At 51.9% G+C, this 238,574-nt stretch overlaps 18 protein-coding genes across 29 annotated transcripts; 8 read left to right on the top strand and 10 right to left on the bottom strand.

Annotated features, from left to right (window-relative positions):
* Positions 1–1,363: 1,363 nt before the first annotated feature.
* Positions 1,364–9,942, bottom strand: ECD (ecdysoneless cell cycle regulator). The gene is made up of 13 exons (XM_069018886.1): positions 9,741–9,942; positions 9,298–9,415; positions 8,858–8,945; positions 7,730–7,908; positions 6,842–7,037; positions 5,803–5,931; positions 5,522–5,647; positions 4,682–4,764; positions 3,787–3,893; positions 3,183–3,360; positions 2,666–2,733; positions 2,368–2,588; positions 1,364–1,847 (listed from the first exon to the last, which is right to left on the bottom strand). Exons 1-13 carry the CDS (start codon positions 9,934–9,936, stop codon positions 1,629–1,631), a joined length of 1,908 nt encoding a protein of 635 aa, XP_068874987.1. The 5' UTR covers positions 9,937–9,942; the 3' UTR covers positions 1,364–1,628.
* Positions 9,943–9,972: 30 nt separating this feature from the next.
* Positions 9,973–21,584, top strand: FAM149B1 (family with sequence similarity 149 member B1). 2 transcript variants are annotated; one of them, XM_069018882.1, is made up of 15 exons: positions 9,973–10,042; positions 10,682–10,786; positions 10,920–11,031; positions 11,950–12,092; positions 12,475–12,594; positions 13,535–13,705; positions 14,622–14,809; positions 15,070–15,200; positions 15,746–15,799; positions 16,236–16,348; positions 16,647–16,826; positions 17,766–17,892; positions 18,207–18,332; positions 18,853–18,934; positions 19,667–21,584. In XM_069018882.1, exons 1-15 carry the CDS (start codon positions 10,008–10,010, stop codon positions 19,738–19,740), a joined length of 1,761 nt encoding a protein of 586 aa, XP_068874983.1. In that variant the 5' UTR covers positions 9,973–10,007; the 3' UTR covers positions 19,741–21,584. The 2 variants fall into 2 exon arrangements, with proteins under 2 accessions (XP_068874983.1, XP_068874984.1); XM_069018883.1 differs by lacking the exon at positions 18,207–18,332.
* A 102-nt stretch (positions 21,585–21,686) lies between these two features.
* Positions 21,687–24,952, bottom strand: DNAJC9 (DnaJ heat shock protein family (Hsp40) member C9). Its single transcript, XM_069018885.1, has 5 exons — positions 24,685–24,952; positions 23,737–23,874; positions 23,362–23,616; positions 22,599–22,682; positions 21,687–22,181 (listed from the first exon to the last, which is right to left on the bottom strand). Exons 1-5 carry the CDS (start codon positions 24,862–24,864, stop codon positions 22,050–22,052), a joined length of 789 nt encoding a protein of 262 aa, XP_068874986.1. The 5' UTR covers positions 24,865–24,952; the 3' UTR covers positions 21,687–22,049.
* Positions 24,953–25,097: 145 nt separating this feature from the next.
* CWF19L1 (CWF19 like cell cycle control factor 1) lies at positions 25,098–34,696 on the top strand. Its single transcript, XM_069018884.1, has 15 exons — positions 25,098–25,748; positions 26,115–26,379; positions 26,496–26,580; positions 27,033–27,111; positions 27,540–27,641; positions 28,373–28,587; positions 29,299–29,417; positions 29,586–29,670; positions 30,187–30,327; positions 31,174–31,285; positions 32,002–32,081; positions 32,893–33,102; positions 33,483–33,602; positions 34,365–34,462; positions 34,552–34,696. The coding sequence occupies exons 2-15, from the start codon at positions 26,357–26,359 to the stop codon at positions 34,694–34,696; spliced, it is 1,614 nt and encodes a 537-aa protein (XP_068874985.1). The 5' UTR covers positions 25,098–25,748; positions 26,115–26,356.
* Positions 34,697–34,748: 52 nt separating this feature from the next.
* On the top strand, positions 34,749–49,869 carry CHUK (component of inhibitor of nuclear factor kappa B kinase complex). The gene is made up of 21 exons (XM_069018881.1): positions 34,749–34,937; positions 35,007–35,101; positions 36,525–36,639; positions 38,146–38,215; positions 38,854–38,942; positions 39,198–39,287; positions 39,493–39,617; positions 39,980–40,087; positions 40,408–40,543; positions 41,290–41,484; positions 41,826–41,928; positions 42,922–43,045; positions 43,507–43,658; positions 44,507–44,568; positions 45,508–45,617; positions 46,999–47,048; positions 47,169–47,265; positions 47,695–47,842; positions 48,185–48,324; positions 48,876–48,972; positions 49,593–49,869. The coding sequence occupies exons 1-21, from the start codon at positions 34,782–34,784 to the stop codon at positions 49,617–49,619; spliced, it is 2,289 nt and encodes a 762-aa protein (XP_068874982.1). The 5' UTR covers positions 34,749–34,781; the 3' UTR covers positions 49,620–49,869.
* Positions 49,870–50,003: 134 nt separating this feature from the next.
* On the top strand, positions 50,004–63,371 carry ERLIN1 (ER lipid raft associated 1). Its single transcript, XM_069018880.1, has 12 exons — positions 50,004–50,062; positions 50,483–50,638; positions 51,506–51,587; positions 52,071–52,117; positions 55,580–55,641; positions 56,913–57,038; positions 57,952–58,025; positions 58,460–58,518; positions 59,063–59,154; positions 59,618–59,707; positions 60,003–60,082; positions 60,232–63,371. Exons 2-12 carry the CDS (start codon positions 50,526–50,528, stop codon positions 60,448–60,450), a joined length of 1,044 nt encoding a protein of 347 aa, XP_068874981.1. The 5' UTR covers positions 50,004–50,062; positions 50,483–50,525; the 3' UTR covers positions 60,451–63,371.
* Positions 63,372–64,458: 1,087 nt separating this feature from the next.
* On the bottom strand, positions 64,459–75,807 carry ADAM8 (ADAM metallopeptidase domain 8). Its single transcript, XM_069020379.1, has 21 exons — positions 75,735–75,807; positions 74,470–74,579; positions 71,282–71,358; positions 70,989–71,067; positions 70,819–70,895; positions 69,978–70,164; positions 69,537–69,602; positions 69,372–69,440; positions 68,638–68,807; positions 68,469–68,550; positions 67,771–67,919; positions 67,384–67,561; positions 66,609–66,698; positions 66,183–66,378; positions 65,899–65,998; positions 65,636–65,822; positions 65,467–65,544; positions 65,300–65,384; positions 65,075–65,189; positions 64,771–64,999; positions 64,459–64,614 (listed from the first exon to the last, which is right to left on the bottom strand). Exons 1-21 carry the CDS (start codon positions 75,790–75,792, stop codon positions 64,459–64,461), a joined length of 2,538 nt encoding a protein of 845 aa, XP_068876480.1. The 5' UTR covers positions 75,793–75,807.
* A 1,664-nt stretch (positions 75,808–77,471) lies between these two features.
* Positions 77,472–98,324, bottom strand: TUBGCP2 (tubulin gamma complex component 2). Of its 4 annotated transcripts, XM_069018873.1 has the most exons (19): positions 97,841–98,168; positions 97,373–97,469; positions 97,081–97,253; positions 96,241–96,369; positions 95,763–95,939; positions 92,300–92,459; positions 91,700–91,907; positions 90,905–91,104; positions 90,238–90,427; positions 89,560–89,705; positions 88,766–88,946; positions 87,662–87,842; positions 87,282–87,454; positions 86,117–86,245; positions 85,567–85,687; positions 83,495–83,638; positions 82,918–83,046; positions 82,007–82,170; positions 77,472–77,754 (listed from the first exon to the last, which is right to left on the bottom strand). In XM_069018873.1, the coding sequence occupies exons 3-19, from the start codon at positions 97,228–97,230 to the stop codon at positions 77,649–77,651; spliced, it is 2,688 nt and encodes an 895-aa protein (XP_068874974.1). In that variant the 5' UTR covers positions 97,231–97,253; positions 97,373–97,469; positions 97,841–98,168; the 3' UTR covers positions 77,472–77,648. The 4 variants fall into 4 exon arrangements, with proteins under 4 accessions (XP_068874974.1, XP_068874972.1, XP_068874975.1 ...); XM_069018871.1 differs by lacking the exons at positions 97,373–97,469; positions 97,841–98,168 and adding an exon at positions 98,283–98,324 and having other exon boundaries at positions 97,081–97,325; XM_069018874.1 differs by lacking the exons at positions 97,373–97,469; positions 97,841–98,168 and adding an exon at positions 98,283–98,307.
* A 131-nt stretch (positions 98,325–98,455) lies between these two features.
* Positions 98,456–104,763, top strand: ZNF511 (zinc finger protein 511). 4 transcript variants are annotated; one of them, XR_011151590.1, is made up of 8 exons: positions 98,456–98,623; positions 98,765–98,838; positions 99,631–99,832; positions 99,925–100,049; positions 100,381–100,566; positions 101,111–101,182; positions 102,829–103,318; positions 103,442–103,521. XR_011151590.1 is itself a non-coding variant. In XM_069018877.1 (7 exons), the coding sequence occupies exons 1-6, from the start codon at positions 98,456–98,458 to the stop codon at positions 101,178–101,180; spliced, it is 825 nt and encodes a 274-aa protein (XP_068874978.1). In that variant the 3' UTR covers positions 101,181–101,182; positions 102,829–103,449. The 4 variants fall into 4 exon arrangements, 3 of the variants coding, with proteins under 3 accessions (XP_068874978.1, XP_068874977.1, XP_068874980.1); XM_069018877.1 differs by having other exon boundaries at positions 102,829–103,449; XM_069018876.1 differs by lacking the exons at positions 102,829–103,318; positions 103,442–103,521 and having other exon boundaries at positions 101,111–101,705.
* A 103-nt stretch (positions 104,764–104,866) lies between these two features.
* On the bottom strand, positions 104,867–107,149 carry ECHS1 (enoyl-CoA hydratase, short chain 1). The gene is made up of 8 exons (XM_069018875.1): positions 107,032–107,149; positions 106,134–106,331; positions 105,935–106,062; positions 105,755–105,854; positions 105,555–105,659; positions 105,358–105,477; positions 105,203–105,270; positions 104,867–105,118 (listed from the first exon to the last, which is right to left on the bottom strand). The coding sequence occupies exons 1-8, from the start codon at positions 107,147–107,149 to the stop codon at positions 105,053–105,055; spliced, it is 903 nt and encodes a 300-aa protein (XP_068874976.1). The 3' UTR covers positions 104,867–105,052.
* Positions 107,150–107,468: 319 nt separating this feature from the next.
* SPRN (shadow of prion protein) lies at positions 107,469–108,623 on the top strand. Its single transcript, XM_069018870.1, has 2 exons — positions 107,469–107,559; positions 107,943–108,623. Exon 2 carries the CDS (start codon positions 107,950–107,952, stop codon positions 108,358–108,360), a length of 411 nt encoding a protein of 136 aa, XP_068874971.1. The 5' UTR covers positions 107,469–107,559; positions 107,943–107,949; the 3' UTR covers positions 108,361–108,623.
* Positions 108,624–108,631: 8 nt separating this feature from the next.
* On the bottom strand, positions 108,632–111,754 carry MTG1 (mitochondrial ribosome associated GTPase 1). The gene is made up of 11 exons (XM_069018869.1): positions 111,632–111,754; positions 111,484–111,548; positions 111,256–111,360; positions 111,092–111,172; positions 110,827–110,883; positions 110,081–110,171; positions 109,940–110,001; positions 109,670–109,766; positions 109,416–109,497; positions 109,190–109,302; positions 108,632–109,089 (listed from the first exon to the last, which is right to left on the bottom strand). The coding sequence occupies exons 1-11, from the start codon at positions 111,744–111,746 to the stop codon at positions 108,992–108,994; spliced, it is 966 nt and encodes a 321-aa protein (XP_068874970.1). The 5' UTR covers positions 111,747–111,754; the 3' UTR covers positions 108,632–108,991.
* Positions 111,755–112,143: 389 nt separating this feature from the next.
* PAOX (polyamine oxidase) lies at positions 112,144–114,791 on the bottom strand. Of its 2 annotated transcripts, none has more exons than XM_069018867.1 (7): positions 114,647–114,791; positions 113,851–114,328; positions 113,572–113,771; positions 113,090–113,345; positions 112,864–112,976; positions 112,624–112,781; positions 112,144–112,311 (listed from the first exon to the last, which is right to left on the bottom strand). In XM_069018867.1, the coding sequence occupies exons 1-7, from the start codon at positions 114,789–114,791 to the stop codon at positions 112,159–112,161; spliced, it is 1,503 nt and encodes a 500-aa protein (XP_068874968.1). In that variant the 3' UTR covers positions 112,144–112,158. The 2 variants fall into 2 exon arrangements, with proteins under 2 accessions (XP_068874968.1, XP_068874969.1); XM_069018868.1 differs by having other exon boundaries at positions 113,572–113,759.
* Positions 114,792–116,399: 1,608 nt separating this feature from the next.
* LOC138112783 (lysosomal acid lipase/cholesteryl ester hydrolase-like) lies at positions 116,400–123,970 on the bottom strand. The gene is made up of 10 exons (XM_069020378.1): positions 123,909–123,970; positions 122,809–122,920; positions 121,725–121,842; positions 121,240–121,438; positions 120,318–120,427; positions 118,893–119,038; positions 118,207–118,353; positions 117,572–117,643; positions 116,720–116,785; positions 116,400–116,633 (listed from the first exon to the last, which is right to left on the bottom strand). Exons 1-10 carry the CDS (start codon positions 123,968–123,970, stop codon positions 116,400–116,402), a joined length of 1,266 nt encoding a protein of 421 aa, XP_068876479.1.
* Positions 123,971–130,959: 6,989 nt separating this feature from the next.
* LOC138112173 (putative lysosomal acid lipase/cholesteryl ester hydrolase) lies at positions 130,960–140,455 on the bottom strand. 2 transcript variants are annotated; one of them, XM_069018864.1, is made up of 10 exons: positions 138,491–140,455; positions 136,628–136,717; positions 135,964–136,129; positions 135,052–135,250; positions 134,735–134,844; positions 134,275–134,411; positions 133,755–133,898; positions 133,216–133,287; positions 132,598–132,663; positions 130,960–132,145 (listed from the first exon to the last, which is right to left on the bottom strand). In XM_069018864.1, exons 1-10 carry the CDS (start codon positions 138,614–138,616, stop codon positions 131,912–131,914), a joined length of 1,344 nt encoding a protein of 447 aa, XP_068874965.1. In that variant the 5' UTR covers positions 138,617–140,455; the 3' UTR covers positions 130,960–131,911. The 2 variants fall into 2 exon arrangements, with proteins under 2 accessions (XP_068874965.1, XP_068874966.1); XM_069018865.1 differs by having other exon boundaries at positions 138,322–138,571.
* A 4,747-nt stretch (positions 140,456–145,202) lies between these two features.
* LOC138112782 (lipase member M-like) lies at positions 145,203–148,754 on the top strand. The gene is made up of 9 exons (XM_069020376.1): positions 145,203–145,301; positions 145,928–146,045; positions 146,494–146,692; positions 146,807–146,916; positions 147,138–147,274; positions 147,426–147,572; positions 148,061–148,132; positions 148,363–148,428; positions 148,521–148,754. Exons 1-9 carry the CDS (start codon positions 145,203–145,205, stop codon positions 148,752–148,754), a joined length of 1,182 nt encoding a protein of 393 aa, XP_068876477.1.
* A 5,615-nt stretch (positions 148,755–154,369) lies between these two features.
* LOC138112781 (lipase member K-like) lies at positions 154,370–160,199 on the bottom strand. Its single transcript, XM_069020375.1, has 8 exons — positions 160,191–160,199; positions 159,933–160,050; positions 159,047–159,245; positions 158,681–158,790; positions 158,397–158,533; positions 157,643–157,714; positions 156,536–156,604; positions 154,370–155,643 (listed from the first exon to the last, which is right to left on the bottom strand). The coding sequence occupies exons 1-8, from the start codon at positions 160,197–160,199 to the stop codon at positions 155,410–155,412; spliced, it is 948 nt and encodes a 315-aa protein (XP_068876476.1). The 3' UTR covers positions 154,370–155,409.
* A 5,709-nt stretch (positions 160,200–165,908) lies between these two features.
* Positions 165,909–219,004, top strand: RNLS (renalase, FAD dependent amine oxidase). Of its 3 annotated transcripts, XM_069018862.1 has the most exons (7): positions 165,909–166,036; positions 166,149–166,245; positions 166,915–167,057; positions 167,720–167,878; positions 208,045–208,218; positions 215,663–215,838; positions 218,737–219,004. In XM_069018862.1, exons 1-7 carry the CDS (start codon positions 165,925–165,927, stop codon positions 218,908–218,910), a joined length of 1,035 nt encoding a protein of 344 aa, XP_068874963.1. In that variant the 5' UTR covers positions 165,909–165,924; the 3' UTR covers positions 218,911–219,004. The 3 variants fall into 3 exon arrangements, with proteins under 3 accessions (XP_068874963.1, XP_068874964.1, XP_068874962.1); XM_069018863.1 differs by lacking the exon at positions 208,045–208,218; XM_069018861.1 differs by lacking the exons at positions 208,045–208,218; positions 215,663–215,838; positions 218,737–219,004 and adding an exon at positions 198,083–199,028.
* Positions 219,005–238,574: the final 19,570 nt, after the last annotated feature.

The following is a 238,574-nucleotide window of genomic DNA, read 5'->3' as shown; positions in this document are numbered from 1 at the left end:
CAATACAAAATTGTAATTCTGACTTTTCTCAGCAGCCTGCATCACATTGGGCGCCAAATTATGTGCCAGTTTGAAAACAAACCAGTGGGAGGCACCAAGTCAGAATAACAATTTAATGATTAAAGGAAAGGAAAAGAAAGTAAAAGAAAACACTGACAGAGTCAAGATACAACCTGAGTCCCTGTTAGGCAGGGTGGTGGTAGCAGTCCTCTGAAGTGGTGATCCTGTGGTAGAAGGGGTCTGCTCTTCCTCAGAAAGTCCAGTGGTGGCTGTGTAGCTCCTGTCCTCTGGAAATCCAGTGGAAAGAGCGTCTCTGGTGTTCAGAGTCCCAGATTATATCCACAATGGGATGCTTGGTTCCTCCCTCTGGGTGGAACATCTCACAATGGGGTAATGAGTCACGAGGCCAAGTGTTGATTAGACTCATTAACAGAAGATAGTCCGGAGGGAGTTATCTCTGAGTCATGCGGCAGGACAATGATGGGCCATTAACAGCAAGATAGTCTGGGGGGAGGAGGCAAGGAAACACTGCCCCACCTGATTTCCACTGCTCATGAGGATGGTAATAGAATACACCTCAACCCAGGACAGGAGGACACTTGATTAATTGTTGAATGAAAAAAAAAATTGTTGAATGAAAAAAAAATAAAGAAGCTGATTTGGACCCAGCAGGACTGTTCTTGCTGTCTGTAAATCAGGAATTTCTACCTATTTCACTTCAAATTATCTTGCTGAAACTAAAGTTGTCATATTCAGAATAGATTTTTCATTCCATGTGAAAGCAACATGCTGCATGCCTTCTAGCCACATTTTCACCGAAAAAACCCCCAAACTGTTCAGCCTGGGCTCACATACAGCTACTGCTGGCATGATACCAACATTCAGCAATAATGGAATTCAGAAAATGACCAATTTTGAAAATGTTTTCACTCCAAGAAATTTTGATACTGCACTGAGGAAGCTATGCATACCTTAAAAAGAAAATTCAGTAATCAAATTGTATTTCTGTTTTTATCGAAATAAATTTAAAAAATACTTCTAGCCAATATGTACATATTTGCTCCAGTTACTCTTTAAATCCTTCTGCTTAATAAGGAACAGGCTCTTACAGTAATTATCAGAAGTTCTTACAATGCAGCACCGTACTTTTGGGAAGGATTAAATGTCTCCTGAACATCTACCCAGTGCTCCCAAATCCATGAGACTCTTCCTGTAACATGGCATTTCCCCACCTCCCCCTGAAGGCAGCAGCATTTTCAGAACAAGAACTGCTTTCCAGATATTGAAACCACTTAGTAACGGGTGAAAGGACATTTCAGAAATGTGGCAAATTGGATCAATGACTGGAAAAATCAAAGAGAGGTATTGCAATAAAAGTTTCATTTGAGTCATGACATCATTTTTCAGTTTTCTGAAAATGTGTTAGCACTGGGAAAATCTCATTTCCATTCAAGACAGAGTCCAAACAAAAGGCTTTTGTAGGTAAATGTACTTTGCATTTCTAAAGTTAAACATAATGAACAGAATGCTCGAAATTAAAACCTTTGGCCTCTTCTTCCGCATCCTGCTCATCTATCTGTGCTTCATTTCCCCATCCCCATGTCTTGTCAAAAGTCTCACTGCGTTGCTCAACTGCTCGAGCCGGTGTGATCTGTGTTTTCAGGTAAATACACCCCCATGCTCTGTAAAATGTTCGAGGTGGGTCCTGCCAGGCCAGCCTGGGCACTGTAGGACTCAAGTAGGTTTGCTACCAGGTTCATGTCCACATCCACCGGTGCAAGCTCAGCATCCTCAGCTCCAGAATCAGGGCCAGCACTCTCAGATGTGGCTGCTTCAACAGAACTTGCCTGCAGCGAGTACAAAGAGAAAGTTTTATCAAATTGCATGAGCAGATTTAAGAAAAAAAAAAAAAAAAAAAGGCAAACCCGAAGAGAAAAGAAACAAAAAACCAATTCTGCAGCCAACAAAGTCCAGTACATTCCAGAGTCCTGACAGACCCACAAAATGCTCACGCCAGCTAAAAATCATCACTGCCCATCACACAGATTAAGTTCCAAGGTAAGGACAGAAAGTGTTGCTGAGTCCTGGCTCAGCTTCCTATGGGAGCAAACTACTACAGGAACTCACAAGTCAAGCTGCAGCTGCTTGCCCTACTACTAAAAACAGGGAAATAGAAGTCTTGGAAAAGATATGCAAATTCAAAGCTTAGGTAAGCTTTTGTTTGAAAAAAATGTATTATGGTGCAACTACAGCACACTTTGCTTGCACGTGGGAAGGTTCTGATCACACTACTCAGAATGGGCGCTTCCAGCATATTTCCTGTTTCAAAATTACTATGCTACAAATCAGAGCTCAAGGCATACTCACCCCTCTCTTCTTGGTGGTGAAACTTTTACCAACATTGGTCTGTGCCAGTTCACGGTCCATCTCATTCATGTACGACTTGAGACTGCCTACAAGCTCCTCAGGAGACACCTTCTGGTCCTGCCTTTGATTTCCAGCATCCAAGTCTTCATCATCCCCATCTGAGAAATCAAACTCCTCCTCTTCATCCAGATCATCAGAATCCAGTTCCTCCGAGTCTGTCCCTGGGTATCATTTTGTGTCAGTACAACAGCAAAGAAATCAGGGCAGGGATTTGTTTCAAATAAAGACACAACCTCACCTAAAATTCTGTCCAGTGCTTTTGTAAAAGAATCCACATCAAAGGTAACATGGGATTCATCAGATGACCTGAAATATAAAAATATTTTAAAATAAATAAATAAAGCTTTTATGCTTGCATAAGCCTGACACAGGCACAAGCCACATGGATTTCTCTCAAGCCAGGACTGAAGTTGGGACAATTGAACTTAGAAGCAGCCAGAAGTTCGAAGCCTGTAGGGATTAGAGATGAAACAGCGAGTGCAGGAATTCCTGGAATGACAAGAGAAGAATTCTGAAGATCACAAAATCAAACAGAGTGACAGAGAGCAGCTCAGCTTCCAGCACTTTAACTTGCACCAGTGTCAGGGCGGTCACCAAGCTGATTTAAAAGCAAGTACATGTTCACTACTATGGGTTCTTTTTGGCCTCTGCACAGCACACCTTCAAACTCTCATTCCCTGCATCACAGAATCAACCCAAGGGCTGCAGCAAAGTGCAGCATTCCACACCAGACCCCAAAATCAAAGTGCTACTACCATGGCATTTCTGCTCCTTCGTGTGAGGAGACTTTGGACACAAAAGCCTTCATGCTCTCAGCAACTGTTTCCAAGTCATATTTTTGCTCTTCCTCATTTGTGGAAGGAAGGGACTCATTTCTTGCCTCCTTCAGCATCTGATCCAGAGCATCTGGTGTAATATCCAGCCAGCTGTCATCTGAAAGAACACAGGACAGATCTGTTATTCTGCACACGCCTGCTGGCCTGCAGGGCTCAAAGCAAGTGACTGAGAGGACTGCAACCATTCTGCAGCTCATTTCTGCACTGTGAAGTTTTTGTGCTGGTCCTGGGTCACAGACAGCATAAGGCAGTGAGAGGCTGAGAAGGAGAGAGTGGAGATTTTGTTTCACTACTTGAAAACTGCTTTGCATGCAGCTTCAAACTAAGAGATACCATTCTAGTCACTGAGAAGCCTTTGGCCACTAAATGGAGGAAGAAAAGCTTACTCTAAAAAGGGAGAGCCAATCCAGTATTTGGTCTTAATGAAGATTGGACTGGCTCTCCCTTCACAGCTGTCAACATTCCCCTTCTCCCCCACAAATAATCATTTGTAATAGGAGTAATTCCCCTGCATCCAGCTCACCATCCTCTGGAGGAAGACAAGCTGCTTCTCTCTCAAATTCCTTCAAATCAATGGATGTTGTCTGTAGCAGTGTCAAGATTTCATCACCTGGGCTCACTTCAACAGAGCTAGAAGAAAAAAAATTCAATTTACTGGAATGGATTCAACGGGATCACATGCTTTACATTCAGGTTTTCACTCGAATTGTTCATTCTTCCTTCTGTGCAAACACATCAAAAAGGGAAATGAATGTCGGGGAAGTCCCAGAGTACTGCACAGGGTATTGGCCAAAACAGGACACAGTCAGTCCCTGCAATTCCTAGGTGATGGCTCCAAAGCCCATTTCTCGTGGCTCCTTATGTTTATTTTGCCTTGGTAAATATTAAGACTGCCAGATCCCAAACACCACAGACTGGAAACTCAAAAAACTAACAGTCAAGATATTATGAGCTGGCAAGGGATCAGATAATTTTGTAGTGATTTACTTTATAGATTTGATCTTTTGGAGAAATCTACAGCCAGCTGCCTGTCTTGAGTAAAGGAGACAGATTACTCTGTATTTATTATTCACTGGGACTGCTTTTCAGTGTGTCTTGGGGTGACCTTATGATGTGTATCCCATATCTTTTATACACTTTCTACAGTCAACCAAGCATATAATGCTTTTCAGTCACCTCTTAACCCACCTGGAAGAGCTTAGCATTTCACAAAACCAAGATAAATAGTTACTCAAGCAAGAACTTCTATTAGTGGAGTATTCTAGAGGAATTAGTACTTGTATGTCCTGGCCACAGCACCAATGTTAAATGTACAGTGGAGAAAAGGGTTCAGGTTTTTTGTAACAAGGATTTTAAAGGTAAGTTAAAGGATTTGTAGGCATGGTGCATGACACTCGTGAATTTCAAGTAGCTCTTACCTTTCTGGGGCAACAGATTGCTGGAAGTGATCTTCTGCCATATGCAACAGTTCCAGGTACTTTGCAGATCCTTCCATTTCTCCCTATTTAATGAAAGTCACAGGCATGAATCCAAACAATTCTCCCTCCCCTTCCTCTCCACAGTCAGGCTTCATAAGGATGACTCTTTGTCACACAGAAATGCTGAGAAAACCAAAACAAGTAAAACCTCTTTGCCATGTACACTTGGAACTGAATACAGGAAAGGGGCATTCCTATATTTAAAGTATCTTGAAGTATATTAACCTAAGAATTTCAATAGAAGCGTCCAATTTTATAACCTTCAAATAAGTATTCAATTTATGTCCAATTTTTAAACTTAAAATAAGTAGTCAAAGGCATCTTTAAAAAAAAACCCACAAAACCACACCAAAACCCCCAGAACTCACCAAAACCACACACACATAAAAATTACACCTACATGGGCCCAAATAGGTCTGTGGTGTTATGTACAGATCTTGAAGAATATTTAATTCTAGAGGCATGCAAATGAAATGCAAACCAGTGAAATCAGTTACACCTCACACAACCCTATGGTGGTTCTCTTCATTCAAGTGTATTTCTCCCCTTCCTTTAGATGAATGAATGAATGAATCTCCAAATCTTGCCTTTTCCTTTTTAATTTCCAAAATAAATTACTTTCAAAGGGGAACAAACTGCACGTCTCCTTTAAAGACATTAATTCATTTTACACAGAGATAAGAATTCAAGTTCTTGCCCTGCTGCAACTACTTACACAAGTTCAAGAGCTAAAATGCATTTTTCCTGGAATGTTTAAAAGCCACAGACACACTGCCTCACCTTGAAATAATCTTTTTCCTTCAAGCTCCTGAGGAATCTCTCCCACAGAGGACCACTTAACACATTTCTCTTGGTATCAGGAGCTACTTTACTGCTCTTGGAGCACAGAATTTCAAAGCCATGAGCCTGTACATAAAAGATGCAACAAGAAGAGGTTCTCAAGGTGTGATGGACTTTGCTCACATTTTTCTGGACAAGCAGGCAACTTCCAGACAAAGATCCATTTCCTGGACATACATAAAAAGGCAAACTAAGTATAAAATGCATAAAAAAATCATTACCAGTTTCATGCCCAGTTCATAGGCTCTGTACTGAGGATGAGATGGGGCAGGCAGGGTGTATCCACTGCGTCTGTCCGGAACAAACTTCTGCTGCACCAGCTGTGCATATAAACACCGAGTGAAAGTCACCTGGAACAGCCAGAGCAGAAAAAACCACTCCCTGCAGTGTGACTGTGTTGTGGACAGGCATCAGATTCCCACCAGGCTCACTGAATTGTGTTTTAAGGCACCCATATTACAGGCAGTACCTGAGACTGCGTTCAAAATATACCTTTAGATAGATTTTTCTGATACATTGCTTTTCAGGCATTACAAAGTATGCTCCAAATTGAAATCCCCAAGCAAATATGAACTTTTGTCAGTCTAAATACATTAGGAAAAATCCTCAGCATTCTGCATTCACATCAACAAGGTGTATTTTCCATTAAAATAAAATTTGATTAAAAGCTGGGATTTTGAAAACAGTCTAGAAGTCCAAAATTTAAAGCTTCTTTTCAGGAGTCTAGAGGTACAACTCTTAACAAAACACATCAGATAAAACACTTCATAAAAGCTTTCATAGAGCTGTGTGAGCACAGCTGAGAAGGTGAAAAGCCTTGGAGTGAAGCACTGGTTAGGAGCTTCAACACTCCTCATGTTGGCTGGCAGTGCTGTCAAACTGCTCTGATCACACAGGGAGATCAATTTACGCAGCAGGCACTTCAGCAGAGGAACTATTATCATAACCTCTGGTTTCGGACACAATTCCCTCACGATCAGCCCTTTGAAAGCCCAGCCATGTCAATCCGAAGGCAGAGACGCTATTAGTGTAATGCAATGGAAATTCATCCCTCCATCCAGCAGGAAAAAAAAGACAAACCACCAGAAAACACGCAGTTTGAAGTTAAATCTATGCGTTTATACCACTGGCCACAGAAGCCGTGTCAGATACAGAACCGAATGAAGTGACAAGTTGCTTCCGAAGAGCACTTACCGGGGCCATCACAGGCTTTAGAAGAGCACTTACCGGGGCCATCACAGGCTTTAGAAGAGCACTTACCAGGGCCATCACACGCTGCTCTGCAGGGAAGGTTCTGAAGGGGCGCCGACACGCCCGCAGATCCCCCGGATCCCGCAGGTAGAAGGCCTGGACTGCCGCAGCCACCAGGGACGGGCGCTGCCTCAGCACGGCCACGATGCCGGCCGGGAGGAAGCAGCGGGCTCGGTGCAGCGAGGCCTGGATCTTCTCGGGATACCTGAACAGCAACAGAGTGCAGCAAGTGCAAGCTAAACCGCTCCTTTTTTATTATGGGGCCTATTTTCACTTTAATATTTACCCGTATTATGGGTCAGAAGATTATCCTGAAGTTAAAACTTGGCCAATCTAATGCCTAGAATGTCTGTTTCTGTAATAGATTTATATAAATGTACACAGCTAATAAAACTGAATCCCCACGTGGGTAAGATGAGTCACTGTGAACTCAACCAACATATCCAGCTATGCAGTATTCTTCACCATACTCTGTAAAAGATATGCTGTCAAATCCTTGCAAAAAATAAAGTACAGGGCTGAACACAGCTGTGACAAGCTGAAGCTCTGAAAATCTTCCTGGTTCGACATTTTAGCTCAAATCCTCTTTTTCCTCCTGCACAGGGCTCCTAAAAGATCAGGGAACTTTCAGGTTTTTCAGTATAAGAAGAATGTGAAGGAAGAGTAACTCTTGTCATTGCAGTGGAATCATAGCAATGAACCAGTTTCAGAGCCCTCAGATCACAGCCTCCAGGACACGGATCCCCCTCCTTCCAGGAGGGCCACAGAAAAACCTCCAGCTGTTGGCTTCTGAAAAGCAACCAACTTTATCACATCTATGGGGGAAATGTTTAAACCCCAGACAGCACAGAATCAAACCCCACTGGTGCAGAGGGCCAAAATAAAGCACCCACATACCCATCGATGCGTTTATTCACTGCAACCCTGATGGGCTCTGCAGCCAGGAACTGCTCGGAGCGGGTGGACAACAGTGCCAGTGCCTGTGGGATTGTGGGGCAGGGAGCAGAGAGGTCACAGTCCTGCTCTGGAGTCTCCAACAGCGGGATGATGTGCAGCTCTCCTTTGTAAAAGAACACCTGGCAGGCAGCAATGCTCTCATCAGATGGGGTAAGAAGTCACACACCGGAAAATTTCATTCCATACACAAATGCATGTGTTTAAACACAGGGAATATAAAATACAAATAGAGAACCAACACAGGAAGCAGCACAGCTTTTTAAAAAAAGTTATTTGAGATGCCAGAGACCATGATCCAACCAGTAAAACCCCCTATTTTAACTGCAACAAGTTTGGTCAAATATATTTTGTTTCCTTAATAACAATAATACCAAGTTTCTCTTCAACTAGAGAATTGCTTCAGGAGAATCAGCATAACCTAACTGCTTAAGAACATCACAGGGACTAAAAAGCATTATTTCAGGTGCTACATGTGACCTCTGCTGGTTCCTGATCCTAAGAAAAGCCCTAAATGCAACATTCTCAGCTCCCTCACGCTGTCCATTCCCTCCAACGGAAGGAAAATATGAGCCTGATAGTTCACATTTGCAATCAATTTTTGTGCTGTGTTCCATCCCTTTTAAGAATCTTGGAGTAGAGGAAAAATAATTAAACAATTTTTTGCTAATGACCAAGTTAATTATTTCCATTTTAATCCATTGCCAATGACATGACTACTAGCAACCATCCATATCCAGGTGAAGGTGTCTGCTCATTGTTTCACCTATACCAGACTCAGTCTGAATCCTTGTAGAGACACCAACACTCCAGCCTTGAGCATTTCCTACTCTGAGGGCAGCAAATCCTTTTGCCCAAACACTCCAAAAAGATTCCAAGTAGCTCTAGCAGAGCTAGGAAGTTCAGGTGGATACAGGAGTGCTCCTGAGGAGAGCAACAGTAAGGGACAACCAGCACTCTGGATTTTCAGAGGCAGTCAGACCACTTGGTTAGAGGCACAAGAAAAAACTCCAGCTGCTCCATAAAAGGCCACTGTGGCCCCCTTGCCCACTGTACAGAAGTTTTACTCACCCTGTTTTCACTATTCTCAGGATTCAGCCACTTTGGGAGAAAATCAGCTGCTTCTATCAAGAGAAACTCTCCATCATTGTCATCAATCCTGGCCAAGGAGAAATTGGTTTCTTAGCAGGAAAAGCCTTGCAAAGCACAACAACACGCTTCTGAATCCATGTCTGCTGGGGTTTTTTTAATATTCATAGAACCACAGAAACACTTAGATTAGAAGGGACCTCAAATATCATCTGGTTCCAACCCCCCTGACACAGGCAGGCGCACCTTCCACTAGCCCAGGCTGCTCCAAGTCCCGTCCAACCTGGCCTTGGACACCTCAAATATGTACGTGATGGGGAAACACCTCCAAGGATGGGGAATATTTAGCCAGGACCTTCAGAGCATAGGCACTGCCCCTTGGCACCCCTCCCAAAGAAGCAGCTCAGCAGGACCCGCTATACCTGGCTGCCAGCCCCGGGAACTCCCTGGTGATCTCCCGGACCAGGTACACAATGAACCACTCATCCTCCACGTTATCCCCGAACAGCGTGGTGCCGCCGATGTGCGCCGGCGTCTCGCCTGGACGGGGCAAAGAGAGGCGCCTCAGCAACCCCATGCGCAGAAACAGATTGTCCAGACAGGGTGCGGAGCCTCCCTCACTGGGGATATTCCAGACCCAGCTGACAAAATCTTGTGTCGTGTGCTCTGGGATGACCCTGCTGGAGCAAGGCGGTGGGACCACATGCCCACTGTGGGCCCTTCTAACCTGACCCATGCTGTGACACTGTGAGTCTGTGAAGCCCCTGGGTCCCCCCTCACACGTCCCCGGCCCCCCCTCACACGCCCCCTCCGGGCCGTCCTCCCGCCGCGCCTCGCGGCCCGGCCCGGCCCGCTCGCGGCTCACCCCGGCGCGGCACGTAGCGCAGGCGGAACGGCTGCCGCTGCCACACGTAGGCGGCCAGGAGCGGAGCGAAGCGCACCAGGACCACCTCAGCGCAGCGCCGCAGCAGCGCCTCGCCGCCCGGGCCCGCGGCCGCCGCCGCGAACAGGCGGTAGCGCACCGCGTCCTCGGGCAGCGCGGGCCGCCGCAGCGCCTCCATCGCGGCGCGGCCGCGCTCCGCCCCCGCGGGAGGAGCGGCGCGATGGCGGCGGCGGCGCGGCGGCGCTGAGGATGATATCGCGATACGCGCGGAAACCGGTGCAGGCGTGAGTGGCTGCCGCTACCCCGGTCCCCGGCGCGGTCCCGATGCCCATCCCAGTCCCAGTCCCGATCTCGGTCGCGATCCCCCTGGCCCCATCCCGGGCCTGCCGCCCGCGCTCCCCCCAGCACCAAACAGGGCCCCGTGACGGCCCGGTCACCCCGCGTCCCCGACGGGAGATGGTTCCCAGGATTCCCGGGATTCCCGGGATTCCTGAGCACCGGTCCCGGCCAAACACCGGTGTGGCAGAACGCGATTACGTCCCTGTAGTTGGCTTTTTTCTCCTGACCCAGGAGTTGGGTCAGTTCTGACTTACTCGGCTCGTGTACTCTTGTTCCATTTAATTTAATTAATCTACAAGGATAATGGCATTGTCTCCGCTTTTAGGGAGCTGTGGGCCAATTCACAACATCTTAAGTTCAAGTTTAACTGATTTTGAAGCCAAGACTTTTAACTTCATCTTTACCCTAGAGTTAGTTTTGACACCTTAAACCTAAAGCTTGAGCGACAAGAATTAGCCTTCTAATAGTAATCAATGTGTGCACAGTCCTTGAGAAGCAGAAAAGAAAAACCTATAAAACTTACTGGGAACTCTGTAAATGTTTTTTCTTGTAAGTAATGGCAAGTTCCACTTCTGCTTTTTTAGACAAGGACTCCCAAAACATGCCTTGAGGCATCACCCACTGCCAGAGCCAGGGGCTCAGGTGTGCTCAGCCACACCCACCGCTGAAAGCCTCGGCCAGACCTCCAGGTACTTGTCACGGCATATCTGATACACCTGTTCTGATACAGCTAGGCTTTGTTTACTGGCACACTCGATTTGTCATTGTTTATTGTGGGCTCTTTTGCTTGCTTTTTTTTCCGGCTCAACGCGTGCGTTTCAGGGAGTCGGGAATCCATAAGGAATCGGATGATCATGGGGATCCACAGACTGCTAGCCAGAGTTGTGTTGACACCTCCACAGAAGACAGCTCAGTCTTCTCCTGGGGCTATGACGTGAGTAGAACATAATCAGCCAAGCCAAATCTAGCACAGAAAGACACTTGAAATACCACTGCAAAGACATGTCAGAATAAAAATACTTGTATCTGTCAAAAAAATCATGGTAGTGATTATAGAAAGAACATATTTTTTACCTCTTTCTATCTTTCAGTTCAAAACACATTAGGCTCATACTATTCCATTAATATCCTGCATTTCCACCAAAAACTTTGGAAATGCAAATCATTTAGTGCATGAGTCTATCTGTAAATGCTGTTACTGTGGAACCCCAGCCATGGCTGGATGACTTTCAGACACTTGGCGTGAGTTTATCAAACTTCTGCATACTTGCATGTTTCTCAAAATACAGGAAGTTCCTAAAATATTATTTTCCTTTGGAAATGTTTGTTTTATTCTCCATCCACCAAAGCCAAGTGTGCTGTTGCCTTCTGGGAGGTGAGATGGAGCTGTTTGGATTTAAATGACCCCGGAACTGACCCCATTGTGTCTGCATGTAACAGAGGACCTGACCATCCCTCAGGTTCAGGGTTTCCCAGCAGTCTGCATTGCTTCTTCTGTTTGCTGTTGTTTGTGGACACTGGAAGCAACAAATCCTCCATTGCATTAAAATATCACTGAATTTTATCCTTCCTGTTCTGATTTCTTTAAGTCTTGTAACTTAATGTAATAATACGGGTATTTCCAAATGTTTAGTAGCTTTTCTGCTGTGCCAGTGTAAGCTTTTCATGTGGCTGCCATCAGTCTTAACGGCAGGCTGCATCATCTCTGGGAGAAAATTATTTAAAGTCAAAATCTTTCTAATGCAATCCTGCTAAGCTTTAAACAAATAGTTGTCTTTTTCAATTGTATTTTAAAAATCATTTAAAAAACCACTGCAAAGGCTATTCGCTAGGCATTTTCTTTCCTCTCTAGGAATTTGATAAAGCTGCCACGCAACAAGTTCAGCAGATGTTCAGACAAATTGATGAGCTTCTGTATGAGCAGAAGGAAAACGTTCATGTTGAGGGACTGCGGGAAGAATGCCATCAGTGGTCCTCCAGCTTTCCTCATCTCAGGTATTTTATTAATAGACTGATGCTAGTACCTTCACAACAAGGGTAGGGATGCACACAGTTGCTCTTAAAACAAGTGGCAGGGTGGGTTTATGCAAGTATGTGGTAGACACAGATAAAAAGATGACTTTGGTGATGTGCCTGCCTGTCATTAATAAGCATCCTGTTACCTCACGTGTGGTTCCTTGACAGAGGTTTGTTGCTATTTGCGACTGACTTGGCCTTAACAGAGCAGAATTCTCTCTGGAAACTGAAACTCTCATCAGGAAAATGCACAGCTTCCCAGCAGAGCTTTTGGGATTTGCTGCTGTTCTTTCTTACACCCTTCAGTAAACGTACTGCCAAGGTTTTCTGCTGTATTTGTCCTTTGCTTTTGCTGTGGCAGGGTGGTGGGGAAGCAGGTGGTGATCCCCACAGACGAAGGGTATGGATGGTACTCGAGTTCCCCCTCGGGCAGTTTGGCTCCCTCAGATGTAAGTTCACCACAGGAAAAGGATTCTGATGAGTAAGTACCAGCAGTGAGCCTGGATCATACCAAGGTGCGAGGGCAGGTTTGTTCTCTGCTTCTTAAAGTGTGCAGCCTTCCTGTTAGGCTGAGTTTTGAACATGGCACAGTCTTTTTTTTCCTTTTAAACTGAATTTAGTACACTCAGATATTACCGCAGGCCTGGTTCCTACGGTATATCACCGTGTCCTGCAGCCATAGGGAGGAGGAGGAGAGAAGATCCAGCAGGCAGGAATTGTGCAGCAAGATTGATTTCTTTAATTACTTTACAAACTCTTTTATAGACTTTTTCTTCATAGTCTAATTGGACAAAGGATCAGCCACCCCTTGGGGGTGATTGGCTAAAATCCTAAAGCATCCATTGTCAAAATATTTTCCTGCTATACCATAAACAAGACTTTTCAAGGTTGCAGGTGGCTTGGTGGTTTACATACTCTGCTACCTCTTCTGTGAGAGAGAAAAGTCTCTCATGGACTTAGAAACTAGCAAGAAAATCCTTGCTAGCAGCATTTCTGTATCTACACTCAGAATAGCAAGAATACATAGCTGTGCTTTTGCCGACTACAGTGAACTGGCCAGTAAATAGAAGTATCTTTGCTGCTGCTGACTTCTTAAGAATGTGTATGTGTTGTAGCTGGTTTTATTATTAATCATCTGTTAAATCTGCCTAGGACTTAAAAAATTCAAAGCACTATGTTAGTGCTGCTTTTATTTTTAATATTTTAGAATGCTTTCTAATTAGCTTTGGATATTTTTTCCCTGAAGTTTCAGGTTCCTTAGCAAGAATTAAAAGGTATCCAAACCAGAAGTTGTTACAGTAATGAATAATTTGTTTGCCTCAGTACTGCTTGCCCTTAACTACTTTGCTGTCTCTCAGTTATTTGAGGTGGAATAACAACTTATCTTTATTTCTGCTTTCTGAAAACTGTCACCTGTTCAGATTTAGTGTTTTTGGCAAGAAGGTGCCTCTTTTTGTTGCTCCTGCTCACAAAAAGGCCGACCCTTCCAAGTCTCCAACCTTGTGTTCCTCAGAGAGCGATGAAGGGGAAGAGGAAGTCATTCTCTCTGAAGGCATAGTGGAGGAATACTTGGCATTTGACCACAGAGATGTGTAGGTATTGAATATTAAAAGAGTACCAGTGTCCTGGGGTTCCTGCAGTTAAGATACAGATACTTGATGGATTTATTTTTCTTTTCTTTACAGAACTTCCAAAGGCCTGAGGTTGCCCAGGCACTGGGAATTCTCACAGCCCATTTCCTAGGACAATTTATTTTGCTGAATTATTTTTAAGAATATTTTGGTAATTTTTCATGCAGTCCATTTTTGTGCTTGGTTTGAATAATTCATTCCATCATAACTAAGAGCCTGTGTATTTAAACACCATTTATTTTTTATACTATGTCAAATTCACTGCTGTTAGTTATGCAATAGCAGTGTGCTGCTTCTGTTTTGTACTGGCATTTTGGACAGAATTGTACCTTCTTGGATTTTTTCCAGTGGTAGTTTTAAGAACTAGAGTGGATTTTATGCTTGTCAAGAAACAATTACCACTATTTTTATCTTTCTGCCCCTTTCCTTTATTCAGACCAACAATATGAACATATGGCCTGGGTAGAGACTCTAGAGGGTGCTGTCAGTTCCTGACTACTTAATTGGTTTTAATAATTAAAGCCACTTAGCTGCGTGGACCATTAAATTCAAATTGTTATGTTTCTTGCTTTGACCAGCAACAGGCCAGAGAGACATTGCTGCAACAAATAATATCACTCTCTCGTCTTCAGGATTCTGTGCTCTCATTAGATAGAGCCTAACAATGTGATGAGGAAATAGCACTGTAACTATTGATTTTTTTAATGTGAATTTGATCTCATGGGTAAATTATTTATTGTTCATGAAGTATCATTTATAGTCATTCTGTATAGAAGACCAGGGTGTGTCATTCATCTCTCACTGAGGTCGATGGGAAAACTGAAAGTAAATACAGGAAAATGTGTTTCTGGTGCAGGTAATGCTTACATTTTTACAGGGAGGAGGAGTTGCACGAGAGGAAAATGGGACTGTCCTCTGGAAGACAGAAATTGGGGTTTCCTCCCGTCTCTCCCTATTCCTGCATGAAGGATTCTGTGCTCACGTTTGTGTTTGATGATGTGTGGAGTGAAGTCCTGGTCTGCATGGAAGAACTGATCTGCAGGCACTGGGAAGGGTCAGCCTCTGGTAAGGATCACAGTTAAAGTGAGGGCTCAAAAGGGGACTGCAGCTACTTTTGCAAAGATGCCATGGGAGAGAGATGTGTTTGGGAATGATCCCTTCAGTGGGAATAAAAAGGTTATTTTGCTAACAGTGTGAAACATGTCTTCAAAAAACTCAGCAGAATTCATCATCCAAGAGGACTGTCTCTAAAAAAATTGGATTCATAGCACTGTCCATGACTAGCACTGCCAATATTGACAGGAATTCTCTGTTGCTTTGCACAGATGATGAGAAAAATATCCTAACAGTAGAAACCCTCCGAGCAGATGCCAAAAGCCCTTTGCAGTTGGATCCTCTGCCAGCCTTGTTACCTCGTGTGCCACACACAAAGATGCCCTCGGTGACATCAAATCTGGTAAGGATTTTTAGCCAGCTGTTGTTTTTTTGTGGGGATGAATAAACACAGTGTTACCTCAGCAAACAGATTGGTTGTGTTTAGGTAAATAACTAGTTTGGACTTTGTGTGAATGGTGGCTGTCCTTTCTGACACTTAAGTTCTGTTATTACTCAGTTGGAAGTTTTAATTCCTACATTTCTCCTTGATACGTAGTATTTTACATCTGTGGTGGCTGTTGATTAAGGATGTAGTTCTTTCCACAACTTAATGTTTCGATTAAATGGCAAGGTTGAGGACTGTGTGTGTGGGATCCCATCCTCACATTTATAGTTAATTCAGCCAGCAAGAAGGGAGACATCTCAGTGCAGTTCTAAAACAGTTTTTTTCTCACACACTGAATTTAACTGTATGATCTGCTTAGGTTATCTGCTCCTAGAGTGGTGAGCACCAAAGTGTTACCTATTTGTTCCATTTTAATTCAACTCTTTCCTTATTTCTCTTTATTTTTTTCTCCTTTATTTCTTCCCCCGCCTGTCCCTTGTGTCCCCTTACTGTGTGTGTAGTGCCCAAAACCCAGATGTGGCCGCAAAAGCAAAAAGAGGAGAAAAACACCTCAAGTATGTATGGGATTAAAGCTCTGCTGTTTTCTATTTGCTCTTGTTATGGTGGGTGGAACCTGATGTCTTTTCCAGATCAGTCTGTATCTCAGAAAAGGAGTTTGCAGATCTGTTATTGACATAAAATGTCAATATACCCTGAAAATGATTTTTGTAAAGCTTCTGATTAGTCATTGTTGGAAGATCAGTGAATGAGCTGCTCAGCTGGAAAAAATTTAAATATTAGGACATAGTATTAGGACGTTTTCTAAGCACTACTAAAAAATGAAATGCTAAGATCCCTGTCTTAGATGGGGAAATAATATAACCGAGTATACATCTGGATGTCATGGAAGAAATTAATGACTCTTCTCCAAAAAGAGGAGTCTGTAAATATGTGTGTGTGTGTGTTTCTCTGCCAAACAGCAATTTACTTACTTATTTTTTTAAATTTCAGGTAAGTCTCTCTCAAGGGTCAAGTAGTGGTTCTCAGCGTAACCTAAATGGCTTGATGGTGATCCATGGGATCCAGTTACACCAAAGGAACCTGCCTGTAGTGGAGAAAACACTGTAAGAACTACAGATCACCTGTTGTAAATAAAGTAGAGCATTCTCACAGTGAGAGGGATTCAACCTAAAACCTTGTGAGATAAAATTCCTCCACCAGAGAAAGTAACTCTCAGTTATTTTCCTGCTTGCTTGTTTGTCTTCTGTGAAAGAGTATTACTTGATATGTTAAAAATGGACTCTCATAATTTCTGCCCATGTATTTTATGACTGAAGTCACCTGTAGGTGAGCACTTGGGTAACAGAGTAGTTGTCACGTTGACCATGTCTCTTTTGGTCTTGTAATTTTTTCTTTTGTTAGGGACCTGGATGACAAACGGCCAGGATCAAGTTCCCTCCTCTCCACCAGGACGTGGCCAAATCGTCCCCTGGAGCTCAGCACCTCATCCCTGTCCCGCTGCACAAGGAGAAGGAACCCCCCCCCACGGACCCTGCATCCCATCGGGACCCCGCGCTCCGGAGACGACGTCTGCAGGCGCCTGTACGTCCCAAACCAGCCTCTCCCGGCAGGGTACCGGGGCAGAGAGCGCGGAAAGCATGCCTGGGTAGGGAGGACAGGGATTACTGGAGTCAGGAGAGGAAGTGCCCCTTAAAGCACAGCTCCCCTGAGAAAGCCGAGTTGTTAAAGCTGATGGTCACTGTGCTGCCAGCTGCGAGTCAGTGAATCACGTACATTGCCAGATTCAGGTAGTTTTGCACAGAGCAATAGACCTCAGTCTTTCCTCTACAAGTGAAGTGAACACCACCATCTCTTTCTTGACATCGATGTCTTTTTCTGCAGCCTATTTTCAAGGTAAATTTAAAAATCTGTGGTTTTTGGAGGTCACACTGCATGTTGCTGTTCTAGCCCAGAAAGGACTATAAAAATGTTAAAATAGGTTATCTGACTGACCAAAGGGCACTTAGTGAGCCCTCGATCACATCTAGAATATCTCACTTTTATTTTGCACAATGACCTGACTGAATGGACCATTTACAGGGACCACAGGGTCTCAGGAAACAATGCAGGCTTTGATAGACCTGTCTATTCCACATGTTGTAAATTGATTTTAGTTTTGCAGTTTACCTATAAACTCATCCAGTCTGTTGCTTTCTTATCACATACTGTTGAGAGACTTATTCCTTGTCCCTTCATAACTGGTACTTCTCCTTCCAGTATTTTATGCTTCTGTTCCCTTTCCTCAGGCTTCAGTCAATCTAAGAAGTACTGACATCTCTGCTTTATTAAAATGTATTTTTTAATGTAAGTAGAGAGCACTAGGGAAGTCTTTTTTAAAGTGTAGATTATGGCTTGAAGCTTTTCCAAGGTATTCTTACAGAAGTCAACTCCAGAAGGCCAAAGAAACTGACAATATTACACCTTTCCACGTGCCAAACATATAAACTGTGTGTTTTTTCTGTTCTTACTGGTGCATTGCAGCCTGACTGCACAGGAGCAGCTGGCCTCACCCTCCCCACTGCTGCTAAACAGAAATCACCCCCTACCACCCATTGCCACCACCACCGTGGCAGAGCGTGGGAGCGCCACAGGACCCCACAGGCAAACGGTAACAGGCACAAGAATCTCATTTTATTACTCAATAATCTAAAGTAGTTATCACAGCTGCCACAGAGTTCCAATTTATTTGTTGTTTTGTAACAGCAAGTCAAGTAGATGCACGAAAAATGCTGTGTCATGTCTGAGCAACAGCATCACCCAGCGTTGCATGCTTAATTCTCATTAACGCCAATTGAATGTTTCCCTCCTCATAACTAGGTATAAAATGATTCACTTGGAAAATTAGCTTTAATTCCTGGGTTAATTACTTTCAATGTACTGCTGCACTAAAAAAAAAGCCGTAACTGCTATTTCTCCTTGCAGAAACCTCGAGGGAACTCGAGCCGTGCTCACACTGTCACGACACAAGAAGACACTCACCAGCAGCTCCAAGAGCAGCTGTTCTTACCTGATCCCTTCTCCAGGCCTAACACAACCAACACATCCTTGGTAAAGCACGGCTGAGTACACCAGATCATCCTTAATCACAGATTAGAGTGCTTTGACAATTAACGTTAATCAATGTCCAGTCTGTTTGAGTAACAAATACTCTCGGTTTAATTTATTGAAACACCTACTCTACTGATACCTTCTTGTATCTCACAAAGTATTTTTATCTAAGCTTTGAAAGCTGTAATTTCAGCAACAGCTTTTAAATAGCTGCTTGATTAGCTTCTGTGTGTAATTTCAACATCCTGGACTCAGCAGTTACAAAATCTGCTTTGGAACCGTACAATTTCCAGAAATGGCAAGACTTGCCTCTAAGTGGCCCAGTGATCATTCTAAATAGGTGTTAGAAAAGTGTATTTTCTACTTCTAAAGTTGATTTGACCCTTCCTTAAAGCTTCCCTTAGACCTTTACAACATCTAACCCATTACCAAATACACGTGTTTAAGTAGTTTGTAGTTGCATTATAAGCTTGATGATTTTTTTTCATGCAAACAGAAATAACTTGAACTGTATTTTCAGCCAGACTCCCAGCGCCGCCGTTCTTGCACTGTTATTGATTATAGTAATCAATCCTGGACAAGGAGAGGATCGACACCTTCAGGTATGCTCATCAGCCACAGGGCTTACTAAGATCAAACAAAGGAGGCTTTTGGGACAGGGATGCCTTTTCTACAGGGGTACATTCCTACAGGTGATTTCCACTGGGGAGGTTTTTCAAAGTTCCATCCATGTTTTTAATTTGCTGTTATAGGTGTGTTATCCTTGCTATATCCTACTCTACTCCAGAGTATAGTTGGGTGCATTTTGTTGGGGTTTTTGTGTTTTTACTACCACCAAATATTTAAATCAAGTAAGGAAACTTAATGTGACCAGCCCCAGTGCCTCTCAATGTCCAAGTTTTCAAAGCAGGAGTTGTCAGCTTAAACAGAAATAATAACTTGAGGTTAACAAAGGCACTAAAACTGAAGTAACTTGTTTTTAAGCAGGCAAGGAGTGATTCCTACTGAAATTATATATCTGCTCCCCCCGTCAAAAAAAATGCAAGATGAGTTTTCTGACTGCTGTATTGACCAAAAAAAATCTTAAATTATCAGAAAAACTTGGTAGACATGAATACTTGGTGAAGTATCAGGGAATGCAGTCACTCCCTGCAATGCAGCAACTTGGCAAGCACAAACTTTGCCCCTTTTGGAAGTTATAAATAAATGCAGTTGATAGGCATGTGTTGGAGTAAAAAGACATTTTAAGTTTTCAGCTAGAGGGAGATGTTTGGTACTTAGCTGTGATACCCTCCCGAAGTCTCAAGGCTGTCCATGATCTCTTTGTTTGTCAGGTCTTCCACCACGTGGTTCTGTGAAAGCCCACGGCCGAAGTGGATCAGGCACAAAAAGCAAACAGGGGCTCTAACGTGCCATGGGGAAGCGTCCACCCATCTGTCCCTCTCCAGAGAGTCAAGAACCACCCCTCCTTCCCAGCAAGGTCAACGTTGTTTACACAGAGTTTTCAAACACCCTTCCTTACAGATAGTTATTTTTATATAAATCTAAGCAGCAGCTGCCAAAGATTAGAAGGGGTGCACTTAAACATTCCATTTTCTACCAGCAGAGAAAGTGATGCTCCACTGGAAGGGTGAATACACTCCAGTGAAGGCCAACTCCTAGGAAACCTAGCAAACACTCTCAGTCTGTGCTGTTCTCCATGAGGCTGGTGACAGGTTCATGTCCTTACAGGCAGGCACTGCAGGACCTGCTCATTCTTCCCTTAGGAAGGTTAACCTGGCCTTCCACAGCAGTAGTGATTTTCATTTTTTTAAAACTGTATTGATATGTTTAAAGCAATATTGTACTAGCAAAAGCAAGCACTCAGCTTAGGCAAGTGATGGATGCTGTGGTGGCTGCAGCAGGTATGAACACAGGTGTGTAGAACCAAGGCAGCGGTACAGGTGACCTGGCAGCTCCAAGCCTCTTCCTGAGTTATAGTAAAACCTTTTACCTCTTCCTCAGTGACTGAAGAAGGTTGAGCAGGCAAAAAGAAACTTCTTACTATGAGTAGTTTCAGACAGTACTCAAAAAAAGTCTTCCTGGTGAGACATTTTATGGTAATTTCACAGAATAGCTCAGTGTCCCTTTCTAAAAATACTGTAATTACACAAAATTTATGCAATCTAACATAGTTCCAGAAGCCACATATGCAATGGAGCTTTTAGGAGCTGTGTCTGCCCTGTGTGACAGACCTAACAGAGGCATTGGCTGGAGTTGGCCTTGTGGCTCCAGATAAGACAAAAAAATACACGAAATACAGGCTTCTCAAAATAAGTGATTAGTTGAAGGTCTTACTCCCAAACAATAAGTGCCAGACTAAAGTGTAAAAACAAGCTGAGGTAACTACTGGCTGTATTTAAACAAAGTTGGGATGCTCCCCAAAACCAGTTGTTCCTTTCTAGTCCAATTAAAGAGCAGTTTTCCTATATTTTCTTATTATTCTCCAAACTACAGTTCAAAATAGAAAAAAAGCTTCCCCACTCCAGACCAGCTAATGATTTTTCATCAATACTGAAGTTCACGGTCCAGTTGATCCAAGCATGCTTTAATCAGAAACAGGGAAAACCTAACTGGGTCAACCTGCCTTTGCATTTCCAGAAGTTAAAAAAACAAAAGCAGCTCTGAGCTCAATCTAAACCTCTTAAGTTTGCAGAGAGAAATTGATGCTCACCAGAGGCCTCTACTCACTAAACTATTTCAAAATACAATTTCTCTTCTGGAACACTGTGCAGTGTGTCAGTTATGTCAGGCAAAGTGCAGATAAGCATCCCATTTGTATCCGTGCCATTCCTCAGGGACCAAGTGAGTTTTCTGTAGCACGAGAGTCACAAAAACAGACAAACTTGAACAGACTTCTGTTAACACAATGTAGTGTTTTACAGCCTAGAGAAGTCACTGGGTTTAAAAACTGCAGTCCCCTCCTAAGGCCATTTTTGTTTCCTGTACAGATGGTTGACACCAGGGACTGCTCCTGGACTGTTACTTATTTTGTGTAATAAAATTAACCTTCAAGCCCTGTGTTAAAAAACACAATGATATAATCTACTTTCTCAGAATCAGGGTAATTTTTGAGAGCAGACAAGTAAAAGGGAACAGAGAGACCATCTACCTCTGGCTTCCCCCCAGGAGCTGTTGTTGAAGCTGTGAGGGCCTTCAACTCCCAAAGTGTTCACCTTGTGGCTCCTATGCCTTTGAAAAATAATCCTCCGTGGAAGTGTGCAGGATTTACTTGACTGAAATCAGAAGAATCAACACAATTGGCTTGTTGTGAACAGCTTTTTTAGAAAACACAGAGAACTGGGGAAGCAAAACTCTGGAAAAAAAAAAAACAAACCAACCTTCTCATTTATTAAATCTGCAGTTTTCCAAACGATAAAACTACTGGAATATCTGAAAAACACCTGTTGAGCTGATGTGCAAAGACCTTTAAAAATAGCAGGAGGTTTGTTACAGAAGAAATGTGTGAACAGCACACATGGATCTAAACTGTAGAGCACCCCAATGGTTGGAAACATTAGCACAGCAGTGCCTTGTCTTCCTTGTTCAGGATGCATTCCGTGTCACGCCTCCCAATTACAGCCAGTCAATGCACACAGTCCAAAACAGGAGCCTAGAAAACACCCCAAATTCTCCCAAATCCACGTCTCCATACAAAATTAAACCTGTTTTTTCAGTCTACGCCGTTCCTTCTGCCTTTCTTTTCTTGGCTGAGGTCTTCTTTCCTCCTTTCTTAGCACTGCTCCCATATTTTGCTTCCAGTTGGGCCAAGAAGTTATCCATTTCCTTTTCTCGATCTCTGCTTCGGCTCTGGGGAGGGGGAAAAGAACACCAACCAAACTCAAACCTTTTGTAACTTCCCAATACAGATTATCCTACCAAAGTTTGATAGCTACACAAAATCTTGAAATATATTAAACAGGGAATACAAGCTGCAGAAAGTTTAGTACCATCATTGAAACTCCCAGTGTAACTGCCTAAAACTAGAAGTTAAATATTTTGAGTGCATATGCAATAACTGTAAATTTTTAAAAAGACACAGGTAATAAAATCCGTACTGTACTCTGATTCTACTTAAATTGAAGTACATATATAACATTAAGGCCAGGTTTTAACCTCAGGAACTCAGAAGAGTTGCAAGGATCCAAAATCAAAGATGCTCAGGGAAAACACAATTATAAGCCAGTAACAAAGTTATCTGCAACAAACAGAAAACTTTAAACTTACTTTAATCAGTGCTTGCAAGTCATTTTCTCCACCAAGGCCCAGTTCATCTTTAGTCTTTTTTGCCTCTTTAGCTTCTTTTTCTGCCTAAAAGAGCAAACAGGTTTTTTTAACAAAGTATTTTGCATGTTATCTGACCAAGTCTCACAGGAGTTACCAAATACTTTTTTGGGCATCTCTGTACAAAGAGCTGCAGGGAAACACAAATGGTTTCCAAGTTTGGCCACAGATGAGGAATCAGGCAAAGGAAATCCATTCTGGTTCCACCATTTAGCAGAGCAGGAGGCTTTTCTGCTCTTTCAGAGTGTTGAATGTGATGTTTGTCCCCATCCCTGTTCCCACACCCACTTTTTTTTGTCTTGGTAGATATTACATTAACTTAAAGGTTACTGTGATAGGCATATAACATTCTACAAAGCGTCCAAAAGTACACAAGAATCCATTTAGGCCAGAGCAGTTTCACACCTGCCAGAAGTCAACCAAAATGTATTTTCACCACTTATTTGTTTTTGTTAATTCCAGCAACTCACAGCTTTGTAGATAAATGCAGGGACATGCTAAACTGTAATAAGATGTTGTGTATAATAATGAAATAAAGAAGTAAAAAAGCCTTCCACAATGATTTGGGGTGGGGGGTGATGACCACAGGTGACCAGATGTGAACAGCAAGGTGTGTAACCCAGCAATCCTGTGACAAACATCTCAGGAACAGAGTCACGTATTTCTGCCAAGGGAGATTCAAAGATAAACAGCTGATGCAACCTACCCGCCTTCTTCTGGACATCATCTTCCGCTTCGACTCCTTTACAAAAGCCTTGAAGGACGGGAGCTCCCCAGAGTCGATGGCTTGCTCTATCATTTCCCGTATCCTGGGCTCATCCGTGTAATCCGCACACATCACGGACTCCATGATCCGATCCATGTCACCCTTGAAATTCATGTAGGCTGCCTTCACATCAGCCAGCTCTTCCGCCGAGTTTTTGTAGCTCTTCTGGAAGTCTTCGATGTCCTTCACGGTGACCTGGAGCAGAGGTGATGCTCTGTGAGTTACAGGACTGACTCACCAGGAGGATTTAAGAGAAAATTCATAAAACCAAACAATGCCAGGTTCTTCTGTCTCCCAGCCCCATCCCGCTCTCACCTTGAAGAGCAGCTGCCAGTACTCCAGCCAGTCCCGCCCGTCCTGCAGCACCTCGGCGTCGTCATCCACCGTGCCCGTCTCATCGTACACCGCGCGCTGCTTCTCGTCGCTCAGCACGGCGTACACCTTGCCCAGGATCTGCGGGGCCAGGGGTGGCCGGGAGGTCACTCGGGGAGCGGTCACTTGGGAGTCAGTCACCCACAGTCAGTCACTCAGGGGGCACGGGGTTAGTCACTCAGGGTTGGGTTGGTCACCTCGGGGATGGTCAGTGGGGTGGTCACTCAGAGGGTGATGGGTCAGTCACTTAGGGTCGGCTGTTCGGGGTTCAGTCACTCGGGGGCAAAGGGCCACTCACTTATGGGATGGTGGGCCAGTCACTCGGGGAACCGGTGGTGATGCCTTTTCCTGGTCTTAAAATCAAGAGTCATACACGGTTAGAAGGGGAAAAAGGATTTTACCTTGGTATTTATTTTAAGGAACCTTAGGTGCACACGTCCAGGTCATGTGCATCGAGATGCACCCCCCCCGAGTCTGCCCCAAAAGATGTGGTATAACATTATAGGTGTTACTAATTAGCAGATCTATCAAAGATTCCCCAATGAGAGGCTCGAGTGAGCCCCCCTCCCCAAGGAACCTTCCCCTGGACGGTTCTATCTTGGTTTACAGAATGTGTTCTGGAGAGGACCTTGGGCTCTGGGGCACACTGATCCCTACCTACGAAGCTTCTAAAATGTTTAGTCTCTCAGCTTGACAAACAAGTCCAAGAATGTAGGGGAAAAGCACTAGGAATACAGAAGCTGTAAAAAGGTATAACAGGGGTATAAAAGAAAAGGCAAAAAATCTTCATGGCATCAGGGGGTGGCTCACTCGACGGGTTGGTCACCCGGGGGGCGGTGGGTGGGTCTCACTCGTCGCCATCACCGCCCCCCTCCCTCCGTCTCTCCTCACCTGGAAGCGGCGCGTGGCCTCCTCCTTCTGCTCGGGCGGGACGCGGTCGGGGTGCAGGCGCAGCGAGGCGCGGTGGTAGCCGCGGCGGATCTCCTGCGGGGACGCGCCGCGCCGCACGCCCAGCACGCCGTACAGGTCCGCGGTGCCGAACGCGGCCTCGCACTGCTGCGGCAGCGCCATCCTGCCCCGCCGCGACCGACGCCACACCGCCCTTCCCGCCCGCTCCGCGCCCGGAGTGCGGCTCCGCGGCTGCGCCGGGCGGGAAGAACCCGCGGGGAAAGCTGAGGGGCGGTGCCGCTGCTGAGGGGAGGCGGAGGGGCCGCCATGTTGGGGGGAGGCTGAGGGGCGGCCCCGCTGAGGGGAGGCGGAGGAGCCGCCATTTTGCGGGGAGGCTGAGGGGCGGCCCCGCTGAGGGGCGGCCCCGCCGAGCCGGGCGGCCGCCTCTCCGCCCCTTGAAGAGCTCCGGACGGCGGGGGGCTCTTCGTGGAGTAGCGTTCATGACCTGATGGAATTGATGGGATCGGGCCGGGAGCGAGGCAGGAGCGGGGCGCACCCCGGCCCGTCAGGGCGCCTTGGGGTGTCCTCGGTGCCTCTGTGACGCGCTGGAGCCGCCGGTGAGCGCGGCCTCCTGCCCGCGACCGCCGCGTGCGCTTCGGTACAGTTACCGCCCGTAAAATAAATGAACGGGACTCCTCCTCGGCTTCCCACTGTCCGCCGGTAAACAACCAGCTTCCCTGGCAGAGCAGCTGTGGCTGCCCCTGGATCCCTGGCAGTGCCCAAGGCCAGGCTGGACACTGGGGCTTGGAGCAGCCTGGGACAGTGGAAGGTGTCCCTGCCCATGGCAGGGGTGGCACTGGGTGGGCTTTGAGGTCCCTTCCAACCCAAACCATTCCATGATTCTTTTGTGGCTCGTTCAGGCCAGGTGAGATGCAGAAAATAAAAATTATTACTTTGTATTTCTCATGCCTGTTGAAATGTGGAACGTCTCAGTCCCAATACCACAGAGGGGGCAAACCCCAACAACACCAACTCAGATTTCAACTCTTGGTTGCAGAATTCAGAAGGTAATATTGTAAAACCTTAAAAATATATATAAACATTATATTTTAAAATCCCCTATAAAAGCTATTAGTAAGGCATTATTTATTTATAAGTGATTATAATAATGTATTATAAAAGCCGATAAATACTGGAGAGCTTGGCTGGTGTTTACAGCCTGATTAAGTGTTTGTTTTGGTACAGCTCAGGGTAATAATAATAAGTATATATTGAAATACCGTGTTTACAAATACTAACGTACATAATAAATATTGTAATAATTTATCGGTATAAAAAGTCACCTGCAGTGATTATTTCGGTCACTTCTGAGACAATGTCCCCTCTCTTACCCAATCACCTCTCCTACTTTTTCACGGGTTTTCCAAATTTAGCGCCATCACTGACTGGAGCACTAACACACCAGGATAAAGACAACACCCACAGGGAACGCCCGCGGTTCCCTGCGGATACGGGGATTTAAAGCTTCCCGGTGATTCCAGCTCGTTTTGTCAGGCTTCGGGCACCGCCCACCCGGGAACCGGCGGAGCGCTTTGAGCGGCGCACCCGGAAGCGGCGGAGCGCTTTGAGCGGCGCACCCGGATGTGGCGGGAGGTTCGGCTCCAGCATCTTCGTGATGGCGGCGACACCGCTGCGCGTGTGAGTGGGACGGGAACGGGGCGGGACACGGGACAGGGACAGGGTCTGCTGAGGTTGCGGTGGGGCCGGGCTGGACCGTGACGTGTCGGCCGCTCTTAACGCGCGGTGTCCCGCAGGCTGGCGTGTGGCGACGTGGAGGGGCGGCTGGAGGCGATCTTCGGGCGCGTCCGCGCTATCCAGGCCAAGAGCGGCCGCTTCGACGTAAGGCTTGTGGGGCTTGTGGGGGGGAGGTGGGCGCGGTGCCGTTCACGCGGGGTTCCCTTTCCCGTCCCGAGACGGCCGAGGCCGGGAGCCCGTCCGGGGTGGGGTTCGCGTGCGGGAGATGTGCCGGCGGCGCTCGCGTGGGTGTTGATGTCCCGTCCCTCCGCGGCAGCCACCCTCCTCTTTCTGTTCGGTGTGAGACGGGGTTTGCAGCCCCTCAGCCCTCCCTGTCCAGCACCAAAGGACTGGGAGGAGCCGTGATCTGTGCAGGGAAGGCGGGAGAGCAGCTGGCTGTCCTTTTAAACCCGTTGATGTTGCGTTTAACACAAATAAACACAGAGGAATCCTTTCACTGCAGCAAACCAAATGCTGCTGAAGTGGTGCAGGCAAAGCCTTTGTGTGTGTTCTGTCTGTGGTGAAATGGCAACTCCCGCTTTATCCGGTGTTTTTAGATGCTTTTGTGTGTCGGGAATTTCTTTGGCTCTACTTCCGAGGCAGAATGGGCCGAGTACCGCACGGGGGCCAAGAAAGGTAAGGAAGGAGGGTGGTGTCACCCGGGGGGGCTGGCGCTGCTTCACAGCCCTCCTTGGAATCCAGGAGCCACAGCTGGGCACTGTGGTGTTAAAGCAGTTATAGTCCAGCAGGGAAACCCCACACAGGAGGGAAAGAGGCTTTGTGTGGAACACCCCTGGGTTTAGGGCTGGGGATCATTCTGGAGCTAATCTTGCACAAGCAGGGGAGGGAGTTGTGGGTGGAGCAGAGGTTGTTCACCACCTGCAGCTGTGGGAACACCGGGCTGGGGACTTTGCAGGAAGGTTTCTTGTCCTGTGCCCGTTGCTCCCAAGGCGTGCTGGACGGTCTGGCTGGGTGGGGCTTCCTGCTGTGATTCCTGGGGAATGTGGGCTGGTGCTGGTGCACTGGAATTAAAGCTCACTGAGTGCATGAGGTTTCTCCCTCAGCTCCAATCCCAACCTACGTGCTCGGTGCTAACAACCAGGACACCCTGAGCTATTTCCCGGATGTCAGCGGCTGTGAGTTAGCTGAGAACATCACTTACTTGGGTAAGGCTGCAGGGGGTTTGGGGTCAGGGAGCTGCCTTTGCCTGCTGGGGCTTTAGTGAACGTTCTCTCATCTTCCCACTTTAACACCTTCTTTTTTCTGGGAATTTTAAGTGGCATTTTTTATCCTTTGGCTCAAACCAGAGTTGAACTCACTGTCAGTACAATCTGTGTAAAATGTGAAAGAGAACCCTGCTTTCTTGATTTGTTTTTTTTTTTTTAATTTCTCTGACACTGAACTTGCTAACCAGAAGGAATAGTGGTTGCAAGAGCCTGCTCTTTGAGGGAATCTTATTCCCAGAGCGTGCCTGTCTCTGCAGGAGAAGGTTTGAATATGGTTTTGTTTTGTACTGGAGTAGCAGAGGTAACAAGCGAAACGTAGCAAAGCTAAAAAGAAAAATCAGTTTCTTTCCAGAATTGCCACCTGGCCCAAAATATAATGAAGCAGAGGCACTTGGCTTTTTCCACTGAGACTCCATATTGCTACGGATGAATTTTTGGGAAGCAAGATGGCAGGGAGGAGGGGGAAGACTGGGGCTTGTCTGAAGAGCTTCATTGTGGGCAGGGTTGGGTTTGAGCTGTTGTGCCAAACAATGTCATTGCTCTGGGCACAGAAAATGAGCTGCCTGTGAGGACAGCTGCAGTGGCAGCGAGTCAGGACTGCTGCTGCCCCTGGCCCAGGGATGCCGTGCCCTGCCTGCAGCTCAGGGCTGTGTGTGTGTGTGTTGCTGCAGGCCGCAGGGGCGTGTACAGCGGCTGCTCAGGGCTGCAGATCGCGTACCTGAGCGGCACCGAGGCGCAGGAGCAGCCGGCGCCTGCCCACAGCTTCAGCGCCAAGGATGTGGCCGAGCTGAAAACGTCCCTGTTGTCAACCCCGAACTTCAGGGGTGTGGATATATTGCTGACATCCCCCTGGCCCCGAGACGTGGGGACTTTCGCCAACAGCGCGGTGAGTGCTCTGTTCCCGGGGGGATTTCACAAAGGGCTGCCTCTCTGCTTGCTCTGGCAGTTCGGGTTGTTGGGCCCTCTCTGAGAGCTTGAGAAAGCTGGGAGTAAAACCAGGGAGAGCAGGTGTTCTGGTTCTTCAGAGCAACAGGACTGAGGGGGAGGGGGATTTGTGAGACCTCAGGGCGATTTATCTGTCCCCACCACTTTTTAAGTGTGTTGGTGTTTATTTCCTTAAGTATCAGTCAGGTGGTCTGGTTCTTCCTCAGTCTGGATTTTGAGAGCGTTGTTTCATTTGTGTCCAATTTTGTGTTGTTAATGTTTCTCAGCAGAAGTGATTTTCAGATGATTTGAAACCTGCCTGGACAGCAAGGCCACACATGTGGCAAAAGAACATTTTTTGCTTCCTCTCAGTTTCTTCCAACATCCAAAAAGAGATACAATCCTCAGTTTAAATGCGTGAAGAACCTTCCCTCGCAGCATAATAACCAACCCTGCTGCCCTTGGGGTTAGAGAGAAACAATTTGTAGGGATGTTCTGACTTAAAAAGGAAACTCAGACCTCTGTAGTTGTTCAATGTGTCATTCCACGTTTGACTTCCCTTGGCACGGATTTTCTGGGACTGTATGCACTCGGGTGTACAGAGAAGTATATTAAGCCTTTCTTTTCCCTGCTCTTTGACAGGTTTAAATAAAGCTTGGTTTGTGTTTTGTAGGGAGAAATAGATACCAAGAAGTGTGGCTCCAAGTTAGTATCAGATCTAGCTGCAAGTCTCAAACCAAGGTACCATTTCGCTGCCCTGGAGAAGGCCTATTATGAAAGACTTCCTTACAGGTTTGTGAAGTCACGTGAAATCTCATTTATTTTCTAGTAAGGGTTCCGTTTTTAAGGAACACAGGAGGATCGATGTGCTGCCTGAGTATCTTCATGGCAGACAGGGGTTCTCCCACTGTCCTTTAAATACTTTATGTGCTGGTACAGCCAAGTTTTGCTTCCTTACAGGAATCACATGGTGCTACAGGAGACCCCACAGCACGTGACGAGGTTTATTGCACTTGCTGATGTTGGCAATACAAGCAAGAAAAAGGTACTGACACCCTTGAACATTTCTTCTTTTCTCAAGTACAACAATAGGGCAGTGAGGCCAGTTAGAGGAAAGCATCAGGCACTTAAAAGCTTGGCTGAAGTGGAGGTGTCTGGCTCACTTGAGTAATAGGTACCACTTGCCTGTTATGTCAGAAGGGTAAGGGCTGTTCTGAGGCACAAACCACTGAAAATAACGAACTTCTGGGATGAGGTTTTTAACCTGTTTCTCTTCTTCCCTTAAGAAATTTACAGAATATTGGTTGGTAGTTAAGAATGCACAGGATCCAGGCCTGATAACAAAAAAGGCCAGAAAGAAGGCCTGAAAATGGGCAGGGATCAAGGATGCACTCCATAAACTCCTGGGTGGGACACTGGCACGGGGGGGTGTTTTCCCATGCCCTGCCTTGACACAAACACCGATGAGCTGAGTGGTGTGGGACTCAGGGTCTTAGGTGATCTCCTCAGAGGTGCAGCTGTGGCAGGAGCTGCTTGTCCCTGAGCCCTGTGTTCGTTGCAGTACCTCTACGCCTTCAGCATCGTGCCCTTGAGCTCCATGGACCCCGCAGAGCTGGTGAAGCAGCCTCAGGATGTCACTGAAAATCCCTACCGGAAATTGAGGAAGGAGGCTCCCAAGAGCAAAGCCCCGCTCTGTGCAGAGGTACCACCCTGTGCTCCTCCACCTGTGCCCTCTGGGTTCACACTGTGTGCTCACAACACTCCTTGCCTTTCCCTTTGGGATATCTCTGTCCAAAACTCTGCCACAGAGACAGGCTGGGAGAGCTGGGGGTGTTCAGCCTGCAGAAGAGAAAGCTCTAGGGAGACCTTATTGGGGTCTTTCACTTCTTAAAGGAGGACTGTAAGAAAGATGGGGACAGAGTTTCTTCCTCTGCAGCATCAAAGCCTTCTAATGGCATTTTGCTGTATGAGATAACTCAGTCATATGTTTTCACCCTCTGATGAGTCTGTGACAGGTTAACATCTCTAAGAAATAAAGCTGTTCTTTTGGCACTGGCTGGCAAATTAAAAGGTTTGAATAATCCATAAAATCAGGCAATTCTGAATGTTCAGCATAAGGCTGAATAGGAGAGCATAATGATTTGGGGCAGCTCTCCCACAGGTTTTTCCCTGACTGAAGCAGGCAAAGTCTGCTGCATTACTAGGAGGACAGATCATTTTGTTCCAGGATATTCAGAAGGCATTTCTTCCTGCAAAGGGTGCTCAGGCCTTGGCAGGGGCTGCCCGGGGAGCTTTGGAGTCCCCATGCCTGGAGGTGCCCAAGGAAGGGCTGGAGGTGGCACTCAGTGCTCTGGGCTGGGGACAAGGTGGGCATCGGGCACAGCTTGGACTCCATGGGCTGGGAGGGCTTTTCCAGCCTCAGGGATCCTGGGATATTGATGCTTTTCAAAACTGGTTCACAGCTCTTCAGGAAAAATCAAATTCTTGTATATCCTGTCACTTTCTGTCATGCAATTCTAACAGGCTTCACTTTTCGTTTCCTAAACAGGAAGAACCAGCTTGTCAGTTTTTCTTTGACTTGAACAAGCATCAGGGAAAGAAACGTCCCTCAGATGGGAAAGAGAGAGGGGACTCCCAACCCAAGCAAGCCAAGAAACCCCATAAGTGTGAGGATGCTTTTTTCCTGAGCTCTTCCCTTGAGGCACTGGATGGAGCATGTCATTCCATGTTGCTCCTCAAGCTGTTGAGCTGTATGTGTCAGCTGGCCAGTGAGCTCTGTCATGGTGCTGGCTGCTGGGGGAATGCAGAAGGAGGAAGGGTCCCTTGTTTCCAAGGGAAGGGAGGCTTCAACAGGTGAAAGAAGGGCCGAAAGCTCTTTGGGTCTGTGGTGGTTGTGGTTGGGCTGATGGCATTTACCCTCTGAACCAGAGTAGCCTCTGAACATGGCCCTTTCACAAAGCTCAGCTCAGGTATCACAATTTGGGTGTGAATCCAGGTGTTTTGTGTGCGAGGAATAGGCCAGAACTGACAAGTGTGTTTGACAGTGTTTGCCCTTGTCTGTACCTGTGCAGTATTTTACCTCATTTTGATTTGTTTGCTTAAATTTGCTGGTGTTTTCTTCTTAGTGAGCTGCAGCTACTAACTCCTGGAACTACTAAACTCCTCCTTCATGAGGTTATAGCATTCCAGGAGAATGGCAGTCAGCAGGGTGTGACTGCCACCACCTCCTTTCTTGCTGGAATTTCCCTGGCCAGAGCTGTGTCCTTCTGACACCTTCAGCACTTTATAGACTGGGAAGGGTGGCTGGCAAATGGCAGGTTTTCTGTGTTCTGACAAATATCCCTTGTGCTAATCCGGGTTTCCTTTCCCAACAAAGCTCAGCCCACGGGGCCCTGCTGGTTCTGCCTGGCCAGCCCAGAGGTGGAGAAGCACTTGGTGGTCAGTATTGGCACACATGTAAGTACCTGTAGCATGGGCTTTGCTGGGTCAGAACCATGCTAAGCCATGGCAAAACAAAATATGAAATTCCAATTTTAAATGTAAAACAAACTTTATTTGCATCTCTCGGGCTTGCTTTCAGTTTCTTTGCATCTCCTTTACAAACACATTCGTCTGCAAACATATAAACTCTTAAAAAGTGAAGCGTGGCCCAGTTTTGTTCCAGCAGCAGAGCTGGATTCCAGTGTCAGAACGCTTTTTGCTGTGCCAGCCCTCTGTTACCATCTGGCAAAACTTTTCCAGCTGGAAGTCAGCTGGGACCTGCTTTGGCAGCAGGATGCACCGGTGCCAGATCTCCCTGGGATGGCTGGTTCCAGTTTTGTTCTACAGAGATGAAAGAGAAGATATCTCCAAGATGTACTTCAGGATGCTGACTTTGAAGCTTAGTCTCTCATTTTTTATGCGCTTTGCTTGAAGTTACTGCTCCTCTACAGCATAATCCACTTACAAGGGCAGGTTTGTCCTCAGGCCTAGTTTAGATTTTTAAGTGGATTTTTGTGTCAGAGTAAGAAATTCCTGGCACAGTGGTGAAGTTAACTCAGCTGCTTCCCCTCAGACAAGGCATCAAAAGATACTTTTTTTTTTTTTTTTGGCCTTTGGCAGTCCCTCTGTCTCTCATTCCTCTAGGGATTAATAAATTCAATATAAAAATAAATTCAAATAAAATTGCTAATACACAATCCTAATAAGCAACATAGAAGACTCTCCTGAGGCTGGGGGTAAATTCCCAGAGCACAGCGAATAACTGGTGTGTGTTGTTTTACCCTAGTGCTACCTTGCCCTGGCCAAAGGGGGTTTGTCACCTGACCATGTCCTGATTTTGCCAATTGGGCACTATCAGTCAGTGGTGGACTTGTCTTCAGAGGTGCTGGAAGAAGTGACCAAGTACAAGGCTGCCCTAAAGGAATTTTTCAGAAGCAAGGGAAAGAGATATGTCCTATTTGAAAGAAACTATAGGAGTCAGCATCTGCAGCTACAGGTATGGTTTGGGTGTCACCCTGGGAAAACATAAACTTGCACTGAATATAAACTCCAAATGAATTGAAAGAGTCATTTAGGGGTTTATTGTGGTGGTTGCTGTGTGTGGCAGATCTGTAAGTGCATCAGAGCTGTATCAGAACTACCACAGAGATCAGACAGGAGAGGGCTGTGCTGAGAACTTCAAGCTTTGAGTTTTCAGCTCTCTGTCCAGCTCCTACAGGAAAAAAAGTCATAAGTTTAAGCCTGTAGAGATGGGCGCTCGCCTGTCTCGTGTGATGAGGCTGAGCTGTACTGAGGGGCGCACCAGCTCCAGTGATGGACTGATGGCTTTCTGCAAACGGATTGTCTTCTTTTTATGGACATGTCCCCCCTCTCCAGGTGGTTCCTGTCCCACTGGACCTCTGTACTTCTGAAGACATTAAAGAGGCCTTCATTGCACAAGCACAGGAACAGCAGATTGAATTGTTAGAAATCCCAGAGCACTCGGATATCGCGCAAGTATGGGGCCAGATTTCACCTGTTACTTCCCCTCTGTCCTGCCTAAGCCGCTGTTTGCCCCTGAGGTCACTCTGTGGGGCAGGGTTAAACTGGTGGAGGCAGAGCCTCATGGACTTGATCTGGGGATGTGCCAGAGATGTTCTGCTCTGGGAGAAGTTCCCCTGAGCAGTAGATGATTTCTCAGCTGAGAAATATGTGAGTGTGGCCTCTTCCTCCAGAAATGTTCAGTACTAGGCTGGGGTGACCTAGCTGAGGTTAAGAATGACCAGATCTGCCTGGTTCTCTTGTTTAGTCACTCACTGCAGAATTAGAGCACAAACTACAGTAGTGCCCAGGCTGCATCACCGCTGGTGATGCCAGGAGGCAGTGACCCACTGCTCCTCCCTCCCAGGGAAGGTATTGTTGGGGTCAGTTTGTAGGGTTATTTTTCCAAGTTTCCTCCCAGGAGAGAGGACCATGGCATGGGGACAGCTGGGTCCCCAGGGCTCCTGAGCTGGCTGGGAAGAGGGTCTGCCTGTCACCTGGTAGCTCTTCCCAGACCAGTGTCTCTTCCCACCTTTCTTCACAGGAAGGGTGGTTATAGACTGCCAGGGCGGTGGTGGAGTCACCAGCCCTGGAGGTGTTCAGGGGAAAGATCGGACGCGGCCCTCAGTGCCATGGTCTAGTTAGCAAGGCGGTGATCGGTCACCTGTTGGACTGGATGGGCTCGGAGGCGTTTTCCAACCGAACTGATCCTGTGGTTCCGTGATTCCCGACCCGCAGGTGGCTCAGCCGGGGACGCCGTACTTCTACGTGGAGCTGGACACGGGGGAGAAGCTGTTCCACCGCATCCGCGGCCGCTTCCCGCTGCAGTTCGGCAGGTGCGTGCCCCGCCTTCCCGCCGCCGTGCGCGCGCCGCCGCGGTGCCGTGCGCGCGCCGCCGCGGTGACGTCACGGCGCTGTGTTGCAGGGAGGTGCTGGCGAGCGAGGCGCTGCTGGCGCAGCCGCAGCGCGCGGACTGGCGGCAGTGCGCCGCCCAGCGGCCCGAGGAGGCGGCGCAGGCCCGCGCCTTCCGCCGCGAGTTCGAGCCCTTCGACTTCTCCCTCCGGGACTGAGGCGGCGCTGCGGGCGGCGGCCCCGGGCGGGCGCCGGGCGGTGACGCGGCAATAAAGGCGGAGTGCCGGAGCGAGCGGCTGAGCCATGGAACGGGGCGGCCCCCCCGCGCCCGCCGCCGGCGAGCGGGCCCCCGCCGGGGCGGCGCTGCGCGGGCACCCGGCCGGCGCCTGCGGGCCCTGGGAGATGCGCGACCGCCTGGGCACCGGCGGCTTCGGCAACGTGTGCCTGTACCAGCACCAGGTGGGGCCGGGCCGGGCGGCGGGGAGGGCACGGCCGGGCCGGGGCGGCTGACGGCGCTGTGTCCCGCAGGACTCGGGCGACCGCGTGGCTATCAAGTCGTGCCGGCTGGAGCTCAGCGTCAAGAACAAGGACCGCTGGTGTCATGAGATCGACATCATGAAGAAGTGAGTGCGGGCGGGCCGGCTCGGCTCGGCCCGGCACGGCACGGCACGGCACGGCGGCACCGGACAGACAGGGAGAGGGGGCAGCCGGGGGTCAGCCCCTGGACCGGCTGGGGAGGCGGGGCCGTGTTGTGGGGACAGCTGGTGCCTCGGCTGCTTGACCAGCTTGGGAGTGGGGACAGCCGGGGGTCAGCCCCTGGACCTCTTGTCACCTGGCAAGCCTGTGCTGAGTTGTGTCTCATCCCAAGATGTCCCGTGCCTTGGCTTGGGAGCTGGCGACCCCCCAGCCCCCTGCCCTCCTGTGCTGCCTGGGCTGTTCACATCTGAAACTCCTCCAAAGTCACACCACCCCGTGGGCTGAGTTTTGGTGTTGTGTGTTCCCATGCCCTGCGGTATGTTTGTTTTTGATTTAGCAACCAGGGGCTCCTGGAATTGCTTTTTTACTGTCACGCTGCCAAATGTAAAGAATAAATTCTCCTTATGCTTCCTTGTGACAAAGTCCATACTCTGTGCTGCCCACCCTCCCTCTCCAGCAGGTGAACCAGGACTGGACAGCTTTGGTCTCATGGACATGGGGGGTGCCTCTGGGTGTTGAGGTCTCACAGAACTACTCCCGAGAGAGAGAGATCCTGGAGCAGGAAATCCTCTGTCCCACTGGTGGGAGCAGGGATGGTCTGAGTTGTCCTCCCCAAGGCCTGCGGTGACCCTGCTGTTCAGGGCTTTTCTGAGCTTCTGCTGTCGCTTTGTTACCTTCTCCTGCTCACTGTCTGCCATGGCATGGAGGGAAACCACGTGTAGGGAACCTGAATTTGTAAGTCAAGGCTTGGTGATCTCTGATTTCGTTGCTGAAAACAAGCACTGAGTCACAAGCTGCTCTTGCATTGGCTTCTGGAGGCTTTGGAAGGTGTAGACAGAAATAATTTGCCTTCATTTCATTCTGGATGTGTCGTTTATTCCCGTGAATAGCATATATTAGAGACAGTCAGGAAGCAGCTGTTTGAATTCAGCTGCAGAAATTAATTTTTCCCTCTGTATGTGGCTTTCAGCTGCCTGGTGCAGTTACACAGGTGTTGAAGGATTCCTGTGAAACTCCTGGGCCAGGGGGAATCTGTTCCCACACGCAGCAGCACCCACCCACACATAATGACTTTGCCAGGACTGTGCAAGAACTTGAGCCTGTGTCCCCATCATCAAAGTCCTGTACCTTGGCTTTGAGACATCATTACATCTGGTCACTGGTTTGTGTATTCCCAAGGTATGGATTTGATGCATTTGGATACTGGTAGGTATCTGGTTGAAGAGTGAGCAGGGATACAGTTGGGGAACAAGCTGTGCCTGGAACATAAACCATGATTGCATTGCAGTCTGTTGTCTCATTCTCCCAAGAGAGGAGTCAGAGTTTTTATCCAGCTCTCCGTGTGCTTAGGCTGAACCATCCCAACGTCGTGAGAGCCTGCGAAGTTCCCGAGGAGATGAACTTCCTTGTTAACAACGTTCCCCTCCTGGCCATGGAGTACTGCTCGGGGGGTGACCTCCGGAAGGTAACGCCTGCTTTGCTTTCAATAAAAACCAAGTACCAATAACTCAACCAAGGCATGCTAGTGCTGCTCCTGTAACCAGGGCTGCTCCATGGTGCTTCTCTTTCTGGGTACAGGTGTGAGTGAGGAAGTAAATGTAGAGTGGGGAAAAAACACGTGTGGGAAATGAGGCTTGTGTTTGTGAAACCAGAGGGCAATCCAAGGGCAGATACTCTTTTATCCAGGCAGAGTGTGTCCTTTCATGGAGCTGCCTTAGCGTTAGTGCAGCTGCTGACACCCAGCATGTTTGGCTTTACTGCTGTGTCTCCATCTGTGCTGAGTCTGACTGGCTTGGATTCACATGTATCCAGTGTTACATTGCTCTCAGCACAGGGAATGAGCCTACTAGTGCTGGGCTGGGGATTCCAGGGATTCTGAACCTTCCGTGTTCCTGCCGAACTGGGAGCTGCCATTCTGCACACTGGCAACACCCAAAAATAAAGGAGCCTTTCAGTAGTTCCCCAGGCAGCAGCTTGGTGACCTGATATGCTCCCTTTCCATTACAACTGGAGTCAGGAAGCAGCAACCTGTGTAGGGGTGAAGCAGCACACCCCTGTCAGGATTTGTGTAGAAATCGCCTCATCTACGTGATCAGGAAACTCATTTTTGTGTAGTTTTTGTTACTGGTGTGGAACAGCCCCAGGGAACGTGAGCAGTTGGTGAATGCAGTAACCCTGTCTCATTGTATGGTTTCAAGTTGTTTAAAACAGTTCAAGAGACAGTTTTAAGGCTTAAGTGGCAGTAAAAGGAGGCATATATGAAAGAGCACTTGGGAGTTGCAGACACAGGCATCAGAGACATCTGGCTCATGTATTATTGCAGTAAAAGTTTGGAGACTCCCTGAAGGTAAATTGGAGTGAAATGGCTGAGAAATTAGCTCTACTTGCAATGCAGTGTTTGATCATTTCTGATGAACCCTTGGGTGTTGCATAGATGTTGAAACAATTTAGGAAGTAACATGCTTCATTCCATTTGATGTCCTGCACTGCTTTGTTCCCTAAGGGAAAAAAAGCATATTCTTTTTTATTTCTGATTGTATTCCTTAAATCTTTCTCTCGTTTGGCATCATTTTTGTTTTGCTTCATTATTAATTTCTCCTTGTCAATCCACCATGAGGGCTGAGGCACCTCAGTCATCTCTAAAAGCTTTGAGTGCAGTAAAAGTCAGAAATTGCCGAAGCTGCTTTCGTTGCCAGCTCATTAAGACAGTGATGAGGAGGAGCCTCGCTCACCTGCAGCCCTGTGGCCCTGCCTGTGTCTCCTACCCCTTTGCTTTCTGAATTTTCATTTTGTTTTGAGTTGTTTTCTTCTTGGCTGTGATTTTATTGCACAAAGTTAACGGCCCCATTCAGCTGTAGTGATCCTTGAGCTGTGCTGTTTGCTGGACTGTGTCAGCAGGGCATGGAGAATGTTGGGGTTTGCTGTTACCTGTTGCAGTGTGGGTCTGAAGATCTTTTGCTTTTTTTTGTAGCTGCTAAACAAACCAGAAAACTGCTGTGGGCTGAAGGAAAGTCAAATCCTTTCTCTGCTTAGTGACATTGGTATGTAGTTAATGCTTGCTTTCTATTTGTTTTTTTTTTGGGGGGGGGGGGTTAATGTGTAGTGGCATTTTTCCTTTTTCAGCTAACCATAGAAAGGGAACTGAAACAAACAGTCTCTTAAAAAAATCAGGCCTGTTGGGAAGTACCTGGATTTTTGGACACCATGGGAAGGAAGAGCTGTCTGATACAGGGCAATGCCTGGGTTTCTCTAGGAAGGAGGTTTTCCAGGAGAGCTCCTTGTTTTCTTAATTATCTTACAGATGACCCATCATTGCTTGTAGGAAGAGCTAGTTTTGGCATGAGAAAGTATTTTAGAGTACTGGCCTTGACTTCTGTCCTTTCAGTGCTTAGAGGTCTTCCAGCTGAATTCCTGAAATAAAGAGCAACTCTGCTTGCTTTATCCTTGTTCCCCTTCCAGAATGGTTTTTTTTTTCCTAATAAATTAGGTGTCTTTGGCATGTCTTTGCAAAGATGTGAAAGTGCAGTGGAGAAGAAACACAAGTTTGGAAGGTGTTAAATGTAGAAGTGAGTGGTGGTAAATCATGGAAGGCTGGGAACTTGCTCCCCAGTATTAGGTTTTTATCAGATGTATTTTAATAGATGTGAACTTTATTTTCTGTTAAACACATGTCTTTCAGGGTCTGGTATCCAGTATTTGCACAAGAATAGAATTATACACAGAGATTTAAAGCCTGAAAATATTGTTCTTCAGGATGAAGGTGGGAAGGTAAGTCAGGTGGTCAGTGTGTTTCCACTGTCATTTCTGGAAGCTGTCACACTGAACTGGACTGAAAACTCAACTGAGAATTTACTAAAAGCTTTAACACTGTTGGTGAAGCTTTGCCATGGACTTTGTCCAGAATTTCTATTCTGGCTGTCCTCTTGAGAGGATTCTGGGACTGTCACTGAGTAGATTTTGGGTTGTTTGGTGGTTTTTGCCTCAGCATTTGCTCTTCTGATGAACTGTTTAAACTGTCTTCAGATTGTTCACAAAATAATAGACCTGGGATATGCAAAGGATCTGGATCAAGGAAGTTTATGCACTTCATTTGTTGGAACTTTGCAATATTTGGTAAGACTTTTTTTAGTGTCATCAGCACTGGGGCAGGGCAGCTGTGGCTTGGCATGGCCAAGGGCTGAAACCTCCAAAAAAGGAGATCCTGGGGACCTGTCCCAAGGGTGTCCCCTCTCAGAGAGCCACACCTGGATGTGGCTTTGTCTCTGCAGAAATGCAAGGGAATACCACTGTCAAAGTGTCTTTTTATGATCCTTTTTAGGCTCCAGAACTCTTTGAGAATAAATCCTACTCAGTTACTGTTGATTACTGGAGCTTTGGCACGATGGTGTTTGAATGCACTGCAGGATTTAGACCTTTCTTACATAATCTACAGCCATTTGCCTGGTAAGACACTTATGCTACAAGAGGTGCTTGGAAGTACTTAAAAATTATGCTGAAAGACTTTAACCTGCATATGGAGGTTTCTGCTTGGTTTTTAAAAGGGTGTTCTGGAACAGAAAAAATAGGAAACTTGGGTTTCTGTTAGAACAAGAGAAGAGGTAAGTCTTTCCAGAGGCAGAGTTAATTGGAAGGGCTCCCTTCTTCTATGTGGAGATGTTCTGGGTGGATTGAAAATGTCATCTTTGTCCTGAAAGATGAGTTTGTTTTCTAAAGCTGCTGGACAGGGGCACTTCTTTGCTGTCTTCAGTTGCTCCCTTACAAAAGTAACACTCCTCAGTATATACATGAAACCTTTTATTTTCCAGGCATGAAAAAATAAAGAAGAAGGATCCAAAGCACATCTTTGCCTCTGAAGAGATGAGTGGGGAGGTTAGCTTCAGCACCCACCTGCCGCAGCCTCACAGCCTCTGTAGGTACGTCTGCCCTTATCACAGGGGACAGTTTTGGTCTTCTAAACTGAGGGCTCTTCTTCCCTTATGCCAAGCATTGAGAGCTCCTCCTTCTTTCTCCTCAGGAGTATTTCAAGCTCCTGGCATGCTGCTGTTTGCTGTTCAGGGATAGCCTGTAGCCACTGGCTCTTTTTTGGATACTTTGGGCTCTCCGGTGCCTGTTGGCCACAAAGACAGTCAGAGCCCGTTCAACAGAGCACACAAGGAGAGGCCCAGGAAACTGGGCTGCTTCAGTCTGGTGAAGGCAGTATCTGCCTCCCCTTTCTTACTCCCTTCTGCTTTAGTTTGATTGTAGAACCCATGGAAAACTGGTTGCAGCTGATGCTGAACTGGGATCCACAGCAGAGGGGTGGAGGTTCAGATCCTGAGACCAGTCGTCCAAGGTGTTTCCTAATAATGGATCACATACTGAATCTGAAGGTGAGTGGGGCTGTTTCTGGGTTTAAAGGCCTTCTGAAAGCATCCCAGAGGACGGAGAGTGTGTTCAGTGGAGCAAAGCTGTAATCCTGGCATCATCCAGCTTCCAGGTTCATGAGCAATTTTTTCTCTTGGTATCAGGAAGTGAGTGCATATACAGCCTGTCCAGTACGTACTGGAAGATAAGCTAGAGATTAATGTTGCAGGAGAAGTTTTTACATGTAGAGTTAAAGGATGACCCTGTAGTACTGTTTGTTATCTTGGAAAGGCTCACCAGGACCAAAGAAGGGTTTAATATTTGCTGATAACAGTTTTCCCGAACTTCACTGGTGATGCTGTGACCTCCAGGTGTATTCATGTACTACAGTAGTAGTGCCTGTAGTAGAACAGAGGTGACATTCACCTGATTTTTCCTCTTCAAATAATTACTGGAGCTCTGCAGGAGTCAGACTAGCCAAGGCAAGCCTGGGTAGAAACGGGAGGACAATTTTGTCTCCATTCTTTTGATGTAATTAGGCTGCAGCAGGGCTTGTGAAGGCTCTTAACGTGTTGGATTGTCATTTTCTGTGACATTAAAAGTTACAGGCCCAGGTATGAGCGTTTTTTATGTGGGGCTTTACTCCTAAATTGATTATTGTGGTTATTGAAACCAAATGATGCTCTCATTCTGCTCTGTGCTCCCTCCCAGGCTTGTGTGCCTTTGTCTTTGGTATCCAAGGATTTGTAATCTACTTGTCCTCCTTTTACAGATAGTACACATCCTAAACATGACCTCTGCCAAGATCGTGTCCTTCCTTTTGCATCCCGAGGAAAGCCTTCATTCCCTTCAGAATCGCATTGAGTTTGAGACTGGAATAAGCACTGGAAATCAGGAGCTGCTGTTGGAAACAGGGATTTGCCTGGACCCTCGGAAACCTGCTTCCCAGTGTGTTATTGATGGTGTGGTAAGAACGATTCTGTTCATGTCTTTCACCTTCTCAGAGACTTTAAAAGCTTATGGAAGAAAAATTGCCTGAATCTTCTCCCACAGGAGGCAGTTTGCTCTGTGAGTGTAACTCTTGAGGCTTTTTATTGGGTAATACAAGCAGATTTCTGTAGTTGTACTCCGCCTAAATATTTAAATAATTGCTAGCAAAGGGTCTTGTCTTTCTGTGGGATCTATCAAAATAAGTTTTTTAAGGCACTTGGTAAAAGAGTGCCCACAATAATTAGTTCCTGATGTGCTGGGTTAGTAGGAGCTGTTTGGGATTTCTCTTGTTTATATTCTCTTCTCCTTTCTCCCCAGAGAGGCTGGGACAGCTACATGGTCTATTTATTTGATAAAAGCAAAACTGTCTACGATGGCCCCTTTGCTTCTCGGAGTCTGTCTGACTGTGTCAACTACATTGGTGAGTGTGCTGGAGAAGTGCTGTTCCTCATGCAAGATGAAATGAAATCTGCTTTATAAAACCATGTGTGTTGTCTTGAAGAGCACTGTCTGATTCAGAGAGAACTATTTAAGAACCTGATGCAGCCTAACACCTTGTCCTGTTGACAGAGCCCTGGCATCACCAGTTTGTGCTTTTAGGCTCTGTATGGAAGCTGCTTCTCTGCTTGCTGCTTCCCCTGCTTGTCTCCTGAGATGACATGAGTCATTGCAGGACCTGGCAGACCTCTCTGAAGGTTTATTTATCGTAAATCTGTATCTGTATGAGTCACCCTGTGTACCTCTATGAAAGAAAACTAGTGTCAGGGGACAGGAGATGTCTGCTGGGATACTGCATGTAAGGAAAATCCCTTGGGATGTGCAGTTACTGTTCAGTAACTTAATTTTCTTTGGCCTATCTCCACTGGTTTTCCTCATCTTTTAGTGTCACTCAGGTTTTTCTGTGTTCTGGGCTGTTTTATTCTGGTGAATCTCATTGCATGGCACCATTGTGCTGAATCTCTTAGACCAAAGGTTTTTTACAACGTGTTTATTGCTACCCCAGTGTACTGACAGTTCCCATCTCTGTAGGGGAACACACAGGAGTCCTGCATCTTTTCCCCTTAGACATCTACACCAGGAAATCTGAGAGGAAACCTACAAAAGGTTTGAAGACATTTTCAGATGAAACACATCCGGACAGTGACCAGTATCAATGGATTAAACGGAGCAGTTAAATTTGCTTTGCTGCCTTGGGCTTTAGAGTTTTTGGGCCAAAAACCCCCACAGGGTTTTAGCTGCTCAGTCACAGGTTGTCACATACCTGGGGAGGTGTGACATGAAAAGCTCCTACAAGCTTCAGCAGCATCACCTAGAAATTGAGCAGAACTTACCTGGCTTCCTAGGCACCTGAAGCAGGAATTAGGAATGTTGTCCTTTTCCAGAGCTGTCCCTTCACTGTTTCTCTTGTGTCCAGTCCAGGACAGCAAAATCCAGCTGCCGATCCCTCAGCTGCGCAAGGTGTGGGCAGAAGCGGTTCACTACGTCATTGGGCTGAAGGAGGACTACAGCAGGCTTTTCCAGGGACAGAGAGCTGCCATGTGAGTTGGCACTCCTTCAGAGGGATCGGTGCTGTGCCAGCACAGGGTCTGTTTGCCTGGAACTGTGCACATCGGGAGTTCTGGTTCCCCAAAGCTTTACAGCCCTCTGCTGTTCTGTGCCTTTACGTTAGAGAACGCATTTGGGCTGGGAGCTTACTCCATTCCAAAGATTGTGCTGGGTAATGCCTGACATTGATAATAACTGAAAAAACTTGAACATACTCGGAGTCTCACAGCATGGCTGAGGTCAGTGGGGACCTGTGGAGGTCCTCCAGCCCAATCCATGCTCCAAAAGGACCACATCCAGACAGCTTTCAAATATCTCCGAGGGTGGAGACTCCACAACCTCTCTGGGCAACTTGTGCCAGTGCTCAGTCACACTTAGAGTAACAGAATTTCCTCTTTTTGAAGGCCAAGTAGGCTTTCCAGCTAATGTGTGCTGTCCTTGTTCCATCTGTTAGGCTCAGCCTCCTTCGGTATAATGCCAACCTGATCAAAATGAAGAACAACATGGTGTCAGCATCCCAGCAGCTGAAAGCAAAGCTGGAATTCTTCCACCAGAGCATTCGCCTTGACCTGGAGAGATACAGTGACCAGATGGCTTATGGCATATGTAGGTATTGGGGAACACTTGTCTGGGTGTCTCCTGTGATCCTGTAAAGGAGCTCAGCATCTTTATTGGGTGTATTTTAGCTAGGGGAGATGCAGGAGAAGAGTTTGTCAGGAGCAAAGGCAGTAGGATAAAATACAGGCTATTTTTGGAGACCTTCAGTGACAGTGAGACAGGTGGTCAGCTATCCTCCACTGAGAACAGAAAACAGGAGCATTAATAGTACTGGTGATGTAAATACTTGCTATTTATTCATTCAGAGTCTGATTCATTTGGAGTTGTGACTGGACACCAAGTGGAGGGCAGAGCTGCTGCATTTACTGTCAGTGCTAAAAAGCTGCTGTGCTTGTTATCAGGAGGTACCATTTGTCAGGATGAGAGATAGGCTGGAAAAGCACCAGCTACAGCTTCATGTCACAGAAACAAATAGTGTTTGGGAAAGAATAGCAAGATTTACACATAGTTTGAATTTATACGGCTGAAAAATGCAGCTTGAGTCAAAAATGATGACTGGGCTGAAGGATGATGATGGAAGATGGAAAGACACTGTGAACTGGGTTTGGACAGTCTGTGTTCAATCAAAAGTGGCAGTTGTTGAGCTTAGTGGAGGAGTTTGAAGACTCAGACTCATTTTAGGCTGGTGATTGCAAGCAGTGAAATCCTACTGAACGGTTTGTGTGTGAGCTAAGGTTGAACACAGTTGCAGCTTTACTTTCTCTGTGATCTCTTGCTGGGAGATTGAGCATCATGGTCTTTGTGTTCAAATTACACCAATATAGGTAAAGTCCAGGTCTTGCTTTATTTTTGTGTCTTAATGTCTTTTTTTAAATTAACAACTCTCTCCTCTTAAGCTTCAGAAAAGATGCTCAAAGCCTGGAAGGAAATGGAAGAGAAAGCCTCTCAGTGTGCACAGGTAGGGGACGTTAAAGAAGCTTCATTATCTCTGTGTGAAGGAGATTGTGGCAGGACCTTAATGTGTCATCTGTGCCACTGCTGTGTCTCTTCAGTGTTTCAAATCCTGCCTGCTGTGGGACCAGGAATATCACTGCAGGTGCATTAAAAAACAAAGAGTCTCCTGTCACCAAGGGTTGTGACTGGATTTGGGCAAAAACAACACAAATGTCACCGGACTCAGTTCTCTGAAAAGGAAAGCAGAATTAATAGACATGTTACTTGTTGCCCAAAAGAAATGGTGTTGCTACGGAGCAGGAGTCTTCCTGGCTGGATTTGCTGCACACAGAAATTCCCATTGCTGAAGCTGAAAACCAGTCCCTTGCTATGCAGTGATTTCAAAATTGCAGGCCTTCATTGTGGAGTACAGACATAAATCACTGGCATTCTGCAAGCAAATACGCAAATTAGTTTTAAGCAAGAGTCATCTCTTTTTTACTATCTAAGGAATAGATAAAAAGGTGGCTGATTCTAGCAGAACAATTCAAGGCTGTCCCAGGCTGTTTCCAGTCAACCAGGAACCTCAACCAGTATTTACTTAGCAGACCCAGCAGAATTATGTTCTGTTATTCCACCTGCCCTGTCCCTTTGTCGGGAATGGAAAATGTTTCACTCTATACACAGGGATATCTCAGTCTGTCTAGCAGGCAGTCCAGAGACATGGAGAGATGATTTATGAGGAAACTGATTTGCCTCAGCCAGTGTGGTGGCCAGAGGTTTGGGTGTAGGTGATGCACTGAGAACAAAAACCTCGATTATTGTAGCAGCCGTCATGTCAAAGAGCTTTTTTGTCTCCTACACTCTGCATGCAGTCAGCCTATTATCTAAACAAGTGTTCTGGGGGTCTTTATCTCCTTGATTGCTCTCCTTCAGTCTGATCTGTGCCCACATTCCACCTCAGGCTGAAGATATTGGCTACCTGGATGAGCAGATCATGGCTCTGCACACCGAAATCGTGGAGCTGCAGAAGAGTCCGTATGCAAGGCGCCAGGGAGAGGTCATGGAGAGCTTGTGAGTCCTGTGCTTCTCCTTTTTACTCCATGTAATTGGATTCTGTGTATTTCAGTGTCTGAGGGGTTTTTTTCTCCTCTGTTGCTGGTTCCCTTGGCGATTTTGAAATGCAAACCACAAGTACAGAGTAGTGGACAGTTGATTTGAGATCATTTTGCTCATGAAAGGGAAGATCCCACCGCTTGTGGGACATTTCTCTGTCACTGAACTATGAAACCTCATCTCTCCAGAGCACAGGACTAAGATATATCTTGATCTCAACTGGGGATTTCCTTTTGTGTTGGAGAGGAGTGACTTTCTTAGTCTTGAGTGAGAAAACCATGTGATCATTGTAAAACTCTGTTAAATACCTTCAGTATTTTCAAATCAAGGGTAAATAACTCTTGGGTACTTGAATATTTGGAAAGTTGATTTTTTTGGGGAAGTATTAAAATATGAAAGAGCCAAATGGTATTTCTGATCTTGAGGAGACATAGGAAGCAGTTACTGGGCTGCTGCTGAGAGCACAAGTGGTGATTCTTACAGAGAGGGATTGAACAGCCATTAAATATGTTAATAAGAGCTCTTCAGATCACCTCTGCCTCTTCAGGGAGGAAATGTGCCTATTCCTGCCTTGTTCTCCCCTCTCCCTCTTGGCTAAGTTGCTTTTCATCCTGTGTAATTGCAGCAGAACTGGTGCACAGAGGATGAAGTGGTGAAAAGGAGAAGCCACCTCTTGCAGCAGCATCTCAAACTGATCACGAACCTGCCTCCTTAAACATTATTTTTAAGCAATTCCACCACTGCAGACCAGGGTCAGAGCTGGGAAACTGCTCCTTGTTTCTGACAGAGTGGGATTTAGAACAGGGAGGATTTTGTTCAAGGCTGGAAGTTTTCAGTTTTGCTGCTTCTGAAATATTTGAAAGAAGTAATGTTTATTTAATGGGAAGAAGAGAAGCACAGTTGTCTTGCTTGGGATGCAGCTGTCTCTTTCCATTTACAGAACATCACTAAAATTCAGGCAAAAAATGCAGAACAGGAACAAGAACTTCTCAGGCGGTTGGGCAATCACAGTTTCAAAAATGAAACTGGATAATTAAGGATACTGGGGAAAGAAAACACAGCTGAGCCATTTGAAGATTTGAAACTGAAAATAAGCTCCACTTGTGGTTTTCTAAGAAGAAAACGCATAATTGGAGAAAAAGAGAGACAGCTTTTAGGAAAGTGTTGGATTCCATCACAGAAAGAGCATCCCTGCGTGCAAAAGGTTGTGCTTGTGTACCAGCTGTAGGAGAAGATCCAGTGTCTGTGGGTTCAGAAAGGCATCCCTCCATTGCAATGCTTCTTTTCCTGAGTCACCTGCCTGCTCACACCTGTCTGAATCATATTCTTCTTTTTAAAGGGAACAGAGAGCCATAGACTTGTACAAGCAATTAAAAACAAGACCTCCAGGTATGGAAGGAGATGATTTAAAGACTGTTTCACACTTGTACCCCGTGATTGATTTTTCTGAACTGAAACCCAGAAATTACTGTTAGAATTTACTAACGTGGTGGTTGCTGGCCCTTCCAGATCATGCCTACAGTGACAGCACAGACATGGTGAAGATCATTGTGCAGACAGTACAGAGCCAGGACCGAGTCCTCAAGGAGCTCTTTGGCCACCTCAGGTACTTTATGCAGACAAAAAACCCAAACAAATCCAACTTGCAGCATTTGTAGCTTTGTAGTAGGAAAGGAGAGGGAAAACCAGGGGGGTCAGAGCCCAAAAAGCTCCATCCACGTTTCTCATAGCATTAATTCTGCTTCTCTGTGTCAGCATTAATTCTGCTTCTCTGTGTTGAGTTTCCACTTAATTGTTAAAAACGTGACTGTTAGCATCCAAGAGTTCACTTTAAAACGAGGCAAATTCTGCCGGTTGGAGGTTGGGATTCAAATCTTTAGGAAAAACAGTAGTAGTGTAAGAGCTGAGAAGATGCCCCAGTGATTTGTACATTAATTTTTCAAGTATCTTGAATCCCAAGGTGGGGCTTTTGGTTTTGCCAGAATGTGTTGCCACACAAGCTGGGAAGTGACTTTGTGTTTGGTTTTTATCCTAGCAAGCTCTTGGGCTGCAAGCAGAAGATCATTGACTTGCTCCCCGAGATTGAAGTGGCTCTAAACAACATCAAGGAAGCTGACAACTCAGTGATGCAGATGCAGGGAAAGAGACAAAGGGAGATCTGGCATCTGCTGAAAATTGCTTGTGTGAGTAGCTGTTGGGCTGTTTGTTTGCAATTCCTTCCAGTGCAGGAGCTGGGAGACATCAAAGTAAACTCAGCAGAAAGGGGTTACTGCCACACCATGGCTGATTTTTTTTTTTTTCCCCTGCAGAGAAGGGCAGTCTGAGATGGTGAAAACAAGATAAGTAGGTGCTTTCCTGGTTAGCTTAAGGTGTTCTAGAGAGTGCTCTGCTCCTTTTGCATTAATGACAGTGACTGAGGCCATCTGATTCCCACATCTGTCTGTTACCAGCAGTGCTCGTGTGTAATCCCAAACCTTGCCTACATAACGTTTCAGCCTAAATGCTTCTGAATTTCCTTCTTCCAGACTCAGAGCTCCTCTCGGTCACTGGTCAGCTCCAGCCTGGAAGGGACAGCCTCAACTCCAGCAGCCACATGGCTCCCGCAGAGCTCCTCAGGGAACACAGCTCCTCACCCTCTGTCCTCGCTGGCAGCTCCCGAAGATGGGTACGAGCTGCTGGGGAGGGAGCCACTGCAGGGAGCTCAGCATGCCTGCTTCAGTATCTGAGGGGCTTTATCCTCCCCAGACAAGTTGCAGGAGTTTGTGTGTTACTAATGCTCTGAAAAATCCGGGATTTGGTTGAACTCTTGACTGAGAAACCTCTGCTCTCTATTTCTGAGGCAGTTCCACATACTGCATGCACTGCTGAAGCATGTGCCCTCCATTTATTGCATGTCATGGTGCTCTTCCTTGGGCTTGGGTCTGGTTATTAAGGCCCCCTCTCCCTCAGTCCACACTGGGCTATCAGGAGCTGAGGGGGTTTTTCTCTCTGCTTAATTAGCAATTTTACTTCCAGTATGTTCTGTCAGTGTGAAGCCATTCTCCTTTGTCCTGCCACCTCCAGGCAGGATTTTGTGTCACCTACCGCTACAAATCACGTTTTTGGGTTGCTTGGGTTTTGGTTTTGTTGTGTTTTCCCCCAGTGCAGAACTTTTTGCTGGCAGTGGTACTTTTGGTGCTTGAAATCCATCATCTTAGGGGTTTTTTGTTCCTGCAGGGAAAATTTTGCTGACGTGATACGGGAGAATGTGAATTACCTCGAGCTCTTCAGCAGCATTCTGCAGGAGGTGAGGCAGGAGCAGAACAGCATGATGGTAAGTGGTGGTGCATCTGCCAGGACCTGGCTTTCAAAAACCACCTAAGGGTGCTCTGGGGATGTGGAGAACTCCTTGAATAGGAAAAGGTACCAGGCTGCTCCAAGCCCCATCCAGTCTGGCCTTGGACACTTCCAGGGATGGGGCAGCCATAGCTTCTCTGGGCGGCCTGTGACAGTGTGCATGGATATATGTGTCTTCCAGTATCCCATCCATCCCTGCCCTCTGGCAGGGGGAAGCCATTCCCCCTTGTCCTGGCACTCCAGGCCCTTGGAAATAGCCTCTTTCCATTTTTCCTGTTGGCCCCCTTCAGGCCCTGGAGGGCCACAGTGAGGTCATCCCGAAGCTTCTCTTCCCCAGGCTGTACAATCCCAGCTCTCTCAGCCTTTCCTCAGAGGAAAGAGGAGAGTCATCCTTTGGCCACCAGTTTGGAAAATCCCATGATCTCCCCAATTAGAATGGACTCACAGGGCTCAGTGAGTCTGGCTCCTGTGATGTGCTGCATTGTGTTAACTCCTGGGAGCATCCTTTCTAAGGGCAGTTACTGATTTTTCATCAAACAAGACACACATCCAGTAGCCAGACCCTGCACTCAGTTGTTCTTTTGCTACTCTTTGCAGAGTTTCGACTGGAGCTGGCTGAAGTAGCCCCAGGAGCTGCATCACCCAAGTGCCTTCTGTGTGCTGAGCGCGGGCTCGGCCGCCTTTCCTGTGGAACCCAGCGGTGTTTCGTTGACATCACCACGGCACCCGCTGGCTGTGTCCCCAGGGAGCAGCCAGGGCCCAGCCCGTGGAGCCTCCTCAGGGCAGGGGGCGCGGGCAGGCCCCGCCGCTGCCGCGTGCCCCATGAATGTATAGCGCGTGTATATATAATAAACTCTGTGGTGAGACACACACACACACACGGTGAGGCCTGGTCGCTCTCGCGCCGCCATCGCCCTCACGCCGTTGCCAGGCAACCAGGGGCGGTGGGCGGCCGTGACGTCATCACCGCGCGCCGCCGCCGCGGCTCGCCCAGAGTGCCTCGCGCCGGTGCGCGTGCGCGGCGGGGGTGGGAGCGCGGCCTCGGCAGCACGTGGGGAACGGGAGAGGTACGGGAGAGATGGGAGAGGGATAGGTACGGGACAGGGACAGGGCAGGGACTGGGACAGGTACGGGATAGGACAGGAGAGGGATATGGGCGGGATAAGGACGGCGTGGGCATAGGGACAGGCAGGGGATGGGGATTAGGATAGGTACGGGGTAGGGAGGGCAGGGGCCTAGGGGCGGATCGGGGCAGGACTAGGCACAGGGCCAGGGCCGGGGCCGAGCGGTGCCGGGAGCGGGTCCCCGCGGGGCCGGGCGGTCCCTCCGGCGCAGCCCCGGGGCGGGGCGGGCGGTGCCGCCCTCCGGGGCCAGGCCCTGACCCTATGGCCCTGTCGTGGCCCGTGGCGTTTGTCGCGGGTGTCTCCTTGGCCGCGGGGGCGGTGCCCGGCCGGTGGTGCCCGGCGCTGACGGTGTTGCTGTGGCAGGGCCGGGCCCGCGGAGCCCCCGGCGCCGGGAGGGGATGCGAGCATGGCCATGGCCCAGGCGGGGGCCGCGGCCGCGGCTGCCACGGGGCTCCTCGTCTTCCTGCTGTACTCCGCCATCCACAGGGTCGAGGAGGGACACCTGGCCGTGTACTACAGGTACGGTGCCCCGGGAGCCTTCCCGGAGCTGGGATTCATCCCCGGGCCCAGGGATTGCTCTATCCTGCGTTTCCCTCCGGTTTTCTCCTCCTGGCTGTGCAGCCCCTGTTATTTCTGGTCCCTTCCGCCCGCGCTGGTGAGTCCCAGACACGCTGGCCCCGTGCAAAACTCTCGTGTCTTTGGGTCTCTGAACCCTCAGCTGCTTTTCCTCCCTCTCCTTCCTCCCTGCCCTTTTCACAGACTGGATTTCAGAGCTCAGAGGACCAGAGCTCTTGCTCCATCGTGCCTTCTCACATCTGTTGATCTCTCCCTGTGCCAGCAAGAGCCATCACCTTTGTCCCAAACTGTTACTCAGCCAGAGCTCCCGCTGTGGCGGTGCTTTGGAATGTTTTCCCTGCCCTTCCCACTCACCACCGTGGGCTGTTTCCCTTTAGTTACAAGCGTGTTGAGCATGAGAACCTGGGGGAATTTTCTTTGTGCTTTGGGCAAGGGGCTGTGCTGAAATCCAAACTGGCAGCATCACATCCACGGCTGGATTTTTCCATGGTTACCAGCGAACTATTTAGGGAGGAGAAATCTGCCTTCTTGCAGCTCTGTGTGGTGTTGCAATGCTGGGAGGGTTTAGCAATAGCTGCCTTCTCCAAGAGTTAATGGCTCACAGGCCCCAAGCAAAGTTGCAGCAGGCAAGGATCAGGTGCACTCAGCCCTTCTGTTGGGGCATTGCTGGCAAGTGTGGGTCTCTGATGCAATTCTCAGTCCCCCAGCTGTGACCCCCGGCAGTTTGAACTGTCCCTGTGTGCCCTCAAAGCCAGCCCCTGCTGTTTCCCCCCCTCCTGAGCCTTTCCCTGTTTTCCTCCCTCTCCGCAGGGGCGGTGCGCTGCTGACCAGCCCGAGCGGGCCTGGCTACCACATCATGCTCCCCTTCATCACCACCTTCAAATCCGTGCAGGTCAGTGCCCTCTCTCTCCCCTGGGAGAGGCTGAGGAGGAGCAGCTCTGGGGAGGGTGGCCCTGCTGTTTGCAGAGGGGCTCCGGGATGTGCAGCTCCTGGGAATCCCCACGTTCCTTCTGCCTTTGGTGCCAGCAGACAGCCGGGGTTTGTCCTGTTGGAGAGCTCTCCCCAGCACGTGTGTGTGTGGCTGGGACTGGCAGTGTCCTGCTCGGGGAGGACAGTCCGTGTTTGTGGCTGTCCCTGTTCCCCAGGAGCGCCCCATGCCTGAGCGTGCCCCGAGCAGGGAAACAGGCACAGCTGCCTGTGCATCCCCCAAAAGGCAGGTGAGGAGAAGCTTTGCCTTCTGCCCACACCTGCAGGCATCACAAGGGAGGCAAAGGACACGTTTGTGGCTCTGTGTTCCCGCTGTGAGAGCCTGGCACAGCAGGACCTTCCTGGAGGAGGGAGCGGCGTGTGAGCGCTGGCTGTGTTTGTGTTGCAGACCACGCTGCAGACTGATGAAGTGAAGAATGTGCCTTGTGGAACAAGGTAGGGCTTCCATTTGTGTTCCTTCTAGATGGATGCTGTGGGGTCATTTGCTGGGACACGGGGCTGGGAGGTGAAGGCAGCTACCATAAAACTAATCCCCAACGTCACACGTATATCCCACTATAACAGAGCAGGAGGCTCAGGAGGGAACACTCTGGCTCTTGCTGGAGTTGCTGTTCCGAGAGCATTTGCATTTATTGTGGTGTTACCTTGAGTTTTTCTGGGTTTCTCCCCTCGGTTGCTCTGACAGCCCATTGCTTGTGCTTTGCTCTGCCCTCACTGGTTCTCTGCACCCTGAGTCCTGTGGCTGATACACGTGCTGGCCCCAGTGGTGGGCAGAAGTAAACAGTGAGTGGGAATCCTCCTGATGGGAGGAAGTTAATTTCCAAATGAAATTCCTGCTGCATAATTAGACTGATGCTTCTGTCAGCTCAGAGCTGCTTAGTTGTAACAAGCAGGAGAGGGCTGGTTGACTTGGGTTACAGATCCTGTTCTGTTGGTTCATCCACAAGTTAAAGTGATGACTCTTCAGGATAAAAAAACCCTGGTGATTCTCCTTGTCTTTTACATTCAGGGTCCTCAACAGAATTTCTGTTTAGAAAAACAAATCAGTGTGACTGAAGTGATGACACATGGTGACCATGTTGAAATTAAAAGTTCAATGTTGGTGGCAACATTAATAAACCGAGTTAATTTTGATCAGGTTTAACCCATATTAGCTTTTGTGGAGTTATTCAGCTTAAGACATCACATGGGGTTAAATATTAACATAAAAGTCTCATGGTTTTAGTTTTAGATCTCAAAGCTTTTTCAGGAATATCTGTAAGTAACGTTGATGTTCAGTCTTGCAGCTTTCATGGAATCACAGAATGGTTTGGGTTGGAAGGAACCTCAAAGCCCAGCCAGTGCCACCCCTGCCATGGGCAGGGACACCTTCCACTGTCCCAGGCTGCTCCAAGCCCCAATGTCCAGCCTGGCCTTGGACACTGCCAGGGATCCAGGGGCAGCCCCAGCTTCTCTAGGCACCCTGTGCCAGGGCCTGCCCACCCTCACAGCCAAGAATTTCTTCCATATATTTCACCTAAATTTCTCCTCTGTCAGTCTGAACCCATTCCCCCTTGTCCTGTCACTGCAGAGCCTTGTCCAGAGTCCCTTTGGAGTGAGGTAAACACAGTCTTTAGGCCAAGCAAATGGTCCCTGCCACCCTCAACCATTCTGTGCTTCTTTGATTTAGGAGCTAAAAATGAAATTCCCGTTGAATTTCATCTTTGTGGAGTTCTGTTGTGCAATGCAGGTGGTTGGGAAGGTACAGGCGGTAAAAATGGGCTTTAAACCACCAAACAGCTGGTGAAAGGAGTTCTTAGTTAATAATTAAATACACTGCTGACCAAAGGTCCCAGTAGGCCTGTCCATTTTTAGGGTGTTACTGCAGGAGCCTCCCGGTTTGCTGCATTTGGGATCCAAAGTCTGTGGCTGCTCGATGCCAGAGCTTTGCATCCACATTTCCATAGTGAAACACTAGCTCATAAATAACAAATGGAACACACCTGGAGTGGCACTGTCCCAGTTCAAAGTCTGTTACAACCAGAATAGGTCCTGAACAGTTTAAGGTTTTGTATTTACATATTAAACCATGGGATTTTAAAGGCTGGGTTTCTCTTCCGCCATCTTTCTATTCCCGTTCCCTGTATCCTTATCTATATCAGGAAGCTTCTGAGTGTCTGTGTGGCTGTGCCATCCCCGGTTTTTGCTTCCCCTGTCCTGTTTGTACCTGGCAGCATTAAGTGAACACATTAAATAGAGATTTTAAATCCTGAGTTAGGTCTTGAATTGTCTGAGGCTCTCCAGGGTCTTCCTGTCCGTGTCCATCTCCTGTGGCGTTCCCCGGATGCTGTCTCCTTGTCCTGTCAGGTCAGGCAGCACTGCTGCCTGATGGTGCTTAAACCTCTTCCAGGGGCACATGACCAATGTGTTGATGCTCCTTTTAGACTTCCTATGGACTTCTCCTTGTTCCTCTCTCCCTGAATGCTTTGGGGTTGAGTGGCACCTGTTTCCTCAAAGCCATTGCACGACCATCAGGACTGATAAAATTCACTTATGGCCCACCACACTGGGCCATAATAGTGGAATAATAGGGGATAATATCCCAGTTAGTGTCCCACACTGGCTGAGATCCTCGGCAGCGTTGTTGTGGAAGGTGGTGCTGCAGTCAGATGGTCCTCACTGGCCTGAGGTGCCATTCCAGAGCCTTTCCTGCCTGGGAGGTGATACAGGGCTGTGGATGAGTCCTGATAGGATCCAGGGTGTTGCAGACCTTCTCCTTTTCTTTCTAACATCCCTTTAAAATTGAAATGCCAAATTTGCAGGAGACGAGGTCCTTCCATCACTGGTGTTTATAGCTCATAGTTGTTGTGAAGCAGGTTTGGAGCAAGCACAGGCTGGGCTTGGGAGGCCTTTTCCGAAAGAGCACAGGCACAGGCAAGTTCAGGTTGTTTTTCTGCAGACTTGGCTTTCAGCTGCCAGAAACCAAGATCTGCAAAATAAGAAATGGAGTTTGTCATGGGGGATATGTTTGAGTTAAAACGTCCCAGAGACTGAGTTCGGGAATGTGGGAGTTTCACTGCCAGGAATGAGCTGTCTCTAAACAGCTCCTGCTAAAGCTTCTGGTCTGTTATATGCCTTTGTCCCAAGGACAATATCACAAGAGTATTCTGCTTCGAAATCATGCTCTCAAGAGACTTAGAGCTGTTGAAAGTTACGGGTTTTTTCCTTCACTGTAGAGTTTGTCCTCTGGTGTTACAGGTACCCAGGGCTGGGCATGACTTTCTCAGAGCCACACCAGTAAGAGCAGAGGCTGGGGGCAAGCCTGAGCTCTGAGTGCCCCTTTTCCCTGCCAGTCTGGCAGCACACCATCTCCCTGGGGAGAGGATTGCCTGCAGGCTCCCTCTGCTGGGGTGCTTCTGGTATTCCTGGAGAGCCCTGGGCACCTGGATTGAAGTCTGCCGTGTGCTTTGTTCCTTCCTTTCTCGTGGGCCTTGACGAGCTCCTGCTGGAGCTAGTGACTGTGTGACTTAAACTAAGGGCTCTTTCTATGGAACATGTGTTTGCTGCCTAGGAGAGCTGAGGTGTGTCTTCATTTGGTGTCTGCTCTGCTGCTGGCAGGTGTCACCTGCTGCCCTTGTTGCCTTCCTCTCTGCTTTCCTGCTGCTTGCAGCTACATTCCTGTTCAGAAACATCTTCCTTTGGCTGCTTGAGCAGGAGATCACAGAGGGGAAGGAAAATGCTTTGCAGGCTTGCTGGAGCACGCTTGTGATTTATGCAGAGAGAGGGACTGGGGTTCCCTGCCATCTCATTGCAAAATGCTCAGAATATGGTAAAAGAGGGATAAAGATGCCTTTGCTTTCAATATGTAAACTGTTAACAGCTGCAGCGGTGACTGGTGAACTCTCTTTTCCCTTGCAGTGGGGGCGTTATGATCTACATTGACCGAATAGAAGTTGTGAACAAGCTGGCCCCATATGCAGGTATTTCCCGTCCTGGTTCAACCAGCTGAGCTGTGACTGTCTTCACTCCTCCTGTGGCAGCTCTGTCTTGGTTTGCAGGACTTCCCTTTTTCATGTCTGGAAATCTTCCCTGGCTGTTTCCATTCCTTGTTACCCTTACGGCTCCCGGTCCTGTAGCATTGATCCCAGGGGCTTCCAGCTCGGCTCCTGAGAAAACTACAGAGACAAAACCCATGTAGGAACCTCTTGCCTTCTTATTTCACTGAGCCAAAGACACGGACAGCTTGTTTTGTGCATCTGCACAGCTTCATGCAAAGTGCCAGCATTGCTGAGGCACTGCAGGGTGAATCCCTGTTGTAATTCATGGAGTCATGGAAAGGTTTGGGGTGGAAGGGACCTTCAGGACCATCTCGTTCCACTCCATGCCATGGGTAGGGACACCTTCCACTATCCCAGGTTGTTCCAAGCCCAGTTGTCCAGCCTGGCCTTGGGATGGAGATGGACATCTGCCAGGGATGGGGCAGCCACAGCTTCTCAGGGCAACCTGTGCCAGGGCCTCCCCACCCTCACAGCCAACAATTTCTTTCATATATCTCACCTAAATTTCCCCTCTGGCACTGTGAAGCCATTCCCTGTGTCCTGGCCCTCCAGTTCCTGCTGCAGGGTCCCTCTCCAGTTTCCCTGTATCCCTTCAGGCCCTGGAAGGAGCTGTGAGCTCTCCACACAACCTTCTCCTCTCCCGGCTGAGCAGCCCCAGCTCTCCCAGCCTGGCTCCAGAGGGGAGGTGCTCCAGTCCCCTCAGCACCTCAGTGGCCTCCTCTGGACCTGCTCCAACAGTTCCACATCCTTCTTGTGTTGGAGGCACCAGAACTGTGCACAGAATCCCAGGTGGGGTCTCAGCAGAAGCAGAGGGAGAATCCCCTCCCCTGACCTGCTGGCTGTGCTCCTTTTGATGCAGGATCTGATTGGCTTAAATAGTGGGAATGATCCTTGTTTCACTTCACAGCAGTTCCTGTTCCTGTGTGTGCAGTCCTGGTGAGGCTTTGCTGTTTCATCTGTTTATGCAGATGATATAACAGGACCAGGCAGTGCATCTTGCCATGGCTGCTCCTGGAAGCTGTGTAATCCCAGCAGCCCTAGTGGGTGTGCAGCAGGTCTCTCCCTGCCAGCTGGGCAGGGCAGTGTGGCTTTGACTGCCCAAGTCCTGAAAACCCCTGTCCCAGTGCTGCACTCCTTCCCTGATGTGGTGGCACGTGTCCGTGGTGACCCGTGGCGATTCTGTCCCTCCCCAGTGTACGACATCGTGCGGAACTACACCGCAGACTACGACAAGACCTTGATCTTCAACAAAATCCACCACGAGCTGAACCAGTTCTGCAGCGCCCATACCCTGCAGGAAGTGTACATCGAGCTCTTTGGTAAGTGGATGGCAGCTGGGTGATCCCAGCTGGGATCCCCCTGGAATCTCCCTGTGCTGCTCTGGAATATGTTACAGCTGGCCCCTGGGAGCAAACTGCCCCTGTGCTGGAGCTGCAGTCTAGAATCCAGTTCCTTTTCCATCCATGTGCCACTTCCCCTGTAACTTTAGTGACTCAGGTGCCTTTGTCTTTCCCCATCTGCATGTGGGAATTTGGTTTCAGTCCTTTCCCACTGATTCTGGATGCACAAAGCAGCCACTCTGCTCTTGTGTGTACAGTGATGCCCGTGGCCTTCACTATGACAGTGGATTTGTCTTGTTCTGCTTCTGCCTGTAGGCCCCTGCTCTGTTCCTGAATTCACTTCTGTAATTTCACAGCTCCCTCCTGGCTGTCTTTTAACAAGTGAGAGCTGGAAGGTTTTTGGCAGGGAGGTGGAGTGCTTCAAGAATTAGCACAGGTCATATTCTCCTTGGTGAACCTGTGTCCCAAAGACAGAACAGGTTGTGTTCCTTCTTGAATGGCTGAGCAGGGGAAAAGCGGCTTATGGAAGATAAAAAGTTGTCAGAATTTTAATATTAAGGTACTCCAAGTCTGAGTGCTGAGAAGGGATAGACTTCTACCACAGGCTCTGGGCATTCTGTCCTGCTGAGGTGCTGCAGGCCATTTGCACTTAGCTGAGATAACACAAATTGATCAATAGCTGAACTTCCCTAGTCACTAGCAAGTGACTCTCCTTTTGGGAATGTTTTTCAGGGGACATAGGAAGGGAATCAATGTACTGAGTGGTCTCAGGAAGCATCTTTATCTTACACCATAGAGTTACCTGCCCTTCAAGGCCAGCTGACTCTGTCACACAAGCTGTGGGAGAAAGGATGAGAAGCTAAATGGTCTCTCTTTTGTCCTTCAAACACAGATCAGATAGATGAGAACTTGAAGTTGGCCCTGCAGAAAGATCTCAATGTCATGGCACCAGGTCTCACTATCCAGGTGGGTTGTGGCCTTTCAATAAAGAGATTTAAAAAGGTGGAGAAGGACTTTTTGCCAAACAAAGCCTGCAGTGACAGGACAATGAACAACAGTTTTGAAAGGGGAATGTTTTATGTTGAGGGTGGGCAGGCCCTGGCACAGGGTGCCCAGAGAAGCTGTGGCTGCCCCTGGATCCCTGGCAGTGTCCCAGGCGAGGTTGGACGGGGCTTGGAGCCATCTCCCACGGTGGGAGTGGGTTGGAATGGATGGCAGGAAATAGGAACGTAGGACACCTCTGGGAGAGGTCAGCAGTGCTGATGCTCAGCAGTGTTCCACAGGAGGATTAGGCAGTGCTGTCCACAGCACTGCAGCTGGTTTTGCAGAGACATGTCTTGGTTATGCAGCTTGCATCAAAATGTTTCATTCAAAATGTGCTCCCTTTTTCTCCTTCACAGGCTGTGCGTGTTACAAAACCCAAAATTCCAGAGGCCATCCGAAGAAACTTTGAGCTAATGTGAGTAGCTGGACATAAAATTGCATTAATTAGTTTTGAGGGTCCTGCACAGGCACAGTGCTGTTGGAAAGCTCTACCCTGGTGCTCAGGGAGTGAGAGGCGAGCTCCAGGCAGTGTGTGCTTGGCCAGGTGCACTTGTGCCTTCTGGTTTCCATTTCCACACTGAAATCAGGGCTCAGGGGTCTTGGTGTCTTGCCCATAAGCTCCCCTCCAGGATCTCTGGTATGCCTTTGGGCAGAAGGAGATGCTGTTGGATCTCCCTTCACCTTTGGTTGAGCAAGCCCAGCTCCCAGCCCCCATTGCCCTGCTCCTCATCCTGAGGGCCTCAGACTGGGCTTGCATCCAGCTGTGGCCTCAGCAGTGCCGGATGTAGAGGGGGTGATCCCTTCCTCTGGCCTGTGCACGCACTCAAACAGCTGCAGACAGAGCCAGTCCCCGCGGCTGGGAGCTGGCAGCTGGCTGACCTCTTGTCCCCATGGCCTCTCCTGGGATGCAGAGCTGCTCCTCATTCCCTTTACCCAGGATAATGCTTCTCCCCTTGCAGGGAGGCTGAGAAGACCAAGCTGCTGATTGCAGCCCAGAGGCAGAAGGTGGTGGAGAAGGAGGCAGAGACGGACCGGAAGAAAGCGCTCATTGGTAACATCACCAATTAATGTCACAGGCTGAGCCTCCATTCCTGCATTCCCTGCTGAGCTGGGGCAGGACATTGTCTTCCATCACTGACAGCTCCCTGAGGGAGGCACAGCCAGGCTGCACAAGCAGTTGTTTTGAACATCTGAGTGAAAATCCCTCAGCAGCAGAGCAGGGAGCACCTCTGTCCTGCAGCGGGGACGAGGAAATCACTCTGCTGGAAAAACTGCTTGGGCTTGGAGCTCCATGTCCCTGTGCCAGAGGGATCACACTTGTAAACAGGCTGTCAGCTCTGCAGACATCAGCACTGCATTTCTTCCTGTTACTGAGCTGCTCGGAGTACAGACTGGCACTGAGTGGGAAGGGAGGGAGCAGGGAACCAGCTCCTGGTGTGGCAGATCCTGCAGCCAGGTGCTGGTGCTCAAGCCCTGGGGAGCAACTTTACCACCTGGGCCCGTTGTGATTGCAGAGGCAGAGAAGGCTGCACAGGTGGCCAGGATTCACTACCAACAGAAGATCATGGAGAAGGAAACGGAGAAGCGGATTTCTGAGATTGAAGGTAACCACGCTACTGGGGCTGTCTGCCAGCTGGGGGTGGTGGCAGGTAGGGGAACCTCAGACCTGCACAAGTCATCAGGGGAGCTGCAGAGATGCAAGGTTGGGCACTGGGGGCGTTCCTGCCCTGTGCATGGAACTCTCCAGGAAGCTGCAGGGCAGGCACGGGGCCAGCCAGGCTGTCACGGGCACTCCTGGGTCAGCTGGTCCCCATGGGATGAGGGCTTGGGTGCTCAGTGTGATGGGACCAGTCATTTCCTAATGCTTTCTTTCCTGTCCCTCCTCTGCTGCTGTGTCAGATGCTGCATTCCTGGCAAGGGAGAAGGCAAAAGCTGATGCAGAGTACTACGCTGCTCGGAAGCTGGCTGACTCCAACAAGGTGAGCACTGGGAAGCTGGTCGCTCACTCTTCCTCCGTGAAAAGCTGATTTAACAGCCCACACCCCAGGAGGCAGCTGCCTGACATGAAACCTAACACTGCAGGGCCCAGAAAGTTGTCTCTTAGAGTCTCTGTTTCTGTTTTTCGTAGCTGAAGCTGACCCCTGAGTATCTGGAGCTGATGAAGTACCAGGCGATCGCTGCCAACAGCAAGCTGTACTTTGGTGACCGCATCCCCGGCGTGTTCCTGGACTCCTGTGCCTTCCAGCAGGCCAGCCTGAGGACTGCCCACGAAACCAGCCTTCCTGCACAGGAGGCCCTGGAGACCTCTGGAGAAAGCCCCCTCAGAGGCAAGGAGAGAGCTGGCTGAGGGAGGCAGAAGGGAACCCGGTGTAGCTCAGCAGCGAGCCCGGCTGTGCCCGGGGACGAGGCCCTGTGCCAGAGGGGCGGATGCAGCACATGCCTGGACATCTTGTGTATAGGTGCCACTTGGGGTGATTTTCTTCTAGCAACAGATTGCAAGGGCTCTGCCTCTTCCGTTTCTCCCCCTGTTAAGTTGGTGCTTCCGAAGGAGAGATAATCCTGTACTAACATACCTATACTGGAATATTAAACGACACACAGCAGGAAAGCCTCCCAGGGTAGGTGCAGTTATTTAGCAGGCGTTACTCTGGAGGAAGGAGATGTGGCTTTGAGTGCTGTGTTGCTGCACACTGGTCACTGCCCAGTGCTCCTGGCTGAGGCTGAGTGAAGAGGAGGTTCCCCTTGTCCTGCCACTGAAGCTTCGCTTGGTGAAGGTTTCTGCTGATGCTGTCTCGCTCTCCTCAAGGACTCCGGTGGAGTGGGCTCTCCTTGGCCAGCGTGTTCCTGCTCAGAGCAAGGAGTGCTTTGGTGTGGAATAGGTTATTGGAGTAGGATCTGCATAGCCGTAATATTCCTGTAGACAGCAGCACTAGATAAGGATTTGGAGGAAGCGATCTCTGAAGGGATTGTGCAACCCTCCTCTCCAAGCAAGAGCCTCACACGGGCTGCCTGGGACTGACTGCGGTGTTCCCACTGGGCGGCTGAGTCTCATTGCCTCCTAAACCAGGTTTCAGGAGCACCTCGGAGCAGCTGGTTGGGAACAGAGCCTGGCAAGTCTTTGCTCAGATTCCAGCCTCCCTGTAAGTCATTCACCAGAGAAAGGGGGCTGAATTTCCACTGCTCTGCCATGCTGGCAAAGTGAAGGGGAAGAGAAGAGTGAAAGGACCCTACTGTGCAGCAGATCAGATGTCTGACACTTCAGCTGCAAAGTAGGCGAGGCATCGCTGCTCCTCCGTGCAAAATCCACTGGTCCAGCAAGCGGGACCTGCTTTGTATGTCCTTGAGCAGCCGTGGCAAGGAGCGTGTCCCTGCTCCTCTCGTCCCTGGCAGGCTGGCTGGCAGGTGGATCTTCTGTCCCGATCTGCATTGTGATCCATCCGACCCTGCTCCTGGTGTTCTGCGGCACGGTGAGGGGGAGATGTGCTTGGGGAGGGGCAATCTGCTGGGACAACCTGCTTTCCACTTTTCCTCCTTCCTCCCCTCTGCCTGCGAGGATGTGCTTGCTCCTAGGACCTGCTCCTCCTTGTGCTCTGTGAGGATCTGGGCTGTGACAGCTGGGGGAGCAGCTGGCAAGAGCTGGAATGCCATTCTCCAGCTGGGAGCACCCCAGCTGCTGCATGTTCAGAGACCTGCTCTGCTCTGCCAGCCAGGTCACCTTTGCATCCCTCCTGCTGTCCTGTCCCCTCCCTCGGAGCAGCCGTGCCACCCTTGGAGGGGCTGGGGGTGGTGGCACTCCAGGCACTCAGCCCACTGAGATCTTCTGTGCCTGGCACCATCTGCAGCCTCACGGCAAGGGGGGGATGTGTTCAGCTCCTGCCACTCAGATACGTTCAACCCAAAGCAGCTTCTCCTGTGCTCGTGATGTCCCCAGAGGAGGTGTGCGGGCTCAGGCTCTGCAGTGCCGTGTCCCCACCCTGTGTGGCTGGGCTCCAGGGAGGGCACTGTCCCTCCACAAGGAAGTTCAGTGACACGCAGTGCCTGCTGCTGTCTCTGCTCCTGCCCTGGCTGCCTCTCCTCCATCTCTGGGGCAGAGCAGGGTTGTGTTGGCCCTGCCCCTCCTGCAGGGTGTAAGACATAGCTGTGGGATTTTGCAGCAGTTTTGGGTGGTCTTTCTTGTCCTCCATCTGCCTGCAAACTCCCAAGGCTCAGTTGATTCTCTGCTCCAGCATACCAGCTCCTCTTCCAACCCAGCCCTGGCAGGAGCCAGGTCCAGGGCACCAGGGCAGAGAGGGGGTGGCAGTGTGTTTTGTAGTGTTTGAAATGTCTCCTGGAAATGCTGCTTGGCTTGTAGAGTGCCCTTTTTCCTGTGGGATGGGCTTTGAGGAAGCAGTGGAGTCTCATCTCTGCCCTGCCACACGGCCTCTCCTCACCCTGGCAGCACCTGCTTTGGTTGGATTTTGGGATGAGGACAGGCTTTATAGGCTAGAAGCACTGCTGGAGGGAATGCTGGCAGGGATATAGTCCCTGTGATTTTCTTCATGTGTTAACTGGGGTTGGACAGATGCACTGGGCATCAGGAATGGCTGGGATGGACAGGGTAGGTTCTGCCAGCCTGGAAGTGACAAGGGCACCAGGGGAACTGCTGGGAGCAATGACCAGGCAGGTCACACCTCTCCGGCCGTGACCAGAGCAAGATCTCCATGCAGGGAGCAGGAAAGCCTTCCAAGCCAGTGCAGGAGGAGCCGCTTCCCTTTGGATCCGAGCCTTGCTGTGCCTCCCTGCGCTGTCCGGGCAGGTGCATGGCTTTGCCTTAAGTGGCTGTCACTGGCTCAGTGTCCCTGCGTATGCATCAGCCACCTCCCCTCGTGGTCTGAGGGCCCCCCGGGGCTGCTCCCACGGTCCCAGGTCCTGCAGCAGCATGTGTGATGCTCAGTGCCTTCTGCAGCAGCCTCCCCCACCCCTCCCTGCTTCCCCGGCCGCTGCCCCAGCAGCCCCAGAGTGTGCAGGAGGGGATGGCCACGGCTGTGGCACCCTGGCGGGGGCTGTGCTGCCCTCTGAGCCCCAGCTGTGAGCAGGGACACGGCTGCCGCCAGGATTTTGGGATTGAACTGGCTTTTCTCTCCACTCCCACGGCCTGTGTGGGGCTGTGACTAGGGGGGTCTGCCCCTGGATCTGCATCTCCTTAAGGAAACACGATACATACGGTCAGGTTTACATTCACAGTGTTAAGTTCTTTTGATAAAGCAGAATAAAATTATTTTGTTACCATTTTTTGGATGGTTTTATGTGTCCTAGGGCTGGTGGGACACAAAGTGGGGGACCCCTGTACCTCTCACCATGCAGCAGCACTGCGTGGTGTGGATATTCTCAGCTGCAACGACTGCCACCCTGGGAGCCCCCTGGGCTCAAAGCAGGCCCCAGCCAGGATGGTGCTGAGCATGAGGGGACTCCCTGCAGTATCTTGCAGTCCCTGGGGCAGCCTGGCTCTTCATGGCTGGCAAAATGTGCTGCAGTTTAGCTCCCGTGGCTCTGGCACTGGATTGGGGAGCTCAACTCCAACCCTCCTCCCCCTTCCCTGATCCCTGCACAGCTCCCTGCCTGCTGCCACCCCGCTGTCCCCTCCTGCCCAGACATATCCCATGACACCTCTAGCTTCAGTCTTTATTGGTATAAAAGCCTTGAACCTAAATTATATAAAAAATGGGATGCCTGGTTTTACAGCAAGTGGCTCAAAATGGTCACATAAGGGTCATAAATAAATGGCAGCAGTAAAAAGGCTCCCAGGGAATTCCCTTTTGAACAGTAATTCAAGGAATACCTTCAGAGATAAAAGCCCCGTGGGGAGGCCAAGCCCAGCTTGGACCTGCCACAGCCCGTGGTGACACCCCACCGTGCAGTGTCCCCAGCCAGGGCAGTGCTCCTGGGACACGGTCCCCACGGAGCAGCGCTCTTCCTGCCCCGGGATGCCAGGAGCTCCCCTCCGCAGCTCCAGCAGGGAAGGGCAGGAGGAGCAGGACACATTCAGGACGTCGGGAGAGAAAGCAGCAGCTCCCAGGGCGCAGAAGAGCCTGGGCCGGTGTGGGGCAGTGCTCCAAACCGGAGCTGGCGTTGTCCCGGCTCCTAGTTTCCTTGGGAAGCCCCGGCTGACGGCTCCCCCCGGGACAGCCGTGAGGCTGCCGAGTCCATTAAGGCACAACTCGAGGATCTGTAAACACTGGTGCCCCCCGGGCAGGGTCCGAGAGGTCCGGCCAGCAATTCAAGTAAGGGGGGAAGCGAGCCGATGGCTCCCAGCTGTGCCACCCACCCAGCTGTGCCACCCCTCGGCCGGCCGCGGTGGCGGATGGAGCATCCTTGGTCACCTCCTGGCTGGGGGCGGCTTCAGGGCCACCTTTGGCGGGGGACAGCGCTGGAAGGGTGCCGGTGGGAGGGACGGTGCCGGCGGCCCCTCGCCCTGGCTCGGCACTTTGCTCTTCAGCGCTGGCAGAGGTTTGCTGGGCGGCTTCGGCTTCGCCTGGCGGGAGGAGAGACCCGCCTGCCTCACCTGGGCACCAGGAGGGACCCGGAGCGGGGCAGGGAGCAGAGGAAGGGCCCCCCGAGCCACCAGCCCGGGTCACCCCGCGGATGTGCCCCGCACGGGTCCGGGGGGCCGCTTGGGAGGGGCGGGTACCTGCGGGGGCCATCCCGGCGGGGACCGAGGTGTCACCTGGGGGCCGGGTGCCGATGGCTGCAGGGCCAGCACAGGGCTCTGGGCCCGGGCCGGCCGCGGGGCCGCCGTGCTGCTGACCAGGCTGGGCTGGCCGATGTCCCGGCTGGACAGCTGGCGGCGGCACGGCCGCGTCCGGCCGCCCTCCAGGAACAGCGGGTTGGCGAGGCCCGAGGGAGTCCCGCTGGAGCTCCTGTGGGACGCAGGGACCATGTGGGGCCGCTCCGGGCACCCCTCGAGCTCAGAGGGAAGCGGAGACGGGAATTACCCTTTGTGGGAGCGCCGCGCCGCCCTGGCTCTGAGGAGCATCACGCCGCTGCCCAGCAGGATTCCGGCCAGGGCCAGCACGGCCAGCACGGCCGCCAGCACCACGCTGCTGCTGCCTGTGGGGAGCGACCCGGGCGCTTGGGGATGGAGCAGCACCTCGCAGTCGGTGCCAGCCCCCTCCCCAGGCTCCCTCCTCGGGACACGTGTCGGGATGAGCGGAGCGTACCTGTGGCTATCCCCGAGATCTCCTGCTCGCAGTAGGGCGCTGCCCAGCCGGGGTCGCAGTGACATTCCCGCCTGTGGTTGCACACCTGGGAGGAGGGGGGAAGCGTCAGGGCGGTGGCCGTGCGGCCGGGGCCCGCAGCAGCTCTGCGGAGGGATCTCAGCGCGTACCCCGTGGTTGTTGCACTTGGCCGAGCAGTTCTTGTCGCCGTAGACCAGCAGGTTCTGGCAGCGCCCGGCGTAGCAGACCTGGGGGCAGGCAGGGGGGCTCTGAGGCTGCCCCGAGGCCGGCGCTCACCCTCCCCCGGCCCGGCCCGGCCCGGCCCCGCACGGCTCTCACCATCTCCTCCCCGCACTTGGCGCCCGTGGGCACCAGCCGCAGCTCGGCCGCCTCGCCGGCGTCGCTGCCCGCGATCACCGCCTTGCACTTGAAGCGGCCGAAGTAGTAGCCGAAGGAGTAGTAGCCGCTGCCGAGGATGGGCTGGGTGTTGTCGCTCAGGCACAGCAGCGTGCCGCACTTGACATCCCTGCGGGACACGCAGCCGTGAGCGCCAGCGGGCAGAGCTCGGCCGGGCTGGGCCCTCCCCCCGCCCCGCTCCTTACTTGGGGCTGCAGGGCTGCTTCCCGTACTCGGTGAGGCAGTGCAGGTGAACGTGCTGCTCGCTGTTGTGCTTGAAGCAGACGTCGGGAGCCACCTGCGCCTCTGCGGGACGCACGGAAAGGGTCACACGGAGCTGTGCCGGCGCCAGCGGCCGCGCTTTAGGATCGGCAGCGCCACAGCTCGGGATGCAGGAACGGACCACAGCCGGGCGATGCGCTGGCCCGAGGGGCTTCGGGCACATCCCGCAGCAGCTGGGGCAGGAGAGTGGGCAGGGAGGGGACCCTACCTGCGCCCCAGAGCGCCCGGCACTGCTCGCCGTGCGAAGGGCAGGCCCCGTTGTAGCAGTACCCACTGCCGTGCTGGCAGGAGACGCCGTTCTCCTGGAACACGTCCTCGGGGCACTCGGCGCTGAGGCCGCTGCAGTGCTCGGCAAGGTCGCAGTCGTTCTTGCTGGCCCGGCAGAGCACACCTGCAGCCTTCACCTGCACGGAAAACAGGGATGCCAGCGCTGCCTGGGCGCTCTCACATCTCCGGGCACCGCGGCACAGCAGCACCCCGGTCTGGGAAACGCCTCTCAGCACCCCGTGGATCCAGACACTGACACTCTGCTGCTGACTGGGCTACTGCACAGCACAGAGACACCTCCAGGGCTCGGACCGGCTCTTCCCCTACTTAAGTTCCTGCCTAGCTGGTCCCCTGGGGGCGGCAGTACCTTGCAGTCCTGGCAGCATTCTCCTCGGGCACACTCGGCTCCCTCTCTCAGCTGGCACGTGGTGGCATTGCAGCAGCGGTCCGAGCACTCCTGCAAGACAGGGATGGACTGAAACCCTCCTGGAAGCCCCGGAAGGACCCTTTCCTTCTTTTCTGAGGGGAACAGGTGCCCGTGTCACGAGGTGACCGTGTCACCAGGTGCCCACAGCAGTGTAGCTGCCATGGCTGAACCAAGGGGCAAAACCACCACAATATCCCAGGTGGGGACGGTTCCTGCTGCCTCTTCACCCCCATTACCAACATCAAACCAAAGGACCAGAAAGGATTTTTCCAGAAGATGGAGCCTGAGCTGGGCCCCTTTGCACGTCTCCAGGAAGGAGAAAACATGAGCATTTCTGTGCTCCTTGAATCAGGGGGGCATTCCTTCAGGTCCCAGCACGGGGCTGTGACCAGGGATTCATCCCAGAGGCATTGCCCAGCTGTTTGTCTCAATTCCCCCCCTCGATGGGCTGGTAGGGATGAGGAACAGCTGAGCACAGCTCTTGAAAGAACAACATGCCCCGATGTCCCCTCCTGGGTCACTTCTTTGGAGGACATGGGGGGGTGTCCATCTTTCCTAGGCTAAAATCACAGCCAGCCACACGAGGGGGCACACACAAATATCCTCCGTGAGTTATTTCTCGGCAGAAGCATCAGCAGCACCAGGGGAGAGTCCACTGGACAGATCTCCAGTCCTGCTGCCCACCCTCACTGCAGCCCTTCGGAGACCCCCCTACCTCGGGCGTGCCGCAGTCACACTGCTCTCCCCGCTCCACAAACTGGTTCCCGCACACCGGCCCCCCGTACAGCTCGTCAGCCCGCGGGGCGTTCAGCAGGCAGCTGGTCCGGGGGTCCCCCAGGAACTGCCACATGTCCTGCTCGCTGCACCGGCTGAAGAGCTTGGGGTAGACCAGCCTGGAGGGACACAAAACCAGGTGGTCATGAGCAGAGAGCCCGGGGGGCAGCTGGCGGGCCACCGGCAGGCCCAGAGGCACTGCAGTGGTGTGGGGTGGAATGTCCACCCAGACCTGGCCATCTCACGGGTTTCACCCCATCAGGATACTGCCAGAGGACACCTCAGCGTATTTGCTGCCCAGGGATGTCCCCCCGTCTCCTCCACTCACCCAACACTCCCTGCCATGACGCATCCCCCATCAGCTTTGGACACAGGGCAGCGGCAGCCGGGCACGTCCTCGTCGTGAGACATGCCCAGGTTGTGGCCCATCTCGTGAGCCATGGTGGACGCAGCGCCGATGGGGTTCGTGCTGTGATCCTGTGGGACAAGGAGCACAGCGTGGATTAAGTGCCCTTGTGGTTTCTCCACAGCTTCTCCATGGGGCTGCCAGGGCTCTGCAAGGTGTCCCCTCACGCTGCCATGCTCAGGTAAGGGAAGACACAAGCTGGACGTGGTCCCGTGGCCCCTGAAGACCCCCAGACTGGTCTCTCAGGGCTGTCAGTGAGCTTAGACAAAGTGGCTGCTCCAAAAAAGCAATGCTTGGTGGTGGGTCTGGACAGCCAGAGGAACCACAGCCAATCACTCCTGCTCCTGTTCCCACAGACCTGGCGAGGGATGAGGAGCACAGCCAGTCCCAGCCACCTGAGAGCCTCCTGAAATCCCAGGTCCTGTGTCCAAGGAGCTTCTCTGGGAGCCCAGCTGGATGCCCATGGCCCCAGCACTTCTCTGGGGGTCAGTCACTCAGGGGGCAGAGATGCCAGGGACCAAATCCAGCCCTAAGGCTGCAGAGGGGGAAAGCCGGGGACCAGTGGAGGAGGGAGCGGCTCTGGAAGCTGCAGTGCAGGGAGGGCAGACCACAGGACCCACCTGGTTGACGCCGCCTGAGTCCCTGGTGCACATCACCAGCTTCTTGGCCAGCCCCACGGTGTTGCCGTGGAAGTCGACGCCCCTGTGGAGTTGAGATGCCACAGTGGCCACATGCCCTGGGTGGTGGCAGGGCTGGCAGGGTGGCGAGATGGTGGCCCCCTGTCCTTACGTGATCAGCTGGGCATTGTCATGGGGCTTCTTCCTCAGCAGCTCCGACTCCCGCCAGTGCAGGAAGTTGTCCAGTGTCACCTCCGGGTTGGGGCTGACTGTGATTTTGTCCCTGTGGTTCCACACCTCCAGGCCGATCAAGGCCACCCGCAGGCGAAGGGGCTGGTAGAGCTGGAGTGGGGGACACAGCCCAGAGAGAGCCTGGATTTGGGCTGCAGCAGCAGAGGGAAGGTCCCACCTGCCCCGGGGACCTGCAGCCAAGCCCAGGACACTCCTCACTGGACAGTATCAGCTCTGTCACCCTCAATAAATAACACAGGGTGGGGTGATGGTATGGGCAGGGCTTCCCCCCAGGCCTCTGGGCTCCCTCCTGGCTGGTGAAGGCTGGGATGCTGCTCCCACACTGCTAACCAACAAGCGAGGCTGAAGCAGAGCCACCAGGAAACCTGCCATGCTCCAGTGCATCCCTGCCTTTGTTAGCAGCCACTCCAGTGGCCACGGGATGTGCTCCCAGGGGTTACAGGATGAAATTTCCCTTCCCTTATGGACAGAGCTGAGCTTCTTGCCGTGTCCACACTGCACATGCGGAGGGCCAAGGGAGCCGTCACCCTGCAGCAGCCCCCTGCGGGCCTGAGACTGGCTCCAGCTCCACCAGCCCACCCATGCCAACCTCTCTGCCACCTCCTCTGTGCCCACACTGGGGCTGGGAGGGTGGGTCCAGAGCCCTGGGCTCACCTTGTCCACATGGTTCACAATTTCCTTCATGCGGTTCTGCACGGTGCGCAGGTCCTTGTGCTTCCTGAACTATGGAAGGACACGGAGAGGTTTCCAGGGTGGCCTTGAGCTCCTCGCTGCAGGGCATGACAGCAATCCCACAGGCACCAGTCCAGCCCACTTTACCTCCTGGTTGTCCGCGACCAGGACCAGCTCCACGTACCGGGGACCTTTCTGTATCGGGCCGGATTTCTGGAAGGGAAGAGCAAAGTGGGGCTCAGCTTGCAGCTCATCGAGCCAGGCAGCTGGCCCTCCCATGGGGTGTGTTGGATCCTGGAGGATCTGCCAAGGTTAGCAGGTCTCCTAGATCGGCTCTGTGGTGTTGCTTTGCTGGGTTTCCACTTCCAGCTTGCATGCTGGGAAACCCAAACCTGCCCCCGGGATAACACACCAGGCTCTGCAGGCACCACAGAGCCCGTGGCCTGGGAGGATGCTGCTGCTAATGGCACAGGGTCCGAGGGCCTGCTCCCACCTGGAGCCACCCCAGCCAACAACTCGCGGGAGAGGGGCACGGCCAGGAGGCACGGAACGCCCCGGCTCAGGGAGGAGCGGGCGTGCGATCCCTACCCAGCGGTAGAGCTTCATGGCCGCAGGGATTTTGGGCTCGCGGTCGTACTCCAGGGTGGTCCCGGGCTCCCGGCAGGTGCCGCGCTTGCCCCGCAGGTGAGCTGCTCGGTACACGGCGTGCCGGCCGGCCACGGCCCCCTCCAGCGGCTCCAGCAGGAAGGTGGTCCCATTCACCCGGAAAAACCCGCTGCGGAGAGAGAGGGGCAGGCGTCATTCTGGGGAGGCGGGCAGGACGCGGACAGACCCTACACACACCCCCGAAAGCGCCTGCGATATGTGCCCCACTTGGAAGTGTCCAAGGCCAGGTTGGAGCACCCTGGTCTAGGGGAAGGTGTCCTTGCCCGTGGCTTTAAGGTCCCTTCCAGTCCAAACCATTCTGAGATTCTATAAAAATACAGCTGCCAAGCCGGCTGCTGGGCTGGGAGGGGGCAGATGTGGCACGGCACCCACGGCACAGGGAGTGTCCGGTGCTTCAGGCAGCAGGAAGGAACATCCCGGGGTTCAGCAGCTGAGCCGTTCAGGATGGATCCAGCGAGGGCACTCCTGCCCGGAGCTCCTGTGGTGGCAGGGCTCCACTCTCACCCCACTGCCGTCAGTCAGCCCCCCAAAAGTGCCGTGCGCCTTTCCTGCCGGGCACCCAGCCAGGGTCAGCACCTCCAGCAGGAAGAGGGATGTCATCTTCCCTTCCGCAGGGGAAAGCTGAGCTCTCACTCCATCAGCACGGCCGGGGCTTGGTCACACCCGGTCACCGGCACTCGGTCACTCCGGCTCACCGGGGCATGTGCCGAGGCTGGATGCTGTTCCCAGCCAGGAGCAGGGCTCCAGGGAGCCGGGGCCCTACCTGAGCCCGCCGCAGGTGCTGATGCTCGCTGCAGAGCCGGGGTGCCCCCGCACGCGGCCCTGGTAGAAGCAGTGGTCCTGCCGAGAGAGAGGGCAGAGGTGTGGGGGCTGCACCGGCGTGGAGGGGCCCCACAGGGGTGGGAAAGCTGCTCCCCCCGAGCCTGCCCGTACCTGGGTGTCTGGCTTCTCCGTGATCTCCGAGCCGTCAGCCGAGTAGTGAGTCTCGGTGTAGTGCTGCCCCAGCAGGGCCCTGCAGGTGGGACGGGGTGTCAGCAGCGACCCCGCTTTGGGGACTGTGGGGACTGTGACCCCCCAGGCGGGTTTGGCAAGGAGGGAACAAAGTGCTCTGGGCTGAGGCTTAGGTCACCAGTGCAGTGACAGCAGGTCTTGGAGAGGGATTGCTCACGGCAAAGGTGGGATGCAAACCCAACCCCGGCCACCCCACGGTGCCCAGATGCACTCACCTGTTCTTCTCCAGCCACAGGAGGTATTCCCTGCCTTCGGCATGGACGCTGTAGACGACGTGGCCCGGGTAGGTGCTCTGCATGGAAGAGAGGTGCCATCAGAGAGCCACCATCAGCAGGAGCGAGAGCTGCCCCAGAGAGGCCCCTGTCCCACCCAAAGAGGGGATGAGGTCTGCGTGTGCCCCGCTGCGGGACCGGGAGCCTGGCTGCTCGCCCTGGGGGCATCCAGCAGACACAGGAAATCAGAAGAGAAGGAAGAAAGCATGTGGGCAATAACGCAAATCCCCGGCACATCCTGAGATGAAGAACAGGTCACCCGCAAGGAGACGGAGTCAGCAAAGTCTGGTTTCCCGTGTCTGACACATGGCTGCAGATGGCCATGCCAGGGACTGAGGTTTCCTACTCATCAGTCACAGAGCTCCTTTTCTGGGGCCTGAGTCCAGCACTTACTCATCGGCCGAACCACAAAGATCCCTATGGCTCTTATCAGCAGAGACTTCCCGCTCTCTGACTGATCTAACACGCCACCTCACATTTAGGGAACAACCTTCCCTTGGCTCTCCGCGGCCTATCAGAGCAGATTTTAGTGCCACTGTGTCCCAGATCCCCTTTGCTGGTGGGAGGGAGTCAGGGTGGCTGTGGCTCAGCCAGCTGAGCCCCGAACCCTGAGGATGGAGATGTTCCTACAGGAAAAGCGTTTCCATCTGGGGTATCTTGTGATCTCCACCTCCAGAGGCCCCATCCCACTGGGGTCACTGGGAGACACTGATGGTCCCGTGTCAGGCTGTGCCCTCAGCACAAGGGACCTGAGACATCTCCTGAGGGCACATCCACCTCTCCTGAGGGCACATCCACCTCTTCTAGGGGCACATCCTCAGCCCTTGCAGAACACAGGTGTGGAGAGAGCTGAGACAAAGGCAAAGCAAACCTTTCCCATGGGGCCAGCATTCCTCAGGGATGAGGTGTGCTGCCTCTCCCTGGGGAGGATGACAGCACCGGCTGTCATACCATGGCTCAGCATTCCCGGGGAGATGATCTGCACCCTGCAGGAGCCAGGCTGAGCAGAAAGCCCTGCTGACTCAGCGCCAGCAGGGCCAGGTGAGAGGGTTTGCCTGTCCCTCAGCTGCCCCCAGTTCTCCCTGGTTTGCAGTTCCAGGCCTGCGTGCCAGCGCGCTCGCGGGTCCCTGGAAAATTCTTCTCTTATGAACAGCGTCTCCCGCCCGTCCCGACCCGTGTCCGCCAACAAAGCCATCCTTTGTTATTGTTGGCAAGGCCGAGGCCAGAAGAGGTCTCAAGGAATGGCAGGAAAGCACTTGGAAGGGGGTGCTGGGTCAGGGAGCCTCTCTTGGAGATGACCGCAGGGCAAGTTTAAAATAAAAAGTCCTGACAGATCTTCTGTGAATCACCCCCTTCTGCATTAGCATGGGCTGTGCAAGGGCTCCAGATGGGAAGGCTTTGGGAGCTGCCCTGCGAGCCCCGTGGCCATGCTGAGCCAGCACAGCAGAGCCACAGCCAGAGCACAGGGAGAGGAGGGGTTTCTTCCAGCTGGTCCCAGTAAGAGACCCAGAGAGCCTGCAGAGGATGGGGATGGGATGTCCCATCCCACCCCAGAAGAGGGTGTTTCTTCCCTGGGCGGGAAGAGGCAACAGGCCTCGCAGTAGGGCTGGGCCTCACTTTTCCCGATCCCTTTCCATGCAGAAGCCAGGTTTGCCGCGCTCCCTGCTGTGCTGGTGGGAAGGCTGGCACCCAGGAGATCCTGCGCTGCAGGACCCGAGGCTCCACCCTGTCTGCAGGGATGAACTTTTGGGTTTGAGCAAAGCCAGGGTGTAGCTGGTCTGCTTCAACCCTCACCTGGCCCGTGGCTCTGCTCGACCAACCCCAGGTGTCCCAGTCACTCCGACCCCAGAACCAGCTCCTGGTGGCCCATGCCCATCCCAGCTACAGGAGGAGCCAGCATGGAGAACACCCATCTCTGTCTCAGAGGGCCTTGGTGGTGGTCAAACCTTGCCGAGAACTTCTTCCCCACCCAGATGACCAGGAGAGCAAATCTAACCTCTCTCCAAGGGGAAAAAATAAAAGGGCTTGGAAGGCAGGAGACTTCCTACCCCCAGCAAGGCAGGTTTGGGATGTCCAAGGACCACCCAAGCCAAGACCAAATCCAGGTGCCACCCATCAGACAGCCCCAGGGCGCACAGCTCACAGCAGATGTCGTCTCCAGAGGGATCCCGAGGTGGGTGAGCTCCCCTTTCCGGGGGGATCGGTGCGGAGCCGCCCGGCGCACACCCGGCACAGATGGCGTCTCTAAATAGCCTGGGGAATGTTTATCTCGTGGACAAGTTTAGGTTTCTAGAGCAGGGAAAACAGATGCTTTCGGGGAGTGTTTTTGAAGCTAGCTTATCAGGAAGGGTTTGAATCACAGAGGAACGTGCTGCATGGCACTAGGGAATACGTGTCCCCTGTCCCTCCATCCCTCCAGGCGCTAAAATCGGCGCTTTTTGGGTCTAGAAAAGGAATAAAAAAAAACCTGGCTGAGTTTCACTGTAAGGCAATGAGGAAAGTATCTTTGAGGTCAAGGCATCCTACGGATGTCAACATCAAGCACTCCAAACTCCTGACTCAAACCCCACTCCTTCCCCCAAATTGCCAGGTTTCCCAAGAAAAACAGCACTGGCTTCCTTTCATGTGGATTTCTGCAACTTTCTGATTCTTATTTCTCTGTCCCAAAGGACAAAAAAAACCCCAACTTCAGCAAACACAGCAAGAAAAGTGCTTACAGCTCCACGAGGCTTCACAAACCCCTCCTTGAGGAAAGACCAGATGTCACAAGATCACTCCAGTCTGTAAGAGGTGGCACCGCTGGGTCGTGTCTCCAAAGAAAGCACTGGAGAAAGCAGCCCCTCCCTCCAAGAGTGCACCCCGCTGCTTGCAGGTCCTAATTAGACCCAAAACAGCCCGGAAAAGCTGATCTGATCAACTGCTTCAACATCTCCATCCTCTGGGATGAAAGCAAGGCAAAGAAATGGGCGGCACGTCATTCTTTCGGTGCAGGGCTGAGTGGGTCTGGCCAAATTGTTGGTCAAGGGGTGCAGCTGTGATGGTGGTGGTGGGACAAGATCCCTGCTGATTGCAACCCCCCGGGCAGATTCCCTGGAAGGCAGCGAGGGCGGCTGTGCCGAGCTGTGACTCACCGGAGGCGCAGAGAGGTCCCTCTTCCCCCGGGGCACCGGCAGCTCCCGCGGCAGCACCGTCTCGTACCTCTCGACATGGGGGAGCTGCTCCTGCCGCCCGGCAGCGGAGCCTGGGGAAAGCCAAAGGGCTTTGAGACAGATGCCCAGGAACAATCGAGTCATAGAATATCCCGAGCTGGAAGGGTTCCACAGGGATCATGGATCCAGCCCCTGGCCCTGCCCAGACCTCCCAACAGCCCCAGCCTGGGCATCCCTGGCAGCGCTGCCCAAATGCTCCTGGAGCTCTGGCAGCCTCGGGGCCGGGACCATTCCCTGGGGAGCCTGGGCAGTGCCCAGCACCCTCTGGGGGAAGCACCTTTCCCTGATCCCCACCCTAAACCCTCCCTTCCCGTCCCACACAGTTTCGCGCCGCTCCCTCGGGTCTGAAGCCGAGGAAATGGGAACAGCCAACATGAAGGTGCAGGGATGAGCCCCAAGGGCAAGTCCTGCAAGCCCTGCTGGGAACGCAGCTCCCTGACGGGCTCCAGGGAGCTGCAGCCCCCCAGCCCGGCGCCCACAGAGCTCTCAGTGTCACCTGTGAGCGAGCAAGTCCCTCTGGGGCTGGAACCCCCGCCGAGTCCCTGGTGCAGCAGTACAGAGGGAGGTTTTCCAGCTCCCCATGGTGATGCCGCCGCGTGTGACTCGGCGTCTGGCGGCTGTGGGGGCTGTTTGGGAGAGCGGCTGGTGCCTGGGTGGCTCAGCCCCCTCCCAGCCTTCCATGGATGTCGGAACGGAGAATTTCTGGCATAAACCCTCTGCTTTTCCCGGGAGCCCCAAAAGCCGGGTTCGGACGGGGCTGGGTGCTCGGTCTGGGGGTGCCCACAGCCCTCGCCCGCGGCTGGGAGCCAGATGAGTCACGGGCGACCTCACCGCCCGAGTGACGGGCGACCCCCGGCTGGCCCGAGTGACGGTGGCGACCCGCCTCTCGCCTTCCCGAGGTGCCAGCACGGCCCGGCGGGGCACCGGGAGCATCCCCGTGGGAGCGAGCCGGGCCCCGGGCGTCCTTCTCCATCTTCCCCCCTTCGGGGCGAGGACAGAGGTGCCCCCGGGACCCCGGGACTTCCCCCCGAGAGCCGCGGGGGAAAAGCAAAGCATCCCCATCCCGCGGCGCCTGCATCCCGGTGCCTGCATCCCTGCTCCGCGCCGGGGTCCCGCCGCACGCCCCCCAAACTCCCCGCCCGCCCCGTCCCGTGGCTGCCGCCGCCCCCCCGGGACCCCAGGCTCACCGCGGGCCGGCAGCAGCAGCAGGAGCAGCGGCAGCGGCAGCAGGAGCGGCGGGGCCATGGCTCGGAGGTCCCGCCGTGCCCCCGCTCGCCGCGCCGCCGGCAGCCCCCGCCCGCCGTGACTCACCCACCCCGCGGACGGGACGGGGCGGGGCGCGGCGGGACGGGCCGCCCACGGCGGGGAACGGGGGTGCCGGGGGGCTCTGGGCGCTGGGGGGACACGGGGCATCGCGGGGAACAGGTGGGGGCCGTGGGGAACTGGGGAGAGCCCACGGGGCGCCGGGGGGTCCAGTGGCGCACTGAGGAGGGTCCGCTGCCATCGGGGGCTGTCCGTAGGGAAATGGGGACGGCCCCCGGGCCACCAGAGGGGTCCGTGGGGAACTGAGGAGGGTACAGGGGCACCGGGAGGGTCCGTGGAGCGTGGAGAGGATCCACGGGGCATTGGAGCGTGTCCGCGGGGCACTGTCCACGGGGCATTTGAGAAGGGGTGGTGCGGGGCACCTGGACGGTCCGTGGGGCATTAGGGAGAGGCCACGTGGCATCAGGGGAGGGTCCGTGGGGAGCGGCAGGGGGCATTGGGAACTGCCCACGGGGCACCTGGATGGGTACTGGGGAGGGGCCACGGGGCATCTGTGGGGGCGGCGCGGGACATCACAGGGGTCCGTGGAGCCCGGGGGAAGGGTCTGTGGGACAGCACGGGGATCCATGGGGTATTGGAGAGGATCCACGTGGCATCAGGGGAGGATCTGTGGGGCACTGGGGACTGTCCATGGGCATCTGGGAGGGGTCTGTGGGGTATCGTGGGTGTCTGAGGATTTGGGGAGGGTCCGTGGGGCGTTGGGGGACTGGATCAGTGGGGCATTGGAGGCTGTCCAGAGGACCTTGGGGTGGGGGGCCGGCCCAAGTGGCATTGGGGACTGTGGGTATGGCCTGGGGGGGAGTCCAAGGGGTAGGAAGGTGGATCCATGGCCTCGTGGGACATGTCCTGGGGCTCAGCAGGGGCACTCGGGACACTGGGGTGGCTGGACTGCCACAGGAGGCACTGGGGCTGGGCTATCAGGGCAGATAAGCAGGGCACGTTTATATTTCTGGGTGTTCCAGGCCAGGGCCAACCAGGAAATGGACATGCGGGTGTGAATGGGATTTGGGATTAGTCATCCACAGGTGCTTAGAAGTTTGCTGTTGATTTAAAAAATGAACTCTCCATGACTTCTAGCGGGACTGGATGCTTGCTGGCAGTCCCCACCCTCTCCTGGGGTCTCTGTCCCTCTGCCAAGCTGGGGAGCCAGCGTTAAGCCCTGGAGCACAGAGACCCTGGCTCTGCCCTCCCATGAGCTCCGTGTGAAGGGGGAGGGAGGAAGGACAGGAGCACTCAGCCCTGTGCCCACAGCCCTCACTCACACGTCCCCACTCCTGCCCCCAACCCAAGGCCTCTGGCATGTGTCTTGGTTTCCCCTTGTTCCCGGGAGACATTTCTCCTCCTCCCTCTACCCACCTGCTCTCAAACTGCCTCAGGCAATGTTTAGAACTCTGTAAGATTCCCAGGAACTCCTCTGCTGTGGGCTTGGGGTTGGAAAGGAATTTAAAGATCAAGGGACACCTTCCACTATCCCAGGTTGCTCCAAGCCTCATCCAACCTGGCCTTGGGCACTTCCAGGGATGGGGCAATAATTTGTACAATAATTTGCACCCCGAGTTCTGTTAACAGACAAAATAACCCTGATTTTTGTTGTTGTTGTTTTTATTTTATTTTACAACACACAAACACGTCATCGTACAACAGTAAAAACAAACAAACAAGCGCCAACAAAACCCCAAAACATTACAAACACCTCGGGAGAGCGAACGTTCCCCTGTGTCTCTGGCCAGCCCTCAGGTTTGTCTGCGGGCCGTGGGCTGGCTGGGGAGGGCTGGCGGTCACTGGGCGGGCACGGCCAGGCGGGGCAGCGGCGGCGGGGCCTTCTGGCTGCGCTCGGCCGACATGTGCTCCAGGCGCTCCGTGTAGAACCCGTTGAAGTCCAGCCTGAGGGACAAAACACACCCGAGGCGGGGCAGGCGTGAGCAGGAGCCTCTCCCAGGACACCCCCAGCGAGCTCTGGCCCGGCATGGGACGTCTGTGCTGTGCCACGGGTGTTGGTGGCACCTTTTCCTACTCGTGCCTTGATAGCAGGCCTTTGACAGGCCTTTCACAATGCCGCCTTTCACAGGGAAATCTACCAGGAACATGTCCCAAATACATTGCGGAGGACCAAATGGTCACAGCTCTTCTCCAGCCCACACAGAGGCATCCTGTGTGCACAAGGGTTCCTCAGTGTCCGCAGTCCCCAGCACTCCTTCAGCCCAGAGTTCACCAGCACTGAACTCTGGTACTGACTCCCACATGAAATCCTCACAGAACCACAGAACACTGGCGTATCCATCCCCACCACCTGCTGGCTAACATCAGGATGCTTCCCCGTGGATCCACAATTCACCAACACGAGCAACTGGTCGGAAGATGCCCAGCCACAAGCACAAGTGATACCTGGAAAAGCCTCTCCGAAGCAGGCAGCACCAGGGATACCACAATCCCACCTCCCCGGTAATCCAAAATGGTGCCACCCAGCCCCAGGCCGGCTGCGACCTTCCCGTGGCAGATCCCAAAGCAGCCCTGGCTCGTGCACTCGTGTGCCCTGGCTCACTGAGCAGCCAACGCGAGCCCGTGAATCACACCAAAGTTACTCTCTCCCTTTCTCAAATTAGGCTGCTCCAGTACCAACTGAATGGGCACAATATTTGAGTTTCATGTTGCTTAACAACCTCACACAAATGGCAACAAATTGTTCCTTGACATTTTTTGGTGCCTGCAGAAAACAGAGCCTCGACAGATGGAATTTATCTGTTGCTCTCTCCTGGTTGAAAAGCTTTACATTGCTTTCGTCCTCTAGGAGTTGTACCAGGGAAACCTGACACTGAGCTGAGAGTGTTGACCAAGTTTTGATTCAAACACAAGGCCAGGACTCGTTGCTTTGAGGACTTGTTCCATTTCTAAAGCTGCTTCTTTCCCAGCTCAGTGACTTGCAGATTTTGCTTGGCTTCCCTTTCAGCCGCCTTTAGTTTTAAGTGATCTGTGATAACCATTTCTTCACAATTTGTGTGGTGCTTCCTCAGCATGTGCTTATATGGCAGTTTCTTGCTTTGTGGCTGGATTCAGTGGGGGTTGCATCACTTCACACGTCCTGGTGACCTACTCTGAGCTCAGTTTCCTCCAGGCTGGTAAAGGAAGGATGCCTGATAACCACACTGATGTATAAGATTACTAACGATGTGGACTTAACTAACCCTTCTGACAAAACCCTCCCTGCTGTACTTCTGCTTTTCACTCCTGGGATGTGAAGGAGTGACTGGAGAGTTCCTGCAGTTGCCAACCCTCTGTCAGCACTCCCAAGGGAATGGCTGGAGCTGGGCCAGGGCAGGCTCAGGCTGGAGATGAGGGAAAGGTGCTTCCCCAGAGGGTGCTGGGCACTGCCCAGGCTCCCCAGGGAATGGTCCCGGCCCCGAGGCTGCCAGAGCTCCAGGAGCATTTGGACAGCACTGCCAGGGATGCCCAGGCTGGGGTTGCTGGGGTGTCTGGGCAGGGCCAGGGCCAGGGGCTGGGTGATCCCTGTGGGACCCTTCCAGCTCAGCACATTCTCTGATTCTATTCTATGACACACCTGAGCAGGACTTGGGCACACCAGACATCTGTCACCTGTGAGCTCTGAAGGAAACCCTCTGGATCTCCATCTCCTATTGTTTGGTGCCACAAATAAAACGGCTGTGCTTCAGTTACTCAGTACTACAAAATGAATAAACCAGGATCAAATAAATGATGAGCAAGTACCACAATGTGAATAAAAGGGCCATTTTGCTATTTATCTGATGTGTTGATGATTCCTGTTGTTATAAAAAGGCTATAAATTGGAAGAAAAGAGTGATATGTCTTATAAACTCTTCCTTATAAACTCTCTCTGTCAAATATGTTATTTCAGATGGCAACTGCCTCCACTCTGCTTCTCGGGTTCCTGTTGCCATAGAGCCCAGGCCTTGAGCCAACTGAATGGGAGCTAAATGTCACCTCTGGGCATTCACCGTGGGGCTCCCACCCTTTAAATCACCCCCGAGCAGCCTATGGGATTGGACAGGCAGGTCCCACGGGCTGTTAACATCCAGGGCTTCTGCTAAGGAAATGGGAACATCTGGGTTGACAGGAAAGGTCCAGCAATGTCTTGGTGAAGGACTCAAGTGGTACCAGAGTCCAAACTAGGGGGGGGGACTTGATAGTGATGACAGTCCAGGTGGCATAAGGACTAGGGCATGGAAATAAGGGAGGGCAAAGGACCCGGGCCCTTCTCTGAGCCTGTGGCTGCAGCTGAGGTCACTGTCCTCAGCATGAGCCATGGACAGAAGCACTGCATCATCACACTTCTCCTTTCCCCTGAGGCAGGAAGTGCTGGTTGCAAAACCCAACCTCTCTATATTTGGAAGAGCCAGCTGCAGAGGTCTCACAGCTCAGGAGTCACCTGCTGGCCCCAGCTGACGCCCCAGTGTGGGCTGTGACATTGATGGACAGCTCCTGGCCGTGGCACCGTGGGCAGGACGCATGGCCAGGCTGTGGCTGCAGCACCAGCTTGTCCTGCTGTCCTGGCACGTGTGAGACCTTCACACCATGACAAGAGCAGGTAGTTTGGTCTTCAGCACTGTGTTGGCCATGCCCTGTGTGCCCTGGGATCATGGAGTGAGCTGCCATCAAGGTCTCCTGGATGGAGCACCATGAACAAGCCCCTCCATCAGAACTGGTACTGGAGGTGGTAAAAATGTAAGTGCTGGGTAAAGAAAGCAGAGCTGGAGCACTGAGGAGCAGTAAATGCTCCTGCCTGAGGGACTCAACTGCTTGTGGCCCCACTCCCTGAACCTATCCTGAGTCTGGATGCTCCTGTGACACCCAGGAGTGGTGGCAGCCAGGGAAGAGCGAGAGCTTAATCCTGCCAGCCTTTTCCTACAGATGGATCCTGCCTGGGATGCCCAGGCAGATGAAGGGTGGCATAAAATGTTGAGAAGCCACATCAGCCTTTCCTAAAAGGTTCTGTAGAGACTTGGCTGTCCTGGTTAGTCCTGAAAGGAACAGCAATCAGTTGTACAGCTGGGGCCTTCACTCACAGCCATAAAACCAGGTTTTTGGAGAATTTTCAAGATGAGGAAGAGACCTCTGACTCTGGTCACTTCAGAGATGGAGCAAACTGGAGTTCTTAGGGCTGTGGAGAAGGGCTCCTCACCTACATTCCCATTTCAGGGACTCAGGGGCTGTGCAAACATGTGGCAGTAGCTGCACGAGAAGTTCCCAGAAGAAAAGGACAGCTGGAAGCGCAGTCTCCAGTGGGAATACCTCACCTAACAGAGTTTGCAAAGCACCAGGAGTCCTGACAGCCCTGTCAGATGCTGTCAGAAAAGGCACCAGGAGGGGACAACAAACTCCTTAAGAAACATTTGTGAAACATTTCCCCTCTCTCTGCTTTCAGGTGTAGCACATCTCAACAGAGCTGGGAGGGTTATCAGCCAGCCATAAAAGATATCCAGTACAGATGGACAGGGAACAGAACTTCCAGGGGTTATTTTTACTGAAAAAGCAACACAGAGGATATAAACCCAGCAGCAAAACTTCCATCTCCTCTCTCTCTCTCTCTCTCTCCCTCTCTCTCTCCCTCCTATCCTGTGCACCTGACTTCTACATGTTTCTGAAGGAATTTTGATTTCCAATCTCTCTCTCTCTCCCCAATCCTGTGCACCTTTTACATGTTTCTGAAGGAATTTTGATTTCCAAGAAGCTGCTTATTTAAATAAATCCAATATGGGAACTTAAAATAGACACTTCATGATCAAACCTTTGCGTGATTTTCTCATCTTGGAATGAGAAAACCGTATTTGGAAATGGGTTTATTCACTGTCTCCACAGTGAGACAATCCCCAGGAAGACTCACGCTACATTGACAATATTAATGGACAAATGTCACATAATTCAAAGGAATGTGTTCTGGGGTTTTTCTAAAGCCATGGGCTGTCTAATGACAGAATGGTCTGGGAGGGGACCTCAAGGCCCACCTCAGTCCAACCCCGTGCCATAGGCAGGGACACCTTCCACTATCCCAGGCTGCTGAGAGCTCCTAAAAACACACATTTCTCAGTGATCATCAGCAGTTCCTGAGCTGAATCTGGGACCCATGGGAGGGGCAGTAACAGCCAGAAAAGGCCTGGCTCACCTGTAGATGATGTTGAGCATGCTGTGCTCGCAGTCATTGGTGCTGTACACGCTCAGTTTGTCCAGCAGGTCCAGCAGATGTGTGGAGAAATTGCTGTCAAACTTGTTGATGGTGGCTTCAAAGCCAGATGTGAGGTGCAGGCTGTCAGCATGCTCTGCTAAAAGCTGCCAAGACAAAGGCAGAGTGGCCCCATGTGTTTGCTGATCTGCACTTGCCGAGGGGCTGCAAGTATTCCCCCCATTCCCTAAGCTGCCCAGAAATACTGCCACAAAACTTCCCAGTTGCCCAGCCTCTGAAATCCATCTTTCAAAGTCTTTAGTAGTTAAAAGCCCTGCTGTGCCCAGCCTGGGAGAAGCCCAGAGTAGATCCCGGCTGAGTTATCCACAAATACGTGCTGCCACTGCTCATTTTCAAGCAGGAGGAAAAGGCAGAAGACGTGTGTTGCCTAAGACAGGCTGTGACCTCTGGAGCACTGTGACTGCAGTGGTGATGCAGCTGTGTGCCAGAGGGGCTTCCAGAGGGACAGGAGGATCTGCTAACCACGGAGCAAATCCCACGTGCATCTAGACAGAGAAACACGGACAAGACAGATCCCCCAGGTATGAAAGCCATGGGCTACAAAGAGCCAGAGCCCTGGGAATGGGAAAGTGCTGGCGTTGCAGAAAGCCTGGATGTGGCTCTGCACAGCTGAACACACAAGTGGAAACTCAAAACCCAGTGCAGGTGCTGCTGTGGGAGATAGGGTCTTCAAAGCAGACTTTGAGAACTCCAGCAGCGCTCCACATTGCCCACAATTCCACAAAGTCCGTGCTTTTGGGGCCAGAGTGGCTCCAGAAACCAGGAAGGGCTATCTACAAGTGGCCACCCTGGCCAGAGTGCCAGCCAGGCCCAGCTGTCCCCCCGTGTCCCACCTTGTTGGTCAGCTTCTTCTTGGCAGCCTCCTCAGCACGCTCCTGGTCCGTGGGCGGGCCCAGCATGGTGCCATGCTCCAGGGTGAGCCTCTCCATCTCACTGTCCAGCTTCATGCTCTGTGTGAACCTCTGGCAGGGGCACAGCGTTGGGGACACGGTCACAGCCTGTTCTTGCCATCATGGCAAAGCACGAGACCCCGTTCTGCCCACCCCACCTCCCAGGACAGCTAACTCTGAGACTGAATTCACTGTGTTGATACACAGATCTCCCTAAACCCACTGGAAAGTGGCTTTTATAAAAGCTGTGGGCTCCCTGATGCTGCCTGGAATGTGCCCATCACCTCACCCTCAAGAGAGTGTCTCTACAGAGCACTACAACTTCAAGAGAGGGAATTTGGTCCACATGAACCTGATCTCAACAGGGAAAAAGGAGGATTTTGCGGAGTAAGAAGCCATAGAAACCATTTGGGAGAGGGTGTGCGCAGTCAAGCCCTAAAGCTGCTGACAGAGGGGACAAAGGCTCATCCATGTGGGGCTGGCAAAGGGGCTGGCAGTGGCATGGGGAGGCTGCACACACCTGCATGCAGTTGGTGAACATGACACACACAGACATCAGCTTGGAGAAGATCTTGAGCAGCTCCGGGTTGGTGAGCATGCAGTCCTTGAGGCAGTTGTCCAGGAAGCTCGTGTGGTGGCTCAGGACATCGTCAATGTTGGATGCCTGTGACAATGACAAACCAAACCAGGGCAGCTGTGCTGCTCCACCCCAAAGCTCCATCCCAGCCCCCTGCCTCTGACAGGGACCCCTCAGAGCAAGAAACTCCTCATGTACCTCCCAGAAACATCCTGAGATGGAGACTGCATCTGCATTACTGCCTTCAACTGCCCCCCACAGGCTTCAAACCTGACATCACCTCCTCACAAATCGTGCTCGCTTTAATCACCCAAACCCTCCCCTAGAAAGGATGGAGTTCTCTGCTTCATGAATTTGCATTTCCTTTGTTTTCAAATCTGCTTGTCATGGCCACTCCCACCTTCACAAGCTCAGTAAAGTCAGCGAAAACAAGAAAAGAGAAAAAACAAATCAAAGAATCTTAAATGTCAATAAACTTATCATCAAAACATACAGTTGTTCAGAAATATGCTTTAGGAGCCAATAAGGAACTGGGACATTAGGAGCCAATAAGGAACTGGGACATGCAGTGTTGCAAAGATTCTGTAAGGATTTTTTGTTCATCTCTGCTACTTCAAGAGGCTGTTCCAGTCTTGAGTTTTAAATGACAGATTCAAACTCCCTCTCGCTCTGTACACTTACAGGATGTGCTAAAGCTCGGAACCCAAGTCAAGCCTAGGAAAGAACCACAGGACTAAAACTGCCACGGCATCCACACTGCTCCAGCAGGACCTGTGCAGGAAACCCCTCCCATATCCCCTCAAGCTACTGCAGAACAGGGATAAATGCAGCTTTCTAATGCCATGAGGATGATGATGAAGTTGTGTTGATGAAGACAATGATATTGTGAAGATGAAGATCCCAGTTATAATTTTAGGAAGAGAGCACCTTATCTTCAAGTGAAAATGCACAAGAGAGAAGTGTGACAAATCAAATGCACCATAAGGCACTATATGAAACCAGCGAGGATCATCCTTTTCCCTACTAAAATACAAATGAAAGGGAAAAACAGGGACAGGATAACTTCAACAACTGCCTCCATGCAAGTAAAGTAAACTGAGCGTTATATTTTGCAAACCTAAATTTGCAACAGAATTAAGAAGTAAGTACAACTCCCAGATTATCCAGGAGCTTGACATATGAACTCTTCTCATTCAGAAGATCTTGCCAAGAACATGCAGAGATGTTCACAATGCCAGACCTGCTCCCTCCTGTGAATTCTCCAGGAAAAAGGATGACAGGGCATCAAAAAATGTTGGTTAGCTGACCCCAAAACAAGTCCTCAGGGCACAGTAAGAACTAAGGTACGATCAGCTGACACTGAAGATCCACAAGGGTCATCAGACAGCTGCCAAGAGCTGATTGCAGGGGTGTTGGGCTGTTTGGTACCTCAGATGAATGTTTTTCAGGGTGTAAGAGGAAAAAGATGTGCAACCCAGAACTGTCTGATAGCAGGGTGACTACCAGAGGGAATAACAGTAATAATAGTAATAATAATAATAATAATAATAGTAATATGAAGGAAGGCCATGTTTTACACCAAACATTCCCAGCATGTCAGTCCTTGGCAGTTGCATGGAAGGAAGAGCACAGACTCCACTTCTAAGAGCACTGTAAGTCAGCCAAGGATTCAGATGGAGATGCCTGGACTGGTTTGTGGCCTTTGCACTCTGCATCCACCTTCCTTTTCCACAGCTCTCTTTCTCCTGTGCACAGGAATGTCGAGCAGAACCTGCCTTTACGTAACAGGGTGTGAGCTGGGCAGAGACAGGGGGATGCAGCACAGGAAAGGGATGTAGGGCTAATCAAGCAGAAAGCTGATGCAGAACAGCAGCACTCTGCAACGTGGCAGAAACAGCAGCTCCCGGATATTTAAATGCCTCCAACAAAATCAACAGACACCTGCAGCCACTGGAAATGGGTAGTTTTTTCCCCTATATTACATTTGCTAAGACTTCCATTCCAACTTCACTCACCAACTTCAGGTTCTTCTCCAGAATGTGCCATGTTGGCTCCATCACTTCAAACATCATATAATACTGGATATTCTGCACAAAATTCAGCATCCGCTGCCGCAGTGTGAAAGCACCAGCAAACCTAGGGGAGAAATCACACCCACACAGCTCAGAGCTAGCAAATGCCACGGAGAACTATCACCAGGCTTGCACAGCCAAGCAGAGCTAAATATTTCTGTCCTAGCAAATTCCTTGCTGCAGTGTGAGAGGGATTGGAAAGTCACTGCAAACCATCTCTGATTATTTTCCATTGCTTTCCCTCCATTTGTAGAGTCAGAGTATTGAACCTGTCATAGACTTTAAATATTTGCTTATATAAAATGAAAATTTTTATATTAAACACTAAAGCAACTTTACAAGCAAACCTAAAATGTTACAAATTGACCTCCCTGAGCCTGTAAGACATTTTTAAGGATCTTTTCCACCTCAGTATTGTCTGAGCCATGTCATGAGGTATCTGATTAGCAAGGAGGAGACACAAAACTGAAAGAAAAAAAAAAAAAGGCTGTACCACTTAGCTGAATGCAGGGAGAACTGCTTGGCTGTCTTATTGCTGATCCAAACGTTGCACAGCTGCCTTTCCACGTGCTTGCAGTAGAACATGTGTCTGAAAAGCATCTGGTACCTTGTCAGTGCTTTCCTGGAAAGAAAGGAGAAGCCCATCCAGATGAAGGCCTGTTCTGATTGACAGACTAAGCTGTGAAGGCTGAGGCTGCTCAGAGGTAAAGACACTTTACACAATATGTTCCCCACGCCTTCAGACGCGCGCAGATCTGCGCTGAACCAAAGCAGGAGAGTCACATTTGCAACCATCCCAAAGAATTCCTCTCCAAGGAGACCCTCCTCCGTACTTCCTGCCAGTGGGTGCATCACCAGCCCCCTTAATTCCCTCGAGCTCTGTGCAGGGGTCACTCACACAGGGGCTGGAGGTCAAAGCCTGTGGTCTTGTACCCACTGCACTAAGGCTGTGATGGTCACCCAAGAATTCACCAGGATTTTAGAATTTGCCCAAGAATTTACCAAGATTTTCCAAAAAAGGGGAGAAAAAGCTGTCACCAAGCTACAGGCAGCATTACCCCACCAGCAATGCACTGCCACAAGCAGATGGGGCTGCTTATTTATAGCTCTGGGACTGGATTCAGGTCTGTGCTCAGACACTTCGGCGTAGGTGTCTGCAGAGCTCCAGTCGATACAGTTCAGGAAACCTTACCAAATCCTATTTTCACTTCCATAGCTACCAGCAGAGCTAACACGCTCTGTTGGGAAGGAAGAGACAAAATTCCCAAAGCGTCGCGTCATTAGGAAAGTCTCACCAATTTAACGGAGTTTTTAGAAGGGAAATTAAGGGAGGAATTAATTGCTGGCATTTAGCAATTTGAAATCTGCCCCTCTGTTCATGGAGTGCTGCTTGCCCCATTTGCTTGTGGCTCACAGCAGTGTTTCTCCAGGGAAACAAGAGGCAAATGCCTGCAGAAAAATGAACCATTCAGTCCCTCACAACGCAGTTAAACGCAAAATAGCCTGTTAGAGTAGCAACAGCCCGTGTCCTTTGAGTCTGCAACCTCAGCAAGTGCATTTTTTTCTGCTCTCCAGGTTTGAGGAATGTTTGATTTTTGCATGGAAAACCTCTTGTGAGAGTACCTGCCTGTTTTTCCTTCAGTGGATTGACGCCTCACCTGTTGATGATGAGGGACAGAGGCCACTTCACAATGTAGTCGAAGGAAAAGGCCTCCAGGCCGCTGAGGGTGAGCTCTGTGGGGTCTGCACTGATGATGGCCTTCTCCTGCTTTGTTTCTATGGCCAATACTCTCAGGAGCTGCGTGATGAGGTCATGGGGCATCAAGTCGATCTGTGAAGGAAGAGCAGGAAAAAAATGAACCCACAGGATACCCACAGCTACTGTGGAACAACAGGCAAGGTGCCCATGGTCAGAGTCAGCCTCCAGTCATCAGAGCAACCTAGGAAGCAGCATGTTCTCTCAGGCACACAGATCTTCCCAAACCATGGCAGGCCTTCTGCTCAAAGTCAATTATCTTCTGCTTCCACCCATTCTCACCTTTAAATCATCCTTGAAAGGATCAGTGTTGGCTGTGCTCATTCTCAGGGCTAATTCCAGCAGAGCCTCCAGCCTCGTTGTTACGATGTCATCTACAGGCTTCTTAAGTTCCTCCTCCGTCAGATCCATGAAGTGAACAAAAAAGTCCCCTTGATCCATCAGGAAATAGTGTTTTATAGACCTGCCCAAGAAAACGAAGGGACAATTGATTACTTTCCTTAAAGCCCAGGTTAATCCATATCAAAACCTGAAGGAATAAAGGCAATCAATTCAACGAGCCTGTGGGGCTTGATCACAAAATGTTTCTCCTCCTGGAGAGCACACAGCCATAAATAACCAGTTTGGACTAGTCTTTTATGGATGTCTCCTCCTCCCTACCCCCTCAGTCAGGACGCTTCCGTGCAGTCAGATCAGGGCTGCTGCTGTTCTTTTTTTTGCCTAGAAAAATGCAAAAAAAAAAAAAACCCTTAGGTGTGTGGGGTGCAGGCTCCTGCTGCTGTCCTGAACAACTCCCAGATCACCTCCAGCCGAGGGGCAGCAGCCAGTTCTGAGCAGAATCCTGGACTCCTCTCACTGAACAAACATCTGTGCTAATTTTTGTAAGTCCAGCAGACTTCTGCTGCAACAGGATACATAAACCTTGATCTTCACCTGGCACCAGGGAGAGCTACCTGCGGAGGGAACAGAGCTTGGAAGGAGCCCGAGGTGAGCCTGAGGATTCCCCAACTGCCTGCCCAGAGATCACACGTGGTAACTGCAGGCTTTGGAGCAAAAAGAGGAGCAGCACAGCCCTAACACAGTGTGGCTGCAGACCTCTGATCTGACTGGGCTAGACAAAGCCCTGACCTAGTTTTAGCAACAGCCTTCCAAGGAAGTTGGACCAGAGACCCCCAGACATCTTTCCCACTCAACATTTCTATCATTTTAGACTTCCCCCCGCCTTCAGGGAAAAAACCCCAAATCTTATTTTTTAGGTCAACCTTTCTAAATGGAAATAGAGAGAACACCTTGGTAATATCCCAAGAGAACAGAGCTAACTTCAAAAATGTATGTTCCTTAGCAGAACCAATCTATTTATCATGCATTAAGTAAAATAAATCAAACCTTAGGTGAGCCACCAGCTCTTTCTCCTCCATCAGGAAGTCCAGAAGAACTTTGCTGGCATAGTTATATGCTTTTTCTATTTGTTCCACATAGGCTCTCTCTTTTAAAGTGTAGATGACCTCTTTGGCCACAGGGCAGGTGACATCTCGCCCACATTCCCGCACAACATTTAAGTATTTCCCTGAAAATAAAAAGAATGATCCATATTCATACCTGCTGTACAGCCAACAGGGAAACTTCCACACCACTCCCTTCAAGTGGAAGGCATGCTGAGAAATGTTTACACTACGTTGTGCTGAAAGCTGGAAAGGATTGAGGCACCTTTCAAAAGATGATACAGAATTTTAAATTAGGCACCCGGTATCACATTTAAGGAGATTCAGGAATAGTTTTGTTTCCCAGTGGTGACAAAACATCTCTGCGGGTGGCCTGAAGCACTGCAGATCTGCTCCACACGTCACTTTTGGAGGGTTTTGTACAAGGATGAGAGGTTGAACGATTCATTTAACCCCCCAAATTAACACTCAGATGGTCAAACCTCAGCTGCCCAGCTCCATCCAGCCAGAAAACCTACCCACAGAACAGCAGTGAGACAGACAGCTCCCCTTGCTGCTCCTTCCCATGTGTTACTGAATTTGTGGGATTTGGGGTTTTTTTCACATCTGACTCTCCTGTTGCTCCCGATTCAGCAGGACAACCCCGTAAAGTGGCAAGGCACGGTGACATCTCCTTTCTCTTTGCACAAGGGATGGCAGTGCTTGTCTCAAAGTTCCTCTCACACCAGAAGCACCCACCTGTGCTTAGGATTTTGTCAGCCATTTTCTGCAGGAAGGAGGGAATCTGTTGCTGAACAACAGTGTATCTCTGGTCCCAGTACTTGTCATTATAGTCCTCCTGAATCTTCTCCTTCTGCAGCTCGTGCTCCTCCACCATGAACTCACTGAACAGTTAAAGCAGATGTTATGGGGCAGGGAGTGGTACAATGAGCATTACTTTTTTTGACCTGCAAACTGGTAATGTGATCTATCAGACAGAAGGTCTCATGAGGACACATCCAAGCAAGAACTGAAATTAGTCTGTATGTGAAGCAAGAGGAGAAGCACTATGCAGTGTCTCTGGTGATCTGCAATGAGGAACGCAGTTTTGCAGGGTTCATAAACCAAGGCTAAACATTATCTGTTTGTCAGTGCAGGGGTGAGGAAACTGGCCTTTGTCCACCTTCCCACCAGCACAAAGGCATTGATTTCAGATATTTTATCTTCAGCTTTGTCCCTGCCTTAGGATGCTGAAAATGTGGGAAATAGAAATGCTGCATAAACTATCAAATACAGCAGAATGCTTCAAATGACTCTACAAAAGCCAAAACACTTCTGGGAGGGCTGTTTCAGGCCCCCAGGCAATGCAGACTTGACAGAACAGATCAGTATTTCTGAAGTTTTGCAATTCATTTTCATTGCTTAACTGTTCTTTACCTGTATGGATCATTAATGATGCCTCTATAGATCCACTTTTCCAGGATTTCAAAGTAAGGCACGCTGGCTGCCTTGGTTAAATACAGGCACAGCTCCTGGGCCTGGCTGTCCCCCGTGTAATTGAAAGTCTTGTCATGGAGCAAGCTCAGGGTTGATCCTCCCATGCACTCACCCTTATCCACAGAAGTAGCTGGAATTTAAAATTACCGATATAAGAGACTTACATCCTCAAAAGTCCTGAAACAAAACCCCAAAGGGTCCCCAGACTGGACCTGGCCCCCTGGGCAACCTGCTGTAGCTGTAAGCAAGGGGCTGGACTAGGAACTTCCAGGGATTCCTTCTGATTATACATCCACACAGAGCTGGAGAGGAGTTTGGGAAGGAGCTGAGGAGAGGCAGCACTGGTGGATACAACTGATGGGAAGGGCAAGGGCTGTGAGGGCAAAGGGCACAGAGGTGCCTCCTGACAGCTCCAGAGGCACATCCAGCCCTAGAGACTGAACGCTCTTCTCCAGAAGCAGTGCAGTGCCCTCACAAGTACAATTCCCCTGGGGCTTTCTTCTTCAATAAAACAGAAAATCAAAATGAAGAACGCCCTGCCTGGCTGGCTACCCTGCACAGTTCTCACAAGCTGTCAAAATGTAACGACTGTGTTTTGGAAATTTACCCAGGGAAGCCAGAATCTCCAGGGTCCTCATTGTGGGCTGGATGTAAAACCACAGTTTCTGCAGGGACAGGAGTCCCTGCCTCTGAAGATGCTCCAGCTGGGTAATTAATATCATGTATTCCTTGATTAGAGTCCGCATGGCAGCAGCCAGAGCATGATTTACCTGTCCATACTCGAAGGAAGACTTCTCCTCTATAAACCTGTAAAAAGCAAAATGGAAACTCTTTCAGGCAAGGCAACTTGTCTAATTTACAGGAACTTCTGCCTTCAGGACACTGTGCAGGCACACCAGTAGGTCCCTGGAAAGCACACCGGTCCCTCTCCCTGTTTCCCATCCCACATTTCCTAGTAGGGAAAGCTGTGGGACAATGTTTCCTCTCCAACTGCAAAGGAACTAAAATCATTAGCAAAACCACCGTGTAGAAAGTGAGAGCCAGCACACAAAGGTTCTCTCAGTCCTGGATGCCCAGAGGGGAACAAAAAGCAGGAAGCATGGAGAAATTCACAGCAGAGTGGGAAGAGAGGGCAGAACAGGCAGATATATCCTAACTGCGTTTTACCTGAAGTTACCAAGGCCAAGACTGGAAAAAACAAAGGTGTGTGAATGTAAAAGTGAACTGGCGGCACAGAGGAAAAACCCAGCAAAGGAAACATAGCTAAAACTGACCCAAATAAATTGTCACTCCTTTTATAGCCCCACAGTTTGAATTAAGCACAGAAGTTAACACCTGCACATTGGCAGGTTCTCTCTTCTCACAGCAGAGCCTCCTCCCCTGACCAAAGCCAGCTCGGTACCTGGTGACAGCAGAGTAACTTGCTGCCACAGGAAGAATCCTGGTCACCAGCTCCTTGATGGACAAGTCCAGGTTTGGATCGAGTGAAAAGGCTCGGTTCTGCCTGCCCACGAGGGACTGTGCTGTGATGTACCTTCCATCCACACCGATGAGAACGTACAGCAAGTCCTCCACAATCACGGACTCCTGCGAGGCCAACGGCAAAGTGCCTGTTTCCAGAGAGGAGACAGAAAAAGGCCACAATGTGCCATCATCCACCTGTTTCAGTCTCCTACCTCGCTGTCCTGGAGAACAGAACCCTTTGCTCATTTACACCCGAATCCAGCACACAGGAGCAGACATCCAACACTTGCGGCCAAGAGAACATCAGCCACAGCCCCTGCTGCTGATCCTTCCACCCAAAAGGGCCCAGCTAGTTCCAACAACTTCCCCAACCTCCTCGCCACCAACATATTCAAATACCCAGAAAACAGCTCAAATACAGTCACAAAGAAAAAAAGTGCCAAGAGCCAAGTTTTGCTGAGTGGGAACACCTGAACAGCATTTCTGAACGAGAACAAAACACTACAAATAAATGCAATTTTCCCTATGTTTCACATACCTATTGGTACTGTTGTGTCAGTGCTTAGACTGGTGCCAATTAAGAAATCCCCAATAAGTGCAGGTCTCTCATACACCCAGGATGGGAATACTGGAATGGGCTGGCCAGAATTCTTCTTATTCTGCTTATCCCGGAGGATTTTCCGTGTAAGCTCAAGAGGCTGTTGGAAAAAGCGAGAGAGGGAAAGAAAGGAAAAAAATAGGAGACTTTCAGAAGTCCAAGAAATGTTTAATTTCAAGGAGAAATTGACTGCAAACCCATCGATGGACTTGAGAACAGAAATTAGAATAGCTGGTACTTCAGCAGCATGGTGTGGGGTTTAATTTCCCTCTACCACCTAGTCTGTTTGCCCCACTGCTGCAAAAAATGCATCTTTTTTTAATACATTTGGCCTTTTTACGTGAGGGTACATCAAATAATGCCTTTCTGCATCCCTCCACACTGGCCTGGATGCTGGGGCACATGCAGGGGAGCAGAAGGGGGACATGCACAACCACCAGGCAGTGGTTGCTGGTTTGGAGAGAGCACCACATGAAAGCAGCAAACTCCTTCCAGAAGCACAAACATCCTATTCCAGGGGCACTGAACGCCTCTGAACTCAATGCCAAATGCAACCCAGACAAATCCACCCACAGAGAGCTGGAGAACGATGGAGAATTTTGCTCTGAGTGGGAGTTGGCGAAGGAAGCGAGCTCTTGAAGACTGAAAGACTTTCCACCCCCAGCTCTGACACTAAAATAAATGGAGTGCAAGATCAGTCATCAGCTGGGGAGGCTTGTGAGATGCACAACCTACATGAACATTTGGAGCCCCAAGTGCACAAACACAGGGCTGATGAAGGCCATTTCTGAAACTCCACAGATGTGTGTGTGCGAAAAGGGATATGCACAGGCTCATTTTACTTTCTTATTTACATCATGTGTGGGTGATCTGCTAAAAGGACCTCGATTTCCTCTGCTCCCCCACCAGAACTGGGACTCTCAGATGGAGAAATAGGAAGCATCAAGCAAGCTGCCAGCAATTCAAAGGATGGCCAAACCCCACACCAAACTGCAAACCTCAGCTGGCTGTATGAACATGTTCTGCTTGGGAGAAGGGCAGCCAGGAGAAGGGCACCCACCAGTAGGTCTTCCCAAATGGCAGGGAGGAAAAATTTCTTCACTGAGAGAGTGGTTAAGCACTGGAACGAGCTTCCCAGGGAAATGGTGGTGTTACCACGTCTGGAAGTGTTCCAAACATGAGCAGAAATGGCAGCTGGGGACATGGTTTAGTGGGCATGGTGATACTCAGTTTAAGGCTGGACTTGAGGACTCTCTGATTTTATTCGATGACAAGAGGCAGGGCACTTCTGTTGCAGTTCAACCAGCTCTAGTGTGACTTTGTTAACTGGCAGAGATCAAAAAAGTCAACATTTTGGCTACAAAGGACACATTGACCTGAAAGGGAACACGGAACTTTCCCCACCTCGATGAATCCTGGACCAAAGCTGGTCCAAGCAGTAACTCCAGTCACTGAATGATCTCTCTGACAGTGCCAAGCGATCCCAGGGCAGATGGCACAGCACTTGGGGCACGGGTGACAAAGCATGTGTCTCAGGGGCACGAATCACCTTCCCTCTGCAACTCGAAATTTAGGTCACTGTCATTACAGGCTTCAGCAACGGCCTGGAGAAAACTCCCAGGGCTGAAAACACGGCCCTCAGGTGGCACCTGAACAGCCCTGGCACAGGGTGGCACTTTGCCACTGTCATGCTGATGAACCTGCACCTGACATCTTGAGCAGTGGCAGCGCCAACATCCCTCGAGGGAGAGGAAGGGCTGGTCTCTGAGGCCCATGAACACCTCCAACTCCACTTGTGATCCTCACAGACAGAAGATCTGTGTCAGAGGCTGAGCAGAGCTAACACTTCCCAGGAATGCCTTCCTGTCCCAGCCCTTACTGACTCAACAGCCCCAAGCCCCAGCCCATGAAGCCCTCTTAACACAGTTCCACCTCTTGAAGTCTGAAGAAAGTACAAATGGAGCAGCAGGAAAGCACAAATCTTGGCTTGTGATGCCATTTCAAACCCTCTGGCTGTGAATTGCACATCCCAGAGAGTGGCACTTCCAGGTCTTTCCTCTTTTAGCAAGTTCACACATAAATCCTGGTAAGAAGATCAGTTATCTCACTGGAAATTCATCTTCCCATCATGATCTAAATCACCCACTTGACTCAGATCATCTGTGAAGGATCTGGATGAGTCAGGCCCAGTGTCTGTGCAGTATTTCAGTGTATGTGGGACAAGGCTGGTCTCAGCACTGCTGACAGGGTGAGGGGGTTGGACCCTTTGTTTAGGATTTGAGCTCTCCATCATCACATTCACGTAGGGCCCTTCAAGCCCAGAGACCCGTGAGGTGTCCCAAAGCATGGGACATGGGAGATCCACCCCTCTTGCCATCAAGGGCCTCAAGTGAACTGAGGTTTGTCCCCTGTTAGATTTTGCTGACCAGGCATCAGAAGGCACTGTGGACCCCTGAGCATCTTTTCCTCTTTCCCCTCTGTCCAAAGAACTCTCTTTACACTGCTGCCCCTTGTCTTCTGCAGCCAAAATGTCCTTATCTTGACCCATGAGTTTTCCACCACATTTTTCCCCGCCCTGTCCTGTTTGCCAGGCCAAGCCACCACAGTACTGTGTTTTTACACAAATAATTACAGGCAACAGAATTGGAGGTTAAAGTAGTAAATTGCCCTTTTGCACTCTGACCTCACAACCTACTGCTGCTAATGAAATGCTGAACTGCTTTCTAAGCCTGCGTCTCCAGCTGGTTTTCCTTTTCCTTTCTGTCTTTGGGATTGCTTTGCAGGATGTATTTCAGGAGCTGAAATAGCTGAGTAGGGGGAATGGCTGTGTTCACTTGACGAAGGATGAGGTGAGGGGCTGCAGCCCATTATCCAGGAGCAGAGCTCCCAGGAAGGATGGGGACACATCACAAGGCTGCTGAGCTCCTGGGCAAGCACTGCCACAGGCAGACAAGGAAATGTCAGCACAGCATAAAGCTGAAAGGGGAAATTAAATTCCATTAGCCCCCAGCAGTTAGAGCTGTCAAGGCCTAAACTTGACTCAACCTCAGAATCACAGAATGGTTTGGTTTGGAAGGGATTTTGAGCTCATCTCATTCCACCCCTGCCGTGGACAGGGACACCTCCCACTGTGCCAGGCTGCTCCAAGCCCCAGTGTCCAGCCTGGCCTTGGACACTGCCAGGGATCCAGGGGCAGCCTCAGCTGCTCTGGGCACCCTGTGCCAGGGCCTCACAGGGAAGAACTTAACTGTGAATTTAACCTTAGAATAACCTCAAAGAATTTAACCTTAACTGACTGGAATAGAAAAAGGGCACTTTTTCTAAGAACAGCACCCAGATTTAATATAATCTGACTAACAAAAAGGGAAGATTTTGTGCCCAGAGCTTGGGAAGGGCTTTGTACCTGCTGTGCACTGGAGTTGGCCGTGACACTGCCCAGCTGCTTGCGCAGCTCCTCCAGCTCCTGCAGAGACATCTTGGAAGTGGATGTGGGGATGGAAAAATTCGTGCTGCTGCTGGTGGTTGCATTTGCAGCGAGTTCTGCCCTTTCTTTAGCATTTTGTTGCAGGTAGTGGAGGGTCTGTACATAGACAAAAAAAAGAAGAGATTTTGTGAATGCTGGGCAGCACAATCTAAAGAAAAAAAACACATGACCATGCCTTGGTTGTGCTGAATCTAACCACACATCTCTCTGTCCCAGTTTTCCGTGCCTTAGTGAATCACATCAAGAGGAGCATAACTCTCAGTGGGGTTTTAATAACCCAGTAAAAGCTACATCTGTTGATTATTCTACAGATTTCACTGAACTTTACCATCAGCTCTGCTTGAAACCATTGCACTGTTGCTACTCTTCAACATGCAGTTCTAAACGAGGAACCAACCTCTTTGTCTTCGGTGAGTTTGGACAGCAGATAAACTAAAGAATCCAGATGTCTGGTGTTTTTAGACTTCAGCTCATCGTACTTCTTTAAAAAATCTTCAGGAGTTCGAGAAAACTCTGCTATTTTCACCTGTAAAACACCACATTAATATTACATGGAGTTAAAATTAAATGGAATTGGAGCAAGCATGCAGCTCAGGCTACAAAGATGTGAAGTTCAGACAGAGTTAGAAACTTCCTAGCACTGACTCTAAGTGGATTGCTTTTAAAAATGAAAATAAAAAGCACTTTTATGGCCAAAACAGTATGTCTGGTCATGAGTGCCAGGCTTTAATTCCTAGTATTTGGGTGGTATTCAGAAGAAAAGTCAGGTGCTACTCATGGAATTGCATTTTATACAATTTTCATTTCATCATGGAATCACAGAATGGTTTGGGTGGGAAGCGACCTTCGAGGTGATCTTGTTCCGCCCCCTGCCGTGGGTAGGGACACCTTCCACCATCCCAGGTGGCTCTAAGCCCCGTCCAGCCTGGTCTTGGACACTGCCAGGGATCCAGGGGCAGCCACAGCTGCTCTGGGCACCCTGCCCACCCTCCCAGGGAAGGATTCCTTCCTGATATCCCACAAAATAACCTCCTGCTTTGAACTTGCCCCCACCCCAGTCCTAACAGTCCTCTTCTCCCACCAACACTCAGGGATCCCACCTTTTCCGTCCCAGACCGCCCACCCCACGCCCAGCACCGCGATTCCAGATCAGATCACCCCTTCCTTTTCCCTTCTTTTTTACTCCACCGACGCCAACAGGACGGGCAGTCATTCCCAGAGCAGCCGGGGAACAAACCTTGGCGCTGTGTGCAGAGACGGTGGTGGTGACGTAGGGCGTGCGGTTCTTCTGCAGCAGCTCGATGTAGACCTCGGCGCCCTCCCCGCCGTGCACCCGCAGCAGGCTCAGCAGCTCGTTCACGTCGTGGTGGATGCGGAACTCGCTCATGCTCCCAGCTCGGGCCACCAGCCCTGGGGACACGGCAACGAGGGGTTATCCTGCTGCTCCGAGGGAGGACATCCCCGCCAGGGAGATTTCTCCACCTTGGAAAGAACGCAGGAAGCACTGGTTTGTGTCCTGACAGGCTGACCTTGCTGCTGCTGCTTCTGAAGTCACTGGAAAGCAGTTTTTCCCAAGTTTAGGGGTCTTCCTATTCCACTGCCCACTTTGCTAACTTCACTCCGATCCTGCAGAGTGTTTAAATAATAACTTTAATACTGACACAGAACCCTGGGATGAGCTCAGCTGGTCAGAGCCTGGTGCTAAAAACAGCCAGGTTGTGGGGTCAATCCCGGAACGGGCCATTCACTTAAGAGTTGGACTCGATGCTCCCCGTGGGTCCCTTCCAACCCAGAATAGTCAGTGATTCTGTAAATCAGAAGTAAGACCCCGAATCAGGAATCGTGGAAGCAAAAAAGGAGTTTAATGTGACACCCTGCACAGATTGTATCAAGCAGACACAATCCAGATCCACGTATCAAGCACACGGACACACTTTTGTTTTGCCAAGAGCATGGATCCCTGCAAGCCTTGGTCCAGCTCTCCACTCAAAACTTACTGGTATTAGGACAGGCTCTGCATGGCTTAGTCCAGTCCAAGCTTAAATATCTTTAAAGGCCCAGGTTCCCCAAGCACTTGGGGCCCTGATCCTACTGGGATTTCCCGTGGGCTGCTAAAGTGCCTGGGGGTCAGGGGTGTAGGGACTGAGGAGAAGCTGCGGGAGCTGGGCTGGCTCAGCTGGACAGCCCGTCCCGTGGGCGCGGGGGGATCCCCATCCCCGGGCACGGCCCGACGGGCCCGGGCACGGCCCCCGGGCACCGGCGACGGCTCCCTCGGAGCGACCCGCGGGGCCGGGCAGCTCCTCAGCCGCGCCCTGCTCCGCGCCGTCCCGTCCTATCCCGTCCCTCTCCGCACTGTCCCGTCCTGTCCCGCTTTATTCCGTCCCTTCTCGCTTCAGCACGTCCCGCTCCATTTCCCATCCCATCCCATCCCATCCCTACCTGCCCGCCCGGAAGTACCAGTGCCGCCGCCGCCGCCGCCGGCGGGAAGCGCGTCCTGCGCATGCGCACCATCCGGAGCGCTAACCCGGCCGCGCGCCCCCGCGCATGCGCACTCCCCAAAGCGGCGCCGGGCAGAGCGCCCCGCGCATGCGCAGTGCCCCCGCTCCCGCGCGATGCTGCCGCTGCCGCCGCGGCTTCACCTCCTGCTCCGTGAGGGGCTCCCTCAGGATCCCCTTCAGGATCCCCCATCCCAGCACCCCTCCCAGCGCCCTCAGCCCACGCCGCCCTTCACCTTCGCCCCCCGCCGCCTCCGCCTCGGCCCCCAACACCCGCTCTTCGAGGTGAGGCGGCCCCGCGCCCGGCGAGCCCCTCGGGGCTGTGTGGGGGCTGCTCCCAGCGCGGCTTCCCCCGGAGCAGAAGGGTTTGCGCTGTGTTATGCAGCTCTGCCCGCCCGCCCACAGCCGCTCTCTGCTCCTCTCTAGGATGGGGACGTGCACAGGCACCTCTACCTGCAGGGCGTCCTCACCAGCCTCGAGGAGGTGGCCGAGAGACCCAAGTAAGTGAGGCAGTCTCGTCGCCATAGCTGCGGGCGAGCTCTGAGTCCGTCTGTCATGGAATCGAGGAATGGTTTGGGTTGGAAGGGTCCTTAAAGATCATGTCATTCCACCCCCCTGCCATGGGCAGGGACATCTGCTATTCCAGGTTGCTCCAAGCCCCGTCCGACCTGGCCTTGGACACTGCCAGGGCTGGGGCAGCCCCAGCTTCTCTGGGCTGCTGCAGCTGCCACAGCTCCAACCGGGAAGGCTCTGCCTGGGGGAGAATCTTGGTTTTGCTCTTGTGTTTAAAATCCAGGAAGTACTTTTGAGTGTTGTGTGAGGTTCACCTGTGGATGCTGCTTAAAAAAGCATTGGCACAGTGTTGTCATCCACAACTGCAACTTTTAGGTCAAACGGCTGATTTATTACCTTACTGCTTGTTTATTCTTCTTCAAAGCACTATTTAACAGGAGGATGATCTAGATGATCCTGAAGCCATAATGGCCAATAAGTTTCCGATGGCAAGTAAGTTTCCAATTGACAGCACCATAATGATCTTCATTCCATTGCACCTGGCATTTAATTTTAAGTATTAGTCACAAAAAAATGCCACAAGTACTGTGGCTGCAGGTGTGGGTCTAGTGGAAGGTGTCCCTGCCCATGGCAGGGGGTTGGAATCAGATGAGCTTTGTGGTCCCATCCAACCCAAACCATCCTGGGATTCTGTGATAAAGTCATCTAGAGGGGACATTTGCAGCTGAAATTAAGGCTCTAATTTAGCTTAAGGCGTGGATGTCCTGATTTCCCCACAGGGTGTCTGAGTTCAGCTGCCACATCTCCGGGTGCAGCCAGGTGTTTGACACGCTGGAGAGCTACGAGCACCACTACAACACCCTGCACAGGAATGTCTGCTCCTTCTGCAAGCGCTCCTTTCCCTCGGGGAATCTCTTGGATATCCACATCTTGGAGTGGCACGACTCCCTCTTCCAGATAATGGCTGAGAAGCAAAATATGGTGAGCTGCCATGCCCAGCCCTTGCCTCGTGGTTGGTGTGCACTTGTTTTTTCCAGTGATGTCTTTTTTTCTTTCTCCTCCCTGCCTTTCAGTACCAGTGTCTGGTGGAAGGCTGCACGGAGAAGTTCAAGAGCAGCAAGGACAGGAAGGATCACTTGGTGACCGTGCACCTTTATCCTGCTGACTTTCGCTTTGACAGGCCCAAGAAGGTGAAAAGGTAACTGCAGAACTTTCCTCCCATCCTGCAAGGAAAGCATGAGGGAATTGGGATTGTTCAGCCTGGAGAAGAGAAGCTCTGGGGTCACCCAGTTGTGGCCTTCCAGTGCCTGAAGGGGCCGACAAGAAGGATGGAGAGAGACTCTTTACAAGGGACGGAGTGCCAGGACAAGGGGGAATGGCTTCCCACTGCCAGAGAGCAGGGATAGATGGGATATTGGGAAGGAATCCATCCCAGTTGGACTTGTTTCCTCATGAAGTACCTTTGATTTCCTTGGTTCTGGGCTCACGTGGCAGCTGCTGAGCCAAGATGTAAAATTTTGTCTCTGCAGTGGCTCCAAGCACATGAGCTCTCCTGCAGAGCAGGGCGCCAGCGTGCCCATGGATGTGAGCGTGGAGATGGCAGAGCAATTCCAAGTGAATCCCACGGAAACAGGGCCTGAGGAGAACATGGAGATCTCTCAGCCTGCAGCCAGCCCTGGCCCCTCGCTGCCGGAGAAATGGCTCTACAAATCCAGGTGTGTACCTTGGCCTCCACGGGCACAAGGGGCTGGGACCGCTCCATCTGATCAGTGCTGTGCAGCATCACTTGGGGTGTTCCTGTGCTGAAGACAAAGCAGCCAGGAATCCCATGTGTGCTTCCAAAGCCATTTTTTGAAAGAGCAAAGTGTAAGGAAGGGCAGAACGTGGGTGTGCCGTGGAAGCTGTGTTGGTCTACCCACCTGATCTCTTCCCAGAGCATTGCAGGATGCTGCTTCTGCTCTCCTGCTCCTCATAATCAACCACTGCAACTGCCCAGGTGGTAACACTTAACACCTGGCTGTAAAGAGGGGAGAGGCCTCCAGAATGGGAATGTGCAAAATACACAGGAAATCCAACCAGTATTTCACCCATTTCTTAAATTATTTGGTGATTTACAGGTCCTGCTCCTCCCATACCTTGCTCTTCCCTCTGGAAGCTTAACCTCTGGGAGATTAAACTGCCACACAGAGCATAAAACATCCCAGTGAGCCTGTGAGGGGTGGGCTGTTAACATGGATTAAAGCCTGTCTCCCTTTCCAGGATCCCATCCACAATTTGCTTTGGACAAGGTGCCACCCGAGGATTTAAAGGACCAAGGAAGAAAGTCTGAAGGTCAGTGCAGCAGATTTGTGCAAGATGAGCAGGCGTGGAGCCAGTGCCACCAGGGATACTTCCCACTCCATGGAATAAACCACCCAAACCACTTAAAGCTCTGCCAGCATTTGGGCATGGGTTCCTGATGTCAAACAGAACCGGTACCAGCTGAGTTAAGAATCCCCAAAATTTTAGGAAGGGGAACCCAGAATGTGTGGTGAAGTGTTAAGGAGACTGTCCTGCAGCTGAGACTGCATAGGATTGGGTGTTTTATTTTTTGCCTCTTGGGGAAAAAAATAGATTCAAGAAGTTATGAGATGACAACATGACTGTATGGATGCTGGAATCACTTGGGAAAAGAAAATGGGGGGAAAAATACCCATTGGTCCTTAGTTCTGGCTTTCTCCATCTGGCTGATGTCCCCTCTGCACCCCAGCACCTGCTCTGAAAGGTTTTTCTGGGCCAGGAGGAGCATTTCCACAGGGGGCTAAAATAAAGTGACTTCGAACCAGGTGAAAGAATAAAAGGAATTTTTACAGAATTGCTCTGCAGAGAATTTAAGTGCTGTTTTGAAGCCCAGGCAGAGTCAGATGTGTGGAATGAACCTCCCTCCCTTTGCTGCAAATGCTGCCCGAATCAGGTGGGGATGGAGGTTGTTCTCCTTGTTGCCTTTCCCTTCCTTTGTAATCTCATCCTCCTGGGAAAAACTGGAATCACTGAGCCAGTGGCCTTGGGGTCCTGGTGAACCCTGACACTCAAAAATTGTGCACAAGAGGAAAAAAAGAGGTTTCTGGAACAATGTTCATCCAAGAAGCTTAGGACCTACAATAGCAGATTTTCCCTTCCCCCTCTCTGTGAGGAATAGAGGATCAAAGGGGCTTTGAAAAATCCTTGCAAATGGGAGCAGGGAATGATGTTTACGGAGATATAGGAGATTTCCCGGTGACTTTTAAAAAGCTTCACTCTTGTTTAAAACTCAGCCAGCTTGTCCAGCCCTAATCCCTGCTCCATGGGCTCTGGAGAGTGCTGTCTCCAGCAGGCAACCCCCACAGCCAGGATCCCACATCTGCCCAGAGTCATCTCTCAGCGGGGACCAAAAATCACTTCCCAACACTAAAGCCCCCGATGAGGCTTTTTCCCTGCACTGGCATACCTGGGAATAGGAAGCGGGCCCCATGGTGCTGGAGATGCCTGCGGGCTTTGGCATGTGATGGTACAAAGGTCAGGCAGCAGCCCAGTCTGCTCTCCCTTATGTGTTCAGGTCCACCAGTTGTGACCTGGGAATTCCCTTTCCCCAGAGTCCAGGGTCCCTGAGTGCCTGCCCTTGCAACTGGGAAACAAATTGAAGTTACGTTACAGCGTCAGGGCTCGTGACTGGCTCTCTTCTGGACCACCAGCTTTTCCCAGACTCCATGGGCAACAAAGTATCTCCCAGATGGACAGTGGCTGTCAAAAATCCTTATTTCAAGTCCAAACTTGAATTTGCCCTTTTTCTTAACACTCTCTGCCATGATCCACACACAGAAACAGGGTAACCCATGACATACGGCAGGGAGAGGCTTTGGGTTCACACAGGCCTTCAGATCTCCAGGGGAAAAGCAATGTATTGGGAAGTAGTGGGGACACTGAAAGTCCCCAAATCACCCGTGTCACTCCTGTTGCAGGAGAGGTGAAGGCATCCATGTGACAGAGGTGGATCCCACGATGCCAGACGTGGAGGAGAACAAAGGGAAGGGTCACAGTTGAGCCAGGAGCGCCTTGACCCCACAGCAGGAATGAGACAGCAGAGAAGGCAGAGTGCAGCCCCTGCCCAGGAAAGAGGGAGTAGCTCCACCTTTTCTACGACATCTGGGACTCCCCACCCTCGCAGAAGCTGCTGGAGCTTTTGGGGAGCAGTGTCAGGAGCGCATCCCCTTTCCCGAGACTGTGGGTCAGCAGGACACCGACCTGCCTGCCCTGGGGAACCCATGAGTGCATGGCAATGTGCCATCACCCTGAGCAGCAGGACCTGCATCCACCCAGGGCCCGAGGGACGCGTGGGATGGGCTGCACCGGGACCTGGATCCACCCAGTGCCACCAGGGACGCGTGGGCCGGGCTGCCACGGGGCCGGGCAAAGTGCAGGGCAGGTGTGGCAAGAGGCAGCCATGGACAGGTAGGTCCCTGCCAGCTCTGGTGGGCACGAGGGGTGGGCAGGGTGGGTGCTGGGGGTCAGGGACAAACTGTGGGCACAGGAACGGCTCATTGTGCCACCATGTCTCTGCCATCTCTTCTCCAGCCCAAGGGCCATGGGGCTCTGCAGCGCCACTGTCCTGCTGGGCACTGCCCTCCTCCTGCTGGCCCCCGGCAGCACCCAGGTGAGCCCCCTCCTCAACCTGCCCTCCTGCTGCCCCCTCTGATGAGAGGACCCAAGTGTGACCAGCAGCACCCCTTGTCTCCCCACAGGCTCTAAGCAGCTCCAGGTGGAAGGACCTGGCCATGGAGCAGGATTTGGCTGAGGAAATGTAAGAGGCGCTCGCATCTGGCTCGTAAAAAACAGTAAAGCAACACCCCAAAATGGGAAGTGTTTCACGGGGAAATGAATTCCCCTTGTTGCTTTGTGCCCCCCAAAATTAAGGAGCTCCCAGCTCCATCTCCTCTCCCCTTCCCTCAAATTATCCAAAATCCCTGGGCATCAAACTCCAGCTGATTTCTCTATCCCTTCTGTGGAACAAATAGTTAAATTGGCCCCTTTGCTCCCTGAGATCCCAACTGCTGCTTCCTGGGGTGTGGGGAATCTCCCCAGGGTCCCTGCACTCCAGTGGGGTGGGATTCCCCTGGGAAATTCTGGGTGGTATTTGGCAACCTTTCCTTGCTGATTTTGCTCCCCTCTTCCAGCATCCTGGGTGTAGGAGCCATTGGGACACCGGAGGAGGGTGAACCAGGTATAAAGGTCTTCTCCAGCAGTGCCTGGGCTCAGAGGGGCCCACCCCAAGTCCAGGCAGGACCAAAAGAGGATCGTGACCACCTCCACCACCCCCAAGATGATGCCAGGGAGGCAAATGCCCGTGTGCCATTCTGGATGCCGTCCCTGGAGGTGCAGAATGGCCCCGAGGAAGATCGTGACCACCTCTACCACCCCCAGGATGATGCCAGGGAGGCTGACACCTACAGGCCACCCCGGATGCTGTCCCTGGAGGTGCAGAACGGGCCAGAGGAGGACCGCGACCACATCTACCACAGCTGAAGGGAGATGTGCCCAGGCCGTGAAATGAGGGGTGGGAGCCACCCCTGGGGCTTCCTGGGGGAATTTGCCCCTCCCTACCCAGCCTTGAGCCTCACCAATAAACCCACTCCCCTCTCCACATCCTGACGGGCCCTCATTGCTGCCAGAAACCTGCTGCTAAGTGCAGGGCCTCCAAACCTGCAGGACCCCCCTGAGGATTACTCCAAGATGCCAGGCAGGTTGAGGATGATTCCCTGGGACAGGAGACTCAGCCCATCATCCCAGCCTCAGTTCAGCCCAAGTGAGGCTGAGGCCAGGCAAACTCAGTGCATTGGTGCCACAGACTGTCCCCTTCCTAGGGGACACGCGGACCTGTGCTCCACAAGGCTGCTTTTGCCCAGCCCAGAGTCGGAGAGCAGCGTGACGGAGCATGGGTGGTCTCAGTGAACCCCAACATTTCCCAGCTAAGGCGGGACCTCGCAGCAAGGACGCCCCATCTCCCGGCAGCACCTAGGAAACCCTTTAATAGCGAAGGCAGAGGTGGTCCCCACTGCTGGCTGTCACCCCGAGCAAGTATCGCTCACCGACGGGTCCCGGTCCCCTCTGCGGGGTAAGGCAGGGGGTGGACGGGCTGCAGGTGGCCGTGGGGACCTGCACCACCCCAGGGACCTGCACCTCCCGGGCTCAGCTGTCGGTGAAGTTGGCCTTGCGCTTCTCCACGAACGCCGTCATCCCCTCCTTGCGGTCGCTCTGGGACAAGCAGAGAGGTGAGGTTTGGGGGGGCTGCAGCAGCCCTGTTGTCCCTCATGCCATGGGGCTGATCCCCCTACTCACGGTGGCAAAGGTGGCATAAAAGAGGCGCTTCTCTGTCCTGTTCCCCTCCGTCAGTGTAGTTTCAAAGGCTGAAAGCAAGGGAGAAGTTGGGGAGACCCCTCTGCCTGGCCTCACAGTCCACCCAAGGGGGTTCCCAGTTGGCCCCCAGCCCCTACCAGCATTGACTGACTCCTTTGCCATGGCAGCCACCAGCTTGGAGTTGCTGGCGATCTTCTCAGCGCAGGCAATGGCTGCATCCAGCAGCTTCTCCACAGGGTAGACCTTGCTGACCAGACCTAGGATGGGCAGTGGGAAGTGGGGGGATGGCTCCTCGCCAGACCCCTGTGGTGCCAGGGCTGTCCCATGCCCCTACCTGCCTCCTTTGCCTCCTTTGCCGAAATCCGGTCCCCGGTGAGGACCATCTCCATTGCCAGCGACTTCCCCACTGCCCTGGTCAGCCTCTGTGTCCCGCCAGCACCTGGGGCATTTAGGGAAGGGAAAGGTTCAGAGAGGGATACCTGGGTGTCCCCACCCCAGCCGGGATGGCAGCCCCTGGCAGTGCCTCCTGCTCACCTGGGATGGTTCCCAGCAGGATTTCGGGTTGCCCGAACTGTGCCTTCTCCCCGGCGTAGATGATGTCGCACATCATGGCCAGCTCGCACCCGCCTCCCAGCTGGGACAGGGGAGGCAGAGATGGGTCAGGGGGTGCCAGGGTGGGGGCAGGGGGTGCAGGGAGACGTGGGGGACACTCACAGCATAGCCATTGACGGCAGCAATGATGGGTTTGCGGACAATGGAGACCTTGTCCCACCCGGCAAGGAAGCCGCTGTTGTAGCACTCCTGGAAGGTTTTATTCTGCATCTCCTTGATGTCCGCGCCAGCTGCAAAGGGAAGTGCAGTGGGACACCAATCCCCTCCAAAGCTTTGGGGGGAGGAGAGGCCCCCGTCCTACCTGCGAAGGCTTTCTGGCTGCCGGTGAGGACGATGGCTCCCACCTCCGGGTCACTCTCCATGGCCTCCAGTGCCCGCCGCAGCTCCGCCATGAGCCCCTCGCAGAGCGCATTGAGCGCCTGCGGCCGGTTCAGCTGGATCAGCCCCACGTTCTTCTGTGCCCCCGTCTTCTGTACCAGCAGGTACTGGAATGCAGCCCCTGCCCGCCGCACCAGCACCGGCCCATTAGCTCATCGGCTGCCGGGCACGGGGCACACCCCCGGACACCCTCGGCAACACCTGGCCACCGTCACTGCGTGCTATTTAAAGGCGACCTTGATGCCAGCGGTCACCGGGAGCCGGCGGGACGTCAGCGGGGGCTTGGCTCAAAGGAGCTCCCGGTGCCACCCTGGCCCGCGAAGATGCAGCCCCACGACCACCCTGTGCTGCTGGGACACTGTGCGTGGTCCAGGCACCCGGTGCTGGGATCTGGCGGACCAGGGACCCCGGTGCCCGGTGCTGGGCCGCAGTGCCGGTGCCCTGGTATGCGGTGCCACTGCCCACACATGGCACAGGCTCCGGTGCCCGGTGATGGACTCTCGTGCGCAGCTCAGGAACCACGTGGAACTCGCTGGGCACATGCCCGGTGCTGGGACCATACCTTGTGCTGGGTTCCGGTGCCCGGTGCCGTGGCCCTGGTGCATAGCCCAGGGACTCCGTGCGCGGCGCTGGGACCGTATGTGGAGCAGGGACGCGGTGCCCGGTGCCATGGCCTGGTGCGCAGCCCAGGGACCACGTGCAGGTCCCTGGGCACACGCCCGCCCGAGTATACGACCGTGCCCAGAGCACGGACGCGGTGCCCGGCGCTGAGCGCCGGGCGGGGCCAAGCCCACCCCCCCCCGTGCCCCCCCGGTGCTCACCGGCGCTGCAGCCCCGCGCGCCGCGGGGGGCGCGGAGCGGCGGCGGGAGGCGCGCTCGGGGCAGCGCGGCGGCGGCGGCGGCGGCGGGGCGGAGGAGCGCGCGCAGCGGGGCGGCCATGGCGGAGCGCGGCGCGGGCCCCGCCCCTCCCGCCGCCGCCCATTGGTGCGGGCGGCCCCGCCCCGCCGCGCGCCCTCCCCATTGGGCCGAGGCGGGCCCGGGGGCGGGGCCGGGACCCCCGGGCCGTGGGAGGGGGCGCGGGTCCGAACCCCCGCCCCGAACGGGGGTCCCGCCGTGCTGCGCCGCGGGGCGCGGGCGGGGCCGGGCCGGGCCGGCGGGATCTGGGCTGTTCAGAGGCGCCGCGGGGAACGGGAGGGGAAGGGGAAGGGGAAAGGAGGGGGGATTCCCCCGCCGCCCCCCGCGCGGGGAGTGGGGGGGAGTGCGGGGGGCGCGGCGGGAGCGCGGCAGCGGGAGCGCGGCCAGGGAGGAGCGGAGAGGAGCGGAACGAGCCGGCGGCATCCCCGGGCCCGGTGAGCCCCGCGGGAGGGGAGGGGGTGCGAGTGTGCCCCGCGGCCGGGTGTGTGCGAAGGAAGGGGAACGCGCGGGTGCGAGCGTGTGCGGGAGCCTCATCCACAGGGGCGTGCGGGAGCATCACCCACAGGATTCTGCGGAGCGCGCGTGTGCGAGTGTGTGCGGGAGCATCATCCACAGGGGCGTGCGGGAGCGTGCGTGTGCGAGAGCATCATCCACAGGGGTGGGGGGAGCGCGTTTATGCAACGCGCGGGCTGCTGCGTGTGCGGTGACACACGCCTGCGCGGCCCCAGCACACGCGCAAGCGGGACACGTCGGTGCGCGGTCCCCCCGCCCGCGGCCGGGCGCGGCTGAGCGGCGGGGCTCTCCCTTCCTGCGGCAGGTGCGGGATGCGGCGGAGCGCGGCGGCGTGCTGGGCGCTGGTGCTGCTGGCCGCCACCTTCTGCGACACGGTGGCCGGCAAGGGTGGGCGCGGCGGCGCCCGGGGGGCGGCCCGCGGCGCGGCGCGGGGGGCGGCCCGCAGCCGGCCGAGGGCGGCCGTGCCCCGGTACGGCTCTGCCGGGGCGGCCCTGCGCGTGGCGGGGGCGGCGGCGGCGGGAGCGGCGGCCGGCGTGGCGGCGGGGGCGGCCCTGCGCCGGGCCCGGCTGTCCGGAGAGCTGCAAGCGGGAGACGGCGCCGAGTACCGCGACGGCAACTGGACGGCGGCCGCCAGCGCCTGGACCTCCGCCGCGCCGGCCGGGACCCCGTCGGGCCGGGCCCTGCCCTGGCTCTGCCCGCTGGCTGCCCTCCTCCGCCGCTGATGGATTTCGGGGGACCTGACTGTGCCCGGTGCACCCACGATGCCGCGAGGACCGGCCGCCCCCCCCGGGGCTGAGCCCCACGCCCCGGGCGAGCAGCGGCTCCCGGGGCAATGGCCACCCACCGCCGGCGGGGCAGGACCCCCGCGGAAGACCCTCCACCACCACCCCTCCACACCGAGCCAGGCCCCGCCGGCTCTGACGGGCACCCCTCTGCACCGCGCCCCTGTCCGTGGCCTCGCCGCGTCTGGAGGCCGAGGAGGCGGCAATAAAGCTGGGCGAAAGCAGGTGTGGCTGGATGCGGGGCGAGGGGCGGGACCCTGGGATGGCCAGCGCCCGGCCCCTGCCCACACAGGCTTTATTTCAGGATGAAGGCTCCAGAGCAGGCCAAGACCGCCCTGGCGGTTTCCAGGTCCCAGCCGGAGGCACCAGCCCTGCCCCAGGCTCCCAGGGGCGGGTACAGCTCTCCATTGGAGCATCACAACAGCGACACCACGGGGCATCCTCTCCCTCCGGCCCCTTGCCCAAAACCGGGAGCAGCTCTGGCAGAGCTGCTTCAATCACAAACCATAGCTCCCTGCTGAGGTGTCCCCAGTCCACACGGCTGCAGGCAGTGCCTGTCCAGTGACAGGTCTCAGTCCAGTGTCACCCTGCCCAGGCGTCCTGCTCGGAAGTCCCGCAGGAACTCGTAGGCAGCAGCTGGGTAGTTGAGCATCATCATGTTGACGTTCCCTGGAGATGGCAATGGATACAGGAGCATCAGCGCAGCCTGGACCTGGCCTGGGATGCCCAAAATCCCAGCCCTGCACCTCAGATCTTCCCGAGCACCCACCTGTGCCTGTCAGCACCTTCACCTTCTGCGTGCGGCCCTGGGTGAGGGCCACGTGCTTGAGCAGGGGCTCGACGTGGTCGCAGGCCTGGCCCAGCCCGTAGCGCTGCACGTACCTGCCGGAGGGGATGGCTCATCGGGGATGCTGGCACCGCTGCCCCCCAATATGCCCTGGAAATGGCATCTCCATCACCCTCTGGGACCCCTCCCTGCTTCCCCGCCAGCTCACCCGAACTGCTGCTGCTTGTTCAGGGTGTACAGGAGGTAGTCAGCCATGACGTCCTCCCCCACGAGGTGATCACGGATAGCTCCTGGAAGAGAGGGTCAAGCCCCAGCTTCCCTAAGCCCTGCTGAGCCCTGGCCAACCCTCCTTCCATCCCCTCACACCCAGGGGTTGTGAGCAGCAGTGTCACCCCAGCCTTGGGTACTGAGCCCTGAGGCCACATTTGGGAATCCCCCCCCCGGCCACAGCCTCCACCTCACCACACAGCGCCAGCTTCATGCCCGTCTCCACATCGCCCAGCTTGGGGGGCAGCACGCCAGGAGTGTCCACCAGGTACATCAGGGGCTTCTCACAGACCTGGCACAGGGGAGGCAGGGCTGGTAATTAGCACCACACGGCTAGCGAGCAAGGCACTGAGCTTGAGTTAAGGTCTTGCTGGAAAGGGGACCTGAGCAACCCTCTGACATGTGCTCTGTGAGCCTGGAGGTCTCCTGGGCGCAGGAGGCAGAGCCCACCCATGGGGACAGTACCTGGATCCTGGACAGCACTGCCTTGGTGATTCCTGGCTCGCCCCCCACCGCAGTGGCCTTGCCTGGGGGACAGACACAGTTATGGACACCCGTGACACCATGCCCACCTCCTCCCCGAGCCCTGGCACCACGCAGAAATACCCTTCTTGAGGTGCAGCCTCCGCAGGGAGTTGATGAGCGAGGACTTGCCCACGTTGGGCACGCCAATCACCAGGATGTTGTGCTCAGAGCTCTGGAAGACAGGGAGACACGGGCAAGGAGCAGCTGGTTACCAGCCACCCACCCCTGGAGCAACAGGCAGCTGCCACAGGGAAATATCCCAGTGTTTGCTGGCACTCCTGGCATATGTGGGAGAAGCCTTGTCCCTTGGCTGGAGAGGGAGGAGACCCTCCCCCTGCTCTGCACTGGGGCAGCCTCACCTCGAGCATCGGGGGCAGTTTCAGAGCACCACAATATAAAAGAGATCTGAAGCTGTCAGAGAGGGTCCAAAGGAGGGACACGAGGATGGGGAAGGGTCTGGAGGAGCAGCTGGGGGCACTGGGTTTGTTCAGCTGGAGCACACCGAGGTCAGACCTCACCGGGGGCTGCAGCTCCCATCTCTGCTCCCTGGGACAGGGACAGCACCCAGGGAGCGGCTGGAGCTGGGTCAGGGCAGGCTCAGGCTGGAGATGAGGGAAAGGTGCTTCCCCCAGAGGGTGCTGGGCACTGCCCAGGCTCCCCAGGGAATGGTCCCGGCCCCGAGGCTGCCAGAGCTCCAGGAGCGTTTGGACAGCGCTGCCAGGGATGCCCAGGGTGGAGCTGTTGGGGTGTCTGGGCAGGGCCAGGGGCTGGATCCATGATCCCTGTGGGACCCTTCCAAGCCAGGATATTCCGTGCATGTGTCTCACCTTGGCCCTGTGGTAGTGTGGGCTCTCAGCCACCAGCCTGGCAACCATGGGGACAACCTGCAGAGGAACGGGGACAGGGCTGTCACTGTGTGCCCAGGCTGGCAGCAGCCACTCGCTTGGTGACACTGTGTCAGGGGGATGTGCACTACGAGGGCTGAGCAGAGGACTTGGACAGCTGGAAATGGAGCAGCCAGCTGGAGCACTGAGGGCTCTCCATGGGGCGGGGAGCTCGCCAGGGAGCAGGGCTGGGCTGCTGCCCCACTACCTTCCTGACGTTGGCATCACGCTGGCAGTCAGTGAAGACCACGTGCGAGCATCCCTGCTGCCTTAGTTGCTCCAAGACCGCCTGGAGGGGACGGGAAGAGGCACTGCTGTCACCTGCCTGTGACTCCACCGCTGCCCCCCGCCCGGCCCTGCCCCGGCGCTCACCGGCTGCCGGCGGGGATCCGCCAGATCCATCTTGTTCAGCACCAGGACGTGAGGACGGATGCCCAGCGCCTCCTGCAGCGCGGGGTTACGGCCCGACAGCGGGATGTGGCTGCGCTAAGGAAGCACGTACTGGGAGATGGGCGGGATGGGGGAGGAGAGGAGGTGGACAGGGGCAAGGGTGGTCTGGAGAGACAGGGGAGAGGCTTCTTCGGCAGGTGTGGAGGATATTCGAGCGTCGTGCACCTCCACGAGGCAGTCGGCGCGGCGCAGCGCCAGGCGCATCTGCCGCAGGCCTGCCGCACACAGCGCAGCGCGGGGTGAGCGCGCGGCGGGCTCTCCGCGGGAGAACTCCACCCGCCGCGCTGCCGCCGCTCACCTTTCGCCATGTGCCGCGGGAACCACGAGGCCACATCGCGGCCGCCGAACTCGAAGCGCTCCCGGAACCCTCCCGGGACCGTCCCCGCTGCCCGCAGCGCTGCCCACACCCGCATGGCTCCGGCGCGACTTCAACGTCACTTCCGGCGCGACCGGAAGCGGCGGCACTCACAGCAATGGCGGAGCCGCTGCCGCCGTCACCGGAGACTCCGGTGGGCTCGACCGCAGCTCCCGGCGGCGCGGGGGGTGCCAGGGCCAGCGGGGGGCCCCCCGCTGGCCCTGGCACCCCCCGCGCCGCCGGCTCTGAGCCTCAACCCGCTCCTCCATCCGCCCCGCAGCCGCCCCCTCCGCCAGGCCCGACGCAGGACCCGCTGGACGACCCCCGCTACACCATCTCCAGCACCAACTGGTATTAACACCGCGGCCCTATGGAGCCACCCCCGCCGCACCCACCCTGCCACGGAGAGGAAGAAGCCGCCGGCGCGGAGGTTTCTCAATAAAGGAGACCGAAGGGCAAAGCACCGGCGTTTATTTTGCCGCCTCACGACTGAGGCGCGGGAACGAAGCCTGGAGGAGCGGGTTGAGCCGCTCGGCCTCTCGCCACCCCGACAGCAGCGCCCCGTGGGTGGTGGAGTAGAAGACGCGGTACGTGGCCTCGCCAGCGAAGAGGAGCTGCAGGGGCTGCGGTGAGGCGGCGGGGTGAGCGCAGGAGGCCGCGGGGTTGTGCTGAAACAGCCTCAGCCCCTTCGCTCCGCATAAAAACCCAGGAGAGGGCACTTTGCCTTCCCTAGGCACCCACCCCGCGCCGTGAGGATGCTGGGAAGCGGTTGGGAGGAGCCGCGTGTCCACGAGTGTTACGGAAGTGGTGCAGGTGACCTGAGCATTGGTGACCTCCCCCACAAGGGGCAGCGGTGCCACCTCCCTGTGCTCCCGCAGTGGCCTGTCCCCACCCCTGTCTGTCTGTCCCTGCGTCCCCTGGGCCTGAATCCTCACCCGGGGGTCGCGGGGGTCCTCGGGCAGGGGCTGTGCCAGCACATCGATGTCCTCCCCCGAGCTGCCGACGGCCACGTAGCTGTAGGAGCCGCGGGTGTAGGGAGCGCTGTGCCAGCGGGACCGGAGCACGCTCCTGGGCGCGGGCAGGCTCGGGTTCCCTGCAGATGGGGGTTAGGGGTGGGCTGGAGAGACCCGCCGGGGCTGCGGGCGGGGAGGGAGGGCAGGGAGGCGGGGAGACACCTGTCATGGTGCGCAGGACGTGGGTCATGGCGCTGAGCACCTCGGCGTCGCTCAGCGTCTCCATGTGCTCCGCCTCCTTCCCCGCGATGAAGCCGCACAGGACGTGCCCGTGCCTGGGGCGGGGAGGTGGGGCTGAGAGCTGCTGCCCAGCGGGACCGTGCCCTCCCTGTGCCCGCCCGCGGCACGGAGAAGGCCTGGAGGATGCCCAACCCCCCCAGCCACCTACTGCTCTGGTGGCTGGAGCACCACGAAGCCGATGAGCTTCTTGAACCAGTTGGCCTCCAGGTCAGCGCTGGGCTCCCCCAGGGGTGACTCGTCCTCCCACACCACTTCCAGGAGCTGCTGCTGGGGCTCCCAGAAAGGCTGCTCGAACTCCAGGAAGATCTTGTTGGTGGTGCCAAAGCCCAGGTGGCGAATGGCTCGTGCTTTCCGCTCGGGAAGGGGAGGCTGGAAGAACTCCTGGTGGTGTTCCTTGAGGAAACCTGCAGCCACAAGATCGGGCAGGCAATGGGGCAGCTCTCAGCTGGGCTCCTAAATGGGGTCTGAGATGCTTTGACCTCCCCGAACCCTTTTCCAACCTCTTCCCAGTGGGAGAGGGGAGGCTGGGAAGGGGTTTAGGCAATCCCTCCCCTCCACTTGGCCCATCTCCAGCCGTGCCAGCTGGTTGGCGGGGACAGGCGGGCCGAGGGAAGGTGTTGGTGTCCTCACCCAGCGGGACAGTGACGATGACGTGGTCAGCAAGGAAGACATCTCCATCCTCGCACTCCACCCGGACGGGGAAAACCCTGGCATCGTCCCATTCCTCACGGAAGGACCCTTGCCACCGGATGGTCCTCACTGCCTTGTTGAGCAGGACGGTGCCCTCGGGCAGATCCGAGAGCAGGCGCTCGGCCAAGCTGCTGTAGCCGCTGTAGGAGGAGTCACCGCTGGGGACGGGCCGGCCCCCGGGAGGCTCCTGCGTGTCCCGCTCCGGAGCCCCGCGCTTACCGTGGGAAGGTGCAGTCCAGGCCGGGCAGCGACACGTACTCCCCGAAGGGCTCCAGGGCCACCAGGTCCATGCTGTGGGTCCCGCTGATGCAGCACTCCAGCTTGAGGCAGGTGGTGAGCACGGCCAGCTGGAGCTGCCGGGCATCCTCCTGGGGCACCGTCCGGGCGATCTCTGCCTGCAAGTACTGGCCCACGCTGGGGCACGGTGGCTTCTTGGACCCCTGGAAAGTGCGGGTGGAGGCCAGGAGGGCGTAGAAGAGGTCGCGGGCTTCGCGCACTGCCTTGGGGCTCAGCACCTTCCCCGAGCTGCCGTAGGTGATGGACGGCATCGGGGGGTGGCCCCCCGCTTCCACCTGCTGGTTCTCCTCGCGGGCGGCCTCCGGGCCCAGCAGGCCGTAGCGGGAGGCCAGGCAGAACACGGGATTTCCTGGTGAGGGGCCGTGGATCCAGTGTGCCCCCATCTCCACCAGCCCCGACGCTGCCGGGAGGGAGGGAGCGGGGGTCACCCCGAGCCACGGCCGTGGAGCAGCCCTCGGGGCGCAGCAGGACGCGGGCGCCACGTGCCCCCGGAACGGCCGGAGCCCGCCCGCTGCCCCGTGCCACCCATGACCGGCTTCTGCCCGGCCCCCGCAGCACCGGCCACCCCCGCCACGCGTCCGGCCCACTCGGGACGGGCCCCGGGGCTCAGGTGCAGCTCCCGCATCCCGGCACGGCCGCCCCCTGTCCCGGCCCGAGCCCGCCCCCCGGTGCCGTCCACCCCCCGCTCCCGGAGCCTCCCCGGCCTCCCCGCCCGTACCGAAGGAGCGGGTGCAGACGCGGCCGCCGGCGCGGGCCGCCGCCTCCAGCAGGCGGAGGGAGCCGTGTCCGCGGAGCCGCTGGGCCGCCCCCAGGCCCGCCAGCCCTGCGCCCACCACCACCACCCGCCGCCCGCCGCCCTCCATGGCCGCCTGCGCCGGCCGGTACCGCCCTCCGCCAACGGCACCGCCCTCCGCCAACGGCACCGCCCCTGGAGCGGCCCGAGCCGCGGCAGGAGCGACGGACGAAGGCAGGGATGGAGCAAGGCACGGGGAAAGGGATGGCGAGAGGGATGGAGGGATGCCCGTGGGTCCCGGTGCAGTGATGAACAGCTGCCTGCACCCACGGAGGGCAGGAGAAAGCCGGGGTGGGAGAGGGGACCTCTCCTGGAGTAGGGGCAGCCCTGGGACCACCTCCCCACCCTCCGGCTCTCCCCATTCCGCTCCTTCTCATCCACCTGACTCCGTGCCCGGCCAGCCTGGCACGGTGGAGGAGCCGTGGCTGCCCATCATCCCGCTGTCCTGCCACACACATCCCAGCAGGGCTGCCCCAAGGGCCAGTCCCAGCACTCCCAGCCCCCCTGATTCCCGAACCTTCATGGATACAATAAGACTCTCCACTCCCAAGGCTGTCTGGCGGGTTTTTTTGCCAGCAAGCGTTCCGGCCGCCTGCCCAGGGGTGGGGTAGGGTACTGGGATGTACTGGGATGCTCCCAGCTGGGACCCTCGGAGAACCCACTGTGCCACCCAGCTGTGCCAGCTGCCTCTGGGGTTACTGTGTCCCTGCTGGCCCTGGCAGCTCCCCAGAAAATATTCACATGCAAGGAAGAGCTGGGGGTGTCGAGCACAGGCTCCTGAAATCGCCTTTGAAGGTTTTATTTTGGAGGGATTTTCCCCACCTCCAGGTTTGCAGCAAGCAGCAGGGTGGGAACACACGGCCTCGGGACATCAGCCTGGCAGCAGCTTCCTGGTGGGGATGGTGGCCCTGCAACCCAGCCCAGGGCGTTTGGGGTCACCATCTCCCGGGGATGAGGGATGATCATGCCCAATGCTGAGCCAAGCGGCCATTCCTGGGGACCTCTGGCCCCCGAGTCCCAGCCCAAACAATGGAGGCAAGTGCCTGGCTTGGCCCAGATGGAGACCTTGCACTTCCCTAGGGACTTGTCTTGGGGAAAAAGGATTCTCCAAATCCAGCCTGAACACCCCTGGGCTGCAGTTTGGGGCCAGAACCCCTCGTTGCATCACCTGTTGCTGCTACCAAGAAAGGTTTGGCCTCCTCCATCCCCTCCACCCCTTTCTGCGCCAGGGCTGGGGGCTGCTGTCAGCCTGTCTCCCACAGCCAGGCTCAACAGGCCCAGCTCCCTCCCACCTCCTCAGGGGCTGGGTGCTCTAATCCACAACCCACTGGGCAGCCACTGTGGGGTCACGGCAGGGTCCCCATGTCCCCCTGGCACAGCTCAGGGTCAGCACCATCACCTCGGGGCCCTTCCAGCAGGACCGGTGGCTCCTGCCTGCCCCGGTGCCTTGGCTGACCCTGGTGCTGCCCCCCCGGCACGGTGCCACTGGTCCCTTAGGTGCTCCGAAGCAGGGAGGACAGACCCCAACAACCAAGGGATGTGTGGGAAGCACCATCACCACAAGCGTATCAGGCCAGCAGGAAGGAGGGGACAGCAGGGAGTGTCCCACCCCCTCCTCGGGCTGTCTCAGCCGAGGGACAGGGCTCAGGCCACCGGCCCCTCCCCGAGAGCCGCCGCTCTACTGGGATCCCTCCATCAGCCTCAGGATGCTGCTGTAGAGGCGCCCGGGGGCGTCCAGGCCCCAGACGAAGTCCCAGTGGTTCCAGTCGGGGATGTGGGTGTAGGTGACAAGGTGGGCGATGCGGGGCAGCAGCAGGCGCACGTCCCTCCAGTCGGCTGCCCAGTCCTCCCCTCCCGACCACACCGCCGTGGGCACCGGCATCTCCTCCACGCGGTACAGGGGCGGGGTGTCCTGGCGGGACACGGGGGGCTCTCAGTGGGTCAGTCCCTGCAGGCCACTCTGTCCCTGCCCCACTATTCTGCCACTGCAGCTCCTACCTGCTGGTACACGGCTGGGTTCTCGCTGCCGTAGTCAAAGGCTTTGAACTCTCCTGATTTCACCACCTGGGAGGAGAGCACGGATCTGCTGTGGGAGGCCAGCGAGTGCCACTGCATGGGTCTGGCATCTCCTGGTCCCTCGAGGGACCCATCATGAGAGGGCGCTCCTCTGGCTCCAGGCCTGTCCCTAGCCATGGGCTGACAAACCAAGGTGTTACACGTGACTCCTTGACTGCCCTGGTGCCACGCTCTTCCCTCTGAAATCCTGCTCACCACCAGCTGTGTGTGCACAGGGTGCTGCTGGAGTTCCTTCAACAACCTGATCACCTTTTCCAGCTTCCATTGCCTGTAATTTGGCTCTGCAAGGAGGCACACAGGTGAGGGCCTCCAGCCTGACCCTGCTTCCAGCAGGGCCACTGCTGAAGCTGCAGAGTCCATCTCCAGGGTGCCCAGGACCCCTTTGGACAGGGGGAGATGCTGTTGGATCCCCCTTTACCTCCTCGTCCAGTTCCCCCAGCCTCTTCTTGGGCTCCTACCCCCCAACTCGGCATCGCTGAGTTCTGCTCTGGGGATCCCTGGGGGGCCCAAACCGGGGGTGTCAGCATCCATCTGTGGCCTCCCCATCCTGTCCCTTGTCCTGCCTGGCACAGCACAGGGCACGCAGTGCAGTGCCCTGGTCCCCAGAGGCACCGGGGCAGCTCGTCCTGCATCCAGCACCTCGTTTCTTGCCTTTACTTTCTCGGGAGCGGCCAGTGTCCAAGATCCCTGAACTCTCGCATCTGCCTGGGCACAGCAGACTCTCGGGGAAGGGACCATGCCAGGGGTGAAGCGTCTGTGTGTCAGGGGTCCTACCTGGGCCCAGTGGATCACGTTTTTGACAGAGGTGCTGTCGGGATAGTGGGATGTGTACACGTCCAGCCGTGTCTGCAAGGAAACATATCCCAGCTGTCATTGCTTCCCAGCGGATGGGAGCGAGGGTGGCAGCTGCCAGGTGTTTCCCAGAGCAGCCACTGCTGAGTCACGCTGCCTGAAGAGCTGGACCAGGTTCAGGAATATAATTTTCATTAAAAACCAATTGCTACGAGACAGCGCCAGGAGGAGAGTGATGGGGATGAAGGGTGAGCTCTGTGAGAGATGTTACCCAGGCTTGGGGGCTGCGCTCAAGGCCTCAGTGACCACCTGAGGTCACCCAGATGCTGCTTCAGCAGGTGGGTCAGAGCAGGGGCTGCACCCGGGGTGGTCGCAGTGAGAGGCAGCCCCAGTTCAGAGGTGTTATCAAGGCCCACCTGGCCACTGACACCACCCAGCAGAGCCTGGGGGCTTTTCCTGTCCCAGGAGGAGAAGCAGCTGGCAGAGGGACATGTGTTGCCCATGCAGGGTCCGCGTGCTGTGAGCACTGGGGGCCAGTGGCCGCAGCAGGCTGGGCAGGGCGGGTGGCAGAGCCAGCGGCCCTGGGACCCCCGTCCCCACCGGCATGGCACACCCACCATGTTAAGGTTCTTCTCGTTGTGGCCGCCCAGCAGGGAGAGGAGGTTGGCACAGGGCCTGTGCAGCAGCGTGTGCCTGCACAGCTCCGGGAGGAACCGCCACAGCTTCCGCATGTGCAGGGACGCGTCCGTTCTGCCGAGCAGCAGCTGCGGGAGCGAAGGGCAACACGCGTTTCCTGCCTTTCCCTCCCTGCAGCCCAGCCCCTGGACCGTCCCACCATGCAGGCAGCGAGGGAACATCCAGGGGTCCAACCCACTCCCCCCTGCCCCCCTGCCCCACAGAGACATGTACAGCTCGTTGCAGGAGCTGATGCTGACTGAACACACACCAGGGAAATCAATATTCACAACTCTCCTCTTTCTCCCCACCTCCCCCCAAGCACTGGGTCTGGTTTTTGTGGAATCAACATGGCAAAGCTGCTCTTTTCCAGGTGTTCAAGTCTAGGGCCCCTACAAGTAGCCCCCATGTAAAGACCACTTTCATCCTACAGATGGAAGAAAGACATGCGCTCAACAAAGTGGCCACCCAGGTCTGTGTGTGCACCTGAATCATGTCTGTGCTGATAAATCAGCAGGAATTAACTGTTTTCTGCTGCGTCAGAGAGCCCCAGGGGCTGTGTCTGGGCATGATCCCTTCTCCAGAACCAGTGAGTTTTGGGGCAGAAGGGCATGGAGTAATCCCTTACCAGAATAATCTTGAGATTTTTGTCCAGGAGGAAGGGTAGCTTCATGAGGGGACTTCTGGCGTGCTTGGCTGTCACTACTGGAGCCAGGGCAAAAAACATTTTGACTTTCTGAGCCAGTTCGGGCATGGATGAAAATGCAATAAAGGCTGAAAAAACAGAAAAACAACGTCAGGCTTGCTCCATCTTTCCTCAGGTGCTTAATCTGAGGGTTCCCTTGGCCCCAGGTCTGTTTAATTAATTATCTCCACTTGGGAATCTGAGCTCTCTTGCCACTTTCCTGCTAAACGTTGGTGCAAGAGATGCCCAAAGGGAGGCAACGCTTTTATTCCCTTGGCTGAGCAGGCACTTCAGTGGTTGTTGAGCCCACACAGAGGGGACCCCTCTGCTTTCTGCTGACCAACGCCACTGTGAGGAATGAAACAACTCTTAGTAAAAATTAAAATGATTTATTAAAAATAGAAAAATTACAAAAATTAGTAAAAGATAAAAATTTGGGATCCTAGTGGCTCAAGAGGTATGCCCCAGGAGCGCAGGGATTTGAGATCTTCAGGCTTTAACAGCACTGGACCTCTGGTGGAAAGAAAATTTGCAGTGCTGGGCTGACTTTTAGCTAGTCTAAAGTCAAAAGGAAATATTATTAAAGGCTCCTAGATAGGAGTCAGGCTTAAGTACCCAGCACTGAGACCCACGACAGCTGATGTGCACTGATCTGCGCTCCTCTGACGGCTGCCTCGTTGTTTTATAGTGCCTTTGCTCCGCCCCAGTCCGCCCACAGCCCGCCCACAGCCCGCCCACAGCACACCCCTTTGGTCTAAAGTGATTGGTGTTTTCCTTTTGACAGATCATCTCTGTCTACCAATAGCTCGTCGTTGTCAGGGGGGTGGGAACAGCTGAAGTAAGGGTGGTAACATGCCCTCATTAAGATTCAGGTTGCCGTGGAGCTTACTTGTAGAATAACAGCTATGGGGCTAAAAACAGCAATTGGCTGTTAGGACTGGGGTTTTGGAGTTAGTCCCCAGACTAAAGTGCAAAGCAAAACCCTCAAAAAACCATTAAAATACATTCAATACCCCTTAAAACACTTATAAAAGTAGACAATGAACATAGGAAAAACAACTCTTACTGTGTACAAGTGGTTTAAAGTTTGAAAAAGGGATTTTTAACTAGGAAACTTTTAACTGGGAATTTCAACTGGGACTGGTACAGACAAACTGCTTTGAACAAGTGAAAACACTACTAATAAAGCTTGATTTTTGTACCTGGGCTGATGGGTTAACTTTATCATTTAATCTAAAGAACTGTTTAATTCAAAATTAACTAACTAAGGCACTTAACATGCAAAGACCAAGCTAATTAGGGATTTCATGTATGACAGCCACAATGAGGCTTTTCAAGCCAAGGCGGCGGCAGCCCCTTGGAACGCACCGATCGTGCAGCCCTGGGAGTAGCCAACGTAGTGGAGCTGCTTCTGCCCCGTTTTCTGCAGCACAAAGTCGATGGCGGCCGGCAAGTCGTACATTGCCATCTCATGGAAGCTGCAACACACCAGGGGGATGTTGGTTATGAGGCAGCAACCAGTGGGAAAACTCACCTGTGAGATTTGGCTGCCTTGCATTGCCCAGCTTAACCTCCGGGGCTGGTTTTCCGGGAGGAAATTCCTGGCATGGATCCTTCCTGCTGTGGCATCATCCTCCCCTGAAAGGGCTTAGTCCTCCCACGGCCGTGGTGAGCAGTAAATAGGCTGTGCAGAGCCTGGCCAGCCTTCCAGTGCCATACCCAGCCTCTCTGCAGACCCAGAGCTGGCTCCTACCAGGATTACAGCACCAGCTCTGCTCCTGGGGATGCTCCTTCCCAGAGGGGAATGGAGCACCAGGTCCTGGCCGTGTGCCTGTTGGTGGGATGTGGTGAAGGGCAGACCTGCTCTGTGAGGTTTTTTTAAAAGCCTGTTTAGGAGCTTGGGCAATCTGCTCTGAAGATCAGCTCTGGAGAGGCAGTAGCAGCTTAAAAAGCCATTCTCGGGGACGAGGGGCAACAAGGTCGAGGAGCAGGGGAGGTGGCAGTGACACTTGTGGACATCTCAGTGGTGTCCCTGCGGATGCCCCTGAGGCAGGGCCGGTGTCTCTGCATGTCCCCGTGCAGGCAGCGGTGCCCCGTGCTCTCGGCGGCTGCAGGGAGGTGCTGGCACCGTGTCAGCAGGCAGGTCTGCTCCGGTCCCTGCATCCTCCCCGGGACAGGCCGTGCCAGGATTAGGTGCTCTGACTTGCCTGCTCGGAGGCACCCACCTCTGCCTAGAGCTTGGTGGCAGGCAGAGAACACTGCCAGGCTTTTGTAATGCACTCCAGCCCACCTGAAATCCCAGAATTCCACCTGGTCAGCTGAAAGGTGCTGGTGTCTGCGGGACCAGCTCGTGCCCCGGCTGTTTCCCAGCCACACGTCATAGCCAGAGTCTGCTAGTATGAAGCCAAGGCTGTTGTTAGCCAGATTTTCCACCCAGTGGCTGCCTTCTCCAAATATCCCGTGCTGGAGAAACACGACTGGCTTGGCCCCTGGGTGCAAAAGAAACAGCACATTCCATTGAACCAGGTTCCCTCTATTCACTCACCCCAAATTAAGGCCAGTAAAGCCTCTTCCTTGCACTGCCAGAGGAGATGCAAAACCGGCATTTTGATGACGTGTCCTGGTGCTACAGCTTTGACCGTAAATTGGAGAAACCCCACGGATTCAGTGTTTTTGCTTTAACAATGACTATTCCCCCAGCCTGGCCAGGTTCATCCATTCACCTGCTTACATTCAGGGCTTTTTGTGCTGGCTCTGAGCTAAATAGAGCCCTACCTCTGCTGATAGGCTTTTCTCTTCCGTGAGGAATTCTGTTCAGGCGGATGTAGTAGCCATCATGAGTCAGAACTTCATACTCCTCGCTGGGGTATCCTCTGTGGCAGACGATTTGGCTCTGGAGGGAAGAAAAACCCATGTGGAAAACTTCCCGTAGCCGAGGTGCTTGTCTGACTCGAAGAGCACATCCCTCGGTAAAAGCGGAGTTCTGGAGCGTGGCTTTGCCCGGGGTGTCTCTGGACCAGCTGAGGACTTTTTGTGACAGAGGATGCTCTGTCCAAATCCCGCCCCGGTGATCTGCCCAAGGGAAGAGGAGATGCTCAGCCGCGGGCAGCTGCAGGGCTTGGAATGGTTCCAAACACGGCGACTGAAACCGAAAGGATTTACTGACGCCTGACCCCGCTCTCCTGAGTGCCGACCCCGCTCTCCTGACGCCTGACACCGACAGCAGCACATGGCACATCAGGCTCCCAGCCGATGCGCAGGGCAGATAAGGCAGTGCGGCAGATGGAACCTGCCGAGCTGGGCTGACTGGAAGGGCAATGGGATAAACCCCACAGGACTCACTGCAAGGCTCCTGAGGCTCTGCCTGAGCTTTATTTATGCTGAAAGTTCCACAGATTGGGAAGTTTCCGCCTGGTGAAACCCAACTGTGGTCCTGCCCACACGTGGCTGTGTGCTCCCTTTGTCGCGAGGCTGGCAGGAAAGATGAACTGCAGCAAATTTATTGCCCACGTCCCGGGTCCAGCTAAACCCAGCTTCAGAGTCTCCCAGGGCTCACCTGGACATGGCCCTGAGCGATTTGCTGCAGCTGAAGGAGAGGAGCCACGCACAAATTTCTACCCTCTGGGGAGATATCTGATCAAATCCAGTCTGGGATTATCCCCATCTCTTAACTGCCCTGCTGATAATTGTGCTTAATTCTGCTGGGAGGAGGACGAGCTTGTTAATGATGGTGTGGAGGCAGCGTCGTATCGCAGCAGCTCAACAACACCAGCCCTCTCCACGTGTCCTCCAACCCTCTCTCCTCCAGCTGAACGTGCCCAGACTTTCAGACTGGAAATTCAGAGTTCTCCTGACTTACAACATTCATGAGAGTCTCGGGGTTTAGAGCCTTTTTCTGCTTGACAGCACCTTCGGAGCTTGTGGGTGCTTGTATGAAAAGCAGGATTGCAATGAACAGCCACATCTTGTGCCTGTGTAAATAACAATAACAATAACAATGACATCAAAAATAACGATAATGATAGTAATAATAGGAATAGGAACAGCAACAAGAACAACAACAACAAAACCAGCAACGCCAATGCTGTTGTTATTATTGTTGTTGATTATTATTATTATTATCATCAGATTTGATATGAATGTTTGGTCTCACTAGCTTATGATGAGTTAAGTTCCTCACATATCTGAAGATCACACATTGTCTTCTGGGCTGGGAAAGTGGAGGGAATTCCCAGTTTCAGTTTACTTTACAGTCCACATGAGAATTGTTGTACCCCTCTGTAACAGACAGGGTCTGGTACCAGGCAGGACCCTTTTTTTACATTTTTAGTGGCAAGAAGAGGAGAACCAGCTGTGCAATACGAGAACTAAACCACTGAGCCAGTTGTCTCAGGGAGGAAATGAATCTTAAGGGGGAGTTCATGCTATGGAAGGAACATGTTTAGGGTGGCTGGGGTATGACTGTGTCTATACTTTTCCTGTTTTTCTATTGCTTAGCTTTTGTACCCAAAACTCACTGTAAACAGAAGGATCCTATGAACTGAAACTGGTAGAGCCTCATAGGAAGGCTATTTGTTAAATGAGCATAGCCTGAAAAAAGCAGAAACCTCTTTGATTACCTTAGAGACTCCTGAGCTGAGCAGAGGTCTATTTTTAATGCACACAGTTAATATTATATATGATTTCTATTGTTTTGCCAGCCTCTCAAAAGCTAGAACTCAACTTCAGCCCAGCAGCATGAATTGTGAATTGCTCTCTGCCTCCCTCCTTCTCCTCCCAGTGGATCTCCCACGCCATGAGACTTCCCTGCCCCCTGAAACATTCCCAGCAAACCTCCCCGTGGTATCACCCACGATGCGAGTTAAGACCAAAAGTAACAAAGAGCAACCGAGGTTTTTTCCCCCTGGGGACAGCTCTGAAAGGACACAGATCTGAGCGACACGGAGGAAAGTACGTTACCAGGAAGAGCCCACTGGTGCGTCTGACCGGGCTGGTGGTGGCAGTGCTGGTGGCTCTGTCATCAGCACAGTTAAAGGACCACGTTGTGTCAGAGCCCAGCCACGCTGGCACCCTGCCGTGCCTCGTCACGTGCCCTCCAATTAGCAGATGAGTGCTGATCACGCCCGTGGTCGCTCCCTCCGTGTGGCCGTGACTTCCATGCTTGCAGAGGATTGCGTTTCCAGACGCAGCCGGAATGGTGTGCGGAGGAATTCCAGCTATGGAGTTGCACCTTAAGCTGGTGATAGTCACAGTAAAAAAAAATAATGCCAACAGCTTTTCTTTGTAAAGGGCCATTTCCTAACTCCCAGGGTCATTTAGAAGAGTTCCTGGTGTGACAAAAAAGCTTGGGCTCTACCATCTTTACAAAGCCTCGGCAGCATGCCGAGCTCTCCAAGGACACCCCAAGGACAGGTCAGGCCTCACTGCCTGCCTGGATGGGAGACACTTGGTCATTCCAGCCCCTGTGAAAAGTGGCCCAGGCAGCCTGCTCATGGCCCTGAGGTCCTAAAGGTGTCATGGTAGCAAGGGGTAAGTCGCAAAAGTTCTGCAGGGCTTTCTGGAACAGCAGCAGGCTGAACGTCCCTTCTGGAAAAGCACCAAGCTGAAGGTCTCAGCAGCAGCCAGTGGTGGGGGGAGAGCTGGTGCAACACCTGTGCTTGGCCAAAGCCACAGGTATTGCACAGAGCAGAGGTGTTTGTTCCCCACCTGCAGCCCGTGACCGCCCAGCCCACGCCTTTCCCTGCCTTGGTAGCCACCTGAAAGCCCGAGCCTGTGGCTGGCTCTGCTGGCATGTGCCCTCCCTGGCCGCAGGTTAGGCTGCCTTCCAGTGCTGCTGCTACCGTGCACGAGCGGCATGTGAGTTGTGAAAGGCAGCCCTGCGTTGCTCCATCCCCAGCTGGGATGTTCTGTTGGTGCCGCGGCCGCTGACGCCGAGTGTGGGCGCGTCCTCCCCGCCACAGGTGTGGCCAGGGCCTCCACGCCTTCACTGCCTTGGTTCTGCACCTGTGCCTGCTCTGGGCTTTTGGAAATGTCTTCCCTCACCTGTGAGCACAAAAATCCCTCTACACAGAGTCAGAGAATCATGGAATGGAACCCGTCTGGGTTGGAAGGACCTTAAAGCCCATCCAGTGCCACCCTGCCATGGGCAGGGACACCTTCCACTGTCCCAGGCTGCTCCAAGGCCCAATGTCCAGCCTGGCTTTGGACACTGCCAGGGATCCAGGGGCAGCCCCAGCTGCTCTGGGCACCCTGTGCCAGGGCCTGCCCACCCTCCCAGGGAACAATTCCTTCCCAATATCCCATCCATCCCTGCCCTCTGGCACTCTGAACCCATTCCCTGTGTCCTGGCCCTCCAGTTCCTGCTGCAGGGTCCCTCTCCAGTTTCCCTGTATCCCTTCAGGCCCTGGAAGGAGCTGTGAGCTCTCCACACAACCTTCTCCTCTCCCGGCTGAGCAGCCCCAGCTCTCCCAGCCTGGCTCCAGAGGGGAGGTGCTCCAGTCCCCTCAGCACCTCAGTGGCCTCCTCTGGACCTGCTCCAACAGTTCCATGTCCCTCTTGTGTAGGAGGCACCAGAACTGTGCACAGAATTCCAGGTGGGGTCTCACCTGAGCACAGGGGCAGAATCCCTCCCTCCCCTGCTGCCCACGCTTCTGCCTTCTAACCCCTCATTATCTAGGGGTGGTACTAAGTAGCAGTAATAGCAGTAATAAAATAATAGTAACAGAGGTTGGAAGGCAGCAGAGACTTCTCTGGCATCCTCAGGCTGTGGGATGAGGCCATTGGAGCAGTGTGTCAGTGCTGAGGTGTGTGATTCAGCACCTGGAGTTATTCTACCTGTAATAGAGGGAGAGAAGGTGCCAAAAGAAGCAGCTGGATTTTTACTGAGGAACTCTTGTGTAACTTGGTCAAAGGGAGGCATGAAGACCTCTGAGGACTTGAAGGAGGTTGGGTTCAGATGGGATACTGAGAAGAATTGTTCCCTGGCACAGGGTGCCCAGAGCAGCTGGGGCTGCCCCTGGATCCCTGGCAGTGTCCAAGGCCAGGCTGGGCATTGGGGCTTGGAGCAGCCTGGGACAGTGGAAGGTGTCCCTGCCCCTGGCAGGGGATGGAATGAGGTGATCTCTAAGGTCCCTTCCAACCCAAACCACTCCAGAATTCCACGATTCTCAGAGGGGTGTGTGTCCAGGTGGGCTGGTCAAGGTGTGACAGGGAAGGCAAGGGTTTCCAGCTAACGAGTCATCCATGTGCTTCCTGGGCTCGGCCTGAGGCCCAAAGCCTGTGAAGTAAAGAGATTCAGCCAAATTAAATTTAATAAAGAAATAGATTTTATTCCGCGGCTGAAAGATCGGTCCCACAGAAAGCCACGATGGAGAAAAGCAGCCCCGAGCCCGGGGTAGGAGCTGGGTGAACACGCACAGATCTGATCTCTATCACACCAGAGCTCCCAAGTTCGCGGGTGCTGCTTCGGCTGGTCCCTTCTTACACAGTTTTTGGGCAGAGTCCGAATTAATTCTATTCTTCTCGTAATTTTAGCATATTCATGAAGTTTTCTTGTCCTGGAGTTGGGCTGCACAAAGCCTTTCCTGGATCTGATGAACTGTCCATCCTGGGTGGTGAGTGGGCCATTTCTGGTGATAGAAGGGCCATCTCTGCTGATGGATGGGCCATCTCTGGTTCCTGGAACAGTTATTTTTAGTTCCCAGAATGTCCCATTCCTTATCAGATGAGATGTAGATATCAGAAGGTGGTGATCAAGTGATCATGGTGCCAATGTCCCGGTGATAAGATCGAACCCCACCTGGGTGGAATCCTCACTTATTGATTACATCTGTGCTGAGAGAACTTCTTTTAGTGTTGTGAAATTTTCCTCTCAGCCAGGTTGGTGGAGGGATTTTGAAACTCTGTCTCTGCATGGTCTACATTTCAGTTTTATACATAATAGCACGAATTACATACTTTATTTATAACACCTGTATTTTTCTTGGCCTCTCAGGCCCTTTAAGAATCAAAAGTTACATCCTCTGGTGTCATGTGTTGCTTCTGCATCTCCTCAGCTTCACAGGTATTAGGCAGCATTGCTGCTGGATGCCTTTCACTTCCTCATTTGGGGCATCACAGGACTGCAACCCCACCTGCTGCTGGCAGAACAGGAAGAGAAGCAGCCCATGGAATCAGCTGTGTCCCCCCTGCTGTCCCACAGGGGCAGGTCTGCTGCTGCTGAGTCACCTCCTCTGAGGCACATCGGGGCGCAAGCAGCACTTGCATTGGGGTTAATCATGTCCTGGGCTACCCATGCTCACCTCTCCTCCAGCTCCTGCCCTGCTGTTCCTCCTGCTGCTCTCCCACGTGTGCCAGCCACCAGACTGTGCCCAGGATGCTGGCTGGTGCCTCTTGCCAAGCACAGGGGTGAACCAGTCACAAGTCACCTGGTCCTGGCATCCTGAGCTGGGAGAGGGAGCATCATCCTGACTTAAGCACTGAGAGAATGGCAGCTCTTGTGCAATCCCTGCCAGACAAGCACAGCTCTGTCGAAGCAACCTCGGAGAACATGGCTCAAGTTAAACCTGGTGGGGGAAGCAGTCCTTATCTGCTTGTACCTCTCCTAGTGTAAAGTCCCTTCAGCTAGGCTGGATATCTCTGGTTTACACGTTTAGTAGGGGTTTTGCTGATACTAGAGTTGCACAGTGGAGCTTGAGAAAGCAGCTGTCTTTGCACAACACCTCATTAGAGTTGTTCGTGCAATCATTTCATTCACTGTAATGAAACTGAATAAACAACAGCATAAACCTTCCTCAACGTGGATTGGGAAATAATGGAGATGTGATCACTGGTGGTTTTTCTCTGGTAATTCCTCCCCTGTTCCTGTGCTCAGAAGAGCCCAGAACAACCCTTAACTTCTTGTGCTTCTTCCCTGATCTCTCTTTGTTGTACAATTTAAAGTGTAATTTTACACTTTAAAGTGTGTTTTAAAGTTTGGTTTGTGGGTGAACAGACCTGGGACAACTTGGGCAAAATTTCTCAATGAGGAAATACTTACAGTTTTCAAACTTGGTGCCGTAGTGCTGTTGAGATTATTTTCCAGCATATTGGAGAAAAGCTGATCTGGCTCAGCTTTGCCAAAGCCCTGCTCAGGGCTATCAGAGACCTTTAGGGAGCAGGAACACGTCCCACAGGACATAGTCCAGGGTCGGGGATGATCACAGAACCACAGAACGAACCACGCTGGAAAAGACCTTTGAGATCCTCAAGTCCAACCTGTGAGCTTACAGCTCCTCATCAACTAAACCCTGGAACCAAGTGCCACGTCCAGGCCTTGTTAAACACCTCCAGGAATGCTGACCACCTCCCTGGGCAGACGATTCCAGTGCCCAGCCACTCTTCCAGTGAAGAATTTTCTCCTGATGTCCAACCTAAACTTCTCCTGGCACAGCTGGAGGCTGTGTCCTCTCGTTCTGTCAGTGGTTGCCTGGGAGAAGAGCCATGAAGATCAACATCGTGAAGTTGTGGAGATAATTACATCTGATCTTGATTTCAGCGAACTGTGACTTTCCATGGCCTTATCCCATTCCCACCTGCTTGAAGTCCCATCATATGAAAATGCAAGTCTCAAAGACCAGGGTGTCTCTCTCAGAGATCCATCTACCAAACTCAAAAGAAAATTTGAAAATTACAGGGGAAATCACACAGAAATTGCTGTGGGTTCCTGAAATAAGAAAGCAAAGTGTTTTCAGCCAAATAAGAGTCGGATAAAAATCTACCCAGCAATGGCTGTGGGAATTGTTGCCAAGCCATTAAGGATCAAAAAGATGTGAAAAGGCAGCATACCATCTGTCATAACTCGATGAAACCTTGTCCCAGATTAACCCTGGGACAAATCAGTTTCTAAACAACCCCACAGGCCAGCACGTTGCTTAAAGCAGGCACCAGAGCAATCTCTGGATTGCTTGCAAAAGCGCCACTTCCCTTCAAGCCCGTGCCTGGGGGAAGGAGGCTGTGGGAGGGGTGCTCAGCACCCCTGTGGCCTGGGCACAGCCTGGGGCAGGCCCTGTGCTCCACTCCACAGCTACTGTGTGGCTGCTGCTCTTCGCACTGACTGTGTGATGAAGGGAAAGGATGGGTCAGCCAGCATGGTGGCACCGCCGTGCCCTGAGCGGGACGTGACACAGCCTTAAGCCCTCATGGCCTCATGTGACACGCTCTGCATGAGCACATCTGGAAGAAAATTAAACAGGAGGCTGAGTGATCAACATCCTCCCCGCTGGAGGTGTGTGACTGAGGCAGGTTTGCCCACACAGGGAGGATGAAAAGGGTGGTGAAGGCTTTGTGCTGCACTGGGAGGTCTGAGGGTGAGAGGTTAAACTGATCACCATGGACTGAGATATGTAGGACATTGGTTTGCTGGAGCCACTCCAGAGAAGGCCACCAAATTGATCGGAGAGATGGAGCAGCTCTGCTGGGAGGAAAGGCTGGGAGAGCTGGGGTTGTTCAGCCTGGAGAGGAGAAACACTCAGGTGACCTCACTGTGGCCTTGCAGGACCTGAAGGAGCGACAGGAAAGATGGAGAGAGACTCTTTACAAGGGATGGAGGAACAGGACACAGGGAATGGCTTCCCAGTGCCAGAGGGCAGGATTAGATTGGGTGTTATGAAGGAATTGCTCCCTGGGAGGGTGGGCAGGCCCTGGCACAGGGTGCCCAGAGCAGCTGGGGCTGCCCCTGGATCCCTGGCAGTGCCCAAGGCCAGGCTGGACATTGGGGCTGGGAGCAGCCTGGGACAGTGGAAGGTGTCCCTGACCATGGCAGGGGGTGGCACTGGATGGGCTTTGAGGTTCCTCCCCACCCAAAGTATCTGTGATTCCTTGATTCTCTGATACCCTGTGCAATCAGCACAGACCTGTCTGTTAAAAGTGAAAAGTTGGTGCTTTTAAAGTAAACTTAAACAAATGGCAGGTGGGGATGTGGTGTAGTGGTGAGCACAGCTGGGTTTGATGACCTTAGGGGCCTCTTATGGATTCTAGGACTCTAATTTCCTGCCAGCTTTCCAGAAGTCTGCTGGGGAAACATCTTGCTGGCATCTTTGGGTGTTTATTTGCCAAGGTGGAAAAGTCATCCTGCATTTGCACTGCTGTCTGTGGCACGAGCACAGTGCAGTCCTGTAAGATGCTGCTCCAGGGCACAGCCCCGCTGTGAGCAGCTGATCACACAGAAGATGTCATTACAAATATCCCAAGTGAGGCAGTTAATCGCTGGCAATCCAGGTAGATCCTATCTAACCTACAGCCTCATTCCTGCGCCCCGGGATCACCCCACCCCATCCTGTTTCCTTCTGTGGTCACTTCCAGCTGTAAGGTAGAAAGTGAAACACTTCACAGATGGTAACTCAAGCAGAGCCCGCTGCAGCTGTCCCACAAGGCACCACCAGCCCTGTGCCACAATCTCCAGACACCTGGATGGAACTCTGCTGCTAAACCCCCACAGTTTGGCTCCGGAGAGCAGCTGAGCTGGGCTCAGTGCCCTCCTCACCACCCATGTCTTCCCTGCAGGGCACAGGGCAGGAGGTGCTGGTGGCACCGTGGGTGTCTGCCAGCATGAGCAGCCACTGGAAATTATCCCTGAGCAGGAGGAGCATTGGGCAAGCAGCTCTCCCTCACCTGCATGTGGTAAGAGCGTGCTGAAAACCCCCACACCCACAGAACCCTGGAATAGTTTGGGTTGGAAGGGACCTCAAAGCCTGTCTCATTCCACCCTTTCCACTGTCCCAGGCTGCTCCAAGCCCCAATGTCCAGCCTGGCCTTGGACACTGCCAGGGATCCAGGGGCAGCCACAGCTGCTCTGGGCACCCTGTGCCAGGGGCTGCCCGCCCTCCCAGGGGAAATTTTAACCTCTAGTTAACAGTACAACCACACAGAGCCCAGTAGACACTATCCAATTTATTATTATTATTATTATTATTATTATTATTATTACTATTATTATTATTATTATTATTATTATTAATATATATTTGTGGAAAGAGGACCTTATCCTTTGCCCTGCTTGCTCCCAGGCATATTTTAAGAAGATAGTTACACAAACAGGCAAATTCCCAATTCCTTCTCTGATCAAGGTATTATTAATTTAATCCAGAAGCTGAAAATAGATTTAGACTCGTTACTGCTTTCCACCACAGCTTTCTTCTGTCTGCCACAAAAGCATTCCCTGAGAGGCAGCAAAAGGTGACCTTTCCAGCTGGGTTTGCTCCTTAGAGCTGCTTAAAGTGGTGCAAAATGGGGTTTCCTGGTAGAACTTACTGAAACTCCGTTGTGTATGAGCAAAGTTATCCAAAGCAGCACGGATCTAAGACGCTCCCTGAGTCAGTGAAATGGGCAGTTCTCATGGAAAAAAACCTATGGCCACTCTTCACTGTCACCAGGCAGGAAGTTCAGAGCTCCTTCCAACTCTGAGCGAAGGCAGGGAATGTCAGGGTGTTGGGATCCTCGGTGTGGAAGCGTTGCCAGGAGGGGAATAAAGCCCCACAGGATTCATCCACCCCGCGGCTTCATCCCAGCAGACCTGCTCCTGTGAGACACCAGTGTCCAGGAGGGCACGGAGCTTCTGTCCAGCGTTTGCAGCTGGGAGCCCAAGCTCAGGGAACCCAGAGTCCACAACGGCCCCCAGGAGCCAAATTCCGCTGAAATCGGTTGTTGCTGGAAACCTGAGCAAGTGAGGCGCCTGGGAAACCCAGGGGGTGAGGGCCGTGCTCGACCGCTGCAAGGACCTCAGCCTACTGACCCTCAACCCAGAGTGCTTTCCCAGCCACTGGACTGGCTGGTTTCCTCACTGGCCAGAGTAGGACCAATCCAAACCAAGTGTAGCAGTTTATTGAGCTTTCCCCCCACCCAGTTTTTCTTCACTTTTTTTTTTTCTTTCCCCAATCAGAGAAGCCCCAGAGGTCACTGAGAAGCCAACAATCACTGCTCCAGCTCTAGGCGCTCTTCTCCATCAGGTCAAGCATTTCTTTGTACACCTGCTCGTAGACCTGCTTGCCCCAGAGGAAGTCAAAGTGGACGAATTCAGGGATGTACTTTTTGTAGGCCACGTTGGAGATGCGGGGCAGGGTGATGTCCACATCTTCAGGGGCTGAAATCCAGTCCTTGCCCCCATACCAGGCAGCCAGCGGGGTTTTCATGTTCTCCAGCTCATAGAAGGGAGGAGTGCTCTGGAAAACAGGAAGGAGGTGAAGGGCAAGCCAAAAATTCAAAGTGTGTCCTGTGGCTGCTTGGAATTTCTCCCTTACCCCAAGGGATAGGAGCAGAACTATCCCCAGGGAGCCTCACTATGCCTTGGGCTCCTGTGCTTTTCACCAGAGGGTCAAAAAGTCATCACCGAGTGACTGTTTGTGTAAGAAAGTTACAAACCTGCTTCCCATAAATCCCATAAGCACCACAAAATGAGTAAATTCCATAAACACCATGTAATTCCTGGGATCACAGAGTGGTTTGGGTTGGAGTGGACCTCAAATATCATCTTGTTGCAGCCCCCCCCTGCCATGGGCAGGGACACCTTCCACTAGCCCAGGTTGCTCAGTGCTCCAGATTCAGTCTCAACCACTGCAGTATTCATGTTGCAATATTTATTTGTTTTATTTCTCTGAGCAAGGCTCTCTCTTACCTGGTTGTAATGAAGCACGTTGTCACTGCCGTAATCATAACACTTGAATTCCCCCGTCTGATAGAGCTGGAAAAGGAGGAGAGTTAAGTTTATTATCCGTGCGTTGGAGGGGTCTCTGAGACACAGGTGACAGGGGACTGACTGCACTGCTCCCTCCTGCCACCAAGGCTCAGGGAAGCGATTCTTTACATCTGGTGCTGGATTTTGGGAGGAGAGCTCAGCCCCAGGAAGACCTTGGCACGGAAACCCACAGGGAAGAACTTGGTGTACAACCAAGAGCCTCAAGCGAGAGGTGAGTCAGACCTTTGGACAAGTTCTTTGTGTGTTGTGGTCAATGCCATCAGCAGGAGCATGTGAGCTGAATGTTTTCATTAATGACTTGTATAATTAGTGCTCTTACTGACCCTCAGCCTTTACTCTGCCATCTCCTGTCCTGGTTTATCAGCAGGCTTTGTTCCACCTCCGCCTCCTTCCAGCCCTGAGGACTCTTGGACCTCTTTTGTTGGGATAAGTAACTTCGGGGCAGCTTTCCTCTCTCTCCCTCATACAGCTCTGCAGAGGGAGTGCTGGGGGATTATTCCCAACCCCTGGGCAGAGAGAGGAGAACAGGAGTGTTACCTGGCGCCAGTGCAGCATGTTTTTTAGGGATGTGGAATCAGGGTAGCGGGCCAGGTAGACATCAACGCGGCTCTGCAAGAAACCGTTGGAGAGGTTCATTCTCTGCCCCCCAAAATCCACGTTAGAAATAAAGCTGACCCTGTTCAGTAGCCACACGAGCCTCCCCCACAGGCTCACACGGAGCTGTAGAGCTCCCTGCAGTGAGCTGAGCAGTTCCCATGGGATGCTGGGCCACGTTAGGGGTCTGCCTGGTTTCCAAGGCAAAGTAAGGCTCCATAGCTCGTGCTCAGGATCCTTTTGCAAAGACAAAGCTCAACTCATGGCAGTAGCTCTATGTGTTGTTCCTAACGCGTTTCCTTCCTGGAATATTAAGGAATTACACCAATGCTTTCCTTGAGAAACCCCCACCCTGGTGCCTCCAGCCTGAATTTTTCTACCAATTGAAGATGTGAAAGGCCATGTGGAGGCAGCAGATCGACAGCTCAGGCTCGGACAGTGAGGAACTGGATGTCTTGAGAGGGAAGCTGGAGCGTACGTACCACGTTTAGGCTGTCGGTGAACCCGCCGGACAGGTAAAACACCAGAGAGCACAGGCTTTTCAGCATGGGGTAGGTGCACATTCTGGAAACCACTTGCTTCAAGATCTCGTCCTTATCAAAGACCACTGTGTGTCCTAAAATGAGCTGTGGAAGTCAGAGGGGTGCCTCAGTGGGGTTCACGTTCCTTTTTGCCTCCGGGTGCTCCCCACCTCTTTGCTCACCCCTGAAAGGTGCCGACAGTTTTGCTGTGCTTCGTCATTTTGGCCTTTCAGAAATGGCCATGGCCCTGGAAGAGCCCTGACCTTCCTAGGTGAGGTTTCTCCTAGGAGAAGAGACCCAAAACCACTATCTATAAATGGTTCTTCTCTGATTAAGGCTGGACAGGAAGACGATTTACACACCCTGCAAGCTCAGAACACAGGCACAAACACAGAGCGCAGGTGATGTACAAGCACTGCGTGTCTCAGGTGACCTCCCAGCCCCTCCTCCCCCTCACACCTCACGTGTGGTGAGTACGTACCTTAATCAGCACCTCGGGAAGGTCAAACACCCTGACCAAGGGTGACTTCATGTTTGAGTTCACGGTGATCGGAGCCAAGGCGAAAAACATCTTGATTTTGCGATCCAGCTCGGGAATGGATGAGAAGGCGATGAAACCTGCGTGAGGGAGAAGGAAGCAGACCCTGCCCTGTTGTTTCTGAGGGAGCTGTTGGCTCCCAGCTGTGTGTGTGCCCATCAGAAGACCCCTCAGAGGTGGCTCTGGCAGGTTGGGCTGTGGCAGCAATGGGATGCATCTGGTTTGGAATCTTTGGGGCTGCCAGTGCTCAAAACCCTTCTGTTAAAGCAATGACCTGCTCTTTTCCCTTTTGTTGTTTGGAAGTGCCTGGACATTACCCCCCCGACCAAGGTTTTAGGAATGCTCCCAGACTGGGGGTGCCCAGCTGATGCAGCTGGGCCAGGCCTGCTCTCCTCCTCAGTACCTGTGGTGGTGCCTTGGGAATAAGCCACGTAGTACAACTGCTCCTGCCCCGTTTTCTGCAGGATGTAGTTGATGGTCGCTGGAAGGTCATACATGGCCATCTCATGGAAGCTGCAGGGGAGACAGGCACATGACAAAATCACCCCTGCTGGCCCTGCCATGGCTACTTGGGTGCAGGCAAGAGCTCTGGCAGGAATGGGCAACCCAGTTTCTGCCCACTGGCAGAGGGCGTGACTGTCAGGAGTGTCCCTCCTCCATCCTGTGGACACTGCTGGGGGTACCAGGGACCTGCCCACCCTCCAGTTTCATGGAAAATACCTGTAGGATGAGTATTGCTGGTGGTAGAACTCAAACTCCTTGTGTTTCCGTGACCAGCTGTTCCCCCGGCTGTTCCCGATCCAGACGTCGTAGCCGGCGTCGGCGAGGATGAAGCCCAGGCTGGTGTTGGGCAAGTTGGTGACCCAGTTGCTTCCCTCCAACACCAGGCCATGCTGCAGGAAGACCACGGCCTTTGGAGCTGGAGGAAGAAGAGGAGGAATCATTTTCTCTGACCACGAGCAAAATTGATCATTCACAGCCAGGTATTGCTCTGGCAGCCGCTCCCCAGGAAGGGACACCAGTGCAGGGACACGGTCACCGCTGTCCTCAGCCTCTCTGGGGAGGTGTTTTTGAAGAAGGCTCTTGGGTCATCCCAGGGCAGAGATGGAAATCTGGGGTGTTTTACACTTACTTGCCATGTTCATATGCCAGTCCTCCTGCTTCCCAGGGGAGGGACACACTGCCAAGAACAGGGCGTCACCCCATCATCACTTTGAAACAGGGGTCAAAGTGAAGAACAGGAGGGTCCCAAAATGGCATTGGACTGGACACAGGGAGGATCCAAAGTGGTGAGATGGCATTGGATTGGACACCTGGTTTGGTTTCCTTTCCTGGCAAGTGGCTTCTTGCTGCTCCACTGCCTGGTTTTGAGCTGAGGTAAAACCTGGGGCAAGATTTCTCTGTCCCATTATTCTCCTTCCTCTTTGGAGCAAATCCTCTCAGAACTGGAAGGCCAGCATGGTGGGCCCCTGCATTTCTTCTGCTCCCAAGGCTATTTGCCTGATTTTTCCTCCAGGGAAAGCTGCCTCCTGGAGGGCCCAGCCCATGGTGAAGCAGCCTTGACCATGGCTTCTCCAGCCCAGCAAAGCTCTCAGGGTGCCCGGAGCAGGCAGAGCTTCCTGTGGCACTTACGGGGACAGAACATGCTGGATGCCTGTGCCTCTGCCCCGTGGGAGATGCTGAAGCGTTCCGGGTTGTCTCTGCCGTGGGGAATCCTCTGCAGGGTGAGGTAATAGCCATCGTCTGTCACCACCTCGTGCTCCTCGTAGGGGTACCCGTGGTACCGGACAATCTCGCCCTGTGGGAAGGGAAGCAAGGGAAGGACAGCGTGGGACAGTCCCCGGGGAGGCAGGGTCTCTGTCCTGAGGGGGGGCAGGGCTGGGCAAAGCCATCAGTGCTGCTGGTGGGGACTCCCGGGGTAAGGTGGGCTCAGGACCTCCCAGTGTCCCCTCCACCAATGCCGTGGCGATGTCATGACTTCAGCCAGGACTTTTGGCAGGTCCCTGAGCAGGTCTGGTGAAGAACTGTCATTTTTTGTGTTGCAATCAAGAGTGGGGCAGCACAGACAGCTGAGCTCTGAGCCTGAGAGAGCTGTCCTGACCAAACCTGCTGACTTGGAACAAAGCCCCCCGTAAATGTCTGCCATAAATCTCCGTGTGCATAAGAACAGGGAGACAAATCTCTGATAAAATCCTGGTGCCAAACCTCGGTGAAGACACCCAGGGACTGTGGGTGTTGCGCAGATCACGGCAGCGCAGGTAACTTGCACAACCGAGCAGGAAAAGAAGGGACTTACAACATCCATGGACACCTCGGGGTTGGCTCCTGACTTTTCGGTGGCACACATGAAGCAAGCAATGGTGAGGAACAGCCACGTCATGGTGCTCTGCAAAACGTCGTCATGAGCAGCATGAGACACTGTGCTGGCACTGGCACAGGAGCTGGGGAGCTCTTTTGACGTGCACTGCACTTCCATCAGTGTTTTAACTTGACCCCTCAACAGGTGAAATGATTTTCAACTTCCAGCCCTCTAACTGGTTCTGAAAATGGCTCGTTTTGCTAATCTCAGACAAAGCCAGAGTCCAAATTCCAGCACATTTTAATCCCATGTTCTCCGTCAGGCCCTCGTATTCAGAAATGTGCACAGGTACAGGTCCACCTGCATGTGCCCAGGCAAATCTGCTTTCAGAGGACAGTAATTACAGATTTTTCATTTAAAATAATGTCTTGCATAGTTGGAAGAATAGATTGTTTTGTTCCTCTGATAGCTGAACTAATGAGGAGTAAACCACCCAATTTTAAGTCTCAGGGCTGTGTTCTTGAGAAGAAATCAAATAACGTGGTTTGTTTGGGTTCTCCCTATGGCTGAGAGAGACCCTGGGATACTCCTCAGGTTTTTGCAAAAACTGAATGAAATTCCATCTCAGGATACCCCTGTTCTTCCTGGGAAGGGTTTTGAAATGTCGGCTTTGGCTGGTTCCTACCACAAAACACCTTTGATTTCACAGAAACGCAGAATCTCAGAACTCTTTGGGTGGAAAGGGACCTTAAAGACCATCCAGTTCCAACGCCCCTGCCACGGGCAGACCCCTGCCATATAGGAATAGGTAAATTTGTTGGAGGCAACAAATTTGCAGCAGAAGCACTGCCTCAGCTACTCAGAGGAATTCAATCGTGCAGAGCAATTCAGCAGGGGGCTGCCAAATTCCCGCTGAGGGCCAGTGCCAGGTATCTTACACCCTCCCCATTGCTCCCCTGGTGAAAGAGAGGAGAACCGGGAGCAGGTTTCTGTCACTTCCCGTGTCACTGTCCCTCATCCTCCCCTTTCCCTGCTGCAGGAGGTGTTTTGGCAGCCGGGGAGAAAAGCCACCTGCTCCCTGTGCTGTCCCCGCAGCGGGGCCGTGAGGAGGAGCAGCGCACCTGCACCTCGGACACCCCTAGGGCTCCCTCCCGGCGACAGCACCGGCTCGGGGGGCTGTGCCCGGACGGAGGGACCCATCTCCCGGGGCTGCTGCTCGCCTGGGGGACCGAGGGCTCCCCACCATCACCCTGAGCCCTCCGGGGTGCGGTCTGGGGCCAGCACCCTGTCGCTCGGCTCCGCGAAGCTCTGCACTCGTTGAGACCGAGCCTTTCGGGAAAGCAAGGGGAGAGTGAGCACATTTTTGTGGTGTGGCGTCAGGAGGAGGGCATGCAAATACCAGGGAAGAGCCTTGCCTGGGATGGCCCTTTCCTCTCAACAGTCAGCTTGGAAAAATATTCCCTCTGTGGGATGTCCCTCGTCTCAGCAGACCCTGAGAGCCGCCGGGGACCTCCGAGAGGTGCAGCAGGGTGACACCTCTCCCACCAGCAGCACGGCGCTGACCCCTCTCCAAACACTCCCCGGCCAGAGACATTCTCTTGGAGCCAGGAGTCCCGGGAAGCCCTGCTGTCCCACCTCCCCGAGCCCTGTCCCGCTGGCCCCAGGGATGGCACCCGAGGAGCAGGGATTACCCGTCGCGGTCCGGGGGCTGCAGCAGAAGAGGTGCGGGAGCCTTTGTGGCCGACGTCCCCCGAGCAGGAGGTCCCCGCTGCCGGCTGTTACCGCCTCTGCTCCGCGGGTTCGGGAGCGTCACGGGCCGCCACTCCCTCCCATCCCTCCTCCCACGGACGCGTAACTTACCTGAGGGCTGGAGTCTGCTCGGCAGGAGACACCCTCCCTGCCCCGGCTGGCTTGGGAATGTTTTCGAGGCACTGCAGAAGGGTTGAGAGCTGTAACAAATTGGTTATTTCCACCCGATGGAGTCATTTGGCATTGCCCATGGCCTCTGCGAACTCGAGGACGGGCAGCGTCTGGCCTCTCCACCTGCCCCGGCACTGCCTTTGGTGCTCAGGGCTGGTGCTGGTGCCCTGGGTGCTGTGGGGTGAGTGGGACCAGCCTAGCTCATCCCAGCGAACCCCAGTGGGAAAGCCGTCCCAGCTCCTTCCGGCTCTTCCCGCTGCCTCCTGGCATGGAATGAGCCTGAAAAGGCAGAACTCCCAGTCCCCGTTGTGACTTCAGGGGGTGCTCTGTAAAAAGAGAGAAAAATAAATCCATCCCCGGGGAGGGAAGAAGCTGTGGATGGACACTTCACATCTCCCCAGGCTTCCCCTCTTCCCAGCTGGCGATGCCTTCGGCCAGGAGCTGCCTGCTGCCTGAGCAGGTCCCTGCAGGGATGCTGAGGGGTGACACGGGCTGTGGGTGTCATTTTTGGCACCGCTGCCTTCGTGGCCACCTCTGCACCCCTTGCCCAGGTGCCCAGGCTGCAGGGCCCTGGTGCTGGCTGTCCTGCATCCCTCCTGCAGCCAGCACCTGCCAGGTCTGGTCCAGCCACGCTCGCTCAAATGCAAACATGCTTTGGAAAGCCCAAATAACCACCTCTGTCTGGAGCTACAGTGACTGGCCTTCACCAAGGACTAGCTGGAGGCAGTTCCAGAAGCCCTCCCAGCTGGCTCACCCTCAAAGGAGCAGTGGCTCAGAGCAGAATCTGATTTTTTCTCTGGAGGGAGAGGAGGAAAAGTGGAAAAACAGGATCAGGTATGCCTAGACAAGAAAAAACCGCTCCCCCTCCCTCCCAGCACCCACAGAACTTGTCTTCCTCTTAGGGACAGGACATCAGAAAGGCTCCTATGGCCACTCCAGGTCCTGGCATCAAGTTTGGGGCCACATTAGCGGGGAGCCCCCGGGTGAATCACTGCACAGACTATTAAGGCACGAGCAAATCAGAAAAAAAACTGGGATAAAACTTAAGAATTCTGAGCCGAGCTTATTCCACAGGTTTTAACAGTTATTTTATCTTCCTCTCGTAACAACAAACACCCACTGGAAGGCACGGGGAGACGACGGGATTACTGGAAAGCAACCAGAGGGTGAGCACTGGGCTGCTGCTAGGACAGGACTGGTGTGACCACGATGCCAGTCCTGGGAGGGAACATCCCCCATGCACAGAGAGCACCTGCCCCACGCTGCTTGCATCTCAGGGGTTGTTTCCTAAATCCCCCTGCACTTCAGCTTGCTGCTGTCTGGCCGTGTGGGCACTGAGGTCCTGGAGTGGCCCTTGTCCACGGGACAGTGCCCTGCGGGGGAACCAGGAAAGCCTGGGCAGCAGAGGGGCTGGGAAGGTGCTGCTGGGGGGAACGAGCTCCTGCCCAAACCCTCACGGGAAGTGGAGCGGTTTGGGGCATCAAAACACCCCAAACCCAACCAACCATGGCTGTCCATGTCTCCTTGAGCGTGAGGTGGTTGTGTGGCCTGGCCATGGCCACCCGGGGCAGGAGCTCTGCGGGGATGGAGCTCTGTCTCCTGGGAGGACGGGAAAGGTCCCCAGAGGCTGCTGCCAGCCAGCCTCACCACGATGCCCTGGCCGGATTTGTTTTTCTTCTTCCTGCAGTTGTGGAGGAGCAGGAGGGGGAGAAATAAGCCCCTCCATAAATCCTCTGTGCTTTTCAGCTGCTTTTAAGGGTTTCTGGTGCTCCTTCTGTCGCAGAGCAGGCGCGATGTTCCTCTCTGCGTGCACAGTCAGTGCTGTCGAGTTTAATTTAGCGAGAAACTTGGGCTCAGGTTTTTCCGCTTTGTCAGCAGCGGAATGCAAAGTCTGCTGGTGAAAAATTCCCACCCAACCCCAGCCCCCGGGCCACCCGCGTCTCTGGTTTGCTTTCCTTCTCTGTCACCAGGGGGAGAAGCAAAGTTCAGCGCCCAGCTCCCTCGCTACCTGATCATTTTACTGCTCCTGCCGCCAAACCCCGCCCTGCCCTCCCTCCGCAGCTGTTTCGCAAACCACCCCAGGTCGTCGGCGGGGTGGAAAGACCTCGCTGGCTTCAGGGAGAGGCAGCTGTCCCTTGGATGCTGGGCTGAGAGTGGCAGAGCAGGGAGATGTGGCCGTGGCGTGCTGCATCCAGCCCTGGACATGGATCTTCCCAGGCTCCCTTCCCACTCGTGTGTCCCCTCGGAGTCTCAGCTCCTGCTGGGTGGGGCAAAGTACGTCCTGGCTCCAGCTGGGATTGTCCTGATTGTTGGCCATGCACACGCTGGCGAGGCGCTCACAAGTGGGACATGCCAAGAGGGACTTGTGCCAACAGGCTGCTGCCCTGGCTGGGAGGAGAAGCAGAGGGCTTGGAGTTTTCTGGAGGTTTTCTGGATCTGCCAGGCAACCCACTACATTCAGAGCCTGTCCAGCTGTGGACTCCTGCCTTGGAGCTGGGGGATCCCCCCTGCTTGGGGCCTGGCCCCAGGGCTGTCCCGCTCACACCTTCCAGGCTGTTTCCCTGGGCACAGCCAGGCTTTCTGTGCTGCAGCTGTGCCTGTTCCTCGGGGGCTCCTCTGCCTCTCCAAGCAGGACCCAGCCCCGACGCCTGTGGGACTCCTTTGGGCAGGGGGAATAAGCCACCGGGTCTGGTTCCCAACCCAGCTCCCCCAGCCTCTCCTTGCACCTCGGCCTGGGCCTCCACCCACCATCCCTGGGCTCCCTCCGGTGTGGGGGTGTCCCAGCAGTCCCTGGGAACCCAAATCTGGATTCTGCATCGAGATACAGCCTGCCCGGTGCCAGGCAGAGGGGATAATCCCCTCCCAGGGCTTGCATGAGCAACACATCTCCTCTGTCTGGAGGGGAGCTGGACGGCCGGGTATGGAGTCATCCTTCCCAAAAGTGGCCAAGCCTGTCCAGGAGGAGAGCTTAAGGAGGTGGGGCAGGGGCTGGACAAATACGGGGGGAAAGCCGAGGGAGAGCCATGGGCTTGTCCAGAGAGGCACAGAGGGGAACGGGAGTTTTGGGAGAGGAAGGACCTCTGAAGGACCAAGAAAGGCTTGTCAGGCTCCCTGCAAACCACTGAGGGAGATGAAGGTGAGCCTGGAGGCCAGAAGTTGCTTGTGAGGATACAGGGACAGACCTGGCCTAGCCCTGGCTGCCCTTCATGGGGAGTGTCCCTGGTGGGGTCTGGCTTTGCTGTACCTGGCGCGTTCTGGGGAGGAGCAGAAGGTCTGTGCAGCTCTGTCTGCAGAGCTCTGTGCATCTCAGCTCTGGTGGCAGCAGGGGACTCTGGGGCTGGTGTGAGCTCTGCAGGGAACCATGGTCTGAAGGTCATGAGCCGGGCTAGGGACAGGCAGGTTTTGGGGAGCAGCCCCCCAGCCGCGGGGCTCCGGGGCGGTGGGAAGGAGCAGGTGACCTCGGGGGGTCACAGGATGAGTGTTGGATGCCCAAGCTGTAGTAGCAGGGAAGCTGAGGGAGACTCATTTCTGCTGGTGGAGGCTGCCCCTAGGTAAGGTTGGAGATTAAGCCTGCTTTGTTCTCTGGCACTTCTCAGCATGGGTTTTGCTCTCTTTCCTTGAAGGAATGCCCAATTTTGCCTTGTCAGGTCCGTGCCTGGTGCTGCCCGAAGGGTCTGTCAGGGCAGGGAGCTCCTAACCCAGCATTGTGCCACCTCTCTGCAGCTGTCAGCAGAGCAGCCTCCTTCCTGCAGGACCTTGGCTGGGGGTGGGGAACAGCACCCAAAGGCCCTGTAATTAAACAGAGCTCCTGCCACATCCTGCTCTTTCATTAAATCCAGGAAAAAGCCCAAACAATAATTCTGCTGGTGAAAACCACAACAAACGTGTGTCCATCCAAGCCAGAGGTGCTTTGCACTGACAGGGGAAATACTCTGCTCAGCAGTGATACCACCCCAAACCAGGGAGAGCAGGAGGCTGGGATGGAGATTCCGAAGGTCCCTTCCCACCATTATTGAGGAGGGGTGATGGGTGGGGCTGGAAAATGTGGTTGAAGGGGCCCATGGACTCAGAGCCATCGTGGAGATTGTCACCCCTGCCCACGGGAGACTGGCTTTGCACCCTTTGGATTTCCACCCTTGGGATGTCCATACTGACAAAACTCAGTCAGTGTCAGGTGAAAGTGGTATTTCTGCCTCCTTACCTGGGTGAGATCTGCCCTTTTCTTTCCAGCCCAGGCCTGGTCCCTGAGCCCTGTCCCTGAGCCTGGTGCTCACATGCAGAGCTGGCAGGTGTCACCAGCAGGGACCTACACCTGGCAAGTGGGGATGAGCAGCCTGGCAAGCCCAGAGCACAGGCACAGCAGCTGCAACCCCTCTGCCAAGGAAGGCCAAAAGTGCAGCTCCCAGCTGGAGGATGCCACAAGGCCAGTGTGATCCCGGTGATGGGGACACTGCCCAGCCTTTAGGATGTGGCTCTTTGCTGCTGAGCTCCCAGGGGCTTGGGGTGCAGCGTCCGATTCATCGGGCTGGAGAGGAGCACTGGGCTGTGGGACTGGGGAGGGACTGGGCTTCCTGGTGTTGATGGACAAGTCCCAACTTCTCTGGGTGTCTTTATAAGCCCAGAGGATTGGTCCCCTCAGTGCCACAGACTGGTTCCCTCGGTGCCACCAACCCCTCCGACTGCACGGAGGGCCTGGAGCAGCAGGTCAGGTCGATGAGCAGTGTCTGCTCTCCTTCTAGCCCAGGCTGGTGCTGAAAGAAAGGATCCCAGCTGAGTGAAGAGGCTTTATTTTCCCTCCAGCTGTGCGTTTCGTGTGCAGAGAACTTGGTGGTCAGACATTTTCCTGGGTCTGCATCCATTTGGGCTCTGTGAAGGGGATGGGGTGCAGGGGCTTGCTTGCATTAGCCAGGGCTGGTGCCTGGGGAACAGCAGCTTTGAGGAGGAGCAGGGACCGCCTCTGCTCTCCTCCACCATGGCTGCCTGTGCCCTGGGACACCAGGAGGAGTTGCTTCTGTCACTGCTGAATGCTGGCTGCCAGCGCTCTCTCTGACATCTGTGGGCTCTGTGGCACAGCTTGGTGGGCCACTATAACATCTGGGTGACGCTGGGGTGGGCAGCAGAGCCTTTGGCATGGGGATGACCTCCAACACGTGGGAAATCTCAGTGCCAAAGCTCAGGAGCTGGGAGAGGGGGCATTGGGAGGGGGAAACTCTCATCACAGATTGTGCAGGAGCCACAGAAACCACAGGCCTGCGTGTGGGCTGTTGCAGGTCATGGAGAAGAGGGAGGTGTCCTTGTACATGGTGAAGTGCAGGGTTGGGCGCAGATCTGAGGGAGATGGACCACAGGGGCAGAATCTGGCAGGGATTTGATGCCTCTCTGGGCAGGGGATGTGGCCCCAAGGGAAAGAAGCTCTTTCCTAAGTGACAAGCTCAACAAGAGGATGCAATTGGTGTGAAACTCCTGTGGGTTTAGCAACAAGCAAACAGCAGTGAGGATCATGTTGTTCTGACATTTCCTGATTCCTGAGCAGGCCTGCCTCCTCTGTCCCTTGTAATCCACACTGAAGAGGTTATTTCAGCAATTTGGTCAGTCCCTGAAGTCCCCAGGCATGGCCTGAAATGTCTTGCCTGCGTCTGTGTGCAACTGAGCTGGGTGAGGAGGCGGCCACTGCAGCTCCTGCTTTCCTGCTGTCCTGCCCACCTTCCTTCCACAGGCAGGTTGGAGAACCAAAAGCACCTAAACGTGGTGATCAGCACTGAGCCCAGCCTGCAGTCGTGGCCAGTGGTGTTGGGCAGCTGGGCAGGACAAGGGGAGGTCAGGTTTAGCGGTGTGGTTTGCCTGCAGGAGCATGGGCAGTCTGACCTCTCCTCCCCTCAGCCACCAGCGCAGCTTCAGCCCAGGACATCCCTTCTCACCTGCACGTGGAGATGGAGGCACCGAGGTGGTGGTGGGCTGGAACACAGAGCAAGGCCTGAGTTAGCACTTTGTTTTCCTGGGGGAGAGGGAGCTTTTCCTGTGACCCACATGGTGCTCTGCAGTGGGGGGGGGGGGGTGTTCCATTTTCCTGAGCAGCCCAGGAAAGCTTTCCATGCAATAAGGCTACTGGGAAAATACACTCTGGGAGGCAGAGAGCCATCTTCAGCTCCTGTGACTCGATCACCAGGGAAATGGACTTTGGAAAATTTGTCCTTGAGTCTGGAATGCCTTGGGCTGGGTGCTGTGGTTGGCAGGGTGATCCAGGAGCACCTGGCAAGGAGCTATAAAGCATCCAAGACAGGGATGGAGCAGGGAAGCTCCTGCAGGATGGAGCTCTGACACCACCCCTCCTTTTTGGGGGAGGATTCTTCCCCTGAAATGCTTTTCCTGAAAGCCTAAGGACTTCCCTGGGAGCGCCCTGATGCTTTTCCCAGCAGGGGTGGCGGGAGGCTGCTTGTCCCACACTGCAGCTGGAACTGGACTGAATGGGAATGGTCAGCAAGAGAGGCTTGGGGTGTGTTCCAAAGTGCACAGGGGGTTGTAGACACCTGCTACCTGTGACAGCATCAGGCTTGGGCTGTGCTGGGGCTGCACGGTGTTCCTTGTGCCTCTGGAGCACCCACAGCCCTGCTCAGCCAGCCCTGCTCTCCCCCAGGTGCTGCGGATGGGTGAGATGTGGCTGCTGCTGGTGGCCCTGTGCCTGGCCCAGGGGCTGGAAGATGCCATCCCAGGTGCTGAAAAAGTGTACAACCCTGAGAGGTTCATGAACATCGTAAGTGCTGGGAGGGCCACCACCCCCTGCGGGACCCGTGTGTGGTGTGCCCAAAGTCCTTCCCAAGGGACCAGCTCTGCTCACCCCGCCCCAACAGCTTCACCTGGCCTCATCTGGGGGGCTTGGGACATCAAAAATCCCCCATATTTGCACTGGTGTCACTCACTTCATGCCCTCAGCTTGGGCTTGGCCTCTCCCTGCTCTTCCTCTAATTCCTTCTGATGGAGGTGACACTGGGGAACGTGGGTGACACCAGGGAACGTGAGTGACACTAGGGAACGTGGGTGACACTGGGGAATGTGGGTGACACCAGGGAACTTGGGTGACACTTGGGAACGTGGGTGACTCTAGGGAACGTGGGTGACACTGGGGAACATGGGTGACACTGGGGAATGTGGGTGACACCAGGGAACGTGGGTGACACCGGGCAATGTGGGTGACACTGGGGAACGTGGGTGACACTGGGGAACGTGGGTGACGCTGGGGAACGTGGGTGACTCTAGGGAACATGGGTGACACCGGGGAACGTGGGTGACACTTGGGAACGTGGGTGGCAGGAGAGGGTGAAGCTGAGGCAGGCACAGGGAGCTGGGTCCCCCTCTGCCCTGGCACCATTGTCCCTGCAGAGCCAGAAGATCCTTTTCCACGGGTATCCCAGCGAGGAGTACGACGTGATGACAGATGACGGCTACTTCCTGAGCCTCAACCGGATTCCCCATGGCAGGGGGGACCCCGGGCCCTCAGGTGGGCTCAGCCTCACCAAGGGGGGACCAGCTGTGCTGCCTGCTGCCCAGATGCAAGAGGAACCAGTGGGAATGCCTGTGCCTTCAGGCATGGTTTGGGCAGCTTGGAGAGGGATGAGGAGTTTTTTCCTGGCTGCCTTGAGCTGTCCCTGGGGATTCAGGAGCTCAGCGTTGTGTTTTGCTGCACCTGAGAAGGGACAGTGTGACCCAGCAAGCCCCAGTGGCTTCTCCCCTGCAGCAAACCCCTGGTCCAAGGTCCAGGCTCAGGGCCTGGGATGGAAAAAGCCCCCCAAACACAAAAAAACACTGGCACAACCAGGGAAACAATGGGAGAAGGGAATGTTTAATGTGCAGCCTGCAGAAAGCAGTATCAAGATGCACAGGGGTGTTTTATTTCCATATGGGAAAGGCGTCTTCTTCTGTCAGCTACTTGATATCTCCTCTTCCAGGATCCAAGCTGCCTGTGCTGATAGTGCATGGGTTTTGCCTGGATGGTGGTGACTGGGTGGACAATTTCCCTGACAGCAGCCTGGCCTTCATCCTGGCGGACGCGGGATACGACGTCTGGATCGGGAACAACCGGGGCAACAGCTGGTCCCGCCGGCACCTCAACCTGTCCATCGCCTCCGAGGAGTTCTGGGATTTCAGGTCGGGGCCCACCAAGGACGGGGCTGGGGTGCTGGGCTGTCAGTGCTGAGCCCCTGGCATCCATGGGGGGTTGGGAGGTGGGAATCTCCTCCAGGCTCTCCCTTTGCCGCGCAGCTTCCACGAGATGGCCATGTACGACCTCCCGGCCATGGTGGGCTTCATCCTGATGCAAACTGAGCAGGAGAGGCTGTTCTACGTCGGCCACGCTCAGGGCAACTCCCTGGGTGAGTGAGGAGGGGGAGGAGAGGGCAGTGGGGGGGAGCAGGGCAAGAGGCATCAATGTCCATCCCAAAGCGGAGGCTGTGTGGGAGGGGTTTGCCACGTCCTGCCCATCTATCCCAGGCTGTGCTGGCATCCAGGAGTGGTTTCTGTTCAAACCCTGCACCTCAAACACGGGGTCAGGGGTGAGCTGGGGTTCTCGTTGTGATCTCATCCTGCTTTCCAGGTTTCATAGCGTTTTCCAGCTTGCCACGTCTGGCTGAGAAAATCAAACTCTTCTTTGCCCTGTCTCCTCTGTACACCTTCCACCATGCCCAGGGCCCCGTGCTAAAGTTAGCCTTTCTGCCAGACCATGCACTGAAGGTACAGGAGGGGTCTGTGTGTTGTTACTCCCGAAATCCAGGGGCTTTTGGCAACTCCTGCCCCCTGCATTGCCACTGTGCACTGACCCTGTGCCTCTGGTGGGTGCTGGAGCTCCTGACATCATCCCTGACATTTCCTCGTGCTCTTGCAGGGACTGTTTGGAACCAGAGAGCTGGTTCTGGTGGGGAGGAAGGAGAAGATCTTCCTGGCTGAGAAGTGCAGCAGGCCACTGGCAGCCGAAGTGTGTGCCAACAGGATCTTCCTCGTTGGAGGGTACGACTGGGAGAACCTGAACCTGGTGGGTGCACCAGACTCTCCATCCAGGTCACAACCCTCTCTGGTCTTCCCAGATACCTGGAGATAGTTAATGAGACACAAAAATGAGTGCAAATCCCCAAAACAAGGTGCAAAAGGCAGAGGTTATTTGAAGATTTCCTGCAGTGGTGTCGGGGTGTTAAACCTAACAGAGTCTTTGCTAAGAGAGAATCACTCGTGCTCTCGTCCCTTAGGGAGAGGAAATCCTGCCTATTCTCAGCTGACATGCAACAAGTTTACAGAAGAAAATAACCAAAGAATGACTGGACCAGTTGTACTTGCACTCTAAGATACTGATTAAGTGGCTTGCCTTTGAAAGCTACTTCTAGCTCTGAGCAGAATAAAGCTGCTAAAGAACAAAGAGCATGTAACTTTTATATTGCAGTGATAGGGAGAATGTTTGAGGTTTTTTGCCTAGACAGATTCTCATCCTTCCCAACTCACTTTGAAAATACTTTCTTTTTCCCGTAGAGCCGACTGGATGTATACATATCTCATTTTCCAGACTACACATCAGTAAAAACCTTTCTGCACTGGGGACAGGTAGAGACTCTGATTTTATAACTACTTTAACTTTTCTTTCTTTTCATCTGTGAACGTGGTATTTTCAAATGCTGCTTCATTCACTCTGGAGATGGGTAAGGAGGTAGAATCAAAGCCAAGAGATAAAAGGGATTTTTAAGCTGCAGCACCAAGGTGTCTCAAAAGCCACAGCTGTTGAGGGGGCTGATCCAGGGCATTACCTGGATTAACCCTTTGCCTCTGCCTTCCAGACTGCCAAAACTGGGGAGTTCAAGCAGTTTGACTACGGGCTGAGAAACATAGAGAAGTACAACCAGGTGAATGGGATGGGGCTGGCTGGGATCGGGATGGGGGATCACACCCCATCCACCAGAGCCCCAAATAACAGGAGTGCTTTTCTCCTTCCCAGTTGATACCGCCCTTTTACAGGATCGAAGCCATGAGGGTGCCCGTGGCCCTGTGGAGTGGGGGGAAGGACTGGGTCAGTCCCCCTGTGGAGACCCAGCTCTTGCTGTCCCGCCTCGCCAACGTCGTCCACCATGAGCACTTCCCCGACTGGAACCACTTTGACCCCCACTGGGGCCTGAATGCCCCACAGCGCGTGTACAGGCACATGGTGGCCCTGATGGAGGAAAACCCATGAATCCATCCATGAATCCATTGATTGAATCCATTGATTGAACCCATCCATGAACCCATCCATGAATCCATTGATTGAACCCATCCATGAATCCATTGATTGAATCCATCCATGAATTTATTGATTGAACCCGTCCATGAATCCATCCATGAATCCATCTATGAACCCATCCATGAACCCATCCATGAACCCATCCATGAACCCATCCATGAACCCATCCATGAACCCATCCATGAATTCATCTATGAATCCATCGATCGAATCCGTCCATGAATCCATCCATGAGTCCATTGATCGAATCCATCCATGAACCCATCCACGAATCTATTGATTGAATTCATCTGTGAATCCATCTATGAATCCATCCATGAACCCATCCATGAATCCATCCATGAACCCATCCATGAATCCATCCATGAGTCCATTGATCGAATCCATCCATGAACCCATCCATGAATCTATTGATTGAATCCGTCCATGAATCCATTAATTGAATCCATCTGTGAATCCATCTATAAATCCATCCATGAATCCATCTATGAGTCCATCCATGAACCCATCCATGAATCTATTGATTGAATCCATTCAAGAATCCATCCATGAACCCATCCATGAATCCATCCATGAGTCCATTGATCGAATCCGTCCATGAACCCATCCACTAATCTATTGATTGAATCCGTCCATGAATCCATCTATGAACCCATCTATGAATCCATTGATTGAATCCATCTATAAATCCATCCATGAATCCATTGATTGAATCCATTCATGAGTCCATCTATAAATCCATCCATGAATCCATTGATTGAATCCATCCATGAATCCATCCATGAACCCATCCATGAATCTATTGATTGAATCCATCTGTGAATCCATCTATAAGTCCATCCATGAATCCATCTATGAATCCATCCATGAATCTATTGATTGAATCCATTCATGAATCCATCCATGAATCCATTGATTGGATCCATCCATGAATCCATCCATGAACCCATCCATGAATCCACTGATTGAATCCATCCATGAATCAATTGGTTGAATCCATCCATAAATCCATCCATGAATCCATCTATAAATCCATCTATGAATCCATCTGTGAATCCATCCATGAACCCATCCACGAATCTATTGATTGAATCCATCCATGAATCTATTGATTGAATCCATCCATGAATCAATTGGTTGAATCTGTCCATGAGTCCATCCATGAATCCATCTATGAATCCATCCATGTGCTGCCCCAGGATGGAGGAGCCACCCGTTCCCACCTGCCTGGGGGCACGGGCTTCGTGTGAGGGATGCCCTCCTTAAAAATGTCTCCTGTGCCTCTGTTCCACACTGATTCAATGCTTTAAAAAGCAATGCTGGGATTTCTGCCCGCCCTCTGTGACCATAGAGATTGCAATAAAGTCTTGCAGCATGGCCAAGCTCCAGCCCTCGGCTTGCTGGGCTTGCTGGGCTTGCTGGGTTTGCAGGAGATCTCCGCTGTGTTGGGGTTTTTTCTCAGCCTTTGCTGGCTCGGAGCGTTGCCAGTGTGAATTTTTACTCCAGGAATCAAGCGCGTGCTGTGGTTTGTGGGTTTAGGCACGGGAGGGGAGGAAAGTGACCTTGTGACAGCCACTGGTGGAAAGAGGCCACATCTGGCCCGGGGGGCTCTGAGCTGGGCACAGCTGGCAAAGGGCAGAGAAGCAGGAGATTCTCCTCACCAGATCCTCCTCACTGCGCTGAGTAAAGTTCAAAACCTGGTGATTTGCTGGTGATGAAATGTGCGAGGAGAGCTCAGAGAGGCCGAGCCCTTCCTCACCTCACAAATCCACCCAGCTATCCCTCTCCAATCACACAGCTTCTTGCCAAGCTTTTCTTGCTCATCCTGTTTAGCTCCTTACTGTTGAAATGAAAAAGAAAGTCAGGGCTAGAGGAGTAAATTTCAGCCACTCTGTTCACCCTGGAGGGGCTAACTTGTTACTGACTCTCTGGAATCAAAGGTATATATGGGGTTTTTTTTGGCCTAGATTTGTGCTGCATTAAACAGGGCAGGAATTGATAATGCCATGACTTAGTTTTGAGCTCTGGGAACAGCTGGCAAGGCTGAGCATCTCACTTTCTGGATTCTACCTTATCAGCAGGACTGCTCAGAGATAACCCCTGCAATCACCAAAGCCATTCATCTGCCAGCTTGTAGGAGCAGAGCAGCCCAGCACCAGGATGGGTGAGTCCTCTGTCTGTGCCTTTCACCTTGCCAGGGATGGGAATGGCAGGGTATTGCCAGAAGCTGGCATCAGAAAGATCATCTGCATCAACAGGGCATCCTTGGTGTGGCCCAGTGACCAGAACTGAGCTACCTCTATCTTGTCAGCAACTCCAGGACTCTGGAGAAAAAGCTGGGAGTGAAAACCCGATCAGGTGGATGGTCAGAAAGAGCAGCTCTAGGTTTTCCAAGGCACAGAGACGCTGGTGCCATCTCCCCACCTCGCTGATGCCTACCCAGCCAGCAGAGCCACTCCTCAGGTGTGGTGGGCACGCTCGTGCTCAGCCCAGCAGCCCCATCTGTTCATTACATGGGATTTGTTTATTCTGTTTATTGCAGGTTATTTATGTCAGACCCATCTCTCTATTACACGTGCTGGCCAGCAGTGGTTTGTGGAGCTGTGCAGGATTCTGCCTGCAAGTCTCTGCACGTGGCAGATGACACCCACAGCAGAAGGTTTTAGGACCTCCAATCCAAAGAAAACAAAAATGCTGACGGTCTGGGCGGATTAAACCTCAGTGGGATTAATTTGCAACCTCTGCATCCCCCGCCTTTTAACAGAGAGATAAATATGTTTAAAGGATAAAGCATTGCTCTCTAACCCAAACTGACGTCAGCTGAGCAGCTTGTGGGGCTGCAAAGCTGGGCTCAAAGCGTCATAAGATCCTCGTAAGGAAGGCAGCTGGTGGTGCCACCAGCACCAGCACCAGCACCAGCACCAGCACCAGCCACATTGAGGGGCTCTGCACAACACTGAGCCCAGCTCAGGCTCTGCAAAGATATTCCAACCTCTGACCTGAAGAGGGAAAGGAGAGGGATTCACTTCAAAGTCAGTCTGTCAATAGATTGCCTAATAACAGGTTGGCAAAAGTAAGGAATTGGCACACGGGATTGGGAGGCTGTTGCCAGCGATTTGCAACGCAGTCCTGAGGCTGAGGAGGGTGGGTCACACCTGTGTTTAAGGCTGCACCTTCAAACAGCACACTTCAGGTGCCTTTTTCAAGAGAAACGAAGCCAGGCTTGTGTTATTCCACCCACAAACCTATGAGAACTCAGAGTCCCGAGCACTGTTGTATATTGCTTCCTGATTCTTTCACAAACGAAAACACCTGCTCACCGCACCAGAGAAGCTCAGGAGCCCAGGGCCAGCAGGTCTGGCTGTCACGGGTGCCGCATCAAACCCGCCTTGCTCTCCCAGGAGCCCCGTGGCAAAAGGCTGTCTGTTTATTTCTTTGTTTAGCCTTTTATCTGGGGACGCGTTGGCCCGCCAGCCCCGGGACAGACCTGCTGGCTCAGCAGGTGTGGAGCCAGCCTTTCCCACCAGAGCAGCCTGCAATGACAGAGCTCCTGTCCCTCTGCAGGGTGGTGATGGCCTCACTGCACTGCCCTGCGGTCCCTGGTGCCTTCCCAGTGCTCCCAGCAAGGGCCAGCAGGCCAGACTGGGCAGCTGGGCAGGAGCAGGGTGGCAGCCCACGGTGGCAGTGTCACCGGACCTGCCACAGGAGCGGGGCTGGGAAGAGGTCAGGGCAGCCACGGCCCCCTCCAGCTGGGACGGGACCACGCGGGTGCCAGGCACTGATGGCAAACAGCATCAGGAAAACCCTCCCAGAGTGCTAATTTGGGACTTTTGGTCTGCACTGTGTATCCCAGCCGCCCGGGTGCCCATTGGGAGCAGAGGCAGGGAATGCTGTGTCACCCTGGGGTGTCCCCCCTGTACAGTCCTGACCCCAGGGGATGATTTGGGGGTTTTTCACTCATTTATTCCTACATCTCCTGGGTCCTGCCACATGCCACGTGTCTCATCTGCAAACGTCTCCCGCTGCTGGCAGCTGATTTATTTTCATTCCAGCCAGAATTTGGGTCACAGCTTTGTTTCAGGGTTTTAAAAGGGAAAGAAAATGTTTAGGCACAGCAAAAGGAGACAAAGCAATCAACAAGGAAAAGCCCTTTTGTCCCCATGGCAAAATAACAAGCGAGGCCACATTTTAAAATTTTTTTGGTTTTTGGCTTTGGGCAAAGTGTTGCTGCAGAACTGGAAAGAGAATTAAAAAAAAAAAAGAAGAGATGTGTTTAAATAGGATTAACTTAAGAAAGAATTTGTACTACAGAAAGATGCTTAGAGAATCTCATAAAGACAGAAAAGCAAACAATATCTAAATCCGATAATCTGATCACCCGATAAAATTTACAAGCAATTTTCTTAGCAGAGAGAAAAGTATTTACTGGAAATGGACTGTCTTGAACAAACTGAATAAACAGATTAAGTGACGAGCATTACCTAAAAAGACAATTTTACAGAAAGCTTCCTGGAATGAGGCAGAAGCTGCATACTTGGGGCAAAACGGGTGGAAAAAGACCAAAATCACGAGTTATTTACTGCCACTGACGTGGCTTCGTGATACACCAGGAAACTGTAACGAATGTGAGCTTCTTTGCACAAATAAATGTCATCAAATTCTCATTTTGCTTGCTGCCTTTGCTGCTCAGAGGAGAAAGGCTTAGGGCAGGACGGTGAGGGAAGCAGCAGGGGAACAAGCACGTCATCGCCGTGTCACCGCCGGTGGCTTTGCTCACGGTCCCCCTGGGAAGCTCGTCCCCAAAGGCCACTGCAGCGGTCAGCAAGGCCAGCACAAGGACACCCAGCACCAGGGAGGAATCTCTGTCCTTCGCTTCAGCCAAGCAAATTTTAGCCAGGAATTCTGGTAGCAAAAATAACCCACAGCAGCACTCGGAATGGCTGCTCTCCCCCAGGTTTATTTTCTGGCGTCCCCCAAACCTCTGACTGATCTACGCTGCTTCTCAGGGCGATGCAGATCTTCCAGGAAATTTTAAAGGAAGCACGACAGACTGAAGATCCAACCCTATACCAGTGCCTGACTTTGAGTAATTTCTCCATGAAATATTGCTTTGCCTCACAGCTGCATTCTCCCTCCCTGAAAGCCCCTGGTTTTTCTGGTGGTCGCACCACTGAGGGGTTTATCGAGATTTTCTGACGGGCCTCAGCATTTTGGCTGACGGGAACAGCCAAATATTTTACTGCTGTAAAATAACTGCCCTTCCTTCAGGCTAAAGGAAATAAACATCGACACATCACGGCACCTCTGAGATCACCACTCAATCTTATCACCTCCCAGATAAACCCTAAGACACAGGCACTTTGTGAATACCCTAACCCCCTCTTTTTATTTGGACTTTACTCATTCTGCACCAGAATCACATGCTGGACTGCCTGACTTGTAATTTCTCTTCAGGATTTATTCATTTCTCACCTCTCAGTCATTGAAAGGAAAAAAAACCCACCCAAACCCAGCCACATTAAAAATGTGATTAATTACAATTTTTATTGAATTCAAAACCACTGGTACTGTTTTATCTCTAGGGAGATGTACTTCTAGTACGTGAAGGGAGAAAGATGGAGAGAAACTATTTAAAAAGGCCTTGAAAACAGGACACAGGGAGTGGCTTCCCACTGCCAGGGGGCAGGGAGAGATGGGATATTGGGAAGGAATTGTTCCTTGGGAGGGTGGGCAGGCCCTGGCACAGGGTGCCCAGAGCAGCTGTGGCTGCCCCTGGATCCCTGGCAGTGTCCAAGGCCAGGCTGGACATTGGGGCTTGGAGCAGCCTGGGACTGTGGAAGGTGTCCCTGCCATGGCAGGGGTGGCACTGGAAGAATTTTAAGGTCCCTTCCCACCCAAAACATTCTGGGATCCTAATTCTGGTGTTTTTCACCACAGATCTGTTGGATCTCCTTCTGATCCGCCTTGATGGTTTTAAGCATAACAGTGCCAGACCTGAGACAGCACTAATGAACTTTGTGTCACTGATAAAGGCACAAAAAAAAAAAAAAAAGAAAAAAATAAAATAAAAAGGAAAAAGAGGAAAAGAAAGGGGAAAAAGAAAGGCAATGCAGTGCCAGCCAGGAATAGCACGAAGGCTCCTCCCCCCACTGTAGAGGGATTCCTTGTGGAACAGGGGCATATGATACCCCTGGAAAGATTGGACAGCCCAGGGTTGCTGAGGAAAAGCCCCTGAACTGGCCCCTGGCTGCAGGCAGCCCTGAGACTTCTTGGCAAAGTTATACACTGGTTGGCTCCCCTGTGGATTAGAGGCCATCTAGAGGGACTGGGCGTGAATCTTTGCAAAAGTAGCTATAAGTTGGCATAGTTGAACAATAAGGGGAGAACGATGCTTAATCATATCGGTGTACATGTCCTTTATCTGGCCAGCTCTCCGGACTCGGTCCCTAACGCCCCACCCTGTCACTGCTCCAGTTAAAAGCAGAATATTTTAATCAACTATATTCAGGTGTTCCAAATAGAGAGAAATTTCAAATACCCCCAGAGACAGCACTAATCTTATGAGACAAACCAGCAAAAAAAATTGTATCGAATCAAACCAGCATCTTCACAGATGCTTCTTCATGATGTCAAGGATTTCCTGGTACAGAACCTCGGTGGCATCGAGGCCCAGCACGAAATCCATGTGGTTCCAGTGGGGAATCAGCTTGTGGTGGACCAGGTTCTTGACCTGGGGGAGGAGGAGGGCAGTGTCCCGGGGGTCGGCCAGGCAGTCCAGCCCCGCGCTCCAGACGGCTGTCGGCACCTCCATGTCCTTCACGTCGTAGAGCGGCGGCCCCACCTGAGGAGATGGAGAAGGGGTTGCTGCTGGAATGCACCAGATGATGCACTGTGCAAGAGGCATCGCTGCTCTTTGGGCATGGAGGGAAGTAAAAACCGGATCTCCTTTCTTCTAGAAAGAAGAGAAACTTCAATAAAGATGCAGTGTAGCCTTGTGTGCTACAATTTATTGAGCGAATTTAATTAAAATTAATTAGCCAATTTGTTCCGCCCAGCTAGAAGTTCTGGTTCTGATACTACAGAAGGATTTGATGAGGAGGCAGAACTCTGGCTGCCCTGATCTAATGCTGTTGGATCCTCCTGCTCCCAGCAGGAGGTTGGGCTAGGGACCTTTCAGCTCCCTCCCAGGCAGCCCTGCCGGGCTTTGTGGTGACACCTCACACAGTCACCAGCGCTTCCTTAAGCCCAGTGACAGCAGGGAAGTGCTTGGCTGCAAGTTCTTGACGCTGAAATGCCTCTGGAGGGTTGTTTCAGCTCCACGCCCTGAGGACCTGCCGTGAGGTGATTTGTCAGCAACATCTCTTGTTACCTGAGGTGTAATTAATCCAGTTAAGCAGCAGCACGCTGCGTTCTGAACAACTTTTCCTGTTTAAGGAAGAAAGAAGCTTTTTTTTTTCTGTTCTAAGGCTTAACCACTATTTCAGAGACGAAATTTTTCCCAATATTCAGCCTGGTGTAACCTGAGACCATTTCCCCAAGTGGAAAGCGTCTCATGTTTTATTCCACTTGAAAGGTGTTTGCAAAATAGAGCCGAGGATGGAAAACGCTGTTTTTCCAAGCAGAGATCCTGACTTCCAGCTTGTGAAGAGAGAAACACATTAAAAGGAGCCACAGGAGGCATGAATGGGAAGAGACCGGGGAAGGGAAGGCTGTGGCCATCAGAAGCACCTCACCTGTCTGTAGCGAAGGCTGTTGTACATGTGCCCCCCGTCAAAGGCTCTCAGTGCCCCTCCGTGGACTCCCTGCAGCAAATTCAGACATGCAGTGGTCTAAGTGAGATCACAGTTCCCTGGGGGTGCAGTCAGCCCTCAAAAGTCAAACCTCAGAAGCTGGGTTTCATCACTGAACGGGCAGGGTTTTTCAAGTGTATCTCACAAGTCTGGCCCTAGGCCCAGAACAAGTAATTATTGTCATGGTTTTGGACAAATGGACAGACATTATGTTTCTGATGTTTGTGGGTAACACCAGGATGGGAAGAAATCAAAAGGTTATGGAAAATGGGTTTGTAACCCTAAATATTCCTTGTGGGCTGGAGAATTGGCCTGAAATGGCACAAGCAAAGGTGGAAGGAGCCTCTGAAGGTCTCTTGTCTAACTGGAACAGGACTAGCAGCAATACAAGGTTCAGGGTGGCTGTGGCTTGATCCCTCCTCTGAGCAGCATCACCTCAGAAAATGGAGTGTAGGTTCTTGCTACAAACCCCACAAAGTTCTTCTGGGGTCCCTGGGCAGGAATTCCACCCTGGGAAGGAGCTGTGCCCTGAATACAGCCTGTGGCACACGCCTCAGAGAAGGTGCACGGACTGAACCCACGAGCTACAAGTAATTGTGCAAATTTTTAGCTTGGGCAAGAGAAAAGGAGCGCAGCAGAACACAGCTGCAGTGTCAAAGGGCTCTGGTGGTGACTGTTCTCATGCCTACAAGGGGAAGAAGGAGAAATAATCAGCTTTATCTGTAATAAGCTTGATTGGCTGCTGTCCAGAAGAATCTCTGTCACTAATGGCACTTGGGCTGCAGGGCAGGAGTGGAGCTGGTCTGAAATGAGACCCCTGGAATGTGCCTGCTGTGGATGCAGGGTTCTCAGCTCCAAGTGTTCCTCTTGACAGATCCACTCCTTTGGGGCCACTTGGCTCAAAAATCTGCTGAGGGTTTTGTGGAGGGGTGAAAACAGAACATGCAGAGATCTGACAAAGGTGTGTCTCGCAGCAACCAGCACAGCAGGCTCCCCATGAGGGACCAGTGCCACTCTGTGTGGCATGGGAAGGAACCTGGGAAAGCTTACCTGCAGCCAGTGGATGATGTTCTGGACTGAGGACCCCGCCGGGCTGTGTCCCGCATACACATCGAATCGGCTCTGCAAGGACACGAGCACATTTCACAACAGGATTCACCTGGCTCTGCAAAACAGGGCACTGCCAAGGCTTTGTCCTTCAGAAGGACCCTCTGCAGATTTATTCCCACATACAATGTTTGTGTTCTTCCAGTTAAACCCGAAAATCATAGCCAGGATGCCCTTGCAGACCTTCGAGCAGATGCAGAACCTGGAGAGGAGCAGCTGCCCCAGGGCAGTGTGTGGTAGGAAGTCCCTGGTGCCGAACATCTCCTGTAAAATTGCAAATGTACTCATCAAAAAGGAAGTCTGGTCATGCTTTTCCCCAAGGCACCACCACTTTACAACTTCTATTTTGTCCCTGTGTTAAGGTTGCCCGCAGCGAAGCCTCCCTTGCACCCCGTTAAATGCTTCTTTTCCTTGTTTTCCATGGGCATGATCTCTTACATTCATGGCAGGGCTCAATCCACAGCCTCTGCATCAGTTTTATTCCCCAACGTTTTGGCTCTGATTCTGCCAGAAGATTTTGGGGAGTGAATTCAGGACAGGACTGGAAGGTTCTGTAGTGAGATGTGTGTTTTTCTTCATTACGAAAGCGGAGCGCAGAGCTCCCTTCTCTGTAAACAACCTGAAATATTCCACAGGTAATTTCACAATCCCCATGAAAAGCTACATTTTGGCTGGGCAGAACATAGTGCAGACCAACCTTAAGCCCGTAGTCGGAAAAGAAGGCGAGCTTTCTGAACGGGCTCTGAGTAAAAATCACCGTGGTCACGGGTGCCAGAGCCAAGAACACCTTGATTTTCTGAGCCAGCTGGGGCATAGTGGAAAAGGCTATAAAACCTGGGAGGGGGAGGGGGAAGCAGAAAAAAAAAAAAATGGTTTACTCTTTCAAGGCATTCATGCTGACAGTTTAATTTCAGTGGGTGATGTTACAAATCTCAGAGGAGATGGAGACATCTCATGCTGTGGTCAAAAGGACCCACTCACCTATGGTGGTGCCTTGGGAATGGCCGATATAATACAGCTGTTTCTGTCCTGTTTTCTGCTCAATGAAGCTGATCATGGCTGGGAGATCGTACTTAGCCATCTCATCGAAGCTGCAGAGGGAAGAGCAGACGTCCTGCTGAGAGGGGCAGCACCCACACCTGCACAGCCGTCACCAGCAAACCACAAAACCAGCAGGGAGGGCAGGACCACCCCACGAACTTCTTCATCCCACTGAGTTTTCACATGGGGTTTTCACTCAAAATGGGTTGGATGTGCTTCAGTCCAGCCTGGTTCATTCATCCCCCAGCTAGGGCAGCGTGGCCCTGACAGAATTCAGCTGTTCCTGAGATCCTCAAACGCATTTACCTGAAAGCCCAGAATTCATCCCGTTTGGGAGACAGGGCCAGGTGTCTCCTGGACCAGGTGTTCCCTCTGCTGTTTCCTATCCAGACGTCGTAGCCAGCATCTGCGAGGATGAAGCCCAGGCTGCTGTTGGGCAAGTTGGTGATCCAGGTGCTGCCTTCTGCCAGGAGACCATGCTGCAGGAGTGCCACGGGTCTCGCACCTGCAAGACAGGCAGCACAATGGCTCTCTGCGTTTTTAATGCTGTCTGGCACCTTTTGAGATAGTTCATGGAGTGTTATCCCCGTGGCAGCCAAAATCCGTGGAGGTTTGTGTCAGTGTTCCCTTAGATTTCATTTAAAAAGCAGGTTTGCTACGTGGCAGCTGCACCACTGTCTTGGCCTTTAGCCCCAAAATCTCTGGGGGTGCTGGCAGAACTTGGGCTGCCCGGGGAGCTCTGCAGGCAAACACGGAGGAGCCTGGGGATGTGATGGGAAAAATGCACTTTCTCATGGATCTAGCCCCCTCTCCCGGTTACCACCCCTCACAGGACAAGAGGATCCCCTGGAGACTCCTCAGGGAGCACCAAACCAGTCTGCTGACCCACCAACAGGCTGCAGGAGCACGTTTTGGGAGCCAGGCTCCCAGGAAAAAACCCCAAGCTTTATGACCAGGATGGATGGGCTGCCTCTCTCTGCTGGGATTGCAGCCTGACCATCAGTGCTCAGGGCTCCATGAAGGGTGAGGGAACATCCCTGGCAAGGGATCAGCCTTCCCTGCAAATCCTGGTCCGTCAGAACTGATGCTACAGATGCCAAGCCTTGGGGAGCCTTGCAAACCCTCTCCCAGCAGCCCCGGTGTCCCAGTGAACGGCTCGAGGTGTGGGTGTCCTATATGGCACCAGTTTTACCTTGGCAGCCGGCGTTTGCTCTCCCGTGAGGAATCCTGTTCAGCTGAAGGATGTAGCCATCCTCTGTCACCACGTCATACTCCTCGCTGGGGTAGCCCCAGAAGGAGACCATTTCACTCTGCAACGAGAAGAGAGCCAGTAACGCCGTTTTCAGGGCTCCCCCAGGGAAATCCCTAGATGTAACATTTAACTGTCATTATTTAATTCTGGCTGCTTCCCAGACACTTCCTGCCTCTGCTCCGAAGCCATCACACTTACGATGTTCATCCCTGCTTCCGGATTCTTAGGAAATCGGTAATTCAAGGGGCATTCCCCAGAGGCCATCCCGTGGAGCACGGACACCAGAGCTAGAGCCAGCCACATCCTCGCTGCGCCTGGAACAACACACCCCCAGAGTCAGTGCCAGGGAAGGAGGGGCGATGTCCAGCAGGGAGAGGAGAGATGTGGGCAGGGAAACACCCAGGTAGGACCCAGACTCAGCCTGGTGGCCTGGATGACCACTTAAAAGCGTTAATGCACGTGGGGTGGCTCAGGAAACACACCTCAGCAGGGATCCTTCCACAGGGAGGTGGGACAGACCTTCAGGAATTCCCGCAAGAGGCCAGGCAACAATCCTTGCAGTGCTCTGCAGACCACTGGGAACTGCAAGAGGTTAAAATCACAGAATCACAGAATGATTAGGGCTGGGAGGGACCTTAAAGCCCCTCTCATTCCAACCCCCTTCCAACCACCGCAGGTTGCTCAGAGCTCCATCCAATGTGGCCTCCTTCCGACTCACAAAGGACGTGGGGTGTTACTTGTCCTATCAGTGACCGTGCAGCACCACTTCTCCACTCTCTCTTCCCGGGAAAGGGGATGGCCAAGAGGGAGAGCTCTGTCCCATCACCCTGCTGTTTGCATCACCTGTTAACACCACTGCCCAAGCCTCCCCAGGAGGGAGAGGGAGGACGAGTAAGATCCAGCACTGCCTTCTCTCCCTAAATAGAAATAAAATCACAACAAGAAAATCTCTAACTACTTGCCCTTCTTGGTCATCGTGAAAAAGGTGAGAACTGATTAAAGTTATTTCAGAGAAGGACATTTTTAAGCGCAAGTCTACATGCAAAATGGGGAGAGACTTATCTTCCAGCAGACCTAGACATCCCTTAATGGTACTGGGTTTAACACAGCTTAAAAACCCCTCACTCAGCGTGCTGGAGACTGCAGCTGCCACAGGAGGTGGTGGAGGTAGATGGGAACAGCAGGTTCCGCACGCAGGTGTGGGCATCAGGTATCCCAAGCAGGTACAGGAAGGTCTGGGCAGGGTCGCTCGCTCCAACAACTGTAGACATCAGAGACCACAAGGCCACTGGGCAAAGAAAAATCGGGCTGGACCAGCCCCTAGAACTGACCCAGCAAATCAAATTGGGGTCCCCTGTTCCGAGGCAAGCATGGGCCGTAAGTGCCATGAGCTGTGAGTGCCATTCCCAGCCAGGCTTAGGCCCGGCTCTGCCCAGGCTTTTCCCCCACTCACCTGCACAGAAGTGAAGGCAGCCAGCCCAGCTGAGAGGTGGCACAGCTCTTGCAGGAGGACACGGGGAGCTGTCAGCCCCTGGGGAGGATGGGCAGTGCAGGGAAGAGATGGCCAGGCCGGAGGAGATGGTGATGTGGCACACGGCGGTGGCAGAGGATGGGTTGTCACCCCTGGCTGGTGCACGGAGCAGTGCTCTGCATCCCTCTGGAGACAGCCCTATTTGAACTGGCTGCAGGGTGGGGTGACAGGTGTAAACACCCTGAGATACAGAACATATACATCATTAGGTAACACCACAGTTTAAAAAGTGCAGTTGCCCAGAATTTGTTTGTGGAGGCCGGTTAAATACTGTTTAGGCAGAGTCAAATAACTCTGGACATTCTGAAGTGATTTCCATTGATAAAGTGGTTTAATTGGTATTGCTGAAGAAAGTTTCCAGCTTCCCATTTCAGTGATAGTTTTATTTATTTACTACAAGAGACATAATTAAGTTATTGCAAGGGAAGATCAAAGTCTAAAATGCATTTCCAGTAGCAGATCTTCTGGTTTAGAAGTGATGATGTTTCTTGCTATACAAAGATGCCACATGTGAGATGGAGATTAAATCCCAGGCAACAGACTGAAAACATCTGTACTGGGTCAGGCTGGGATGGAATTCCCATTCCTCATAGCACAGGGATGGGACACAGCCAATTTGCCATAGCAACTCTCCATACCTTGTCTTTCACTCCACCCAGTTTTCTCGCTTTTGCTCTCCCAGTTCCCTCCAGCTGTCCCACTTTGGGGTGAGGGATGGAGCCAAGGAGCAGCTCCGTGGGAGCTCAGCTGTGGGCTGGGGTCAGCCCACCACAACACCCTTGTTCTTCACACCCTTACTGGAAGGTATGAGGAGTCATATCCTTTAAGTGCCTTATCCTGCCTAAGTCCCCTGCCAACAGGGAGAGTTATCCCTCTCCATCAGCAGTGCCAGGGCTGGGGCTGCCTCCTGCCCTCCCTTCCTAGATTGTTTTGCTTTGGAAATCACGGTGAAAGGTCAGTAGGGAAAGGTGTCTTCTGTCTGTCAGCCTGGAATGGGCCTGAGATGTGCCCAAGGCATGCACCCAGATTTGGCAGTTTGTCCCACTTGTATAAACACGCAGTAGAACAGGGGTTCGTAATTCAGAGGTCTGGGGGTCAAGGGTGACTTTGTTTTGGGGTACTGAAGCCACGCTGCACCGAGTAAGACACCTCTGACCTTCACCCTCTGAGGAAGCAGATAATGGAAATCTACACTCCAGGGAAAGGGCAGAGCAGCTCTGGTCGCACTCGTCTGGAGGCACTGAAAGGGGCAGGAGGGAGGCTGCACCCCAAAGGAGTCCTGTAGCACCTCAAGAGCGGGACATCATCATAGCTCTTACAAGATGCTCTGGCCTCCCAAGGGTCATGTGCAGCTCCTGCTGAAGCACCACCGCTGTAGGGCTGAATGGGATCCAGGAGAGTCCCTTAAACTTCGCTGCATGGCCAGACCTGTAAACCCAGCTCCATCCTGCTGCAGGCTTGCTGACAGTTTGCCAGCCCCCACGGATCATCTCCACATCCCTCTGCCCAGGCATTCCAGAACTGGACGTGGCCTCCAGATGTGACCTCCCTTGCACCAAACGGCAGGGGTGACAACAACCAGGCGGCCCCTTGTCCGCTCCCATGGCCAGCCCGGGGTTCTCTGTCCTTGCAGGGAGAGCACATTGCTAGCTCGTGTCCAGGTTGGTGCCTGCCACCCTTTCCAGTAAGGCTGTTGTGCCACAGCTCCTAATCCGTGTACCCATGCCCTGCCCTCATCCAGGGCCCCCCGCCACCAGCACATACTTTGGGTAGGTGTTTAGCCCCAGAGCAGGAACATGTCACACATCCAGAGTTCTCACCCAGCTCCTGCAGCCCTCTCTTGCATCACCCCTGCTTTCCTTGCTGGCAGTCCCCACGTGCTCATCAGGTGAGCACAGAGCTTTTTCAGTTGCAGTGCAACCTTCAGCACTGCCCATCATGCTCAAGTTTAATAATCAAGTTTTCTATAAAATTACTGCCAGGGATTCTGTCGTAATTCTTGGTATTCGTCTTTTGGCCTCAACTCTTTAATTGTAATAATGTCTTAATACTGGTCTACATCTAACAGGTGTTAGAAAGCCTTCAAAGGACATGAGGGGGAGGGGTCTGGAGGGGCCACACGAGGAGCAGCTGGGGGCACTGGGTTTGTTCAGCTGGAGCACACTGAGGTCAGACCTCACCGGGGGCTGCAGCTCCCATCTCTGCTCCCTGGGACAGGGACAGCACCCAGGGAGCGGCTGGAGCTGGGCCAGGGCAGGCTCAGGCTGGAGATGAGGGAAAGGTGCTTCCCCCAGAGGCTGCTGGGCACTGCCCAGGCTCCCCAGGGAATGGTCCCGGCCCCGAGGCTGCCAGAGCTCCAGGAGCGTTTGGACAGCGCTGCCAGGGATGCCCAGGGTGGGGCTGTTGGGGTGTCTGGGCAGGGCCAGGGGCTGGATCCATGATCCCTGTGGGACCCTTCCAAGCCAGGATATTCTGTGGTTCTATGACTCTGTGACTGCCTTCCTGCCTGCTTCTACAAGTAAGAAACTCTGCTGGACTCACCGGCACACTGAGCTGGCAGTGAGGATCCAGGGAACCACTCTGCCATCACCCATTCCCCAGCACCTCTCCCACACAGAACCGTTTGGTGGCCAAAAGGCCAAATATTTGTGAGGTTTGAGAAATCTCCTTTTCACAAAGACACAAGCAAATGGTGGTGACAATGCCCTGCCCAGCCAGGCAGAAGTGCAACCCCACAGGTCCTCTAGGAGACAGCAGAATCTGGAGGGAGGGGTCCTCAGCAGGCGCTGAGGAGGTGCTGAGGAGGGGACACAACGTCCTGAGGCTTCTTTCCAGGGCAATGGTGTCAAGAAGAGAAAACCTCCCACCGAATGGGAATTCACAGCTGTGAACTCTTGCATGTTGGAGGGTCACTCACAGTCAATCTTTTATTTTTCTTAAGAGAAAGCCCCAGACTGAACACATGTTCTCCTCCATGACTGCCCCACAACACAAGGGCAGGGGAGACAAGGGCTCCCAGCTCTCTCCAGGAAGTCCAGGTCGCCTCAGAGCTCCCTTTGAAGATGAGCATCACCAACACCTGCTTGTGCCTCAGGCACAACAAGCTCCACAGAGGGGACTTCACACCACACCTCTGCCAAAGTGTCGGGTTCTGGTGTCCCCCATACCGCAGCGATCCTGTCAGAAGATCTCTGGAACGTCTCCTCCCACCCACGCAGCTGGGTAAGGGTAGCAACCCAAATCCTTCCCCCAGCTGCCCACTCCCAGGGCTCTCAGGACGGGAGTTTGTGTTCCCAGGGCAGAGGCATTGCACGCGATGTCACCACCCCTCAGCACTACCTGCTCTGGGCCCAGCGTCTGCTTTCCTCACACCGAGCCGTGGCTCCTTGCAAAACACCAGCCAGGTGTTGGAGACAATCCACCAGCACCTTCTGGAAGGTGTCACAGCCTGCTGGGTGGCACCTCCAGCTGGGCAGGGTTTGATACAGCAGAAGCTGTTCAGTAAGGGTGGGTCAGACCTGGCTCTGGAGCGTGCCTGGACCACTGGCAGGGGTGTGTGACACAGGGGTGTGTGTGTGACACAGGAGTGTGAGTGTGTATAGGTGTGTGTGTGACACAGGAGTGTGAGTGTGTATAGGTGTGTGTGTGACACAGGGGTGTGTGTGTGACACAGGAGTGTGAGTGTGTATAGGTGTGTGTGTGACACAGGAGTGTGAGTGTGTATAGGTGTGTCCACTGTAGGTGTGTGCCCATACAGATGTGTCTGTCCAGGTGTGTGCCCAGCACAGGTGTGTCTCTCCAGGTGTGGGTGCCTGTACAGATGTGTCTGTCCAGGTGTGTGTGTCTGTACAGATGTGTCTGTCCAGGTGTGCCCATACAGATGTGTCTGTCCAGGTGTGTGCCCATACAGATGTGTCTGTCCAGGTGTGTGTGTGTCCGTACAGACGTGTCTCTCCAGGTGTGGGTGCCCGTACAGATGTGTCTCTCCAGGTGTGGGTGCCCATACAGATGTGTCTGTCCAGGTGTGTGTGTGCCCGTACAGATGTGTCTGCCCAGGTGTGTGTGTGCCCGTATAGAAGTGTCTGTCCAGGTGTGTGCCCATACAGATGTGTCTGTCCAGGTGCGTGCCCATACAGATGTGTCTGTCCAGGTGTGTGTGTGCCCATACAGATGTGTCTGTCCAGGTGTGTGTGTGTGTCTGTACAGATGTGTCTGTCCAGGTGTACGCCCAGCACAGCAAGGGGTGTGGGCATGGCCTCCCCGCCCCGCCCATGGGCGTGGCTCGCCCCGGGGGCGGGCAGCGGCGCGGGAGGCCCCTCCCACCGCGGGGCGCGTCCGTGTCCATGTCGGTGTCCAGGGGCGTGTTCCTGGGCGTGTCCGTGTCCGCGGCGTGCGGCGGCCATGGCGCGGGTGCTGGTGGTGGGCGCGGGGCTGACGGGCGCGGCGGGCGCGGCGCTGCTGCGCGGGGCGGCGCGGGGGCCGGTGACCGTCTGGGACAAGGCGCGGGGCGCAGGTGGGTGCGGCGGGGGGCGCGGGGGCGGGCCCGGTGTGTCCTGCGTGGTGTCCTGCGTGGTGTCCTGCGTGGTGTGGCGTGTCGCGGCGGTGTCTGACCGGCTGTCGCGCAGGGGGCCGCATGAGCACGACCCGCGCCGACCGCGGCAGCGCCGACCTGGGCGCGCAGTTCGTCACCTGCGAGCCGGAGCTTGCGGGGCCGCGGCTCAGGTGAGACCCGCCCCGCCCCGCCCCCAGCGCTCCGGCCCGGGCCCCATCCCGCTGATCCCGGCCGTGCCGCGGGTGGGGAGCGCGGGCTCGGCAGGGTGTGGTGGCCCGGCCCGGGGGCACGGAGGGAGCCCGGTGCTGGGGCTCGCTGCGTGCACAGGTGCCGTGCTTTCACCCCAGCCGACACCCAAAGCCCCGCAGCCGCCCGCCCGCTCGCTCCCCCGCCGGCGGAGTCGGGGGAAGGAGGGGAGGGGTGAAAGCTGGAAACTCGTGAGTTGGGATGGAAGAGGCAGGGGGGGGTAGCTGCGTGTAAAAAGGCAGCATTTGCGTGGAAAGCAGGGCAAAGGCAGGTGCGTTTCAGGCGGCTGTGTCCAGCGGCTGGAATACTCCTGCGCTCCGCGGTGGAGTTTGTGCTGGCGTTCAGAGCTCTGAGGAGCTGCATCCATTGCTCTGCTTCCGGGTCAGACCGCTGACAGATCCACCACAGGGAGCCCTGCCCGGGTAAAGGGCCGGGCCCAGTGCAGTGGCAAGGTAGTTTGTTGTTTTATCACTGTATTTGTGCATAGCCAGCCTTGAAGTGCAGCCTGCTAGAATTCCAAAGTCAGGCCGGTCTTAACTTTAGTCGTGGAAAACGGAGCGACTTTTCTTCCCTGTGTGTTTGTTCCTTTCAAGCTTCTACGAGGAACTTCTGTCTCACGGCATCCTGAAGCCGCTGACCGCTCCCGTGGAAGGGATAGTGGCGAGAGAAGGCTCCTGCAATTACGTGGCACCCCAGGGCATCTCCTCGGTTGTCAAGTACTATTTAGAACAGTCAGGTAATGCTTTTTGGATGCCTCTGTGTGAAGGGAAGGGTTTCAGTGGCTGTGCTTTGACGGTGCCTTTGAACGGTCTTTCGGATTTAAATCCCTGATGAGGGTGTTTAAGTTCCTTGTTTGAGGATGTTTAAGTTCCTTTGTTTGTTTATCTGTGCCTGGAAGCTGCTGGGATGGATAAAAGTGTCTGTGAGCTCTGTGAACTTCCAAGTCCTGCAGATATAAAAGTCTCTATACAAACAGAGCATCCTGCTGTGTAACTGGGGCAGAGGGGTGAGCTGCACCCTATGTTTTGGAGAAAGGACGTGAGCCTGCTGGGTGAAGTCCTTTGGAAAAGGAGTTTAAACTTTCTGACTAGTGCCTTAGGTGTCACGGAGCAGAACCACGTGTACAGTTCAGTGACTAATTTAATCCTGCTTTGAAAAATTTGAGCTGTAAGAGTAGTCAGGCTTTGGTCCTTCCATGCAATTGTTTTCATATTTTTTTAAATCGGCTGGTTTTTTAAAGCCTAATCTTGTAAAAAAATAGCTGTGTTCCTGCCCTCTGGCAGTGGGAAGCCATTCCCCCTTGTCCTGTCACCCCATCCCTTGGAAATAACTCTCTCTCTGCCTTTTCCCTGTGGAATTCACTGCCACGTGCATTTAACTGCTGCTTTTTCCACGCAGGTGCAGAGGTGTCCTATGAGCAGCACGTAACTCACCTCTCTCTCCGGGATGGGAGGTGGGAAGTCTCCAGGAAAGCGGGGCCCCCGGAAGAGTTTGATGTGGTTATTCTCACCATGCCGGTCCCACAGATTCTCCAGCTGCAAGGTGACATTGTGAACAGTAAGTTCAGACCCAAAATCACGGGTATCTAATCCAGAATGGTAGTTGAGCATCTTACGTGGCAAAAAACTCCCTCAACAGTCTGAGCTGCTTAATTATCCCACCAGGACAGGGTGGAAAATGGTGGGAGGTGGGTAATTTCAAGGCCATACGTGTGGTGTGTGACCAGTAGTACCTTGACAGCAAAAACATCTAAATAGATGAGTCAGTTTTGAGTCTGATCTTTAATTTTTTTGCTGACTAGTAAAGCAGGGCTTGTCTTTGTGCAGCTTGAAAGTAGTTACTGGATTGGACAAGTTTTCTTGAGCATGTCTGTAAGAGAAGTGTTTTCATTACAACCTCTGATTTTGACCTTTGTGCCCAAGTAGGTAAATCTTCTGTAAGAGCAGGACTTCTCTGCTAATTGCTTTTTTGTGAGCCCTCTAATTTCCCCTGTCCCTCTGCCATGGAAAGCAATGGTGGGCCTGGCACATCCTGTCTTTGCTAAGGTGGTCTGGTTAATAGTGAAAGAAATAAAAATAGAAAAATAGAAAATAGAAGAAAAGCAGTGGGAGTGTTTTTTCAGAGCCTTCCCGAGGTTCTGCTAGTCTGCATCTCAAGGCCTTCCCCAGCTGGCACTGATACCTTTGCAGATTGTTTTTCTGGGGGTAATTAAATCCTTTCTTGTCCAGAAAGCAGGCAGGTCCCCTTCAGAAGATGTAATTAAGGTGAACAGTTCATTTCACTTGCTCTGGGGAGAGCTGGAGCTGTCAGATGCTTCCCACAACATCCTCTTCTTTCACCGTCTGTGTTACTGCAGGATCGACTTTTATCTGAGGGAATCCAGCAAGTTTTGTCTTCTCCTCCCCTTCTTCCTGTTTCTCTTCCCCTCTCTGCCTGTTCCCTGTGTGAGACCAGCTTCCAGATGTCCTGCCAGCTGTTAATTCTGGATCTCAGGCCGTGGGAGTGAGTCCCCATGCCCTGGAGTTCCTTGGCACGGGAGCCATCGGCATCTTTACTCCTGTTTCTTTGGGCTAAGAACTGAGGGGAAGAATAGGTGAGGGGAGTGTTAGGAAGGTGTTTCAGAGCCTGAGCAGGGTGCAGTTTCAGGTCTGTTTTGACTTACAGTGGGTCAGGTTACATCACTGTGTGTCTAAATCTCAACCTGATTCCGACTGCACGTCAGAGAGCCGAGTTCTGCTGGCAGGGAAGGTGGCTTTTCCTGGACCCACCTCACTTGGGATTTAAGATGCGATTTCGTGACAGCTGCTGAGAAGAATAGGCGTTCTCTCCCCTCCACACTGACACTTTCTTGTCATTTGTATGCTCTGGTCTCCCAAATCCGGGGCAAAATCCGGTGGTTCTAACAGGAACCGTATTTGTGCGTTCCCGGTAGCAATTCCAGCTGCTCCTGGAAGGGGAGGTTCCTGCTGCCTGTTGGAAACTTCCCCCTGGCTGTAACTGCGGGCAAGAGGGCTCCTGTTGCTGCTGTGGGATGGAGCAGGACATGTGCAGAGCTGGAGGAAGGGAAGGCTTCCTCCTGTGTGGCCAGCGAGGGTCACGTGTGGCCACTTGGCCACGGCGGGCAAGTGGCTGAAAGGGCAGAGTTTGGGAATACAGCTGCCTTCCCTGCTGGCCCTTACTGTGCAGAAGAAGGAGTCTGGAGCTAAATGAGAGATGTGCCTGGGCAGGGCTTGTCTCAGTTGCTGTTGTGGTTTGGGATGAGGAGAGTTAAAGGAGCGAGTTTTGGCACAGCTCTGCTTTGGCACAGCCTTCGTTGCTTCGGTGTAACATCCCTGCTCTGGCAGCTGCTTCGCCAGGGGCATGGATGGGTTTGAACCTCCCCCACATCCCCCGTGGTCTCCCTTCCCTTGCCCCATCTGAGGGTGCTCTCTGGGATGCCTTTTGGGGGTCGGTTTTGCCAGGGGTTGAAGCGCTGGCTGGGGGCCTCTTGAGCCACTGAGGTGTACCTGGGTCTCCCAGCTCACAGCCAGGTGAAGTTTGAAATGGATTTTGCTGAGGTGTTGCTAGCATTAATGTATGGATAAAGGCTGTGAGGGAGGAGAAGGAGCGAAGGAGCAGCTGGGCATGGTAAGGGGTGCTTTGATCCATCCGTGGGGGTTGGAATTAGCCTTTGACGTTGGTGGGTAAAAGAGCCTGAGCTGGAGAGTTCAAATGACTTGCCAGAGGTGGGAGTTCACCCCTCCAGGAATTCACCATTTTCCTGTTTGAGGGAGGGGGTCTTTTGCCTCCCACGTGTTTTTGAAAACAATTTTCACTTATTTACATGATATTTGGAAATTTAAGATTTTGAAATAACCTCTCAAATTTCATATCCAGTGGCAAAGTTGCTGTTTTAATACTTAAACACGGCAGACTAAACTAGACTGGATAGTTTTTGTGTCCTTTAACCTCAAATGAGCCTGAACATGATGTCATTGTGAAGCCATGTGCATTTAGGAGAAGACAGAATTAAGTGGCCTTTGGCAACCTAAAATTACCATTTTATATGGGCTGTGTGGGAAAGGAATGTTGCAGATTTGCTTCTCTCGAGTGAAAAGCCAAGTCTGAGATTAATGGAGAAGTTAGTGTGTGAACACACTCAATTTTTAAAAATAGATATAAAACAAATAATGTAATAAATAGTGTGTTTATATACATATATGTATTTTTTTAAATCACCTTAATTTTCAACCTTTATTCATTCTTTCTACAGTTATCACCCCTAAATAGATGCAGCAGCTGCATATTTAGCAGCAGCAGAGCCAGAAGTACTTCCAGCATGACTTCCAGTAGCTGCTGGATAAAGGGTTAACTCCTTGCAACATGTTTGGAACAACAATAGGTGGCAGCAATCAAATGATGTTTAGGACATTCAGCTTGCACAGCTAAATTAAATTTACTGCACTGATTTGAGCTTTGCATATTCTGGTAGTAAATATTGGGGTTATGCAGGAGATAAAAGGGAAATGAATAAACGCTTCTGAGGTTTGTAACATCAGTTCAAGGAAAGGAATACATTTACTTAGAAGTAGGATCTTTGCAAATGAAAGGACAAGATTTTGTAAATGTTCATCATCCAGTAGTATTTCCGAGGTGCTACACTGTTACATTGGCTGCCGATGTTAGAAGAATCCCGGATTTATATCCCAGATTCCGTATGATCACCAAGCACTGTGGTTCTTTCTGTGCTTTTTCAGATCAGCTGGACAAGCCTTCCTGTCACTTCTGTTGTTCAGCTCGAGGCTTTTGGCAACACGGCAGTCTGAGGTGGCAGCGATTTGCCGTAGATTTTTATTTGTGTGCTCAGAACGTTTTCATTATGTCTCTTCCCCTGGCATTTCAAATTACACTTCTGCATGTTTAAGCTGCTAATAAAAGAGGATGGCTTGGCTTTTGTTTCGAGCCTGACCTATTTTTTTTTTTCCCCCATCTGTGTGAATGTCCCACATGTTTTAAATAATACAAGCTGATGAGAAGATACAAGTGAAACAGGGCTGTATTTGCGTGGGAAGGCTTTATGATGTGAGTTAGGAAAGCACAACTCTGATAATTTTTCACGAGTCACAAGTCCTTGCTGAGTGGATGTGTTTATTTTTGGATAGCACGATGATAAATTTGGAATTCTGTGGTTCCAGTTCCAAGCAATCTGAGCAGGGCTTATCCAGCTTGGAGCTCTCATTACGTAACAGATCTGAAATGTCCAGTGTAAACATGTACACTGATTTGTTAGTCGCTTATCAGGGAGCTGAGGCCACAATGTGGGAATATTTGGGCTTTCTGGAAACACAAGGAGTTCCTGGCCATGGTCCTTTTCAAACCTGTCACCCATCTGCCCTGGGAGCACCCCAGTTCTGCCTGAGGCTGTGGCAGGGGAAGGGTCTGTGGTGAATTTGGGTGATCCCTGGGATGGGAGTGTCAGAGGCGGTGGCTGTGTTCCCAGGGCTGCAGCAGGAACAGGGAGCATCTCTCTGCAGGAAACCCTCCGGCCCTGCCAGGCTCTGTTTGCGGGATTCGGCTCCCCTGAGCTTTTGGTTTGAAGCCATTCCCTTGTCCTGTCCCTCCATCCCTTGTAAAGAGTCTCTCTCCATGTCTCCTGTCGCTCCTTCAGGTCCTGGAAGGACACAGTGAGGTCACCCCAGAGCTTCTCCTGTCCAGGCTGAACAATCCCAGCTCTCCCAGCCTTTGCTCCCAGCAGAGCTGCTCCATCCCTCGGATCATGGCCGCGGCCTTCCTTTGGGAGGTTGCTTTTCTCTTGGTCGAGGATTTGGATTTGCTCCTGGAATGGTCTGACAGGCATGAGGGAGGCAGGGAGGAGAAGGTGGGACTGCACATCTGGGGAGCAGGGGAGTGTCTGAGGAGGAGCAGCTGCCACCAAAACCTCTCTGTCAGCCTTCAAAGCAGGCAGAGCCCCTCCGTGTTCACTGCCTGCTGCAGCTCGGGTATAGCCTCTCTGAGGGAGTACTTCTAAAAATAAAGGCTGCTGGGGCTGGAATTGCACATCAGGAGGAAAAAAATCAAAGTAGGCCGTGTGTGTTCTTAAGCGTGTGTTTGACTTAGTCTGTTTTTAGGTGGTTTTTTAATATCTAGAGTGCTTATAATGGGCTTATTCTGCAGTTATTGAGCACGTTGGAAGCCTATCAAACACACTGATCCCAGAGACCCTCTCCATCTGGGACGTGGGGGGATTAACCCCCATGTGTGTGAGCACAAGAGGCCTGAAAAGGAGAGTGAAATAGAATCTGTATTAGATAAAGGGCTACTTTGCATTTTGGTGTTGTCAGCCGGGGCTGCCTGCCTTGGGTGGAGAGCTGAAACTCTTGATTTGACAGATCTCAGGGTAAAACAGAAGGAAAAAAACCAGATGCAATGCTGGAAGAGCAAAATATGCAGCTTCTTGTCTTCAGGCTGGGTTCCCACTCCAGGGGAGCCCATCCTTTGGCCAGACCAGCGTGCCAGCTCCTAAAAGGAAACTGCAGAGAGGGTGAGTCCCACTCTGCCACAGCATCACCTCTTGGTGCCTGGAAACGTGGCCAAAGCATTTCTTCCAGCAGCCCCTTGCTCCTGGTCCTGCCCCGCCTCCAGCTGCAGCAGCACCCCTGTCTGTGGGACCACAGACACACGATCCCCCCGCCCTTTCCCCCCAAAAAAGGGTGGGGGAGTTATTTTTAGCAGGCTCAGTGGTGTGATCCTCAGTTCACCATGTGGCCCACAGACTTGCTGGCACATTCTGCTCTTCCAGCAAGGGTAGGGGAGCAGCTCAGAGGCCGGGCGAGTGGCTGAGCCCTCTGCATGCTCGTGACTCTGCGGTCGGAGTCCTAAGCTTGGGTTTCCTGTGCGGTCCCAGGAGGGATTCCAGAGCACCTGCACGTTAAACTGGCAGCAGGTGGTGCTGATTGAGCTGAACTGGCTTGAAAAAAAAGTTGCTTCTGACATGTAAGGCAGTGCTGCTTTTGTGTGCTGATGCTTTTTAAGTCTGCCTGACGTGGCTGTTTGCAATTCCTTGAAGCTGGACCTGCTTCTCTCCCTGGTTTGGCAGGGTCCTTCAGCACTGGGCACTTGGTCACAGACCTTTGTCGAGCTCTTTTGTGTCATTCCAGTCCCCAAAATAGAGAATGGGACCACAGACATGTTGGATCAGCTGAACACGAGCCCGTGTGCACAGACTGGGTTTTTTTTTTCTAGATACTAAAGGTGATGGTATTTGAACACAGGACGTACTTGGAACAGAACAAATAAATGCTCTGAAGTTTGTTTATCCCAAAAATAAACGGATACCTCTCAGTGTTTCCCAGTCGTTGGTTCTCTCCAGGGATTATGTTTAGATGGAGAAATCTTTCCAAAGCTGCTCTTTGCCATGAGCCTAAAAGGAAGGGGGGAAGAGAAAAAACGTTCCTTGCCAAAAAATGAGACCAAACTGAGCAATTCTGAAACTTCTTTATTTGTGTCTTGTGGGACATGTGTTTAAGGAGCTGGTGGTTTCTGTGTTGTAGGAAGCTGGGATGTGCTATAAGATCTTATTCTTCAGGAAGTCCAGTTAGGGCATTTTTACCAGCCTTGAATTTTCAGATCCTGAATGTGAAGTGGTTTTGATGGTTGGTTTTGGGAAACAGCGATAATGTTATGTGTCACCTCTCCCTTTGAGTAAAATCCCTTTTTGGTTGGTTTGTTTGTTTGTTTGTTTGGAGTTTTTCACTTGGGTTTTTTTTGAAAAATGTGTTTGGGAAAGCTCTCCCTCCTTTCCCGTTACCAAACCTTCTGGGCACACTTGAGAGAGAGAAATGTGCAAAGGTGACCACAGACTGATTGGGATTTTATAGCCTTCTTTTTGATGTGAAATCTGCTGCTCAAACTACAGCTTTTATAGGGCTGAAAACCTTTGAAAAGTCTGGTGCAGGTTTGCAGGCAGTCTTTACATTTAATTGCTTGCTTTGGGATTTATTTATTTTTTAGTGCTGCAGACACAAGTCTTCACTGGACAGCGCTTTTTAGATGTGTTCTCATAGCTTAGGCCGTGCCTCTGGACTGGATGGGGCTTTGTGGATTTCTAGAGGATTATTTTAATGGTTGCTGGCCACTCCCATCACTGTCATTGAGAGCATTCTTTACAAAGATTATCTTTACCTCCCACGGACACGTCTGTGAACTTCTCAGTTATTTTTGCAGTCCACATCTGGATTAGAGCAGGGAGAAAAAAATATTAATTTTAAACCTAATGAGGTTTTGGCCCCATTGAGTCAAACCTAAATTTTGCATGGAGCCTGCTGTCAGCTTTCCACACTTGGCATCATAACTTCCAAGAGTGTTGGTATGCTGTTGTATTAAAAAAAGCCTCAGGAATAACTTACCCTCAGACACCTTTTGTAGAAACCAAGTTCTGTTCCTTTTCCTGAGCCATCAGGCAAGGTGTAATAGATGGGTTGGGATTTACCTGGGCTGCCTTGGAATTTATTACTGACTGCCTTGCTCTTCCTTAGGGTTTGAATTCCCTGCTCTACCTGCCTTGTCAGAGATACTCAAAGCACTGTGACTGTTCTTTAAAAAAGGGAGAGCCCTGATTAACTCTGTTTGGGGACTGGTGCAGTTTAGGAAGTGGAACAGGCTGGGTGAGAAATGAAGGTGGGATTGGTCACCTTTATTGACTTAGCTGATGCAGCACCTCATGTTACAGGGGTGGACTTGACTGCTACAAGTTATTTAAAGTGTAAGGAACCTACTGCCTTGTTGAAATGGATTAAAGCTATCTCTTCACTTGATTTATTGGAAAGAACAAGAGAACATGCAAATAAGGTTTTCCAGAGTCGGTCCTGGTGCACCAGTAGCCTCTGATTTTACTCCCAAAGTCATCCTTTAAGAATACAGCTCTGCCAGGATGTGGCTGAGTGGTGCAGCTCTGCAAAGGCACAGAGGATAAGTGTACACCTCTCCATAAAGAGGGATTTATTGCTCTCTTCCAATTGGATTTATACTTTAGGGAGAACGGGGTGGATGCCTATGGAAATCTGGGGAAGTAAATTTTATTCAGTGAACTGTGTACAGGCAGCAAGTGGTTTAAGTGTCTCACAGGCTGTAAAGTGACTGCAGAAGGAGAAGGTGGTGTTTGAGTATGTAAAGCACAAAAGAAATGGATTTGCTGTCTGTTGCCATGTCCAGTTCTCTCTGGCACAGCAGGAGGTGTGTTTAGGAACACTGATGAGAAACCCTTTCATCTATTCTGATTTAAGCCACACTGGTTGCAAAGCCAGCATTCACATTTTCGAATGGATATTACACTCAAAACCAACTTAAAAGCAGGAGAAAAATGTTAACTTTGAAATGATCACTTGTTTTCAAGTGGCTGAACTATAGCTAGGATTTGTGCCCAACTCCATGGAAAAGATGGGACACTTTCCCTAAGACAGAATTTAGCAAAAGCTTAATTTTCTAGTCTGAAGAAAATGCCACATAATCCTTACTGAAACAAGGAAATTTGCCTCAAATTTGGGGTGTATGTGTAGAGAATCATAGAATGGTTTGGGAGGGACCCTAAAGGAGATCTTGCTCCACCCCCTGCCACGGACAGGGACACCTTCCACTATCCCAGGCTGCTCCAAGCCCCAATGTCCAGCCTGGCCTCGGGCACTCATTGTAGTAATTAAATACTGACATTCCTTCTGTCCAAGATGCTGGCCCTTTGCAGATGTTTCAGAAGGCATCACATAGTAAATGATACCTTTAGATGTCAGTGTAAGTCTGTTTGCCTCGTGCTCATGCTGCAGGATCCTGGCCCCGTTAGCATCTGCACCCTTGGAAAGAGGTGAACTAATAAATGACCTGTCTGTGGTGCTGTCAGAGTGCTGCCAGGGAGGCATTCTGGTCTCAGTTTGTGTGCTGCTTAAAATACTGCCACATGGTTGTGGCAGGCTTCTCAAGCTTCACTCCTCCAAGTTTTTGCCCCTTGGTTCAGAATCCTGGGTGGTGTCCCCAGCTCTCCCCTGTCTGCTGGTGACAGTCACGACGCCGTGTTTGCTGCTTCAGGCACTGAAACACCAGCAGGTATTTGGAAACTAAATGTAACACATCGGCTCTTTTTATTTTTTTGAAACCCTTAGGAGGTGGTAAAATGCCTCAGCAATCCCACAGGGAAGGGGTCTGACAGTTCCTTGTGAGCAGCTTGAGGCTTGTTTGGGAAAAAGTTTGGCTTTCGTGTCTCAGAGGTGCTCAAAAACACGTGGTAGTTTTGGAACCAGTCTCAGGGGGATTTTCAGGTGGTTTGCTGGCCTGAGCTGGGGTTTACATCAATACTAATTTTAAGGGGTTTGGCTTTGTGTTTTTTGAGCCTGCATAAATCTTCTGGCAGTGGAACTGTGCTGCTGATCTGTGTGTGTTTATAGGCAGTGAGAGACATTCTTACTTGGCTTATTTTAAATTAGCATTTGTTCTTTTCTGTTTCTTTTTTGTCATGTTGCTTTCAGCCATAAATCTTATCTCCCCACTGTCTCTTTTTTTTTGATGTGTTATCTCTTGTATTTCACTGTAAAGTCAAATGTCAAGGTATTAGAAATTAATAACAGTTTGTGGGAGTTTAAGGTTCAATTTTAAGTGAGTACCTGCGTGGGGTTCTTTTCTTAATGGGATTTGCAAGGCAGGTAAGTCTGGACCGTGTTTTATTTCATCAGTATTCCTGCTTTGTATTTTCTTTATTCCTCCTTGTCACATTTAGCTGTTAGAGCCAAGAGCCACCATCAATAAAGGCATTAAGGATTTTCCAAGAAACAGTTCCTTGTAGCAGGAGGAGGGGAGAGTTTGGCTTTAGAATACAGCATTTGGTATGATGCACTAATATCAAGGATTTTTTCTTCCATCTGGTATTTTTTTTCAGCCTCTGGTAGGTTGCAGCTGATCTGTCAGTAACTTTCAAGGAATCCTATTCTTATTTTCCCCCTCCACTGTGTCACATTTTGAGCAGTAGGATTTGTTAGCCGTGGCTTCCCTTCTTACAAGCGGGGACTGGAGAACCAGGGGTTTTAAGTTGTGCCCTGGACTGTGTGTCTCATTTATGGAAGTTGCCAAAATGATGGAGGAGGAGGGGCTGCTGGCAATCAGGTACAGCCTGTTTAGTTTATCTGTGCTTCCAGAGCGCGTGCTCTGCGTGCTTGGCGGCGTGTCTCAGTGCTTTGGGAAGGAGAGACAGGACAGAAAGTGAAAGAACGTGTGATAAAACAAAAGAAACAAACCAGACAAGACACCCAGAACATGTGATCCAGTCGAAGCCACGTGAAACTGACTGTGGGCGAAGCATTACAAGCGTACACAGCTTGAATTTTATTTTATTATTTTAGCCATTGCTGCTAGTGATTATGTTTTAGGCAGATCTGAATACCAGGCAAGGAAGGTGCTTGAAAAACAAGCAAAAATCCCTGTTGCTAATGGAAATTTAGTCATTTAACAACATGGAGCTGTCAGAACGCTGCAGTGGGACTGTGGTTTGCACGACAGTGCAGCTTCAGCTTGGAGGGAAGTTCACCTTCCCTTTATCAGTGTCTCAGCCCGGGAGTCAGTGCTGACCACACAGATAAACCCTGAGGAAGGTTTGATGAGGACTCCTGAATAACCTGCCCCTTCAGACGTGCTGCCTTGCTTTCCCAATATTCATTTTTCCATCATTACACAGCTGCAGCATTGGGAAGTGTTGCTTTTGGGTTTGCCCTTTTTCTTGGGAGCAGCCTGAATAACAGGTGAGATACCAAAGGAGAAGAGAAAAAAGGTAACACACGGTGGGCTTTGTTTGTGTCCAAACTGGCTGATGCAGGCCAAGGGAGGAAAACTGCTCGTGGGAGAGATCACTGCATAACCCAGAACTGGAAATTAAGCATTAGACAGAGAAAAGCTGTGGCACTTCCCCTTTGGTGTGTTTTTGATCACCAAAAGAAGCCCTGCTACGAGGGAGAAATGAGGTGGTTTATCTTTGCTCCCCACGTTCCTGTGTCAGCCTCCCTCTGTCACCAAGGCACGCATTTTGACAGAAAAGAAGGAAGGAAAAAGAAGAACATGGGTTCAGTTATGGCCACGGCATGTCACAGGCATGTTTTGCAAAATGTTACAAAGAATTACATTAAATTATGTTGGGTTTCATAGCTGACAGCCACACAGGCCATCACTAAAGTTTTAGCTGGGCGGGTGAACTATAGAACTGTCTGACCAGCTCTAGAATAAATCTGTTATTAAGTTATTTTTGCTAGAACAGTGGATTAGTGAATTTTTTTGTTTTGTTTTGTTTCCTCCCCATCATCGTGAGGTATCTGCTCTGAAAATCATGGGAGTATGGGGCACTAAAACATCACAGGTACCAGCTGACACCAATTCACAACTGTTTCAAGGGAGAAAACAAGAGAGGAAACCAAATCATAGACTTCTTCAAATGAAGGGTCCTGTACATTGACCCTGCAGAGTGAATAAAGAAATGACCGTGTCTCTTACCAGTTTCTCATCAAACCTTTCTATAAATGTGTTTGCATTCCGAGCCGAGCAGGCAGCAAAAGGGGAGAGAGCTGAAACTTTTCCTTCCGAGAGCATATGGTTTTATTTAGAGTGTGTTTCACAACCGTGACGTACAGAGACAGCGTTTACTTGTGCTCCACACTCCCACTCACCCACGCCACAAGGAAAGCTGCGCTCGGGCTTCTAATAAAAACAGAAAGAGTGCATGGAAGGAGGTGGAGATTTCTTCTGTCAAGCTGGGGATAAACATGACTTCACCAAACCAAGGAAAATTAACTTTTGTGTGGTAGGAGAAACCATACGCTTCTTGAGCGTGCTGCTTTGCATGGTAGCAGGTGATTTCTGGGTGTAGAACAGTGCTGTGTTGTCATCAGAAAATTCACTGATGATGGCATGGGAATGCTTGGAGAAACTAGTCCAGACATAGATATTGCAATGTATGCATGGACTGAAAAATCTGTCCTTGGATGAAGTACTGCTGGCATGTTTTTTCTGCCATGTGATGTTTAACTTCAAGATGCTGATAAGCCCCAGCCTCTGGGTCTGATCACATCCACGTGCTGCATCTCTTGGTGCTGCTAAAACATCTTTTTTTAAGATTGATGGTTTAAAAGTTGTTTGTTCGTGTTCCCCTTTCAGCCTCCTTCAACATTTATGCATGTGACTGAACTGATATAAGAAGGGAAGTACAAGTACTTCAAATATAGATGTTGGTCTTAAACCTGGTGACTTTTATGTGGTGACAGTTTCACAGTGTTGGATCGTGGTGGAGGCACAGGGTTTGTCATGTACCTGTGTCCTTCCCAGAGTGTTCCAGTTTATAAATCCAGGTGTTTTCAGAGTTATTCGGTGCAGGTGCAAAAGTGAATTCTCTCAGCTACCACTGTCTCACACTCACCTTTTTTTCTGCAAATTTCTTTTTTTTTTTTTTTTTTTTTTCCCATTGAGTGCAGGAAAACCAGAGTCTTACCCTGGCCTCTTCAGCTGGTGTAGGACAGGGTGGTGATTTGCAGTCTCTCTAAAGCCAGGGAAATTCCCCATGGAAGCAAATGGAGCTCCGGTCACATTCCAGACAGTGGATTTTTGCCACTTCCTGTGCAATATGGACTCTATTTCTCCATGAAGACAAAAGCCTTTGTTCTGCTGAGTCACACTCCAGAACAATAGACAGCTACAGAAGAGTTGATACGCTCTGTTTCTAGTTCCAGTTTTGACTTTGAAGTTCTCCCCTGTAGTTGCTTCTCTCTTTTTTTTCTTTGGTGGATTGGGGTTTTTTTGGTTTGTTTCGGGTGTTTTAGGCCAGGGTTGCAGTGTGGTTCAGCAGGCTGAGCTCTGCTGCTGTAGTTCTCTGGTTGCAGAGATCACATTGACTGCCACATGCCCGCAGGTTCTGTCTCCTTCACCTAAAGCTGCCTTGGGAAAGAGGGAAGTGGAAGACAATGCTCAGCTTTCACGAGGCCGAAGCACAGCATCTCCCAAGGGGATGAGTAATAAGAAATTGTTATTTTTGAGGTGCCTCCTTCCCTGGTTTGACTGCTTTGGAATGGTCGGGACACGTGTGAGGGGTGCAGGTTGGCAGCTGTGAGGGTAACAGCAGGATACGATCCGTGAAAAAGGCTGTGACGAGGATGGTACAATGTGCCTGCAGCCAGCATGAGGAAATACCATTTGAATCTTTGGTAATATTTTTGGTAGTATTGCTAAAAACTAAAGCCAGTGGCAATTACAGCAGATTAGAAAAGGGTGTGAGTGTGGGAAAAGGGCTGGGGGTGAGAGACGGGGAAAAGGAAGGGCCCTGTGGGTGTCACCTCCACGCTGCAGAGCCCAAACTTGGGGCTGGTGCTCGCAGCAGCATCACAGTGAAATTCGTGTGCTCAGTTCAATCCTGCTCCCTTCCCTGGAGGCTGAATCCCTGGGAGTGGTGGGGAGGGAAGCCCATGGTGAAATAAAGCCCCAGATTAAGGTTTGCGCTCAGATGCTTTAATCCAACGTCTGCATGAGGTGGAGCAGATTGCAAATTATTCCCAGAGGAGATTTTAATGGGGTCTTGAAGGCTTTATCAATTTCTTTTTGAAACTTCTGGCACTTCACCTTCTTTTGTTACAGCGGCTGCTTGCAGCTTTATGATGTTATGTGTTTAGCTCTAGGAAAATCTATACTTGGAGAGGGTTTTTTTTCCCCTATTAACATCATTAGTGGGGTTTAATTAGAATTACTGCTCATGATACTGTTGGGCTAAGCTGATTGAAGCTCTTTGAATCAAAAGACAAGGGCTATTTTGGACTGCAGCAAGAAGCAAGACTGTGTTCCTGTGGGAAGGTATTTTGATTTTCTTCCTTATCTCTTTGTCACTTGTAGCATGTCCTTCACCAAAAAAGTGCCCTCCAAGGTTTGGCACATGTTTAGCTGCGATTCAGGGATTTGTTTTACTCAAAAATTAATTTTAAGTTGAGTGCCTTCCGTTGGTTGGAGACAACACTGACCGAGTAACTGTGAATTCCTGGGTTAAAAAAAAAGCTCCAACAAAATTCAGGAACTATCCATGCAAATTAAAAAAAAAAAAAAAAAGTTCCCAACAGAAAGAAGAAGAGGAAATGAAATATGGAATCCCTGAATTCAGGAATAGAAGGAAGAAGTGAGAAGCAGTCAGCAGAAAAAAAAGTCTGGTTATTAAAATTGATGGAAAATTTGAGCATCTGAAAAAACCCAGAAGGATTTGCCAGTGCATGCTGGATATCTACACAAATATGCAGTAATGCCTTCTCAGAACCCTGATGAAGTGGGGGTAAGAGAACCCTGGAAAAAGATATTAAAAAAAAAAAAATCTAAATTTACCTTTAAAACTGTGCTTTCTCAATTTGATCAGCAGCAAAGGAGGGGGATCCTGGATCTAGCAGTTCGTGCAGCTCATCCTGCTCACAGCTGATAGCCAAATTTCCACTGACTCTTCTATCATAACTAGATTTTGCCTCAATTGTGCTCTTCTACCATAACGAGGTTTGAAGGGTGCAATTGCCTCTTTATCCTAGAAAGCCAAAAGAATGAAGGAAATGAGTTTTGCAGAGCTGCTGAGAATAGTAAGGGGATAAATGAATCCAACTGAAGGTGGGGACAAGAAAAGTTGATTATTTTTTTTTTGTTTGGTTCCCCCCCCCGCCCCTGAAAACAAGTAGCTAAATTAAAGTCCAGAGGCTGTGTCCTCCTAAATCTGAATGTCACCTGTGTCACCACAGACAGGATTTCAGTCAGTTGGAAAGCAAAAGGAGTGGATGCCTGTGTAGTGAAAAGGTTTTGGCAAAGAGGAAGATGATGCATGTATTAGCTTTGCAGAAGAGAGAGATAATTACTTTTAACCATCTGATTTTTCCTTTCTTTTTCCCCTCCCCAAACTGTTACTTGATTAACATAATCAAGTTACAGTGGGAGCAATTGCTCTCAATTAGTCCTTGGTTTGCCAATTACAGCTTCCACTTCAGACTTGATAAAGGCAGGGGAGGTGAGTGAGCCTCGAAGTGTGTCTGTTCTCTGTGTGCAGGATCTGCTGAACTAATAGAGGGGATGACTTCTCTCAGCAGCGTTGCCAAGCTTATACCCTGAGATGATCAAAGGCACAGCGACACAGTTATTTAAGATACCTTCATGTCTGAGAAGATTTAGCACTTTTATTTCTTGGCACAGTTCTAAATCTTCCCTAAAAAGACACTTCAGAGTAAATAAAAAAAGCTAATTTAGTAGCCCTGACAAAACTGGTACAAAAGATGGCACAGCTGTGAGCTGGTTTGAAAAATCCCTTTAAAAAACAAAGGTGCACACCGTAATTTGAAACAGTTACTAGGACCAGCAAGCCCCTTCTGTGTTTCTCCATGTGAAAACTCCTAATGTGTCAGGGTTTTGTTGTTTTGCTTTCCACATTGGTAAGGCAAGAACTCCCCCGTCCATTTCTCAGTCTCAGCCTCTGCCCTGGATGGCTGCAGGATTCCCAGCGCAGGGAGCCGTTCGTCACTGGCTGGTTGTGCTTGTTGCAGCACCCTCCTTCCCAGGGTTATTCTGATGCTGCCACTGCTGAGCAGCTGTGGCTTGATGTTAGCAAAATCCCAGAGCCACGGGATGGTTTGGGTTGGAAGGGATCTTAAAGACCATCCAGGAGTGGGGTTCTTTGTCTCGGCTGATGTTTGCCTTCACAGCACAGGATTGGCAGAAGCTTATGGGATTTCATCAGAATTTCAAACCCCCTCATTGACTGGGTTAGCGCTCTCTGCAGAGGAAATGTTTATTGTTGTTCCATAAACAGTTGTTTTTCCAGCAGGAACCTGGAATCAGAGACCTTTCAGTCTAATGGGCCCAAAGTTAAATTCTCAGAACCTGAGGGACTAAGATTTTTTTTTTTTTTGCTATTACAATAGCTACTGTTCAGTGAAAGGCTTGTGCCAAGATACTGCCAGGAGCACTTATCTGTCCTCAACAGCAAACAAAAAGTGGAGGCGGAAGAGTGAAATTAAAAAAAATATATATATTGTTCAGTCGAGATAGATTAATAGTGGTGCACACAAGGCACACTTCCTTGTGGGTTATATCAGTTCTTTGTATTTCTGTATGATCTAAAAATGTCTTTCCTTTTTTTTTCTTTTTTTTCTTTTCCGTTTGGGGAAATTGGATTGAGTGTTCCCTTTCTGTGGGAACAGTTGGTACCAAAAATGCTTCATTTTGCTATGTATGAACAAAAATGTTCATTTCAGGGCGGTGCAAATAATGTGCTTTGACTGAATTTTAGCACTTTATGAGGGTTTTTTTTCAAAGGGGGGGATATTTTAGGCTGGGGAGAACAGGGATCTCTGAGGAAGCCTTAAATCAAATGCCTCACTGGGAGTTGGAGTGCCTGGGAAGCTGAGGTGAGCTGTGCACAGTGGCTGCTGTCAGCGAGTCCCTCTAGCAAATGAGAGGTTTTGTTGTTGCCTTTTTGTGTCCTGGAAGGATGATGAGCCTGTGCCTCATCCTGGAGTGTCCTGAGATGCTGCAGAGAGCAGTGGAAATGCCACCTGTGTTAATTAGTGCCCAAGGCAGAAAGGTCGTAAAAGAAGGGATGTGGGACCTCTGGAAACAGGAGCCCTGGGGATCTCAGAAAATCAGGGAGAATAAATTCAGCTTTGTGTAAATCAGTGTTCTTAATGCAGAGGGCTGCAAAGCTTGGCCACAGGATGAGGTCCTTGCTGGAGGAGTCAATTTGGGCGTGCCTTGACCTCCCCAGATGCATCTCTAGATGGGCACTGATTCCACACATGCAATTCTGCATATTCTCTCCTGTTTTCTGGTAGTGCAGGAAGTAACCCAGCGCTGCACAGGGGTGGTTGTGTGTAAAATGGCCACATTTTAGCATGCTTTTATGAATTGTTCATTCCCACGCTGGGTTGTGCTCCTAAACCTCTCAGTGCAGTTTGTAGCGTGTCTCTTGTCTTTAGAGATGATCCTTTGTGAGATGTGCATGCATTGCAGGGCACCTAAAACATCTCCTAAAAGCTAAGTAATGAGCTGTAAATCTTCCACTCTGAACAGAAGACAAAACTGCCAGGTAGGAATCTTTTTTGTGGGGCCAGTCCTTAATTTCACTTTCAGTACTCCGAGTATTTTACTAGATCACTTGTAGTGGAATGGAAACCTTCTGCTGAGTTGTCATCAATAACGTTCTTTTTTAAAAAAATTAGGAATCCTGGTAATTCAGACACTTCTAATTAGGCCTCATATCTCTGGTTCTATTTTTGGGAGGCATTTGGCTAGCTGAAAGTGAGTGTGCATAATTATCATGCCAGCTCACCCCTGGCACTGGTTTTGATGTCAGCAGTTTCACTCACTGAGGCTACAAGTCGTGAGTCATCGATTGTTTTAGGATTAGAAATCTTGTGCAAGGTTTGGAGAGGTTCACTCCGTGATTTGTGACTTCCTCAGAGTGTTTTTAGAAGGATGAAGACAATCTTGTGTGTTCCTGTGCGCAACCAGCACGGGGGATTGAGCATTCTGGAAGCTGTGCAAAAACCATTTTCTGTGGGGGTTTTTTTGTTTGTTTTTTTTAATTTTCCCTGGCTTATTCAGGACTCTTACTGCCCAAGAACCTCAAAATATCTCCTGCAAAGTTTTCTCTTATTTTAATTACTTTTCATAATTTGTGGGGAATAGCAAGGGCAAATCTCTTTCAGCTCTTTGCTAAATTTTATTCTGCCAATCCCAATATATGGAGCATGCTAGAAGTGATTTTTATTTTTTAATTTCACTTTCTGTCATGGGAACTACTACTACTTTTTTTTTTTTTTCTTTTTTAGCTGAGATGACTTTATTTGGTTGTGTTGTTTTGAGTTTTTCTGTTCAGATAGGTCATAAATTGTCTATTGCTTATCCTGAGCAGACCATTTGAAACAAAGTCCTGCCTTAGAACCCACACTATTACAATAAACAGTGCTGATGACTTTTGCTGGGTAGCACAGGAATGCTGAGCAGGGAGAATCCAGCTCAGTATTTTGAAGGTGAGCTCCACCTGTGGCTTTAGTTTTCACCGGGGCTTTGTTTTCATTCTTTTATTCAAGTTGGTAAGGCACAGCTGTAGACTAAACCAGATGTGATCATAGCAAGCTTCAACTTTAGGCAATTCTGAAGAGAATGCAGGAAATTTTGGAGTGAATCCAGTGGGACTGGGGGAACAATCCAGCGATCAGGATGGAGGCTTCACTTTAGAAGGAGCTGAAAGATCAGCCTCGGATTTATTCATGCAACCTTTAAATGCAGGCCTGTTTGGGCAAGTAATGAGAACTTTGAGCTGCCTCAGTGTTCCCTCCATCGTGTGTGCACGACTTGAAAGCAGCAGCAGCAATGTTATCTGGGGGTGCAGGCCTTAAACTTAAATTTTCAGTTGTTGATAATACCATCATTTGCATGGCAAGAACTGCTCAGCAAAGCCTGTGATGTTCCAGGTCACCTGAGTCCCCTTTCTACTGGTCAGGTTTTGGGGTTTTGGAGTCTTGTCCACAGTCAGTTTGAAATCTGTGTCTTAGATCTCTCCCCTTGGAATTAAAAGGAATTCTGTGAATTGACAAGGTGGGGATCTCAGTCAAAGGTTGGACTTGATTTTGGAGGCCTTTTCCAACCTAAATGATTCTGTGATTCTAAGTGTTCAATTTTGTTACTGGTTGATATGAAAACATGAAATAGCTGAGACTGTTTTGCCCCTGAGATCCCTCATGTAAATGTACAGTTTATAAGTCAGGGCCAGATTGACTCTTCACTAATTTAAGCCAAGTGCAAGTTCTCATAGAAAATTTAAAATCAGGGGTTTCGTGTAATTTACAGCTCTTCCAATGCTTCTGGGTAGCTTTTTGTATTTCATAGCGACCTGGAGGAGGTAACCTGGAGAGCTGTTGAATTAAAACTCCAGGCAGCTCTCCTACACAGTGTGAAAATAAGGCAGAAAGGGTGAAAATACTTCATGGTTGGGACCTCCCAGAGCAGTTAACCAGAAAAGCCAGCCAGCCACCCCGATTTAGGTGAGCAGCGCAGTCGTGGCCCTCAGGTGACAGTGACACTGGCAGCCTGGCTTGACAGGCAGCTTCTCTGTCTGGCAGACGTCCTGGGGCTGCAGGAGCCTGAGGCTTGCTCAGACTGAGCTCTGTCACCCTGAAATGGGTGTTGCAGGGGACAGGGACATCCTTGAGCCCTGCACAGGAGGCTGCTGGTGGCAGTCCACTCTTCCACTGTCCCAGGCTGCTCCAAGCCCCAATGTCCAGCCTGGCCTTGGACACTGCCAGGGATCCAGGGGCAGCCCCAGCTGCTCTGGGCACCCTGTGCCAGGGCCTGCCCACCCTCCCAGGGAACAATTCCTTCCCAATATCCCATCCAGCCCTGCCCTCTGGCACTGGGAAGCCATTCCCTGTGTCCTGTCCCTCCATGCCTTGTCCCCAGTCCCTCTCCAGCTCTCCTGGAGCCCCTTTAGGCCCTGCAAGGGGCTCTGAGCTCTCCCTGGAGCCTTCTCCTCTCCAGGTGAGCACCCCTAGCTCTCCCAGGCTGGCTTTGCATCACTGGGTATTTCTCAGGATGCTTTCATAAACTTCAGGAGCTGTTTTGTTTTCCTTGCAGGGCTTTAATTTGGAAGCTTACTATATTACTATATCCGTGTATGTATTAGTGAGCTGTCTTTGTAACCTTTGTAACCACCAGGAAGATCGGGCTGTGGAGGTTTTTCTCAAATAGCCCGGGAAGGTGAGCTCTGTGGAACAGAAGGACAAAATGAGCCCTGTCCCAGTGACCAGCTGAGTTCCCCCAGGGGGATTGCTCACCACACCATAGCCTGATGGTGGAATCCCCCTTCGGGGCCTTTCCCAAATCCTCCACTCTGACCACGAAAATAAAATAAAATAAATAAATCCCTTCCCAGTCAGGCTTCCAGGAAGCTCGGGGCAGCAGGATCACAGGGCCAGGCCCTCCCTGGCTGGGCCAAGTCCCAGGTTTTGGCGGTGCAAATAACCCAGATTCTCTCCATGGGCTGCCTGGCTTTCACCTTTCCATGCTCCCCACACAGAGCTCTCTGGAGGAAATGTGGTTGGGGTGATGCTGCCATTCCTCCCTCCTTCCCTCGCTTCACAAACTGGATTTATTTTAAACAGGGGCTTAGGCTGGTTAAACAGCTACGTTTGCACTTCTCTGTTTTCAGGAGGTTTTTTTCCCCAAACTGTGGAATTTCTTACTCAACGTGAACACAGTTCATGGGCCTTAAATCTACTGCAGGGACCATGGAAATTTGTTAAATGCATCACAACTTCCCCACAAAGCAATCAGGCTGTTTCTGTTTTTCTAGCTGAAGTGAGAGAAAATAATTATGCAGAATTTGAACGGCAGTAGGGTTTTTATTTTAATCTTCTCTTTCTGAGGCACAGATATGTGTTTCAGGGAGTGATTTGCATAATTTTTGTATTTAGTTTCTCTTGGTTACAGTGAAGGAAGTTTGCAGTTCATGGGAATCCCGGGCTGAGCGAGCAAAGGGTGGGAATTGTCTGGTTACAGAGCTGCGTGAGGCTGAAATCTGTCGTGCAGAAAAAGACGTGGAACGTCACAAACTCCAGCTTGGATTATTATTCCAGTCCACTAAGCTATTGCTCCGAAGTAATGAACTCATAATGTGTGTTTTTGGTTTATTAAAAATGTATGTGACTTTTTGAACTTTTAAATAACACGCACACACGCTAGACAAGCCTTTGCTGTGCTATCACAATCTGGCCTCGCTGAGCTATTTATTGTTTGTCTGGCTGTGAATATGCTCTTTATGTGTGTTTAGTTCTTTCATGTTCATTGTAAAGGAGCTCCCACTCAGAAGCTCACGAAGCACAGACATCAGTGGTTTAAAAGAATGACTGTCTGTCCCTGCAGCGCTGCCTTCCAGAAAAACTGAGAGTAATTATACATACAGCTCCTGTGGAATGAGAATGGGGCACTTGATATTTCATAAACAGAGATTTGCTTATCATATAAAAAGTTGGAGACTGCTCAGTGTTTTCATTTCTACTCCTAAGTTGCCCGAGATTTGGAATTAGGTTGGTTTTTTTTAATACAGTTTTTATCTGGGCTGTGAAATGTCCTATTAAAATGTTCGTTAATGTTTCTTTCATTTTCTGGAGCCCCACTGGATAAACATGAGCAAATGTTTAGTTTTGTCTGTTTTTACAAGTGACTTTGATCGTTTCACCGTTCCTGCAGTTTTCCACTGAGCTAACTTTGTATCAGTCAAATTTCTTTCTAATTACAGAATTCTTTTCAAGGAAACACACGAGACCTTCTTTTGTCTGTTGATTGTGTGGAGAATTGGAGAGAGAATAGGGCACTCATGAGAAAGAAAACAAAAAAGCATTCTTGGGCCAGGTAGATTTATTATTATTATTTTATCATAAAAATCTAACCAAACTTTTTGAGTGGCCTGGCATTGTGGGGCAGGTAGAAGGAAGAGCCACTTGGCCACCTCCACTCTGGCAAATCCACAAAGAATTCGAAGTGGTGGGAAGCCAGCTGAGACCAGTTCAGTGCTGAGAGCCCGTGCTCAGACAGGGTTACTTCTTCAGTTCTGTTCCCGTTTTACACGCCAGAATTTGTCAGCGGGACGGGGAGATCTGGTATGTTCTTAAACATGATGTCACCAAACCCAATGTGAATAAATATGTATTTCACTGCCAGGCTTTGGGGGGAAAGTGATGAATGGAAAACAAAAATCTCGTGGCTGACTGAGGAGCAGGCCATCCTTAGCTGTTCCAAACAAGTAGAATTACTGCATTTTCTCAGTAAATCTTAATTGTTTGATCCTTGTTGTGTGCCTCTTGCTGTGTCATCTGATGAATGCCATGAATTAAATATAGTGCATTCATTTAAACCACCCACAAATAGTCCTTCCTCCCTATCTCAGCCCAGCCAGCTTTAAAAATAAGTGCTATGTGCTTTTATTTACCACATCCTGCACCACATGACACTTCCAAGGATGGAACCAAGGAGAGCACATAGCAGTGCTGTTCCATGATTGGAAATTAGATTACAGATTAGAAAGCCCAGAGGGACCGCTCTGACCAGATAAAACAGTCCCCTGCAGGCCATCAGACTGTTTTAATTGAGGCCAATCTAGAGAGAAACATCCAATCTTGGCATAAACACTTCCAGTGATGGATGAGCCAAAGGATGCTTGGTATGTTTTCGTGGGGAATTGCTCTGGCTTGTGATTTTTCAGCTTTTGGGAAGGGCAAGAGGTCTTCCATTCCTTGCCTTTGATTGATTTATCTCTCCCTTTAAATTCTGCCTTGAGAGAAGCCTAGATTTAGCTGGCCAGTAGGTCTTGCTAGGCTTGCGTCGGCCGGAGTGAAAAGTCCTCTGTCAAATGTTTGTTTCCCAGACTTATGCAATCCCTGTGGGATTAAGTTGTTCCTTGGCCTTCTCTGCGTGGGCTGGACAGAGCACAGCTTTTCATCTGCAGGCGTGGTTTCCAAAACCCTTCGTGTGTTCTGACCAGGGCTCCTTGCATGTGGCAGCGCTGCGCTTCTTTCACCGGATAAACCCGGCTTTAAGTCACGTGAAGGTGTGCTTTACATGGCTGCTTCTCCTGCCATACTGTGCCTGCTGTCCTGCACGTTCCTGAGGGGCTTTGCTGGGGGGAAGACCAAGTACAAAAAGAAGTTGGTGATGGGGGCATTTACAGAGACTGAGGGCGGACTGTGCCTGCATTGTACCCTGGAAATAAAACCACTAAGCAAACGCCCTCTATTCGAAGAACCTTCAGCCTCTTCCTCACAGCAGGCTCCTGGCACAGCCCGTGTTCCTTAAAGCAAAGCCCCCTTTGCTCCCTCCTCCCCTGCAGCTCGCAGTGACACTGAGGATGTGGCCGGCATCCCTGGCGTGGCCACGCAGGATCTTCCCACAGTTTCCCCAGGGACAGGCAAGTTCTTTTGCAATTAACATAATTGACTGGGAAAGAATCCTGTTTGCCTGGGGATAAGGAACTGTGGGATTAAACCTAGACACATGGTGCACACGCTGGAATGAGGGCTGCAGAAGGACAGGAGGCTCTGGGTTTTGGGAACATTCCTGCTTGGAATAGGCGCCCTCAGTGCGTTTTACGCAGATTCTCAATTTCTTGGATGGAGGGACACTGAGGTGGTTTTTGCATTCACCAGACTCTCTCACTCTTGACCCATTTTACCTGCATAAAACAAATTCTTGTCATAAAGCATCGTTTTTCTAAAAGCCTCCATTTTTTATTTTTTTTTTTCTAATGAGCAGGTGGTTCCCTGGTATACTTTGGGCAGAACCTGGGCTCTGAAGCTGTGGGCAGAAATGACTTTGGTGAGGCCAGGATTTCACCCTTTATGAAAATCATGAAATATTGCTGACACGAGAGCTTAATTCCTCAGGTGCTGTTCCATCTCCCACAGTGCTGCTCCGTGGGGAGTGCAGCGGGATATTCCAGTGATCCCATTCCCAGGGTGCCACTGGAAAGGGTGGGATGGGGGAAAAGCCCTCCATGCCCAGGTCAGGGGTGCCTGGTGTGCTCTGCAGAGCCCGTTTGTTGTGTAAGCAGCAGCTCCACTGTTGTGGCGCCTGCTTTAATTAGGGCTCTGACAGTATTTCCATAATAAACCGTATTTTAAAAGGGTTTATTACTCAACTGTAAAATCTGCTGTAGGCTGGGACTTGGACTGGGAAAACTTCGTTCTTTAAGTGTTTCCTGAACTTAAAAAACTATCTTTTTTAAAAGTATGGCTGCAAAGAAATCTTTCTTTGATCATATAGATGAAACCTTTATTTATAAAAAGAAGAGTTTGCAGTCCTATAAACAATGCCTGTTGAAGTGGCTGGTGTTGATTGTGTTGCTTAGGGTATTTTTAACCATGAAATATCCATTATGGTCATTCTGTAATTTGATGTAATTTGAGTACTGATGTATTTTCCTGTCTGTGTGATGAGAAGCAAAAAGCCTTGCTTAGGGCTGGGGCTTTAGTGCCTGATGGGTTTCAGACAGCAGCAGAAGAGAGGATTCCTGCCTGTTAATAACCTTCCTGTAAATCAGCACAAGGGTAGGAAGGGACAGTGTGTTAATGCCAAGCAAAACTGCGACTTCTCCCCACGTTTAGGATACACTTCTCCTGCTGTGCTCTGTTCTCAGCCAAAGGCTAAAGTCAGAAACTTAGAATAACATCTTTTAATGAGGGAAGTGCATTATGTATGAACTAACAGAGCAGACCAGGACACGGTTTTTGGGAAGAATTTTTTTCCAGATAACTGGCCAGGTTTCCCTTGTTTTGTTGTGTTACTCGGTTTTTTGGTTGGCCTGGGTTTTTTCTGGCTTCTGGTTAGTCAGGTGAGAAAATCCCTGCATCTTGGGGCTGAGCTGTAATTGATTTTCCCTTCAGTAACTGGTTGTTGAGAGGTTTCTGTAGGACCAGAACGTGTGCCAGCAGGATTTCAGCAGAATGCTCTGAAACACAATGAGATTTTCCTGGTGTCTTCATTCCTCCAGAAGAAGTTTCCTATTTTGGTTTGGCTATTTAAGTTGAAAAGCTCTGCTGTTATTTACTGTGAATGTGATAACGTTTAGCTGCTTATTCTGGATTATATTTAGACAGACACAACTTGATCCAGGGAAGAGACCTAATGCCCTGGAAGCCCAGACCACTCACTTAATGGGTTTCTGATGCCTCTGTGACAAGCCCAAGTCCCACAGAATGAAGGGATTTGTCGAAAATAAGTCGTTTCCAATCCTGGTGATTGAGAGTGGGGCTGCAAGAGTTTTTTTCTCTGGCAGTTTTTGTCAGAGAACTTTGATTATACCATGCAACTATTCAAAACTAGAAATCTTGTTTTGCAGCTATCATGATAGTATTTTTCATGTGGTTACAGTGGTATCAGTTTTATTCTGCAGCATCTGGGGGCTTTGGTTTTGGTTTGTTTTGTTTGGTTTTTTTTTTTAAATCCAGAGTTAACGAGTCACCTTAAATTCTAAGCTGCTTTGACCATGTCTGAAAAATTAAATATTGTGTTTTATTTGCTAGTGAGAGAAGCTGAAAGAAATGAAAAAAATAAATCAGAAGGCAAACATGCTTAGTTTCAAAGCCTGACCTGGGAGCTGGATGTGCTGAAGTTTGATGATCATGGAATGGTTTGGGTTGGAAGGGACCTTAAAGCCCATCCAGTGCCACCCCTGCCATGGGCAGGGACACCTTCCACTGTCCCAGGCTGCTCCAAAACCCAATGTCCAGCCTGGCCTTGGGCACTGCCAGGGATCCAGGGGCAGCCCCAGCTGCTCTGGGCACCCTGTGCCAGGGCCTGCCCACCCTCCCAGGGAACAATTCCTTCCCAAAATCCCATCCATCCCTGCCCTCTGGCACTGGGAAGCCATTCCCTGTGTCCTGTCCCTCCAGCCCTTGTAAAGAGTCTCTCTCCATGTTTCTTGTTGGGTCCTTCAGGTCCTGCAAGGCCACACTGAAGTCACCTGGGAGCTTCTCCTCTCCAGGCTGAACAACCCCAGCTCTCCCAGCCTTCCTTCCCAGCAGAGCTGCTCCATCCCTCTGCTCATCCTGGAGCCTCCTCTGGCCTCTCTCCAGCAGGTCGATGTGCTGCCAATTTAACAAAGCAGTCACAGAATCACGCAGATTGGAAAAGCCCTCTGAGATCACTGAGTCCAGCCCTCAAACTCAGCCCTGCCCAGTCCAGCACTGCCCCACATCCCCACGCTCAGGGGCTCACCCAGGGAATTGGGAGGTAGGTGGTCGGTTCTGCTGTGTCCCAGCGCTGACATGCGGCTCTCCTGCAGCAGATGGCAGTGCTCCCAGTGCTCCCAGTGCTCCCAGTGCCTCCTGCACAGCCTGTCCTGCCCCCAGCTCGCCGTGCCTGCCTCCTGTCCTGGCCCTGTGTGCACATCGGCGATGGATCGCTGTGTTTCCCGTTCCAGGCTTTGCCGTGGGAAGAACCAGCGCTGCTGACGGGCCAGTTAAGGGAGTGGCACTGGCCTGCCTTAGATCCAGGGCTGGAACTGGGGAAGCTGTGTTTGGATCTTGGCTCACATCCAGGCTGGTGCAGGAGGGTGAGGGAGAGAGGGTGCTCCCCCCATGCCTCCAGAGTAAAGAGCTACTTCCTAATAGCTACTCTAAGCCTAATATCTAATTGTAACCTTCCCGCCTTCACTTAAGGCCATTCCCCCTTGTCCTGTCACTCCATACGCACGTGAAAAGTCCCTCTGCAGCTCTCTTGGAGCCCCTCTAGGCTGCTAATATCACAGGAGAGGCTTGGCACAGGTCTCAGAAATTGTTTAAAGTTTGAAAGCGATCCAACACGTTTGATCAGTGTCTGTTCCCTGACGTGTCCCAGGCCGTCCGTCGCATTCTGTGTTGAGCCGGGTCACTCAGGTGACAGTAAAGCTCGTGTAGGTTCCCCTCTGGCACTTCACCAGAGAAATTCAGTCGGGGTTTGCAGAAACCATCAAAGATGGAGCCCCTGTTAGTTAACCGCCTGCTTTTGAAAACTTTTCTTTCCAGTTGTTGCCTCTTGAAGTGTTTTTCTGGAGCTGGCTGATCCTTTTAGTGATGGGAATTCTCTCTCTAGAGAAGTGCTGAGCTGCCCTAGTTATCCCATCTCTTGGGCATCTTTTTCTTCCAGCTCCTTTTTAAGGTCAGAATTTGTCATTTCAGGATGCATCTGATGAGTATTGTACACAAATTTAAGCTCTCCTCCTCCTTGCTACTCCAGCTTCCTGCATGGAAGGTACAGATCGTGCAGGGCTGCCCACTCAGGCAGACTTTGTGCCATTAGCAAATTTCCATCGCCATTTACTTTTTGGCAATCAAACTGTTTGTACACTTTTAAGCTTCTTACCAATCTCTGCAGGAAGCCACTAAAAATACCCACTGGCAGCTCCTCACCCATTTCATAGGATCAGGGAACCACAGAATGATTTGTGTTGGAAGGGACCTTAAAAATCATCCCATTCCAACCCTCTGCCATGGGACAGGGGCACCTTCCCACCAGATCTGGTTGCTCCCAGCCCTGTCCAAGCTGGCCTTGAAAATTTCTGCATTTGCTGTGTTTTTAGTGTATTTTAGCATCTCTCGTCTCCTGGTGGGCCTGAATAATTTTTCAGGTTGGGTTGTTTATTGTCTCAGCCTTTTTCTGAAAAGGTAGAATGAACTCAGAACTCGCTTGGGACTGGTGGTGGTGCAGAGCATTCAGTTACAGAGTATAATAACTTTTTAAGGTACTTTTGGTCGAGAGATCTGTTGTGGTTCTGCAGTTCAGAAGAGTAAATAAAACACAGCATATCTGGGAGGAGAACAGCAGCTCTCTGGATGATTCTTTTCAGCAGTTGCAGTGGAAATCTTTAAAGAGACTTTCAGACATGTAGCAGTGGCCAAGGCAACGTTAATTCTTAAACCGCGTAATCGAAAAGAAAATACCCTGCCAATTCAGTAAAAGGATTCGTCCCATTGTTCCTTCTAAATTTAGGGAGACACAACATCTGGCATGGGAATGCACAGAAGTGTCTGTTAATCTCAGTTGTGAGCCTTCCTTCTGGTCTGCCTCTCTCTGGAAACCCCAGTTCTGTGCTTTCCTCGTTTACTTCAGGTTTCTCTTGATCCATCTTTCACTTGCCTTTTGAAAACTGGTTTTCCCCAAACTTTTTTTTTTGTTTGTAAATCTGTTAACTCTGCTGTATTTTCCACTGTCTTTTCCTCCTGTCCTAGGGCCTTGTATTTAATGTTATTTTCCCTCTGTACCTACTGCCTTGATTCCCATCTGCCCTTCTGCTTATCTCCTTGCTCCTTTATCCAGTTTCTTCCCTTTTCTCTCCTGCCTATCCCTTTGTATCCACTTCAGATTCTTCTGTTTGCAGTGCTGGAACACATCACAAATTATGTTTTCCCCTCTCCCTTGCCCTTTTAGTTACTGAAATATGCACATAAGAATTCAAATGGGCTTCTAAAAATAGTAAAAGGATAAAACTGTTTGTTTCAGCTTTTCAGTCCTTGCTTTATTAGAACTTCTGGGAGGAAAGACCCAGAAAGTCCAGAACTAATTCAGCTGCAGGGAAAAAACAACAAAAAAAAGTGAAATAAAACGCAGAAAGAAATGTAGCCATGATCTATATGATTAAAAACCACCCAGAATAAAACAAAAGCCCCGAATCTCATGTGTGCTCTGTCTATGGATAGTGTCACTGTGGCATGTGTAATCCTAAGTGGCATTTTATGTCCTGGGTCTCTTTATTTATGTGAGGAGGTTTATTGTGTTTTTCACAGTTCTGGTGGTTGATATTAAACCCAGCAGAACTTGGTGTGAGTTTAAAAAAAGGAATGGTTTATCAGGGCTGTTTTTAGAGAGGATGAGAGTCATGTAAATTGTAAAAGATCTGATGGATGAGAATTTCTTCCTGCAGGAAACGTCTGTCTAGGCTGGCAGTTGTCAAGTCCTGGCATTTTCCATTGTCCAGTAGATTCTTCTTCCCCAGCAAGAGGATTTGCTTTATAAGAGTGCTTAGGTGATTCTCAGATGACAGCAAATGGATTTGATTTTTTTTATTACCATCCTGTGCACGATATTATGGATGCTAAACTTTAAATTCCATCCAGATTTGGATCTGTAGACGTTTGTGACGTGATGACAAAGATCCCCAGCCCTGTGATGCTCCAGTGTTACGTAGCTTTATCTCAGGATGAGGATTCCTGAAACTGCGTGTCCCAAATTCTCCTGAACTAATTACTACAGTGCAGAAACCTTCTAAAAATAAACTTTCTCATTAGATACTAGGTTTCATAATCACTTTTCTCTTCAGAAAAGCTGTATTTTCCTCTTGAAAGAATGAAGTTTTATGGCTTTATTTCCTTCCCCATAACCCCCTGAAGTACTGGTAAGGCAGACAGGCACATTTACTGGCTGCTTTTAAAAAGTGTTTGGGGTGAATTAAAGGCTGACACAAAGGGAGCTATTGGATGTGATGAGGCAAAAGATGACAATCAGAAAGCTTCTAGTGCCAGGTGGTGGAGTTCTGTGTTTGCACAGGCACAGTTGTGGCAGGCTGTATTCAGCAAGTACTTGTTTTCTCTGGTGATGAGGAGGGAAATGAGTGTCTGTGCCTTGCGTCACCTCTCTGAGCACCTCTCTGCCTCATACCCTACTCTCTTCCCTTTAAACCTTCTGCAGCTCCCTCCTGCTTGTCTTACAGGTATTGCCAAACCAAGCACAGTTCTCTTGGCGTTGTCTTAGTGAGGTGAGAGCTTCCCCTCTGAAATCATTTGTATGCCTTTGGAAGCACCGGCTTGAAAGCCTCATTGGGAGTTTAAATTACATTTAAATGGATTCAGTGTTTAAGCTCGTGATGAGAGGATTTCTCCCAACAGTAGAAAATCACAGACTTCCTCCAAATATAATTTAGTCCTTTTTTTTTTCTTTTTTGCAACTGTTTGTGTGTGATTTGTCATGAATTTTCTAGCACCGCTGGCATGTCTCTGTGCCAGTGCCTTTCCTCCCTTTCTCATCCTGATCCTTTTGCTTTTTACTCAGGGGTCACATTCCACAGCAGGTGGTGACATGAGCAGTAGGATTTGATACTTTTTGAGTGTTCAGCTCACCCATCCAAGGGACTGGACAGAACTTTATCAAATGGGGAAAAACATCTTCTTGCTGCAACTCTGCTCTCCTGAGGGGCTTCAGGATTGTCACAGAATCATAGAACATTAAGGAGTTGGGAGAGACCTTGAAACTCATCCCATTCCATCCCCCTGCCATGGGCAGGGACACCTTCCACTATCCCAGGGTGCTCCAAGCCCTCATCAGGAGAGAGTGGAAATGAGCAGAGCTGGTAGAGGACCCATCTGAGGATGGTAAAATACAGAGGCAACTTCAGGCCAAACCCCTGAAACGAAGACAAGCAGCCTGGAAGTGTTTAAGCTAAATTGTGTGACAGATAGAAACTCACAGTCATTAATAATACTGAAAAAGGGAGGCTGTTTATGATGAATTGAGAATACAAAGCTTAGCACTGAGAATTAGCAGTAGAATAGACATCCAGAAATTCCCTACAGATGTCTAAGGTCACTTAGCTCCCCAGCAACCATTTTTCTTAAGTAAGTGAAGCAGCAGACAGACCCTCCAGTATTTAACAGTCTTTCCTTACCAGTAAAAACCATATGGGAACCATAGCTGGACTGTCAGGGAGGGGGGCTGGCAGCAAACCACTGCTTGGCCGTGCCTTCCACTTCAGCTCTGCTGTTGGAGGAGGAGTGTGATTGACACTTCCCACAACGTCGGCGGGAAGCACATCATGGTTTGGTTTGAGCACTAGAAAACCTGTGCCTGGGAAGGTGACCGGGGTGCAGGTCAGCGTGGAGGGAAAGGAGGTGGGGCAGAAGTGGCCTCTGGGGCTGCTCTGGGGTTCCTGCTGTTGGTGCAGCCCCTGGGGGTGCTGGGGCCACCCTGGTGTGCCTGCAGCCCCTGCAGTGCGTGCAGCGTGCCAGAGGTGCCATGCAGCTGTGTGTGCAGCATTTCAGGGGCTCCAGAGGTGCCATGCATCTGTGGGTGCACTGTGCCAGAGGCTCCAGAGGTGCCATGCAGCTGTGGGTGCAGCATTTCAGGGACTCCAGAGGTGCCATGCATCTGTGGGTGCACTGTGCCAGAGGCTCCAGAGGTGCCATGCAGCTGTGGGTGCAGCATTTCAGGGGCTCCAGAGGTGCCATGCATCTGTGTGTGCAGCGTTCCAGGGGCTCCAGAGGTGCCATGCAGCTGTGGGTGCAGCATTCAAGAGGCTCCAGAGGTGCCATGCATCTGTGTGTGCAGCGTTCCAGGGGCTCCAGAGGTGCCATGCAGCTGTGTGTGCAGCATTCCAGGGGCTCCAGAGGTGCCCATGCAGCTGTGGGTGCAGTGTTCCAGAGGTGCCTTGCAGCTGTGGGTGCAGCATTCCAGAGGCTCCAGCGGTGCCATGCAGCTGTGTGTGCAGTGTTCCAGAGGTGCCATGCAGCTGTGGGTGCAGTGTTCCAGAGGTGCCATGCAGCTGTGGGTGCAGCGTTCCAGAGGCTCCAGAGGTGCCATGCATCTGTGGGTGCACTGTGCCAGAGGCTCCAGAGGTGCCATGCAGCTGTGGGTGCACTGTTCCAGAGGCTCCAGAGGTGCCATGCAGCTGTGGGTGCAGTGTTCCAGAGGTGCCATGCAGCTGTGGGTGCAGCGTTCCAGAGGCTCCAGAGGTGCCATGCAGCTGTGGGTGCAGTGTTCCAGAGGCTCCAGAGGTGCCATGCAGCTGTGGGTGCAGCGTTCCAGAGGCTCCAGAGGTGCCCGCAGAGTGCACGGCCAGGGGCACAGAGCGACTTCTCGGCAAGGACTGACTCAGTGGCCTGGGATTCCTCAGCCTGGAAGGGATGGCTGCGTTGTGTTAGGAGTGCACTGGCACTGGAAAGCCCAGTGAGGCTCTTTGGAGTGACTCAGAAAATTTTTTAAAAGGCAGAGGTCCAAATAGAGGTAATACTATTAGTCTGGCCTGAATGGAGGAGCAAAACAAAATCCCCTAAAAGTCACCCCAGGGGGGTTCTTTCCAAAGTTGAATGCTGTTCCTGTGACTTTTTGATGTGCGCAGCTCTACCCTGTATTCCTTCCTTCTGCATGCTCCTGGTAATGAACCAGATGCACTTTAAAAAGAGAATAAAATATGTTAATATCTTAAGTGGAAATTTCCAGAGGCCAGCTGAATCCTTCCTCAATAATTAATGCCTGAAAGCATTTTCCTCCAGTACTTATTTAAATGGAAATAGCTTTGGTGTCTGATATTGTAAATCTGCATTGCACTGCCTGGTCCTGCTTCACAGGGGCTGACCTGAGTTGGGAAACAGGGAAGTGTTTCCAGCAGTCTGTCTTTACTGGGACCCTGTGGGACACTCCCAGTTGCTGTGTCCCAGCCCTACAGGTCGTTAGGGTCTTCCACGAGGAGCTGCAGCCCAGAAGCCACAAGCACCAGGCAGATCTAATTCAATTTATTTATGTGTTTCTTCTGCCTGAGTCACAGCACGGAGCAACAATCCAACCTCTTGCTTCGCTGCCTTGAAAAGCTTTTAATGCTATTTCAGCAACTGGTGTAATATTTAAAGGAAATAAATCCTCTTGGCTTTATTATTCAGCTCAATGCTGTGTACAGTAGGTGAATAAGTTATTTGCTAAATGTTTTATGATGGTGATTATGTAAGTAATGAGCTTTTACATTTTGGCACCAGAGAGTACCAGAACTGCGTGTAGTACTTCATAACTTGATGTAGGAAGGAAGCTTAATTTGCAAATTAATCCAGCTTCATCTTCCTGCTGTGCCGTGTCATTACAGAGGACTTAGAAGAGCTTCCTTCCTACATCAAGTTACAGAGTAACTTTTGCAAATTAATTTGCAAATTAATCCGGGGGAGATGTGACAATGAGATTTATTTTTTTATAGCCAAACTTTTCCAAGCCTCTTACCTCAAAAGGTAAGGTCTTAAATCTATGCAGAGATCCCTGAATAAATCAGATTTTCTCGAAGATCTCTTCAGTTTCTGTCCACAGCAGTGCCAGCCGTAGGAACTAGTGGGCTCTGTGAGAATAACACACTAAAAATGGGTTTCAGTATGGAAACTGGATCAGAGTGACATGATGGCCTGCCATGTGTATAATCTGCATCTCCCTCTAAACGCTTGCAGAGCAGGAACTGGAGAGGACACGTGCATTTTATTTCTAATTTGGCCTTTACTGACTCATTTCTTGAGGTTCTTTCTAAGTGGATCTGATTTCAGGCATGTCCAAAATCTCCTGGAAAGTTCTGGGGATCTTAACTCCTTGCTGGAAGGAGATACTCTGTGCTGGTGGCTCCACAGCCAGACGAAGCTGGAAGAAATTTCCCAGCTGAAATGTGGGCACTTTGAACCACGACAGGACTGGCTTCCTTTCCCCAGGCAGGTTGTGCTGTAACCACAGGGAGGCTTTGGATGGTGAAAAACACTCAGTTATTGTCTTCTCCTGTAGTTTTACTTGTGTGTAAATGTCATATCCTGTTCTTCCCGGGGTGGAAGCTTAGCAGAGGTTCATATTTTCGAGTGCCATTGACTCTGGATCAAAACCATGGATGCAGTAACCCGCGGCGAGCGGCATTTCCGCGCTGTGCTCTGTGGGCATTGCAGTGCCAGATTCTTTTTGAGTCTTTCTGTTTGGGCTTGAGAGTCAGCTTCTGCCCTCACAACTCAGTCCTCCCAACAACCGGGCTGTAAAGTTATTTTTTTCATTAGTAGAAATAGAAGAAAATGTGAACCTAATGGCAGCACCTGCATTAAACCCACCTGAGAGTGAGCACGCTGGCTGAAGAGAGCAGCGTGGAGCTCCTTGGCTGTGTGTAATGCAGGGTAAAAATAAACTGTGGCACTGGGGATGGAGGACAGAGGTTTGCCAAATTTAAAGAATTGAATTGACTATTAAAAGTAACAGAAAATATTATTGCTTTGGATGAGAGGGGTTTTTTTTTGGTAAAAAGTATGAGTCAAGTGTAGAAGTGTTTGGCAGAGATCCCATGGAGCATCTCCCCTGGTTCCTCATCCCTCCTCCTCTCTGTCCTTCCTCCAGGAGACAAGAGTGGGTGGCTCTCAGCCCCTGTGCCAGCTTTGCCCCCTGCTCTAGAAAAGCTGTAGTTCCATTTCTCTGTTGGTTCAAAGGTTCACTTGAACATGTGCAGTGCTGCAGGAGATGGGTGCAAATGTTTCTTGTGAAAATACCAGGTTTTAGTGTAACACTGAGTGAAATACTGAGGACAAGGAGCAGTGGCCATAAAGTTAAACACAAGTTTCAGCTCAACATGAGGAAGATCTTCTTTCCCTGGCGGGTGGCAGAGCCCTGGCACAGCTGCCCAGGGAGGGTGTGGGGTCTCCCTCTCTGGAGACATCCCAAACCCACCTGGAAGTGCTCCTGTGTCAGGTGACCCTGCCTTGGCAAGGGTTGGACTGGATGATCTCCAGAGGTCCCTTCAACCCCAACTCTCCTGTGATTCTTTGAATTCCTAATAATCTCATCAAGAGCAGCTGGTGGACAGTGATCCAGGCTTTGTTCTCAAAATCATAAACTTCATAAAAAACTTAAATTGTGCTGCCTTTTTTTCCCCCAGCATCTCTTTTCCACTTCATCATCTACGTTTCTGAATATGCCTTTCCTTCACGTGCCACAGACTTCAGATAAGGAAGCTTTGTGCCAAGTGAGCCAGGGCTGCAGTGATTTGAAGTAATTATTCAAGTCCTTATTGTTGCACGCACACACACGGGTGAGCGAGCGATGGATTATCCCAGCAGTGGGGAGAATATCACAACAGATACCTGTGTTTAGTGACCCTTTCAGTGCAGACACAGCCATGGCTGTCTTTAACTGTTATGCTGCCTTTTTAAAAAAAAAAACCCTTCTGAGCTGTTTGATAAGGAAGCTGGACTGAAAACCGAAGCCTTTCTCATAACCTCTGCTCCCTCCTACGCAGAGCAGCAGCAGGAACAGGCTGCATCTTGAAGCGGTCAGCGCGGTGGCAGAGGGCCAGTGGCATGGTCACTCTGCTGAGGGGGTGGCCTGCAAGGCCTGTGCTTTGTCCCCACGCAGCTGGAGAGCTCAGGGCAGCAGCTCCTGGCTCTGGAGAGCAGTGGGAGAGGTCCCTGCCAGCCTGCTGAGGAAGGAGAGGTGGCCATCCGAGGAGGCTTCGTTGTGTGAAGGTCGGGATGATGTGCCAACCTGAGTAAGCCACCTCCCGAGCAGAGCTGCGGCAGCTGTGATCATAAACGGCCCCTGCAGATACTGTCTGAGCTGCCCATTCTGCTGGGTGAATCTCTTGAGATCCCTTAACTTGATACCTGAGCTAAAAATATCTTTGTAGCCGTTTAACCACAGTTTCCTTCTTAGCTTTTAGAGTAGCGGTGGTCACTGGGCACTCGCCGATGCCCTGTCACCAGCAGTGTCTGAGGGATGCCTGGGGATGCTGCAAGTAAAGTCTTAAGCAAAGCAGTACAAAGAAATCACAAAGCCTTTTGGGGCACAAGGGTCAGTGGTGGGGTTACTGAGGGCATAGCTGTGAGAGAGGCGGGTGCTCACTGAGATAAAGTATGGGAAAAAATTAAGAAGGTGGAGGGCTTCAGGTCCTGAAAGCTGCAGGGTGGCTGGGCAGTGACAAAGTCACAAAGTTCAGGCCAGGCTCTAATGGTATTCCCACCAAAGCTGAAGCTGATGAGTTATTAGAAGAATAAGAAGTTTACAGTAGCAGAGGTTAAGACTAAAAAGAGCAATCTTCTCCTGAAATAAAAAGTCCAGCATGCTCTTATTTTGCAGTTTTAACTGCACTTTCATTCCTTAAAAGTACTGCTAAAGGGGTTTTTTCCTTGCTGCTTCGGTGGCTGGTCGCATCTGTTTATCTCTAGATTTACAGTCACCTTGGCAATACCTCAGTAAGTGGTTTGGAACATATTAGGCAGTAGCTGCTGTGCACTAAAGCACAGGGTAGTTCTGGCTGTTTGTTACCTTTTCCTGGAGCTGCTGATCATTGGGATGCAAAATCCCCTGTGCCACTCGGCAACCCTGGCTGGTGAAACAAAGTCAGGGTTTTCCCTCTCACCCCTGGCAGTCTTTCAAACCAGGATCTCAGTTTCTTTGCCCAAGTTTGCCCACACACCCTTGTGGTCATGCAAGAGCTGGGTACAGGTGGCCAGGCTAAGCTCTGATGTCATGTGGTGGCCTCAAGGGGAGATAAGTCTCCGCAAGCTTTCAGCAGTACTGAATTAGCAATAGTGAAACTTTCCAAAACAAGCGTTGTTTTGAATACATCTCACATCGCAGCATCTGTTTTTCCCTGCAGTCCTGACATGGTTTCTCCCTGCCCCCAGCAGCCTGAGTCCTGCACTGTCCATCGTGGCTCTTGCCCATCTCTGCTTGCCCAAAAGCGCAGTTGGGAGCCCAGCCCTTGCTGGAGCCTCTGAGAACTGCCACAGGCTGGTGGTGAGGGATCCAGGTGTACACTCCTGCAGTGCCTCTCTGCAGAGAAAGGTGTCTTCAAACTGCCAGAGGGCAGGGATAGATGGGATATGGGGAAGGAATTGTTCCCTGGGAGGGTGGGCAGGCCCTGGCACAGGGTGCCCAGAGCAGCTGGGGCTGCCCCTGGATCCCTGGCAGTGCCCAAGGCCAGGCTGGACGTCAGGGCTTGGAGCAGCCTGGGACGGTGGAAGGTGTCCCTGCCCATGGCAGGGGGTGGAAAGAGATGATTTTTAAGGTCCCTTCCAACCCAAACCAGTCTGTGATTCCATGACATTGCAATCTCCTCCTGCACTTTCTGGCAGAAGAGTAAAAGTCCAGGATTGAGCCTTGATGGCCCCAGTCGGTTCTTGGCCGTCGGAGCAGCTGGGTTTATTTTTGCCTCCCTGGCTCTGTGGTGGGAGGCTGGGCTCCCTCCTGGATGGCGAGGTGCCCGTGCTCCCAGCCTGCCAGCTCCAGCCTTGGCTCTCCTCTGTCCTGCTGGCCCTAATGGGATCTCTGGGTCCTCTCCTTCCCACAGCACGAGTGAGGCAGCGAGGTGACATTAAAGCCCTGGAACGGCAGATAAAAGGCCCTGGCTGTATTTATTGAGTGCTACAGATAAGTAATCCACTCTGCTGTCAGTGTCTGGAGAAACAGCAAATAAAGTATACATGGCCCTTTGCTTTGATGTGATGAAATCTCCAGAGGACACTCACTTCAGTGGCACTCGCAGTGCAGCTGTAGCTGAGTCTTGCAGTGGAAAATACAAGATTTTCATGTCTTCATGCATTGCTTTAAAAATATCACTACGGTTGTATGCTGGGCAATCCTGTGTTCTGAAAGCTAGGGTTGGTGTGTTTTTTTTCCAAAATGTTATTAAAATCATCTTAACCGTTTTTGTTGGAAGGGGAAAAATTAATAGTTATTTTGTGGTTTCATACCCAGCGTTAAAACAACAGTCTGGTTTTCATTTAAACCAATAAAAGTATGGAAATTCAAAATGAAGGTTCTCTCCATGTCCTTAGATCAACTTGTTGGCCTTGCTGAAATGCATAATGGATGGAGCAGGGGAAAAACCTCAATCTTACAACTCTTAGCTTTGTTTTTGCATATAGCTCAGCTTTTTTTTTTGCTGGATTTCAAATTTGACGTCACTGTCTTGCCTGTCTTCTCAAGCTATAAAAACTTCCTTGGTTTGGTAAATGTGCAGCTGCTTAGAACCCAGTGAACTAGAGACATTATTTTTTTAAGAACCTAAGCAGTAGTGAAGGAAATTAGTTAGCAAACACACGTCAGTAACTGAACTAACACACTTTTAAATTTTGGGGTATAAAGCTGACTGTTTGGGATGATGGGTTTTAGTCGGTTCTGGTTTATGGTGTGGTCAGAAAGAGACCGGAGGCTCAGCTGGGGCACAGAAAACCCCAGCCAGCCGCAGGGAAGCAGCCCTGTGATGGGGCCCTGTGTGGTGGGGGATCCTCGTGCCCAGGGATGCCCTGACACGGCCCCAAGGACCTGGTGCAGCTGCCCAGAGCCTGAGCCTGGCCATGAGTCCTCCTGTTTCTACCCAGCCGGTTCCCTCCTAGCTCTGGTTTACCTGGGACAGGGCAGGGCTGAGTCTGGAGGAACCTTTTTTCACAGAAAGGGTGCTCAGGCCTTGGCAGGGGCTGCCCAGGGAGCTTTGGAGTGCCCATGCCTGGAGGTGTCCAAGGAAGGGCTGGAGGTGGCACTCAGTGCTCTGGGCTGGGGACAAGGTGGGCATCGGGCAGAGGTTGGACTCCATGGGCTGGGAGGGCTTTTCCAGCCTCAGTGGTTCTGTGACTGTGTGAGCTCCTCAGTGTGTCTGGGGTTCACATCTCTCCAGGTGAGCAGCCTGTCACTGTCCCCAAAACACCTGCAGGCTGTCCTCAGCCTGGCTGTTATCCCATCTCCTCCAGGCTTGGAAAAGTCGCTTCTTCCCGAAGCTGTTCCTTCCCTGGCCGCTGTGAACGAGCTGCCCTGGCTGTTTACAGCCCTTTGGCCTGGGCAGTCACAGCCCTGGAGCTGCCTGCCTCCCCTCTTCTCCCCTCTCCTGGGCTGCTCAGCTCGGCTCGTGCCCTTCCTTCCTGTACCTCCCTCATCACTCCCCGGCCTAGCTCCACGTGTGGGTGTCTATTTACACCTGACAAAATCACAGCTTATCCTCGATCCCCTCCCTGCTGTCCAGCATCCATCCCATGACCCCTAACACCTTCTGAAGCTTTACAGCTTGTGGAGACAGCTCCATAATGACATGTGAAATCTCAAACGAGGTACTTCAGAGCCAACTGGCCACCTCAGCTTTGGCAGCACTGAGTGTTGTGAAGGTCAGACCTGCTCAAGGGCTCCCTGTAATAAACCTGAAGCAAATTGCCACCCTGAGGAGCAGGGAAGCTCAGCTCCATCACAGGGAATTTGCTCCACAGGCTGGAGGAGGTCTCGTTTATTTTCCTTTCCCCAGGGGAAAATGAGTAGCCAGAGTAACCTGGACAGAGAATAGTGTTTTAGATGGGATGCTACAGCTTCCTATTTGCTTGTTTATAGGACTTCTGTACCCTTCTGAAGCACAGCAAGAATGTGCAATACCTTGTGATTGTTTGTGGTGGCTGTGAGAAAGGGGCCCGGTGGTGATGGATGTGCCCAGCTGGGCACAGCTCCTTCCTGAGAGGGGCCAGGAGGGGGTTTCTGGTTGAGGTCTGTCCCCTCTGCTGTGCTTGATGTGTTCAGCAGCAGCTCTCTTCCCTGTCTGGGCTCCCGTGCTCTGCCAGGAGGAACTGGGACGAGCCCCAGGGAAATGGCTGTTCCTGCTTGGAAAAGAGCCCCGGGATGGTTCCCGGATGCTGGCACCGCGTTAAGCTCAGGCCTTGAGTGGGAACTTAGGCCAGGGAACATTTCCAGCAGGGTGGGATGTGCTCCTGCTGGCATCCTTTCCTGCAGGGCAGCCCTCCAGCCTGCCCCACGGCCATGCTTAATCCCCCTCCTTCCCCTCCAAGCCACACCATGAAATCCCCCCCGTCCTGAGGGCTGCAAAAGCTGGAGGGAAGCTGTGGAAGGGGGCAGGGATGGAGGAGGGTGGAGGTGAGCTGGGGGGGTCCTGCCAGTGCCTGGGTCAGCCTTTGAACAGCACGGAAAACCGGGATGAAAGCCAGTGCCCTGCCTGGGGCATGCCAGGCTGCTCTGGGCCTTTGGCATGGAGCCCCTGGCATGCAGGAGCCCTGGGTGGCCTTGGAGTAGATCCTTCTTGGAAAGATCTGAGTGCAGGGGTGAGGTGAGAGGCAGCTGGACCCCTCAGCACCTTCTTGGGGGGAGAACTGGAGAGGGAAAGGAAGCTTCTTCAAAGCCCCTCTTGCTCAGCCAGTCCTGCTTCCTCCCTCCGGCAGCTCCACCACCACCTACTGCCAGATGCCGTGTTTCTCCTCCTTCCCTCTCCCCAGGTGTTGTGGCTTGGTCAGTGTTTCTTTCTGCTCTCCCCATTTCTCTGTTCCCCAGCATATTTGTGGGGAAGATATGGAAAAAAACTCCCCACATTTTTTCAGGTTTCTTTTTTATCTTGGGGACATTTCAAGGTTGCTTTCTGATGGGATTTGGGGTGGAATCCGACTTGCGGTCCTCTGGTGTGCTGGGCATTAGGTCAGGCTGGTGGGGGAGACCAGCCAGGAGCCTCAGCTGGGAGAGCTGTCAGGACACAATCCTGTGCCGTGAGCTTTGGGATGGCCCTGATGGGGCACTGTGGCTCCCTTCGGCCCAACCCACTGTGGGATGAGCTGTTCCTTTCTTCACGCAGCATCAGCTGAACTGCTGTCTCTGCGTGTCCTGCTCTGGCTCACAGAGGCCTTGGACATCCTTTCAGTCATGGGAAGAGGGACGTGGAACTGAGCTCCACAATTATCCAAGCTGTTGGATTTCTCTGTGGCATGAAATTAAATAGTGTTTGAATGCACGCGGTGGGGCTAATGCTGCTTTGTGCAGCTTTCTGTGAAGATTATGAAATTGCAGCAAAAAGCAGATCTTACTGTAATTAGAAGATAGAAGAGTTAATCATAGGGAGGAATTAGGATTCATACTTGCTCTGAAATTTTCTAAACTGCTTTAAAATACCTTCAGCTGAAGGAGCTGAACTTCTCTACGAACCTTTTGTATGCTGAAGTGCAGTTTTCTTCATTCATTTGAATTGCAGCACAGAAGTCACAGGGCTCTTTTCCCCAGAGGTTCAAGAGTCTCTGAGTTCATTTTGTTGATATGTGAAGTCATTTTGGTGTTTGTCGAGCCATACAACCATTTACTTGATGTCCTTGAGGCAACCCAAGCATTTTATCGCTATTTATTCACCCTCTGAGAAAAGATTTGAAAAAAAAAGTCATCGAAGTCATCAAAGTTTCGAGTCAGAGGCAACTAGGGGAGGGTTGGGAGCAGCTGGGGGAGGGTTGTGTGTGAGGACACACTCTGCATAATGCACCATTAGAACTTCATGAAGAGGTGTCCCAGAAAAAAAATACTACAAAGCACTAGGCTTAATATTAAATTCTTAGTTTTAGCAGTCTGGTCATTTTCAGGAAGGATTAATCAGCTTAACTGCAGCATTCCCATATTTGATGTTCTGAGAGGAGAGGGATTGTCTGATTTTCTTTTCTTTTTTTTTTTTTTTTTTTTTAATATTTTCACAGTAATTAATGAAAGTCAAAAGCAGCAACTGGAATCTGTGAGCTACTCATCCCGCTACGCCCTGGGACTGTTTTATGAGGCTGGGACAGGGATTGCTGTCCCCTGGGCTGCTCAGTACATCACCGATAATCCCTGCATACGCTTCATCTCCATCGATAACAAGAAGCGCAATATAGGTCAGTGCTCCCATTATTCCCCTTACACACAGCCACAATGGAGGGTGTAGATCATGAGAACTGCTGTTTAATTGAGTGTTGCTATTCTGAACAGAGCGAGTATTTAGCTCCAAGCCGCAGCGGATGGCGTTTCATGTCACGTTTGGCCTGTAATGAAGCACACAATGAGAGCGGGCCGGCCCTCGGAGGATCAGCCCCCAGCACATGGCTTGTGTTACTGCGGTTATGAAACCCATGTTGGGGGATTGGAGACATCAAAATGTTGCTATTCCAAGAAAGAGCCGGGGTTCCTTTGTTTAAACACCCATCCATGCACGTGCCAGCTTGTCTCCTGCCACCCGTTACTCTGCAGCTCCTGCTCTTTCCACCAGGCTTGGAAGGAGGAATGAGTTGGGTAATTGGGGCTGCTCAGCCCAGTCCAGAGTTAGCCAGGGTGCTTTTATGCTCAGGGAGAGGCCCTGAAATGGCTAAGGCTTGGAGAATATCCTCCAAGACGGACCCTTCTCCTCCCTTTCTGGAAGATGCCAGTTGAGGAAGCATGTGTTTGATTTATTTACTGAGTTTCATGTGCAGCAGTGTGGTGGCATAGAATAGCTCAAGAAAAAACACTTGGAGACCACTCAGTCACAGAATCCAGGGTGGTTTGGCTTGCAAGGGACCTTAAAGACCCAAAGTTCCACCCCCTGCCATGGGCAGGGACACCTTCCACCTGTCCAGCCTGGCCTTGGGCACTGCCAGGGATCCAGGGACAGCCCCAGCTGCTCTGGGCACCCTGTGCCAGGGCCTGCCCACCCTCCCAGGGAACAATTCCTTCCCAATATCCCATCCATCCCTGCCCTCTGGCACTGGGAAGCCATTCCCTGTGTCCTGTTCCTCCATCCCTTGTCCCAAGTCCCTCTCCAGCTCTCCTGGAGCCCCTTTAGGCCCTGGAAGGCGCTCTGAGCTCTCTCCAGAGCCTTCCCTTCTCCGGGTGAACACTGCCAGCTCAGCCTTTCCTTGTAGGAGAGGTTCTCCATCCCTCTGTGCAAGCACAAATTCATTGTTTTCCCTATGAATTTAGCCTGTTGATCTGAAAAGAGTGAAAAGAAAACAGAAGAATGGCTGGACTGGCCAAAATAAGGATGTATCCACCCTGATGTGCTTTCTCCGGCAGGGACTTATGGTGAATATGTTAAAAAACGAGCGTAAGGAAAGCCAAGTGATCTTTTTTCTTTGGCATTCTCTCCTTGTTGCTGACAGTGTTCAGCTGGAGATTTTCTTGCATCTGAGATTCTGTTGCCATTGTTGTGTTCAACAAAATGTACCTGGTAGCTAATAGCACCTACTGATATTATCCTTACCAGTGTCGTGGAGAAGTTCACCCATTCTTTCCCAAATTCACCCATCCTTTCCCCACCTCTTTGCACATGTGGTCTCAAGGCCCCAGCACCAAGAACAACAAATATGGAACTTCAGTGGTATTATCAAACAGCTTTGCTGTCTCCGGATGCAGTTGAACCAAGTACAAAGCACATTATTTGGGGCACATTGTTAACAGATACGTAGAAAGCACCAGAACATCGGTGTTGACACATACCTTTCTCACTGAAATTTCCTTTGAATTGGGGGAGAGTTCTGTTTGTATGAGCAAATTTTTCCAAGAACATATTGTGTGTGTCTCTTCCTAGGAGGCAGCCTTTAGACAGCACAGGCAAGGGAGGCTGAGGGTGAAATTTATTTACATGAGAAGTCCTGCAACCAAAACACATGAATAAAAAGTTCCTTTATGCTTGTTTCAGCACATGTGCAAGTATTTTGCATCTGCATTTTTCTTTCCCTGCTTCTGACTGCCCTCCAGAACATTTCAGTGGGAGGCACAGCAGCACCTCGCTGTCCCTTTTATCTCCACTCCGCTCATCGTTCTTCCTGTTCTTCCGTTCTTCAGCCTTGGTCATTTGGATCCATCTGAAGAAGAGGGTGGTGACAACCAAAAAGTAAATGTTTGGAGAAAGCAGAACTGCTGAGATCTTCCAGGACAGTCATCATTCCCCAAAAGCCGTCGCTTTCTCCGGTTGTTTCTTCACCTGATGCGTCCACAGTTAATGGAGGCTTCTCTCACCCTCACTGCCACCTCAAACAGTAGCTTTCTAATAAGCAGCATTGAGCAATAGAGATCCAGAGGAAAGCTGGTGGTGATCCCCTGCAGGGGGGGTTGGAACTGGATGATCTTCAACCCATTTTATGATTCTATGATGCTGTGAGCTTTCTGCTGAGAGACTCACATATATGTATGTAACACCTCCCTAAAGCAGGTAGTCCGGCCCTCAAAGGCCAAAAGGGAAAGTGGGGCCCTCTCTGTGAAGGCCCAGACTGTCCTTGTCACTTGTCTGAGACGTGGCAGTCCCTGCTTTGACTCAGTAGAGCAGAGACATCCCACTCACATGCGTTTCACATTTCCCCGGTGGAACACAAACCGGCCTTGCTGTTAAAGGGGGGGGGTGGGTTTGATGAAGCAGCTCCTCTGATGCCACCAATTCCTGGTGTGTAATCAGGAGCCTCCAGGAGGGAAGGCTTTTTCCACCAGCTGAGGATCCCAGCTGCTGTTGGTAGAATCCCATCCCTGCCTGCAGGGGTGACATTACGTAAGGAAGAGCCCACGAGAAGCGTGTGCTGAATTCCCCGTGTGGTGCACATGAATATTAAACACTTTGTGGGATTGGCTGCCTCAAACACCCCATCCATATTTATACCGGCTCGAGGGGACAGTGGGAATTCTCCAGTATAAATTATTTCTGGAATACCGCAGTCTTTGCATCTCCCTGCGTTCCAGGAGCACTAAAGATAGATGACACATAAAAGTGGAAGTGGTTCCTTTCTTTCGCTCCAGGATTGCGGGGTTATGTAATTTAAAGGGAAGATCCGCCTTACAGGGCTTTAGCATCCGTGTAATTCTCGAGTATCCTCTTTAATTTTAAAATATAGATTCTTTTCCTTCCTGAAGTAAGAATTTTTAGGAAGATGGAGGAGTTAAAGAAGTGTGTAAGTTTTTGCCTCTCTACGCAGCCAGTTGTGCTGTAATCCCCTGCCAGCCCTGCCTGCCTTTCAGAAAAATAATCAGAAACTGTTGGTAAGGCTAATGAAATGCTGGGTTTCTGAATATAATAAAGTCACTGCCATTCTTTCCGTGACTCCTCCCAAATGTGCTTTGTCAGACAGAGCAGATTTTATTCCAGAGAGAATATGGGACCTTAGGGACCACGGGAATTTCTGAGGATAGCTGGGGAAGCTCACTGACCATCCTTCCGAACAGCAGCGTGGCATTTTGAAAGTGAATCTCCATCTCTTCTTGCTGAAGAGAAGCAAAGGTGTAGCAAAGTTGATCACTGCTCTTTTTTAAACTTTTAGATAGGGTTTTTTGAAGCCTGCACATTGACTTCTCTTTTGCAGCATGTGATGCCTCCCGGGGAGCAGGGATGCAGCTCCAGCCTGTCCAGAGGTGTCCAGCTTCTCTGCTGCCCTCCACACTGACCCAGCAGCATTTCCTTCTGCCAGGGTTTGTTTGGTGTGGCAGAAGCCCTTTCCCCTCCTCTCCTGCTACCCAGGACCAGAATGGGATTCAAGTGCCAAAACACATCTCCCCTGGGAGATCAAAAATTCCTGAGGGTCAGGAAACAACCGCATCTCAGTTTCTGTCGGGATCTGTTATGGCTCCAGGTTTTGGGCAGCAATGTGAGAAAAATACTCCATGCTGTTCCCCTGGAAGGAGGAGAACATTTCTGTGGGAGATGTGTGCCTCTCACATCCATAGACAGTTCTCTGCTGGAGACTAGGTTGTAACCCTTGGCACTCCTGAACGCTCCAGCAGTCGTAGCAAACGATCTGCCCTTGAAGCTGGCCCCACTTTTGAGCAGGAGGTTGGGCTAGAGACCTCCAGAGGTTCGTCCCTCCCCCCCTGAGTTCTGTGACTCTGAGGCAGACAATGTTCTGGTGAGGATTCACTGAACACACTGATAAAAGAACTGGGAAGTGAATCTAAGTAAGCCCCCTTGGCAGTTCTTCAAGCCCTGTCCACTTTTGCTGCCCAGCAAGTTTTAATGTTAGCACAGCTGAACCAGTAACAATCTTCCATCCTCTCTGTGCATGTTTTGTGGGTGCATCTGTGGAGCTTGCAGATTGAACTGCAGGTTGTGGCTGCTTGCTTTTATGCCTTTATGAAAGTAGATCTCCCTCTCTTGAGGGTCGGTGGGTTTGTGGGCTCTGCAGAGTCTGTGAGCCACAGATATGCTCCACAGTGGCCTTCAGACATGATTTTCTCTCCTAGAAATTATTGTTTGGGCAAATCCAGGTGCCTTTTGCTTTCTTGGAGATAGCAGGACTTATTGCTGCTTCTCCCTGTCTTTGCCAAGACTCCTCTGGCAGTCAAAGAGCAGGTGGGTCCTTCTTAGGGTACCCCATTAATAGAATCCCAAGAGCACTGTGCTCTGTCTCCGTCCTGGCACCCTGAAATCCCTCTTACCTGCCAATTCCTCCCTTTCCACAGTTCCTTTTCTAACTTGTCACGTTCCCAGAACACGATGGACACCATCCTGACCATTCCCAAATGGACCCTGTGGCTTTCAGGCTCTGATGATGTTCTCTCTGCTAAGGGAACTTTCGGCCTCCGTGGATCCCAGGGATCACACCTCCCCTCTAAAATTCCTTTTGCATTTAGGGACTCTGGACTCTGACCTTGGCATAGATTCATCACAGAAAAGTGGATTTTGTGTTTTGCAGGAAGAAGGTTTAGGTGGGCGGGTGCTCCACCGCGAGCTTTCTCCGAGAACACGTCTTGTTTCACTGTTTTAATCATCATTTCATATGGTTTATTTCATCTTCATTGCTCTGTCTCCCTCCTTCCCCAAGACTGTGATGGTAAGGAGGACGTGGCCACCACAGGAGCTGACTTTGCACCCTTAGTGCCACCTGAGAACCTGCCAGGGCAGGAGGAGATCCCTGTGGGAGGACTTGGCACCACGGGCTGTTCATGTTGTCACTGCCTGGAGCAATTCACCCACGAGCCTTTTCATGGCCCTGTGACAGTGACAGCAGCTGGACCAGTACACCACAGTTCTGCACTGAAAGTGTCACTCAAAGCTCAGAGCCACCTTCCTGACACCAGATGTCCTTGGGCTGTGAGCCCCTGTGCTGGGGGAGTGGCCCTGGGCTCTGTTCTCTGTGCTCTTGTCCAGGGCACCTTTTATTAGCCCCATCCTTTTTCTGGAGGATAATACTCCCAACAGGCTTAACCCTGTGTGAATTCTCACTGTCAGCAGTCTGTCCTTCCTTTTTTCCATACAGCCTGTGTGGTTCCTCCAGCTGGGAATTGATGACGAATGTTGAGACAGTCCCAAAATGTTCAGAAGCTGATGGCTCCCGCCTTCTGCTCACAATCCAGAAACCTTTCCCCTCATTCCCAGGTTCTAGGTCAAGATGCAGTTTTCCACCACTCAGGGCCCTGTCCCAGGGGTGCTCTGCTCACACAGGAAGGGGCTGTATCCTCATGTCCAGCTGGGATTTTCTCCCGTTGCAGTTGTGCCCAGTTTGTCCTGTTGCTTTGAGCTTCCGAGAAGAGCCTGCCTCTGCCATCTCCGTCACCTTTCCTTTGGGATGTGCAGGATGCAGTTAGAGCCTCACTTTTCAATCCCCCACTTAATTCTGCATATATTCAATCTCCTGTCTTTGCAATTCATCCGTTTCCCGGATCTGTGTGTGTGGTTGCAGACCTGCTCAGAGGGGAGGACACCCCTCAGGGTGCTGCTGATCAGACTGATGGTCCCAAGCTGGCTGCTCCATAGGCCACAGGGTCCTCACAGCTGTGCATGCCAGCAAAGAGAAGAGAGGTTTGAAAGGAGGTGGGCATTGGCTGGAATCGTTGGTGAAATCGTGGGTGGGATCACTGGCTGTAACAAGACACAGCAAGGAGTAAATACTTATTTTATTAAAATGCTTCGGCATCTTTTAATGAGCCTTTTCGTCAAGTTGTGCGGAAGAATTTGCCAAAATACCACGTGCACTGTAATAAATCCCAGTTAACCTCACAGGCTTCCCCACTTGGTCTTCTGTCCCTCACAGTGTCTGTGGAGAGACATCAGAATACCTGGTTTTTGCCCCAAAAAGGGGAAGGAAAATCTGAGTAGCGTTTGTGATGCTTTTCCAGACAGCTGGAAAAGCTGATGCCCACTGAGATATGTCCTGTGGTAGCTGTGAAACCAGGAAACATCTTCCCACCCTTTTTGCCACATTTTCACAGTTTTCAAGAGCAAGGGTTGGCTGAGCTGGCCCACCCAAGAAAGAGACTCAGAGAGGGGATCCTTCCGTAGGAATTCAAAACTGTGGCTTTCACGCTTGCAGATTTGGCACTGCTGCACCTCTGAAGTGGTCAGACCAGGACAGCTCGCCAGAGAAAGACATTTTGGTTGCCTTTGGAAAGCTGGAATGTGCATCTTCCCAGAGGGCATCTCCAGCTTGAGGAGCTGGAGATAAGGAGTTTATCCAGCTTGGTGCCTGGCAGCCAGAATGGTCAGAACGTGTTCAGCCGCCTCTTTCTTTGTGGGTGCCTCGGTCATAAAACGCTTGTTCGCCAAAGCTGAAACCTTTGTCCAGGAATGTGCTAATTCAAGCGAAGGTTTAACCAGGAAAGGCTTTATGCTCCCAAAGGAGGGAGTTGCTGGGTAAGGGAGTGAGGGGGAATCACTTCACTGAACAGCCAGCTCAGCTGAAATGCAGCATAACCCAGGTCGTGTCCTTGCTCCGTCCTGCTCGTCGGCGTGGGAATGACTCACACGAGGATCTGCTGGGTCCTCGTCCTGCCTTGGCACGGGCAAGTCCCTGAGCCCAAAAATCCCCTAATCCAGGCAAGTTCTCTGGCTGCTGGTTGTTCGGCCACGTCTGTAAGGTGACTAGCCAACAAGCCAGCGGGGACAGGAGTCACCTGCTGCAGAGAACCTGCAGCCAGCCCCAAATGGAACAAAGCCTGGCCCTGTCCAAGTCCGCTGGATCAACATCAGCAGCTGAGCTATGATTGCATGTTCAAAAGATGAGAACAAACTTCTGCGATAGGACAAGGGGTGATGGTTTTAAACCGAGGGAGGGTCAATTTAGATTAGATAAAAAACCTAATTTTTTTACAATGAGGCTGGGGAGGCCTTGGCACAGGGTGCCCAGAGAAGCTGTGGCTGCCCCTGGATCCTTGGCAGTGTCCAAGGCCAGGTTGTTGCAGAGATTGTCCTCCTTGACTTGTGTTCCTGTTGTGAACAACCTGTGTTGTTACTCCTTGTGCTTTTTTCTTCCCATCTGGAAGAACAGGGTGGTAGCACAGATATTTTTGTTCTTACTCACTCCTAGGCTGGAGGCACAATTGTCAGCGTGTGGGGAAGGCAGGTATTAATGAGCAATCCTTCAAAAGCTGCTCTCTTCTTTCTCTCAGAGTCTCCTGAAGCTGGGCCCTCGGTCGTGGTGCACACGACTGTGACCTTTGGAAGCGAGCACCTGGACTCAGACCCCACAGAGGTGCAGCAGATAATTCTCAGTCACCTGCAGAGGATTGTGCCCTCCCTGCCTAAACCAAGCAGCATCAAGTGCCAGAAGTGGAGATACTCCCAGGTACTCCCTGGTGGGACCAGTCAGCTGGGAGGGCCTGCTGGGGCTGTGCTCTCCGTCCTCAGGGAGCAGGAGGGAAGGGGATGGTTGCTCAATACCCATAACACATTGCTCCACGCAGCTGTGAGAAGCATCCAGGGCTGGCCAACAAAAGCCAGGTCATTTTTAGCCATTTTTTAACATCATGAGCCTGGCTTAGCAGTGAGTTATGCAGCTCTCCTGGTAAGCAGGGGTAGGAGCAGCCTGCAGGAAGGAAGTAAATCCCACGTAATTCAGTGGGATTTTCATTGGGATTTAAAAAACATGACTCAATCCATCCCTCTGCATCCAGAAGTATGTGGTATTACTAGCAGAATTCCCACCCTACCACAGAAGAGCAGGAGTACAGATGTACTAATTGTTATTATTTGATTTGGCCCAGCTCAATTTAACGGAATGTTATGTGAAAAGTATTCTAAAGTAAACTACCTAAGAGTAATAATGGCAAAATGTGTATATTTTGCAGTCCTCTTCTAAAAATCTGGGGAAATGGTTGGTGATTTCCTAAAATTTGGAGTGTATCTCCACGTTTATCTAAAGCCTCTCAAGTTAAATTACATCGGTGAATTTGAATGTGGAGGTTGATGCAAAATACTTACTTTTAAAGCAGTCCCCTAAAAATTTTTCCTTTTTTGAAGTTGCTGTGGATGTGGAGTCTGCTCATACCCCTTGATCTGCATGCAATTGGGGAACCTGGCCTCGTTAACACAGAGTTCATTTTCCTGCTAGTAAAGTGTTGGTGGATTGCAAAAGCGACCTTAGCACGGGTATTAATAGTTATACAAAACACATCAAAGTCGTGGTGTGTTCTCTGAGTTCCTCTTTATCGGTTCAGGGGGATATTTTTTGGGGGAAAAGCAGGTGTCACTGTTAAGGTTCCCTGGTTGTGACATGTGGTCTCTTCTCCTGCCTTACCTGCTGAGAACTGCCGGTGATCACGGGAGCTGTGGGGGGGAGCGGGGAGAGGAGTCGGATCCAGCTCTGGAAGGGGTTCCCAAAACCCATCCAACTCCTGCTTCTGTTGCTGCTGCCAGCCAGGGCTCTGACTCCAGCAGCTGCTGGTGCCACAGGAGGAATTATCACCAGGCTGTAATTTGGTGGATGAATGTCAATGTGTCTTAGGTTGCAAATAAGTCTGTGTAGGTCAGACCCATTATCTCAATGAAGAGATCTCTAATGCCACCCTATAAAGTAATCACTGCCTAAATTAAATATCTGGGCAGAGCTCCCTCTTTCTCCTAAAGCTCTCTTTACTTTCAATTATAATAAGCTGTTGCCACAGAGGCCGAGGGAGCTGATAAGATGGGTGCATCTTTCCCCTGCCTCTTTTAGATGGGATTTATCCTACTTGTTAATTAAATCCGGCTGTAACATCCTTCACATGGCCAAACACAATCCTGGGATTAAAATGCAGACATTACAATTATCCGTGGCAGATGAGGGATTAGGACTTCCAGAATTCTACTGACACTGCTTAGCAGCACAGCTGCAGTTCTGGATCCCCTTGCTCTAATTATGGTGAAGGCACCATTAGCATTCAGAGCCAACAGCTTCCCAACCCACCGTGTGTCTTTGGCAGAGCCACTTTACAGGGAATTACTGAGGCTGGAAAACACCTCCAAGATCATCAAGTCCAACCTTTGACCAGGTACCAGGAGGGGTAGGAGCTGCTTGGTACAGCCAGCATCAAATAAACACTGGGTAGCCAAGAGGGAAGGAAGCTCAGAAAGCCTTTTTCTGCCAAATCTTTCTGCATTGTTCATACTCTGATTGATCTGTGAGAAAAATTCAGGAATAAATTAAGTACTGACTTAAAACTGGTCTGAGGGAGGGGCTCTGTCTGGATTTGCCACACCTGGATAGACTCTTCTGTTAAGCTGAATAAAGGATAAGGGCTTGCAAGTTGTTATTTCAACTAATTTCCTCTTTGCAGAGATGCTAACACCCAGTAACAGAAGGTGCAGCCAGCAACATGAATGTGGGTGCTTTGGCTGGGCAGTGGCCAGCTGAGGGGACATTTGAATCAGTGGAAAAATCCCCTGGATTTAGCAAGATTCCTTGGAAGCTTGGTCCCACCAGGGGATACAGCAGTGGTTTACTGGGTGGAAATCCAAGAAATGAGCAGTTGTACTCTCTGTGTCAGGCTTTAGCAGGGTGGACAGCAGCAGGAATTTCTGCATGGAAAGGGTGCTCAGGCCTTGGCAGGGGCTGCCCAGGGAGCTTTGGAGTGCCCATGCCTGGAGGTGTCCAAGGAAGGGCTGGAGGTGGCACTCAGTGCTCTGGGCTGGGGACAAGGTGGGCATTGGGCACAGCTTGGACTCTGGGGGCTGGAAGGGCTTTTCCAGCCTCAATCATTCTGGGATCCTGTGATCCCAGAGACAGCAGTTTCCCTTTCCTGTGTTGAACCTATCTGGGATTTTCCAGGCCCCGCTTTGCTGATATGAGATCACCCTCACACCTTTCTAGATCTCTACACCAGGGTCAGACAATTCATTTCTGCTGAGACAGGCTGAGAATAAAACAGAACAGACTGTGAAGTTTCTAAACTTTCACACACAGGGAAGTTTTACTCCATTATTTAACTCCCAGAAATAAGTGTTTTACGGTGGTACTTCGATGGTTAATGTTTGGATCTGCCTTTTGGGATGGGAGGCCGGGCTGGACGGGGCTTGGAGCTGCCTAAGACAGTGGCAGGTGGCCCTGCCGATGGCAGGGGGTGGAACAAGATGATTTTTAAGGTTCCTTCCAACCCAAACGATTCCGTGGTTCTGTGATGTGCTTCTCAGGATCACAGATCTTTCTGGTGTGAGATTCAGGTAAATAAAATACTCTTCCCACTCCCTTTCTGTCTGTCATTTTCAGGTTACCAGAGCTGTACCCAATTGCCCAGGACAGATGATTCTTCACACTCAGCCTCTCCTGATCTGTGGGGGTGATGGATTCACGCGTTCCAACTTCGACGGCTGCATAGAGTCTGCCATGAGCCTTGCAGAGGCTGTGAAGCCTCACTTACAGCAATTTCAGTCAGGCTGCTAAACCTCCTCTAGATTTGTTATGAATGTTGCTGTGATGGATTGAATTTACAATCAACATCATCTTGCAAAAAAACAAATAAAGGAAGATGTATTGACGGGCTGGAATAATTATTGGGATGGAATGACATTGAATTTTCCAGGATCTGTGCTGGGAGAGGTTACTTTGATTGAAGCAAGGCTTTCCCTGGCTCTGGGCAGAGGCACGGAGCTCCAGCATTTTTGCCAGGTCTCCTGATACTTCTACAGCCCGTGAAAATTATGTCAAGGAGAGGAGGCTGACTTGAAGCAGCACAAAAATCCATGAAGCTGCAGAGTTTATTCTTTGGAAACTCCTTATTTACTCCTTGTCCTAGTGTTGGGACACAGGGAATGGCTTCCCAGTTCCAGAGGGCAGGGCTAAATGGGGTATTGAGAAGGAATTGTTCCCTGGGAGGGTGGGCAGGCCCTGGCACAGGGTGCCCAGAGCAGCTGGGGCTGCCCCTGGATCCCTGGCAGTGCCCAAGGCCAGGCTGGACACTGGGGCTTGGAGCAGCCTGGGACAGTGGAAGGTGTCCCTGCCCATGGCAGGGGTGGCACTGGATGGGCTCAGAGATTACTCAGAAATCCTTTATTTATTCTAAATTGGATTTTAACTTGCCCTTCCTCTTAAATCACGTGTCACAAGTCTAGTACCTCTGTACCACAGCACTAAAAATAACAAAACGTAGCAGACAGAATTTAAAGCATTAGAGGAGTACAGTTCAGCCTCTGTTTTTCTGATTTTACCCCTGCATTTCACCCAGCTCTGACATCCTGTATCGCAGCACTGACCACTGTGATTTACTGCTGCTTTTGGCCATTTCCAGCAGAGTATTTTAAGTGACACTAAGAATTTAAGATTTGTTAATTTTAAAAGTAGGCAGAAAACTGGGTGTGAGGTGTCTTTGGCTCAACACTGTGTTGCTCCTCTCAAATGGTCATTCTCTGAAGAGCTGTGATGCTCTTCCAGGGCTTTGTATCAGCAGCAGCCTCTGATACCACAAGTGACAGATGAGTGGAGATGTCTCTGGCTCTGTCCTTTCAGCAGTCTCTCAGCTTTGGTCACCCTGACGCCTCCCAGTACCTGTTCATAAGCAAAGCACAGGCTCAGAGATGTTTCTTGAGTCATGAGACTTTCAATTTGAAGGTTTTTCGAATCCCAGTGGGTCTCAAATTGCTCCTTCCTCGTATCCCAGGGTCCCTGAGGTCTGGAAAAGCCCTCCCAGCCCATGGAGTCCAAGCTGTGCCTGATGCCCACCTTGTCCCCAGCCCAGAGCACTGAGTGCCACCTCCAGCCCTTGGACACCTCCAGGCATGGGCACTCCAAAGCTCCCTGGGCAGCCCCTGCCAAGGCCTGAGCACCCTTTCCATGCAGAAATTCCTGCTGAAAGTATCACTCCGGTCTATCAAAATGCCTCTGCTCTGTAGCTTCCCTCCAGATTCAGATGGTTTAGATAAAAGCTGTTTGGGGTTTTTTTTAAGGTGGAGGGGAAAAGCTGCTGGATGCATTGCTCTGGATGCGTTCTGGGCAGCGGGAAGGCTGGGAGCAGGGAGATGTGGAATTCCCACACAAGGGGTGGCGGGGCTGAGGTTTCAAAGAGGCCACTGTATCCAGAAGGGTGGCAACAGAAGAGACTTGTCTGGTTGATTTCCTGGGATTTTCCCTGATTTTTGATTAACTGGCAGATTGGTCGGTTCCAGTCGCTCTTTCCTCATTCCCAGACAAGGGGGATGGCTGTGTCTGCTCTCCTCCATGCCACGGGCCACAGCCACTGCCTGAAGTGGAACTGGAGCCTTCCAGCTCCCACATCACCATGTTCTTGTCTTCCTCACCACAAGGAAAGCCAGGGCCGTGGGTTCTCCAAGCCTTTCAGCTCCCAGCTGTGGTAGCTTCCAGCTAGGGAACGTCACTTGGCAGGGCTGGCCCATGGCATCCTGTGCAGCCACTGCCCTTGCAACAGGATCAGGGAATATGGGAACAAGGCTGTAATGGATGGATCTGCCAGTTAATCAAAAATCACGTCTGTCCAGGGAAAATCCCAGGAAATCAACCAGACAAGTCTCTTCTGTCTCCAGAGACCTGGGCTGTGTTTTTGCACAAGCATATGAAAACAAATTAAGAGATTCATTTAGTTTTGGAGAGTTGGGTTCTTTTTTCAAAATTATTTTTAAAAGGCAGCTGCAGGTGGGAGGTGCTGCCCAGCTGAAAGCACGGGGGGGTTTCCACAGCACTGAGCTGTGAAGCATCCTTGCAGTGAAAGCCACTGGAGCAAGCCCTGCTCTCCCAGGATTTCCTGGGCATCTCGCTGGCCTTGGATGTGCCAGCATTGCCACACCTGGCTCTCCTGGTAGGCACGAGGAGGAAGGTGTGGAGGTCTCTGGCCTGACCCTGCTCCCGGCAGGACCAACACCACAGCTACGACAGATTCTGGGAAAGCTGGGGCATCCCCACCCTCCCCTGCGACCACGTTTCCTCTGGGTGGAGGGACTCAGAGCAGAGGTCTCTGACCAGCTCGGGGCGTGACTGGCGGAGGAGTTTCCTCCTCGAGTCCGTGCGAGGAAGAGGAACCCGGCCCTGGGCCACCGAGCCCGTGCGGTCGTGTCTGGGTCACCGGTGCCAGCCCGGCGCCAGGGGCTGTGGCAGCCGTGAGGAGGCTCTGCTGGAGCCAGGAGCCCGGGTGCTCCCAGGGCAGGACCAGGGCGCTCTCTGAGCCGCCCGGCGAGCACCTTGAGCTCCTGTGCAGAGATTTGCCGCGAAGCCAGAGCCGGTTCTGCCTCTAATCCAGCCTCTGGCTCAGCCGTGCCGTCCCTAAGCCGCTTTGTGCGGCAGAGGCGAAGCCCCGAAAGCCCGGAGCCTCCTGCTGCCGCTGTGCCCCGCTCCCTGCGCCTTGTGCTCGGCTCCCGCGTTCGGGTGGCACCTCCGGGGGCACGGCTGCGGCAGATGCAGCCCCACAGGGCATGGAACAGCCCCTTTGCCGAGGAGGAGGAGCAGGGAGAGTGACTGGCTTCCTTTTCAAGAAGAGCCAGGCAAAATTCCTCCCCTGGAGGTAAATAAATGGGAAGAGGTGAGAAATAACCCCGGGAGTGTAACAGCTCGGCCCCAGTGGAGAGATTTTGTGCTGAGCAAAGGGGGTGCAGGGCAGGTTGCTGTCATCTTGGAGGTTGTGGTGCTGAAGCCCGTGGAGACCCTCGGGAAGCCTCGTGACTCCCGCCGTTTCCCAGTTTTCATCCCGTAACAGCCGAGCATCACCAGGGAAAACCGCAGCCGTGTCCTTCTGCACCGCGCTGTGTGCGGCTGTCCCCGACTGCCCCGAACACCTGGGCAAGGGGGTTTAGTGCCGGGGGTTCAGCGCAAGCCAGGGCCACACGGGCGAGCAGCCAGCCCGGGCCCGCCCCATCCAGGCCGTGCTGCGGGAAAACGATCCCGTCCCCCCGTGCCGCTGCCACCCGGCCGCCGAGCGGGTCACGGGGACGCTGCGGTCAGCCACAGCTCAGCGCGACACTATCTGTGCTGCACAGGGTTCCTGCCGAGCCGAGCGGCACCTCCTCCCTCACCTGTGCCGGCCCGGAACACCCTTCCTTTCTCAGCGCTATCAGCGCTCGCATCTCCCCTCGGGGCGGTCGCACTCGCCACGTCTGTACAGCGGAGCACGCCCTGCGAGCACCGAGCGCTGCTTCCCTCGGCTCCTGCGGGCCGTGGCACTGATGGTTTGACCATCCTTTTTCAGCCCAGACCGGGGGGCAAAGAAAATGGTTAAAAAAGTGTTGGGCCGTCAGCGCTGGAATATAGGTCAGCCTCTGTGCCGGCAGCTGCCTCCCTTGCCCGGAGCGCAGGAAAGGGGGTGAGCTGGCAGGAGACGAGGGGAGCCGCCGCTCTCCTTCGGCCCCTTCTCCGAGCGCAGAAAATCCCGGCTCAGCGCCTCGCAGCCCAGCGAGGCACGGCCGCCGGGGCCGCTCGCAGCGAGCCGTCCGCACGTGGCCGGCCCCGGCACGGAGCGACGGAGCCCCGGGAACACCCCCGGACAAAGGGATGATTGTTCTCGAGCTGCTCGCAGATGTGCTGCTGCGGTAGCCACGGGCTGTGCGCGGGGACTGCTCTGCCCGGGGGGGGCTGGAGATTTGGGTCTGCTCCGAACCCTGGCTCATCAGCACCCTGCATCCCGGTCACTCGGGGTTTGCTGCCTCCCTCAGCACACCTGTGTAGTGCAAATCCCGCTTTCCTTTGATTTAAAAGGCAGTCCTGGGGGCCGGCTTGGGAATGCAGGACGGGAGCGAGTGTCAGTAAAGCCCGTCGCACATCACAGCTCCAGCCAGTCCCCGGCCCTTGCCAAAGGACTCGCCAAAGGATTTTTGAGCAGCTCTGCGTTGGGGACAAAACTGGGGTTTCTGCCCCAAACGTGGCTGGAGATGGTTCCCGGCTGTTCCTCCAGGTAAAAGAGCTCATCTTAATTCCACCCACGCACCGTGTGCTGGAACTGGGAAGTGAAACAGCAAATGAAAGGGACCCATCTGCACCTGGTGCTGGCCCCTGACTCACCCTTCATCAACCTCCTGCTCTGGGCTGGATTTTCTTTGGGTGTCCCGGGCTTTTCCCTTAGAACCAAACTCACAGGTAGGATTGATGCTGAGCAAGCAGCTCAGCTCCAGAGAGAGGAATCTGGCCGGGCAGGGAGAATTTCAGGATCAGTTCATGCCCCAGCCACGTGGTCAAGTGACCCTTGGCTGAGAAGGGGACATGGTTTGGAGGAGTGTGTTTTTCTTTGTTCAAATCTGCCTAAAAATAAGTGAGTTTTTCTTGTGGGACTTCTCTTTTTTTGTCCTTCTTGTCTGCAGGTATTATTTTTTAACTTGGTCAGTAAGAGAATGACCTTTTTTTGCATGGATAATAAAAAAAAAATTATTATTTTTTGCTTTTGATTTTCCCTGGGGGTCGTAAGTGGAGCTGAAAATCCTGAGCCACAGTTGCTGATGCAGTGTACACACAGAGAGCTTCGTGTGGGGGTGCTCAGCCTGGCCTGGGTCCAGGTGGTCATTTTGAGAGGAATAAGATATCCAACTCCTAAACTACTAAGAAAAACAGAGCTGGGAGACTGTGAGGCAGATTTTCTGCCTGCAACTGTGAGCACGGGGTGCTAAAGAAATCCCTGCTTCCAGGGAGCGGCCAGAGGGTTAATTTTGGCTCCCTCTGCCTCACTTTATTCTTTGGATAATGAAATTAGTTGTTCCGAAGCCTTTTGAAGGGCTGAGCTGAGCCTTCTTGCAGAACAATACACGCTGTGCTCTCGATGTGAGTGCCCTTATGGTGAACTTTGAGCTACACATCTGCTATAAAGAAGTAACTCTTATTCCCAGTTGGCCATGGCCAGGAAAAGATTCCGGCTCCATCCACGCCTCGGCACAGCTCTGTTTGCTCCATGGAAGCCTGGCCTCGGAGCAGAGGGGTAGGAACCGTTTGGAAACCTCGTTAAAACGCCCCGGCACGTTCAGCGCTTTCCCCGGGCAAGGGAGAGCTGGAGATGAGCCCTGCAGGAGCTGAGCACGCGACTGAGCTGCAGCCCATTCCCAGCAAAGCCCCTAAATCCGGCATTAACTTCCCAGCTGTGCCGGGAGGCTGCACCAGGAATTTCCTTGGGATGCTTTCGGTCAGTGTTGCCGATCTGAAACACTCGCTCCAGGCGACTGTAGGTGGATTTACAGAATCCCAGAATGATTGAGTTTGGAAAAGCCCTCCCAGCCCATGGAGTCCAAGCTGTGCCCGATGCCCACCTTGTCCCCAGCCCAGAGCACTGAGTGCCACCTCCAGCCCTTCCTTGGACACCTCCAGGCATGGGCACTCCAAAGCTCCCTGGGCAGCCCCTGCCAAGGCCTGAGCACCCTTTCCATGCAGAAATTCCTGCTGCTGTCCAAGCTGAGCCTCCCCTGGCCCAGCCTGAGGCCGTTTCCCCTTGTCCTGTCCCTGTTCCCTGGGAGCAGAGCCCGACCCCCCCCGGCTGCCCCCTCCTGTCAGGGACTTGTGCAGAGCCACAAGGTCTCCCCTGAGCCTCCTTTGCTCCAGGCTCAGCCCCTTTCCCAGCTCCCTCAGCCGCTCCTGGGGCTCCAGCCCCTTCCCAGCTCCCTCAGCAGCTTTGACTTTATGGCAAAGCTGTTCCTGCACGCTTCACTTTCTTACCCTGCTCACTTTCTTACCCCTGCTCTGCTGGGGCTGAGGGATGCCCAGGATGGGGCAGGGGGGAGGGTAGCAAGGACGCTGAGGCCCTGGCACAGGGTGCCCGGAGCAGCTGGGGCTGCCCCTGGATCCCTGGCAGTGTCCAAGGCCAGGCTGGACATTGGGGCTTGGAGCAGCCTGGGACAGTGGAAGGTGTCCCTGCCATGGCAGGGGGTGGGATGAGACAGGCCCCTTATCTTTGCAAACCAGAACAAGCAGGACGGAGGTGTAGGAAGGAGACTGAAAGAGTGAGAGCACAAGGTGTGGTGGCATCTCCCTGGAGACCCTGGTTCCCAAATGGACACGCCATTTGTTAGGTACTGTAGGCAGCACTGATGGCATCAGTGAAAACCACCAGTGGCAAAATAAGTGGCAAGCTGTGGGTGTCACAGTATCACCTTCAGCATCAGCAGGTGTCTGTGTGGGATGATTCATGCAGTCACAGTGACTTGGTCACACGAAGTGTTAGATCATGTGGTTTCTCACACCATCTCACAGAGTTCAACATGAAAAGAGACAAATTCTTTCTCCTCCTTTGCTTTTAGGGTTGCTGTTGGCTGTGGATCAGGATTGTCTCATCTGAAATAGTTTTCCCCTCACAAGTCTCACTTTTGACCCTCGTCCTCTCAGTTGCTCTTCTTGGTGCTGGTGGCACCTCTATCCCACATCAATATCCCTCAGCACCTGCAGTGGGAGGTTCCGTGCCCAAAAATGAGGTGTTCTCTCCAAAACCAGCCCTTGGCCACATGATTTTTATCCAAGCACCCAAATTTGAACTTGTTGAGTGGAAGCCACAGTGAAGAGCGCAGAAACACGGGGTCGGGGGCAGTTCAGTCCTCTGGAATCAGGGACTGTTACATTTCCCCCACATATTGCCCGAGGAGCAGCTTGGGTTCATCCCAGGATGCTGAGAAATGGTAAAACCGGGATTTCACGCAGTGCTTGCTTCATTCCTGAGTCTTTTTCCTAACGGGACCGACTGCAGCTTGAAGGCAGCAGGACCTGACGGGCCTTTTGTCCCTGCCCCAAGGAGCCCATCAGAGCACCGTAATTCCCTTTTCAACACACGGCGAGGAAACTGCTTCATAATCTTCTTTTCCAAAGCAATATAGGCCAAGCATCTTGATCCTTTCCTTTTTGGCCTGGATCACAGTGGAGATGCTGGACAGGGCTGCAGGGCCCTGTAATCCCCTGGGATGTCTGGGAGCGTGCACTCTCTGCTCTGCACGACTCAGATCCGTGCACAGATCAGGATCCTGCTGCAGCACCTGCCCAGAGCCCTGACTTCGAAGGGCAGGATCTGAAGGGGGTCCAGGAGCTGAGCGGCTCCAGTTTGAGCAAAGCAGCCAAGTGGGGTCTTTTTCCCCAGTGGAAAAACCACTGGAGACTGCTGCGTGGAAAAGCAGAGTCATTGCCAAACACGGAAATGTTTCCTGATCTGTTTACTAATATTTGGTGCTCCTTTCTGGATGCTGTTCAAACTGAAATCCAACCACACGCGTCAGCAACTTCCTGCCCTGCTCCCACCCTCGGCTCCTGCACCCGGGGGAGAAGCAGGGATGGGAAGAGCTGGTGAGAGGCGAGGAGGGAATTGGGTTGTTGTTCCCATCATTGCAGGGATGCTGGCGCCAGGCTCTGCTCGGAGGGGCACAGGGACAGGCCAGAGGCGTCTGTTGCATGCCATGGTCCCTGGACGGGTCGTGGCAGCAGGGCACGGACGGGCTCTGCCTGCCCAGCCCCTCGGGCAACCCAGGCCCGTGCCAGGCCTGTTCCTAATGGCAAATAAATAGGATCTTACAATTGTGCCTTTATGATGGGGATGTTTACAGCTGTCCCAGGCTGTGGGGGAGGGATGGGAGGGACAGCGGGCTCGCAGCACCGAAAGGTCAGTGCAGCTCGTGGGGCTGCCGTAACCATCCGACTGCAGCAGGCCTTGGGCTGTCTGCGGGATCAGCCATCCCCAGCCCAGACTGAGCAACACTCAACGTGCCTGTTGTTCTTTGCTGAGGGCACTAGCTGTGCTAAAACCAGGGCTTTTTGCCTTTTACTCTCCTTGCAGGTTCTTCAGTGTTTGAGGTTTCAACATTTTCCTATCTGGCCATAAAGCAATGGGATCTGGGGTTTTACTTCCCTGCTCTGCATGAATCATAAAACTGCAGATGAAGAGAAGGGTTTGGGTTGAAGGGACCTTAAAGCCCATCCAGTGCCACCCCTGCCAGGGGCAGGGACACCTTCCACTGTCCCAGGCTGCTCCAAGCCCCAGTGTCCAGCCTGGCCTTGGACACTGCCAGGGACCCAGAGGCAGCCCCAGCTGCTCTGGGCACCCTGTGCCAGGGCCTGCCCACCCTCCCAGGGAACAACTCCTTCCCAATATCCCATCCAGCCCTGCCCTCTGGAACTGGGAAGCCATTCCCCCTTGTTCTGCCACTCTGGTTCCTAATGAAATCCCACTCCAGCTTTCCTGTAGCCCCTTCAGGCCCTGGAAGGAGCTGTGAGGTCTCCACACAACTTTCTCACAGCCCCAGCTCTCCCAGCCTGGCTCCACAGGGGAGGTGCTCCAGTCCCCTCAGCAGCTTGGTGCCTTCTCTGGACCTGCTCCAGTAGTTCCACGTCCTTCTTTTCTTGGGACACCAGAACTGTGCACAGGGACGTCCCTGCCCATTCACACTCCTCAAGGGAGCTGCTGGCTCCCGGGTTCATCTGAAAACCCACCCCGAGCGCTGGTCAAGAGGGCAAGCACCCTTCTCAAGTCCACACCACTGGGCAGATCCATTCTAATCTGACCTGTCCCTGCCTGCAAGATGAGCAAAGAGCAGCATTTTGCAAAGGACGCTTGTTGCTCCACTGGTATCAACGCTTCCAGGGCAGCTCCCACTTCCAATGGCTTCAGGTCTCTGATAATAACTTAAAGATCACTGTGTTCATCTCATGTTCCTCTTTGTTTGTGGCAGAAATCAGCACTGAGTCTCCTCAGAAATTGTTTACTTTGCTGTTGTCAATAGAAACTAAAGGTCAAACCATGGGAGCTGAGCCTGTGGCTCTAACTCAGTATCTCTTTATATTTCTGCTGCTAACTATTAATAAAAGTATTTGTTTGGCCAAGGAGGCTTCACAGCTAAAACAAAGGTGGCCATGCAGTTGAGAAGTGGGGGGAATAAGCCAAGCCTCCTCTCAGCAGAAAGCACAGGGCGAGGGAGGCTTCACGACTGCAGTCACCTCATAAATCCATCTACACCGACCAAGGTGTGCGTTTTCCCCTACAGCTGCAGCCCAGCCAGGCTGAGGCACTGCAGTCCTCACAGCAGGATCTCCTGAGCCCTCCAGCTTCTTGGGCAGCTCTTTACACCTCTACAAACGCATCTGTGCAGGGTCCACTGTAGCTTTTGAATGACAGAAGGGCAAAGGCATACACTTGGGGACTTTGAAAATAGCCCTATCTGGCACAACAAACAACTTTATCTGGCTTCCAAACTTACCAAGAGTTTTGGATGTTTGGCTTGAGCAAGGCTTTGGGGTTTTTTTCTTTTGTTCTTGTGCATCAGATTCTAGTTTCCTCGGGGCAGAAATTGAGGGAGGGGAGGAAAAAGCATCTGTAGAGTCAAAAGAGGGTTGTACTTTTTAGATGTTTGAGTCCTCTCACTCCACTATGTCCCATCTCTGCCAGACCATGCCCAGCTCCCCAAGCAGTCTGCACCAAAGCCTCTTCCTCACTTGTTGGAAGAGTTGGATTGGAAAAGAAAGGCTCTGGTAATTTGGACATGGATTTGTGATGCCTGGGTAATGGTTAAGAGCTCTGTATCATCAATAATTAAAGCCCACTTGTCTCTTCCCAGTGAGGAACTGAGATTGTTTTGCTGAGTCTCCTTCGACACCAGCCACGGGCAGACCAGCGTGTCAGAAACAAGGACTCACTGGAATGAGACCTGCCTCAAACTGGGAAAAAAAAGAGCGTGGAGGTCTCGTTCTGAGACTTCATCTGAGAAGTTATCTGCTCAGCACCTCTTTGGGTTCAAAGGGGGCAAAGCTACGAGACACTTCAAGAGCATCACACGATCCGTTAGCACGGGACTGTGAGTAATTCCGAAACCCTCACCTCTCAAGTGGAGCCAAGTGACACAAAGTGAATCACCCAGAAGGCTGAGACCCTTTTCTGCTGGCAAAAGAAGCTGTGAGCAGGTTGCAAGTGGCACAGGTTCCTCTGCTTATTCAGCATTTGGGCTCGCTTGGCCTTTATCCTGCCAGTATTGCTCAGCGGTTGGACCCCGAGACAGCCTGCGGTTCTTTTACTCAGAAACCTGGTGACACAGGTGTTCTGAAACAGAAGGGTTTGGGGGGTTACATTTTTCCACCCCTCAGCCCCTGAACTCTGGGCTTCATCATCAGGTGCTCAGCTTGAATGAGGATGTAAAGCAGAAATCACTTGCTCATCACATCCGTCCCCACCAGGGAACGTCTCTTTGATTTCCTGTGTCAGGACAACATGAAAATGTCTGTGTTGGACAAACCCCCTGAGCCCAGGATCCCTGGGCTTGAGCTCTGCCCAAAAACCCAGGGAAAGGTGTAGGAATGAGGAAAGCATGCAGGGAAATTTCGCCTGGGGGCTCTCACAGCTTCTGGTACAGGGATTTTATGAAACAGGTCATTTTGTGACACTGATCATGCCGTAATTATGCCTCTCCTGTTGGGAGAGATCTTTTAAAGTCCTTGCCAGGACTTTGAGAGACAAACAGGACTCTCAGCCTTCGCTGCTTCTAGATAGTTGTTTATTAATTCTTATCAGAGAAACAGAGTCACTAGCATGACCCAGACATAGCACAAGGCAGAGAATGCAGGAGAAAGCCCAATTATCAAGATTACACGGCCTTTTTAAAGGTAAATTAACCAATGGTTACTAAAAACGTACATTATTTTTACTTTTCTGCCAACTCTTCAGTAACACAGCCAGGAACTGTGGAATTCTCTGTCCAGTCATCCCAAACTACTTTTACTGCAGAACATGGAGTAGTAGAAGAAGAAGAAGAAGGTTTGGAGAACAACAACAATCCTCCATTTTTATGTTTTTCGCTTTTATCTATTTACTACATTAACAAACCCAAAACCTGTAAATTTTTCACCCTGTGACAATCTTACATAGTAGTCTATCACCTAATTTACACTAGTGTAGTTTCTAGTTCTTCTCTAAGGGTAGGCAGTTTTTTCCAAGGATGGAGGTCAAAACCAGTGTTGTTCAGGGGGGTTAAATCCCTCAAAACAGGCAGAGAAACACTCTCTGCACTCTGGGCTCCCACATTTTGGAAGCCGTCAGCACCCTGGAAGGAATTCCTCATTCATTAACTCATTCATCACCCTTTCAAACTCACAAAAACTCCCCACATCCCCAAAACCAGGGGACTCTGCAGGGGAAATGTGTGTCCTGAGAGCAGCACCCTCCTCCTGCCCAACCTGAACCTGCCTCCAGCTGAAGCTGGTGCATCTGCTACACTCTAATTTCTTGCAGCAGGATGTGTCACATGCAACCCGACAGACCTGGCTTAAACAGCTCCTCCTACAAAGCCATCCCAGCTCTTTCATCCTCCCTGAAGCTTTCCCAGCTCTGTTACCTCCCTTCTGAGATGGGAAGACTAAAACTGCTCCCAGCACCCAAGACACAGGGGTGTGGTGGGTTTGTGCTGCAGCATCGTGGTGCTCTCCCTTCCTTCACTGGTAATTCCTTACGGCATTTTGGCTCTTTTTTCTTGGTGCTCCTGAGCACTGGACTGGTTCTTTCCTGAGACCACAGAATGTTGGGATCTCATTCTGGAGTGCTGATAGCAGCCAGAGCCCATCACCTCACTGGTGGCATTTGGGTTGTTTTCCCTTTGTGAAGCACTTTGCACCCAGTCAATGAATGGATTCCTTCACGTTGGCCCGCAGCTTTGCCGTCCTGCACATCCCTTTTTCTTCCAGGTAGACAAGGAATGTGCTGAAAAGCCTGCATTTCAGTAGTGTGGGGGTTCCCGTGCTGCAGCCTGTGCTGGTGAATCTGAGGCTCTGGCTGCGCCCCTCTGAGCAGAATCCAGATCCCAAATCCCTCTAGAATTACCTACATCCCTGCTGAGCTCCACCCACACCGGCACCAGGGGCTCCTGGTGTCCCCGGAGCACGGCAGGGACACGCCTGGAAATGGAGATGGAAATGGGGATGCTGGCTGTGTTTTGAACGTTGCTTAAGTCCTGAGCAATGAGCCTGGAGCTCTGGAAATCTGCCCTGACAAGGAAATCGTTTGGTTTTGCCTCACACAGAGGCAGCGAGCCAGGGGTTTGCCCTGCTCAGGGAGCTAAAATGCAAATAAAGGAAATATCCTCATTCGTGTAGGATTCCTTCTGTTTTCCGTCAGGGACAGCTTGGTCTCCGTCCCTCAGAGGGCTGTAAACCTGCTAGGACTAAAATAACAGCGGGAACGTCAGTGCAAGGAGATGAAGCCAGTATTTTATCGCCAGTGGATGTGTCCTCATATCCAGTATGGGACAGTGGGACACTCAGGGCAGCTTCTGTGGGTTTAGCCAGTCTGTAACTGTGCTTTTCTAGGAGCATGCCTGGCAAGATGCTGGAGTTTAGCAGCTGGGAACTGAAATCCCAGTAGCTTTTCCTGTGTTAGCCCCTGCTCTGTGCACAAGGAGAGGGGTTTTTGCAGAGACACTTTTGGAAAACCCTGGGAAAAGCAAATGCTTTTCTCATAGGTGGTGACACAGAGTATTCCCTTACACAAAGTATCTGCTAAACACCCGTTCAGCTTGAGCTCTGCTCAACATTTTTGGGGTCCCAGGAGGTCCTGACATCTCCAGTGGCATCATCAGAGATTCTCCTGCCCCTCCAGCAGGCCCCATGTGCCAGCCCTCTTCCCTTTGGTGGGATTCCTGCCCGTTCCCACTCTTCCCCCAGCCATGAAGTCCTTTCTCCAGTCCCACCTGCCCTACCCGGGGGCTGGGACAGCTGGAGGGAGAGGAAGGATTGGGCCTGGCTGCCCCTACTCCAAAGGGCTGTTTCAGGGATTCCTTAATTAGCCTTACACCCCACTTAGGCAGCGTGGAACACCATGAGGGCACCGAGGCTGCTCCCCGTGGAGGCACAGCTGGTTTGTGCAGGGTATTGCTCCTTTTTCCTGCATGGACATATGGGCTGTGTTAACATTCTGGCACGTGGCAAGAAGTGCAGGGAGGTTTCTTCCTTCTGCCTCCTCCTACACCATGGAGGATCTTTCCTCTGGATCTGGATTGATTTGGATGGGGAGTATCCATAGGTTTGAAAGGGGAAGTTGGAGACCTCAGGCCAGCTCACTTTTCATGGATGTGAATTTTGCACTGGGAATTAAGCCCTTGGCATGAGGTGGGAGACCAGCTCCAGGAAGGAGGGAGGGAAGCACCTGGAAATGAGCAACTCTCTCTTGTGCCAACCTTGGCTCAGGCTGGTTCCCACCTGGGTCACCATGGACACAAGGTAAAGTCCTCACTGTGATGCACCTCTGTTGAGCAGCAGGAGGGCAGTTTATGGCTCAGATCTGGGTGTTCTGTGTTCGTCCCTTGGGGAAAGTTTCTGGAAGAATTGCAAAGGGGAAATGGAATCCCAGGATGGTTTGGGTTGGATGGGAATTTAGAAACCATCCAGTGCCACCCCTGCCATGGGCAGAGACACCTTCCACTGTCCCAGGCTGCTCCAAGACCCAATGTCCAGCCTGGTCTTGGACACTGCCAGGGATCCAGGGGCAGCCCCAGCTGCTCTGGGCACCCTGTGCCAGGGCCTGCCCACCCTCCCAGGGAAGCAATTCCTTCCCAATATCCCATCCATCCCTGCCCTCTGGCAGCGGGAAACCATTCCCTGTGTCCTGTCCCTCCAGGTCTTTGTGAATAGTCCCTCTCCATCTTTCCCATCTGCTCCTTCAAGTTGAAATTGGATCACCCAGGAGCTTCTCCTCTCCAGGCTGAGCAATCCCAGCTCTCCCAGCCTTTCCTCCCAGCAGAGCTGCTCCATCCCTCTGCTCATCCTGGAGCCTCCTCTGGACTCTCTCCAGCAGCTCCAGGTCCCTCCTGTGCTGGGCCCCAGGGCTGGGGCAGCTCTGCAGGTGGGGTCTCACCTGAGCACAGGGGCACAGGGGCAGAATCCCCCCCTCCCCTGCTGCCCACGCTGGGGGCTCAGCCCAGGGCACGGGGGGGTTCTGGGTCCCAGCTCTCACCCCACAGCACCCCCGGGTCCTTCTCCAGGGCTGCTCCAGCTGCTCATCCCCTGGATTGATCCCGGGAGTTGCCCTGATCCACATGCAGCAGCAGCACTCGATACCTCATGAAACACCCCCTGTTTTAAGGCCAAGCTTTCCCCTGGCAGGTCAGTGTTGCTTCCACTGCAGCCCAAAGGAAAGGACTCATTCAGAAATCGGTAATTTTACTTCTGTTGTGCCATTATTGTCATCTTGCACCAGCTGAGGGTTCCTCCCCGTGCCCTGGGGTGCCCGCGGTGCTCTGCAGGCTGTGGTTGGTGCTGTTCCTGTGCTGACGGGGCTGGCAGGAGCAGAACCTCCCCACAGCCACCTCCCCCCCTCTGTGAGAACTCCCTCATCAGACTGGTGATCAGAATCGAGGTCATGACGCAGGTATGTTTGAGAAACCCTTTCAAGGGATCAGGGGTGGGGAAGAGCAAAAATCAGGGCTTGCTAGATCAGCAGGCTCTGACCTTGCCACGGAGAGGAACCAGGTCTGTAGCACAGCCTTTAGCAGAAAACTGCTCCATTTACGCAAGAAAAGTGACTCTGTCAAACTAAACCCACGAGCAGTGGAAACTAAACTTCAGCTTTTTGGGTTCCCACACTTCATAAAATACATCTGTGGGGGCAATGGTTTGTGAGAATGAAGAAATGCTGGTCATGGAGGATTTTCAATACCAGTTGTTCAAACACACCCTGAAGTCTGCAAGGGCAGGTGCAGCTTCCCCAGGAGTCTGGGGGGTTGGAGGAGGTCTGCACCCAGCTGCCCCTCTGCCACTGCAGGAGCTGACCCCACTGTGCAGCCTGGCACCATCAGCCATGGGTTTTTTCTATAATTTATGGATGGTTCTTGCAGACTGGACCACTCACCCCTTTGCTCTGCAGTCTGCACCTGTTTCCTTCACCTGTGTTTTCTGCAGCTGATGCTAAAGAGGATTCTGACTCTAAATCAAGAACCCCCCTGATTTATGGCCATGGGAGTCTGCCTGACAGGAATTTCTTATCTTGCCTGTGTCCTCTTTAGATGTGGTGTCTGTGCTTTGGGACATGCAGAGGATCAGGACAGGCACTGTTAGTGGGACTCATTCTCTATCAGGCCATTTTTAATTAAAAACTATTCCTTTTGAGTGTTTCCAGAGTAGAAACCAGGCCTACCTTGACTCATAATGGGATAATACTCAACAGTCTACCAATCCAGGTAAGCAGGGTGAAAACAAGAAAATAAATCAATGGATATTTTCAGAGATGGCGAAGGTTGGCAACCCTCAGATCACGGGATCGAGACAACCTTGGTTTGTGCCATAAGTCTCCATCCCTGGGTGGAACTGGGCCTCACTTTGGAAAACAAAAGTGTCCTTCCTTTTAGCTGGTGGCAGTGGCATCTCTAATTGTCGTTTAAGTCCAGTTTTGCAGGCAAATTTACCTGTGCAAGGACCTCTGGGATCTCCTTCCAGCCTGAGCTGAGAGTTAACCCCCTGAGAGTGTCCCTCCTTTCACCCCCGTGCTTTTGCTGCTCTCCTGTCCCCACAATGACAGGTTTTGCTGTGATTTCGAGGGCAGGTGAGGTGTGAGGTGATGTTTATGGCCCTGGACATGTGTCCAGGTGCCTGAGGAACGAGCTCTACTCCAGCCAGCAGAGCTGATGTTAACACTGGAGACACACCCCCAGCGGTTGGTCTGGGTTTATTCTTCTTTCAAGCAGTCACTTTTAATAAAAAAAAGGAGCTTTTTTTCTCTCTTATGGGATCTGTGAATGCCTCATATGGTCAAGACACGGAGATTCTTCCTGACCATAAACACCACGGGTAATTTCTGCTCGTTGTAAGTGTGACCAGATGCTGGCACTCCGCGTGCCCATGGAAATCAGGCACTCTCCTCTTCCCAGCCTCTCCAAGAGCCTCAGCACTCTGACTCACAGTGAAGGCGGGGAGGGGGAAAAAGGAATGGAAAGAACGCAAAGCAGCTGCTCACAGTATTTTATTTCTCCTGGATCTAGTGGAAGGGAAGGAAAACTTTGAGGCTGAAGACAATAGAGGTCGAATAGTGATGCTGAAGTGTTCTTTCTCCTTGAACAACACTGGGATTTTTCTGTTCTTCCTCTTTTCAGCAAGCAGGAGTCTGTGGCTTTGGTTCAAGCCACTGTTGGGAGGAGCTCTGAAAGCCAAACAAGTGAAGGTAGAAATAAAAGCCAGAGGTGAAGGTTTCTTTGGAAACCAAAGAAGTCTCTCTAGATTTCAGCTCTCAAAAATTTGCCAGAGCTAAAAGCACGAGAGGCAGGCAGGTTTCAGCAGGGCTGTGTCCACAAACAGCCCAAACACAGCTCCTTGAGAGTAAAGAAGATCAGTAAAAGATCACCTCGTTCTAAACCCCTGCTGTGAACAGGGGCCCCTTCTAATAAACCAACAAACCAATACCTTCCAATAAACTGTCCAGCCCAGCCTTGGGCACTGCCAGGGATCCAGGGGCAGCCACAGCTTCTCTGGGCACCCTGTGCCAGGGCTTCAGCACCCTCACAGAGAAAGATTTTTTCCTGATTTCAGCTCGAAACCTCCTCTCTTCCAGTGTGAAGCCGCTCCCCTATTACTACACACTCTTGTGAACAGTCTCTCTCCTGTTGTGTGGTCCCTGCTCCAGACACCCCAAACCACGAGCTGCTGACCCTTCAGTGTCCCTTGGGCTGGCACAAATCCCTGGTGCAGGTGCAGGCTGCTCTTCCATCAGCTCCGAGAGAATTCCCAAGCACCACCACTCTGCGGAGAGGGAATTTTCGATCAAAGAGCCCGGTGGGTTTCCAGCCACTGCCACGCCAGCCCTCGGATCTCCGGAATGCAGTGGCACACCCGGATCCAGGGGAGCGGTGCCGGCTGCAGGCTGTGCACAGGGCTGCCAGCACCACCACAGACACAGCGTGCTCCAGGGGAGCTCCTGAGCATCAGCCAAGCAGGATGAGGCTCATTCCAAGCTCCTCACGCACCGCCCGCACCCCCTCGGCACACGGCGCTGCTGGGAAAGGTAGCTCGCCCTCCCTGAGCCAAAAATGGAAAGGATTAGCACAGTTTTCATCGCCCAGAGGGAGCAAGAGGCTGTTTTACCTCTGGAAAATGGGTTGTAGTCGCTGACGGCTGCCTAGGGGATTACTCGGCACGCCTTGCCCAGAAGTCCATGCGAGTGGTTTTGGGTAGGGATCCCCACCCAAGCACGCCATGAATAATTTCCCAAATGCAGAGAGAGGCAGTGCAGCGATCCCACCCCCAGCACTTGCAGGAGGTAATGTTTTGTTGGGAAACACGATGCTGGGGGAGCTTACAACTTGTCCTGGGCTCTCCCAAGGAGGGGCTGCTCACAGCCAAGGCCCTGCAGAGGCTGCTGGCAAGGGGCACCACAGCAGCAGCTCCAGGGGGGACTTCCAGGGCTCATTTCCTTGCTCCTCCTTCACCCACGCCTGCCGTGCCACTCCAGGATCACGGCTCCCAAGGTGAGGGTGAGGTTGGGAGCCTGGTCAAAGCTCGATGGCCAAATGACCTTTGCAAGCAGAAGGGAGATTGCAACTCCAGCAGCAGAGCCAGGAGTGGGGCGGGCAGTGGATGTTTTCCCCTTTCTCTCTGCCTTGCTCTCTGCCCACAGCTTTTGTTGGCGGTTTTGGTTGGTTTTTTGTTTTTTTTTTTAAATATCAGCCCCTTTCAAAGCCCGACACTGAAGAATTCCCCCCCTGTTTAAAAGCCACCCCAGGGTGCAGAAAGCTGAGATTTGGCAGAGAAACTGAGAGAAGTTCCTTGGAGCAGCTTCCTGTGAAAGGCTTGGGACTTCAAAGTTCCACATCAAGGTCTCACAGCACATTTTGCACCCATTTTGTCTCAAGGGGCCCACAAACGACCTGCCCAGGAAGATTTCTCAGCCCAGTACCAGTGCTGGGAGAGCTGAGGTGTGTGGGTGTTTCTCACCCTTTGGGCAGAGGATGCCAGGTTTGCCCAATTTCCCTGGAAAGCACTGTGGCTATACGGAAGAACCTGCACCAAGGAGGTTTCCAGGGACATTTTGCATCTCATCCACAGCCACACCAACAGGAGTGGGCACAAGCTCCTAAATTCCCATGAATGGGAAAATCCTCAAAAAAGAAGCTCTAACCAACAGTCCTCAGAGATCCCAAGGGCTCAGCCACAAAGAAGAGAAGGTCTGGGGTCTTTTCTGCCTTGGCTTGGGGTTGGTTTTATGCTGGGTTTTAGACTTGCCTGTAGACCTCGTGTAATCAAAAATAGAACTGTAAATTCATCATCTGCTTTGTTCTGTGAAAGTAATTCTCTATTCACAGCTCACCCTCATCCTGCAGAGCAACTCACATGCTCTGGTTTGTTACGCCAGCATAGTCTAATTCCAGAGATCACAAAAATAATATTCCAAGTCTAATCCCAAAGAAAGGATTGCCAGGGATCAAATCCATTATTTCACAATAAATCCCTTTTATGTCTTTTTTTTTTTTTCCCATCAGCAATCAAAGCAAGTGGATTTCAGCTCTAAAATGCTGCTGCTCTACAGCAGAAGAGATCCTTGCTCAAGGCACAAGGCTTAACATTTACTTGCTTTTCTTTTTTTTCCTTTTTTTTTTTTTTTTTGCACAGTATCAAAGGAAATTTATTTTTTCCCCCTTGCCAAAAATAAAGTCTGGTCTAGATTCTCAGCTGCAGCTGAGAGCACTGGGAAAGAAAGGAGCTACAGCCCATTTTTGCATCTTCCTAATCTTGTAGGACAGCTCCTAATCTTCTCAAATTGTCAGCAGCCCATCAGTGCTGTTTCTTCCTTTAGAGTCCAAGCTGAAGAGAGAAGCTCTGGCTGCAAGCAAGGGGAGATTTAGAGAGCACCAAAGGGGCTTTTTTCCCCCCTCTAAACACAAGGGCAGGCTTAGCTCACCAATTGCAGTGTTTTTGTCATTGGTACTGCCCCAGTTTGCTGCATGAAGCTCCAAAGCAGCACAGGATCCTTCAGCATCCCACTGCCCTGGGGTAGGATGCTGCAGCTTTCATCCCTCACCTGCCTGTTTCCCACTAAAAGCACAGCCAGAGCCAGCAGCCCCAGCATTCCAGAGCTGCTGGCCCGGCTGATGTGGGCAGGCAGAGGCAGCCACCTGCTTCCCCTGCACCACATCCCATGGGAGGCAACTGCAAACCAGCCCCGGGCCAGCCCCCAGCACGTGCCACAGACGAACAGCACAAAG

Source organism: Aphelocoma coerulescens, chromosome 6, assembly GCF_041296385.1.
Source record: "Aphelocoma coerulescens isolate FSJ_1873_10779 chromosome 6, UR_Acoe_1.0, whole genome shotgun sequence".
In the NCBI taxonomy this organism is placed as follows: domain Eukaryota; kingdom Metazoa; phylum Chordata; class Aves; order Passeriformes; family Corvidae; genus Aphelocoma; species Aphelocoma coerulescens.
The sequence above is the reverse complement of the archived record's forward strand: the minus strand, read 5'-3'. Positions and strand labels throughout refer to the sequence as shown.

Bases quoted from the DNA above. Each gene is read 5' to 3' on its own strand.
- ECD (XM_069018886.1), bottom strand. From the start codon at position 9,936: ATGGAGGCGCTGCGGCGGCCCGCGCTGCCCGAGGACGCGGTGCGCTAC. The intron at 7,909-8,857 runs GTGAGTAAAACT...GCTGCCTGCCAG, and splicing joins CTGAGAATAGTGAAAACAGG to GTGTTCTTTTACAAAGGAGA. The intron at 5,932-6,841 runs GTAAGTGCTCTT...TGGCTGTTCCAG, and splicing joins AGCAGCGTGTGATGGCCCTG to GTGACTTTCACTCGGTGTTT.
- FAM149B1 (XM_069018882.1), top strand. From the start codon at position 10,008: ATGATATCGCGATACGCGCGGAAACCGGTGCAGGC. The intron at 12,093-12,474 runs GTATTTTATTAA...TTGCTGTGGCAG, and splicing joins TCCAGCTTTCCTCATCTCAG to GGTGGTGGGGAAGCAGGTGG. The intron at 12,595-13,534 runs GTAAGTACCAGC...TCACCTGTTCAG, and splicing joins CAGGAAAAGGATTCTGATGA to ATTTAGTGTTTTTGGCAAGA.
- DNAJC9 (XM_069018885.1), bottom strand. From the start codon at position 24,864: ATGGCGCTGCCGCAGCAGTGCGAGGCCGCGTTCGGCACCGCGGACCTG. The intron at 23,875-24,684 runs GTGAGGAGAGAC...CTGGCCCCGCAG, and splicing joins AGGCCACGCGCCGCTTCCAG to ATCCTGGGCAAGGTGTACGC. The intron at 22,683-23,361 runs GTAGGTTGCATC...TTGCTCTTTTAG, and splicing joins TGATGTCCAGAAGAAGGCGG to GCAGAAAAAGAAGCTAAAGA.
- CWF19L1 (XM_069018884.1), top strand. From the start codon at position 26,357: ATGGCGGCGACACCGCTGCGCGT. The intron at 29,418-29,585 runs GTTTGTGAAGTC...GCTTCCTTACAG, and splicing joins TATGAAAGACTTCCTTACAG to GAATCACATGGTGCTACAGG. The intron at 33,103-33,482 runs GTATGGTTTGGG...CCCCCTCTCCAG, and splicing joins GTCAGCATCTGCAGCTACAG to GTGGTTCCTGTCCCACTGGA.
- CHUK (XM_069018881.1), top strand. From the start codon at position 34,782: ATGGAACGGGGCGGCCCCCCCGCGCCCGCCGCCGGCGAGCGGGCCCCC. The intron at 35,102-36,524 runs GTGAGTGCGGGC...CCGTGTGCTTAG, and splicing joins GAGATCGACATCATGAAGAA to GCTGAACCATCCCAACGTCG. The intron at 45,618-46,998 runs GTGAGTCCTGTG...TTCTTTTTAAAG, and splicing joins GGAGAGGTCATGGAGAGCTT to GGAACAGAGAGCCATAGACT.
- ERLIN1 (XM_069018880.1), top strand. From the start codon at position 50,526: ATGGCCATGGCCCAGGCGGGGGCCGCGGCCGCGGCTGCCACGGGGCTC. The intron at 51,588-52,070 runs GTCAGTGCCCTC...TTTGTGTTGCAG, and splicing joins CCACCTTCAAATCCGTGCAG to ACCACGCTGCAGACTGATGA. The intron at 59,708-60,002 runs GTAACCACGCTA...CTGCTGTGTCAG, and splicing joins GCGGATTTCTGAGATTGAAG to ATGCTGCATTCCTGGCAAGG.
- ADAM8 (XM_069020379.1), bottom strand. From the start codon at position 75,792: ATGGCCCCGCCGCTCCTGCTGCCGCTGCCGCTGCTCCTGCTGCTGCTG. The intron at 68,551-68,637 runs GTAAGGACAGGG...TCAACTCCACAG, and splicing joins GACAATGCCCAGCTGATCAC to GGGCGTCGACTTCCACGGCA. The intron at 65,823-65,898 runs GTAAGGAGCGGG...CGTGTCCCGCAG, and splicing joins AAGCAGCCCTGCAGCCCCAA to GGATGTCAAGTGCGGCACGC.
- TUBGCP2 (XM_069018871.1), bottom strand. From the start codon at position 97,230: ATGAGCGAGTTCCGCATCCACCACGACGTGAACGAGCTGCTGAGCCTG. The intron at 88,947-89,559 runs GTGGGTGCTTCT...TTTTATTTTCAG, and splicing joins TGACAAAATCCTAAGCACAG to GGAAATACTTAAATGTTGTG. The intron at 85,688-86,116 runs GTACAGCCTTTT...TTTCTCCCCTAG, and splicing joins TCCCTGCATTCAGCTAAGTG to GTTTGCTGGTGCTTTCACAC.
- ZNF511 (XM_069018877.1), top strand. From the start codon at position 98,456: ATGCTGCCGCTGCCGCCGCGGCTTCACCTCCTGCTCCGTGAGGGGCTC. The intron at 98,624-98,764 runs GTGAGGCGGCCC...GCTCCTCTCTAG, and splicing joins CCCAACACCCGCTCTTCGAG to GATGGGGACGTGCACAGGCA. The intron at 100,567-101,110 runs GTGTGTACCTTG...CTCCCTTTCCAG, and splicing joins AAATGGCTCTACAAATCCAG to GATCCCATCCACAATTTGCT.
- ECHS1 (XM_069018875.1), bottom strand. From the start codon at position 107,149: ATGGCCGCCCCGCTGCGCGCGCTCCTCCGCCCCGCCGCCGCCGCCGCC. The intron at 106,063-106,133 runs GTAGGACGGGGG...TTCCCTTTGCAG, and splicing joins CAGCCAGAAAGCCTTCGCAG to CTGGCGCGGACATCAAGGAG. The intron at 105,855-105,934 runs GTGAGTGTCCCC...CCCCTGTCCCAG, and splicing joins CTGCCGTCAATGGCTATGCT to CTGGGAGGCGGGTGCGAGCT.
- SPRN (XM_069018870.1), top strand. From the start codon at position 107,950: ATGCGGCGGAGCGCGGCGGCGTGCTGGGCGCTGGTGCTGCTGGCCGCC.
- MTG1 (XM_069018869.1), bottom strand. From the start codon at position 111,746: ATGCGGGTGTGGGCAGCGCTGCGGGCAGCGGGGACGGTCCCGGGAGGG. The intron at 111,549-111,631 runs GTGAGCGGCGGC...TGTGTGCGGCAG, and splicing joins CCCGCGGCACATGGCGAAAG to GCCTGCGGCAGATGCGCCTG. The intron at 109,090-109,189 runs GTGGGTGCTCGG...TGCCATCTCCAG, and splicing joins GAAGGTGCTGACAGGCACAG to GGAACGTCAACATGATGATG.
- PAOX (XM_069018867.1), bottom strand. From the start codon at position 114,791: ATGGAGGGCGGCGGGCGGCGGGTGGTGGTGGTGGGCGCAGGGCTGGCG. The intron at 113,772-113,850 runs GTAAGCGCGGGG...CTCCTCCTACAG, and splicing joins CTGGACTGCACCTTCCCACG to CGGCTACAGCAGCTTGGCCG. The intron at 112,312-112,623 runs GTGAGGATTCAG...GCCTCACCGCAG, and splicing joins AGGACCCCCGCGACCCCCGG to CCCCTGCAGCTCCTCTTCGC.
- LOC138112783 (XM_069020378.1), bottom strand. From the start codon at position 123,970: ATGACAGAGCCACCAGCACTGCCACCACCAGCCCGGTCAGACGCACCA. The intron at 120,428-121,239 runs GTGGGCTGGAGT...GGTGTGTTGCAG, and splicing joins GTGGAATTCTGGGATTTCAG to CTTCCATGAGATGGCAATGT. The intron at 117,644-118,206 runs GTGGGTGTGCCA...GTTTCCTTGCAG, and splicing joins ACGAGAAGAACCTTAACATG to ACACGGCTGGACGTGTACAC.
- LOC138112173 (XM_069018864.1), bottom strand. From the start codon at position 138,616: ATGACTCCATCGGGTGGAAATAACCAATTTGTTACAGCTCTCAACCCT. The intron at 136,718-138,490 runs GTAAGTTACGCG...GACGTTTTGCAG, and splicing joins GAGCAGACTCCAGCCCTCAG to AGCACCATGACGTGGCTGTT. The intron at 133,899-134,274 runs GTACGTACTCAC...TGACTTCCACAG, and splicing joins TTCCCGAGGTGCTGATTAAG to CTCATTTTAGGACACACAGT.
- LOC138112782 (XM_069020376.1), top strand. From the start codon at position 145,203: ATGTGGCTGCTGCTGGTGGCCCTGTGCCTGGCCCAGGGGCTGGAAGAT. The intron at 147,275-147,425 runs GTACAGGAGGGG...GTGCTCTTGCAG, and splicing joins TGCCAGACCATGCACTGAAG to GGACTGTTTGGAACCAGAGA. The intron at 148,133-148,362 runs GTAGAGACTCTG...TCTGCCTTCCAG, and splicing joins CCTTTCTGCACTGGGGACAG to ACTGCCAAAACTGGGGAGTT.
- LOC138112781 (XM_069020375.1), bottom strand. The intron at 156,605-157,642 runs GTAAGCTTTCCC...AATTTGCTGCAG, and splicing joins ACATCATCCACTGGCTGCAG to GGAGTCCACGGAGGGGCACT. The intron at 155,644-156,535 runs GTGAGGTGCTTC...CCATCTCCTCAG, and splicing joins ACAGCCTTCGCTACAGACAG to GTGGGGCCGCCGCTCTACGA.
- RNLS (XM_069018861.1), top strand. From the start codon at position 165,925: ATGGCGCGGGTGCTGGTGGTGGGCGCGGGGCTGACGGGCGCGGCGGGC. The intron at 166,037-166,148 runs GTGGGTGCGGCG...GCTGTCGCGCAG, and splicing joins GGACAAGGCGCGGGGCGCAG to GGGGCCGCATGAGCACGACC. The intron at 166,246-166,914 runs GTGAGACCCGCC...GTTCCTTTCAAG, and splicing joins CTTGCGGGGCCGCGGCTCAG to CTTCTACGAGGAACTTCTGT.